The sequence below is a fragment of the Eucalyptus grandis genome, chromosome 6 (genome assembly GCF_016545825.1).
Source record: "Eucalyptus grandis isolate ANBG69807.140 chromosome 6, ASM1654582v1, whole genome shotgun sequence".
In the NCBI taxonomy this organism is placed as follows: Eukaryota; Viridiplantae; Streptophyta; class Magnoliopsida; order Myrtales; family Myrtaceae; genus Eucalyptus; species Eucalyptus grandis.
This window is the reverse complement of record NC_052617.1, coordinates 17,576,003-17,857,919: the sequence shown is the minus strand read 5'-3', so window position 1 is coordinate 17,857,919 and position 281,917 is coordinate 17,576,003. Positions and strand designations below refer to the sequence as shown.

The window sequence follows — 281,917 nt, the reverse complement described above, 5'->3', positions numbered from 1 at the left end:
CATTTTAAAAATTGATTTATAGGTTAAAAATTTAGACCATTAAGTCGTGAATTGGCGGACTTGGGAGAGTCCGGGCATAACTAATTTCAGCCGAGCCATTAGCCTCCTTAGGCGCTCGTACCCGATCGCAAGCACCGAAAAAAAAGATGTCGCAACAGGTCTTAAATTTAATATACTTTTGTCAATTCAATTATAAACCTTTCAATTTTCTTAATTGAATCATAAATTTTGTCAATTGAGTCCATTCAGTCAATTCTGATCGAAATTCACTAACGAGAACATTAGTTATCCTACGTAGCATGACTGGTGCTCATGTGAGTAAACTTTTAATAATATTTTTATTGGGACCAGCAAGGCTGGCCTTGCACAAACTAGAGCAAAGCTACCTTGCCCACAACCCTTGCCCAAAAGGTCATTGTGGCCGCAGGCAAGGGCTGCAAAATCCTTGCCTGCGGTTGGTGAGGTTCTAGCAGCCCTTATTAGCAACCAAAGAGGGCTAGGTGACCCTCACCCAGTGGCTGATGAGGGCCTAGCAACTCTTGCCGATCTTAGTTGAAATAAAAAAGGAAAATAAGGAAAAAAAAGAGAGAAGGAAAATCATAATAGGTTTAAAACTTTTTAGACAATTTTTTCATGAGAAAATTGGTTTTTCACGTTAGAAATTAAAAAAGCACGAAAAGCATAAATTGGTAGCCTAGAATAGCAAGTGAGAAACGGAGAAAATTGTTGACTTCAACATACACTTTTCCACTGAGGACGAAAATTAAAATAACGCAGACGATCCCTTTTGGGCAAATTTTTGGAAGAACATTTATAAGTGTAACGAAATAATTTTCTATGGGCTCTCCAGATCTAGCTAATATTGACTTCGATCCAATATGTCTCTCTTGAATAAATAGGAATTATGCACTCATAAAAGTATAGTCTGTCTGGATTATTATATACTTAAAACCTTACTTAATTATAATGTTTGGGTTCATGCATTTTAACTTTTAAAAGCTATAAATACTAAAACTTTCGCAAAATGCAAATCATGTAAATTCATACATTATTTTTCGTAATTTTTTAACTTAAATAATACTTTAAATTTTGCCCAATGTCTTCTTTAGCTTTAACTGAAACATACAAGCCGTAAATGTGGAGCAAGTGATATAGCAAAAAATTTGTATTCTTGCATTTGCTCCGGACTAACAAACAAGAGTACTCAACCTTGTTTGCCTATACGCTATCAGCTAATTTTAATTTCTACTCGTGAGTTTTCCTTCCACGTTTGTTACTAAAAGATATTATAAAAGTTTGAGAAAATTATGATCACTTAAGATTTCGTGTGTCAACATTTGATACTTGGGAGATCACAAATCGTTCGGATAAAACAAGAGTCATATCATAAATTCTGCAAAATATATAAAGTGTCCAGAATAAAGAATAGAAATCAATCTAGATAGGTCGATGTACAGCAAAGTCATTCAAAAGAAACATCCTCAGTTGGCGTTTTACTCTTAAGTTTTTTGAAATTAATGCCACATACGAACTGGGATATGTGATATTAAAAATTAACACATAGGAACGTCTGTTGGAGAAATCTCAGTGAAAGTGTTTTGAAGTTGACAAAACGTTTCCATCAGTCTAGTCTGAAGGTCTGCAGACTCTGTTAGTTAAAGTCTGAAGACTTCCGGACAGCCAGACTCAAGACTCAAAGTCTATCCTCATTGACAGTTTCTAATCCGTTGAAGAAAGGTTATCCAGAACTGGATGTTTTGTTCAGGATTTAACCTTATCTTTGGAGAAGATCTCGTGGCTGGAGAAGACATATCAGAATCCTTTGATTGATCAAGTTTGATTCAATGACTGAAGATTCGATGATTGTCTAAATATTATTGGAAGGTTCTACTTATGGAAATCGAGATCCTGATTGTATGGGCGAACAGGATTGTTGGGCTATCAACACATTCCTTTAATAGCTCGAACAATCTTCCTAATTGATTCCGTCCAACGGGTAGATTGGAGGAATTCCTTTGATAAGTGCCAACGGGTATGAAGGCATAAAGGAGTATATAAGGAAGATGTTCTTAGTTGTTCAAGAAGTGTGCGATAGAAGAATTCCAAAGTCTGAAGCTCCTATTTGTTTAGATAAATCCTTTGAGCGAATACTTATATACAAAAGAGAGTCTATATTTGTGAGAGACCTTGAGGAGGTGTGGTAGAACATCTACACTGTGGAATCAAGGCAAAGCTGTGCTGTAACTTCTCTTTTGATCATAGTGAAATCCAGCCGATGGGCTGTCAGTGAGGAAGAGTGGACGTAGGCTTGGAATAAGCCGAACCACTATAAATCATGTGTTCAATTTTCTCTTCCTTACTATCTATACCTCGATCGTATTTCAATTTGTTAAGAATTGCTTCTATATTTGAGACAAATTGTTTGTGCGCCTATTCACCCCCCCTCTAGGTGTTTATACTAGCAATATCAATGTCTTGGCAAAACACTTTATATCTAGCGGCACAGTTTATTATTTCCCAGCAAATTCCTATACATCCAACACTCCATTCTGATCAGCGCAGCTAAATTAGCAACACATTTAGAGCATCAACATAGTTTCTATGTATTCACAAAAGACATACTGAATGGGAGTCATCGATTGTTTGAATGCAGAAACTAATAACGACCCGATAAAAGCAACACATGGACAGCCTATTTATATAGTGGTAACTTGGCCGTCGACTTATTTCTCATTCTTCTGGTGTTTCATGTAAATTCATAGACTTCTGTAGGCAATCTTGGTGAAAGCATTACTTCGAGCGGCGTCTCCTTGCCAACCGTAATTCCAAAACTCTCCGACATATCCACCGGCGAATTGTCAGGAGTTGATACTTCGAATGCATGCAGCAACTTAGCAAGCACCAAATGCACCGACTGAAGACCAAAGGACATCCCAGGACAAATTCTTCTACCACCTCCAAATGGCATGTACTCAAAATTAGGGTCCTTCACACCCAAATCCTTATGACTATTCAAGAACCTCTCAGGCCTAAACTTCATTGGTTCAGGCCATGCTCTTGAATCAGTTTGAATTTTCCACAAGTTCAAGATCAACCTCGCGTCTTTGGGGACATAATACCCGTTGATGATGCAATCTTGAGTTGATACGTGTGGTACGGCCAGCGGAACTGGTGGATGTAATCGGAGGATCTCCTTTACTATGCCATATAGATAAGTTAAGTTGTTGAAGTCTGATTCATTCACATGTCTTTGTTTATCAATTTGAGTGTATAGTTCTTCTTGAGCCTTCTTTAGAACGTGACGGTTGTTTAGCAACAAAGAGATTGCCCATGTTAGGGTGATTGTTGTACTATCAGTAGCGCCTGATAGAACAGCCTTCAAGAAGAAATACATATGAGTTGTAAGAGTGAGATATGAAGACTAAATAGATCAAATCACAGAACTGTCAAAACAAAAGTGCACATTAACTCTTTCATCGTCCATTTTGTGGCGTAGCCATAACCAATGATAATTTATATATAGATCAATCAGCAACACGCACGACGGGACAACACTCCCAAAGGCGCAACTTTAGAGAAATTCTCTCATAATTATGTCATTAATTAAAACGAGATGCAATAATACAAGGAAAAATAATAATTAGTTATATAAAAAAAATCCAAGGAAATTCTAACATTAGAATAGGAAATAGATAAACTAATAAGAAATTCCATCCTCGTAAGCCTTTAATAACTAAATGATAAATACTAAAAATTGAAACAAATTACCTAATATCCAAACATAATGGAAAGAAAGAAAATGAAATTAACAAAAATTGCAATTTCTGGTAAAGAGGCTCGCACCACTCTTCTAGTAATTAATTGGATTCTCATTGCCCATAACTTGTTCAGTTTTAGAAAAGACTTGGTATTGTTATATAAAACGAAAGTCCAAAAATATTATTCAAGTAAAACAACAACATATAAGTTGTACATCCTTTAGACAACTTGCTAGCTGATATAAAATGTTGGTCAATGTGATGTCTCTTAAACATCACATCGCAATCTTGATCATTGAAGTAACACGAAGAAAGTGCAGTAGACGTCTAGTAATTATCTTAAAAATTTATAGGATGGAACATGTTCAAAATGAATAATATATCAAGCAAGACATATATTCACTCAAAGAATGTTTTCAATGAGTTATGAATCAATTAAATATATATTAGCTGTTTTACATAACAGTAATTCTCAATGCAAAACTCGTTTCACTTAACACTTATGCAACCAATCTGCATTTCCTTTGCGGAAAGTTCTTGGTAGTGCCACGAAATACACTATGTTAGCATTTGATGAACCATTGAATCGAGGAAGTTTATCTGTTTTGATGGAGCAAATTTACTCTACTAATTTCTTGTGAAAGGTCCATACCGTCTATTTAATTTATATATTTTGTTTGCTTAAGTGATATAGTAATCCTCAGTAACTAATAGGTTCACTTAATTTAATAAGCAACACTACGTCTCTTGAGTCTCATGATAGATACGTCATGTACAGAAGACTTTTTCTAAGAGTGGTGCATACAGATTGAAGTTCAGCATATTCAATGACCATTCGCTAGTACAGGCGGGTTGACGAACATTAATTAGGTTAAGAGGGAGACTTTTTGCAAGCATGAATTATGTGCGGGCGCACAGCATCTGAAGTAGAAAGCTGTAATTCCAAAAGTGGGAAAACTAGGCGTACCAAGCATGTAGCTTTGACAATTGTATCAGCGTCGAAACCTCCAATGTCCATGCCATTAAGGGTCGATAGCATGACGTCCATGAAATCTCGATCACCCCTCTTCTCGCTCAAATTTTTGTTAATCCTTTTGTGTTCCTCTAGCCAACCGCTTATGATTGTGTCCAACTCTTTGGCGGTCCTCTTCATGGACTTCTCTTGGCCACCCAAGTCCAACTATCTCAAGTGTTGGGATATAATACGCGGAAACAATAAGATCTTGCAAATTACGTTAACGCAAAATCACCAGAGAAATAAACGAGAAAATCAACGACTCCAGAAATTTACGTGGTTCGGTCCGAGTATCGGTACCTACATCCACAGGGAGAGCCAGCAACAAATAATCCACTAAAATCGGAGAATCAGAGTTTACAATCACTCAAGTGTTTCTCACACCTAGATTTAACCCCAAAACCCAAGTGTATAAATAACAACTTAATTGGGTATAAACTCACGGCACAAATTACCGCGCATCCCTTGCCTTGAAGTATAACACGCGCGTGGCTCAATCGTCACTTTGACGTGCGGCTTCTCTTCGGCGGATGTACGCGTGAACGTGGGTCCTCTTGCGCGGCTACGTTCTTCGTCGGACGCTCGTACGTGCAGAGCCCTACTGACGAAAACCAAAGAAGAAAACTCTCTGCTTCTTTTATATATATGTGGGCCCAAGTCAAAGGCCCACCACCACTTTTGAATTCCTACGCATGGAGGACTTCACGCCTGACGTGTGTGTGTGGGAGTGTTGACCTTGGGCCCCACCATTAATCATCCACGTCCAGAGGCTTCACGGCTTCATTCTTCTTCTTCAATTTGGATTCCGCAACAGCAAAGAAACAAATATTTTACTTTTATATTTCTTCTTTTCCAGTGAAAAAATCGAGACATAATTTTAATAATTCTCCACCTTAGCTCGATGTTTGAAGTCAAGTCATAGTGCTCATCACCCATGCTGCTCTCCCAACGCCCTAACGGGCGCTCACTCTCCACAGACGCCAATAGAGCTCAAGCAGAGCTTGAGCTTCGTCACAGGAACAGACTTAGTCATCATGTCTGCCGGGTTATCTGCTGTAGCAATCTTGTTATACCCTTAGCTAAGACATCTCGGATGAAGTGGTACCTGACGTTGATATACTTCATTCGCTCGTGATAAACTGGATTATACGCCAAATATATCGCACATTGGTTATCACAGTGTATATTCACACTTTTCTGTTCTAACCCAAAGTCCAAGAGCAAACTTTGTAACCATATCGCCTCTTTCGCTATAAAAGTTAGTGCCATGTACTCCGCCTCAGTCGAAGACAAGGCAATGTGATCCTGTAAGGACGCTTTCCAACTAACTGCACCACCTGCTAGCGTAAACACGTACCCTGCTAAAGACCTGCAATCATCCAAGTCACCGGCGTGATCTGAATCCATATAACCAGTGGTCTCACTGCCATTGCTGTCCCCCCGATATACTATACCCACGTCTGTTGTCCCCTTCAAATATCGAGGATCCACTTCACAGACTTCCCAATGAGCTTTACCGGGGACGCTTCATATAGCGACTAACCACGCTCACAGCTTGTGAAATATCAGGCCTAGTGCATACCATAGCATACATAATACTACCCACGGCACTAGAATAAGGAACACGGGACATATGCTCCTCCTCCTCCTCAGTCTGCGGTGATAATTTATCTGAAAGTTTAAAGTGCTTCGCTAAAGGTGTACTTACAAATTTTGCCGACCGCATGTTAAAACGTGCCACAATCTTCTCAATGTATTTCTTTTGAGACAGACGTAAAACTCCTACAGTCCTGTCACGCAAAATCTCCATACCCAAAATTTTCTTTGCAGCACCTAAATCTTTCATCTCAAATTTAGCATTTAACTACCTCTTCAGCACATCAATATGAGACATATCCTTAGCTGCTATCAGCATATCATCAACATATAAAAGTAGATAAATCAAATAACCATTCTCCAATCTCCTAAAGTAAACGCAGCTGTCCATCTGACTTTTTGAATAGTCTTGACTAGCCATGAAAGCATCAAAACGTTTATACCACTGTCTAAGAGACTGTTGTAGCCCATACAAAGATTTCTATAACAAGCAAACATGATCTTCCTTACCCGGAATAGCAAATCCCTCAGGTTGCCTCATGTAAATCTGCTCCTCCAACTCACCGTGAAGAAACGCAGTTTTCACATCTAGCTGTTCTCACTCGAGATCCTGCGAAGCAACTAAGGCAAGTAAAACACGAATAGAAGTATGTCTTACCACAGGAGAGAACACCTCATTGTAGTCAATGCCCTCACGTTGTGTATATCCCTTCGCCACAAGTCTCGCCTTATACCTCGCTGCCTCGACACCAGGAATGCCCTCTTTTCGTTTGAAGACCCATTTACTTCCAACAATCTTTTGGCTCTTTGATACTTTGACCAGCTCCCATGTCTGATTTCGATGGAGAGATTCCATCTCTTCACTCATAGCCCCTAGCCACTGCGACGACTCCGAACTAGCCATCGCCTCAGAGTAAGACGAAGGCTCATCTGTCTCCACCTCATCACCTACAGTCAATGCATAAGCAATATCTGTATAACCATAATGTACCGGTGGTTTAATTTGCCTTCTCTCTATCTGCGGCTATAGTCTGCTGCGGCTTTGCTGGTTGTTCACTATCACCGACTTCAGGAATTGCGGCTTCATTTGCAGTCTCAACTTATGTTACCTTCGAGGTCTCCAGAGTCTCCACCTGAGGCTCCACCTCATTTATGACACCATGATCTGTCTTATTTGCTGGTTGTGTCTCAAAACTCCTCTGTTGAAGCATTGCAGTCTCGTCGAAGATCACATCTCTGCTGATTAGAAAACCGGGTGATCTGGGATTAGTGCACCACAGTCGGTAGCCTTTCACCCCATGTGCATAACCCAGAAATATGCACTTCTTCGCCCTCGGCTCAAGCTTACCATCACTTGCATGAGCATACACAGGACATCCGAATATACGTAATCCGGAATAATCAACAGGTTTCCCCGACCATACTTCCTCAGGAGTCTTCAACTCAATAGCAGACGATGGAGATCGATTTACCAGGTAACATGACATATTCACTGCTTCGACCCAAAATTCCTTGCCAAGTCTTGCATGCGAAAGCATGCATCGAGCTCGCTCAAGCAAGATTATGTTCTTTCGTTCTGCCACGCCATTCTGCTGTAGTGTCCCAGGTACTGTGCGGTGTCTTACAATACCTTCTTTCTCGCAGAACTCGGTAAAATCTTTACCACAGAACTCCATGCCATTATCGGTTCTCAGGCACTTGATCTGCTTATCTGACTGCTTCTCAATCAATGCCTTAAATTTCTTGAACCGATCAAACACGTCATACTTGTGCTTGAGAAAGTATACCCATACCTTCCTCAAATAATCGTCGATAAAAGTCAGCATATATCGGGCACCTCCTTTCGTAGGAACCGAAGACGGGCCCCAGATGTCTGAATGAATATATTCAACAGGTCGTTTGGTCAAATGAATAGCTGTAGTAAACTTAACTCTGTGCTGCTTCCCATAGATGCAGTGCTCACATAAGTCCAGCTTCCCTGTTTTCTGACCACTCAACAACCCCCTTTCACTCAGCATCATCATACTTGCCTCACTCATGTGCCCCAAACGCATATGCCATAATTGAGTCAAGTTAGAGTCTGACTCACCTGATGAAACAGTAGCACTTCCAGTCACAGTCTCTCTCAGTAGATGATAGAGAGTATTCACTTTCTTTCCCTTTCATCACTGTCATAGCACCTCGAGAGATCTTCAGTACTCCACCTTCAGCGGTGTACCTACACCCGATGTCATCGAGTGTCCCCAAAGAAATAAGGTTCTTCTTGAGCTCTGGTACATGCCTCACATCTGTCAATGTGCGAACCACCCCATCGTGCATCCGGATCCGAATTGTCCCATCCCCACAGCCTTACAGACTGCATTATTCCCCAAAAGAACCCTACCACCATCTGCAGCTTGGTAAGTAGTAAACTAGTTCTTATGAGGCGTCATGTGATAAGAACACCCCGAATCTAGCACCCATTCGTCTTCTGACGAAGTAGCAGTCACACATAAGACAGCTTCTGCATCCCTATTGCTCCCCTCAGCAACGTTTGCCACACTGGTTGTAGCATTTTGCTTATCAACTTTATTCCTCCGCTTTGGACAATCTCTCCTGATGTGCCCCTCCTCGTGACACTCAAAACACTTCACGCGTCCTTTGGACTTTCTATTGCGTGATTTTGATCTGCTTTTACCTCTGCTGTTACTAGGCTCTCGATGTTGTTCTCTACCCCTAATCGTCAATGCTTGCGCTGCTCCTTTCGCCAGACCGTCATCTCGCCACTTTCTCTGCCACTCCTTAGAGAATAAGGCGGACTTTACCTCTTACGAGGTAATCGTAGTACGCCCCGCCTTGCGAATCGGTAAAGTGCTCCCATGACTCGGTAAAGAGGCTAACAACATCATGCCCTGTTCTTCATCATCAAGTATCTTACCGACGTTCTTCGGATCCAACATGAGTTTATTAAATTCATCTAGGTGGGTTCGATAGACGTACCTTGATATATCTAAACTAAAACATCTTCTTCAGCATATACAAGCGATTGTTCAAACCTTTCTTCACATAGAGTGCTTGAAGTTTTGCCCATAATGCTGCGGCATCCTCCTCCTCAATAACCTCTAGTAAGACCTCATCCGACAAATTTAACAGGATTTATGCTCTTTGCTTTTTGCATAAGCTCTACCCTCTCTGAGGCTTTCATTATAATCGGCAACTCATCCTCACCATCCAGTGCCTTGACCAAACCTTATGTTGTCAATAAAGCTCGCATCTTGATGCTCCATAACACAAAGTTATTTCTCCCATCAAACTTCTCAATCTTAGATTTCCTCTCAGACATAATTGTAATAACAGAATTTCCAAATAATAATCAGACAAGCAAAAGCCCCAAATCACAATCAAGAAATCCAACCCCAAACTCTGATACCAATTATTGGGATATAATACGCGGAAACAATAAGATCTTGCAAATTACGTTAACGCGAAATTACCAGAGAAATAAACGAGAAAATCAACGACACCAGAAATTTACGTGGTTCGGTCCGAGTATCAGTACCTACATCCACACGAGGAGAGCCAGCGGAGCAAATAATCCACTAAAATCGGAGAATCGAGTTTACAATTGCTCAATCGCTCAAGTGTTTCCCACACCTAGATTTAACCCCAAAACCCAAGTGTATAAATAACAACTTAATTGGGTATAAACTCACGGCACAAATTACCGTGCATCCCTTGCCTTGAAGTATAACACGCGCGTGGCTCAATCATCACTTTGACGTGCGGCTTCTCTTCGGCGGATGTACGCGTGAACGTGGGTCCTCTTGTGCGGCTACGTTCTTCGTCGGACGCTCGTACGTGCAGAGCCCTACTGACGAAAACCAAAGAAGAAAACTCTCTGCTTCTTTTATATATATGTGGGCCCAAGTCAAAGGCCCACCCACTTTTGAATTCCTACGCATGGAGGACTTCACACCTGACGTGTGTGTGTGGGAGTGTGCCCAAGGTCAAACCTTTGACCTTGGGCCCCACCATTAATCATCCACGTCCAGAGGCTTCACGGCTTCATTCTTCTTCTTCAATTTGGATTCCGCAACAGCAAAGAAGAAAGTTTCACTTCAAATATTTTACTTTTATATTTCTTCTTTTCCAGCAAAAAAATCGAGACATAATTTTAAAATCAAGAATGGAAGAGCATCTGCCACGGTGAACGTCCCCAGGAATTGGAGGAATTCCCTCAGGGCATGGTGGCACCGCCTCTCCTCTTCCTCATCGGCCGCAGCAACGCCACTGTAACAGCCCTTACCAGCTACAACTTTAAGGAGAATGTTCATAGTCAACCTTGCAAACCACTGCTTTAAGTCAACTAAGATATGGCCTGTGGTAGAGACGGGCATAGTATTAAGACTTTTAAAATCAAAAGCACATTCCATATATTTGCTGTAGCACATAATTACTGCACTGAAAATGCTTGGCTTGACTTGTTTCTCTACGCCAGTAGTTTCATAATATACTTTATCCTCTAATTTGAGCTGATCACTATGCTATAATGGATTACACGACCATATAAAACGGAAACTAAAGCATTTTAAGCTTACGCTATATACATGAAAGTACCTGATTCATTCTTCTTCTCAGTCCAAAGCTTGTGCAAATCTTTAATGGCAATATCTGTCGCCGACGCCACTATAGGCTTGAGCAATGACTCAATCCTCCGGTTAGAGAGCAACTCCAAGGTGGCGATTTTCCTCACTTCACGCCAATACGGACCGTAAGGAGCCGACACAAAAAAGGCATAGTTGTAGCCCAAAACTTCAGTGGCTAATAGCTTCGGACGAGATGCAAGGGCAAGATCATGTTGTGTGTAACATTCTTTGGCTACCTCGGAACTACTAACCACTATGGCCGGGAACAACCCAAGCCTGACGGTGAAGACCGGTCCATACACGCCAGTGTCTTGTGAGGAAGATGGGATTTTGCTAGTATGGGCAAATGCCCTATGATGGGCCATGCACCTGCAACTTCTGGTGGTGTTTTGAGCTTGCGAGATGAGCTTGATTTGAACCATACATATGTTGATAGAATGGCGAGGATTAGGATCACTCCATACAAGTGGGTGAAGTTCAGGTTTTGAAGCAGAGACTCCATTTGCAATAGGTTCATCGAGTTTTGTGTTAGTGTTTTTTGAAGGAAGAGCATGTGACTTATACATCTCCTCTCCTACGATTTTCGATTATCAAGTACAATTAAATACAAATTATTTTCCAGTTGTTTTATATGACAATGAATGCACAACCGCACTTAATATTTCATCCAAGTGTCTATACTTACATCTTTATTTAAATAATCAATGACTTATAGTCATTGCGAAGTCTTATGCAGCCATTATACAATGTGGCTGACTGAGTAGGGTAAATTTGTCATAGGTTTCCCAATGAAAGAAAGCACTATGGGTTTTTTTTTTTTTTTTTTTTTTTTTTTTTGAGCAAAAAGCCACTATGGGTTGACACTACTAAATATTACTTGAATCTCACCACTGTTTTCTTTGCCTTATCAGATTAAATGAATGTAGATCGTATTTCTTGATTCTGCAAGTGGTTCAGCATCATGGGAATTTGCCGCCACCACACCTGATGTGAGATCGTTCACCAGCAAAAGTTTCCGTGAAAGCAAAAAAGAGTTAAGCGACTTTTACTTATATGGAAAACCTAAAGCGTTGATGTAGAACACGACTCTTTATATTTACCAAGCTTAGGGGCTGAAATCTTTCATATATGTATCATATGTAAGTAACAGACAAGACACAGCGCAAATGGTTAGCTTCTCTAAATATGTCCTTTAAAAAAAACATTAAAGTAAAGTAAAGGAGAACAATAAAACAACCAAGTCTGACTTGTGAATGCACTTGATCGATGCAGCCAAAGTTAAGAGTAGGTGAGGAGAATATAGGTGTTCACGGCTCGACAAAACAATGTAAATATGCACATGCTCTCTGATACCATTCTTAAATAAAAGATGGCTACTTGGAATATCAAAATCAAATGACGTGGTCTTCTTGGTGAAATTTGATTATACACGTTATTGGTGCAGCCCTTGTTTATCATGTGGATTTGTTTTGGTGCCGTCGTTCATACAATTAAGCAGAGTTGTCTTCTTAGCAGGATTTGAGTTTACGCCCAAATGGTGCAGCACTTTTCATCCCATAGAGAAATGATTTGTGGTTTTATAGCTGCACAAAAGAAGACCACAAATCGTTCGAATATTCGGCGCTTCTTGACCATGGATTCCACTCGGTAATTTTTGCAGTACATCCAATTGAGATCGCTTGTCTTAGTGAAGGCGGGAGATTTGGAAGCCACGAGGTAATTCTCAGTGTATCGAGCAATCACGTGAGGCTTAATACTGTGGGTTCGGGTACTGTAACCATATAGTTCTTCAATTAGTTAGTGGATTTGTGCATCTGACTTTCTTTATATCATAAATACCAACACTCAAATTGAGTCACAAGAGAAGTCATGTTTAGTGTAGCATTCTGTGACTATCTCAAAACTAATAACCACTATGTCCGGGATCAACCCGAACCTAATGGTGAAGACTGGTCCACACTCGTCAACCATGGATGCCAAGATTTCGTGAGGAAGACAGGCCATGCAGCGGCAACTTCTGGTGGGTGTTTTGAGCTTGCGAGATGGGGTTGATTTGAACCATATATGGATAGGATAATTCCATACAAGTGAATGAAGTTCAGATCTTGAAGCAGAGAGTCCATTTGCAGTAGCTTCATCGAGTTGGGTGTGTATTTTTGAAGGAAGAGCATACGACTTATACACCTCTTCTTGGATTATTAATTACTTCTATAAAGTACAACCAATATAAAATAATGTTCCGATTGAGCGAAAGAAAGTTACAGAGCCTTGAAGGATTATTGTTTACTTCCCAATTGCTCCGAGAAAAGCACATCCCTCATGTTCTGAGAAAATGATTCTTACGTAAGTTGGAGAAGTTGAACTTTTGTTCTTGCTGACACTTAAAGCACATCCGCAAGAACGTGGCCGACTGAGTACGGAAAATGGCACTGTTTGCACGATGAAAGAAAGACATTGTGGCTTGCCCGAATTTGGAAAAAAAAAATGGAAATATTACCCAAAAAAAAAACCACACTCTTACTAATTTAGTCATAAACCCTTTTAATTGTACTAATTGCAGTTTAAACATTTTCACATTTTGCCAATCTAGTCAATCTGATTAATTTTAATTATAAATTACTAACATGGATATTGGTCATTCTACATAGCATGACCAGCACTATTTTAATATTATTTTAATAATATTTTGATTTTGATTTTTTCCATTTTCCTTACTTTTTTTTTCTTGTTTTTTGGAGTGAGGGCCAGTGACTCTTGTTGGCTTTGGGCAAGGGCATCATAGCCCTCGTTGACCACTAGGTGAGAGCTCGCGGCAAAGCAAGGGCGCGATGCCCTCGGTATGGCTGTTGAGGGCTTGGGTGAGGACACATGAGTCCTCACTCAAAGAATAAGAAAAATGTATGATCAGGTAACATAACTAATTTTTCTATTCTAAAAATATTTGGTTGTCATGTTATGCTTAAATGAGTGATGGTGAACTCCATGGAAGGGTAAGAAATTGCATATTTCATGATTAAGATTATTGATTATGGTGTCCAAAATTAAATTCATCTGTTGTCAATAGAGAATATATAATTGATGAGTTTTCAATACTTTATGGTAGGAATGATTGAGACAGTGTTCATAACGAATCAAGACGGTGTTTAGCTCAAAGTGAAGTTAGCAACCAGAAACTCTTGAAATATCAACCTAGCCACCTAACACAACCATTACAAGTCAGGGACACTTTATTAGTATTCCTACTGAGTATGTCAGAACAAGTCTCGCGTTTGAGCCCGTAAGAGAAATCTGATCTAAAGCCCAGCCATTTGATTCTAATAAGTTCTGTTGGACTTCGCAACAACAATACTTGCCGGAATTGTTTAATTCAGTCGGCAAAAAGACATGGGAGTTGATTTCCATGTTGGAGCCCGTGAGCAAAGAGTTTCCTAGATTAAAATATTGATCTTGGGTTTCATTTGGTGCCACTAGTGGTGGAATTAGGCAAAGTTGTCTTCTTCGTGGGATTAGATTTTACGCTCGCTCGGTACAACACTTCTCGTCCCAGAGCAAGATTAAATGGAAAATCATTTCCATGTTGGAGTCGGTGAACAAATTGTTTCCCAATTTAACACACACACACACATACATATGGATCTGTGTATGTCCTTATATTTATTTATTATCATGGGTTTGTTTTGGTGCCGCTGTTGATGAAAATTAGGCAGGGTTGTCTTCATCGTGGGATTTGATTTTACACCCAATTGGTACAGCTCTTTCCATCCCGGAGAAACTAATTAGTGAATAGAGAAGAAAAAAGTACCTAGATTTTTCTTACTAAAGGATGGAAAATATTTTTCAGGCCTCAGCTACACCAGAAAATATCATCATTTTTATAGAGAATGACTTCCTAGAAAACATTTTTCAGAAAATGTCATATTTTCCATTGAACAAATGAAGCCTAAACATTTTAACGATTGTCAATTTAGTCTTCTTTGCCAGTTCGTTTCAAAAATTGCTAACGCAACGATTTAGTGCCAACCATTCAAGTAGCACTCACACTGATAATTTTTGTATTTTTTTAGATTCAAAATTTTTTTCTTGAATTTTCCTTTTCTTTTCACTTTCCCTTTTCTTCACTCTACCAACCATTTTTAGGCCTCAATGATGGCTAGCTTGGGCGGGCGAGGGGATCGGCAAGGGTGAGAGTTGCCCTCAATAGATCTGGCAAGGGTGGCCCTTGCCTAAGGCTGGCGAACTTAGCAGACCATCAACAAGGCTTGATGATGGTTGGCTTTGGGAAAAATAAATAAGAAAAATAAGAAAAGAAAAGGAAAATAAGGGAAAATTCAAAAAATTGCAAAATTTATCCATGTAAGCGTTGGTCATGCCATGTAGGATGGCATATGGCTAGTTGACTAGACCATTGCTTTAGTAATTTTTGTCAAAATTAGTCAAAATAATTAAATTACCAATCGTTAAAAAATTTATAACTAAATTAATAAATCACCAAAAGATTTAAGCCTAAATGGATACAATTGAAAATTTTAGGACTAAATTGACAATTATCAAGATTTTTATATTTAAATTGATACAAATAAATGGTTTTCAATTGAATTGGCCGTTGTAAAAAAAAAAGGTTTTAGATTTTTTGGATAGTTTGTCGCTTTAATTTTGCAATTACCTCGTGCGATTTGATGGGCAATCAAAAAGTATGTTTTTGTTTAGGTAAATATGGTATCATTTATATAATCAAGTTTCATATAGATAGATAGATAGATATATATATATATATATATATATATATCTATGTGTGTGTGTGTGCTTATGTGCTTATGTGGTATTTAACATGTGTTGACCTACCATTGGGATGAGGGAATAGGTTTAGGGGTATTGCCTAAAGGACAGGCCTAAGGCCCATAATTAGGCACGAGCTCTCCCAAAGCTCATAACCCACATGACATTGTGATATTTTTAGGAATTTCGCAAAAAGGAGTTGCCACTAGCCTATTAGGGTCGACCAGAAAACAAGTGAGGCATGGGAGTATACCTCACTTTCTACGCAACCAAAGAAACTAGGGTCGGGGACTTGATTACACTAATTGATCAATTAGTGACATTTCGGTACATAATCTTGTTCATTTTAAAAGTAAATATTTTTTGTCAGACAATTTGAATTGATTTTATACATATCCACTAACATGTGAGTGATCATGCGGGTGCGCAATTATTAGAGTAACAATTATAGCTATAAAGATCATAATTGCAGTAAAATTAAACATGTGCAATTAAACATAATTAAATATGCAAATTAAACACGCAATATAATCAATATCCAAGTAAATAAAGGCCTAATTACACTAAAACAAAAGCAATACATGGAAATTCCTAACCAAGCCCCACATTTTTTTTAAAAAAAAAAAAATTGAAATATTTTAATTTTTTTTTTTCATTTTAATTTTTTTAATTTTTTTTAATTTTTTTTTAATTTTTAATTTTTAATTTTAAAAAATTACAAAATAAATATTTTTGGGGGTCGGACCGGGTCAAGTCCAGTCTAACATTTGGGCCGAGCTTAAGCCCAGCCCAAGAGGTCCCCTCCTCTCTTTTTAAAACAAACAAGGCCTAGTCTAATCTAATTTTTTGTTAAAATAAAGCTCACAAGCCCACTACCTAAGCCAACCCAAAACCGGCCCACATTCGCCCAAAACCCTACCGAGTTTGCGACCCACGCCCTGTGGCACCCCTCGACGGCTCCCGATCCATTAGGATCGCCATAGTTCGCTTACCTTTCACTTTCTTTATTAACATGTCACTCTGATACCATTTCAATTGCAGCGGGTCCATACAACATAGGGGGTTTACACTTATTCTTTTTTTTATAGGTCCCCTGCGCAATTCATATACGGAAGCACATCCAACAAGCTCCCTTTCCTATATTCAGAAAACGATGCACACCTACTAAACATCTTATATAAGTTAAAACCGAACACGTTTATTTACATAGGGCAAATGGACATCTTTAATCGGTACATCAAAATGCCGTAGTCTTCCATACTTGGCTACACTTCAAAAGATGATCGACATCTTCTCCAACAGTCGAATACTTAAAGTCCATCGATCAATGTCGGCGTCTAAAAGCTCCTTCCTTTGCTATCCTCCTCCTCACGGTCATATCCAACCGCTCAATCCATCTACTAATCTGAAATGTTGGTCCCCAAAAGGGGTGAGTATAACCACTCAGCAGGTAAAGGAATCCAATAACCACTCAATGCATCATACAAGTCATACATGCATTGCAGGCATTACTTACCTTGAAGCCATGCATATACTATCATGCATCATCACCACAATCATAACACATACATGTGTATCATCATGTCATACTCATATCATCGTCATCATGACATTATTATATCACACACGTCATCATCATCATATACATGACACCATCATACCATACACATGTCATCATCATCATGACATCATCATATCACACATGTCATCATCATCATATTATACACATGTCATCATCATCATGACATCATCATATCACAACATATATGCATGTCATCATGCCATATCATATATCATCATCATGCATATCATCATGCATATCATGCCATGGGTGATCATCATTATTTCTCATCACATATCATCATCATCATCATCATCATCATCATCATGCATATCATCATGCATATCATGCCATGGTTTAATTTCCACTTTTAGCTTTCAATTTGATCACCACATCACCCATTCCTCAAATCATCAATTTCATCATCCCCTCGGGCAAAGACCTCCGAGGCTTCCGACATTCAACCATCCCAGGCCACCGGGCATCCGGCCCCCCACATTTCGGGCATCTCGCATCCCAACTGGCATCACGAGGCATTTCCTTCGGGCAGAAACCTCCGACAGGGCTTCCGGCATTTACACTCCCTAGCCGGGCATCCCGCACCCCAATCCTGGCATTGCGAGGCATTCCCTTCGGGCAGAAACCTCCGGTAGGGCTTCCGGAATTATGTACCAACATACCACCAGGCCTCCTCTGGAATTACGTACCGTATACCACCGGGCATCCCGACACTCCCAGGGAATCTCCGGAATTACGCCACTAGGCCACCGAGCATCATCATCCACCACAACAATCTCCTCATTTAACATTATTCATGTTCACCAATTTCGGTCTTAATTTAGCATGGCATATGATGTATTGGCAAATCAACAATCATGTTCAGCATTTGAATTCACACATGCATCTTAATGCATACATCCAGACCTCATCACACATACTACATGGTGCAATTATTTATAAAATAAAATTCATGGAATTTATGCCAATTAAAAAAATCCATTTATCATGCCCTTTTTGTATTTATTTAAATTCCAGCTTGTGCCATTTTCAAAAATATTAAATTTAATGATTTATATAATCTCAAAAATCATAAAATTAATGCAAGTAATAAATAAGACAATAGGATAATTATTTCATGCAAAATACACGGCCAATGAGAAATCCACACAAATCCATAATTTACACAAAACAGCATGTAATTTTCGGATGAAACCAGAATGCACAGTTTCCGAAGAAATTCGATTAAAATATCCATACGACCTCCAAAAATTACAACATTTTACCGAGTGATAGCCAAGAAATTTTCGTACAACTTTCATGAAGACTTCCAAGTAATATTCTTTCTAGATTAATTTCTACAGTCTCACGAAGCTTCTGGATCCATCACCGAACGTCCAGTACATGCTTCTCCGAAATACTGAGTTTTCACCTACCTATTATTCTTAATTTCCTCTGAAATTTGGATATGTTATACATCAAGATGTTCTATACAAGTTTTGTGAAGAGATCCAAGTCAAATATCCAGAGTATAGTCGTCATTGAGGTCCATGAAGTCTCGGGTGTCCTGTAATACATCTCCAGAACTACCGTCTTCAAGATCTAGTCGATTTACTAGGTTATACTTGTTCATTTCACTTCAAATTTAAGTATGTTGTATTTTAATATGTCCCCTACAACTTTCATGAATAAATCGAAGATATATTCTTAGCACAAATCAACATACAACCACAAATTCATCAAGATATCAGTGAAATCGTTCCAGATCTGAGGTCTCCGTAGAATGAGAGTTTAACCCATTAAATCTCCATCATTTTCCACAAAATTTTATTATATTGTAGTATAAGATGTCCCCTACAACTTTCATGAAAAAATCGAAGAGAGATTCTTAGCAAAAATCAACATGCAACCACAAATTCATCAAGATGTCAGTGAAATCGTTCCAGATCTGAGGTCTCCATAGAATGAGAGTTTAACCCCTTAAATATCCATCATTTTCCACAAAATTTTAGTATGTTGTAGTTTAAGATGTCAGATACAACTTTTATGAAGAGACCAAAGCCAAAATCGAACTCTAAACATGCATGCAAGCTCTCACAACATTCTGACTCAAGCGGATTCATGCGAAAACATTCCAGATCTGACATCTCCGTAAGATGAGAGTTTGACCCCACAAATCTCCATCCTTTTCCACGAAATTTTATTATGTTGTAGTACAAGATGTTAGCTACAACTTTCATGAAGAGATCAAAGTCAAAATCGAACTCAAAACATGCATGCAAGCTCTCACAAGATTCTGGGTCGAGCAGTTCACACGAAAACAGCAAACATTCTCAAGAACAAACCTCATGTACTTCGATTTCTAACCTCCAAACATCCAAAATTCAACCACACATGCAAGGCACACATGCAAGGGGTGGAAATCAGTCCCACCTTGCCTCTAAGACCGAGCAAATACGAGCACACAGACGGCACACCGGCGACGGACGAACGGACCTCCTCCCCCGCGCGGCTTCTCCCTTTCTCTCTCGGTTCCTCACTCTCTCTCGGCAACTCTCTCCCTTTGGCCGAATCCTCCACCAGCCACTCTCTCTCTCTCCTTCTCTCTCTCTCTCTCTCTCTTGGATGCTTATATATTTGCATGCACCCCCTCTTTGCATGGGGGACACTTGTCCCTAAGAAGGAGACAAGTGTCTCCTTGGTTGAAGACACTTGGAAGCCATGCGGCTACCCCTCCATGCGACAATGGGCCGGGCGTATGGCCCACTTTAGGCCCATCTCACTTGGGCCTAAAGCCCAAACTTAAATAATTTACCTTAAATCCCCATTTATATAAATACTAAATTACAATTTCATATGGCCATAAAACTTGAAATCATAAATCCATAAATTCCAATTTATAAAACACATGGCCAATGATAGGATTTTCTTTCCTATCACATAATTATCCCTTAAAAGCTTGGCCATATATCTTATTGCAAATTATGGATTAAATGGCCATAAAATAACTTGATGGTACTTCCATCACCTATTCAAAGACTTTAATGTAACTAGAGGTCATTATGAATTTTGGGATGCCACACGCCCGACCCGGTTTTTGGCCGAAACCCTAGGGTTTCTTGGCGGCGTTGAAAGCGGCGGCAATGAGCTTGACAACGGCAGGTGGCAGCTGCATCAGAGGTGAGCGGAAGGCGGGTCACAAGCTGGCACGGCAAAGGCTTCAGCTACCAGCGACTCGAGCAGCAACAAGCAGCACGTCGGCATGGAGGGCAATGACGGGCGAGCGACGACACGAGTTACAACGACTTCGCGACTCAAGTGAAGAGGCAGGCGAGGGCGGAGACAGTGGTTGCGGAAGCATCGCAGCTCCTAGGCAGTAGGTTGAGGCGGCGAAGCAGCTAGGACAGCGTCGAGTTTAGGGTGGCAACGAGCGGGCGACGGCATGGGCTACGGCGAGGGGGCTTGGACGACGTCGAGTTGAGGCGGCGAGGCTCGGACGGCATCTGGAGCTGGACGGCAGCGACGGCAGCCGGCCTGGTGATGCAGCGAAGCTCAATCTACTCCCAGATCTGGGCCTTTGGCCGACTCTCTTGCCTCGGATCTTCGGATCTGAGAGGCTTCGAGTTCGTCCTCCCTCTCCCTCTAGTCTCGGCTAGCTTAGAGTCAAGAGCAGTGGCAACGGGTGTTGCAGCAGCTGGGCGTCATTAGCAGTGGTGTCAAGTGCAAGGAGTAAGACAGCAGGAGCTTGAACGTCGTCGAGCTCAGAGGGCAATAGGAGGAGTGCGATGGCTCGACTATCGTCGGGTTGAGGCGGTGAGGAGGGCAGCATTTTAGATGGCGTCGGGCAGCACCGCCGCTACCCTCCTCCCCTTCGTTCCTTCTCTCTCTAGCTCTCAGTCTCTCTATTCTCGCCCTTGTTTCCAACTCTCTCTGAGCTCTCTCTCTATTCCCCTCTCTATCTCCTTGATCTCTCAGCTTCGCTCTCCTTTCTTCCCTCCATTTCGCTCTGTGTGTTTCTCCAGGGTTTCATGCAAAGGTGGAGGAGGGAGAAGGCAGCATGGGTCGGGCCAAGGTAAGATTCGGCCCGGCCCCTTCCACATTTTTTTCTCTCTTTTTTTAGTGACTAATTCCTAATTTTGTACATAATAAAATTGTAAAAGTTAGGTATCAACAACTGCCCCTCTTTGAATGCGATCTCAAAGAGGTTCCATTCAAAGACAAAAGACACTTAAATTATTTTGGCAATAGAGAGACCCTAGGTGCATAGGCATGTATCAGGTCGATGAAGGGAACTCAAAGCTATGGAAACACGTCTTGTCAATAGGAGAAAGAAGGACTTTGGGCTACAAAAGCCCACCGGGTCATAAGAAGAAAAAAGACACCGGGCTACAAAGCACTCCGGGCTACAGAGCTCTCCATGTCATAGGAAGAAGGACTTGGGCTACAAAGCACTCCAGGCTACAAAGCTCTCCGTGTCATAGAAAGAAGGAAGACGTCGGGCTACAGAAGCCCATCGGGTCATAAGAAGAGAGAAGGCTCTAGGATACAAAACTCCCAGGTCATAAGAAGAGAGAAGACTCCAGGATACAAAGTTCTCCAAGTCATAAGAAGAGATGGAAGACTCTGGGCTACAGAAGCCCACCGGGTCATAAGAAGAGAGAAAACTCCAGGATACAAAGCTCTCCGAATCATAAGAAGAGATGGAAGACTCCGGGCTACAGAAGCCTACCGGGCCATAAGAAGAGAGAAGACTCCAGGATACAAAACTCTCTGAGTCAAAAGAAGAGAGAAAAGACTCTGAGATACAAAGCTCTCCGGGTCATAAAAAGAGATAAGACTTCGGGCTACAAAAGCCCACCAGGTCATGAGAAGAGAAAAGACTCCAGGATACAAAGCTCTCCGGGTCATAAGAAGAGAGAAGAGAGAAGACTCTGGGCTACAGAAGTCCACTACATCATAAGAAAAGAGAAGACTCTAGAATACAAAGCTCTCCGGTCATAAGAAGAGAGGAAAACGATCTTACCATGTGACAACGGGTTTCAATCGGGTATGATAATCTCACCGTATACGAATGGGTTTCGATCGGGAGGAAGGTCTCATCGTGTACGAACGGGTTTCGACCGGGTGTGATAGTTTCATCGTGTACGAACGGGTTTCGATTGGGAGGAAGGTCTCATTATGTAAGAACGGGTTTCGACTGGGTATGATAGTCTCACCATGTACAAACGAGTTTCGACTGGAAAGAAGGTCTCACCGTGTACAAACAGGTTTCGACCGGGTGTGACAGTCTCATCGTGTACGAACGGGTTTCGATTGAGAGGAAGGTCTCACCGTGTAAGAACGGGTTTCGGCCAGGTATGATAGTCTCACCGCGTACGAACAAGTTTCGACTGGGAGGAATGTCTCACCTTGTACGAACGGGTTTCGACCGAGTGTGGACAAGTGTGGTTTATAGATGAACCCACAAGCCGTGTGGTTTAGGAAAAGCCACGAACCCCATGGTTTTAAGAATAGACTCACCAATCTTATGATTTAAGGATGACCCACAAATCGTGTGGTTTAGGAAAAGCCACCAACCCCATGGTTTTAAAGATAGACCCACCAACCTTATAAATGGCATGGTTTAATACTAACCATGAACCTTGTAGACGATATGGTTTAAGGCTGACCATGAACCTTTGAAGATGGCATGGTTTCAAGCTGACCATGAACCTTTGATTTTTTAAGGAAGCACCCACTAATCCCTTGAAAACTGCATGGCTTCACTAGGGAATCCTGTCAAACTCAACTTGAGCAAATGTCATTAGAGACGTCATCAAGAGACACAGCATTAATTGAACAAGCTAATGAAGCTAAGTCTAACTACTTTTAAAAAATATTTGATGTCAATCAGCATCATGTGGTGCAAAAATGTTATCTTGTTCGGGAATGTATCATTAATCATCAAATTCTCCGGGAGTCAATTTTTTATCAGAACAGCTATGACTCATGAAAAAAGGTTCATTGAGTATGCCAAGCTAGAGCTTCTTAGTAAGAAAGGGTTTCTCACACACTCTCGATAAAATGGCTGCTTGATCCCATCCATTCACGTGGGAAGTAACTAATTGCTAAGAGTATCTCACATAACCCGTCTCAAAGGCTTTCAGAAACATTCGCGATGAGCACAATCTAATCGATCAAAAAGGTCCTTTAAAAGGACTGCAATATAGGCTCGGTTAGGGCTTACACAAAGGAATTATTGCTTTGAGGTTGATAAAGGAACATTTGTCACTATCTTCAATAAGTTTACAAGTCGAGAACTCGGATGATAAGACAAGATAAAATTACTTCCACTCCTTCAAGCAGTAGCTTCTTGGTAGTAGTAATCTCATTTTCACTCAAACAATCCCAATCAGAAGAGACTTCAGAAAAGAGTTGTAATGTTGGCTCGGGAGAGGCTCAAAAGGCTTCAAATTTTCAAGGGGTTTTTAAGAGTTGGTGATCATCATGGCAATGTGACTAGGTCGTTCGATCTTTCGAATTCATTTGGCTTTTGAAACACGGCACATCTCGAAAGTCCCTTGACTAATCATTCCTGCCTAGGAGCTTTGCTCCTTTTTTTTTTCTGGTTTCCTTTGCACTTGCGATAATTTTTTTACACAGGCACTTGGACACTAATATGTTTTTTTCACATAAGATGCATCCTTTTAGCTCTTTTTCTTAACGAGCATTGGCATTGCTTTTACCAGGCACACTGCTTTTTCATGCCCCCTAGTTTATCGAGCTTTTTGTTCTTTGAACTTTTGTAGCTCTTATGAATTTCGAGATACTTTTCATATTTTCTTGTGACTGTCAATTTTATTTGGTCAATTCTTATGTCTTGCCCCAGTGAAGGGAGATGATCACCGCTCGGGGTTCAGAAATGAATAATCATGCCTAAATTGGTTAAAGCAATGAGTATCAATGTTTAGGTAAAGAAGGAAATGCTCTTCTTCACATTGGGATGAGTCAAGCTCTAATGAGAATTCCTCTGAAGCTATCACCAGAAGATTGATGCAAGTGAAAGTAATAGAATCTTTCTCAATCTTTCACTCTACAACATGATCATAACCCTTATGCTGTCCCAATGTAAGGTTGTTCTTGACAATGGTACTTTGAAGTATCATCTTTTTTTTCGGCCCAAAGGGATAGCAAGAAATTAGTGCAATGCTTGGGATTGATGAAGGAAATGCCTTTATCATTTTGATCTTTGCACTCGATGCAAATGAATCATTCATCCTAAGAGAATGTTTTCTTTCACTCAACTCTCAAAAGTGTTTGAAGGATATGTTTGAAAATAGTTTGCCTTTCCTCATCCTAAGTATCCTCTGCTTGGCATGATTAACCTCTCTATTTCACTCTGCTGAGATCGTCTGAATAGATTAATCTCCATAGGGAATTTTGATTCAAAATGAATAATCCCCAAAACAATAAAACAATTTTGAGATAAAAGTGATGTTCAAAAAGCTTGTAGAAAGTTTTTTTTTTTTCAATTATTCATTTTTGTGCTTATCTCTGGGAAAGCGCAAAAGGTTCTTTTTTATGATGGAAATTCTCCATTTTTTCTTCTTTTTTTATAAAAAAGAAAATTTTGAGAAAAATGGTACTTACCTGCGGCATGGTGACTCAGTAACCCTGTAAAGAATGTGAAAGAATATGTTAGCGCAAAAAATTTTAGGTATTGAAATGTCGGAAGCGATACATTATTACCCTTCATTCGCTTTCATCCTTTTGGCGCTAACATCTATTGGATTTACCTTTATGGATATTTGGTAACTCGACAATACCCTTCCCTTGCATTCGCCTTTAAATGTTTGACGTTTTCCTAATTCCTTGGTGGAAGGCAATGCTTCTACAGTCAAGGTGCAACCCCCGCTTTTTCTTTTTCTTTTTATTGCTCTGTAAGAAGAGGAGATGAAATGGGTTATTTCCATACTTAATTAGGTTCAATTGAGGAACAATACATCATTTCTTGATGAATTTGACAATATTGTTCCAGCACACTTCATTGGTGGGGGAAGGAAAGATTTTTCTCTAAATCAAATGTTGTTCTCCCACTCTTTATATGACAAACATTTGTTATGTTCGAGTCTGTCCTCCATCAAAGAAAATGATATGTCATTTTTTATATTAAAGAGAATCAAGTTTAAGAACGAAATACATCTCTTTCCATGGTCGGGCAATCAACATCCCAAGGTGTCCCTTATGAAGGAAGGGGTAATATTGCCCCTTTGTTTCATTTGAGTCCTTCTTTATTTAAGATGAACATGACTTGATAATGCTCCATCGCATTTGTTGGAACGTTACCAAACTTGGTACTCTTGATGTCTCCTTGATAATGAAAAGAAAATCAAGTCAGAAACGATATCAGAAATGGATGGAATCGATACAATTTACTCTTCCTTTGAATTCGCCATTTTGGATATTTGGCAACTCCTTTCATTTATCTCATCATGCAAAGTGAACGAGATCGATGGGTTGTTTTGGCATCTAAGGCATTTGCGAATAACAAAACTTCCCATAATGGAATTCAACTTCATTCCGCCTCTATGGAAAATTGGTGCCGAGGATGCTTCGACGCATGCTTACTCCTCAAGTTCCATGAGCCTACACTTTTATTTTTTAGAATGAGCAAATGTAGATCTCAAATAAACTCATCGTCCTACCGAAGAAAGCGATTTCGTGAAGCAATTTTGCAAAGCTTTCTTAAAATTCATTTTGGAAGGTAAACATAAAGATTCACTTAAAACACCTATGAATTCGTTTTTTTTTTTTTTTAAGGGATGATTTTCATTAAGTTGAATTCCATCATAAAATAAAATAAAAAAATTAGTTGCATGATTTACAAAAGCATCAATTGGATTCGCAATCAAAACCCAAAATGGAAAACATGGTTCTTAACAAGAATAAAGACAACAATAAAATACAAGAAACTCTTGCATAGATGAAAGTAAAAATCAACTCCTGTCCTAACTCTATAATTCACTTCTTTATGTGGTCACCATGAGAATGTCAAGGAGCATCATGCATAACCTGCAAAAAGATGACAATATCAGTAGTGATCAATGAGGTCACTTCTTACAACAAAATCAAGACGACGATACGTGCCCAATAATCCTCACCATGGGCTCTCTGTATTTCACTAAGATTTTATCATAAAAGAAGACATCATTTAAATAATCAATCCACAACCATCAATCAACCATCAATCGACCATCAATCGATTGTCCACTTTTATTCCAAAAGTTTCGTATGCAAAAATGGCATTGATTTTTTTTTTTTTTGAAGAGATTGATTCTATGATTTTACTCTTGCAAAAAATGAAGTGACTTCTATTTTGAGAAATTTATACAAAATGTGATTTGCATTTCAGTCCCAAAATGTGAGAAGGAAAGAGTTTGATCAAAAATGCAATCTCAATTTTTGTGCCCCAATATATAATCGCAACTTGCGAGCCCTTTTTTTTGGCTTGTTTTTTTTTTAAATGTGATTTTGAGCCCATAACTAGGAATTTAAATAAAATCATGTGTTCAATAGGGCCGAATCAAAATGTTTAGAACTTGCATTCAAATGCTCACTTGTCAAAAGTGATTGCCAATTTTTTCAATTATAAGCTTGTAGCACCGAGGGCAATCGATTGATGTTCGTGAATTTCAAGATTGAAGTTCAATACAATATGAGCAAATAAAAAGGAAATGATAATTACAATGGATGCTGACCTATGTCTCTTTTTTTTTTTCAATTGCATAGACATGCACATGGGATGTGGTTTGATTTCTACTCTATCTGGCTCAAAATGGAGCCATAGGATCACCAGACCAAACCAGCAAACTCGTGGCTAGGTCGTGTTACCCATGACTCTGGCTTCGTCAAAGAACCGACGACCCGAGTCACATGCTCACAGATCAAGGTGGGGACCTTTGACATCAAGAAAGAAATTCCGGGGTTGAGATGGGTGACGTGTACTACATGCTTGTAGTTGGAGTGGTATCCACCTCAATACCATCATAAGTGATCCTATGCGGCCCAGGTTCGGCAATAGGTAGTATGTGCCATGGTGTAGTGCAATGTAAGAAATGCAAGCATGGCAATTTATAGGCAGACAACACTTCATACATAAAAAATAAACTATACATTCCTACACCTCCGGGCAAGACAAAAGTGAGCAAACATTTCCCCTTATACCTCTCATTCTGCAAAAACATTTAACACCTTTAATATTAGAGGCGTACCTGGAATCCTCGCTGCCAAACAAAAATATTTTTGAACAAGATTAATTTTGGCTTAAGCCCTCTAAGGTTTAAAACCAAGTCCCTAGCGGAGTCGCCAAGCTGTCGCAACCTACCCTCGGGGGGAGGGAATAGGTTTAAGGGTATTGCCTAAAGGATGGGCCTAAGGCCCATAATTAGGCATGAGCTCTCCCAAAGCTCATACCCCGCGTGACGTTGAGATATTTTTAGAAATTTCGCAAAAAAGAGTCGCCGCTAGTCTATTGAGGTCGGCTAGAAACCAAGTGAGGCGTGGAAGTATACCTCACTTCCTACATAACCAGAGAAACTAGGGTCGGTGACTTGATTACACTAATTGATTAATTAGTGCCCTTTCGATACCTAATCTTGTTCATTTTAAAAGAAAATATTTTTTTGAGGCAGTTTGGAGTTTATATATCTATCCACTAACATGTGAGGTGATCATGCAGGTGTGCCATCATTAAAGTAACAATCATAGCTATAAAGATCCTAATTGCAGTAAAATTAAACACGTGCAACTAAACATAATTAAATATGCAAATTAAACATGCGATATAATTAATATAAGAGTAAACAAAGGCCTAATTACACTTAAAAAAACAATATATGGCAATTCCTGACCAAGCCCCACATTCTTTTACTTTTCGAATTTTAAAAAAAAAATTATAATTTTTTTTTATTTTTAAAGTTTTAAAAAAACTTTAATTTTTAATTTTTAATTTAAAAAAATAACAAATAACATTTTTTTTTTGGGGCCGGACTAGGTCGGGTCTAGTCTGACATTTGGGCCAAGCTTAGGCCCAGCCCAAGAGGTCCCCTCCTCTCTTTTTAAAACAAACTAGGCCCAGTCTAATCTTCTTCTTTTTTAAATAAAGCTCACAAGCCCACTACCTAAGCCAGCCCAAACCCACAAATCCAAAAGCCCAAAAACCCAAAACCCTACCCGGTTTGCGACCCGCGCCCAACCCGGTTTTTGGCCGAAACCCTAGGGTTTCTTGGCGGCGCTAACAGCAGCGACGACGGGCTAGACAGCGGTGGGCGGTGGTTGCGTTGGAGGCGAGTGGAAGGCGGGTCACAGGCTAGCGTGATGAAGGCTTCGACTGTTGGCGACTCAGGCAGCAACAAGCAGCACGTCGGCATAAAGGGCAGCAACGAGCGAGCGATGGCATGGGCTGCAGTGGCTTCATGACTTGGGAGAAAAGGTAGGTGAGGGCGGAGACGGTGGTTGTGTAGAGTTGCGGCTTGTAGGCAGCAGGTTGAGGTGGCGAAGCAACTAGGATGGGGTCGAGTTTAGGGCGGCAAGGGGCGAGCGACGGCACGAGCTACAATGAGGTGGCTCGAACGATGCCAAGTTGAGGCGGCGAGGCTCGGACGACATCTGGAGCTGGACGACGGCAGTAACAGCCGGCCTGGTGATGTGGCGAAGCTCGATCTACTCCCAGGTCTAGGCCTTTGGCCGACTCCCCTACCTCGGATCTTCGGATCTGAGAGGCTCTGAGTTCATCCTCCCTCTCCCTATGGTCTCGGCCAGCTCAGCATCAGGAGCAGTGGTGACGAGTGTTGTGGCAGCTGGCATTGGCAGTAGTGGTGTCGAGTACAAGGAGTCGGACGACAAGAGCTCGAACGGCATCGGGCTCAGAGGGTGGCGGCTGCCGAAGGGTGGCAGGAGGAGTGCAGTGGCTCAGCTATCATTAGGTTGAGGCGGCGAGGAGGGCAGCATTTCGGATGGTCGGATGGCGTCGGGCAACGACGCCACTACCCTCCTCCCCTTCGTTCCTCCTCTCTCTAGCTCTCTGTCTCTCTATTCTCGCCCCTATTTCCAGCTCTCTCTCCGAGCTCTCTCTATGTTCCCCTCTCTCTATCTCCTTGATCTCTCGGCTTCGCTCTCCCTTCTTCCCTCTGTTTCACTCTGTGTTTCTCTAGGGTTTCACGCGAAGGTGGAGGAGGGAGAAGGCAACATGGGCCGGGCCAAGGCAAGATCCGGCCCGGCCCCTTCCACGTTTTTTTTTTTCTCTCTTTTTGTTGTTTTTGCTTCTTCTTTTTTTTAGTGACTAATTCCTAATTTTGTACATAATAAAATTATAAAATTTAGGTGTCAACAACATGTTACATAACATATTACTTAATGCAAAATGTGAAAAAGTTAGAAATACAAGTATTTATATTTACCTACAATATATCACGTGTATCATATGTTTATAACTCATTTTATCCACAAAGAACAAAAATTTTCTCATAAATTCAACAAACATGAAACAGACATAAGCTTTATCAAATATCACAAACATACTATCGCTACCTATCCCTCGTAAGGGAGGGAGATAGGTTTAGAGATACTTATTTTAAAGCGTGGGCTCTCCCAAATCAATATCTCATGTGACATTGGTTTTCCTAATCTATATGTTCAAAAGGAGTCACCACTAGCTATTGTTGAGGGTTGGCTAGAAACCTTAATTAAAGATGAGGGAGTGTCATCTTGATACATGGCAATAAGAGATTTTATGATCAAGGACTTGATTACCTTAACTATTTAATTAGGGCCTTTTCGATGCCTAAACTTGACAATTTGCTAATCGAAGGGTTAAGACAGCCTATCCAAAATTTTAAGATTCGTTCTAAACATTTTAAAATTGAAAATAACAATCAATATATTAAAATTGCGCAATGAAGCTTAAGCGAATTGAAAAGCTCAAGTAACAACCTAGCATATGCAAAAAGAAACAATACAGAACAACCTCTAATGTAAAACCCTAAAGACTTGTTCAAATTGGGTTACAAAAATTGATCAAATGTTTTCGCATATTTTAAGAAAAAATTTACCCAAAACCTATTTTTAAATTTTTTTCGGAATTCCATAAAAAAATTGGAATTTTTAATTAATTAATTATATATATATATAATAAACGGACCTAGGTCAGATCTCCACATCCGACCCGAGTTAGGACCGTCTAGGTCCATGGCTGGACTGGCTGAGCCCAGTCCCACGATTCCCCACCCCCCAACCAAAAAAAAAAAGGAACAAAATAGAAATAAAGAAGCCCAGCCCAAAGCTCTGATTCACCCAATCCGATCTGAGAAAAACCAGATAAGCCCGTGCCCGTCAGGTCTAAATCAGGTCAAAATTCCTTTGAACTGAAACCTTAATCCCTTATTTTTCTGATTTTTTTTACTTTCTCTTTTCTATTTTATATATTTTTTTATTTAATTCTCCTCCCTACACGTAGTCTTCTCCGTCACTGAAACTCCCTTTTCTATGTTCTCTTCTTTGCGCGATGTCTTGTTTCACTAAGATCACGCCACCATCGAAGCTTACTCACAGACAAGCTCAGCACTGATACTTTACTACAAAAACTCACGCTAGAATCTCAACCAAAATTTAGGTGTTAACACATACATGTATTGTTAGTGAAATACTAGTATTTTACTAAACTAGAGTAGACGTAATTACATAGAATTATCACTTATGGGTACAGTTTGCTATTTCAAAGCAAATGCATAATACAAATTTTGGTACTTAAGCTGCTCCACGTTTTGGGCCCATTTGTTTCCATTAAAGTAAAGCAAAATTTCCGTTCAAAAAACCTATGAAAACTAATATATGAAATCACATGTGAATATTTGCATTTTGTGAAAGCTTAAGTGTTTTGAATTTTTAAATAGGTAGGTTAGGTTGATGATTGAGTATGTAGTTCTTCTTGAGTCTATTTTAGGATGCCAATGTTAGGACAATTTATTTGTACAATTCACGGTGGGTAATGTGTAGATAGACAATGCGAGTTATGTTAAGGTAGATCTACAAAATTGAGTTATTTAGTGATGAGTTAAACTATAAGTAAACGTTTACAGGAGAAATGTCTGTAGCCAATGAGAATTTATTACATCATTGATTTTACTTTAGAATTCAAACAAAACAACCATTATTTCATGAGATTTGGACCCCAATTTAATGTAAGAATAATCGGAGCGTATGCAATAATTCTGTTAATTTATATTATACGTAGTATACGAACACAAGAAATAATGCCCTTTAATCTATCTTTAATGCGTTTACACAAGTGCATACATCATTGTCAGCTCATCTCCCTCCTTTCAGCCAAAAATTATTTACTAGTATCCCTACTTGCATTGTAATTAATGAACGGATTGATCCCATCAAGTTTGTTAATATAAGTATTATTTGAGTGTGTGCAGTGATGTCTTTAGTTTGTCTTTTATGTGTTTACAGATACACGTCATGATCGACTCATCTCCCTGCCCTTCACCAAGAATAATTTATTAGTATCCCTACCTACATTATAAAAACTGAACGGATCGACTCCATCAAGATTGATACTATAAATATTATTTGAGTGTGACTCATCTCCCTATCCTTCTCCGAAAATCATTTATTTGTATCCCTACCTACATTGTAAAAACTAAACAGATCGACCCCATCAAGTTTGATAATATACGTATTATTTGAGTGTGTACAATAATGTCTTTTAATTTATCTTTTTTGTGTTTGCAGACACTTCGCCAAAAATTATTAATTGCTTACTTGCATTGTAAAATTTGAACTAATTGACCCAATCAAGTTTGATAACATATGTATTTTTTTGAATGTGTGCAGTAATGTCTTTTAATTTAGGGATAAATATACTAGGAATCTTCAAACTAGTCATGAAAGTACAATTGAATCTTAGAATTTATAAAAGTGCAATCATATTATAAAACTTATTAGGAAAGTACAATCAAGTCTTAAATCGTGTCGTGAAAGTGCAATTAAATTTTAAAACTTTCAAGATGTGCAATCGAGTGCATCTGCTATCCCTTTTTTATAATACCTTTTTTTTTAATTGTTTGGTGTTGCTAACTATTGTGGGTATTGTAGAGTCTAGTCCATAGAGTTTGGGACACCTGGAGTGCCATAACTTAGCACGGATGGACACTTAAGTGCCATAACTTTAAAATGGTACACTTAAGTGCCATGATCGGAGTAAAATGGAACACTTAAGTGCCAATCCGGCCAAAAACCGGCCAAAATGCAGACGTGGCATTTTCCGGTGACATGCTTAACTGATGTAGCAATTTAAAAAAAAAAAAAACACACGTGGAGGAGGAAAACGACGTCGCCCCATCCACTGTGCATTTGGCCAAACTAAACAACATCATTTTTCCTTAGTGTTAAACGACGTCATTTTGCTTATTTGGATTTTAACCTTTCGTCAGTTCACACCAGGTCTGATGTCCTCTCCATCCATCGCCGTTCACAGCTTGCCGTTTGCAGGTGATCGCCGTCGCTCCGATTTGCTCAGTCGATTTGCTCAGTTTTTTTCTCTTATTCCTCTCCCTATGGTGAAATTAGGGCTCCAACTCGTTTATTAGGGCTCGGACTTGAAATTTGGGGGTCGGCTGGGAAAGCTCAGGCTTGGTGTGAGATTTATGGCTCAGATGTGGTGCTACAATCCTATTGGGGGGTTCGAATTGACAATTTAGGAGCGGCCTTGAAATGTAGGCTCGGTGTAGGGCTCGGCGGCCGGAAAATTAGGGCTCGGTGTAGGGCTCGACGTCGCCTCATCCACTGTGATGTGTGATTCATTCAGGGTGTTGAATTGTGATGTGCGAAAGTAATTTGTAGTGGTCGGATGTGAAATGTGCAATGGTGATTGGTGATTGTTAGGGTTCAGAGTATTGGACTTTGGACATATTCGAATCGAAGGTTGTGGGGATGGAGACTTCTGGATATTTTTTTTAAATAAATTGCATTGTTGAGGACCCATGTTGAGGAATCTCTCCATATTTTAAAGGAATGCGACGGCATAATCAAAGCAGTTGTCGAGTCCCATCTTTATTTGGCTTGTCCTAAGACCTCTTATTTTCAAGCTGTAGCTGTCGTCTGACCGCATCTTCCCTCTCTCTTTCTTCTTTTCTTTTCTTTAATAAAGAGTGTAGGGACCTCCACTTGCAATTGTATGTCCTTTGTGAATGTGGTCCCAAAAGTTAATTGTATATTTGTCCTCTTTTGTTGCAGAAATGGCGCATAAAGACTATGTTGTTGTCATCGTTTACTACGATGGAGATTTTTTTATTGGGGAGAATGAGTGGGAGTATGAGGGGGGGAATGAGGGTATTATCTTTATAGATATAAATAAGGCATCTTATATTGGATTTGTTAGGGATATAGTGACATTTTTGCCTTGTAGAGTACAAAAGTTACTGTATTGTGTTCCTGGGAAAGGCTTGAGAGATGGTTTGAGAGTTTTGGAAGATGATAATGGTTTTAGGGATGTCTTATATCATTATCTTCATGGCGAAGAGGCGAAAGTGTTTGTTGAAAACAATAGTGATAGTGAGGATGAAGATGATGATAAAGATAACACCCAAGTAGGAGAAGGAGGAGATGGTATTTAGGCTAGTACTGAGGTTAGGGATGAAGTAGGGCATGATGGACAGGATGGGGAGGAGAGGAGCGCAGATGCTGTTCACCAAAGCGATTGTGACATGGGTGATGTCGCCATCACTGAATTAGATTGGGAAGTAGCTGAATCCAGTGACGGTGATGATGACGATGACGATGAAGGGTTGGCTGCTGAAGCTGAAAATTTATTAATCTTAAGTGACGCCGATGATGAGGAGCTTACATAGTCAAGGAAAAAATAAATGGACTTTTTGTCATATAGATTTGCAACTTTGCATGTAGCTGATGAACATCCAAACAGAGACAAAGGCCCTGCAAATGTTGGTGTTGTTGGCCAGGTCCTAGAGACAGATTATGAAGAAAGCATCGACACCTCAACATTCCCAGGATGAAGTTGAAGAAGATCAACGAGCTGTGCGTAGAATGAAAAGTAAGTTTTCTTCCTATGATCCATCTGTTGCCTCTCCTACTTTGTCAGTAGGTATGAAATTCCATGATGCGATACAATTTAGGGAAGCTATACTGAAGAACTCCATTGTTGCACAGAGAAATATTGATTTCATTAGAAATACCAAGAAATTTGTAAGAGCTAGGTGTTCGCAGCAAAACTGTCCATGGAAGATTTACGGTGCGTTTGTTAAGAAAAGTGGGTCTTTCCAGATTAGAGCCTTCCAAGAAGAACACACTTATTCCATTAATTTTCAAAACAAAAGGGTAACAAGTGCATGGTTGTCCAGCACTTCTTCGATCTAATCAAGCCGATGCTCGAGATGAAAATTAGTAATTTTAGGATGCTGGTGAAGGAGCGTGTAGGCATCAATGTATCTAGAAATCAGTGCAAAAGAGCAAAGCAAAAGGTGATAAATATACTTATTGGTCAGTATGCTAAGGAATATGGGCAGGTGTGGAAGTATGCTTGGAAGTGTAGGCTGCAAAACCCTACAAGTAGAGTGTATGTAGAGGTGATTGAGAGACCGCTTCCTAATCATGGGACCAAGTTCGATAAGTTCTATGTGTGCTTTGATGCATGCAGACGAGGATTTTTAGCTGGTTGTAGACGGATTATAGGATTGGACGGCTGTTTCTTGAAGGGCTTGTGCAAGGGAGAATTGTTGGTAGCGATTGGAAGAGATGCGAATAACAAAATGTTCCCACTAGCTTGGGCTATTGTAAAGATTGAGAATAAGGACAATTGGTCCTAGTTCTTGAAAAATCTTATGGCTGACTTGGAGATAATAAACGGGGAATGGTGAGCATTCATAAGCGACCAACAAAAGGTAATGCTTGCTTTTTGAAAAATTTAGTCAATAGTTTTGCTTTGTGATATGAACATGTAATTTGCTCTAGTATTTCTTACTTTGAATTATTGCAGGGATTGGTTCCGGCAGTAGCCGAGTTGTTGCCTCATGCTGAACATCGAATGTGTGCGCGGCACATATACAGAAATTGGGCAAAGACCTATAAAGGGGATAAGCTGCAATTGCAATTTTGGCAATTAGCAAAGAGTGCAAACATGGCTGACTTTAGAATAGCCAAAGAAGGACTGCTTCAGTTGACAAAGGAAGGTTGTGCTACCCTATTTCAACTAGAATCGAAGCATTGGTGCAGGGCATTTTTCAGTGAGGAGTTCAATTGCGATAACGTCGACAACAACATTTGTGAAGTATTTAATTCGACGATAATAGATGCCAGATGCAAACCAGTCATCTCAATGCTTGAAGATATCCGAGTTGCGGTTATGACTCGGCTGCAGAAACAAAGAGATGAGGCTGCAAAGTGAACAAGACAATATGGTCCTAGGATTGCCAAGAAATTGGATGAGAACTTGGCTGCAAGTAGGCATTGTCATCCCATTTGGAATGGAGATGACGGATATGAGATAATGAAGGGTGCAGATAAGTATGTTGTCAATCTAGGAAGTAGGAAGTGTTCATGTAGAGCATGGCAAGTAAGTGGAATTCCATGTGCACATGCCATATGTGCCATCTAGTTGAAGTGTGACAATACAGATGATTACATCGATGATTGGTACCATAAATCAAAATATCTTGTTTCCTATCAGTTCATGATACAGCCAATTAGAAGTAGCAAGTTTTGGGAGCCCACGGATCATGAAGCACCTCAACATTTGCCACTGAAGAAGAAAATTGGAAGGACAAAATGAAGATGAAGAATGGCGAAGGGAGAGGTCTCGGGTCAGCAAAGAATGAGCAGGCATGGTGCAAAGATAACGTGCTCTTATTGTTGCCTAGCAGGCCACAATATTAAAGGTTGTCAATTGAGGAAGCAACAATAACCGTTGAGGCAAGGTGAAGGGCCTAGTGAAGAGACAGTTGGAGAAATGCACACAGGGGCCAAGTGAGTCAATTGTTCTTGAGTCCAACAAGTAGAACCCGGTAAGTCATGAAATTTATTTTATGTTTATGTTGCTTTCTTGTCATTTATCATAAAAATGTACATAATATCCTATTTGGCCTTGTATGTAATGTGTTTGTTAGGTCACAAAAAGAACCTCAGTAAGTCATGAAACTGAATAGCCTGTTCGAAGAATGCAAGGTAGAGAACAGCCAGGTGAAGGATTGGCCCAAGCAGCATCATGGCCAGCTGAAGGATTGACCCAAGCAGCATCAGGGCCAGCTGAAGGATTAGCCCAAGCAGCATCACGGCCAGTGCAGTCGACTGTTCTTCAGCAGCGAAAGAAATACCCAGTGCTAAACTCAACCATTTGTATTCAATTTTTCATTTTCTTTATATTATTATATGTCTCGATATTATATTTATGGTATCTTTTGGCCTCTTTCTCGGGTTCAAAGAAAGCAAGTTGGAACTCAACCGCCAACTGAAGGGCCATCACAAGAGCCACCTCAAGGATCATCACAGGGGCCACCAGAAGAATCACTGCAAGGGGCACCACAAGTACCACCACCAATACTACCAGAAGGCCCAATAGAATGAGGTGTCACTGAAGTTGAAGGGCTACACAGAATGACAACTAGAACAAGGCCAGGTGAAGGGGTAGCTACACAAAGGCCATCTAGAAGATGCCTAGCTGAAGAATTGGTCGAAGAAGCCCCGGCTATAGCTGAAGGGCCCAATAAAACAGGAAAAAGGGGTAACAAATCACAAGTTCCTGAAAGTGACGCCCTATTCAAACAAGAGGGGCACTTGGGAAGAAGTTAAGACAATATGGCCATGGCCTTTATACAGATGAGCGTATTGGAACAGTTATTCTCAATGTAAGTTTTATTGGCTGCATTTAATTTAATTTATACTGTAGATTTTTGCTAAAAATTTACTGTTTTTTTTTTTTTTTTTTTTTTGTAGCCTGGGAGAAGTTCAGAGGTTCTTATCTTAGGCCCAACTCAAGAGTCAATGGCTGTACCAACAAAAAAGAAAACATCAACTGAGCCAACAAAAAAGAAGAGAAAGAACCCAGCTCCAGCTCCAGCTCCAGCTCCAACTCCTTTTGATTCAATTCGACCTAGGACATTTGCAACTCCATCTGAGTCAGTGGATATTGAGAAGGTTGAAGAAGAAGTTGCACGTTCAGTTAGAAAGAGTGTCAGAATTATGAATCAAGTGAAAGGCCCATCGAAAGAGCACAAACAGGGGGTGTCGTGCATATTGATGAATGAGATGAGATGTGATAGGATTTATGGAGCTTAGGAGTCAAAACAGTTATGTAAACGTTGATGTTGCCAGACTTGCTATGGATAGTTATCTTTTTTTTCTTTAGTTTGTCATTCATTGATGTTGTCAGACTTAATTTCAATATCAATGAAATGATCTTGCACTGCTTGTCAATTTATGTTGTTGTTTATCATGGATTTTGCTTTTACTTGTTGGTGTTCTGTGGTGATAGCTAGAGTGTTGGTGTATCTGGTGGTGGTGGATGGTGATGTTTGGTGATAGTGAGTTTGTTGTTGGGGTGCTAATGTGGTGGCTGAGGTGCTGGTGTGGCTGGTGGTGATGCCTGGTGATTATGGGTTTGTGGTGGGGGTTATAGGCTTAAGCAGCTGCACCTACACCTGGTACAAGTGTGCAGTTTGCACATCTTACACCATGTGTATTGGTGCAAGCTAGTGCAAGGCTCAGCTTACACTAGTACCTTGTGCAGCAACACCACCAGCATGGTGGTGGCTGGAGCGCCTAATGTGTAGTATGGCTAGTGGTGATGGTTGGTGGTGCAGCCGGTGCTGGTGGCTGGCACAATTTTTAGAGAAAACCCACAAAAAAAATTGGCACTTAACTGATCATATTCTAAAAAACTTGGCACTTAATTGTTCACTTTTAACTACAAGTGACACTTAACCGATCACTTTAATAATAACTTGACACTTAGGTGATCCCTTTTTCATCACGACTAGCACTTAAGTGATTACTAAATACAACTTATGGCACTTGGGTAATCACTCATGTTTGTCTTCTGTATATGTCGGTCTGCATCAAAACAGAGAAGATGATGGTAAACTTATGACAACTCCATACGACAGCACAAACAACAACAAAGCCACAATGATCTTGTGGAACAACACAAACTTCTTCGCATCTTTCATAAACAAAAAAACCCTACGTTTAATCCAGAACAACACCATTTTTAACTATGGCAATCGGAGAAACTTTTTCTCATTTTCAAGTAATTTACATTTCATCATAAAGTATAATAGACAACAAAACAACACCATAATACACGCTTGGTAACACTTTCGTTCAATTTTCATCATTGAAACTTCATTCTTGAAAGGTTTAGTTGAAGATGCTTGAGCGTGCATTGAGACTTCATTCTTGAAAAGTTTAACTGAAGACGCTTGAGCTTGCATTGAGTCAACATCGTCCAAGTCGTCCACGAACACAGATGGAGATTGTTGTCTTTTATGAAGTAGATCCAATATCACCTCTGTGGCTCGGTTAGAGAACTTCGCATCGATCCATTTGAAGTATTTGCACTTCGACGCTTCTTTATATCAGGCGCATCCATAAAATCTTCTCCCATGATTGATTTGAGTCCACGATGTTCTTCTTGGACTCGGTAACCCACAAAAACAGAAACGTTAGCCTTCTCCTTCACTTCGGTGAGAGGAAATTGAGGCGCTGCTGCGAGTCCTGCTCTCCATTTCCAAGATTCGACGAAGGAATTTTGGGCAAATGAAAATTAGGGTTCGAGACTTGAATTCGAGCACTTCAATAGGGATTTTGGCCAATTTAGGGTTTTAGATTTGGGGCATTTGGGGAGACGACGTCGTTTTTAGTGAGTTAGAGCCAACTCAGCACTCCGGCGAGCCACGTAGGCAAAAAATAATAATAAAATATTGCCACGTAGGATTTCTGGCAAGGGTCGCCGGAGGTGGCACTTAAGTGTTCCACTTGAAAAAGAAAGTGGCACTTAAGTGTACCGTTTTGAAGTTATGACACTTAAGTGTCCCCCCGTGCCAAGTTATGGCACTTGGGCTATTCTTCTGTCCTAGTACATAACTCATCTATTTCAATTGCAATATTAGAAAACTTCCCCACTTATATATTAGCACACACACTCACACTTTTCTCTATGAAAATAAGGCACTTCATGGTTTGTTTGTGAAACAAACCATCAACACTCGGTGAGCTATTTCGTGCTATATGATGACTTTTCCTAACACGGGTTTTCGATAATAATTTGTCTATTGTTACTTGAACCCGAAAGCCATTTATTTTAGGATGTGTTTGATAGTCTGCATGACACGGTGAAGGCAAGATAACTTCATCTAGCACTTGGAGGTGCACTTTAGAGGGGGTAGTCTATATAAGATTGGATGATTTATCTAGAAGTAGGAGTAGGAAAATTGTATAATACTCCAATGTTTGTATGGTAATGACGGTGCCATTGGCACCAGTGACGGCCACAGTTGTAGTTGTTGCCTCTCATCTTCCTGAATTGGCTAACCACTGCATCTTGGCCATATGTCATTTTAATTTATTTATTTTTATATCAATCCCGTGGTAAGTCCACATGACACACATTAATTCGGATATGTAAATCCGCACAACACACATTAATTCGGACATATCACTCCTAATATTAGCCAATATCATGTTATTTGGTCCAAAAATCCTAAAATCTATTATATGGAGAGCAATTTAGTTCTAAACCTTTTGAATTATAAAAGAATAAATAATGTTATAATTTTTTTTGCAAGATAGAACATTAAAACAAGGAAATTGCTTCATATTATCCTAATGGGCTCTCCAAAGTACGACTTTTTTAAAATCTCGAAAGGCGCTAAAGTGAAATCCCACCTCAGACAACATACCTTGAGGTCGCCTTGACGTGCTCACGGAATCATTGCAAATGCACGAACCAAAATTAATTAAAATATTTGTGTCTTTTGTATAACCAAGTTAGAGGAGAAGACTCATCATTTTAAAAATGAGCGATTAGTCCGAACCAAAATTAATTAAATATTTGTGTCTTTTGGATAACCAAGTACGAGGAGAAGACTCATCATTTTAAAAATGAGCAAGTAGTCTTCTCCTATTGTTACTGCTCAACCTAAGCGCTGATAATTAACATGTTCCGCTTATCCAACATGATTTTATGGTTAGTCCACGACATCTAAATAGACGTTCCTAGGGTGTAGCGATCAATAAAATATCTTTATTTTATGTTTACCAAAAATTCACATTCGAGAGAAATTTGCAACTCCACAAATGAAGACATTATGATCATTGGATTTCACCTCTCTCTCCCCCCACCTCAATTTGAATCCGGGCTCCATCAAAGAACATATTAAGTATGGAGGAGTATTTTAAGCTGACACGAAATAAGACAACCACTACAAATGATATACCAGACATCTCAAAGCAAATGCCATATATCCCGGAAAAGCCAACAAAGTCGCGGATGCGTTAAGTCGGAAGTCATCAATTGCGTAGATGATGGTCCAAGAATGGATCCTACTTGAAGGAGTTCGAGATTCGAATTTCAAGTTTGAAATAGGCCACTTTTCGAATCTCATGGCCACCCTCAAAATTGAACCGGAAGTACATATAAGGATTAAGACGTTGCAGTTGACAAACCCTGAGATCTAGAAAATTCCGCAGGAGGATTCAGAAAAGAGGAAGGCTAACTTTCAAGTTACCGAGGACAGAACACTAAAGTTTTATGGGTGATTGTGTGTACCTGACGATGCACAGCTTAAGGAGGAGATCTTGTCAGAAGCCCATGATAGTAGTTATAGTATTCATCCGAGCAATACAAAAATGTATCAGAACCTGCATCAACACTATTAGTGGACCGGCATGAAAGCGGATATCGCCAGACACGTCGCCAAGTGTCTGACGTGCCAACAAGTGAAAGCACAGCATTGTAAGCCTTGAAGACTTTTGCAACCTCTCGAGATTTCTGAGTGGAAGTCGGAATATATCACAATGGACTTTGTGATGGGATTACTGAAAAGTTAGCAAGGTAACGACTCCATATGGGTTATAGTCGACAGATTGACAAAGTTTGATCACTTCATCGCCGTACGAAAGGACTATGCGTTGGACAAGTATGCTGAGTTGTACGTGCGACAAATAGTTCGTCTTCATAGGGTGCCAGTGACAATCACGTCAGATCGAGACCCGAAGTTCACGGTAGTTTGTTGGAAATGTTTATAGATTGCCTTGGGAATGAAGCTATAGTATAGCACGGCTAATCATCCACAAATGAATGGCCAGTCTGAGAGGACAATTCAAAACCTCAATGACATGCTGCAAGCTTGCGTATTGGACTTCAAAGGAAGTTGGGAGAAACATCTTCACCTAGTTGAGTTCGCCTACAACAACAGTTATCAGCAGAGTATTTAGATGGCATCGTTTGAAGCGTTGTATGGCAGAGCGTGCAGAACTCTTGTTTGTTGGGATGAGGTTAGAGAACGTAAGATTACGGGCCCTGAGTTGGTTCAACAGTCAGTCGACGCCGTCAAATTCATTCGAGAAAGACTCAAGACCGCTCAAAGTCGTCAAAAGAGCTATGCAGATAAGTGGCGTAAACTACTAGAGTTTCAAGTTGGTGAACATGTATTCCTCAAAGTGTCACCGATGAGGTGTACTTCACATTTTGCCAAGAAAGGAAAGTTAAGTCTGAGGTACATTGATTCCTTTTGAAATTTTAGAGCGAATTAGGACTTTAGCATATCGTCTTGCGTTGCCGCCGAAACTTACACAAGTGCACAACGTCTTCCACGTGTCGATGTTGATGAAGTATGAACCTGACCCAACCCGCGTGCTGAATTTTGAGGAATTAGACGTGGACAAGAGAGTATCATACGTGGAGAGACTAGTTCGATAGTGGATCGAAAGGAGCAAGTGCTGCGCAACAAGACAATTCCCTTGGTTAAAATGGCTTGGAAACACCACGGAACAGAACGAGCCACGTAGGAAAGCGAAAAGTCCATGAAACGTCAATATCCCCACCTTTTTAAAGAAGAATTGTAATAGTTTAAATTTCAATGACAGAATTTTTATAAAAGGGAAAGAGTTGTGATATCCTGAAATTTGACCCCGTCTCAAATATACGACGCGCCTATGGTCATTTTACTCGGAGCTAGCCCCTCACGAGTTAACTAATCTATTAGGTAAGGCCGTTAAAGGATATAAATACGACAGACTAGAGAATTCGATCAAAAATTGATCGCTCGACCGTAATAATCGACAATGGTCAATACGATACCGTTATAATCAAATTGTGATTTGATATAAGTCGATTTGATGGAATTACGTAGTTGAATTGCGGGTGGTTCCGCACAATTACGATATTCGCATCTAATGGCAATAACCCGATTTTCTATCAATATAATACTCGGGACACATAATTGAAATCTCGTGATTTTTACGACAACTGAGAGTCGACTACAATTCGGAGATGCACAAACGTGAATAAAAAATTATCAACCACGAGTCAAACATACTAAAATCCCTAAAAGCTACCCGTTAGGTTAGGTCGTACTAAAATTGCGTTTGGTTGATTTTAACCACAAAATTGAATTTGATTTCAAGAATCGGACGTTTGAGCATGTCATGATTCATTTATAGGATGTCGTCTCATCTTTCGGCAAATTTTCGTTGAATCCGGAATTTTACGGAAAAATCGATTTTGGATAAAAAGAAAAGAAAAATGAAATTCGGATGGGCTTAATAATGGGTTTTTTCTACCCTATTTTGGCTGATTTTGGGGGAAATTAGAACTAAATTCTAATTGGATAGCCACTTGACTTAGGGGCTGAAGACTTTTGGGTAGTGTGATGATGGGTTGGATATTTTATAAAGCCTCTCATTAGCCATGCAATTGACTTCCCATTTCTCCCTCTCTCTCCCATATTTCCCTCCCCCATGCGCACACTTCTTTTCCCCTAGCCGCTGCCACCATTTTCCTCTTTTGTATCTCATTCCCTCTCAACTTTTCCTTCTTCTTTCTTACTACCACAACCTTCATTCTCTATTCTACTGCATCACCCCAACACCAACGTCTCCCCCTCCCACTAGCAACTGCCCGACTCCACCACAACACACCAGCCCACCGTCATGCCAACACAGTCCATCACCGGTTCAACTCTCACCACCGCCCGTCCCAGCCCAATAGCTGACGTCCAGCAGCTCTGCTTAGCAGTCCGTCTAGCATCCCCCATTTGTCCAGCTCAACTTTGTCCGCTAGCCTCGTGTCCAGCCGAGCCGCATCCACCATTGCCAACAGCCACCTCTGCCACCAGCTCGCCAGCATCACTAGCGGCCACCTCCACTGACTAACCTTCTACAAAACCAGTCCCCCTCTTGGCCGAGAGCCTTGTAGGGCCAACCCCACCTCCATCAAGTCTCTGTTGGACATACGGTAGTCTTGGGTTCTCACCACCGCCACGCTGCCGTCGTCGTGAACCCACCGCCGTTCTAATCCAATGAGTTAACTCCCTAATCCTAGATTAGGTTGTTAATTGCACTTAGGGGGTTAGATTAGTGTAATGAGGATTAGTTAGTTAATCCTAGGTTAGTGTAACTAGCTTGGTTAGTGTAATTAGCTTGGTTAGGTTAGTCTACCTTAGTTAGGTTAGTTTATTTGGGTTAGGTTTGTTAACCATGATTAGGTTAATTAATTATAGTTATGTTAATTAAGTTGGATTAGCTTTACTAATCGCAATTTATTTAATTAATCGTAATTAGCATAATTAGTATCGGATTAGTTGTTTTGCAGAATTTTACACTCGTTGTGGAATTTTGTGTGATTTTGATGGCTTATATGTGCAACTGATTGCTCGATGGTAGTTGTCAATTATTATTGCAAAACTCGATTTTATGGGCATTTAAATAGAAAAATGTTAAGTGTCGGGTTTTGATGCCAATTTTTATGTACTATATAAAATCATGGAGTTTTAAAATAAGAGCATACCAAGTTTGACGATTCACTTTGGAATATGTGACCATGCACGATTATGTTATCAGGATTTTTAATATGAAGAAAAAGTGGCCAAGTTCATTATTTGAAATGAGATATTTGAATGCAAAGCATGGTGTTCTTGGCTAAATATATGTGCACGTATGGTCACTATCGGAACCCGTCAGCCGACAAGAGTAGGGGAGGTGATGCCTAATTAAGTTTGAATGCCCCACATCAATAGATGTCGAGTCGCAATGGAGACTGGGCCGATACTCCTTTATGAAATGTCATCAAGGCGTGTAGTGCTAGACGTTGCCGTGCCTAACGAAGTGGAATGATGCCCTGTTACGCCGGATGATCGCCGACTGTTGGGTTGGTTGTGGCTGATGGATTGTAATAATTGAAACACGCCTGAATGGTTGTGATAGTTGCGCCTAATTATGGGGAAAAATTGTGTGGGACGTGTCATAATGGTTTTACCTTATAATCAAGACTCATGTGGATGTTTGAAGGATAAGAATGATGTGTTCCGATTATTAATTACGCTTGTGTTATTTATAATGGCATATGTGATGCGTTAATGTGTAGGGACGTGCCGAGGCGAGGCGAGTTTTGTATGGTACATGTTTAGGATCGCCTTCAAGGCGAATTTGCATCCTAATCGAGGTTTATGGTTTTGACTCACTGAAATTTATCTCACCCCATCGTGGTTAACCTTTTTCAGATCCTTTGTATGATACGTCCTGTTCGTTTCAAGGTTCCGTGGGAAATGGACTACGAGTCTTCCTTTTTCCCCATTCCCGGGACCACCCAAACTCGCGAGTTAATGGTGACCACGATTTGGGTCGATGAGGATCTCCTTCATTTGGTACCTCATCGCTTCAAAGTGTGGTTCATTAACGAGTGCAATGGTGCTCGGGAGAGTCCCCTGCAGGGTTTTGACAAACCGCCCATCGGGACGGAGGATGGGGAGGTAGGTCACTCCATGGACATCGATATATCGGACGGTGTCGTGGAGGAACCTGAGCTCGAGTAAGAGGGATCTGGTGTGTAGGTTGCCTAGGGGTTTCTTTTTTAGATAGACTTATAAATATGAACCCGTAGGGTTAACTTGGTATGTTTATAAAGTGTAGTTTCTGGAAAATGGTAGCATGTTTTTACTATCCCTGTGTTTGATTGTTAGCCAGGTGTTCATTTAATTCGCTTCTGCGTGTGCTTAATTGAAAGATAAAAAGAACAGGTCGGCGACGCATCTTGGGACGTCATATTTTTTTATCGACTACCGAGGGATGTGCGCATACCCGGGGTTTGGGGCGTGATAGAAGGTCTTCTTGAAGATGACCCCACGACGACCCCCATCTCCAACGGCAATGGCGGTAAGCTCCGGCAGCTCCAATTGTCTTTCGCGATGTGGGTTTCGCTTGGCATTGACTCCCGCTCGGTGTGTGTTTGTGGGCAAAGGTGGCAAAAGGAGGGCATCCTCTCAAGAAGGAGGCAGTGGAGGAAGCCGAAGAAGGAGAGGAAGCCAATGAGGATGACGCCGAGGCCGAGGCCGACAAGGAGGGAGCCCAGCGGCCGAAGTTGGACGAGGACTTTTACGAGATTGAGGCCGTCCACCGCAAGAGGGTTCGCAAGGTCATCCCTTTGACTTTTTACTTTCCCATTGTAGTCAAGACCTCATTTTTTGCTCCTGGGTTCGTCATTACTATCTTGTTGGTTCTTGTTTCGTGGTAAAAGATCTTGTTGTTGCTGTTGCTACAAAGCAAGGAACTTGCTTTGCGAAACCCTAGAATGCGAGGAGCAAATAAAAGGGCAATGGCGGAATCGATGAGAGGGCGCAGGTGGTGACGGCGGCAACAGCGGCGGTGGAGTCGACGAACAAAGAAGGCGCAATCGTCACGTTGAGAGGGTCAATAATGTGTTTGGATGAAGACTGAAGAGTGTTTGGGTTTGGATGAGAGGAAAATGTGTTTGTTTCAAACACATTAAGCCAATAATGTGTTCGGACCCAAACAATGTTTTGACCCTAACTTGACCCAAACATGTTTGTTTTCTTATTTTATAACAATTACCTGAATAATATTAAGACCCGAAATATGTATTCAACTTGTTTCATGTTTAGTTTGTGTTTCGGTCATGATGTATGGAGTCAATGCAAATGCGCCCAGTCAGTAACTAACTTTCCAAAAGGATCGAGTTTTGATTCCTTCTTTTTCTTATGCCCAATCAAAAGAGCGTTACCATTAGAATCGAGTATTACGTGGAAATCCCTGTGAAAAAGAAAAAAAAAAACAAAATACAAATCTGGGACAACAAGCTGTCTATCTCTCGAGCTCGAGAGAGATTTGATGGTGCTCTTGAATTTTTTTTCAAGCTAAGTTGAGTTAATTAAACTTTTAAAGCTAAAAGCCCCTTTGAACTAAGATTTTGTTCTTGGGCCCAGCCTTCTGGAGGCGTAGAAGCGATGGATAAAAGACTTTCGATTCCCTATATAATTCTTGCTTTCCCAAACATATGTTCATTCTTGAACCCGTAAGTCTCAGTTTCCCTTGCTAAGCAGAAACTCATCGCTCCATTTTAAAGTTTGGAGGCTTCGTCGGCTGGATTTTCTGGATCAGCCCACGAAGAAGAAGAAGAAGAAGAAGAGGCCCAGCATTTGAGGAACTTGATGAGATCGCGAGTCAACTCGCGATTCTAACGAGTTTAGCGAGTTTGACTTGCCATCCTGAAGCGATTCCGACTCGCGATTTTAAAAAGCATTTGGTTTGATGCTTGTGGAGTTGAACGTTGCAGAGCCCAAAGGTAATTTCTCTCCCTCTCGGTGTTAGTTTTGCTTCTTGGTCAGCGAACGTGAACTTGTTCTTCCCATTTTTATTCAAATTGCAGCGCACCCATATTCTCAGGTTTTTATTGGATTTTGAGGACACCCACACCCCCATCAAGCAGTAAGTACTTTGTATGACCTGGTGAAATTACTAAGACGTTTGCGCTCTGGCGTGTATGGTTGGCTCGATACCAGTTGATTCCTCTTGAATTTTTCGCTTTTATAGGTCGAGGTTAGATCACTACCCCGTGCCAGGAAGGAAACCATGGTTTTCCAATCGCGGGACCGAACTGCTCGGACCTCGAGAAATTACTTCTTTTTTTTTTTTTGGCTTTCTAATGAAATAGCACATTTGATACATTTCATCGAATCTTCTTAAGTAACGGTTGATAACTTCAGAATCCATGAAAACCCACGCCATCACAATTCCACGCCACCTGCTTGATTAAATTCCAGAAAGCATCTGCTTTGGGATGGTCTTCTTAAATTATACATCTTCCTATTTGTACTGTCACCATGTACTTCAACTCTCTGTATCCATGCTAATTCTGAACACTTGACCAGTGATCCTCCAGGTTTCTCCTATATGCTCACCTTGAGGTTTTGTAATATCTCTGGTATTGGCAAAATTAGTGTCACGCTGAGCCATTGAAGTATGTTAACTAGCTTAAATATGTTCAATGCAACGTACATTCATCTCTCCCCTATGACAGTGTGAACAGACAAGTTTCCCCTTGGCCTTCCTCTTCCATCCACTATTTCCTGTCATTTGACATCTAATATTTTCTAACCGCACAAAACCTGGGTCACTAGTATTCCTGTGTATGCTGGAAAATGATAGTTTATTTTTAAACTTTTGACTGCAGTGAAATCAGATCTTTAGCTGGTTGAGTTGTCTTCTCTTTGGCAGCTGATACCTGAAGTCAGAGGCAGGCAGTCATTCAGCTAAATGGTGAGTGTCATATTGACATTTTCTCCTTGTATTAGTACTAACTGTACAAGGAAGTGCAGCACATCAAAATGTTCTATCCACCTAGGATATTACACCTCTTCTTGGGCTCATAAGATGGAGGACATTGTAGTATCCTCTTACCAGCCTCGTCATTATCATGGTCGGCTGAGTTTACAATTTTGTAAGCCAAGTAAGTTCCCCTCCCTCATAATTATCATGGTCGTCTAAGTCTGCAAATAATAAGCCAAATAAATTCCCTGCAGGAAGTCTTAGTAGTTACCTTAGCTATGCAGTTTCCTGTTCCTAATATTGGAGTACTTTTTTCTTTAATGAGGTACTCTTTAGTTGTTTCTTGCACCTTGGCTATAAAAATTTAGTGATTGTCAAATAGCTTATTACAAATTGCGTGTTACAGGCAATGCTGTTCAATTTTGAACACTTCTTTCCAGCTCTAACGTTGCCAACATTTGGTGCAGTCTTTCCTAGAGGCCATTCGTCTTTCTTCTCTTCAACAGTTTGTCGAGCGAACCAAGGGGATAGTGCCTTTAGTGGCGAAAACATTACACTAGATCCAGCAAATTTTAGAGCAGGAGCTCCAAGTTGCCATTAAGGAGGAAAACTATGCAAAAGCTGCAAAACTCAGGGATACACTTCGTAGTATTCAAGAGGATAGCAAAGCATCCGTGCTAGCAGCAAATGCTGAATTTTACAGATCATTTAAAAATGGAGATTTATCTGCCATGCAAGCTATTTGGTCAAAAGGGGATCATGTTTGCTGTGTACACCCAGGTGTCCTTGGCATATCTGGTTATGAATCGGTCATGGATAGTTGGATTCATGTATGGGGAAACTATGAGTTCCCATTGGAGATTGAGCTGCGAGAAGTTAGAGTCCATGTTAGAGGGGATTTGGGCTACGTAACTTGTGTGGAACTGGTTAAAACCAAAGGTAGCAGTTGGGGAGGGCAGTTTGTGACTAATGTGTTTGAGAGAAGTGATGGCCAATGGTTCATCTGTGTCCATCATGCTTCACCTGTTGATTTTTGAAGAGTGTTTGCTGAAATTTTTTGTTCACTGGCAAAATTGTCTGTTTCTGATGGATCTGCTGCTCTAGTTTTATCTTGTCATGTTCTTTAATTGGTTGCTTGATTTTCTAGCATGTTATTTACTCTTTCTTGAAATCGAGGGAATAGCTTTGTTGTGAATGTAATCACACAAATGTTTGGTAAAGAAAAGGGTGACCCTCACAGTAAGTTGCTACTAGTCCAAACAGAACTAGCGACACTTTTAAGATTGTCATAGTGTTGAAGTCTGTTGCAGAAACTGTTCATCCCACTTGATGTATGGGGATTTCCACAGTATCTACCTTGTCTTCGAGTTTTCTATGAAAGAAAATCATTAGATGGAGCGCCTCCTCATGATGTGTCATCAGAATCTTATGGAAATTGAAATAGATGGTTCAAACAGAAGTTTTAATGGAATAGAGCTATGTCAAACAATCAAATATCATTTGATATCAGAGCTTGATGGAACTTTATGCATGCATCAGATATTGTATCTTAATATCTACAAAACTTTCATAATGTGGTCTCTCAAAACTATTTATCTCAAGATTGGAGCCCCAGCTCATTTGATTGAAAGACCAGAAGGTGAAGAATTGCGAAAATTAGAACTAATTTGGAGATAAGAGTGTAGTTTGCAAGTCAATCCGTGCTCACATCCCCCTCTCATCAGTGATGTGACGTATTGATATTTTCAATTTTCAACAATGAGAACTGATCCTTTCCATCAAAACAGCGTGGAGGTGAAGCATTGCTACCTCACAATTAGAGAAGATCCGCTAGGGTTGCAGATTCAAGCTCTAAGATGACTTTCTTGTATTAACCAGTAAAGCAAATTGCAGTAACTCTATAAGCTAATAAAGCCATCCAAGCATCTTCCTCTTTCATGTCAAACTAGGCCCCTGCACCTGCAATACTAAGGTTGGTTCTGGGGAACCATCTTGACTAAATTTTACCGCCTACTGGAGGAGCTTCCCATACAATGCTTATTCATCAATTTGTGCACCAGCGTGTAATCTAACATCGCAGAATGTGACGATAGTGGCTTTTCTGGTTCAGTGCACTAGTTTGATGATTAACCAACTCAAGCAAGTGCGATGTACCATGCATTTGCAACTTAAAACTCTTCTATCATTTGTACAGGAGTCATGAATCACATAATCACATGTAGGTGTACATAATGATGGCACTAGATCCATCTCTACCTCATTTTATTCTACCCATCTGTAATTTGGCTTCTCTTTACTTTGATGGGATAATGTTTACAAACATATAATTACAATAACTGGACAGGCAACCAATTAAATCCGTCAATCCTGGAATTAAAAAAAAGTAAAAGATCCAGTTCATTAATCCCGCCCAAATTCACCGTGTCATCAGCAGATGAACTTCCGGAAAACATTTGGTAATCCATGAAGCTAAGAAAAGGAGAGGGTAGATCATTCAGGAACATTCCTATAAAGAATTACATCTCTCAAGTCAGGAACCAAGAAAAAAGGACATTAACGAATAAAGTAGTCTCAGGGTTTTCTCAAAGGAGGGATTAAATCCCTTGAAAATAGCCTAAAGTACCAACCATTTCATTTTCCGTGTAGTCAGAAGCTTCGACATCATATGCGGGGGTAGTATCTGAACTTCATTAACCCTCATAATCAGCCAACAAAACTTTTGCTTTCAAGTCAGGTGCAATCCCTTGATGATTGCGTGTGATGTGTCAGGCAGGCAGCAAAATGCTGAGCAGTCCCCAGCCCCAATTCCCATTTAATTACACAAGATCCCTCAGCTTAAGCGCATTCCAAGCTGGAGTTCTCCAGCACTCCAAGTGCATCGAATGAAGAGGTAATTTATGACTTCGCCGCCCTCTCCACTCAACCATACAAGAAGGTGGTATTTATGCTTGTTTGCTTTACAAATGGACTCGAATCCCTTTAAAACTCATGATTAAGCTATAATAATTTCAGAGAACCATACTCCCTCGGTGCGACTGTCACAGGATGCATCAACAGTGCACGCCATTACCATTCATAGGTATGGCATTGCATGAGCCATTCAAAAACTTGGATGCATTTCCATTTATGCAACTTTTCATGACTGAGGGTCCATTATTTATGCCGTTGGCGATTGCCTTGCTTCCATAGCATAGGACTCCATCCCACTGCCCACATGAAGCTGCTATAAGTCCTGTTGCAGTTGAAAATGAACAGTAAAACATTAAGGCAGGTTAATCAGAAGAAAACTAAAATGCTGTCAATAGCAAGCAAGAGTGAACTGGATAATGATTTCTATCTTACTGGCACTGCCAAATAAAATTGCTGAGCTAGGTGCCTAAGAAAATTTAAATATTCAAAATGATAATGCAGAAACTTCCACCATGGGTCAAAGAACCAATGAATTCTCCCAATTCCAACAGAATAAAACCGACACAATAAGATTACCTTGGCAAAGACACACCATTAAACAGGAAACACAACTGAACAGACCAAGCAAATTCACAAGCAGTGACACTATTCTAGATGAATGAATCACGGATGCTTCTCAGAAAGTCATCAATTAGGTTCATCAGTGATTGCATCAGCTCAAGAAAGTTCACCAGCAATATTAAGTGGAACTTTCTCTCTAAGATAGTGGTTACAGTGAACGAACGACAAATGTACAAATGAGTAGAAAACCATGGATACATTGACGTGTGCATGAATAGGGATGAGAAACATTTTATATTCAACAATGCATTACCTAAAAAGAGACCAGAAGGTTTTCCTGGCCTTGACTTGAACTCAGGGTGGAACTGAGCACCTATGAAATACGGATGATCAGGAAGTTCCACAATCTGCAATCAATGTACAGAATTAAATATGAAATCAACAAACAAGAAAGGAGAAGTACTTAATACACTGAATCATCAGGTACTGCCACAATTATTACAAACAAACTACAATTGAAGTAAATAATATTAAGTTGTATTCATAAACATAATAAAAGTACCATGAATACTTACTTCCATTCGCTGCCCACTTTCATCCCTGCCAACAAAGCGCAGGCCGGCCTTTTCCAGTTCTGGTACAACCTCAGGATTTACCTAGGTGATATCAACCAAACTTGTTAATGACCAAGCAAGCAAAAGAAAATAAGATTACTCAGGACTGCAGTTCTATGCTAATATGGATTCACCTCATATCTGTGCCGATGTCGCTCATCAACAAACCTTGCATTGCCATACCTAAAGGATTAAAAATATATGAATACATCAAATATTTTCGTGATACATCATCTCCTGTAAGTGTGACACCACCATATCAAATACAATTTAGCCTTAAGCACTTGTTTATCCAAATTTAACACTCCTAAACATGAAACAAAGTTAAAAATCTCCCAATTCCTTACAACTTTGCAGATTTGCAGTCAGTGTTCCTGAAATAAGTCCTCCTTGATCCTAAACGCATCGTCCCTCCCATGTGAGTCTTTGAAACCTGATAAATGTAGCCCATGAATGAATGAAAAATGAATTTACTAAGCCAGAAGGAATTAAAATTATCATCTTTAGTAAAATATTGTAGAAGTAATGCATGCCTCTGGCATGAATATGACACAAGGATTCTTTGTCTCAGGATCAAATTCCGTGCTGTTTGCGTCATGCAAACCCAACACAGATCTTGCAAACTCTATAACAGCAATTTGCATCCCCAAGCAAATGCCCAAGTATGGGACATCATTTTCCCTTGCATACTTTGCTGCGAGAATCTTCCCTTGCACCCCCCTATCACCAAACCCTCCTGGAACCAGCACTCCATCAGCACCCTGTGCAAAAAAACAGTTCAGTTGTATAATCAGTTGCAATCATGGAACTAGCTTGTATAAGCAAATGAGGAAATCAAAACTGCATATTGGGCCAAAAGGCTATTAAAGTATAAAACTAAATGTACCTTCAATGAATTCCATGCATCTTTATATGCCTCGGGAGACTGCTGGGAAAACTTAGTTGTCAAGGACTATTGTCTATTAATTGTATACAATCTAACTTCTATTCGCAACATACAACAGAACAAAAATAATAAGTCACATAAGAAATGAGCTCAGCTTCACCTCTTTCCAAGTGATATCCTCCAGGTCGCTTGCAGGAACCCAGTCTACAATAAGTTTCCTTTGGCAGGCAACAGAAGCATGCAAAAGAGCCTGCCATATGACCCAAAGTATAAGAATCTTCTACGATACAACTTCTAAGCTTTACATTGCACACATGGATTCTGCAAGCATATTTTTGATAAATTAATCTGTCATTATGAACAGACCGCACATTTACAGCCCAATGTGACAGAGAACAAAATGCCAATCAGGAAGATGTTCCAGAAACTTCATTTCCCAAAAGATTTTGAAATGGAAACAAAGGAAATTGTAATTGTTTTCAAAAAGAGACTCATTTGGAAAATTTTCACACTACTAAAGTCGTTGCATCGGACTTGAGGGGCAAAATGTGAACCCAACCAGCAAGAACCAAAGAAAGGAAAAGGCATTAAAGCAAGTAATCAAAGCGCAAGCATTGCACAATTATCCAAGAGATGTATTATACAAAATGCCTGCAAAAATATGACTCTTCAGTAAGCCACTCACCTTCAAGACAGAGAGATAAGAATCTGACAGCCCTGTGTATTTTCCTACCATAGCAATTCGTACCTGCAATATGCACAAAATAAAAGCATGACAACTGATACCACATGGATAAGTATGCCTAGACGGACCAAATAGAAGTTCAAGGCCTACCGGATCAGACAACTGGTCATAAACTTTTGTCCGAGCAGTCCATTCCTCCAACTCTGGCTTCCTTGCATGGCTGGAAAGAAATGGCGACATGTTGAGTGATGCCCAAGAAAGCAGAACAAAGGGGCAAGCATTCATTTATTGAATGATAAAACAAAAGGCGAGGGAGAACTGATTCACACCACATACCCCATAAGGTCCAGTCCCTTCAGAATTGCTTCATGTGCCTTTTGGTCCTATCATGAAGGGTTGAAAAGAGGCAGAAGAAGCTCTATTGAGCCTTTTGCTATGAAACAAATATGAAGGCGTATAGTTTGAATTTCAAAGTTCTTAAACTACTTACTCTTAGCAGCAAAGGAATGTGCCAAATGTTTGGGACATCATATAGAGTCATGATGTTTTCTACCTATAATCAAGTTGCTTACAAATGATTAATGATCGGTCAAAAAAGGCCAACAAAGCTTATCACCATTTAAGAGCAGTACCGGCACATGGCAAAATTGAGAGAGCTTTCCTTTAACATTCTCATCAAGCGCCTGTGACAGATGACCTGACAACTTTAGTCTACTATCAGCACAATTAGTAAAAGAAGTACAGAAGTGATAGATGAGGCAAACCTTTGCACTTCTACAAGCTAGAATATTTGGGGTCAAACCCAGTCCTCTAAGACCTCGGACGCTATGCTGGGTAGGCTTTGTTTTCTGTGGGACAATATGACAGAGGCTATGGTTAGCATGCCAAGGACATAATTCAGGAACACATCCATATCTACCATCTTAAGAAATCAGTCAATTGACAAATTGATTCTAACAAAGATACCTGTTCACCAACAACATTGAGTACAGGAACAAGGCTGACATGAATCAAGCAGAAATTGCCAACTCCTGCAGAAATATTTAGTTGGGTAAACAACAATGTTTCGCCGAAAACTCTCAAGAGCAAATTTACTTAAATAAAACATGGTGTAACCTTACCTACTCGGTAAGAGAATTGACCAAGTGCCTCAATAAATGGCATAGATTCGATATCCCCTGCATTGATATGAATTTAGTCCACCCAGAACCAGGAAAATGATAGTCACCACTAAAGCTACTTACCTATAGTTCCACCAAGTTCAATGACGCAAACATCTGCCGGGCCTTCTTGACCATCAACCGGTATCATGGCTGCACGTTCTATCCACTCTTGAATGGCGTCTGTAATGTGTGGAACCACCTAGAAAACAGCAAAATTTGGTTAAAACTATAATGAACCCAGCACTACAGAGAACCTAAAGTAAATGTAAAATTAAACCACGGACAATGCTAATTCCAGTTAAATAAGAGTAGTAATAGTTGCAAAGCTCTAAGTTTTTACAAGATCAAATTGCCTAACAGACCTGGACTGTCTTTCCGAGATAATCACCTCTTCTCTCCTTGTCAAGAACTGACTGTTAAAACACCAAAAATATATTAAATTTAGGAAGGCGCATTTCTCGATTCTCAAAGACATCCATATACAGAATGCAAGAAATTTGATGGGTTGAATACCTGATAGATTTTGCCAGTTGTGATGTTATTATCCCGAGTTAAAGTGGTGTCAAGAAATCTTTCATAATTTCCGAGGTCCAAATCCACCTAAGAAACAATTTCAGATGAACCTTTTACTCCACTGCCAGGAGAAAATTCTAGAGAACATGGGCAGAGAAGCAAAGAGCGCGCATATGCTCGATAAGCAAGTGCAAGTGTGCAAATGAGACATGTAGGTCGGTTACATGTACAAGCTTACCTCGCCACCATCATCTAAGACAAACACCTCGCCATGCTCGAAGGGGGACATAGTCCCGGCATCGGTGTTCAAATAAGGATCTGAAAAGCATCATAGAACAAGGAGAAACAATCAAACCAAAGGAGACAAAGAAGCGTAAAAGAGATGGCAAGGCAGACAGTGGGGGGCGACAGAGGGGGGGATACCAATCTTAATAGAAGTGACGCGGAGGCCGCAAGCTTTGAGGAGGACCCCGATGCTACTGGCAGTGACGCCCTTGCCGAGGCCGCTGACGACTCCACCCGTGACGAGGACGTACTTCATTGTCTCTGGCAAAAGCAAAAAGCCCCACGGGGGCGTGCTAAACGTCAGTCGAGGTTTTGTCAATGAGGAACGTATTGAGTAGCAAAGTCAAAAAAAAACGAGAGCGAGCGGTTTGTCGGGCGTGATAAAAACCAAAGGACAAGGCAAGAACAAAGCGGATAAGACATGGATATGGGATGTTAATCTGTAACGAGAGAGAGACAAAAGACAAGGAAGAAGAAGCGGCTGCTGGGTGGGAACGGAGAGAATGATAAGAAACCTTCGTTCAGCTCAGCTCACAATGGCGGTTGACACAAGGCCGCTCCCCCCCACGACCGTTGCTCCGGTTTGCGTCGGCGTGAGACGTGGAGAGGTTAGCACCCTCGCTCTCTCTCGCTATCTCTCGCTCGCTCTCTGTTTCTCTCCGTGTTCCGCTCGCTCGCGCGCTCGCTGGCTGCTGGGCTTCCCTGCTTGGCGTGGCGGCGGGGCGATGGGAGCGGCGATGTTTCAACTTCTTATTTAGAGAGAGACGAGGACTCCCCTAGTAATATCAAGAGGAGTTTAAATACCCCCACGAATGGAAGGGGAGATGCGAAAAGGCTGACTCCCGACTCAAACGGTAATATAAAAAATCTCAATATGATTTTACTTGAAATGTTAAGGTATATAAATATTCCACGATCGCACTTTCCCCTTTTTTCTTCGATATTCATCCATCTCCTTTTCTAATTCTATTAAGTTAACGCTGCACGAGCCTGTTAGTTCTAAAATTAATGGCGACAATTTAATAAATGTCTTATCAATCTGTCGCATTTATGAATTTCAATTGTAAAACTTTTAGTTTGTTTATTTTAATTATAAAACTTAAAAAAGTTGACGTATTTGGATCTTTTCATTTATCCCATCAAAATAGTGATGATATTTTCTTGAACCAAATGGACTGATTATCCCTTCTCACAGACAAAGCATTTTAATAATTTGAAATGAAATTCAATTGAAGCCATGTGTCTAAAAAAGAATAATTTACTCATTCGAAATTCAAATTCTAGAGGGTCTTAGGAAACATAGATCAAAAGATGCTTAGGTTAATTTTTTTTTTATTCACTTACACTAATAAACAGCGGAAGGATTTGGCGAAATTGAGTTCAAATGAAGGAAGTGATAAACATATGAACGAGACAAGCTGGAGAAATAATTTCGGCTACAATTGTCTCATTTTCAAATAAATTTGAGGGAGTACACGAATCATGCTAAGGCTACAAATTGAAAAAATAAAAATAAAAAGAGAGAGAGAGAGGTTAAAAAGAAGGGGGGAACAGAAGACCTTTCTTGGCGCCGCCAAGTTGGCGGCTATTAGGGTTTCTCTGGTGCAGGAAACGCACGTGCCCATCAATGAAGCGGTTGGTCGTCCTCGTCCTTGTCCCGGAAGGTGCAGCGATCTTCCTGTTCCTCCTCCTCTTCCTCCTTCCCCAAACCCTGCCTCCGCCTGTCTCCTCGACTCCGACCCTCCAGACTCTCCCCGCTTCCGTCGCCGCCGAAGTCAGCCGCCTTAGGCACGACCCCAATCCCGACCGCGCCTTCTCCTTCTTTCGTCCTGTGGCTTCCCTCTGGACCCTCACTTTTGCCTCCTCCGTCTGCGTCCTCTCCCCCCTTCACCTCCCTCTCTCCCTGTTCCCGCCCTCATCGCCTTGCGGCAGGGTACTCTGCTCTTCCTTTCTTGATTCTCTTGCTCTGCTGGGGGGGGACACCCTCTCTTCCTATTTTCAGGCCTTGACGAGATGCCATCGATTCCTCTTGTGATTCCTCCTATTAGCTCATCGTTAAAAAAAAAAAAAAAAAAAAAAAATTCCTGATATTTGCTTTTAATATTGATGACATATTAATAACTGAGCATTGGCATCTACAGTCTAATTACTTGCAGGATGGCTTCTTTATGATGATTTGGGTTTGTGCAGTACCATCTTACTGGAGAAGGGCGCTGATGATGACACACTTGGACTTGATACCTTTTGACAGCACGCGCCAAATTGGAGCTTTTGCAGTGGCCATGAATCGAGGCAGCAGCAGTGGACATCGGAGGCAATGTCATGCTCTCCCATATAGGCGGACTCCAGTATTTGCATTGTCACTCAGGGAGATCCCAGCAGCCCGCCAATATATGAGAACCTCATAACCCAGCGGGAGGTAGTTATTGTAAGCAAAGGTATTGGAGGTGACCCAATCTCGACCATGTGGTGGAATAACAAGCGAGCGGCTCCATCCAATTCGTGAGTCCTGCAAAGGGCCTTGGTATAAGTGTAGTCATTGGGAATAAAATCGAGCCACTTCAACTGCTCATACAGAGTGATGGCGGCAGCGGGATTGGGTTTCTCGACCAAGCTGTTGAAGTGGAGGCCGAACATAGGCCTTGACGAGGGAGTTGAGGGGGCCTGCTCAGCATAGCAAAGAGAATCCAGTAATGAAGGAATAGCAGGACACCGTGCAAAAGGAAGGAGATGATGCGGCAGGAGAAGCGAAATCGAGGCGGGAGCGGAAGGCGAAGGGGGAGAGGACGGAGATGAAAGTGGCCTAAGTGGGAGGGTCGACAGGAAAGTCACAGGAATCCAGGTGACGAAAGGAGGAGAAGATGAGGTTGGGGTGGTGCTTAAGCTGGTTCACTGTGGCGGCAACTGAGGTGGGAGAGATTGGAATCGGGGAACATTGGGAGGGTCTGGCGGGTCGGAGTCGAGGAGACGTGGAGGCAGAGAGGAACTGGGTTTGGGGAAGGAGGAACAGAGGAACTTCTTGGTGCACCTTACAACTGCAGGGGCGACCCCGTGTGCTTCGTTGATGATGTGATGTGTGCGTTTCCTTCTTGCAACAAAGAATCCCTACTTAGACTAGTGACTCTTCAGCTGCCGCCATGTCAAAATACCGAAAATTTATAAAGAACGGCTTGAGAGAGACTTGACTCCTTTTCGAGATTCTCTACGATGTGTGTATATATATATTTAGTTTTCTATATCTCTTGATATTTCGCACATATCTCATTTAATTGTGCATATCTTGATTGATATAAATCATTTCATAAAATTAATAGATAGGTTGATGTATGCTTTATTATAATATATTAAATACACCGAAATTCTCCAATTAAATATATCACATCTCATACTAGGCAAAAAGATTACACTAAACGTATACTTTTAAAACAATCGGTCCATAAAATCTCATAAAGGTCACTATGATGGCCTTATAGCCCTTGCCAAATTTGGATGAAAGCAAGCACCAACACCTTCGCCTACAGGGGCTATGGCCCTTGTCTGCAAAGTAGGGCAAGGACTGTTTGGTTGGAGAAAATTTCATCAATGTATTGACAGAGTAAATAAAAAGATTCAAATACATTGACTTTTAAAGTTTCATAACTCTAACATAAACAAACTAAAAGTTTCACTAAAAGATTCAAATACATTGACTTTTACCACCACTGCGGTGCCTAGCTAGATAAGAGCTCCTATAATGTCTACCCAGGATGGAGGAGTTCGAATCCCGCGGGTCGCACGGGATCTTAAGCGTGTCATCGGGGTGGTGGGTCATCCGCTAACATCACTTCAGGGTTTACTCGCCGCTAGTGTCGCTTCAGGGTTTACCCATCGGCTACCGACTGTACGGAGATCCTTGGGTATAAAAAAAAATGTATTCCGACAAAAAAAAAGAATGAATGTGACTAATTTTAGTACTTCTATTATAATTGTCCCAATTAAATTTATGTCAATTAAGTAATGTAGATCATGTGATACAAAGGTTTGATTAGGTCTTTTATAAGTCTCTATATTTACAATAGTGTATATTACAAATGACAAATTGAGACCATTCAAAGATTTTTTTTTTTTTTTTTTTACCAAAAAAAAAAAAAAAAAAAAAAAAACCATTCAAAGATTTTCATACAAATAAAAGGCGGTAACTTAATTAAACATATTACCACCGGCCATGGTGGCTCTACTGGGTAGGCTACTTTTGCATTTTAAGGAAATGTCGTGTTCGAAACCCCGCAACGCAAGTTGTAGGGAGGCTGGCAGACCATTAGATGTATTACGCGTGGCGCCCTGATGGTAGGTCCTGGGCTAGAGTCATCTGGGGTTTACGTGGCGACTATTGGCCAAAGCGGTTCCTCCGGCACAAAAAAAAATAAAAATAATAATAACTTAATTAAACACGCAAGCCACACGAGGGGTGAATACATGGGATGAAGATCTCAGCCCACAAGAAGAAAGAACCATTGGCTCAATTGTGGAGGCAAGTGGAACTAGAGCTTAGTTACAACTTTCTATCGATTCTAGATAAGTGTCAGATAAATCAAAAACATGTTATAGAGTAAATCATATTTTACAAGGGAGCATGCGCTCTATAACCTCGCGAAGAGAAACTTTTTGTGGGCTATAGTGAAGAATTTTGTAAAATTAGTGTACAGTTCTTTGATTCTGCTTATGGTAAAGAGTTATGCTAGATAGAGAAGTGAATGCAAAATAAATGACGTTCTGACAAAGATATTTTATTCCTAGCTTAGACCACTTTCCATCGTCTTGTTGGAGCTGGAGTTGGCCCTTGGGAAGATATGCAAAAGTTCGACGACAAGATCTCTACACGCGAAATTGATAATTTTCAGGTTACCCGTCTACTCTTGCTCCCACTCCTACTCTCAGTCACTTTTATTTTTGGGAGTTTAAATTATAGGATTGCCAAAATTGGTAGAGGGATTTAGGGATTTTCAATTAGAAATTGATAATCAACATTCGAATCTCATCAACTACATGCATAGTAATTAATTTATCAAACTTGCAGAATATTCACGGTAGTACCTTATCAAAGTACTAGAGAAATTTTCAGGTGTTCTCGTGCACTTCATTCTCATTTGTTGTCCAGTAAAATGATCTTTACTATTATACTTCATATAAATAATACCCAGCACTCTTCATGAGCCGGTAAAATCGTATGGGTTGACAGTGACAATGATGGTTTTAGTCCACACGAGAAGTTTCTCGGTCTAAACAAGATGGTTTTTCATTTGAATCAAACAATTTACTAGCATGCACCTTCTTGTATCAAAATCTATCGAACACATTTTCTACAAAAGATGGCTAGAACACGGCCCACATAACGACTCTGAACCTTTCAAGTATATTGGCTTTTTCTAGTCATGAAGGCCATTTCACTTAAATCTGTTTTCTGAACTTAAATTATTTAGATAAGTACACTAGAAGTGTCATAATTTTAGTACGGCATTTATTTAAGTGTCACAAATTTAAAAAATCGATAACTTAAGTGACATTGGCAATTTACCTTGCTAGAAAATCTAACATACACACTAGTCATCATATGTGGCATCACCGACGTTAACATGGACAAATAATAAAAATTCAAAGATAAAAAAATTCCATATTGAAATGGAAAATTAATTTAAAAAAAAATCATGTAAGACAATTTATCAAAGATGGCAATCAAATATGTAATTTTACTTCGATGTGACACTTAAATGAAATAAGAAAAGTTATGACACTCAAGTATTCTCACACTCAAGGGATAGCCGTATGCAAGTTATGGCACTCTAGCATTCCTTATCCTAAGCATTTTTATTTATAGGTAAAATGGTTGGGTAGAGCCAATCAATGCAACTATCCCTTTGAACTTTACCATGAGGGTCTCATGTAAGGAAATGCCTTGCATTTTTTTTTTTTTATTATTCTTTATAAGACATATTGATAGAAATTGGTATCATAGAATATAACTAGGTATTTCTTGTGAATGAGGTTTATTGCATATAAAATCCAAAACATTTAAAATTTAATTTTCAACAAAGATCAAAATAAAAATATCATCAAAACAATCATTATGTACTAATACATAAGTAGTATTAGTTATAAATTACCTCATTTGCCTCTCTTTTTTCCCAACCACCGTATAGTTCTGTACTCTAAACACCCATCATACTCTTTTCTTATTTTACTCGCACCAACTCAAATAGAAATAAGTAGGTTAGATTTAATATTTAAATGAGCAATTACGTGAAAAGCACTAACGCATAAGGGCTCACACTTTTTCCATCTATTTTTTGACTTCCAACGCCTCCTATCACCTTAAATTGATCACAATATCTCTTGCAAGTCCTAGATTTTGAGGTTTTTTCTTACCTTTTTTTCTTCTTTTGTTTCTTTGTAAATTTTGATGCATTTAAAATTGAAAAAAAAAATGTATTTGCCAATAATTTGATTGGATTGTCTTATAATGCAATTATAATTGTCATAATTTTCTTGTCAACAACTAATTATTCCACTTAATCAGTCATACCTTTAAGTTTTGTCAATGTAGTCCTAAATTTTTGGGCGATATTCCAATGTAATCCTCACCAATTGCCACTGAAAGTTGCTCATATAGTGTCTACTCATTGCCGGTTGTCCTAGTTAGTATGTTGATGTAGGCAATTTGTTGATTCATGCCGCAATTTGCGACGACGATTGGCAAGAAATACTACATGTAAATATTGTGTAGATATGTAGGACTGTATTGTCAAAATTGAAAAATTAAAATTAAATTGATATCTATACAATAGATTTAAGATTACAAATATTTAAATAATCACTCCTTCAACAGACACATGTATAAGCATTTTTTGAATAAATATACTATGAGTGTCGTAACTTTTTTATAGTACTCACTTTAGTATCATAAATTTGAAAAATCGATTACTTAAGTGACATCAACAATTTGCCTTGTCGGAAAATCCGATATAGACGCCAATCATCCTATACGGCATCGCCAACTCTAACATGGATAAATAATTTAAATAAAAAAAATCAACAGGAATGAGAAATTAATTTTAAAAAAAAAATCGATGTAGGATGATTTGTCAAAAATGACACTCAAATAATCAATTTTACTCCAATATGGCACTTAAGTGAGCAAAACCACACTCAAGTGATTGTTGTACAAAAGTTATAACGCTCATGCTGTACTTATCTCTAGGTTATTCTGTCATAACATAGGCACCATCACTTGTCAATTCATTTGCGTGCACTATCTGCTAACCACTTTAAACTCATCGCCTGCACTTGCTAAATTTACTCAAATATGAACCTTGAAGTGTCATAAATGCTAACATGGAAAAGGGGAACATTATTCATCAACTATGATCTGTGAAGTGTCGTGCAGACCTAAGGTTCGATCACTAAATTAGATTTTCCTCGTCAGCCTTGTGGCGTGTTATAAATCATCCCTAGAGTTTTACCCTTATTTCCAATCCTTGTCCTTGGACTGTTATGATCCGTTCCTCATGAGATCTTTGGCACATAACGAGTTAATGAGAGGAGAAAAGGCCGTAAATTGAGATGGACTGACGCGAAGGGATCTTCCTCTTACATGCAATGGGTTTGGGGGGATGGGCCAGCACCTGCCACTCGTACATATGTACGTATATATCATAGATATGTTAAGTATATTCTCAGGGTCCATCTTCGTACATTGAACAGTGGCATTAACCTCAAATATCTTTCTGAGGCTAGTGCAGCCAGTGTGTTTTTTTCATCCTGGAGGAGTAATCACGTGTACAGTCTGAGCCTGCTGGTGATTGGCTGGCGACATATGGGACAACTGGACAATCTTCCTTCGCATTCTCCGCAAGTCTGCAGTTAATCATGTTCACTGTATCAGTAAGCCTGGAAAGGAGAGCTGTAGTTAACAACGGCAAAGAACACTTTCAAGAAGCTTCACCATGTGACCGCAACCAAATGCCATGTTCTTGGGATTTGTCAGGCAAACAGGGCACACCTATACAGAGAACAGGAAGATGGATAAAAGAGGTAGTGAGCAATATTCTCAGTACTGGAAAGTCATCTATTATGTTGCAAGGTTGTAAGACAATTGTCAACGAGTCCCATTGCTCGGAAAAATTATGTTATGGAATCTGGACTCAACCTAGTTATTCGCTAGAGCCAGAAATCCATGGATAACTGTGAAAGGAAATTACTCCCGGGTTCATTTCTTTGACAACTTCATGCAAATGTGATTTATCGCAGCACTAACTTCCTTGCATTTGTTTAATGGAATACTCCCGGTGGATTATATCGGAAAGATTTGGCAGAATGCTTTCAATATCAGGGATTACTTTAAAGTGTGTCTAACCGTGATTAACATTTGAATTGATAGATTACACCAGTCACCAGTGTGCCTCTCACTTTTCCAGTCCAGCAGTACCTTCCAGCTCAAAAAAACTTACAGATGAGAAAACAGGACTCGCAACCTTTGTCATCTTTACCTGGTTCTGTTGGTCATCAGCTGTGGCTGAGAGGTTGGTAGGCATTCTGAGTATGCCATCACTGTGCGGAATTCCCCTGGTGGAGGACGTGGAACTACCCTTTAGCTTTGCCCCTGGCATGACTTTTTGGTCCGATAAAAGGAATGGGCATACAGATTACGGTGGGATCAGGAAACAATAATTAAAAAACTATATTTACTTAAAATAATGCAACATCCTGATTCATAAACCCTAAGGTTTTTGGACGGTGTTGCTATTTAATGGAATAAAAGATGCTGAATGTTCGTAAAGGGGAGAAAGATGTGGGACGCAGACATACGTACCCAAGCATTCCAAGCTCGAGGGTGGCTTTGTACTGGAAGGGAATCTCCATGAGAGCAGCAAGAGCGAATGCTGTCTCTTTCTCCGATGGACTTCCACTTTTAGACATGATGGCAGTGAAATTCACAAACTGCTCAGACACAAATTTTCTTTAATAAAGTGTTGAACCTGAAATATTCTGCAAACTTTATAAATCGATTTAATTAAGATTTTTGGCCTGGGCAGTTGGCCTTGATCAAGAGTAGGTTGCATGCATTGGGGGAGATTCCAACAAATGATTTTCAGCTCCTAAACTAAAAATCTCTCAATCCCTCAACAAACTATGGCAATCATATGATATTAAACTAGAGAATTACCAAAAAAGTCCTAAATCTATTACAATTATGCCAATTCAATCCTAATTTTTTTTAACCAATTTAATCCTAAACATTTTACAATTGTGCCAATTCAGTCTATTCGGCCAAAATTGGCCGGCCGGTGCTTGACGTGGATGCCGGCCGAGGATAGCTGGTCGACGAATGCTCGATGTGGAAATTTTTAAATTTTTTTTTATTTTTTTTCGAATTTTTTAATTTTTTTTTAAAATTTTTGAATTTTGTATTCTTTTTTTTTCCCCACTTGCTTCTTCCTCTTGCCAGCTGGCATCGGCTAGAGGTGAGGACCGGCAAGGTCAATCTCGCCAGCCACTAGCGAGGCTCGCCCCCGCCAACCATTAGCAAAGGCGAGTCTCGCCCAGCAACGACGACGGTCCTCGCTAGCGGCTGGCAAGGCCACCGGCGCCAAATCTGGCGACAACGACCTCATCGACTGCTAGCGAGGACCGTTGCCAAATTTGGCAACCTCTCGCGCTTTTGATCGTCAGCGACCCAAGCCAAGGCCCTACCACCCCCTTCGGACTTGTCCGCCGTCCGCACCCTCTCCAGGGACACCCTCGAGATCTGGCAACAATCCTCGCTGATGGCCAGCGGGGGCGAGCCTTGCCATTGGCTAACGAGGCTGACCTTGCCGACCCTCATCTCTGGCCGGCACTAGCCGGCCAATGGAAGAAGAAGGTGGGGAAAAAATCTAAAAAAAAAAAAAATTGCCACATCAACGTTTGTTGGCCAACATCCGGCATCCACGTCGACGCCAACCGGCCAATTTTGATCAGATGGACTGAATTGGCACAATTGTAAAATGTTTAGTACTAAATTGGCCAAAAAAATGTTTAAGACTGAATTTACACAATTACGATAGGTTTAGAACTTTTTTAGTAATTCTCCTGATGTTGAACTCCCCATTCATATTCATAGGAGTGAGAGTAGGACGAGTAGGAGCGAGAGTAAAGAGGTGACCTGAAAATTATCAAATTCACGTGCAGGGATCTTGTCGTCGAACTTCTGCATATCTTCCCAAGGCCCATCTCCAACTCCAACAAGGACGATTGAAAGTGGGTATAAGCTAGGAATAGAATATCTTTCTCAGAACATACACTTATTTTGCATTCACTTCTCTATGGAGCATAAGTCTGTACCATAACCAGAATTTAAGGATCGGACACTAATTTTGCATGATTCTCCGCAACAGCCAAATGAAGAATTTTGGCCGTAGAAAAAGGTTCATTTCAGGAGGTTATAGAGCACATGCTCTTCTTGAAAAAATTTGATCTACTCTGTAATGCGTCTCTGACACTCATCTAGAGTTGATAGAAAAAAGTAACAAAGTTCTAGTTCTACCTTGCTTCCACGATGGAGCTAATGGTCCTCTCTTCTTGTGGGCTGAGCTCTTGATCCCTTGTATCCGCACTCCTTGTGACCTGTGTGTTTAATTCAGTTATTGCTTTTCATTTGTATGAAAATCTTTGAGCAGTCTGTCATCAAGACTTAGTTAAACCTTTGTAGCACGTGATCTATATCACCTAATTTGTTAGATTCATCAATCCAAATCTAGACAAGTGTTGGAAGTCATGCCAGGCCATTGCATTTCCATTGACGACTCAACATGTATTTTCCCTTGTGTACCTCATTCATGCCTGTCTATTAGTTTTCCTCTCCCTCCTTTTGGCAGAGCGTGAATGAAGGTGGTTGCACCACCCTTTGGGGTGGAGAGAGAGACGATTTTATTTTATTTTTAATCGTAGAGGCAATTCATGTTCAAACCTGGCCATCTGCAACGATAACTAATATATGGAACTGGCCACCACTTTTCTCCACAATGTTCACGGCAGCCTCAACTATCGGTCCGTAAGATGTTGGCCCTATTCAATAAAGCACAAAACAAGGTACTTGATACTAATCCAGTGAGAAAGGGAAGTGACAACTATAAACATGCCAGAAATCACCAACCTGAAAGTGTCAAACTCGGAACTATTTTTCTATAGCAGGCTAAAACTTCCTCAAATCCGTGGCAGGGGGAATGATCACTGTGAAAGCTGAATACTTCTCGATCATGAGTTGTGGCTTAGAGAGTTGGGGGCAGGGAGATTAAGATGGTGAGATACAGATACACCAGACAGAATTTAGGAAGCGAATAACCATGATAAAGTAGATATATACAATAAATAAATAAATAAATAAACCACGCGCGTCCATCATACCATCTCCGAAGCCAAAGCAAGGAATTAAGTTGTCTTCGTCTAATGGAGCCAAAGTCTTTCCAATGATAGAGATGGCTGTCTCATAGGGATTCGGCAAATCTCCGATGCTATGCAAGCTTCGCTTGTTGAATGAGACCTTGCCTTGATAGCATTCGATTATGTTAGATGACGGAAACCAAGTTCTAATTAAATTAACGAATTTCAAGGTTCAGCGCATGTTATAAAACCTGTCCACTCATTGCTTTTGGTGAAATCTATGCCGAAGATAAGATTGGAGGACTCCAGTCCAGCTTGTCTTAAGGCCATCGTCACCTGTGCCAGAGCATCCATAGTTTAGTGCGGCGCACTGAGAACTTTTGCACCCTACTGGGGATACTTGGAAGCAAACCACAGTCACGCCATAGAGTTCTCATTCGGCATGAGGGTTCCACCATCTCAGCAGGGAAGAGGATACCTGATCAAGGGACGAGAAGCGATCTGGAATGAAGGCATATCTTTGCTTGGCGGATGAATTCATTTGCACCTCTTCCTGATGGTCAAGAGATCTTCTGCTTATGCTTGTGCTTCTGGTGGTGGCAGGACGGCGGTGGTGCTGGCCGCAACAGAAGTTGCCCATATCTTCGCACTGGCTTTGCCCAGAAGAAGAGTCTGAAGGCATGATTGAGAGACATCGCTCACGGTGGGCGTGAAGGCAAAGGAAAGAACAAATGCCTCCGGGGTGGCCCTGTAACAGCAGCACCCACTTTTTCCCCCTTTGATACCTTTTTCACGCGGCCACCAAAATAAACCGACTTGACGCTCACGCTAGGCCTGGGAATACCTGTATTTCGGGTCCTTACTTTTAACCTCTAGAAGCTTGGTAGTTTGCATTTTTAAACTTTGGGCGTGTCCTATGGATAATCACATGTTAGGAAGCGGAATTCTATTGTTCCCTGGTACATTTCAATAGATGTTGATAGGTGTAAATATATTGTGATATGAGAATACCTGTATTTCGGGTCCTTACCATTTTTTTTAACCTCTAGAAGCTTGGTAGTTTGCATCTTTAAACTTTGGGCTAATGTGTCCTATGGATAATCACATGTTAGGAAGCGGAATTCTATTGTTCCTTGCCAAACAATACGGAATTCTCTAATTAAATATATTTATCTTGGACGGAGTAAATAAAAAGATTCAAATGCATCGACTTTTAAAGTTTCATAACTAACATGTATTTTAGCCACACAAGGGGTGAATACATGGGATGAAGATCTCAGCCCACAAGAAGAGAGAACCATTGGATCAATTGTGGAGGCGAGTGGAACTAGAGCTGGACTTTTTATCGATTCTAATAAGTGTCAGATAAATCAAAAACGTGTTATAGAGTAAATCATATTTACAAAGGAGGGCTCTATCCTTGAAGAATTTTGTAAAATTAGTGTACAGTTCTTTGATTCTGCTTATGGTAAAGAGTTATGCTAGATAGAGAAGTGAATGCAAAATAAATACATTTCACTCTTCATCGGTAAAAATGACAAGATGCTTTATAAATTAGTCCTCATTTGCCATCTTCTTTTTCATTTTCCAACCACCGTATAGTTCTGTAAATCTGTTTTCTGAACTTAAACACCCATCATACTCTTAAGTGACATTTTCTTATTTTACATCGCACCAACTCAAATGGAAGAAATAAGTAGGTTAGATTTAATATTTAAATGAGCAACTACATGAAAAGGACTAACGCATCATAGAATATAAGGGCTCATTATGTACTAATACATAAGTAGTATTAGTTATAAATTACCTCATTTGCCTCTCTTTTTCCCAACCACCGTATAGTTCTGTTTCCATCTATTTTTTGACTTCCGTGAAAAGGACACACACTTTTTCCATCTATTTTTTTGACTTCCGACGCCTCCTATCACCTTAAATTGATCACAATATCTCTTGCAAGTCCTAGATTTTGAGATTTTTTCTTACCTTTTTTCTTCTTTTGTTTCTTTGTAAATTTTGATGCATTTAAAATTGAAAAAAAAAATGTATTTGCCAATAATTTGATTGGATTGTCTTATAATGCAATTATAATTGTCATAATTTTCTTGTCAACAACTAATTATTACACTTAATCAGTCATACCTTTCAGTTTTGTCAATGTAGTCCTAAATTTTTGGGAGATATTCCAATTTAATCCTCCTCACCAATTGCCACTGAAAGTTGCTCATATAGTGTCTACTCATTGCCGGTTGTCCTAGTTAGAATGTTGACGTAGGCAATTTGTTGATTCATGCCACAATTTGCAACGACAATTGGCAAGAAATACTACATGTAAATATTGTGTAGATATGTAAGACTGTATTGCCAAAATTGAAAATTTAAAATTAAATTGATATATGTACAATAGATTTAAGATTACAAATATTTAAAGAATCACTTCTTCAACAGACACATGTATAAGCATTTTTTGAATAAATATACTATAAGTGTCGTAACTTTTGTATAGTACTCACTTTAGTGTCATAAATTTGAAAAATCGATTACTTAAGTAACATCGGCAATTTGCCTCGTCGGAAAATCCAATATAGACGCCAATCATCCTATACGGCATCGCTGGCTCTAACATGGATAAATAATTTTTTTAAAAAAAAAATCAACAGAATGAGAAATTAATTCTAAAAAAAAAAAATCCATGTAGGATGATTTGTCAAAAATGACACTCAAATAATCAATTTTACTCCAATATGGCACTTAAGTAAGTGAAACCACACTCAAGTGAGTGTTGTACAAAAGTTATAACGCTCATGTTGTACTTATCTCTAGGTTATTCTGTCATAACATAGGCACCATCACTTGTCAATTTATTTGCTGCACTATCTGCTAACCATTTTAAACTCATCGCCTGCACTTGCTAAATTTACTCAAATATGAACCTTGAAGTGTCATAGATGCTAACATGGAAAAGGGGAACATTATTCATCAACTATGATCTGTGAAGTGTCGTGCAGACCTAAGGTTCGAACACTAAATTAGATCTTCTTCGTCAGCCTTGTGGCGTGTTATAAATCATCCCTTGAGTTTTACCCTTATTTCCAATCCTTGTCCTTGGACTGTTATGATCCGTTCCTCATGAGATCTTTGGCACATAACGAGTTAATGAGAGGAGAAAAGGCCCTAAATTGAGATGGACCGACGCGAAGGGATCTTCCTCTTACATGTAATGGGTTTGGGGGGATGGGCCAGCACCTGCCACTCGTACATATTTACGTATATATCATACATATGTAAGTATATTCTCAGGGTCCATCTTCGTACATTGAACAGTGGCATTAACCTCTATTATCTTTCTGAGGCTCGATAAAAGTGCAGCCAGTGTGCTTTTTTTCATCCTGGAGGAATAATCACGTGTACAGTCTGAGCCTGCTAGTGATTGGCTGGCGACATATAGGACAACTGGACAATCTTTCTTCGCATTCTCCGCAAGCCTGCAGTTAATCATGTTCACTGTATCAGTAAGCCTGGAAAGGAGAGCTGTAGTTAACAACGGCAAAGAACACTTTCAAGAAGCTTCACCATGTGACCGCAACCAAATGCCATGTTCTTGGGATTTGTCAGGCAAACAGGGCACACCTATACAGAGAACAGGAAGATGGATAAAAGAGGTAGTGAGCAATATTCTCAGTACTGGAAAGTCATCTATTATGTTGCAAGGTTGTAAGACAATTGTCAACGAGTCCCATTGCTCGGACAAATTATGTTGTGGAATCTGGACTCAACCTAGTTATTCACTAGAGCCAGAAATCCATGGATAACTGTGAAAGGAAATTACTCCTGGGTTCATTTCTTTGACAACTTCATGCGAATTTGGTTTATCGCAGGACTAACTTCCTTGCATTTGTTTAATGGAATACTCCCGGTGGATTATATCGGAAAGATTTGGCAGAATGCTTTCAATATCAGGGATTACTTTAAAGTGTGTCTAACCATGATTAACATTTGAATTGATAGATTACACCATTGTGCCTCTCACTTTTCCAGTTTAGCAGTACCTTCCAGCTCAAAAAAACTTACAGATGAGAAAACAGGACTCGCAACCTTTGTCATCTTTACCTGGTTCTGTTGGTCATCAGCTGTGGCTGAGAGGTTGGTAGGCATTCTGAGTATGCCATCACTGTGCGGAATTCCCCCTGGTGGAGGACGTGGAACTACCCTTTTAGCTTTGCCCCTGGCATGACTTTTTGGTCCGATAAAAGGAATGGGCATACAGATTACGGTGGGATCAGGAAACAATAATTAAAAAACTATATTTACTTAAAATAATGCAACATCCTGATTCATAAACCCTAAGGTTTTTGGACGGTGTTGCTATTTAATGGAATAAAAAGATGCTGAATGTTCGTAAAGGGGAGAAAGATGTGGGACGCAGACATACGTACCCAAGCATTCCAAGCTCGAGGGTGGCTTTGTACTGGAAGGGAATCTCCATGAGAGCAGCAAGAGCGAATGCCGTTTCTTTCTCCGATGGACTTACACTTTTAGACATGGTGGCAGTGAAATTCACAAACTGCTCAGACACAAATTTTCTTTAATAAAGTGTTGAACCTGAAATATTCTGCAAACTTTATAAATCGATTTAATTAAGATTTTTGGCCTGGGCAGTTGGCCTTGATCTAGAGTAGGTTGCATGCATTGGGGAGATTCCAACAAATGATTTTCAGCTCCTAAACTAAAAATCTCTCAATCCCTCAACAAACTATGGCAATCATATGATATTAAACTGGAGAATTATCAAAAAGTCATAAATTTATTACAATTATGCCAATTCAGTCCTCCTAATTTTTTTTAGCCAATTTAGTCCTAAACATTTTACAATTATGCCAATTCAGTCTATTCGGCCAAAATTGGCTGGTCGGTGCTAACGTGGACGCCGGCGAAGGATAGCTGGCCGACGAATGCCGATGTGGCAATTTTTTAATTTTTTTTTTTTTTTTCGAATTTTTTAATTTTTTTAAAATTTTTGAATTTTGTTTTCCCCACTTGCTTCTTCCTCTTGCCAACCGGCATCGGCTAGAGGTGAGGACCGGCAAGGTCAGCCTCGCCAGCCACTAGCGGGGCTCGCCCCGCCAACCACTAGCGAAGGTGAGCCTCGCCCAGCAACGGCGACGGTCCTCGCTAGTGGCGGCGAGGCCACCTTGTCGCCAAATCTGGCAACATTGACCTCACCTGCTGCTAGCGAGGACCGTTGCTAGATTTGGCGACCCCTCGCACTTCTGATCGTCAGCGACCCAAGCCAAGGCCCTACCACCCCCTTTGGATTTGTCCGCCGTCCGCACCCTCTCTGGGGACACCCTCGAGATAGCGACGGCCCCGCTAGTGGCCGGTGGGGGCGAGCCTCGCTAGTGGCTAATGAGGCTGACCTCGCCGACCCTCATCTCTAGCTAGCGCCAGCCAGCCAGTGGAAGAAGAAGGTGGGGAAAAAAAAGAAAAATAAAATTGCCACATCAGCGTTCGTCGGCTAACATCCGGCATCCACGTTGACGCCGACCGGCCAATTTTAATCGGATGGACTAAATTGGCACAATTGTAAAATGTTTAGTATTAAATTGGTCAAAAAAAATGTTTAAGACTGAATTGGCACAATTACAATAGATTTAGAACTTTTTTGGTAATTCTCCTGATATTAAACTCCCCATTCATAGGAGCGAGAGTAGGACGAGTAGGAGCGAGAGTAAAGAGGTGACCTGAAAATTATCAAATTCACGTGCAGGGATCTTGTCGTCGAACTTCTGCATATCTTCCCAAGGCCCATCTCCAACTCCAACAAGGACGATTGAAAGTGGGTATAAGCTAGGAATAGAATATCTTTCTCAGAACATACACTTATTTTGCATTCACTTCTCTATGGAGCATAAGTCTGTACCATAACCAGAATTTAAGGATCGTACACTAATTTTGCATGATTCTCCGCAACAGCCAAATGAAGAATTTTGGCCGTAGAAAAAGGTTCATTTCACGAGGTTATAGAGCACATGCTCTTCTTGAAAATATTTGATCTACTCTGTAATGCGTCTCTGACACTCATCTAGAGTTGATAGAAAAAAGTAACAAAGCTCTAGTTCTACCTTGCTTCCACGATGGAGCTAATGGTCCTCTCTTCTTGTGGGCTGAGCTCTTGATCCCTTGTATCCGCACTCCTTGTGACCTGTGTGTTTAATTCAGTTATTGTATGAAAATCTTTGAGCAGTCTGTCATCAAGACTTAGTTAAATCTTTGAAGCACGTGATCTATATCACCTAATTTGTTAGATTTATCAATCCAAATCTAGACAAGTGCTTGCATTTCCATTGACGACTCAACATGTATTTTCCCTTGTGTACCTCATTCATGCCTGTCTATTAGTTTTCCTCTCCCTCCTTTTGGCAGAGCGTGAATGAAGGTGGTTGCACTACCCTTTGGGGTGGAGAGAGAGACGATTTTATTTTATTTTTAATCGTAGAGGCAATTCATGTTCAAACCTGGCCATCTGCAACGATAACTAATATATGGAACTGGCCACCACTTTTCTCCACAATGTTCACGGCAGCCTCAACTATCGGTCCGTAAGATGTTGGCCCTATTCAATAAAGCACAAAACAAGGTACTTGATACTAATCCAGTGAGAAAGGGAAGTGACAACTATAAACATGCCAGAAATCACCAACCTGAAAGTGTCAAACTCGAAACTATTTTTCTATAGCAGGCTAAAACTTCCTCAAATCCGTGGCAGGGGGAATGATCACTGTGAAAGCTGAATACTTCTCGATCATGAGTTGTGACTTAGAGAGTTGGGGGCAGGGAGATTAAGATGGTTAGATACAGATACACCAGACAGAATTTAGTAAGCGAATAACCATGATATAGTAGATATATACCAAAAAAAAAAAACCACGCGCGTCCATCATACCATCTCCGAAGCCAAAGCAAGGAATTAAGTTGTCTTCGTCTAATGGAGCCAAAGTCTTTCCAATGATAGAGATGGCTGTCTCATAGGGATTCGGCACATCTCCGATGCTATGCAAGCTTCGCTTATTGAATGAGACCTTGCCTTGATAGCATTCGATTATGTTAGATGACGGAAACCAAGTTCTAACTAAATTAACGAATTTCAAGGTTCAGCGCATGTTATAAAACCTGTCCACTCATTGCTTTTGGTGAAATCTATGCCGAGGATAAGATTGGAGGACTCCAGTCCAGCTTGTCTTAAGGCCGTCGTCACCTGTGCCAGAGCATCCATAGTTTAGTGCGGCGCACTGAGAACTTTTGCACCCTACTGGGGATACTTGGAGCAAACCACAGTCACGCCATAGAGTCCTCATTCGGCATGAGGGTTCCGCCATCTCAGCAGGGAAGAGGATACCTGATCAAGGGACGAGAAGCGATCTGGAATGAAGGCGTATCTTTGCTTGGCGGATGAATTCATTTGCACCTCTTCCCGATGGTCAAGAGATCTTCTGCTTATGCTTGTGCTTCTGGTGGTGGCAGGACGGCGGTGGTGCTGGCCGCCACAGAAGTTGCCCATATCTTCGCACTGACTTTCCCCAGAAGAAGAGTCTGAAGGCATGATTGAGAGACATCGCTTACGGTGGGCGTGAAGGCAAAGGAAGGAACAAATGCCTCCGGGGTGGCCCTGTAACAGCAGCACCCACTTTTTCCCCGCTTTGATACCTTTTTCACGCGGCCACCAAAATAAACCGACTTGACGCTCACGCTAGGCCTGGGAATACCTGTATTTCGGGTCCTTACTTTTAACCTCTAGAAGCTTGGTAGTTTGCATCTTTAAACTTTGGGCGTGTCCTATGGATAATCACATGTTAGGAAGCGGAATTCTATTGTTCCTTGCCAAACAATACGGATTTATCTTGGTGTAAGTACATTTCAATAGATGTTGATAGGTGTAAATATATCGTTGATATGAGAATATGAGCAAGGTTCTTTGTCCAAATAACTTGTTGCTAATTTACCAACACTTTTATGGAATTACCAATTTCTATTTGCTAGTTTGCACATTAACCATTTTTGTGTTAACTCATTAACTTTTATTTGTGTAACCTATCAAGGTTTCATATTTACTAACTCTCACGTGAATTTACCAACATAAATTAGGGTGATTTCTGAAATTTGTCAAACTAAATTGCCGATCACATTTGAATTGTCAACTCTCATTTAAGTTACTTACTAATTTTTTGTCATTTTTTAAAATTTACCGACTTTTGAATTGAGTTATTGATTTTGATTTATCTTGATTAGCAACCTCTAACATCTAATAAACTCTTTTAAGATATTACTATCCTAGGGGGAATTACAAAAAATGTCCTAAATGTATTGCACTTGTGGCAATTTAGTCATATACTTTTCAATTTGGTTAATTTAATCTTAAACATTTTAATGTTTTTATTTAATCATAAACATTTTTTGAAAATTTGCTAGCTGTCTTATATATCACAATCGGCACTAACATAGACAATTTAAAAAAAAAAATGAATTTTTTATTCTTTTCTTTTTTCCTTACTTTTTTTTTCTAACCCTAGGCCAACAAGGTCAACCACTGACCCTCTAGTGAGAGCCCCCACACCCCCAAGCCTAGTCTCGACAGCCCTTGCCTGTTGGTCGGTGAGGGCCACAATACCTTCACCCGGTTTGGGCAAGAGTCATGGCCCTCACTCGCTGACAAGTGAGGGCGGCATCGCCCTCGCCTAGGTCTAGGGTGAAGGCCCTCTCCCGTTGCCAACGAGAGTCATGATGCCCTTACCTAGACCAAGGGCCGCTAGCCCTTGGCTGTGGTCAGCGAGGATCAACCAATGACCTTGCTAGCCTAGGGTTAGAGGGAAAAAAAATTGGGAACATCTTTTTAAAAAAATTTGTCCACATCAACACTGGTCATGATACATGGGACAAATATTAGTAAACTCATATTAAGAGTCAATAAATTTTAGGCATTGATAAGAATGACAAATGAAAAATTAGTTATACATAACAAAGTTGAAAATTTGTAAATTGAAAAATAGAGTTTGTAATTAATAAGTTAACAGCAAGTTACTAATATTATTTCAAAAATCTACCAGCTCATTTTTTGAACGGAGCGATAAAAGTGTCCATTTGTGAGAAAATTCGTGTTTGAGGACTACTCTTTGGGGTCGAAAATTTTGCAAGTTCTCAATTAATTGTCCAAGTCATACGACATTATTGCTAATATATGGGTAATTATAGTGCATAAAGCATCACTCTTGAATTAAAATGAGAAAGGCATTTGCGAAATGCTGGAACTAAGATTAAAATATGTTTTTCCTTCCAAAATCATCCTCATTAATTCTTTAGTTTTTTGGTTTTGCATTCCCAATGCTAGTATTTAGTCAAAAGCTACTTCATAAGCTTGCCAAACTATCTGCCAAGCCCCTTGAGAAAGTTGAACCAAATACACCCTAAGAACATTTTGAATGCCTTGAAGTGCAAGTAAGGAATTTATAGGCAAAACGAAAAGTCCAAGTAAAGAAGAGTGTGGAACATAGTAGTTCTTATACGGTTAATAAATGCATTAACAATTGATTAGATAGTAAGTAAGGAATTTATAGGCAAAATGAAAAGTCCAAGTAAAGAAGAGTGTGAACATAGTAGTTCTTATCCGGTTAATAAATGCATTAACAATTAATTAGCCATAACTATCGAACTCTAAAAGTCTTGAAAAAGAGAATAAGAACGTTCAGAGCAAAATATATACCAAACGCTCATTAAACATTTGGTTAATGCAGCGGGTGCGGGTCAGGTACATCGCCAAAATATCTCTCATCATGCCCTTGTTCATTGTCTCAGAGGAGTTGTCATGTCTCTCCGTTCCTCTTACCTTTTCTCTCCTCCGCGCATTCACCAATTCATGCTGCTGAGAATGCTAGCTTTGTCGAATTATGAGTAGTCTTTGATGCAACATGGAAATATATCTCGAACCCGTCACTTTGAGGTCATTCGGTACAGTTTTCCCAAAGCACTTTTCACTATGACAAGGTCTGCGATGACTTTATTCCGTAAACATTTCATAACTGCAGCGCCTACAGCTTTTTGCGAAAATTTTTATCCCAATGCTGCAACTTGACCGAAATGTAATACCAAACTTCCAAGTTATGAACAGCACAGGACTCTTCAACCACGGCCGAAGTAAACGGGCTTCTTGAGCGTGTCAAGAGACCATTGGGCTATCGGAGAAGCGAGGACATCATGATCTCTTATGGATCCTAATCATCCTCCAATAATTTTCCTCAATCGTAGTTTGAGGAATCGTGAGGGGAGGGCGACAGAAGTGATTATTGACAGGAATATCACTCTTATGAGTAATATAATATACTTTTTTGTCTGAAGAGCGAGCAAAAAGGCAATGCCCTTCTATGGAGACCCTTCCCACCGAACCTTTGCACATGCAATTACAGCTTCTCCTCTACCCCACCACCCTTTCCCCTTCTCTCTCTCTCTCTCTCTCTCTCTCTCTCTCTCTCTCTCTCTATATATATATATATATATATATATATATACACGCATGCATCATTAAAACATCCCTTCCTCCTCATCCATCCCTCGTCTCTCTACATTTCTTCCTCCGATCTGTCATTCTGCAGTAGACAAACCTATAATACCCTACTGTCCACATTGAAATTTGTATTAGCAAACAATGCACACCTCGAAACTCAAGGGGGCCATGGCGACTACAGCAGAAACCTATGCTGGCAGTCCTCCTCCTGCCGTGGCTGCTGTCGCCAAGATCAACGGAAGGCCTGTCCTCCAACCCAACTGCAATCGTAGTACTACTGGTCCAACTCCCGCTTCTCTTCCCACCACTAAGAAAGTGCCTCTAACGATACCCACCAGTAACCATACTAACTCCTCTCCTCTTCCGCTCCCGCCTCCCAACTCCTTTCCCACTGCCAACCGATCATCACGGCCTCCCTTGAATTCTTGTCCGATTGATGATGACCCGATGTTGAGAAGCAGCAGCAGAGGCACTAATCCTACTTTACTTGACCGAAAGAAGTCAAAAAGTTTCAATGGTAGGAGTAACGTCATGGTCGAGTCTTATTCATCATCACTAGTCCTGGAGAGCCCCGGAAGCATAGCAGCCGTGAGGAGGGAACAGATGGCCCTCCAAAACGCCCAGCGCAAGATGCGGACTGCACATTATGGGAGATGTAAGTCAGCTAAGTATGATGCCCGAGTTGTCCCTCTTGATTCTCCACCACCAACAGCGATGGCGATAACGGAGGAAAACAGGCGGTGCAGCTTCATCACCAGCAATTCAGGTCTGCTCTGTTGTGTCTGTGTGTTCATTTACTTAATCCTGCTGCTGAAATTCCTAGTTATGAATCCTGTGGAATTTATCCTATTTTCGTTTCATATTTTCTTGCAGATCCTCAGTATATCGCTTATCACGATGAAGAATGGGGAGTGCCAGTACATGATGACAGGTCCCTCCCTTTCTCTTTCTGCCTGCACGTGTGCGTGTTACAATCCTGATCCTGATGAATCAAGGATGATGCTATCACTGCAGGGTGTTGTTCGAACTGCTTGTGCTGAGTGGAGCTCAGGTTGGTTCAGACTGGACTTCAATCTTGAGGAAACGTCAAGATTTTAGGTGAGAATGACATAAGCTCCAACCAGTTCAGCAACGAAATTTAATGTCTATAACTTACAGCTATACAGAGAAAACTCATTTTCTTCTTATTCCTACTGTGGACATCCAGGAACGTCTTTTCAGGATTCGAAGCAGAAATAGTCGCCACCTTCTCTGAAAAGCAGATCACATGGATTAGCTCCAAGTACGGTATTGATGTAACCCGAGTTCGTGGTGTTGTTGATAATTCCCTTCGCATCCTTGAGGTAATTCATTCCAATTACCAATTTGTCAACGTTCAATCCAATAATGTATGCACTAAGAAAGTAGATGACAAGTGCATGTGTAAAGGCATCAGTGGAAACGCCTGTTATGTCGTTAATTGCATAATTTTAATTTATCGCAGTGCTTTTCTTCAGAAGAGAATTCCTCTATGGGGAAGAAATATATTAGATCTGATTATAAACCTAGACTAGACCGAAACCATTCCCACAAGCCCAGACCTAGATAAATTCATGACCTGCTATTGATCAAACACAGTAAGCAAGGTCACCCAAAAAAAAAACACCTGACTTAGTAATCGACATTAAAGTAACATATATGCTTATGGTAATCTCAACGATGAGGAAATTGTAATACTGCAGATCAAGAGGGAATTTGGGTCGTTTGACAAATATATATGGGGATTTGTCAACTACAAGCCAATTTCTACTCGATACAAATGGGGCCACAAGATTCCAGTGAAAACGTCAAAATCAGAGAGCATAAGCAAAGACATGGTAAGGAGGGGATTCAGATCCGTCGGTCCAACCGTAGTTCACTCCTTCATGCAAGCTGTTGGCCTCACCAATGACCACCTGATCACTTGCCATCGCCACCTTCAGTGCACGGAACTAGCAGAACAGACCACCGCTTGATCCGTCCTCCCACAGAAACTGCAAGAAAGCGAACCCATTTTTAACCAACTTGTAATTTCCTTGTTTACCTTATCGGTGACTGGCTTTAATTTGATTAAGATTGGCGGTGTGTATAGAGTAGCTATAGTCAGACAGAGAGAGGTGAAGATGAGTTGTTAGATATTTTATTAATGGTGATGTAATTAAAAGGGGAGTGGTTATGATTAGAGATGGGAGATGGATAAGATCTGGACAGGTAGAAAGGAATAAGTGCATGTGCTAGTGGAAGTGCAACTGCAATTTGGGAGGCATGTCATGTGGGGGTGTTGTGGGGTTGTCAGTTTCTTTCCCCCCCTTTTTCTTTTCCAAAAGACTTTGCATTCCATGTGGAGGGGTGCCCATCACGCTCCGCATTATTTGGCGTGTGAAAGTATGGAAAATGCATACGGAGGAGTAGGGCCACAAGCCTCACCAGTCACCACTCTCTTCATCTCCATCTCTTTGAGCTTTTCAGCATTTGGCTTTTATTGAGTGAGTTTGAGTTGTACTTCTAACCCAATGGGCTGAGGGGGAAGAAAATATTATGCATCCTTCTCCCACCCAAAAAAAAAAAAAAAAAAAAACAAAGAAAAATGTTTGGATTTGGTGTGCTTAAAAGTGTTGGTGTGACAACTTTTTGCCCCATCCCCATGTGCATCTCCTGTTTACTTTCTGCACATGCAACTTCCCTTATTATAAGAAATGAGCAATACAGATACCAATACAGGTACATCTTATATCTTTGTCATGTGCTGCGCTGTACCGAGATAGATCGTATATCTTCTTACATCTTATATCTTCTCCATGTGCCCGCTTGATTTGCATGCCTTTTCTCTTCTACTATTGTCCGCCTTCCACGTTCTCCGGTAAGAGTGCAGCGATGTAACTGAGACAGGTCGTAACCTCCTGAATGCAGTTTGTGTAGGTGCCTTCAAATGTCTTTAGTCAACATAATAATTGATCATAGACGAGACATCCACCGCTTTATGTCAATTTCAGGTAGTGCTGGATTGTGTATTCCATGAACAAACGGAGTAATATGAACTTCATGACTCTGCGGAGGCACTTCACCTTGCCTTACATTATTCGTTCCTTCATTAATTAAACCACACTAATTGGTGGAGATTGAATCAAACCAGCCTTAGCCGTATTCACTAGGAATAGTTTTCAGGCAGCAACAGATACACCTCAGTGAAACAGAATCTAATCGCTTGTGTGGTAAGGAATTGAGCCGAGATAGACACGTGAACCTCAAGACAATGGGATTAGAGAGGTGGGATCCGTAGCAGGTTCAAAGGGAGCTTCTTGACAAAGCAATCCTGCAAAGTAAAGAAGAGCACATTTGGACTTGCAGGATGTCAATCACCGCATCCACTTCTCTTCCGCCCGAATCAAGTGTTAACCCATACTTGACGGTGAAGCTCGTTAGAATGGAACCGAGTTTCTCATTTAACTTTCTTTTTCGATTTATTGCATCTTTCAAGTTGATGATGTTCTTTCACATGATTCAAGCGCGTGTACCAATTCTCAAAAACTTATCTTGGATGTGTTATCTTGAACATTAGCACAAACTTAACTGAGGGCCTTTCTCTTTGGACTAATGAAGAATATTTTCTAAGGAAATTAATTTAATTTTTCAGGAAACTGCGGGAAAAATTATAAAACAAATTGAGCGATTCTAATTATGTATTGAAGAACGGAATTTAAGTATTAATTGGAATCACTTGCAGAAAACATAACGTAAAATAATTTAACCTCCATCCATTGTTCAAGTTTGTGCTTGACAGAATTTTTAGAGATTCAACGGCAATTCGACGGTAATTATGAGCACACTCTACTAATCCAATCCTCTCACCTAGTGATGGTATATTTTGAAAAGAGGAGTTTGGCTCAGCAACCAACACAAATTGCACATGCTCAAGCCTTTGACCAACCCCAACAAAGTGAACCCAGAACTGAGACAAAAGAAACATCATGAGACAAGCGTCGTGAAGATGATGACGACCAGGTATTTCAGAAATTCAAACCTACTGAAAGTTTTGATTCTGATTCTTCTTTCAAGTTTGAAATGTTTTCATCCAAAGATCAAGTTTTTTACGATCGAGGAACTATTCCACATCGATTTGTTGATTTTGACCATCTTGATACCCACGGCGTTTTACTCTATGAATTTTTCAATCACTTAAACTCAATTTTTTCTGCTCAATGAAGGAAGCAGTCCATCCTATTGTCGTGGCACTGTTTTATTTTTATCTTTTTTGGTCGGAATAAAACTTTCCATTACTATAGGGACAAGCCCAATTACAACTTAAAGGAGCATATGAACAAACAAGGTTCCAGAGAGCTTGAGGGGGCCTAGAAACCCAATGACAAGGCAGGGCATTACATCTTTGGGCCTTTACCGACCAATCAGCAACTTTGTTCGCCATTCTATGGCAATGGGCTAAATGTGCTTTTGGGAGTTGGGCCACGAGAGTTGTGCACTCGGTGATAAGAGGAGCAACTTTCGACGAAGGTTGAGCTGAACTTGACAAAAAGCTTATCAAGTTAAAACTGTCAAACTCAAGGATGTACTTCACTTTCTTATCTTCAGATCGTGAGAGGATGCATTCGAGGGTTTCCAAACATCCTAGGGTTTCAGCTTGCAAAGCCGAGCTTACTTGAACAAATTTGGCGAGACCATCCACAATCTTGCCCGAAGGATCTTGACAAATGCTAGCAATCTCTCCCTCCGTCGACGCCTCAATGAATCTTCCTTTTTCAGGTAGAGACTCTTTCGTTTTTCACTTTTCAAAAACAAAACTACACTTTGGATGAACTAGCATAAACTATTCAAAGTGAAGTACAATGTGTTTATGTATTTAAAAAGATTTCAATAGAGCCTGATGAAACCTACAATTTTGTACTTTGAATTTTACTTGCGGTTTTAAAGAAATCACTCCACTAAACCTCTTGCCCCTCAAAATGAATTTCATCCAAAAGATTTTGACCATCTACCTCCATCCTAAAACATCTTCTTCAAACAATAAGAGTTATTGCCTCAAAGTGTTAGGAATGTGAATATATGAATAGAAAAAATAGAGAAGAAAACAAGCAAAAAAATTTTACATGAAAAACCCTTCCCAAAATCAGGAAAAGAGAAAAACCACGGTGCCGCACTAGGCAAGTTTCCACTATTAGTATTAGTGTTACAAGCTCTAGAGTTACAAGCTTCAACGTCACAACTATAAAAGATATTGCCCTATATATAACAGGAGTCTAGAGCATACATAATTAATATGAAAATTACATGTATGATATTTTAGGATTGGTAATTTCCTAAAATAAATTGTTTCTGCGCTTGAATATTATTTTCCTCTATTTGACTCCACAACTCTATCAATCTCCCATATGGAGGTTGATCTTTAAAAAAAAAAAATAGCAATAATCTTTCATAGTCTTTATCTTTGTAGCTCAAATTGTCCTAGTGCAGTGACCTCCTTCATCACTTATCATGGAGGCCAACTGAGGGAATGCACAACCTCAATTTCTCAATAGTGACAACCTCTATTGACATATTTGCTAGATTTTCTGCACCAAGAATCTTCTTCAATGACAAAGTCTCATCATCTATTAACTGACGAATTTAATGAGACTTTAACTCAATGTGTTTTGTCCTTGAATGAAATACCGAATTCTTTGCAAGACAAATAGCACTCTAGCTGTCATTGAAAATAACATTGTTATCATGTTCCTTGCCTATCTCTTTCATAAAAAATTTAACCAAATTATCTCCTTACCAGCTTCAGATATGGCAATATACTCTACCTCAGTGATTGTGAGAGACGCACATATCTGAAGTCTAGGCATCAAAATGATTATAGTGCCACCTAAGGTAAAAACATAACTCGAGATGCTCCTCCTATTGTCCAAGTCACCACCAAGATTTGCATCAACAAAGCCTTGTAAAGGTACACCATTTTTCATAAAACATAATGGCATACCTGAAGTGCCTCTCAAGTATCTTAATAACCACTTTACAACTTCCCAATGCTTTATTTATGGATTTGTCATGTATCTGCTCACAACTCCCACTGCATGAGATATGTCTAGTTGAGTACATGCCATGATTTACACTAAACTGCCAATAGCTTATGCATAAGGCACCTTGGCCATATACTCTCACTCTTCATCTGTCTGCGGTGACTACTTCTTTGAGAGTTTGAAGTGACTTCTTAAAGGTATACTTTTGGGCTTTGCATTATAGACTCTAAATCTGCCTAGCACTTTTTCAATGTACTTTTTTTTTAGATAATTTTATAATTCCTTTAGATTTATCCCACGTGATCCTCATCCCAAGAATCCAATTTGATGCACCCAAGTTCTTCATCTCAAATTCTTTTGACAATTGCTGCTTCAATATGTTGATCTCCTTAAGGCTAGATCCTACGATGAGCATATCATCCATATACAACAGCAAAATAATATAGTAATCATCAAATTTCTTGAAGTAACAACAGTGATCCATATCGCTTCTAGTGAACCTATTACCACCCATAAAAGTGTCAAATTTCTTGTACCACTATCTAGAAGCCTATTTCAAGCCATACAAACTTTTATTCAGTTTGCAAACATGATTTTCTTTTTCAGGAACATGAAAAACCTCCTAGTTATATCATGTAAATATCATCCTCCAAATTATCATGGAGGAATATAGTCTTAACATTTAACTACTCTAGATGTAAATTCTCAGTGGCAACAATACTCAATACTAACTTGATAGTAGTCAATTTCGCAATAGGAGAAAAAATCTCTATGTAATCAATTTCTTCCTTTTTGCTAAAACCCTTTTACTATTAACCTTGCTTTGTACCTTTTGCCACCATCGGGTTATTCTTTAACCCGATACACCCACTTTGCATTGCTTTCTTCTCCATCTAGTAATTGAGTTAAAGTCGCGACCTACCCTCGGGGCAGGGAGTAGGTTTAGGGGTATTGCCTAAAGGACGGGCCTAAGGCCCATGATTAGGCTTGGGCTCTCCCAAGCCCATACTCCACGTGACATTAGGATATTCTTTAGGAATTTTTGCACAAAAGGAGTCGTCACTAGCCTATTGGAGTCGGCTAGAAACCAAGTAAGACATGGAAATGTACCTCACTTCCTACTCAACCAAAGAATCTAGGGTCGAGAACTTGATTACACTAATTGACCAATTAGTGCTCTTTCGATACCTAATCTTGTTCATTTTAACAAAATGTTTTTTGGCAAGCAGTTTGGGTTGATTTTATACTTATCCACTAACATGTGAGGTGCTCATGTGAGTGCACAATCATTAAAATAATAATCGTAGCTATCAAGATCCTAATTACACTAAAATTAACACAAGCAACCAAACAATTGCAAACATAGTTAAATATGTAAATTAAACATGCAATACCATCAATATACGAGCATAAAGGCTTAATTACACTAAAAAGGCAATACATAGCAATTCCCAATCAAACCCTATGTTTTTTAATTTTCAAATTTTTAATTTTTTAAAAAATTTTAATTTAAAAATTACTATTTTTTAATTTAATTTAATTTTTTTTTAAAAATTTTAATTTAAAAAATTACTATTTTTTAATTTAATTTAATTTTTAAAAAATTTTATATTATAATATTATTATAAAAACGACCGGGTCGAATCCCGAGCTAGGTCCAACCTGGCTCGGTGAAAAGGGCCCGAGATCGGGCTAGGCGAAAACCTAGCTGGGCTAGGCCTGCACATAAGCCCACAAGCCCATAAGCCCATAAGCCCACAAGCTCACAAGCCACAAACCACAAACTATAAGCGCACATGCAAAAACAAACCAAATCAAGCCCAAATTGCTCAAAAACCCTACCCAATTCATGACCTGCGCCCGACTCGGTTTTGGGTCGAAACTCTACCCAACCACAACCCAATGGACATCCCTCTCCTTGCTCACGGCTAAGGCGTCATTGGGCGAGCAAACAAACAATTGCAAACATAGTTAAATATGTAAATTAAACATGCAATACCATCAATATACAAGCAAATAAATGCTTAATTACACTAAAAAGGCAATACATAGCAATTCCCAATCAAACCCTATGTTTTTTAATTTTCAAAATTTTTAATTTTCAAAATTTTTAATTTTTTTTTTATTTTTTTTAATTTAACTTAATTTTTTTAATTTTTTATATTATAATATTATAATAAAAAACGACCCGGGTCAAATCCCGAGCTAGGTCCGACCTAGTTCAGTGAAAAGGGCCCGAGATCGGGCTAGGCGAAAACCTATCTGGGCTGGGCTTGCACATAAGCCCACAAGCCCATGAGCCCACAAGCTCACAAGCCACAAACCACAAACTACAAGCGCACATGCAAAAACAAACCAAATCAAGCCCGAATTGCTCAAAAACCCTACCCAATTCATGACCTGCGCCCAACCCGATTTTGGGTCGAAACCCTACCCAGCCGCGACCCAATGGACATCCCACTCCTTGCTCACAGCTAAGGCGTCGCTGGGCGGGTGGACGGCGGCGGCAATGGCGATGAGCTTGATGGCAACAACGGTGATGACATTGACTCAGCATCGATTGGGACGTATGGGAGACAACACGGTGGCGGAACAACAACGACAAGTGACGGCGAATGCGGGTTCTGTAGGTGGAGGCACAGCGAAGCTAGAGGCAAAGGCACGGCAGCTTGAATAACGTCGGGTCATCGCAAGCAGAGGCGGGTGGCGCTTAGGCATGGCAATGACGAGCCTCCTCCCTCCAGATTTGGCTTGCTTGGGTAGCAGCGACGTTGCTTGAAGGGGGGAATGACTCAGACCGGCATGGAGGGGGGTCAATACTTGATCGACGGATGGAGATGGTGGACCGCGACGAGGGAAACGGAGTCGCGACCAATCGGGTCACGGGCCAACGTGGGCTCTAGGTGAGGTGGGGTACGGCGTTCGAAGACGATAATAGAGTCAAGCCACTGTGGCGGCGACGGGTAGGGCGTTGGCTTGGCCGAAGGCTGCAACGGCGACGACCTCCGAAGCTCCAACGACCACAAAACAGCACCTGCGATGGAGTCCCCGGTGTTGCTCGAAGGGTGGTGGCTCAGACGACGTCAGGGACGGAGGGTGACGATGACTTGGATAGCATCTCTGGTCTTGCTTGATCTAACCTCCTCCACACAGTGCCTTCAGATCTGGGTTTTGGTTCAAGCGACGGCGGGGTCATCGTTGGTCAAGCGTCATTGTTTTTCCTCAAGCTCTCTCTCTCTCTCTCTCTCTCTCTCTCTCTCTCTCTCTCTGTGTTTTGTCCCTTTTCATGCTTGCTTCTCTCCTCCTTTTCCTAGGGTTTCTTGCGCGAAGATGGAGGAGGGAGAAGGTGGCATGAGCTAGGCCAAGGCGAGATCCGGCCCATCCCCTTCCACGTTTTTTCTTCTTTTTTTCTCTTTTTTTTTGTTGTTTTTGTTGTTTTTATTTTATTTTATTTTTGTTTTTTTAGTGACTAATTCCTAATTTTGTACACAATTAAGTCCTAAATAAAATTGTAAAATTTAGGTGTCAACAGTTAACACCCAAGTTTTGTTTCTCTCGAGTGAATCTAACTCATCCTGCATTGCTAACTCTCACTTAACAAATTCTTTAACCTATACTACTTCCGAAAAATTTTCTAGTTCGCCAACATTAGTTAAAAGCAAATAATGCAATGATGGAGAATATCTTTGTACAAGTATAGGTGTTCTACTAAATCTACTCAAGGTGGGTTTGGGTGTATGTAATTCTTGTTTTGGCAGTAAAGAACGCTTCAAGTGCCATAACTTTGGCCAAAGGGACACTTAAGTGCCATAACTTACGAAATGTACACTTAGGTGCCACTTTCAAGAAAAACGGATCACTCAGTGCCAATCCGGCGAGAATCCGGCCAAAATGTCGACGTGGCGCTTTTACGCGGAACCGAGCTCAAAACGACGCCATTTTGCACGCGACGTGGCCAAAACGGCGTCGTTTTGGCCGACGTAAAAAAAAAATTAAAAAAATTAATTAAATTAATTTTAAAATTAAATTTAGTTAAAATATTTAAAAATAATAATTTTAAATTAAATTTAGTTGAAATATTAAAAAATTAATATTTAAATATTTAAATATTTAAATATTTAAAAAAAAAAAAAAGAAAGGGGGAGGCGGTTGAGGGATTCCCTCGGCCGCCTCCGCCGCCGCCGAGAAGGGCCGGCGACGGCGGGGGAGGGTCGACCGGGTCGCGGGCCCCGGCCAAGGGTCGGCGACCACACGGGCTGGCGGCGAGGGCTCGCGAGCCCTCGCGGATCTGTGGCAAGGGCTCGCGGCCCTCGCCCAAAGTCGGCGACCCCGCGAGCCCTCTCCCGGATCCGGCGACCCCGGCGGGCCGCGACCCTTGGCCCGGCCGGGCGAGGGCCGCGGACCCTCGCCGGATCCGGGCGAGGGCCACGACCCTCCCGGTCGTGGCGAGGGCCGCCGAGCCCTCGCCGGATCCGGGCAAGGGCGCGACCCTCGCCGCCGGTCGGCCGGGGTCGCCGGCCCTGGCCGGGCCGGGCGACCCTAGCCGAGGCCCTCCCCCGCCGTCGCCGACCCTTCCCGGCTGACGGGGGCGGCGCCGAGGGCTAATCCTCGGCCCGCCTCCCCTTTCCTTTTTTTTTTTTAAATATTTCAACTAATTTCAAAATTATTAATTTAAAATATTTTAACTAAATTTAATTTTAAAATTATTATTTTTAAATATTTTAAATAAATTTAATTTAATTAATTATTTTATTTTATTTTTTTGTTACATCAACCAAAACGACCCCGTTTTGGCCATCGTGCAAAACGGCGTCGTTTTGAGCTCGGTTTGCCGGAAAAGTGCCATGTCGACATTTTGGCCGAGTTCTCGCCGGATTGGCACTCAAGTGATCCGTTTTTCTTGACAGTGGCATTTAAGTGTACCTTTCGTAAGTTATGGCACTTAAGTGTCCATTTGGCCAAAGTTATGGCACTCTAGGGGTCCGCGAGTCATTGTTTTGGTTTTTTATTAGAATTAACAACAATAGTTTTAGGAATTTCAACGAGAACACTCTTAAAAACCTCCTCTAGATTCTAGCGGAAATTTGTCCTTATACAACATATTTTCATTGAATGTAACATCAACAGTTCTTATTATTTTTCTATTTTGTTCAACCCAAAATCGATAACCAAAAATAATCAAAACCATATCCAATGAAAAAAAAACATTTTTTAGCTTTTGCATCAAGCTTATCTCTATTTTCAAAATCTACATGGATATACAAAACACAACCAAAAACTTTAGATATGAGAGATTAATTTTCTTTCCACATTTGGTTGGGCACATTTGAAGGATGAGATAATCCCCATTGGGCACAACAATGATGAGTGTACCATTTGACAGAATCAGATGATAATAGAAAATAAGATGCTATGTTATTTGACAAATTTGTTAGAAGCTGCAACAAAGAGACAACACATGGACTATACAAGCAATTCTATCTTTAGATAACAACATCATTGGTAACCCCAACAACTCTTTGCTTCTTCATTCCACCTCCAACTGATAACAGTATCATTGGTAACCAATATTAGACATGTTTAAATACAAAGATTGAAACTTTGCCATATGCAGTTTTTTGAGCAAAATGCTCTTTCCCCATTGTTTCTCTGAATATTGAATTCTCATTGTCTAAATAATTATGCTAAATATTAAATATATAAGAGTAAGAACAGCAGTTGAATTATAATAGTGTGATCTATCCTATAAAAGGATTAGTGTTTGCCAATTATAACTTTTTGAACAAATTTCTAATGCAATTTAGCCCAACTTGTGGTTGTTAGTTTGGGGAGTAGACGTTGGTTTAGGGATAAACTCAAACCACTATACATCTTTATGTACTATTGTTTTCTATCCCGCATCTCCACAAGCACATAATCCACTCATGAGTTTTGAAATATCACATTAACTAGATTTTTACTCAACATCAGCTAAATTCCGCAAAAGATTGTCAAAGTTCTAAAACTACCTATTCAACCCCCCCTTCTAGATTGTATTGTTAGCCCCTAACACAAGAATCAACATGGCCAAGAAATTGGCCCGAGTCAAGCAAAATTCCAAGAAAACACAAACCCTCACCACCGTAACTTCATCTTCAATTCATCTCCCACTATCACCCTAATGCTAAATTGACTTAGGGCTTTTGTTTCCCATGGCAATGCGATCATACTAGTTTAAAGTTAGGCAATAGGTCGCCCAAATTTAGCAGCAATTGAGGACCAAATTAATCCAATGGATTCGGTCCGGTTTCAGGGTTAACTCAAAACCAATAATTTTTTATTTCATTTTTTGTACTCATTAAAAAAGTGATTGAAGATCGAACTGACCCAATGGGTTCGGTCCAGTTTCAGAGTCAACCCAGGACCAATCAATATTTATTTCTTTTTTTGTACTCCTTAAAAGGACAACTGAGGATCTTACTGATCCAATGGGTTTGATGATGAGCGAGGTCAGCTAAGAAAGGCAAGTGGTGATGGTCAAGTGGGGTGAGAATCAAATAGAATGAGCATCAAATATCGAGCGAGAAGCGGGAAGCAACAAGCCAAGTGAGCATTGAGAGGCGAGCGGCACAAGTGACCCAAAGCGAACGAGGTGAGTGTCAAGTGGTGAGTGGAGAAGTCGTTTCTTTCAATTTTGGCAAATTGAAGACTATGAGGACAAATAAGATAAAAGAGAATGAATACTAGAGGATGATGTCATAAGTAGCTGTTTATGCATTTTTGGACACCATGAGGACTTCTCACAAAAACATTTTCTCATTCGTAAATTATGACTATTTACGCCATAAAAGACATTAAAAATATAAGTTATTAAAGAATAATATAAAATTACTTGAACTCCTATAAATAGTTGTTTAATATTGTTGACGCCATTTATTTTAAGATTTTATCTATAAAAAATTATAAGTAATATTATATATATGTATATATATATATATATATATATATATATATATATATATATATATATATCAAGATTGGTCTGGATTGGATCACCATGAAACTCTCAAGACCGAGGACCAACCCGCACAGTACTGATCCAGAAATTCTAAGACCAAGGACCAACCTAATCTCCTTGCGAACCGGACCAACACCGGCAGGGTTGGGCCGGTCTAGGGTTGGTCCAGGGTTGACCCTGGACTGATGATCACCCCTAGTGGGGAGTGCTCCCTTAAGATGGCTTAAGAATGTGGATCAGGTGAGGTGCACAAAAGCTAGCTTAAACACCACCACCAGCAGAAGTACACCTCAAGTGCCATAACTTGGTACAAAGGAACACTTAAGTATAATAACTTACGAAAGATACACTTAAGTGCCACATTTGAAGAAAAACAGATCATTAAATGCCATTCTAACCAAAGTTCGACCAAAACGTTGATGTGTCAATTTTCCGGCGAAGCCGGTGCAAAACGTTGCCATTTTGCACGCTGACATGGCCAAATAATGCAAAAACGACGTCATTTTGAGCTGATGTGGTAAAAAAATAAAAATATAAAAATTAAAATTAAATTTAGTTAAAATATTTAAAATTTAAAAAATTATAAAAAAGAAGAGGGAGGGGGGGGTGATGCAGCCCGCATTAAAGACCAACTCTCTCAACCAAGAAGATCGGCCCGCATTCAAGCTCGACGAAACCGAGAAGCCGTATCGATATCTTGAGTCCATCCCGGAAGTTTGAAAGAAGACACCTCGGGAGCCATGAAGACGTTATGCTTTTACTAGTTTCTAGTTCCTAAGCTCTTTATTATTTTTCTAGTTTCTAGTTTCTAGTTCTAGTTCCTAAGCACTTTAATGCTTCAAGTTTCTATGCTCTATCTTTATTTCTTTGGTGTTATAAGCTATCCAATTCCTTGTAGAAGACAGATAGCTTTTGATGAATGAAAAAAACTTTGCTTGAAGCAAGTATCAAGAACCTTGTAGAGTTCATCTCCTTGAAAACCTAGAAGAGTTTTCACTCCGTCCTTGAAGAGTCGGAGCTTTTGAAATCTGCATCCTTGAAGAGTTGCAGTCATCGATCTAGAAGAATCGGTGCCCCTCAACTTCCTTGGAGGCCTAGAAGAGCAACCAACGGAGTTTCTATCTTTTCCTATTCTGTTCGTTATTTCCAACCCAATTTCGACCATCCTACAGTTCTTATTTCAGAAAACCCAAAACAGAGAAATTGTAGATCCAGAAGTCTTTGTTCATTTGGCTTTAGAATCAGGTCAATCCGATCTGTATCGACAAAGATACGACTGTTCTCCTGAGCTTGCGCAGTGCTGAAATTTCTGCTCGTCCTGTTTCCGTGTGCGAGTCACTCTCCCGATCCTACTGTTTGAGAAAGCCTACCCTAGGCTTGCATCATTTGGTATCAGAGCTTTGGAGGAGAGGACAATGCCTCCAAGACTTTGGTGGCAGAACCGTTTCCTCAATGAATTCACACTCGCTGAGAATATGCAACAACAAATTGATGAATTGAAAAGAAGTTCAGCTTTGGCTGAAGCCAATTCTCCACCCCATTCCAGGACTGAAGATTCCCATGGTGACTCTTCCTCTTCAGAAGTGTTCAATCTATTCACGGTCGGAGGCATGTTCGACATCGTTTACAACATATTTATTGGGAAAAGGAAGTCAAGAAAGATGTTGAATTTACAGGTAATGAGTCTCCGATGAAATTGTTGATTGGCTAACACTTGTGAATGAGGTGTTTGAGCATCAAAATGTTCCGGAGAATCGTCGAGTTGGGATCATTGCTATGCGATTCCAAGGCAAGGTGATTGCTTGGTGGAAACGTGAAAAACAAACTCGCCAAGCCGTTGGCAAAGCACCAATCACTTTGTGGAGAAAGATGGAGGGCAAGATTCAAAAATATTTTCTTCCCAAAGGATATAAGAGAGAGCTCTACCAACGGTACCAAAATCTAAAACAAGGTACGCGAACGGTGGACCAATACACCAATGAATTCAATGAGTTGGTGATTCCCCAATATCAAAACCCAGAGAATGTGCTTGTGAACAAATACTTGAACGGTCTTCAATTTTACATTCAAGACGCCTTGGAACCCTCGACATTTGGGACTTAGGAGATGCACACCAACGGGCACTCAAAATGGAGCTCATTCTCGGAGACAGCAATCTGCTAGTAAGCCTTCTACTCAACCCCCAAGCAACCTGCTATATCCGAAATACGTTGCTATTCTTGTGGGGAGTTGGGTCATCGTGCTAGTAATTGTCGAATCAATAAGAATCGACCAGCCGGTAAAGCCTTCTTGGTGGATAATGATTCTGATGAGAATGCTAAGGATCCGCATGAAGAGGAGTTGAACAATGATGAAGAAGCTGCAGATGATGAACAAAAGTGCCCCGACACCGGCGAACCCGACTTATGGTGAGGAAAATTTTTCTTGCTCCTCGAGACGACACCGGAGATAGGTGGCTGCGTACCAATATTTTTCATTCTGCTTGCACAATCATGGGAAAGGTGTGTCAATTAATTATTGACTCTAGTTGTTGTGAGAATATAATTTCTGAAGTAGCGGCAAACAAGCTAAAGTTGGAATTAAAAACGCACCCTACGCCTTATAAAATGTTGTGGTTGAAGATAGGTGCTGAGGTAACTGTTTCAAAACGATGCCTAGTTAATCTGTCCATTGGTTCTGTTTATAATGACAATATATGGTGTGATGTTCTACCAATGGATGCTAGTCACATTATTCTTGGTCGACCATGGCAATTCGATAAGAGGACTATGCATGATGGTTATCGAAATACATATTCTTTTGAATTTGGAGGCAAGAAGATTACATTGACACCTAGTAGGGTGGGAGATTCTTCTGATGATGATGGCGAGAATTCGAGGACGAATTCTTTTAAAGATGGGGAGGATGATGCAGCCCGCATTGAAGACCAACTCTCTCGACCAAGAAGATCGGCCCGCATTCAAGCTCGACAAAACCCGTATCGATATCTTGAGTCCATCCCGGAAGTTTGAAAGAAGACACCTCGGGAGCCATGAAGACGTTATGCTTTTACTAGTTTCTAGTTCCTAAGCTCTTTATTATTTTTCTAGTTTCTAGTTTCTAGTTCCTAAGCACTTTAATGCTTCAAGTTTCTATGCTCTATCTTTATTTCTTTGGTGTTATAAGCTATCCAATTCCTTGTAGAAGACAGATAGCTTTTGATGAATGAAAAAAAACTTTGCTTGAAGCAAGTATCATGAACCTTGTAGAGTTCATCTCCTTGAAAACCTAGAAGAGTTTTCACTCCGTCCTTGAAGAGTCGGAGCTTTTGAAATCTGCATCCTTGAAGAGTTGCAGTCATCGATCTAGAAGAATCGGTGCCCTCAACTTCCTTGGAGGCCTAGAAGAGCAACCAACGGAGTTTCTATCTTTTCCTATTTTGTTCGTTATTTCCAACCCAATTTCGACCATCCTACAGTTCTTATTTCAGAAAACCCAAAACAGAGAAATTGTAGATCCAGAAGTCTTTGTTCATTTGGCTTTGGAATTAGGTCGATCCGATCTGTATCGACAAAGATACAACTGTTCTCCTGAGCTTGCGCAGTGCTGAAATTTCTGCTCGTCCTGTTTCCGTGTGCGAGTCACTCTCCCAATCCTACTGTTTGAGAAAGCCTACCCTAGGCTTGCATCCCGGGGGAAGAGAGGTGGCTGAGCCCTCAATCACCACCGCCACCTCCTCGCCATCTCCGGGAAGGGCCGGCGACCTCGGCTAACCGGCGATGAGGGCCCCAAAGAAGCGGCAGCCCTTGGCCCGACCGAGCGAGGGCCGTGACCCTCGCCCAAATCTGTGGCAAGTGGCGAGGGCACGCAGCCCTCACCTAGATTCGGCAGGGGGGGGAGAGAGGTGGTTGAGCCCTCAATCACCACCACCACCTCCTCGCCATCTCCGGAAGGGCCAGCGACCTCGGGCCGACCGGCGATGAGGGCCCCCAAAGCAAGCGGCGGCCCTTGGCCCGACCGAGCAAGGGCCGTGACCCTCGCCCAAATCTGTGGCGAGTGGCGAGGGCGCGCAGCCCTCACCTAGATTCGGCGGGGTTGGCGGCCCTTGGCCAGGCTGTGCAAGGGCCGCCGACCCTCCCCCCTTCATTGCCGACCCTTCCCGACAATGGCTCCTTTTTTTTTAAAAAAAAAAATTTAATTTTTTTAATTTTAAAATTATTACTTTTAAATATTTTAACTAATTTTAATTTTAATTTTAATTTAATTAATTTTTATATTTTTTTACCACGTCAGCCCAAAACGATGCCATTTTTGCATTATTTGGCCACTTCAACGTGCAAAACGGCGTCGTTTTGCACTCGCTTCACCGGAAAAATGCCACGTATGCAATTTGGCCGAATTTTGGCTGGATTGGCGCTCAAATGATCCATTTTACTCTAATTTTAACACTTAAGTAGAAGGTCGACTCTACTCTAAGGAAAGGATAGGATAAGAAGAAAAAGAGCTAAATGGCAATTGGCACATACAATATGTCCGGTCGCTTCTCGTGGATTTTCCTTTTCGTAAGTTATGGTACTTAAGTGTCCATTTCTGCCAAGTTATGACCTAGGGGTCCGCGTCTCCACCTCCACCAATCAATTAGCTTACTCAAAATTTACGTTGAGAGATACCTCAAGAAATGAAGTTAGTAGGGATGAGGAAAAGAACTAGATCGAATCAGGAATAACCTAAGCTGAACTGAACTAGCCTATTTTGGGTGGTTCCATGGGTTCTTTAAAATTGGAATTCATGAGTATTGGTATGGTTCTAGGTATGAACCGAACCCACCCAAACCTAACCGATTTTTTTTTTTTTTACTTAAAAAACTAAAAACCCTAAATTCTTCACTCTTTCAGGCTAGAAAACCTATTTGGCCCCATTAAGACTTATGTCTCTCATAAACTCACATATTTCACTTTATTACTAATTCACACCTCTCTCGCTCATGATGCTTACTCTCAAACTGTCAATCACGCCTCTCGCAGCCTTGTGCTCACTCTCAGTCATGCCTCTTCACAATTTAAGCAGCAAAAGAATGCCCCAAGTGTCAAAATATGATACTTTAGTGCTGCATACGACGAACCCTACCGGAAATCTTATGTGGCAATTTTTTATTAATTTTGCTCGCTTACATGGCTCGTCGAAAGGCTGACTCAACAAGGCAACACAAAAAATGACCTCGTTTTGGCACAATTGAAATTTTAATATAAAAATTAATTTAATTAAATTTAAAACCAAATTTATTTATTTAACAAAGAAAAAAAAAAGGAAGATGAATAGTAGTCGATGACCGAGGGCTCAGCCCTCGCTACCGCTGCCGCCCCCCGCTATCGCCAAGAAGGTGGGGGACGGTTGACCAGGTTGCCGAGCCTAGCCGGGGGCTGGCAACCCTAGCCAATCGGCAGCAAGGGCTTGCGAGCCTTCATCTAGATCTAAGGCAAGGGTCACCGCTCGATGGGGGGTTTGCTTGTAGGCCCTCGCCGCCGGTCAATTAGAGTCATTGGCCCGTGGCCGTGGCTCGATGACCCCGGCCTCCCCCGCACTTTCCCGGTGACGGCAAGGAGGCAGCAACGGCGAGTGTTGAGCCCTCAATTGCTAGCTACTATTCATCTTCTTCCTTCCTCTTTTTTTTTTTTTTTTAATTTGGTTTTAAATTTAGTTTAATTAATTTTTATATTAATTATTTACTCAAGTCAGCAACAAAACGACGTTGTTTTGGCACTTGTCTAGCCACATCAACATGCAAAACAACATCATTTTGCACTTGACTCGCTAAAAATTGTCACATTAGCATTTTGGCCGAATTTTCTCGATGTTAGCACTTAACTAATCAATTTTTCTCCAATTTTGGCACTTAAGTATTGCTTCTCTAACTTTTGCACTTAAGTGTCCCCTTAGGTCAAGTTTTGGCACTCCGAGTGTTCCAAACTCCAATTTAAGCAAGTCTCTCTCTCTCCACGTGTTCGTACACAATAATGGATTAAGGCTTTTACATGTCCTTATTAATATTAATTGAGCTAAATTTATGAGTTTTTGCTATTGGGCAAAACTTGCCCCATTGCAATTGTGCACTCCTTTTATCTACAAACTCGTTGATTTTGTCGCTAACTCGTGTCAATTAATGAGTTGCACATTTCTCAAAACTGCTCTGCCACCACCAAGGGCAACCACAAGCTCACCGATGTGATACTTCCCGAAGTGGTATTTTTCACAAGGATGCCCCATAGAAACTTTATGCTTATATCATCCTTTGTTCAATGAGACAGATCGCATTTGATTCGGCTTTAGGAAAATGATTTTAGGAAAATGCAAATACCTTTACCATAAAGGAGTTTCCAAAATGCTATAATGTTTAATCAATTGTAATTTTAAAGAGTATACAAAAATAACTTTGACTTAAATGCCGTTTAGTAAAAAATACATGGGATATGTTCAGCAGAAGTCCTAAAACTTGTCCAGAAAGTGCAATTGAGTCCTAAAACTTACAAAAAGTTCAATCAAGTCCTAAAACTTGTCAAGTTGGTTCAATTGAGTCCTAAAGTTAACACCGTTAAGAAAATTAACGGAAATTGCTAACGTGGCGCTGACGTCATACTTAAAATGATTTTTTTATTTTTCAAATGGCTTTTTTTAATTATTTTTTATTCAAAATCTTTAAAAATTAGATTAAAAACTAAAAAGGAAAATCTAAATTTATTTAAAAAGGAAAATCTAAATTTATTTAAAAAACAAAACTGTTCAAAAAAAAAAAAAAAAAAAGGGCACCGGTGAACTTCCGCCGCCGCCCGTCGCCGGAGGGGCCGGCGATGATAGCCGGTCTTGGGCGAGGTGGCCGATCCTTGCCCGGGCGAGGCCTCGCCAGCCCTCACGGGGCCGGCGACCGTCGCCATCCCTCGCCTAGAGCCGAGCGACAAGTCGCCCGCCCCCGGGCGGGCCTCGCCGACCCTCGCCGGGGCCGAGCGAGCCCGCCTAGGCGGGAGGCCTCGTCGCCCTCGCCTAGGGCCGGCGAGGCGCCAGCCCCGCCCGACGACCATCTCTCGGCCCCTCCGCGATGGGGCGGCGGCGGCGGCGAGGGGGAGAAGAGCGCTGATTTTTTTAAAATAATTTTAAAAATAACTTTTATAACTTTTCTTTTTAATTTTTGGTGAAAATAAGATAAAATAAATAAATTTAATTTTTTGTTTTTAAACTTATTTTTTTGAAAAAAATGAATAAAAATCATTAAAAAAATCCACGTGAAAAATAAAAATAATTTAAAATGACACGTCAGCATTTTTAACGGAAAAGGCTAACGGTGTTAACTTTAGGACTCAATTGAACTAACTTGACAAGTTTTAGGACTTAATTGAACTTTTTGTAAGTTTTAGGACTCAATTGCACTTTCCTCGGACAAGTTTTAGGACTTCTGCTGAACATATCCCAAAATACATTTATAAATGATTTTTTACTAATTTTTTTTTAAAGAGTCTCAAAATTATTTTCGATTGAGCTCAACCATCAAACAGCCTCACCTAAAGTCGGACGACCTCAACTTAAGCGATGCTGCCTTGGTAATTCGATTTCAAGCAACAGAACTTGGATTGTGGAACTTAAGCAACACTTGGATCGTGCCACCCCAGGCAATGCTACCTGAGGTAGGGCAACCTCAGGCGATGCCTTGGGTCACGCACTCTAGGCAACACTAGAGGTCATGCGATCCCAGGCGGCGATCGCTAGGGACGAGCAACCCTTGAATGGTAGTTGTCGGCCTCTAGCTCCTCTATGCAAATCTAGGAAGATGAACCATGAACGTGGCCAATGCCAAGACTTCCATTCCTAAAATGTTGAGAGACCAAAGCAGGTTGAGATTTGTGTTAGGCTTTCAACTTTCCCAATTCTAATATTTGGCCAACAGGGTCCAAAATGCTTGTCAAACACCTCATATTTTCCCCACTCGAAGCCCCTTGAAAAAAACTAAACCAAACAAAACATAAGAGTAGTCGTACTACTTTTTTCCATGTGGTGTATTCGATATCAATTGGCATTTTCTATGCTAAAATACAATGAAATAGTTAATGATAACCATTTTGGCTAGAAATTGATTTCTGGAAAAAAAAAATAGATTTTTCTATTTTTATTTCTAGATGAGTTGTTAAGTAAAAATATCCGTTTGATAACGACACAAAATTTTTAGTCCCAAAATAGAAATTCGTTTGATAACGACATAAAATTTCTCCCTTTTAGATGGCGGCGACCAGTAGTGGTTGGTGACGACCAATGATCGGCGATGGTGACGGTGGCGACCGATAGTGGTTGGCGGCGATCAATAGCCGATGACTGGCAAACAAAGTCCGACAACCGGGGCGGCGGCAATCAACGACCGGCGGATGGTGGCTGGCGATAGCGACCGGCGGCATCCAACGGCAGCCGACAGTGAACGGCAGACGGTGGTCGAGAGTGACAGATGGACAACCAATTTGTTTCAAGGACGAACAATGAGAAGAATTTATATTTTTCATTTCTATTCTAGAAATAAATAAAAAGAAAAAAATTACTTCTGATTTTTGTTCCAAACCTATTTCTAGAACAAAAATCTATTTTAAAAATAGAAAAATAAAATAATTTTATCAAACGGATTTCTATTCTAGAAACAAGTCTGAAATAGAAAAATTATTTCTGGAACAGAAATTTTGGTTTGTCATGCACCCCCTGAACTACTAGCTGTAGTCTTGCCTTGACATTGTATTTTCATTTCCTTTGTATGATTTATATTCTATTTAGTTATGGCGACCAAAGTTCATGACAACTAAAATTTTTGTTCAAGTGTTTATAAATAAAAATGCTTCTTCAATTTGCCTCTTTCTTATACTGAAACATTTCCCAAGACCGGGTGCGCCAATTCCTGGTTCTACAAGTTGGAAACCGGTCCTTTTGATCCGGTTCCCAATTCTAGGTAGGAATCGGCTTACCCTATAGCCTAATCGCTCTTAAAAGTCAATTATTATTTTATGAGTGGAGAGAATGGATGATGTATGTAGATTGAGTGATGATTAGTTTTACTAAAAAGGATAATTTATTTGTGACATTTTTCTTAGTTTCTGTCCTCAGAAAGAATAAAAAGTGAGGTTAAAGCGTGCTTTGACTTACCAATGCAAACAGACAAGGACCGGAAGCGTGACATCATGAATTCTCAATTTTGTATTTTGGTAACACAACTATTTGTTATTATCCAAGAAAACAGGAATAAATTTTGTACACTGGCTGAGGCTGACCAAGTTTTACCTTTCCCGCGGCAGAAAATTTCGATGGGCCAACCCATTCATTAGATCTACTTCAAGTTCAGATTGCCCATGCCGGCCTGAAAATTCAGAAAAGCCCAACCACTGACTAAGAAAATGCCGTATATAAATTAATATCTCACTTGTTGATGAGGAACTGAAATTCATCCTCACCAAGATTTCCGTATTTTCCTTCTTTGTCCTACATGATTTTGCCTCTTTAATATTGAACAGAAAGTATTGATAATGTATCATAAACTAGATATAATTCCTTTAGAGGTTTTAGAAAAAAACCATTTTTTTTCTGAGAAACTAGACACGGGCATTGATATGACGATCTTTGCATATTAGTGAAAGGAGAAGTAAAATTAGGCGTTGATTCTTGATAAATTTTTCAGTATGAAAAAACTAATAATTATTTTTTGCTTCTCATAGAATGATAGAATCAGTCAATAGGGAAAACAAATTCATTTCTCCTATTGATTAGGCTATAAAATGTGAAAGATTTAAAGTTCAATTTTCTTGTTATAATGGGTTATTTTTCCTTCTGAGTCAAAAAAAAAAAAAAAAAAAACCTTTCCTTATATCTTTTCTTTGGCCGTGGGGAATGCTGATTTTAACTTGATGGTTTGTCATTTTAATTTCTGTGATTGTGCACAATACATTGTATTTTACAAAGGAAGAAATAATAAAGGATTTCCCTATCTTTCTAGGCCTAAGATAGTTGTCGTATCTTCCAACTGGACGATTTCATGTCGTTCTGCATTCTTTCTTTCTTGTTGGATTGATGAGCTCATTAGAACTCACTGTTCTATATTTTTCTCGGCTAATGTGTAACTGGTTTCAGTTCATTTATTTCTTGATGAGATAATCAGACATTAAAAAGTGCTGCCTATATCATTCGGGTTGATAAATAGTTGTCTTGTATCGTCGGAACTATTTGGTTCCCAATTCTGGGGATTAAAATTGGTATGAGTACAGAAGTGGGAAGTGCAGTGAATTGCGTGGACATATTTTGTGAATGTTCATTGCATATATTCACAGCAGACTTGCACAACAACAGTACCACTTTACTGCTATCGAGTGCTTAGACATTTCATTGCAGTTGAAGCGTTTCTGTGTCTGCACGTAATGTTCTCATCTGTTTGAAACTAGTTGCAATTTTCGGCCGAAACTCCTAATTAACCAACATTCGCTGTTCTCTAATGGACTAGAAATGAATGCAAGAAAAGACCACGTTTACCTATCAATGAAACATCACCGTACTAAAATTGAAATACCTCAATTCATATTAATATTTGACAGCATCACTTTACACCATTCCTATAAAAAGCAATAACAAAACAAAAAGCAACATTGCTATCATCTAAGGCAATGCGTTGTATATTTTCCTATTAACATTCAACATCATATGTATAGTTAATTACTCCTATTCGTATGATCACACATGTCATGCAAATCTTCTCACTTTCTTTTGATCTAAAGGCTTCAACTAGCAAGCCGTTGCATGTTCACGTGTTCGTAAAATTTTAAATGCAAGTGAACGTGTCAAACAAGTACTATAATGATAAGAAAGAGTATCATCACACAGAGATCGATGATTAATAAACTAATTAAATACTAAAATAGATTAATTCTAAAATTTATCTAACAAATCAAAATAAATTGAAAACAAAATTTTGGAGACTAAACGCAGTAAATCAATCAGATAAATATGTTAGAGCAATCGATTTCACCATAACCACTAGATATGAATTTCATATTGTTGTGGGTACAAGAATAATATCAAACATGTGACAGCAGAATTTCCTAATCTATTTATTATCCTATTTCTAGGTATAGCAAACCTACTCAGTTTATTAATACACTATATCTCTATACAAATTAAAATAAACATAAGTGCATTAAAAACTATGAATATTCTCAGCTTACAATGAGTTTTTTGGATCACCTTATCACCGAAAGCTACACAAATAACGCAGTATATCTCTATCTACGTTTAATTCACGGTTATATATTATAATTAGCAATTGCATATTATCACTTCTCGATCTCAAACATGCACATCAGATCATTTAGGTGGTGGACAGTCACTCAAAAATATTATGCACAATAATATATAACTCACATTAATGAAATCAATTACAAAATATAAAAATCATGAAATTCACATCATCATATTTAAGCTACATCATAACCCTAACAAAAGAAAATATGAACATAGCAGAAAAAGAAATAAAAATATAAATCAAACCTAGCATCTTCAATCAAAGAACAAAAAATTTGTCACCACTTTTGTCTCATCTTCAAAATATTGAAAAACTATCAGAATAATGAAAAATGATCGAACAAAAACCTAATTGTTCTCTTAGGCTCTCAATGTTCTCTTATTTATAAAATATATCCAAGATCATTATCTCCAAGCAATTGCGCATAAAATTAGGGAGTAAATCAGAGGATTTTTTATTTGATATCTATATTCCACTGTTTTTTATTTAAATTCCTGATTTTTGCCATTCTTTACATAAATAATGAAAATTCAAATAATCAGAATGAAATACAAATATTTTCTTATAGATATTGCATTATTTATTGTCTAAAATAAGTAAAATAACTCTATTTTTATAGAGTTATCAAACCCCCAAACTTAACATTTTGCTAGTCCTCAAACAAAATCAAAACATAACACATACTCAAGCTAACAACGTCTTCCATGACGTCTTTCCATAATTGCTCAAATTCACAATTCAAAGAAAAACACAAATTTCATCCAAACATTGAAATTGATTTATAAAATAAGACAAATTCTAACTATATGATCTAAGTGTGTGTGTGTGTGTGTGTGTGTGTGTGTGTGTGTGTGTGTGAGTACTCATCTTTTTCGAATTATATGCAATCCAAATAATTCACATTGACATGCAACATCTCAAAAATTCTCAATAATTATGACTAAATCTCATAAGCTTTCTTTTCATTCCTCTCTCCACTAATATAAGCTAATTATCCAACCAAAAATCAATAGAATTTTTCCTGGTTTGTAATGTAAAGCTAGGCTAAAGGTGAGATAACGGTAATTTTAAGCTCAAATCACCGATCAACACGTTGATTTCTAGGATCTAATTAGAGCCAATGTCATTGTCCAACTCATTCAAGATAATTTTTTGCCACCATATATCATCATTCTTTTTTTCTTTTTCTTTTTTTTTGTGAATTGTTTTATGGTGGAGTTTCTCCCAAAATCCCTCTTTATATAACATGAAAATTTCCAACCCATTAAGTATCCAAAAGGTTCACTCAATTGAAAGTTGGATAGGGGACCATAAAAAGCAATATTTTTTTTTCATAATACACCCCAAACAACCACAGCAATCACTTTCTTTTTTTTCATACTCCATCCTTCCTTCCAAAATTCTATTAAACTCAAATAATTTTTTATCCAAAAAAAAAAAAATCAACATGTTCATAGAGCATGGGACAATGATATAATTTGATAATGGCTAGGCTGAATATATATGGGTGTCAATGAAAAATTGGGTAATAATTAAGGCTCAACTGGGTGATGGGATAAATAAAGAGGGTTAGCTTGAAAGGCTTAATCGATCCAAAAATTGTCTAAATCATTTTCTCAATTAGATGTAGCTTAGGATTTCGCCTCAAGAGAAAATCAAATAAATTCTAAGATTTGAATGAAATCTAAGAAAATTACATACTTCACATGAATGTTCTTTAGATTTATATACAATTTAAAAATTAAGGATTTTTAGTGCTTAGTAAGTGGATCAACATAATGAGAATTAAAATTAACTCACACATCAATTGCAAGTTTAAATAAAATTTAAATTTTTCTAAGAATCGCAAAAATTCACAACAAAGAATGCAATCATGATAGACAAAAAAAAAAATTAGCCAAAAATTTTGTCTCCCCCCCAAACTTGAATGAAGCAGTGTCCTCAATGCAAAAAATAAAAATAGGAAAAAGAAAACTTCCATAATTATAAGATAAGTTCATAAATGACCTTGATAATTAAACTCTTGAAATGTAATCCCTAAAAAATTAACCTAGATAAAACAGAGAAAAGTTAATATTTTATTTTTCTTTTTTTATTATAAATGAAAAAAAAAAAAAAAACATAATTAAAATGCTTGGGTTGCATCCCAAAAAGCGCTACTTTATAATTTCAACCAAACTATCTGATGTCACTATTCTAGAGGATGAAATTCAATGGTGGTATCATGCTTGTTGTAACCACCTTTAAAGTAGAACTTCAAACGTTGACCATTCACTTTGAATATGCCATCAGTGTCATACACAACTTCAACTGTTCTGTATGAGAATACCTATGTAACTGTGAAAGGACTAGACTATTGAGACCGCAACTTTCCTGGAAAAAGTTTAAGATGAGAGTTATAAAGTAAGACTTTTTGACCAATTTTAAACTCTCTTTTGAATATATGTTTGTCATGCCATCTTTTTGTACGCTCCTTGTACAACTTAGAATTTTCATAAGCTTTATTGCGAAAAATTTTCAATTCATTCAATACAATAATCTTTCTTCACCCGCAGACTACATGTCAAAATTCAAAAATTCCAATGTCCAATATGCTTTATGCTCTAATTCCACTAGTAAGTCACAAGTCTTCCTAAACACTAGCTTAAAAGAAGAGATCCCAATTGGAGTTTTGAACGTTGTCCTATAGGCCCAAAGTGTATCATCAAGTTTTATTGATCAATCTTTCCTAGAACAAATCACTATTTTTTCTAAAATTCTCTTGATTTCTACTTGACCACTAGCTTGAGGATGATAAGGGGTTGCAACCTTATGCATAACTCCGTACTTACTAAAAAGTGTTTCAAATTGTTTATTGTAAAAATGTGCCCCCTATCACTTATGATTGCCTTAGGAGTGTCGAATCGGGTAAAAATATTTTTCTTCAAGAATTTGACCACAATCTTAGCATTAATTGTTGGCAATGCTACAGCTTCTACCCACTTAGACACATACTCCACAACCACTAAAATGTATCAATTTTCATAAGAATGTGTAAAGAGTCCCATGAAATCAATACCTCAAATATCAAATAATTCACACACAATAATGTTGTTTAAAAGTATCTCATTTTTTCTTGAAATATTTCCAGTTCTCTGACAACTATCATATGAAGCTACATAAGAGTATGCATCTTTAAAAAGTTTGGACCAATAAAATCCAGATTATAAAATCTTAATTGCAGTTTTGGTGGCACAAAAATGGCCACCTGCCTCTCCATCATGACAATAATGTAGAATGTTTGCCCTCTCTTCGTCTGGAACATATTTCCTTATGACCTAATTTGCACATACTTTAAACAAGAAATGTTCTTTCCATAAATAATTTTTAACATCAAAAAATAATTTTTTCTTCTATTGATATGATAATTCAGGAGGAAGAACATTACTTACCAAATAATTTACAAAGTTGGCATACTAGGGAATTTTTGTGGACTTGATGGAAAAAAATTTCTTATTAGGGAATTCTTCCAAAATTGGTCTTACATCTTCCTTTGAATTTGGAATTTTTTATAAGTGATTTGCAATTAGATTTCAATCCCCATCTTATCTTTGATTTCCAAATCAAATTCTTGCAATAATAGAATCCACCCGATCAACCATTGTTTTAATTCTTTCTTTTCAAGCAGATGCTTAATAGCATAGTGGTCAAAATAAACTATAACTTTTGAGCCAATTAAATAAGAAAGAAATTTATCAAAAGCAAAAACTACCGCCAAAAGTTCATTTTCTGTTGTTGAATAATTCAATTGTGTACTTGACAAGATTCGATTAGCATAGTATATGATTCGAAAGATTTTATTCTTCATTTGTCCCAAAACAGCTCTTACTGCAGAATCGCTAGCATCACACATCAATTCAAAAGGTAAATCCCAATTTGGTGCTGCCATGATTGGTGCTGACATTAACTTCTCTTTTAAAGTGTTAAAAGCCTACATGCATTCAACAGAAAAATTAAAAGGAACATCTTTTTCCAAAAAATTAGAAAGAGATTTAGCAATTTTTGAAAAATATTTTATAACTTACTTGTAAAATCATACATGTCCCAAAAATCCCCTAACAAATTTCACAGATGTTGGCGGAGGCAATTTTGTAATGACCTCAACTTTGGCTCGATCGATTTCTATTCCGTTTCAAGAAATTTTATGCTCGAGTACTATTCCTTCCTCAGCTTTTACTACTTCTTGCATCTTCGGGTTCAAATGCCTCTGAGGTTGGATAGTGGGTTTAAATTGTTCCTCCATCAAAATTTTGTGCATGCAAATTGAAGAACTAATTCCCTTAATATCAGCTATTTTCCATCCAATTACACCATTATATGCTCTCTAAGCAGTTTCTCCTCCATCAAATCTGTCAAAGAAGAAGATATAATTACCAGTAAAGAAGAAACTCCATCTAAATAAGCATATTTCAAATGAGAATGTAAGGGTTTGAGTTCAAGAATTGGAAGCTCTTCAATTGATGGTTTAGACTTTGTTATGTGTTGTTACAACACCTCAAATTTAATTGCCTTTTGCCTTGAATATGGTGGAATTGCTTTCATGAAATTTGCGTACTTTTTTATCTCCTCATTTTGAATATATTTGTTCATTGGTCGAATCAAACATGCTTCAAGTGAATCTTTAAAAATAATTTCATGAAAACCCTTATTCACCAACTTGTCAACTATCTTAACTCTAAAACAAAATTATCATAAAATGGATATTTCATTACTTTAAAAACATTAAATGAAACAATATCATCTTAAACTCTAGGACTTCCCTTGTTGCACATCAATAAGAGCTCTTCTTGTTGCTAGAAAAGGTCGACCTAAGATAAGTGGTACCTCAAAATCTTCTTCCATGTCAAGAACTATGAAATCTGCAATAAAGATAAATTTGTCAACTTTTACCAAAATATTTTCCACAATACCTCTCGATATTTATTGATCAATTAGCTAGTTAAAGTGACACTGTGTGGTTGCTTTTATCTCGCTCAATCCTAATTTCTTAAAAATTGAATAAGGCATCAAATTAATACTTGCACCTAAATCATATAATGCATTTTCAAATTAAGAATCCCAATAGTGCAAGGAATAGTAAAATTCCCTAGATCTTTTAATTTCAGAGCTAATTTGTTTTGTAGGATGGCTGAACACTTTTCATTTAACTTCACAGTTTCATAATCCTCCAGTTTCCTTTTGTTTGCCAAAATCTCCTTCAAAAATTTGCATAACTAGGCATTTGCGCTAAGGTATCTGTAAAAGGAATGTTAATGAGTAATTTTTTAAATACATTAAGAAATTTAGAAAATTGTTTATCTATTTTATGTTGCTGGAGTTGCTAAGGAAATGGAATTGACAGCACATATGACTTAAGATTATCTAGAAAAAGTTTACTCTTGCTTGTCTCATTTGATTGTTTATTAATCACATATTCCTTGTCTCTAAAAATCTCCTTTTTGACATATTCTTCTCCTACTTGTTTATCACTTCTCAAGGTTATAGCCTTTATGTTTTTGATTGGATTTTTCTCTATGTCGCTCGACAAAGAACCATGTTGTCTCCCTGACATCATGCTTGCTAACTGACCCACTTGCATCTCTAGATTTCTTATTAAAGCCTCTTGGTTTAGAAATCTCATATCCATGCTTTTGATAAATTCATGAGTCGTGTTAGCAAGTTTGGTGAATATATCTTCCAAATTTGATTTTGTCTCTTCTAATTGTTTGAATCCTGGTGGTCTTGTCACATTTTGATTATTCCATGAAAAATTTAGATGATTACGCCATCCCGGATTGTACACATTGGAGTATGGATTATTCTGTGACCTATTAAAATTTCCAACAAAGTTAGAATTTTCACTAGATTGTTTAAAAGTATTACCTACCTGACACTCTATGCTAACATGTCCTTCACCACAAAAATCACGTCAAATTTTGAATTTTCATGTGAAACATTCATATTATCTAGCTTTTTCTTGAGTGTTTCAAATTGTGCAACAATTGTAGCAAAAGCATCCACTTCGTGAACTCTGCTAGCTTTTCGCATCGGTAGTCTCTCAGTAAGCTACTGATAACTATTGAATGACATATTCTCTAATAGGTTGTGGGCTTCTTCTAGTGTTTTATTATTTAGAGTTCCCCCTACAGCTACATCAATCATAGAACGAAGATTTGTGCTAGAGCCATTATAAAAAGTTGTACCTATATTCATACGGGTAGTCCGTGATGTGGGCATCTCCTAAGAAATTATTTGAATCTTTCCCATACTTCATATAATTTTTCATTATCCATTTGCATAAAATTAGTAATATCATTACGCATCTTCACAGACTTTGCAGGTAGAAAGAACTTACCAAGAAATTCCTAAGCCATATCATTCCATCTAGTGATTGATCCTGCAAGAAGAGAAGAAAACCAACTCTTAGCTTTGTCTCTAAGAGAGAATGGAAATAATCTCAATCTAATAGCATCATCTGTAACTCAATTATATTTAATGGTGTCATAGATTTTAAGAAAAGCATCGATGTGAGCGTTTGAATCATCGTTTGGTAGCCCACTGAATTACACTGATTGTTGAAGTATCTGAGTGAGTGACGGCTTGATCTCAAAGTTGTTTGCTTGAATTGCAGGTCTTCTGATACTTGATGTGGTGCCTTGAACTATTGGAGCAGCATAATCTTTTAAAATTTTACGTGGACTTTCATTCTCACCATCCGCCATCTTCTTAGCATGATTTCTCTATTCTCTCAGTCACCTTTTGAACGTATGCTCGATTTCTAATCAAGCTCAATAAGTTTCCCTTGTTGGCTACATGTCATAAACCGATGTACACTCTAAAAAATAAAATAAAACGAAAACTAGATTAAACTTAGAATTATCTTATATCAATATTAATTAGTATTAAACAAACGATCCCGGGTAATGGCGTCAAAAACTTGTTCGTAAAATTCTAAATGCAAATTAACGTGTCGAACAAGTAATATAATAATAAGAAATAGTATCATCCCACGGAAATCGATGATTAATAAACTAATTAAACACTAAAATAGATTAATTCTAAAATTTATCTAACAAATCAAAATATAATTGAAAATAAATTAAAAACAAAATTTGGAGACTAAATGCAGCAAATCTATCGATAAATATGTTAGAGCATCCGATTTTACTATAACCACTAGATATGAATTTCAAATTGTTGTGGGTACAAGAACAATATCAAACATGTGATAGAAATTTCCTAATATATTTACTATCATATCTTTAGGTATAACAAACCTACTCAGTTTATTAATCCACTATATCTCTATGTGAATTAAAATAAGCATAAGCGCATTAAAAATTATGAATATTCCCAGCTTACAATGAGTTTATTGGATCATTTTATCACTGAAAATTACACAAATAACTATCTACGTTTAATTCACGGTTATATATTATAATGAGTAATTGCATATTATCACTTCTCAGGTTCAAACGTGCACATCAGATCATTCAAGTGGTGGCCAGTTATTCAAAAGCATTATGCACAATATTATATAACTCACATGAATGAAATCAATTGCAAAACATAAAAATCATGAAATTCATATCCTCATGATTAAGCTACATTGTAGACCTAACAAAAGGAAATTAGAACATAGCAGAAGAAGAAATAAAAATATAAATCAAATCCAGCATCTTGAATCAAAGAACAAGAATTTTGTTACCACTTTTTTTTTTGTGGCTAGAGGAACCAGCTTGCACCGGAACCACGGTGACGCCAGCGGGAAACCACCACCCCGACGCCACGCTTAAATCGCCTAATGATCCACCTGTAAACCCCCTGGTGACGCTAGCAGGGAAACCACCACCCCCGACGCCACGCTTAAATCGCCTAATGATCCACTAGCCTCCCTGCAACGCAAGTTGCAAGGGCTTCGAACTCCAGACCTCCTCGGGGAGGTCTGGAGCCTACCCAGCAGAGCCACCTGAGCCGGTGGTTCGTTACCACTTTTTTTTTCTCTTCAAAATATTTGAAAAACTTTCAGAATAATGAAAAATGATCGAACAAAAACCTAATTGCTCTCTCAGGCTCTCAATGTTCTCCTATTTATAGGATATATCCAAGTTATCCTAAGCAATTGCGCATAAAATTAGGGAATAAATCAAAGGACCTTTGATATGATATCTATCTTTCATTACTTTTTTATTTGAATTCCTGATTTTTGCCATTCTTTTCATTATCTTCTCCATATCTCATTACTGCATAAATAAAGAAAATTTAAATAATCAGAAGAGAATCCAAATATTTTATCATAGATATTGCATTATTTATTACCTAAAATAGATAAAATAACTCTATTTTTATAGAGTTATCATCAACACATACTTAGTTCTTTTCATCAATATTTTGTGAGGAGAGTTGAACTTATGCTCAGTGTCACTTAGCTTATTTTTCATCATTTGTATTCTCCAACCTAACATTTCCTTCTCAATCTTCAACTGGGAAATCATCTCTATCGTCAAATGGGAAATCAAGATCAATAAAGGTCAATAAGTGCGATCGGGGATAAAATATTAGGTACACAAGTGATGTTACGTCAAACTTGCAATAGACCATTGAATGGATGACGTGTGTTAACCTTGGAGCACACCATTAGAAATTTTGAAAGTGCTCGCTCTTCCTTTGTCTATCTCCCCTCTTTTGCACCTTTTATTTCTCTTCTTCTTCACCATTTCTTCCTCTCTTTTTTTCCTCTTCTTTCCCTTTGGCATGTGGCTGGTACTCACCCATGGCCAGCAACTGGTCATAAGCAAAGGTCGCATTTGTCAGATTCGGCAAGCGCTCAACCCTCGCAACTAGGGTGAGGGTCGCCCTCACCCCAACCCTTGTCAGATCCGGAGTTATGGAGAGATAGGACGTTAGCGGAGCCATAAGGGATCTCAAGGATACAGGGGTTGAGGGACGGCTTAGGGTTGCAAATAACTGGAGGCTTAGGCTTGTTCTTAAACCTAGGGGGTGGCCATGGGGGTGACAAATGACCTATGGAGGGAGGTGACGACATCAGAGCCGCAAAGGACCTTGAGGATGCAAGGATTGAGGGAGAGCTGATGATGATAAGGAACTTGGGCTTGTTCTTGGACCAAAGGGGGCAACCATAGGAGCAAAAGACAACCTCAATGGTGGAGCCTTCACCGGAGGGAGATCGACAAAGTAGAGAGAGAGAGAGAGAGAGAGAGAGAGAGTCAATCGAGGAGAGACAGAGCAGAGAGCATCCTTGTGTGAGAGAGAAGAGAGAGAGTCAATCGAGGAGAGACAAAGCAAAGAGCGTCCTCACGTGAGAGAGCATCCTTGTGTGAGAGAGAAGAGAGAGAGTCAATCGAGGAGAGACAAAGCAAAGAGCGTCCTCACGTGAGAGGGAGAGAGAGAGAGAGAGAGAGAGCTACTTTCAGACTTTAATTTTTTTTTTAAGTGAATCTAATAATGACACATATCATTCATTCAATGAATTATTGTAAGTTTGACATAACATCACTAATGTACCTAATATTTTCTCACAATCAAGTCCTTTCAATCGGCCTACATTACATTCAAACAAGTACTTATGTGGCATCCTTAAATTACACTTTTAAACATAAATTTCGAACGAAATCACATTTTTCAATAGAAAATGGAAGAGTTAATTAAACAAATGTTAGTATTCATTGTACTTTTTGTATATATATATAGGACGTAATGAATCAATTAAAAGATTTAGAACTCAAAAGCATTCCATACATGAGGTTTAAGATTTTGGATGACAAATTTTTCATTTAACCCAGATGTAATTAGACTTAAGGGAACAGAAAATCTCATCCTCATACTAGCAATTATGCTACGAACAGGCCCCATTAGCACCGGGATGAAGCCATCCTCATGCGCGTCCTTTTCCTCGATACAGGAATCCGATTGACTATCGATGGAGACGACGGACATTTATCTGCGCATGGGGTCGCAAGTACGAGAATGAAGAATGACGTGTTGATCATCATTCCGACGGAGTCATGCCAAGAAATTACAGTGGCACTTTGCTTAAAAGTTACACAGTAACAACGATGGAATGTTTGTCCCGGACGTATATCGAGCCGCCATGAGTCGGTGCTTCTGGCACAAGATTGATGATGAATCATTGAATCTGACTCCAAAATGAGCTTTTTTCACTTGATGATTCACCGTCGTCCCTACTCCTCCTCCTTGTCCTTGTTGGTCTGCTCCTGTTGGGAGGAGTCCCCCAAAAAAAAAAGAGGAGATAAAATGCACTGCTTTGCTTATATAAACGGGAAGAATAAATAATTTAGACGAGGAAAAGAAATATATATATAAGCCATCAAGAAATGGGCATAGGAAAACAGGCATCGTGGTGATGGGAAGGGCAGAAGGAGAAATTTTGAGGCAGTGTGCGTAAGGAGTGGGTGCTGCTGACTGCCGAGCGATACCGCCTCTGCGAGGGGGTCACTGGGAGGGAGACGAGAAGCGAGCTTTTCCCACAGAGATAGAGAGAGAGAGAGAGAGAGAGGCGAGGAACCCTACTTCTGCTATCTCTCCAGTTCTCGTAGACCCTGAAGATCTCGAAGCGTCCTCCGTCTCTCCCTCTCTCTACACACATCTTGGGTGTGGGGGGGTTTCCCATTCGCTGCCGATTCACGATGGTCCGTACTTCTTGTCCCCGCAACTGTTGTTGACCCCCAGCTTTTGTTAATCTTGTTTCCTCGAAAGGTTGTTGCTGCTGCTGTGGTCGTCGTTCTTTCTTTTCTTTTCTTTTATGTGGGATCATCGGAAACGCGACCCTTTTCTTGCTTCGGAATTGTAGGTCTGCTGCGGGTCAAGCTATTAAGCTTACTTCAATTTTTCTCTTCTTTAGGCCGCGATTTATGCCCAGTTCAGTTGCTAGACTCCAGCTATCGGCTGATACGCTACTTTAGCCAAATTGATCTTTACACAAATCTCTGTTCCTGTGAATTTTCTTGCGCTTTCTTGAATCCAGCTTTTGTTGAGCCGCGTAGAGTTATGGCGAAGGGACAGTATGCTCCTTTCCGTGGGATACCCATGTTCCATCTTTAGCTTATTCCATGCCTAATTCACTCCTTCCTATTTTGCAGAACAAACTGGGGCGGAGCAACCGTGACAAAGTGCAGCAGTTCATGGCAATAACTGGAGCCAGGTAGGCCCCTCAATCCTCCACATGAAACTATATTCTCGTCAAAGAGCAGGGCGTGAGGATGGGTCTCCTGCGGCCATAGATTACAACTTTTGACTGCGATTTTGGTGTTGTTGGAAATGAATGGAAGGAGATTTCTGTGAAGGTTCTCAAGAAAGCTGTTTTTTGCCTTAATTTTGGACTGGATATTCATCTTTTTCTATGCCTTTTGGCTCTGGATTCTTTTGTTGGCTTTGTGATCTTATCCTGCGATAGATCCCGTAAGTAAAGCCATTAACGGAACATGTGCGAATGCTTTTGGTTTGTTGATGACAAGCATAACTAAAAGTTGAACTGATAAGTGTAGCATAAAAGTGCATATGTGAGACTCTTCCCCTTCTTTGTTCTATAATTTTTGGTTTATTGGGGAAGTTAATGAAATTTGTTGACTATACAATTCTTTAGAGGATGATTCCTGATATCATGCTTGGTTTCAATTTAATTGTGTTACTTATTCCATGATGAATGTGCTGGCACTTTTTTTCAGGAATTATGTAGATCTTGTCTTTTCAGTATGATTATTTATCAGTTCTTTTTTTCTGGTGTGGCCATTTGTGTAAATGATAGGCAATCGAGCTGTTTTCCCCCCTCCAGGCTGCAACCTATTCTTTAGTTACAACTTTTTTTCCCATGCAGTGAAAAAGTTGCCCTTCAGGCTTTGAAGGCCAGTGATTGGCATCTTGAAGGTGCATTTGATGTATTTTACAGTCAGCCTCATATAAGAACTTATACTGATACAAGACACTTGGAGGAGCTTTACCACAGATATAAAGGCAAGGCTTGCTTCTGGATTCCTGGATTATCGCAGTTGACTGAATTGCTTCTTATGCTGATTAAAAGTAGTTACAGGACAATAGTACTTCTTTTGGATTTGTTACCAGTTCTGTACAGTGTCATAAATTTGGTTTTTCAACGCTGAAAAGAGAGCTTATGCACTGGAGTTATAACACCTTGTAGATATTGTTTGGTTTTATGCTATCTTATTAGCAGATGTATTTGAATTTGCAGATTCCTATGCTGATATGATACTTGTCGATGGGATTACCCTTCTTTGCAATGATCTTCAGGTGGCCAGTCGTGATTCTTTCTGTTACGATCTCAATTATATGGCACCACTTCCTTGAATTTCCAGAATGCATCTTGAGTTTTCTCTTTCTACCATTATCTTTTGTCTTCCTGGGATGCATAGGAACCTTTTCATTGTCGTATATGTTTTTTAGTTAAATGACACACGAGTATTTTATTTTGCAGGTGGATCCCCAAGATATTGTTATGGTAAGTGAACATGCGTAATTTGGTATGCTGTCATAGGATGAGGATACTCTCTCTTGTTTACTTGAACCTTCCGATACAAAAAATGCACTGCTGTGACTGCTGACTGACCTAATCGCTTGAAGGCTGCAATGAAGACGAAGTCCTTTATTTTCCATGTTTCATCTCTTTCTGCCCTTTTATCTTCCTTATTTTTCTGGTTAATATCTTTCGGCTTTGGTAGTAAAATCTCCTAAAGATACTAGTCCAACATTCCATTAGTCAGCTAGAAGTCTTTATTAGTTACAAATTCACCATTAAACATCAGAATACTAAAACTATAGGAATTCATGTATCAAGTAGGAATTGCTGTCTCTGTTCCACATAAGCGATAGCCATTTTGTTCTACATATATAGTTTTTTGGTTGGAGAAACTGAAGGTTCTGTCATAGTACTTTAGCATGGCTGAACCTGAGAAAGTTTGTTAATAGAGGTTGTTCATAAATAAAGCTAACAATCAAGTTTAAGCCATACTTTTATTTTCTTTCTGTTCTAGAGACTGCATCATGTGTATTATGGTCTTTGTTGAGATTCTTCTAATGATGAGATTGATTTGTATCAGCTGGTTCTTTCATGGCACATGAAGGCTGCAACGATGTGTGAATTTTCAAAGCAGGAATTCATAAGTGGACTGCAGGCACTTGGGTAGTTCTTCTTGCCTTTTCTTTTTTCTGCTTTTCCTGATACCAGTGTTGGCACAGTTTGCCTCATGCATTATTCTGAAGGCTAGTCTTTCTTGGCAGGATAGATACCCTGGAGAAATTCCGTGAAAGGATACAATATATGCGCTCTGAGTTGAAAGATGACCGTATGCAATTATGTGAAATTATTGCCATAGTTTGATTAATAATTATGACAATTGCTTGGCAAAGCTCTTTTGACTTATCTCTGATTATTTTATTTTGTTTTGACTGAACAGAAAAGTTCCGGGAAATATATAACTTCGCATTTGGTTGGGCAAAAGAAAAGGTATGCATCTTATTAGTGTTATTGGACTGTAAGTTTTCACTTCTGAGCTATAAAGTGCTTGATCAGCTTCAGGATAAGATTGTTGCTGATTAAGTTGTCTTTGGACGTTGGTGGTAAAATACGCTACAGCCATATTTTATCAGTGTGCTTGATTCAATTGTGGATTAATACGGCAGTTTAAGAGCATGTCCTTAGATAAGTTTTTGCAGTCATGGGATATCGTTACCTTAGTTACAGATTATTGTACATCATGTAGCACCTCGACTTTTGCAAACCTAGGTTCAGGTTTTAGCGCCTAAGATTCCTAGAATCTTCTCTAGTAAGGGAGGGTGATCTCCTAGAATGATCAGTTACTTTGTCGATGGAAGATACCTGACTTTTTGCACAATTTCAATTTCTAGTCAAACTTGGATAAAATTTTCTATCAGCCTTTTGACGTTTAAGTCTGAGGGTTCGACAGATTAATAACAGAAAGTAATAAATGCCGTATCATAGTAATAACTTACTGTTATGTGGTTTTCTATAAGATATTATTTACACTTTCAGCCACCTGAACGAATTTGCCTTGCATCCGTAGAGAATACGTTCATGCTGGATCTTGTACATTGAGCCTGGAATATGTTTCATACCTTTTTCATATCCATCTCTGATTGCTTTTTCCCCGTAGACCTTCCATGAGAATTTTCACTTAAGTTCTTTTGGTCATGTCATCTCCACTTACCTCAGGGTCAAAAATCCTTGGCACTCGATACAGCAATTGGGATGTGGCAATTACTTTTTGCTGAAAATCAATGGCCATTAGTTGATCACTGGTGTCAGTTTTTACAGGTAGTTTTCTTTTGTATACTTATTGAGCATTACAATCTGTTTGAGTTATTAATAATTAGTCCTCACGCCTGAGTATGGCCATCCTGGTTTTTTTGGTATATTCTCAAAATATTGTCTTTTTCTTTTGATATTTATTTTCAGTCCAAAGAGCCTATCTATATTCCCTCCCAAACACCCATAAAAGGAAGAAAAAAGAAAGAAAGAAAAATCTAGTAAGAAGAGAATTGCTCAGAAACACATTTGGTGGGGCTTTCAATTTTCAAGTAATTTAACATTTTTCTGGGAAAATGGAGGAAAGGAGATTGTCATTTTTCAACTTAAGCAATTTAGGTAAAAAATTTGCTATGCTCCATTAAGCAAAATGCAAGAAAGAACTACGAGGATTTGACATCAAATGCAGGTCCAAAAAGTGGAGAGCTGAAAATGAGAAGCAGTTTTGGGGAAATTGAAGGACTTCTTTCAGACCAGATGCACTTCTGATGGTTGCACGTTTGGAGCCTTTAGACTTTCTGTATTTGTTTCCCCTCTCAATATGATTGATTAGACACTTAGTAACATCTTCCTTCTAATATATGGGATGAATGTAGCACATGGAAGCGAGTTGAACTATTTTTGCAGGAGGGAGTTTGTTTTTGAAATGGATTTCTGCAGTTTGGCCCAACCAAAAAAAAAAAAAAAAAAAAAAAGATGAAACAAATAGTTAGAGTAGATAATATTAATAGTTAAATGAACTGGGTAGATGGTGAATAGAGGATGTTCTTTTTCATCTTGACGTCTCAGCCTAGTATGAAGGGATGGATGGCATCACTTATGTTGGTTCGGTTCCTCTAAATGCTATGCCCCCTTTGCACTGTAGCTAGACTTTTCTGGTTGAAAACAAAAGTAGGGACACTGCATACAAAGTTAACTTTGTCAGAATGCAGCAACTAGTTATCTCATCCTGTTTCAAAAACGTGATTAAAGAAATGTGCGCTTGTCTTGACATATAATGGCTGTTGAATGGGATTTTGTATTGTCTTTCTCTACTTCAATACAGGCCCGTCATAATAAGGCAATCTCCAGGGACACATGGTCTCAACTATTGGAGTTCGCCAGGGTAAGATATCTGTATGACATTATTTTTTTAGGAATGTATATCCTCTTCCATATATGTATATCTTTGATGGACTAAGTCATGTGTTTTTAGCTCATGTGAAATTGATGTAGAAGTCTTGTAGCAGTTATAAGGAGATGATCTTCACTCTTCTCACACCCAGTTTACATCCTTGCTTTCATCCCTCTCTTCTTGCTGAAGAATCTGGTTGTTATTTATACTGGGGCGGGGAGCTAAGAGGGTTAAAGTTGCTTTTGATTTTTGAGTGTGTAGTCTCAGTGAACAAGAATTCCACATATCTGAGATAAACATTTGGTGGAAATGGAAACTTTCAACCTATAGATAATGTGAACCCCATGCATATTTATCTGCACAGGCATCTCAAAATCTGGAACTTTCCCATGGATGCAACTGACAGACACCCTTCTGTTATGCAGACTGTGGACCCAACCCTGTCTAATTACGATGCTGAAGGTGCTTGGCCATATCTTATTGATGAATTCGTCGAATACCTGAATGAAAATGACATTGTCCAGAAGAGTCACATGGATGATCCTGCCCGATGATGATTGGCTGCTGTGGTGCAGACTCTGCGATTGGTTGATCTTTAAATCTTCTTGTGGATTGAGCTATGTCATTGTAATCGAATACCTTTATAAAGCCAACCAGAGTCCTCTCTCCTTTTCTCGTCTCCTGCTACAGTCTCCGTCTCCCCCACAAGACAAAGTGGTTAAAAAGAGAGGAAGAGAGAAGAAAGACCTCACTTCCTTATTTTCCTTGGAAATCCATTTGATGAAAATTCATACATCAGCAGTGGAAGATGTGATATGGGAGATTTGATGTCCAATTTTTTTGTGAGATAAATGTGAATAATGACTGGCGTTTGTTATGTTAAAAATTTCTCCGTAGAACCAGTGCATGCGCATGGCTATCCTTTGTCAAGAAATGACATTCCTTTTTACGTGGCCTCGAGTTCTCAAGAAATCGTTAAGGTGTCCAATGAGTAGATACTGGTGAATGGCTGCCGGCTGGGAATCAGTCAGGTTTCTCTCGCCTTGTCAAACACCCCCTCCCCAAAAAAAAAAAAAAAAAAAAAAAAAACAATGTTCTTATACATCATGGATTGGGAGCGGCAGTTTCGAGCTGCTTGTAGCTCTGTTTGGCGCATCTCTTTTTAAGATATCTTCATGAAACGGTATTTGTTATGCACCTCTCAATGTTAAAAGAGTTAGCAGCTTGGGTATTCTTCATTAATTTGAATTATTTCACAGCAAGCGCTTGTGGACGCAATTGTGAAGCTAAAATTGATTCGCCGAAATGGTAGTAAAAGAATACAGGCAAGCATCACTCACACTGGACCTGATGAATTTACATTAGTGGAACTGCAAATTGTCTTTAATTGCACTCTTACCAGTTCGTACAAACTTGTTGAGGTAGGAGAGCAGACCATTCTTTCTTTCAGGTTCTGCAAGCAACTGGGTTTTGCACATACTACACCTAACCGGATATCAAGCAGGTCCAATGAAAGAGGTGATATGGCATACCATGCAATCCATACCATAATCCCACAGCCGACCATCTCTATTGAGGTGAGGGATCGGTTGAATTATGCTCAACAAAATTGCATGAACGACCCTTTGAATGTTGGCCTAGCCGCCAAGAATCATCTGCTTTGTGAGTTCTTCAGATGATCAACAACCCGTATTCCGTCTGACAGTCCAATGTTCAATGAGCAAATGACGTGACGTGAACAGGGCATTACTCGTACTCATCAAGAGTGGGTTATCTGTCACTAGTCACGCGTGAGTTGGGTCAACACCCTTTATGATCTTTTCTCCACAAGCCTTCGTCTACTGCTGGCCTGGCCTTAAAAATAAGATAGTATAAGGTCAACTCTTATTTTTTGCTTTGTGCCCTCTGTCCACCATAGAGTGTGGCCATCAACAACCTCAGAGACACTGAGATTTTCAGGCAGAGAGAGAGAGAGAGATGGACCGTCGGACCATCGGACCGCCCTTCTTCCGAACATGTCCAGAAGTTCGAGCAACCTGAGTCAGTTTTTGGCAGTACTCAGGCATCCACTTTTTGGCAGGCCCCTCTGCCAGGAAAAAGAACTGGTGCACGGGTGAAAATATAGACACATGCTCAAGCACTTTCATTCACTGATGTAACAGACACAAGTTCATGATACTCGCCAATTTAGATGACTCTCATCCATTGGTACATACAAACTGCTGAGAATTTCAATACCTGAAGGGCATATGACTGTCTTCACGTCAAAAGAAAACATTTCCTACAGAAATTGCTTTTTTCTACAAGAATTTATTCCAACTTGAATAAAGATAGGTCGCCCAAAAAATAATTTAACCTCAGGTTAATCTCACACGGGAACTGGCGTGGCTTCGTCTAGAGCAACAACACCAGGAAGTTCTTTGCCTTCCAACAACTCCAAACTGGCACCACCACCAGTAGATATGTGGCTCATCACATCAGCAACTCCAACTTTCTCCACAGCTGCAACAGAGTCCCCTCCTCCAATAATGGTCGTCACTCCTGCGGCACTGAGCTCTGCTAGCTTCTTTGCAACAGCCTGCACGTAGAAGTACAAGGTCATCAAAGTTTGCATTGGTCCTAGTTAACCATGCTAGCCATAGGCCAAACCCACTTACAAAATCGAAACATGTCCGCAAAATGAAAGAATTAACATTCGAGGTTCATCAAATGAGAAGCTCCCTTGAAGTCTTAACTGCTTGTCTACAGCTCATTCAAAACAAATGATGTGCACAACCTTGGTAGGAAGGGACCAGAGAATCCATGCTAAAGCTTAACTAGACCGAACACATGTACAGATAATGAGCCATAAACCAGGACAGATGATTTCCAGCCACATAAAGCTGATGAATAAGCGCAGAGTCAAGGAACAAACAAATCAAATCCATGCACATCTCACCTCAGTTCCAGCGGCAAATTTGTCAAACTCAAACACTCCCATGGGTCCGTTCCAGATGACAGTTTTGGTAGTTCCCAGAGCATCATTAAATGTCTTAATAGAGTCTGGTCCAATATCCAATCCCATCCAGCCATCAGGAATGGCAGATGCTGGCACTATCTGCAATGTTCGAAGCAGTTTAAAATAAGATAAGTCTACAACCACAGTGCCTACTCACGTGATATCTGCACCGTAAAGAAGTGTTGAAACTATTTTGCACATATCGTGACACACATTTTTAAATGTGAGAAGGCTAGGAGAAGAACCGAAGCAGCTAACCTTGCTGTTTGCATCTGGAGCAAACTTGTCCGCAATAACCACATCAGTGGGCAACAATAAAGAAACTCCCTTTGCTTTGGCCTTTTTAAGGAGCGATGTTGCAAGATCCAGCTTATCTTCCTCCACCAAGGAAGAACCAACAGAGAGACCCTGTGCCTTGTAGAAGGTGAAGATCATGCCACCCCCCAAAAGAAGGATGTCACACTTCTCTAGAAGAGATTCAATCACACCAATCTTGGATGAGACTTTTGAGCCACCCACAATGGCAGCAAATGGTCTCTTGGGGGTAGACACAGCCCCAACAAGATAGTCTAGCTCCTGGTTAAAGAAAAGGCAAGTTGAAGGTCCATACGAGAGAACTAAGTAACATAAAGCAAAGGATAGATTAAGATGCCTAAGAAGACTCAAAAGCATTAGGACATACCAAAACAAAATCTTGCTAAACTGGATCTTGATGTACATAACTCAAATTTAGTCTTCCGCATGCATTATTTCAAGGAACCAACCTCATAGTGACAAAAATTAAGAACCAGCATTTTCCATGCATAATGTTTAAAAGAGTTACAAGAATGAAACCACACATGCAAAAGTCGAAGAAAGAGATAAACCAATACCTTCCGCAGACACATAACAAGTCCAATAGGACCAAAAATATCGCTTCTCGAGAAAAACTTGGTCAGTGCGTGAAAATCGGCAAATTACTACTATTGCTTAAAATCTGTTCCAAGCAAAATAGCAAACAAATTACCTTCTGCAAAAGGAAGCCAGCAACAGAGGGCTTCAAGAACTTAGTAACCCCCTCAGTAGAAGCATGAGCCCTGTGTGCTGTTCCAAAAGCATCATTTACATACAGATCTGCCAATGATGCCAGCTTCTTGGCAAACTCAGGTTCATTCTTTTCTTCCTCTTTGTAAAATCTCACGTTCTCAAGAAGAAGAACACCGCCCTCAGGCAATGAAGCCACCAACTTCTCTACCTCAGGGCCAATGCAGTCATCTGCTTTTACAACCTGCTCAAGTGAGGATAAATACCAAGAAAACACTCACTTCTTTATCCAATTAGCAGAATTTTCCAACAGTGCTGTCCAACCATTTTTGTATATGACAAAGATGTCCTTACCTGAATGCCAAGGAGTTCAGATAGCCTTGGAACAAGAGGTGCCAAACTGTACTTTGGTGTCACCCCTTTGGGTCGGCCCTGGAAATTTTAAGGAGGAAAATCAACTACCGCCAATACAATCAACATCACAGTTGGTGGCTCACATTCACTGTACTGATATGAAACGGGAATCCCTTTAACTTACACCCGGAATCAAGTCACTAGTTTAAGAAAAGTAAGCAACCACTAATCAAAATGCGGTCTGAAAACATCCATTCTAGGACTAATCACGACTATGTCACATGAGAGTTCTTCAAAGATTTTTTTTTTTTTTTTTTTTTTTTTGGGCAGAGAAAGAGTCCATGACATAGTAGATGCCAGTCCTGGTGGGAAGAGAGAGATCTGCAAATTGAGGAAGGCAAACATATAGTGTTGAGGAAACCAAGACGATGGTAACGTGAGGAGACTCCAGCAGTCAGATTCGTCGAGTCAGAATACACGACAGACGATGGCAAACATAGGCAGACTCATGCTTTGCAATTAGAAGTGAAGAAAAAGATTCGGAGCAAAATGAAGGACAATTCAATGCAGACAGATTTAATAAGGACCCACAAAAGAGGAGGAGGAGAGAATCATAGTGGAGAAGGGACGGGGAGGGTCAACGCTCGATCAATTACCAAGTGGCTGGAGAGGATGACTCTGGCGCCATTTTGGATCAAGTACTTGATGGTGGGGACGGCGGCGCGGACCCTGGTGTCATCGGTGATGTTCTGGTTGTCGTCGAGAGGCACATTAAGGTCGGCCCTCACGAACACCTTCTTCCCCTTCAAGGCGGGGCCGGTCAAGTCGCCCACGCTCTTCTTGGCCATGGACACGACCCCTCTGCTCCCCTTGCCCCTCAAAGATCGGAGCTTGGAAGCCACGTGAGCGGCCAAGAACGGGTCGGCAGCGGCGAAGCCCAGGCGGCGGAGGCCGGAGGAGCGGAGGCCGGAGGAGCGGAGGTGGAGGAGAGCGGAGCCAGAGGTGGAGGATGAGGATGAGGAGGAGGAGGCGGAGGCGGAGGAGGAGAGGAGAGAGAAGGCGGTGGGTGCAGCCGCCGACGCCATTTTACCTTCCCTTGACCTGCTTTGCTGCTTGGAAGAAAAACCAGAAAACCGTCACCGAGCCAACAACAATCGATGCTGAACGAGGAGTGGTGGGGGGGAGTGTCGCTTTGGCGTCTAGTTTTTATGCGGCTGGATAGGAGGGGAGTCGAAAGATGTGGACGTGGGGATCGAAGGAGGGAAAGAGTGGGAGATTTTCTGGATTTCTCTTATCGTCGAGGAGAGGTCCAAGATTTTCGATGACTTTGAGACTCCCCTACACGTACAGATTCAAGGGCCGCGCGTGACACCTGACGCTTACCAAAAGAACCAAGTTAAAATCATATCCTGTACCGATGATTGCGATGCATATATCATGACGAGAGGATCGTAATTACATCCCATCGACTATGTAATTTTATAAATTCATGAGTTGGGATTAGCAGCTTAAAATTCCCGCCCCGCCCCCTCCCCCCTTGCCATTCATTTTACTCCCTCCTAATCCTCAGCCACTGTTTTGATCCGGCAATAGCATCGCCGCAATGTACGAATGGGAGCAACAAGGATCAAAGAATCAACCCCCACCCGATGATGCTCCACCTCCAATAAATTGATGATGCAAAATGCGTCCCAATCGGAAACCAGCAAGATTTGTTCTTTCTCTTTTTCTTTCGTGTCTTCAAAAGAAGCAACACATCTCTTTGCAGTTCTGGAGGGACCGAGGGACGTTACGCCCGCAGTACTCAAGTCTTCCACTGGGTTGGAAGGTACGCGAGCTTTCCTTCTTCTGAGTTTCAATTTCTAAAGTCATTGTCCCCATTGCAAATTTGCATCTGCCCTGTCTGCCTACACCACGATTTGCTTTGATGATCATGCTACATTATGGTTTCTGCTAAAATTCATGTCCTGAGTCGTTTCCTCCTTTTGTGCGTGTAGTCACTAGATTTTCCCCCAAGAAGTGGGGTCTTGATGGAACCTCGAGTGCCCTCTTGGTCGCTTTTCTCGGCGGAGTTTCCTTTCTTCTCTCGCAAGGGATTGATATTAGACCTAAGCTAGCGGCGATACTAGGACTAGCTTTTGCGGACTCAGTGTTCCTTGGTGGTTCTTGTTTAGCTCAAATTTCAAGCTATTGGCCTCCATATCGCCGACGAATCCTTGTCCATGAAGCTGGCCATCTCCTTACAGGCATGCCAGGACACTTAATTTCTTCACCACTATTTATTTGGAGCACGATGCAAATACTTTCCCAGCAGCTGATCACCTCTTTGTTTTCACATTATCATTTCGGGAGCATCGCTATTTAATGCATGGGCTTAACGAAATGATATATTTACAATGCAGCATACTTGATGGGTTGCCCAATACGTGGCATAATTTTGATCCAATCATTGCAATGCAAATGGGCATTCAGGGACAGGTACTGCTAGTCTCATTCATGCTTGCTTAGTGGAACTGTGTTTCCGATTCCTTAAGTTATGCATGAGAACTTGATGGACATCAGGGGGAATAAGTCATGATGATTAATTTCTCTGGAAGGGTATTCTCTGTCTCTGGATTCTGGGAGCAGTCTAGTCTACGATTTCCGAAGGAAATAAGCTAATTTGCTAGTGCTGATGTTTGATGACTATGTTGTTGTGGCTTTATTAAGCTCGCCCTGCTTGCATTGCTAGCATACTTTCAACTTAACTAGCATCAATAACCCGGAAGAAGCATTCTATGCTAAAAATGTATACAGGCAGGGACGCAGTTTTGGGATGAGAAGATGGACAAAGAACTCGCTGAGGGGCGGCTACAGCACTGCCTTTGATAGGTTGGCATTGTCCCAATATTTTTTTTATATCTTGAGACCAAAGAAGATTTCAGCTAACAATCTTGAGTCTTGACTATCAATGAATTGCTAACAATCTTAAGTGTCAGTAAACGCTAGTTAATGTGATTTGAGCAGTTGCTCAAAATGATGCTGTACCTTGTTGTGCTGCTCTTTGGTTGCACTCCCAATATTCCAAAGCTTTCTACTAACTGTCCTCTAATGATGCAATTGATGTGTTTTGACAGGTATTCCATGGTGCTTTTGCTGGCATCGCTGCTGAAGCTCTTATCTATGGTGATGCTGAGGGTGGAGAAAATGATGAGAATATGTTTAGGAGCCTATGTGTCCTATTGGAACCCCCCTTGTCAGTTGCACAGGTACTTCTTGAATGAACAGACCTGCTTTCATGAAGGCCTATTGTAATTTTTCAGTCACTGAAATGCTTCATTGTCTACGACGACTTAGATGTCAAATCAGGCCAGGTGGGCAGTTCTGCAGTCTTATAATCTGCTCAAATGGCATAAACAAGCCCATCGAGCTGCTGTGAATGCTCTGGAGAGTGGCTTCAGTCTTAGCATGGCAATCAGGGAAATTGAGGAAGCAATGTCTTCTCGGAAATGAAAATTAGGCAGTGGATTGACTTGCAGTACTGTCTCGTCAACTCATTTGGGCAACCTAAGACATTGACGATTGCGTTCCTTGGTGGGCCTATTGATGCTCACAGTCTCAGTGATAAGCCTGAGAGTCTTGACTGCCAACATATAATGGGCATGCCGTAGACCTTCATAAGTGAAAATGCATATCGTAGGCTTGAGGATGAAAGGCCACTCTGACAGGGAGTTGTAGAGATGTGGTTTGGGTCACTCAAAGCCTTAAGGAGCAACTCTGCTCTGTGAAACTGACCACGAGTTCTTTGGGTTGCTTAACTGACAACATGGATTTTGCACACTCAAGATGAAGCTGCATAAGCCCCTAAATTTGTTCGTTGGACTGGCAAGTGTCTAGAGTTGGTTACTTGTTAGCTAGAAAGCACATTGAATTGTACAAAAAATTTGGTTGGAGAAGAGGCTGGTGCACTATGTACATGACCTCCTTTCAGCAGTACTTTCGTTTCGTATAACCTTGACTGTTGTCTTGTTTGTCTAATGAGTCCAAATCTTCTGGTAGTTTGCTGTCATGGAACATTGTTAAGATAAATTGGGAGTGAAAGTTTAGATGGTTAATTCTCTTATGCGTGAATCGGAAGTGATGGGGCTTGACAGAGAATTAGATCTTAGGCACTTAGCATCTGTTGCCAGGAACGATAATCTGTCATTTTGGATCAAGGTGCTAGTCGTGAACCTGATGCCTAGCATATGATTACCGTGCTAGTCGTCACTAAATGCCTGCAACTCTGGCCCTTCCCAGAAAAGACCTCTACTTAATGACATGGAGGCCGGTATTCAGTCGTTAAAATACACGTAAGTATTCAATTTGCTCGTATTGTTATGTAGGAAATGAGACATTCATTACATGATACCAGACATGAGGTTCTGATAGCAAATGTTCAATTCATTTCTTGTGATTCTGGTAGACAATCGCCATTTTCTAGCTCGTCTCTGACCCTCGCCCGATCCTGTTCCGTTGAGATGCTTACAAAATAAAGTAGTCTCATCCACTCTTTTCTCGAACCCTTCATTAGGCCTCGTCAAAGGAAGAAGCAAGCACTAGTGTGCACTTAAAACAACCTAATGCAAAAGATATTAATGTAGATGCCATTACAAAGCCCAAACAAGTTACAATCGCATCAAATTTCAATACTCTACAATCCGAGACAATTGCTACCTCTCAATTACATGCAAAGGAACTCCATTAATACTAAGAAGCTGCACTAGAATTTGCATGACCCCAAATCAAGAATTCGTTTGCTGATCATCTTGGGTTTGCTGAGATTGAGCATGCGGCCAGGGCATGAAAGAAACCGGCGGTTGAGGCTGCTGGGCAGCATAAAGTGCTGCTTGATCAGCAGGCTTTCCCATGATCGTACTTGGATGTCCCATGGGGTGTTGTGGTGGGACATAATAATATGGAATATCAGCTGGAGAGCCAACCACAGGAATGGTAGCCTTAGTAACTCCTAGGCCTTCCTCCTTTAACTCATCTCTTGGAATTATGTCAACCAAGAAATCAAACACATCTGTCCTGGAGATAGCAGCTGCTATATCATTCTTTTGCAGTGTCCTCCGTTTGTTTTCTTCTGTGTGAATCCAAGAACGCAAAGTCAGCTCCAAGATAAACATCTCACAAGCTTTTGCAAATACGACTGGAGCCTCAGCAGAAATCATTCGTACATCTTCATCCGCTTTCATTATTTTCTTGATTCGGGCAAGGGGAAGGCTGTGATTCTTGAAGTCCTGAGTTTGCTCAATTTCTTGCATCTGACCTGCCCAGAACATTTGAAGCTGTTGCTGCTGCTGCTGATGCTGTTGGTGATGGAAGTGTTGGGCTTGTTGGTATGCAAGCTGATGAGGAGAGCCAGGGAAAGTACTGGGTGCCTGAGTCGGGAAGGTATGGGTACAGCAGGAGTGCCAGCAGAGCAACTACAGGAGCAGTTGGAAATGGAGGGGCATATGCCATTTGGTTGGTGCCAGCCACAACCCCGACTACTTGCTGCTGCTGCTGCTGCTGCTGTGTTTGTTCCGTCTGATCCATGACAAGATTAGTTTATATCTCTAATGTGTTACTCCGAGTGCCCTATCATCAACAGCTGTGAGGGAGACCAAAAAGCGCATCAGAACATCCTGTCTAAATCTTTTCAGTGGCACATATTTCTCACAATTTCATGCCTTAGTATTGCTTTACCAGTCACAGGGTAACTGGAGTTGCTGATCCTTTAACCAATGCATGTACGAAGTGCTAAACACTTGTTATCCTAACAGAGAAACTTAAATAACTTTGATCCACAAGGCATGCATCACCATCTAGATCTTAGGAATGCATGATATTTACTATTTTTTTTTATATCAAGGCACCAAGAGATTTTGGCAAGGAAAGAGCAATTTTGCAGACAATTATCATTGTCCCGGCATCGATGTAAACTGCGGGCTTCATGAGAAATTCAGTGTGCATTACCCAATGAACGTACGAATTAACAGCTACCTGCCCTATTACGGGTTCTCAACCAATTGACTGGGTAGACATTCAAGTAGATTGGATACAATGGTAGGAATTCGTGGTAGATTTGGGATGTAAGGTTACGTTAAGTGCACTCTATTATGTGGCTCGGCTATGCGATGGCGAGAATATCGCACACTTAGCGTATGCTTACGCACAAGCAGTGGTATACGTATTAGGACAAAAGCCGCGATTTCCCTAAATTGTAGAACAACTAAGCAAAATGCTAGAAAAGCATACAAAATGCAAGAGCAGGAAACAAGCGCAATCCAAAGAGCAACTCAACTAGGCGAAAGGAGATTGAACAGAAGACGATTCAATAACCTCCCCAAACCCAAAACTCATTCAAGTCCCTTCATTTATCGAAGCGTATGGCGTAACACACGTGATTGATTGACCCGCATCTGAAAATATAAAACCCATTTGAACCTGTCATTACCCAAAAGGGAGAAAGGGGAACATGAAGAGGCAGATGCAAGGAAGTTCAAAATAAAACATTTGAAAATCAAGAACAGGAAACGGGTGAGTGACGATGAGTAGCAAGCTAACGTTACCTTAGCAGAGCGGGAGCTTCTGTACTCTTAAGTTGCATGAAACCCTAGACACAGAGAATCTGGTTTTTGAATAGCTAGAATAGTAGCTCCAAAAATGGGTTTCAGAGAGAGAGAGAGGGAGAGATAAAGAGACAGACAGAGGGAGGTTTCTAGAAAGTGGTGTGAGGTGAGGTGACAAATGTCCAGCAATGTCAAGTGTTTTGACTTTTGAGGGCTGCTGAAGTTGCACACATGGGCCTCATCCATTGGACGTACACAAAATAAAGGGACAGACGAAGGAAACAAAACGATAGTGATATGTAGGTGAGGAGCGAGTGAGGGGACAGGTGGAAGTGAAGGCTGTATCTGGGTTAAATGTCTTGGTGAAGTGTAGGGGAGCCTGGTGCGGGAGTAGCGATTCTCTTCATGTTGCCCATGGGTCGTCCGTTCTTTTGGGCCATTTTATTTTATCCTTCTCGTTTCAATTGGATTTACTTAGGCTTTGGGTGGATGGAGACTGAGAGAAGCATAAATTAGATCAGCCGTTCGTTCCACTTCCAAACTGTTCACTTCAACTTCCACCGTTCGGGCCTCATCAAATGGATTGGACTTGGACTACAAACTCACATTTTCAGGATAAATTCGCCATTGGAAAATGGGGAGATGTCGTGTGTACCATAAAACATCTCAATTCCTTGGTCCATCCTTAAAGAACTAACTCCTAGGATTGGTTAACTCGTGAGGATCTCTAGTTGCTCCTTGATTTATTTTGTCGCAACTTGCTGAACTAAGGAAGAAACTACTCCTATGATATCACGGACCATCGCCACCACTTGCTATGCATGAGAAATGAAATTCCATCAATCACTCGAGTTGATCACTGTCTTCCCTTCTCATACGTCCTTCATTTTCGGACAGCAGAAACTTTACATCTCACGAAAACAACAGAATCCTTTTGTAATTCAGCTGTTGCTTTGCAATCTACCAGAAGTTGATAAGACGCTGCCATACAGGACTCCTGAGTAAATTCCTAAACACTGTCTGCAGCAGCACAAAAGGAAAAAGCAGCCAACCACATGCACAATGCACAGGAAATATGCTGTCCTCGTCATGGTGACTGAATCTGATGATAGGAAACCCAACCAAAGCGACTAATAAGTCGGGAAACCCAATCAAAGCATCAGCAAAGTATTGCATGGGAAGATACCACCGCAACCCATAAATCAGCGTGCATATTTCAGACAGAAATTCACAAAAGCAGCATATACCATGAAAGAACCATTGATCGTTCACCCATGATGTACGAGGTCAATGTTGATCTGTCTTGACAGTTTCAACAAGGTCCTGCCAACTCCAGACATGTGGAGCAGCTAATTCTCCCATTATACAAGCTACCTTTCTCCAAGACCATGCAATTAAATTTGAATAAAATGAATTTTTCGTTTCGATGAAATGTGGCAAGAACAGATGAGTGCACAAAAAATACTGTTCCACCATCAACGATTGGCATCATTTGGATGCTTTCTGACCATGGGCTTTCCCATGGCTTGCTGCTGCTGCTGCAGACATGATTCATTTGGATGCTTTCTGACCATGGGCTTTCCCATGGCTTGCTGCTGCTGCTGCAGACATGATTCGCAAACGGGCAGCAATTTCTGTGAAGGATGGCCTAACAGTTGGATTTGGTGCCCAACACTGTTCCATTAGCCTCCGCCATTCGTGATCACAGAAGCCTGGTATGGGTGGCCTCAACGTGTTACTTACTATGCCTCCTGCTTTGCCATATAAAATCATAAGGATACACCACATATTGCATATAGGATATAATCTGAAATTTGAGCTGATAAAGAGAATTTAGTGGAAAGGGCCTACATTCACATATACATACAACTATCTATCTATAGCAACGAAATTTCCCAGAATCTATCACCATCAGGCCATGTTGAACGAGATGCTTCAACCAAACACAGCACAAAATCTCGAGGTTGATGACAATGCATGACAACACACATCATATCATAACCAACACGTGTTTCTACAAATGACATCTCTAATCCTTAAAACTAATGTAATGAAGGCTGCAGGAAGGTCTCGTAACACAGTCTGGCCAATTAATAGGTCAGACCTTGATGCATCATCATGGTGGAGGAGGCAAATCGAAGGAACACAAAAGACCACAGATAACATTTGACTGGAGCTGTAAAGTATTCAGTAGTACCAACACTACTCACAAAAACCAAGGCCCTAATATAGCAAGCAGAACCAATATACACGCAGCCAAAAATAGCAATAATGGTTTCAGTCTTCCATTTCTCACTCCAGATTTTTACTTGAAAGAGTTAGCTCCTAAACAGCAAAAAACGCATCCAACTCAATCTGTATTACGTCCTACCATGTACAGTGTTGCAGTCCCAGGACTCTCTAGGTAATTATAAAATGAATGTAAGATACACTTTTCAAATGGTCAATAACCCTATCAACAATGATTTTTTACCTCTTACATCAATATTTCTCCCAAAAGAATATTCTCAACCAGAGTCACCCAGACAGCCAGCTTTCAACAGAATGTAAGAAACTGTAGTGGTCTTATTACCTATATATTTCTAACTGATTAGTTCATCCTGATAACATGAGCTTCTTTGACAATCAGTTCTTAGCACAATATTTCTGCTTCTCTCCATCCTTGCCAATACATCACAGTATTTATACCAAATTGATAAGTTCACTTCATCAATATAGAAAATTAGCTTAAGCTAGATCAGTTTCATTAAATGATCAGTGACTGGACTGCATCATCATGAAACACAGAACAGAAGCACTGCTACCTCATTCACATTTCATCAAAGCTCCCCTCAAATGAATGGAGAGAACAATAAGTCATGAGAAGAGAACTGAGACACACCTATAATTGCACCATAATGCATATTTGCATATGGTTCCTCCCCAGTGAGAATCTCCCACAAAACAATACCGAAGGAGAACACATCCACCTGTAAATTAATAATCCACAATGATCAAAAATGCCACCAGAAAGGACACAAAGTTTACGATACACGTTGAAGGAATTCGATGCCGTCCGGTGATGCTCACAGCTTCTTAAGTTTTAGGTACAAACTAGCCTTTCCAATTGACTACTGAAATGAGCCAAAAAGAAAAAAATATATTGTAAAAATTGGACGAAGTCAAACAACAAACACCTAATTTTTATGACAATGAGAAAAGGTCAATTGACAAAAGTTTAAGCTGCAAGTAGCACATTCTCAAAACGTCCAACTTAGAAGGTCATAAATACCCAAATCAGTGAAGCTATGGATCACGGGACGGAAATAGGAAGTGGGTGCACAACTTGCCAATAAAGAGAGTAGCTTTCTGCTAATTTGGGTCATTGTAAACTAGTGAGCATTCTCAGTCATGGTTGTCCATTGCAAATTATTAGAATAAGATAGCTATTTCAGTACATCTTCCACCACTAATTATGGGTAGCATTTCTTCCACAATTACTGGTAAGTTGCAACATCAACCAGAATGTTAAAATGGCGTACTAGCATAGCTCATCAAAAGTTTAATTCAAGATAAATATTTCTTCTAGAACAAGATTGCAGTATTACATTTATGCCACCATATCTCTCGATTGTGCAAGTACATGGTGGGATCGATTGGTTCCACAAACTTCCCAATCTGGGATACAAGCATACCCGGAATCAGGTAGATATACACAGATCATGAGGCAATAGAGTGGTTGTGCGACTCTGATCATGGTGCCATCAAATTAATTTGGCACAGATAACCCTCATTGATCTACCTATCTTATCATTTAGAGACAATGCTGACGACAACATCATACCTTTTCAGAGACTTTATTGCTGCTGCCATTTAGCAACTCAGGAGCCATCCACGGTAAAGTTCCCTTACTCCACCAGAAACTAAGGTATTTCGTTTGATTTTTGACAGGCCAAAATCACCAACCTGAAAAAGGACATCGCTTATAATGCAAAAATAGTAAACAGTCCGCTGCTTCTCAACATTGAAACTGCAATCTTACCTTGCAAATGGGACGCGAAGGATCTTTCAAATTCACCAGCAAATTGTCACATTTCAGATCAAAATGCACAATATTTTTTGAGTGCAAATATTCCATCCCAAATGCAGCATCCATTGCAATTATGAGGCGCTTTCGGCGGTCAAGATGCCTACAGAGTATGCTGGTTAGAGGCTGAGAGAAGCAGAAGAGAGAAGTCGGAATGACCATTGAATGAAGTGAACTAACAAGATGACATGCTTATTGTTCCCAACACATTTATAGTACTTTTCTATTTGTGCACTGATATAATTCTATCCTTCTAAGTTCTCATATTAAATCATGCTGATTGTAACAACCATAAAACAAATTATTGATTCAATGCATTAGTAAATCTGAAAAGCATGAGGCCAGAAATCTTACTTATCCTTGCGGAGTAAAACATGCCTTAGAGAACCATCAACCATAAATTCTGCCACGGTGGCCAAGGTTCCTCCAGGTCCATCTTGCACAACACCGTAAAATGCCACAACATTTGGATGGTGAAGCTTTGATAGAATGTCGGCTTCCCGCCAAAACTCAGTTGTCTGAAAAAAAAAAAAAAAAAAAAAAAAAGAATTAGCTTAATTAGTAAACAGATAGAGCATCAGAGATGCATCCAGAGAAAGATGGAAAAAATGAAAAGAAAAAGAAGGGAAAGAAAAGGAGCAGTAATCTCAAAAGTACAGAGTGACATTCTGGAAGCACATATATAGTACCCATATTAAAACCACAATTGAGTAGATCTATCATTTAAATAAAGGGACTCACTAATCTTTCCTGCTCTGATGATCGACCTGTGAAGCAAATTTTCTTTATCCGTTTGATGGCAACATCTGTCCCTCTCCATTTCCCATGATAAACAGTTCCAAATGTACCAGAACCCAGTTCTCTGAGCTCTTCAAGATCTTCATTCTTTATTATCTACAACAAGCATTTGGAGGGGTCATCAAAAGGACGAAAAGAAAAGCTGGCACACCAAATCAGGTGAAAGGAAGTCCAAAAATAAAAGTTTCATAGAAAAACACCCAGCAAAGAAATGATGCACGTGTGAAATGGTGAAAATTTACACAAGCTCGGTGGCAGTGTCCAAAGTAAATCATAGATGTTAAGCATATGAGACACTTTGTTAAATATTTTTGAAAAGATGTAGCATGTGCAGACCAAAGTGTGTCATATCTAAAGGAACTATTAGCACAAATCATCCCAGATGCTGTGGACATCAATACAGGCGATACAGCGTTGTCTTGTCGACAAAGTTAGCGTCATGATGTTCACTTTCACACTACAGTACAACAAAAGGGATCCACCACCATCAAATACGGGATTGGGAATTTGGGCTTACCTACTCTATGAATACTGAAGAGATCTGCTAATGTCAAAAAGCCTACCCAAGAAGATCCTGAAGACATACTGAAAAGAGCTGCTAATGTCAAAAAGCCTAACCAGGAAGATCCTGGAGACAGATCCATACTTATTCTAACTTCCCCATAACCAATGCACCCTTTCCCCAATGAAAGGAGCAACCTGATTCATCTTCTATAGCCCCATGAGTCAGCGGGAATTTGGACGGCAACCAGACTTTTTGGCTTCTTGTCATTAAGAATTTACAGGGAAAATGAGCTTGGCAACAAGGATCTGATTTGAATGGGGAACAAGAGTCTTGGCAGTGATGGCCACCCCTACTAAGACCAATAAGTCTTGGGCTTTTGTCCCACCTCTCCAGTGTTCATAATTGCCAAGCGAAGGAAAAGGATGGGATTGGAGACAATTTCTCAGAAACCCTATCTATTCATAGGGGTAGGCAAACCAGCTCCAGGTCGGATGTCATCTACCCGCATGCATAGCTCTAAAATGATGGACAAGCATGGAGGATTTTACACTTGACCAAAATCATCACGGGAGAACAAAAATGTTCAACAGCGGTACCACTTATCCAAGCATCATACCTGCAAAGTGCTGATATCAACACCTCCCAAAGAAGAAGGATCTAGAGGCGGCAGACCCGTGCTTCTTAACTCTATTTGACCCTGAATAAATTAAAAGCAAATCAGAAAGCTCGTAACAAAAAAATTTCACTTGAAAGGTCGATCACAACAAGGCATCCTCTGGAGAATACCTCATATTCTGACTCAGGCGTCCTAATGTTCTCTGCAATGGATTCAAGTTGCAACCCCTCACCATTCTTGTGTTGGGAATGACCAAATTCCATGTGCAAAGCAGATGTGTCAGTAGTACCAGATACTTCGGGTGATTCTTCAGGGCCATTCTGAGCACAAATGATGGGGTTATTAACATTGGCCTTATGATCTTCATCCGGTCTTATCTGTGTCAAGTGATGAGATCTATCATCATCCTGTCGAGCTTTTCCAACCTCATAAGGGGAAACAGGATGATCCTGGTCTATAAGAGAAACATCATTTCTCCTATATTCTTCATGTGCCAACTGTTGGAAGTATGACCAATGCTTAGGTTCATGGTTTTCCATGTTCAAGCTCACGCCAGTCCCATCTTTATGCAGCTGAGAATAATTCAATGACTTTTCAGAAAATATTGCTTGGGCAAAAATGTCGGAAAGGACATCACGAGGAAACCGCTCATCAATGTCAATGAGAATGTCTGCTTCCTTTGATTTCAACTCATGCTTGGGAAGAACAGATATGCCACCACCATCATATCTAGTGTAAGTTACTTCGGATCCAGCTTCAACAGTCTCAACAACCGGGAATTTCTTGTGATCATCTAAAGGATGATTAAAGTTGCAAGTGCTAGTCTCTTTTGTAACACCTCTATCATCACCAGACACCTCTGGCAACTTAAGTCCACAGTCCAGCCCATACTCTGTGGCTCTTGAAGTTATTTGAGATATACCATTTGCAAATTCTCTATACGACTCAAGTTGTGCAAGTCCATCTTTAATTGTCTGAGGTTCTTGACTTGGAGGATTTTCACCAGAAACGGGCTGTTCTATTTCAACATGGGAAGTCATTTGTTTTCTCTGCAAATTGCCATTGACGTCTGCACTTGTACCAGGCTGTGCAAGGTCCAAATGCGAATGAGATACCATAAACTGAGAACCAAGTGAATCATCTGACTTAGATAACCGACTAAGTAACTCTGCTTGTTCACGAGGAATCCTCTCAGAGCGATAAACCCGCGGAGGAGGAACAGGTGGCTCAACATATCTCAAACCATTTGGGATGGAATCAGAGTTACCTTCATCTGGAACAACAGCAGCACTTGATGTGGAACAGTTGTCATGGTTACTGTTATTGGGAAACTGCCCTGAAGTTAGAACAGCATCAACAGATATGGGAACCTTTTCAGGATCCTCATTTTTCCCCACATTGTCTGAAGGAAAATAGGGTGTGTCCTTCTCAGTTGCACCTACTGCTGCCGATAATTTGTTAATCCGTGAGTATCCCATCTCATCAATCTCGTGTGACTGTGAAAAAACAGAATGATCTTTCTTCAAGGTAGATGTGCCATCAGGGTCACTCTCTTGCTGGACAGAGTTTCCGTTTTTTGGTTTCTCTTTCCTTGACGATGACTTGGAGTTCACCTTAAGCAAGCTGTCCTGCTGATGCATTTCCATCAAACCTCCCTGCTGATTCGTAAGAACATGAAATGGCATAGTAGCGAGAGTTTCTCCCAAAAGAGAGCAAGTTGACTGGTCATGCCCATAGGGCAAGCAGTATTGCTTTGTATCTCCATTTTGCAAAATCTGGCCATCGTAGAACTGGGGAACAGTTTGACCAGCATAGGAGGAATCACTTAGAATCGCTGAAGACAGAATTTGTGATGGTGAGACAACGATTCCAGTCAAAGGAGAAACACTGACTCCAGTTGCATTAACCTCCGTATCGATATTCTGTCCATCTAGATCATCTAAATTATTGGTCGAAGAGCTAGCAAAACCATGAAGCATTGAGCTTTTTCTCAACCCAATATCCATTCCATTCACAGCAACTACAAACTGCATCTCAGACTCGCCATTTGTACTCCCGAAACCCAACTCAACATCTTCCAAATCACTCATGGAGAAAAGGAAAATCCTAAGCCTATGTGAGCCCTCTCTAAAGTCTAGCTCCTTACACTCCTCCATCATGTTCTGCAGATCTTCATCAGAAGATACAGAGACCAAGGCATCCAGTTCTTCTCCAGGGAGCTGATACTTTATAACATGAGTTTGGCCATAAATTGTCAGCATTTTTTCCACAAGCTCCTGCCACGAAATGTCCTTCCCTATTCGTATGATTCGTGTATCCCCTCCAACATACCTGAGCTTTCCATCACTTGGACGAGGCAGAATTTTACCACCAAAGCTGCAGAGGACCTTCATACTCATCGATGAGCTATCAGAAGCACCTGAAGAGGCATTCCTCGGGACACAGCTTGATATTCGAGGAACTGATCTAATTGAGGGATGAGTACTTGAACCCTCATGAAGATAGGAGCTCCTCTCGAGCTCTCTAGGACCTTTCTCAGCAATGTTAGTCATCGAAATGTCCGATCCACTTTCTGAACCCATGTGGCTGATGCCTAAAATGCCCTTTAGTTCCAAGTAACACGTTGAATTGGAATCACCGACTGCATTTTCAACAAAAGGTTTCCGGGTATTTACTCGATCACGCATAAATTCAAGCGCAAACTCCTCACCCGTCTGTATGGAATAATTGAGAACAGGTTTAGCTACTGAAGTACTTATCTCAAGTGGTCCTACATGAGTGCTCGCAACTCTTAGAGGAAATGACTGAGATGCAGGATGAATGTTTTCCTGGCCAGGCTGCCCCGTGTCGTGATAGAAGTGCCCATATGTTATCGGTTTCTCCGTGAGATCATCATTTACCCCTTTCTCCATTGTATCCTAAAGACCAAAATCCAAATCCAGCCAAAACAACCTGGACAATGGCGCAGCAAACATTCAAATTAGCCAACGCAGCACATCGAAATCCAATCATACCCACACTCGCATCATATTTTGAAAGAGAATTATTAGATTTGATTACAGGGGCATCTTGCCGAGAGATAGTTGGACTTGGAGAGATCCAGAAGCTTCACTCATTTTTTGAGACAGCAAATTAAAGGGTAACTACCGACCAAAAAAAAAATTAAAGGGTAACTGACCAAGTCCTCTCGATGCAGTTCATGTTGAGCATAGAAAGATCCGAGACATGGAGAGAAGGACAAAATACGGGCAGAGTTTTTATGGAACAGTGGATGAGACAGGGCGAAGCTAAAGCACAATCACCTTAACAGCTGACAGTGCGTCGAAGAAAATTGACGGCGTGACGGGAAAGCCAGTGACAAACTAGTCCGAAACGGGCGTTGCAACTCAAATTCATTGCCCTCTTCTTTGGCACTTCATGTTTGCCCTCAGTGGGAATGAAAAATTCGACATTTCTAAGCTACGGCGGGGGAAAAGTCGCGAACTTTTTCGAGAATCTTTAACCCGAGACGGAGGAGGAACCGCGAGGACTGAGCAAGAGGCTCAACTACGCAACCACCAAAAAGTCACGACCCACAACTCGACTTCACCGCGCGACAACCTCGCATCAAAGGGATCAAAGGAAGTCCTCGTTACCTGGGCGGGGGATCCAGGCCCTCAGGCTGGGGGGCTGAGCTAGCCGGACATCTCCGTAACTGCAAAGGAGGCCGAGGAGGAGGAGGAGGAGGAGGAGGAGATGAAGCGTGTGAAAGCTCAAAGGCTCCACCTTTTTTTTGGTTTTTCTTTTTTTTCTGTAACTCCTGAAACTGGTTATCTGGGCTCTTCTCTCTTTGTCAGCGAAGATGGCGTCGCGTTGCTCGCTGCAGTCACGTCGTCTCCATCCTTCCGCTGCGCCGGGATTGAATTTCAAATCGTGTCGGACAAATTAGAAAATTATAAAACGTCCCCTTCGTCTCCCAGCAACCTCTTGGCGGAAACCTCAACCCTCCTCCCCATTAAAGGAAAATGCACTGTGTTCTGAGCGGAAGTTCCCACTTTTTCTCTTTTATCCTGAAGGATTTTCACTTCAGAAATTACACTAAGCGTGCCAAGATTAGTTGGTCAAATTAATACACTATTTTTTTTGGTCGGTAATTAATACACTAATTAACGTGATAGAATTTTACCACACTGTTGCATATTATTTTAAAAGGCCCATCTACGTTTTATGATTACTTCACTTATTTCTGTTTTTTTGAACGTTTACGGCACTTGTTTACATAAAGTTACGCTAATGAAGTTCCCCTTTTCTTCGAGTGATGCCATAATAAGTCAATATTTCCATGCTCTAGCTTCATTAAAAATCGTGGGAAGTTCTTCCTTCTACGCGAGAGAACTCACGAGCAAAAGGAGTAAGCGCGTCTTTTATGTATGTGATTAGGTTAAACCAAACCGTGACGTGTAGTTAGTGGCGATGAGCTAAAATGAGAGTCATTCAATATTTATCCTATGGGGTTGCTCTCGAGTGCGTTTAATCGAATACCCATCTACAGAGAGACTATGAAATGATGTAAATGATAAAAAGAACGTATGTTAGAGGGAATTACAAATGAAACAAATAACCGATCACGATCAGAAAATGAAGCATCATAAATATTATAGACACCAAATCAAATCAAATGCAGGTGTATTTAATAAGAGGAGCACGTCAATCTTCCAAGGAAAGCAAAAGGGGATAATTAATGTCATTGGAGTTTTGATCGGTCGAGGTTGTTTTAGTGGTCGATTCACTCCCAATATAAATTGTGGAAAGATAAGGGTCGGTTTGCTTTGCAAGTTACTTAGTTTATGGAGGTGGTCGGCTTAAGGTCGGTCCGTTTGTCGTTAAAGAATTGAGGGTTGCTTTCCAAGTGCTCTGCTCTTGTTTACCCCTTCTTTAACTCTATTAAAAAGAAAATAATGCTTTGGGTTCGAAGCTCCTTGTTCCTGGCAAAAACTTCATCAAGATTTCTCAAAAATCCCCTCCTTTTTTTGCCCCATGTGCCTACGCCTTTCTTTTTCCAGATCATAAAGGTGCACCGTCGATGTAGAAGGTTAATATGTGGAGATCAGCACAGCTTTTCTTTTGCATTCAACCAAAATCGTCCGTACATGTTAATTTTATAAATGTATCTAATGCACGCTCATTCAATACGTCTTCACATAGCATCAGTCCATTGTAGCTAATTCTATGGACATAACACGTGATACATGTTATGGAATGACGAGGATGGCTAATTCTATGTTTATAAGGGTTTTTTCGGAAATGTACCATTTAAAAAAATAATAATAAAAGTAATTTTAAAATAAAATATAATTAAAAAAATCAATTTTACTAGTAATATTTTCCATCGTTTCGTTTTAAAAAAAAAAAATGATTTAATTTTCCAGAATAAAATTACTAAAAAAATTGATTTTTTTAATTATATTTTATTTTAAAATTACTTTTATTATTTTTCTTTTTCCTTCTTCCTCTTCATCAATCCTCTGCTTCCTTGCCACCATCCCCATCTCCTTCCATGGATGGTGATGACTAAAAGCGAGCTCGAGCTCTTGCTTGAATTAGCCAAGCCTTGAGCTTGTGGCTTGCAACTTGGGCTATTGTCAACAATGCTGGAGGAAGAAGTGAGAAGGAAAAGGGAAAAAAGAAGAAGAAGAAGAAGAAAATTAGTTTTAAAAATAAAAAGTACTTAAATTTTCAAATTTTTAAAATATAATAAATATAATGAATATATTGAAAAAGAATTCATGGAGAAGAACGTGTTTGGTTTAGGTGAAAAAAAGAAGAAGAAAAAAATATTTTCCTCACTTACTCATTCTTTTATGAACCGAACATCTGAAAAATTCGAAAACATTGGGAAACAAATGGAACCTTAATTACAATAAGGTGATACTACGCATTTCATCTCATCCTCTCCATATATTCATCTTTTCAATTTTTCCATGCCCATGCTCTTAATGCCTATGTTTCGTGCCTAACACAAAATGCTCATATGGCAAAAAGTTAAGAATTTCCGAATAGCATAATGTGCAAATTTCACAAAATTTATTGTCCTCACAGTTGACTTACAAGCCGACATTTCATCTTATTTTTATATACATGTATAGATAGATAATGAAAAATTTTGAAGAAAGAGTAAGGGAAGATCCTCTTCACGGCGGAAGAATTATAAAAAAAGCCTATTCTCCTAATCGTGTTCGGAACTTATTGGCTAACTTGTACTCCTCCTTATGTATATTTGGAAAAATAATAGTGAGAGGAATAGTGCAGCAAAATAGAGAGACAAGCGATCGCGATGGGACTCGAACCCACAATCTCCCGCTCCGGAGGCGAGCGCCTTATCCATTAGGCCACGCGATCACACGCTTTTACCTTTCCAATTGTATTATTTAACATAATGATGTCCAGCTGGTTGGCCCCTCCCCTTCATTGTCCATGGACCACGATCAACTCAACACAATTACATTATTGTCAAAGGAAACAAAAATAATGTTCTTGATGTGAATTTCCCAATCAGACATTACAATATCCAAGTCTTATTCTGATTGATCTATTTAATTCTGTTTAGACACGAATGGGCATGTTTAAGTGAACATGCCAACATGTCATTTTTCGACTAGAGTGTGATTTGACATGTTTCAACACTTTTGATACTCCTACCTAAAACATTCTCTATCTTTGATTGTTCACAAAAAAAAAATAATAATAATAACAATAATATCCATGTGAAACAAAAGTCACGTGTTCAAAAATACATATATCATAGAACTTTTACTCTATAGTACGTGTCAGATGTAATGTGAAGTCAAGCTTACTCATATTGTCTAGAAATGGGCTGACATGGTTTGTCGTGCACGAATCACTCGGCCGATGACTCCAATATTTTTAAGATATTAGGAGTACTTTGGATGGCATTTCCTAAATTTGATCATAGCCATGCAACCCTTTGGGCTCATCCAAGCCCATAAGGTTCAAATCACAAAATTACAAAGGCCGAAATGACATATCAATATTGGGCTGGGCTTGGTCATGTATGAAATATTTTTTCAATATTTTTCTATACCATCAATGGACTCGGTTGGAGACTTCTAGATCGAAACTAAGTTTTTTCTAAAGCATCAAATTTTTAAGGGAAAATTTCAAAGAAGAACCCGAAGTACCATTATTTTCTTAAATAAGGGCCCGAATTAAACTTTGTTTCAAATAAAGACCCGAAGTGAATTTTGTTTCAAATAAGGACCTAAAGTCACCTTAGTTGTTTCAAATAAAGATATGAAGTGGTTTTGGTTGTTTCAAATAAGGACCCGACCCGACCCCACCGATCACCAATCAACTAAATTTTTTGACTAATCAAGGTTATTTTTATCATTTAGCATTCACCTTCCTCTTTTTTTCCTTTTTTTTTTTTTTTTTTTTTTTTTTTTTTTTCCGATTCTTCTTCTTCCTCTTCACTGGTGGTTGGCTAGCCACTTGTGATGCCCATAGAGGGCTAAGTGAGGGTCACCCCCATTGGCGAGGGCGACCCATGCTAGCCACAAGTGAGGGATGGCTTTGTCTGAGCGTGGTGACCCTTGCCCAAGGGCCATCCACAAGGTCGGCCCTTGTTGGTCCCAAGCAAGGGCAACCGGTGAGGTTGTCCAACCCTCATCGACCTCGCCTGCGGCCAGCATGGGCCGACCTCACACATGGTTCCTAGGCGAGGATTGCCATACTTGGGTGAGGCCATCTCTCACCCAGCCCTTTGTGGGCATTGTCGGTGGTCAGCTGGTCACCGGCAAAGAGGAAGAAGAAGAACCAACAAAATAAATGAAAAGAAAAAAGAAGAAGAGGAAATGATGAAAATGCCCTTGATTGCTAGAAAGATAGGTTTTTATTTGAAATGGACATAGCTATTCTACGCCCTTATTTGAAATAAATATAACCACTTCAGTCCTTATTTGAAACAACATCCACTTTAAGCCTTTATTTAAGAAAATAAAACCACTTCATGTTCTTATTTGAGACAATATCCATTTCGGGGGTCTTATTTGAGAAAAAAGAAAGCATTTCAGGTCCCTTTTTTGAAATTTCCCAATTTTTAAGACCGAAAATCGGGGCAGTCATCTTGAATTTGCAGACCCTCAAGAACTCAAACCGCGGAAAAAGCCCAAGATAAAAAAGAAAGGAAATTCCGCGATTCGAAAAAGGTCGGCGAGGCCTTCTCCAACAAGAGAAAGCCCGTGGAATTCAGTTAACAAGATTCTCCTTCTCTCTCTCTCTCTCTCTCTTCCCAACTTTCCCTCCAAAACTATCCTCTCTCTGTGCTCTCTTTCTTCGCCATTTGCAGAGAGCATTATCACCGAAGGAGAAGCAAGATCGGGAAGGTCCGAAGCCATGCCCAACTCCCTGAACGGCTGGATCGTCATCTTCGTCCTCCTCGTCTCCTTCCTCGTCTCCTTCAGGAACCGCAAGGGCTCGAGCGCCGACCAGCGTGGGCGGCCCTTCGATCCTCCCTTCTCTCTCCACCCCCTCTCGCCCGTCCTTCTCCAGCGGAACGACGACGGCGCCGCCGTCGACGATGAAGACCCCGCGCTCGGGCTCCAGTACGACTTCTACCGCAACACCTGCCCTGCTGCGGAAGAAATCGTGAGGTCTTCCATGTCCAGGATCTACTCCCAACACCCCGACGTCGCCCCCGCGTTTCTCCGTCTCCTCTTCCACGACTGCTTCATCAGGGTTCCTCCTCCTCCTCCTTCTTCGTCTCTGCTTTGTGGGGTTCCTCGTTTAGGGGCTGATTGCCATTGGGTTTGGGTTATTTTCTCGAGTCAGGGTTGCGATGCTTCAGTTCTCCTGGACGATAGCCATGGAAACCGCAGCCACCCCATCGAAAGGCAGGCCATCCCCAACCGGACCCTCAAGGGTTTCGACAGGATCGATACCATCAAGCAGGAGCTTGAAGATCATTGCCCTGGGGTTGTTTCTTGTGCCGATGTTCTCGTGCTCGCCACCCGGGAGGGCATCCTCCTGGTACGCTCTTCTCTCGTTCCCCTCTTCCAATTTCAAGAAACTGTCCCGTCCCCTGTCATCGCCGTCCGTTCATGTGGATTTCGATGAAATTTAGTATTCTCATATTGGCATTGAATTGGCGCTCTATGTGGAAAAGTTTAATAATGATTCTCGAAGTCAGCATGGCATTTGGGAAGATTTCATCTACTCCACGTCTAGGAACTTCTTTCCTCTGTGTTTCCAGGCTTGCAGCTGGACGACAGCTACTTGATTAGTTTGTTCAAGCTTCTTAAGAATCTTTGTTTCTGTTTCCTTTTAACTCCTTATCCTATTCACCTCGTCTTTTGATGTTCGAGTCCACAGGCTGGTGGCCCATTCTATCCCCTTTTCACCGGCAGGAGAGACAGTATTCAGTCCTATTATGCAGATGCAATGGCTGAAATTCCTAAGCCCGATGATAATGTCTTCCGGACGCTCCACCTGTTCGGTCTCAGAGGTTTTGACGAGAGAGAAACAGTCAGTCTCTTAGGTATTATCACTAAAGTCCATCCTTCTATCTTACTTTGTGGTCGAGTTTGTTTGAATTGTGAGTGGATAACCAGGCACTGAATTGATTAATTCTGTTGATATGAAGGAGGTCACAATATCGGCAAGATCGGTTGTGAGTTCATCTTAGAACGCTTGCACAATTTCTTAGGGACAGGTCAGCCAGACCCAACCATATCTGCAGATTTTCTTAGTGAGATGAGACGCAACTGTGGAGACAGTCAGACCAGCAGCAATAGCAGCAGTGGCTCTCCACTGCTCATGGAATCAACGAGCCTTACTAAGTCTGATTTGGGTTTGACATACTTCCCACAGTTAGCGACTTCAATTTCTTCCGGATCAAGCTTTGACACCCATTATTACCAGAGCTTGCTTAGAGGGAGAGGTCTTCTATATGCTGATCAGCAGTTAATGGCTGACGAGAGAACTGCAAGTGTCGTAAGGGCTTATGCCTCAGATGACGGATCAGCCTTCAGATTGGACTTTGCTCGTGCTATGATGAAAATGTCAAGTCTTGGTATATTGTCTGGATCAGATGGGCAGATCCGAAAAAATTGCTCGTTTGTCGCCAACGGCAATTGAGAGAAAATAATTCTTGGGCAGATTGTGCTCTCTTTAATCCTCTCAGTGGCTTATCTCGGCATCTTCAGGTCCTGAGATTGATGACCCCAACAATATTACACGAACAACCACCACTCCGTCCCAATATTAAGCTGAACCGGCAAGCAATGATAACGAAGTTTTCAGCAACAATAGGCAGCTATTTCGGTGAGAAACTGTGTCATAATGTTGGAGCATTGCTTGTTCATCTTATACGATTTAAACAATTACTAACCTGTGTAACTTTCTCTTCTTGGCTTTACGAATGTCTCCTGCCAGAAAAGAACCAGTCAATTTTGGGAAATGGTGACCTTTGTCTGCTTAGCATCTTTTCCATCCATGACACCTCTCTGGCTTTGTACTTGTGCACCTTGAGTATCTTTCGATTAGGTGGAATATCTAGTTGATATTTCAAAACTGATAATTTTTCTATGAGTCTTGTGCCTTATCGTCTCTTCTGCTTGATGAGGAATGTCAAAGTCAGAGGAATTGAAAATTTGCCATCCAACAAGAAGCATCGAAATATATCAACCGAACAATTTGTAAAATTCACTGGAACCTCTTCCAACTAAGCTGAAACAAATATAAGTATTAGCATTCTCTTTATCTGGAGATGTATTTTGCGAGTGGGTGCCCTATCTTCTCAAATACTTGCTTGAGAAGCGGGTGCTTTGAGATTTAGATCAAATCTGGATCAAATGGTCAATGTCTGAATCGGGTGCCCTAACTTGTCAAGTTTTTTTTTATTGTAAAGTCCATCGAGAGTTAGATATAGATTTCCAAGAAGCTTGTGAAATTTGTTGCAGCATTTTGAGTGAATCTCAAGAACAATTTGGATAGCTTAGAGAGGTGTTTGGCCATCTCATTTATGTGATGGCAATGAGAGAATTAACGTGCAAAACTATGTTTTAAGGATTTGACAATAGGCTTCTGCAGCATGGCTTGATGATGCAGAACCATGTTTATGATTCCCCCTTGAGAGCTAATCAACCTTCAAGTGGCTAAATCGTATCTTGATCTTAGGCCTTTTCCAGCTATATTTATGTATTGTTGCGCTGGCATTATCCTCTAGAAACAGCTGAATGATATTTTGCTCCTCAAAGAGGGAGACATCAAAACTTGGCACTTTGCAATTCCATCTAGGCTTCTTTCCAGTTATTGCATCAGCATGTTTCCTGACGCTAAGTAGAGCGAAGCAAACACGAGGCAACTTAGTTAAAAAAAGAGTAGGCTGAAACAAATCTATCTGTCTCGATATGTTCCTCAAAAACTCCTGTTCGTGCTGCAAGGACAGTGTCCAACTTATCAGAAGTGCCCATCTTCTTACCTTTTTGCTGTTCTGCAGCAAGTAGTTTGGCAAGCATCTTTATTAGCATCGGCACTGGAGCTGCACTTGCACCACAATGTGAATATTTCGAGCACACAGTTGATGGTGCTTTTATAGTTACGATGGAAGTCTGAGCCACATCCACTCCCCCATTTCGATTTTAAGGCGCGAAAGTATCTCTTTACTAGAAGTTGTAAAGACCCCCTTGTGAAGAAAGTCGGATCTTGTATCCCAAACCACAATGGCAATAGCAGCATATTCACTCCTGAAGGTACGGCCTCAACTGAATTGAGGAGCGTGCAACATTCAGGCTATTCAGCTGGTGTATGCCTTTGTGTGCGCATGCGTGTTCCTGCACGTGCATGCACACGTGCCCGTGAGAGAGAGAGAGAGAGAGAGAATTCAGTGGAAATGATCACAAAAATCTGTTTTCATCATAAGTCTTTTAAGATTATATTGTGCATGCAACAAACCTATCATTTATATTGAAAAGCTGAAAGAAGAAAAGGTCTTGCTATCAGCTGTACCGCACTAAGGAGGTCAGTGCCCTCTAAAATGTATGTACATTCTACACCTTACTCGATACAAATCTATCTTTGTAAACCTCTTAGATCTCATTTACAAAATTAAAAAGAAGGGGGGGTGGGGGAACAATCTGATCATTAGCATTAACTGGTCATCCATCTCTCAGATTGATATGTTGAGATCTATGCGAGGTTTCTTTGAGCTCGGCATTGGAACAACAGAATTGCAACGGGGGCACTTGGGATTGTCCCTGGAGATCAATACATAAAGCAAACAGCTGGGGCAGCCGGCTGCAACTGCCGACATCTCTCGACTGCTGTCCTCCTCTCGGGGGGCCTCCTTGATCGAAGATGAAGTCAACGAATTCAAAGGGGACGACGACGATTTCCAAAACGGAGATCTCTTCCTGGCCAGTCCTCGGTCCGCTCTCTCGAGCGCCGATTTAACTTTATCGAGAGTGCAGACGCTCTGGTAATTGCAGGACGTAGACGGCGAAGAAGACGTGAGCAACTTGAGGTCCAAGAAGGCGTCGTCGGAGCCGTTGAAAGCAAGCTTGGAGGGCGAAGGAGGGAAATTCAGGTCCTGAAACTGAGGAGGTGCTGAATTGATGGGCTGGTGCTTGTGGTTGGACGTGGAGGGCAGAGCTTGGGGGCTGCATCGTTGGATGTACACCTTCCCTGACTGAAGTCACGAAGAACCAAAGTCGATATCAATAACAACATTTTAGTAAAGACCGTTGAGGATGACGAACAAAACGTGGGTGTCTTTGTTCGATCCCATTCATTCCTAATCTGCAACAGAGTACTGCATAAATGGGGTGCACGGACGAGCAGGTCTAATGGACCGACAGAGGAGCAGACCGAGAACTAACTGAGGACACACAAGCGTGAGGCATCGTTTTGGCCAGCAAATCAATAATGGAGGCCTACACATGGTACATACAGCGACGCTGACTAAGAAATTTCCCACATAAAGATAAAAAGGGGTTGCAGACGATAAGATGGGCACGCCCCCGGAAAGGGGAAGCGTTGGGAAGAAGGGCACTCGGGGGGTCTACTGTTCCAAATTCATTAATGAAATGCGTCCAAGGACTCATAAATCTGGGGCCACTTTGGTGGCAGAAATGTGCAGAGAAATTCAAACCCAGCTGACAAGACAAGCGGTGAATTAACGGAGGGATGAAGTGTTTTTTGACTTTTTGGGGGGATCACATGACATGAGCTTACAAGAAAAAAGAAGAAAAGAAAAAACGATTTATGTTTCGACCCTCCCTAGCATCTCGAGCGTCGTATGCCCGAGGCCATCTAAGAATTGAATTTCACAGTAAAGGAACCCAAGCGTCGAGATTTGGCCGAAGCGAAAAACAAGAAGGAAGGGTGGGGGGAAGAAAAATGCAAACTTGAGACGAACGAAGACGACATGGAATGAATGGAACAGGATGGATGGATGGATGAGAGAGACTTGGGGGAAGAAGAAAGGGGGGAACCTTTAAGTCGAGGCGCTTTTCCCAGCCAGAAGGGACGTGCAAGTCGAGGTCGACCAGCTCGTGGGACGACTGGAACTCAAGGCCAAGCAAGTCTCGAGTCATGGGGGCGCGGATTCCATGCCGGGGGCCGTGAAGGTGGTGGTGGAGCATCAGCAGGGGCACGGGCTGGGGTTTATCGTCGTCCTTCTTCTTCAAGAACTCCACCACTCTGCTCATGCTCACCTCCGCAGCCATCCCTTCTCTTCTCTCCACTTCTCTTCTCTTCGCTTCTCTGCGTTCCCCCAAGAAAAGTGACCAGATTTTCACACCCTTCGGGCTTTTATACGGGGGTGGAGATGGTCGGGAGAGGAAGAGAGGCGAGGTGCGTGAACGTCTGTGAATGTACACGAGGAACCGCGGATTGGGATGTCCGTAACCATTTACTAAAATATAGAGAGAGAGAGAGAGAGAGAGAGAGGAGGCCCCAGGAGCCTCACCGAATACTTGTCACATAGTCAAGGCGTGTCGATCAGGAAAATGCCTCATTTGCAGAAATACTAAATTCACAGGTCGCTAGAAGGCAGAGTACTTTTTATGATAAAAAAAAAAAAAAGGCTTTTTTTGGGGGGGGGAATTTAACAAAACCCATAATAGATAAAATAGATGCAATTGCAGATAGTAATGTGGGGGTTAAAGTTGTCTATAAGCCTACTTAATCAATTGGGAGTATTAAATGCTTCATTTATGGTTGACGCATTAATACGCGGGGGGGAGGAAGAGGAGGAGGAGGAGTTCAAGGAAAGCGGGGCAGGCGCGTTCGTAAATGAGGTTAGCATTTAATGCTGTCCAAACTAGGCAAATTGCTAAGTCTCCTCCCACGGCCACCCCGCATTCCTTCATCTATCAAACGATTATTATTATTATTATTTTAAAAGGAAGCAGGAAGATTCAACAAAATCTCCCAACTCGACATTAATTGGCGTCCTCCCACGACTTCTCTTTCTCCTCGTGGGTTTCAAGGGGAGGAAAGAGAGACATAATGGAAATTGTTGTTAATTACACTTGTTCTTGAAATTTGAATTACCTTTTTTTCTTTTAAAATTAAGCATGCTTAGTAAGTGTTGTTGGGAAGGCAGAACTCCATTAACAAGGTCCATGTTCGCATGTATATATAGCTGTCGACATAACAATCCATTGATATATCGATCACGACATGTTTTTGTTTGAAAAACGAGTGTAAATGGGAGGGTGAGGAGCGTTGGCCATGAGTTAAGAAGACACGATTTGGAACGGCACCATTGAAAAACTCGACCGGAGGTGGGGTCGACGAGTTTGTTTGAACATTAGGGTGGAGGGGCAATCTCTAGCGAATAACAACGACAAACACATCCAAGTTTGACGCGTAAAATGAGCAAAAAATATGTGGGCAATTGACATGATGGCTTGTGCAAACTTCCACCGCGCATTCATTGCATTCATTGCCCCCCGGATGTATCCATCTCTCTTATCCTTTTAATGCGACCTTCGGCCTTATTCGGGTCAAGCTCACCTCTCAGCTACGCGTTCCCATCCATTTAAGACCCAAATTGGGGACCATATGCACTACCCCACTCACGCCTGCCTATAATTATTACTTTCGATAAGCCACGAACCAAAAAAAGAAATCCCTATGCCGTAAGATACATCAAAATTAAATTCTGGAAAACTGCTTTGGTTAATCCAGAAAATAAAAACGATTCAAGAGAACCTGCCGACCCCGATAATTAATGGCCACGATCGTCCTTAAATTGGTGAGAGCCCCGTGCTCTTATTGGTGCCCTCTTCAACGAGATTTCGTGTCGACCCACACCCACCTTCCTCATCTGCTTTTAATGGCCGCTTTTCCATCCTTCCTCGGCCCACATGCTCCACGTATTCCATTTGGAAACGTCACTTGTAAAAGACCGGTCATTTACAAGACACAACCGGTCGGCCGACATCACCGTGATCCGAGGATCTTAAGAAGGTAAAAGCGGGTGTGCATTTTCATAGATTGCAATTCGAAACCACCGTGCATGGACATCTTGGCTCGCCTGCTTAAGTCGTCATTTACGGTTTAATCTCGACAGTGGGGCATCGTTGACGAGCACCCGTTTACTCCATAATTGAATCATTAGGGATCGAGTTTAAACAAAGGTCATCGGAGAAAGGGAGATCATTAAAGGGCATGGAAAAAAGCAAGCCGAGGACGAGGGGAATTGACGAAGTCGTGAAACCCACGGCCGGATGGAACCCAAGTGAGACCCGTATGCACCACGCACCTTTAATGCCCCCTCATTTAATGCCTTGTTTTCGCTTCGAGCGCGTACTTGCCATTAATTCCCACTTGTCTCTTTCTCCAACCGACTCTCTCTCTCTCTCTCTCCCTCGCATGGATACAGATGGCGATGTGGGATTAACTCGTCCAGAATTATCTAAAATATATAAAAATCGAGAAAAGTAAAAGATAAGAAAAGGAGGATAATTGAAGCTGGTGTTATGGGGCTATAAATGTTTTGGAAAAGATGATATCATTAAGAGCCATTTTGGTAACCGATGCTTTTAATGTTTTACTGCGTGAATCTAATTATGGCCATTTGCTGAAATACACCAGCTGCTTCATTCACACATATATACCTAACTCCCATTTAATGTCTCTATTCAATGCCATCGTATAGCCTCTTTAAAGCTCTCTGCCTAACTTTATTTCTCCTCCTCCAATCTGGTTCCCTTGGAGTACAACTTCATCGCACATTCCGCTGCTTTTTTTACATTTCGCAGTGAATTCATGGGCGCGAATCATCTGTCGCCCGTCGCATTCAATTCTTTCTTAAAATTATAACATGGGATTCGATGCAAGAATAAAGCGTGTGGAGTTTATTTATTGCGGGTGGAGAGATCGCCAAAGACATTTAGATGACGATTTATCGACTTCCCCTTACTGTAATGCACTACACATTATAAACCAAGAAACATAGGACCTTGATGGATGATGAGTCATGCCAAGTACGTGAATAGCTCGCATCCCTACCGAGCTATATTTTCTCTAACCCTAATTGGAAGAAAGCTTCCACCAAATCCCCTTTTCCATTGGTGGTTTGTAGACATCGCCTATACAAAATTATTTTTTGATGAAACCCACACGAATAATCAACTAAATATAAAAGTGGGTAACGTCAATAATCGTTACCTGCCAATAGAAATGATGGATGGAGTAAAAAAAAAATTATCATCAAGGTCAGAGGAAAACAAGACTTGCATTGCATTGACGGGATTTATCTAGAGTTTCTCCAAACGATAATTACAACTCCGGTCCTCTTTGATATTGACAATCTGGGCTTAAGTTTTCTACTCGAGTGAGTTCCATAAAAAAACAAAAAAAAAAAAAAAAAAAAAAAAAGGAGAGAAACATGCATGGGGCGTGGTCGGGAGCTCAACTTCGACAAGCAAAACGTACATCAAACTTAATATATGTAGGGTTGGGTTGAGCGATCTCCCATCACTCATTTACGATGCTTATGGGAACAAATAGAGGAAGAAACGCAATGGCGACATGCTTGGAGGGGCCGCGGATGAAACGATATGAAGACAAATAATTGGGGAATGACTTGGATCATGAGGTGGGGGGGGGCGACAAATCCTCATAAAATTACACTCGAAATTCGAAATTAAAGGCGCATCTAATGCGTGAGAAACGTGCAAAGCTATGTGGAAGAGCTTCGACGGTTGCCTCGGGCCCATTAATGAGCCAGGCCAGAAAATTCAAAGAGTCGAGGTCTTTAATACGAAAAAACAAATAATAAAAAAAGGGTCACTTAATGGATCTTCTGACGAGGAAGCGGGATTAATTGGGGGGGGGGGGTCAATTTACAAGTAGACCTAACCCATAAGATGATGACATCGATCGAGGCAAAAGAAAGACTATTCAAAATGGTCCTCGTGAGTTGCTTACCTAACTGCCCCCAAACGTTTATTTGCTATCCTCGGATGTACTCCGGCCATTAAATGCCCTATTATCTTCTCTCTCTCTCTCTCGTTTTATCTTTAATTTTCTAATACATTTTCTGGTACTGTTTTTCATTAATGACTTATGACAATAGTATGACTTGCTAACCGGAGTACAAGGTTAGCCAACGGTTGCATGTGTGTGCTGTGAGGCGCGCCGACCCTATAATGAGTTTTTCAACTACCTTCACTTATCTTAGACACGAGTGAGTGACTAATATATCAGCTTATCCTGCAATAACTGAGGTATGCAAGCACACCTTGATGTAGAATCTACATTTTTCATTGTGAGACCCTCCAGTTCCCTAATTAATTTTATCTTCCTAATAGAGAGGAAATATGGAGAACAGTATGGGATCTCCCACCCCTGGACAAATCTCCCGCTTGTTTCCTCCTTGAGCCTCTTAAGGACTTGCTTAGGTCCTCTCTCTCTCTCTCTCTCTCGTTTTTTCTTTAGTTTTCTAATACATTCTCTTGTATTGTTTTTCATTAATGACTTATAGCAATAACACGACTTACTAATCGAATAAACTGAATTGACATAAATACTAAATATTTAGAGTTGAATTGGTACAATTATAATAAATTTAGGACTTTTTTAATAGTTTTCTTTTGATAATCCCTTATCTTTGTACTATTTTTGTGGTTCAAAATGGCCGCTGAATTTTTCGCACGAGTGCCACAATTCGTCTTTTGCCATTTTATTTTTATTTTTATTTATTTATTTATTTATTTATTTTTTTATGTCTTTTGCCATTTGGGTGGTGGCATTATGATGATATGGAGTTTTTGCTTAAAACAAATGACCTGATTTTTGCAAGATTTCCTTTGCGTGTTTTCGTAAAAGTCTCTCCCTTTCTTTCTCATCACACTGGCGGCCACCATCGTGGTGGTGGTGGGGGTGGTGTCGGATATGAGACGCTATGTCCCCTGCGTGCTGCATCAGTTGCCATCGACAGGTGACCCCCAACCCTTCGCAGATGACCATGGTGCATCACGGTGGCCGCCTCTGGAGACCGCCCGTCGAAAAACATAATAAATCTTTATTTGGGCGTTTAAGAAGTGCTCAATAGAAAACCGCTAACTAAATCCTTTTTTTTCTTTTCATTCCTTGGTCTCGATTCTAAATTGTAACTAACCGGACATGAGGAATGCAAAAACGAGGACACCGAGGTCGCACATAAATTTAGGGTCATTTGATTCAACCGAAAGGGGGAGGGTTGGGTGGATCAGCTACCGATATGGTTCCCGTATTTCAAAGTCAACATAAAACCTCCACCACATGCGCCGCTCTGATGTCTCACTTCTCTTCACTTAAAGTCGACCTCTTGAACGAGAATCTCTGCTTCATCCGGCTTTGGAGCGGACATAGGACACCGCTCTACCGCCCAATCGACGCTCTCTCTCTCTCTCTCTCTCTCTCTCTCTCTTTCTATGCACTAAACCCAGACCAAGGGACGAGAGACAAACGAAGGCGGAGAGAGCCTAGTTTCCTTTTTCTTTTTCAAGTGTCACGGGAGTACCAAATCAATCTTAAGTTGTCAGTGAATGTGAGTATGTGTTCGCGATGAATTATGATGCTTCCGGCGTGGATCCATTTGCACCCATAAATACTCGAGAGTAAGTGAAGGAGAAATGAACTTGTCGGCCACAGAGCTGAGACGGGCTTAAGGCTAATATTTGTAAGTAACTTCACCCTCTTGGTGGATGTTCCGTCTCGTTGAAAGAAACCGTGTCATCATTTTGCCTCATCAGACAAACAATTAGGGGTGCATGACAATCAGTCATTTTTGTTCCAGAAACAATTTTTTTTATTCTAGACTTATTTCTGAAATAGAAATCCGTTTGATAAAATTATTTCATTTTTCTATTTCTGAAATAAATTTTTGTTTTGAAATAGGTTTGCAATAAAAATCGGAAGTAAAAATTTTTTACTTCTCTTTTTTTGGAATAGAAATGAGAAATAAAATTTTTTCTTATCGTGTTCTCCATTAGTCGCTGGCCGGTCGCCGACCACTCATCACCGGTCCATAGTTGTCCGCGGGTCCGTTGCCGTTCGAAAAAAAGAAATTTTTTATCGTTATCAAACAAATTTTTATTTTTTGAATAGAAAGTTTATATCGTTATTAAACAGTCATTTTTACTTAGAAAATCATCTGAAATAAAAAGAGAAAAATATATATCTCTTCCAAAAATCAATTTCTAACCAAAATGGTTACCATTCATGGCTTACTATCTTTATGGGTGGCAATTGGGTCAGATAATCGACCTTGGGAAGATAATTGAGGCGTTGTCTCTTTGATAGGACGAGTCTGCTCAGATTGAAAATTTCGATTGGACCATACCGATGGACAAAGACAGATGTGACTCATCAATCTCGAATCACTTTCGATGGGGTATTACCTATCGGGTAACGGACTCAATCCCACTGGCCAAGTGGAGGAGGAGCACGCGTGGCGTCTCTATTGGCGAGTCAAATCCCTGCATTATCAGTGTACATGCATCAGATGTATGTTTGCGCGAACTAGGGCGTGAACTATGAGATTAGGTTTGGGATGAAGGCCGGGGGGTGGGGGTGTTATTAAATTGACATTCCAAAGCCATTGGCGGCATTAAATGAGGAAACGAATTGGGGGCAGGGAAGGGGTTGAGGCTTAGATTAGCGTGGGGGTTGGAGAGGCGGTCCAATCGCTTTTGGTTGGTCAACATCGCCATTAAAGAGTGGTTCAACTGCAATTAAAACGGCCTCCCCCACCTTCATTAATGACACACACAAACGTAGGATCCAATTCATGTTTGTTCAAACCCTAATTAATTGCCAGCGGGGGCCACCGCCACATAGCAGCAAAGTTAGAGAGAGAAGAGGACTTGCCCTTGGGCTTGTGCGAGTGTTGAAAGCGAGGGGGGGGGACTTTGTGAAATGCGATTGCAACATAGCCCTTGTAGCCCCCTAATAGGACGGCTGCCCACGATCCTCCAATTGCTTTCCCAGCAACATGTGCGGAGTGGGGGCTCTCTCCATCACTTGGGATTCTCTCTCTCTCGAGCTTTAATCGAATTCAAGGAATGAGCCCTTGTTTGCATGGCCGAGTGCTCAAGTAGAAGGAGAGCTACTGCTCCTTCATTTCCCTGTACCGTGCTCAAGCAACCCTGGGGAAGGTATCGCGGGGATCTGGAGTGGCTGCCTGTACCCCGTAAGGGGTTGTGGCCAGGTCAGCCAATGGGGCCGGAATTTTTTTCGTCCCCCGGAACTATCCTGTCTTTTCAGGATGTCAGAGCCTTTTAAGGATCTACTCAGGTCCATCTCATCTTATATCTTGTAGTAAATCTCACTTTTGAACATTGTATTCATTCAATTCAATGACAAGATTTCTCCTTCTCCATACCAAGTCTTGTTCAAGACCTTTTCTTTTTCCCTAGAAAAGCAAAATTCTAAAGGAAAATTTCTTACAAATTCCACTCGAAGTACACTAATTTAACCGTGTCATGATATTTTGCAAATGTGGTGGAATTACTTAGGTACATCCATGGTGTGATGGAGGGAAGTCTTTTTCTTCTTAAAGAATAATGGTTCATTACAAATTCGATTATTTGTAGTACAAAACATGCGAGATGGGGTTTACATTGCAAAACAAATCTCTACAATATCGAGTCATCTAATGAACGGTTGATATTCTTTCTATTCAATGTTTTCTTCTATTTAAAAAAAAAAAAATGTTTAGCCCCTAGGATTGTTATAGTTTCAGATGAGTTGAGTGTGAAATAGTAGAAAATGACTTTTAGTAAACATTACGTTTAACAGATTTCGAAATACAAAATCAATGCGAAGCATTGACAGATAACCACCAGCTTCTAACGTGTCCATGAATTGAGGGTGCAAACCGGTCTGGTAATTTGGAGTTGTCGTGCTGGCTGAATGACAGGCGAGAAGATGGTGAGTTCACATAGAGAGATCTACCATCTCTGGGCCGGGCGGGGTCATTTGGGCCTCACCATGGGTAGCAGAATTTCCGGCCCAGCTCGAAAATGGAAAAGGAACTCCTTATTTCGTGGCGTAGGTTTCGCAAGCCGGCCCAGTTCGGATTTTTTTTTTCACCCTCTAAGCAAGAAGTGTACCTTGTTTCTTTCATTCAAATTGGACGAAGAGTACACGCTCGAACAGTCTCCACGAGTGACGATCGAGTTCGCGGCTCTTTCTCCTCCATCTCAATACTCTCGGGCCTCTCGCATGACCACCGGTCCGATCGACACGACCGCCACTCCAGCCCGCCCCGAGGACCTTCGACCTCTAGGCTCCACGCGTCGCGATCGAGGTTGGATTTCTCTTTGAAAAGGATTCGTCTTTACCGTCTGTTCAACAAGTTTGGAAGAAACCTTGTAAACGATTGTCTTCTTGTACTGTAACCGGTTGGATCGTTGGGTTAAAATTGAGTTTGAATTTGTTGTTTTAAAGAGCTTGTTTAATTAATGGGCATTGTGATTGAGATTGCTATTAATTTTTAGGATCGTTGATTTGATTAACAAGTGGTGGATCGTCTCACTTCTGTGATTTTGTGGGTTTTCTTTTGTTTTCCTCTCTTGTTTTTTTTTTTTTTTTTCCCTGTTTGCGATTTCGGCAGGGCCCGAACCGAACAAAACCGGGCCGGGAAAGAAGACGCATTCTGGGCGGCAAAAAGCCCATTAGGCCCAGCCCTGCGCTCGACGCTCGAAAAAAAGTCCCCGCCTTGGTTTGAGTCGGAAATGGGAGAGCAGAAGCAGAAGATAATACTCCCGCCGGAGGTATCAGAGGAAGAAATTCATCATATAATCCAATTGAAAAGGGAAGACCGGCCCGTGATATATGTAGACAAGGTGACAATCTCTATTTGGGTACGCTACTACAGGCACGACACTCCAGCGGCTGACCGGAAAGAAGACGCTTTGGAAGCTCTCTCCTAGCAGAGAAGCCCAGGTAAAAGAAGAGCGTAACGGTTGAACTTTGTCGGTGGAAATCAAGATGATGGCGACGGAACGCGCCAAGAAACTAGGAAAGGGCAGGGGTCAGTGTACAGTAGATGGAATGTCAGTGGTCACCACATTGCTGTTGACAGATCTAAATAGGCATATCCTGTGGATGGAGGCCCCAGGTGGAACTTGAACTTTATTTTCTGAGGGCTCGCTGTCAACACCATAAATGCCATGATCCGGGATTGCCCCTCGTTGGCAATTGTTGATCTTCAAAGATATGAAATCATTCTATCTAATAATTAATATATGTAGAATGTCTACGTGCAAGATTTGGTGGCATAACCAGTGTTGTTTCTTCTCCATTTGTCTTAGGATCCATTTTAAAAGTTATTGCTGTTATTAGTTCATATTATAGACATAAGTTCCCTTGATGTTTGTCCTTGTACAGACGAACGAGATCCATAATTATCTGTTGCGAAGTAATTGCATAAGACATTGTTCCTTTAATGGATCCTCCTTATCGCAGTTATGTGGTTTACCTAATCCTCCCTTTAATGGCAATAAGGATGCTTTTCTAGGCTCTCATGTCCGTCATTTGACAAGGATGTTTGTAAATCTGTATTATCAAATAAGGATGAAAAAGTCAAAAATAAGAAATATAAGAAATTTTTGTGTATTGCACATTTTTATATGGGAAATACAATAAATACGTTGAGTTACAATCCGTTATGATTTGAAAATCTGTTGCTCGGAAGATTGTAGAACTCCCTTCCATCTTAATGCATGAAGAGCTTAAAGTTCACTTATCTCAAGCTTTTTGGACTTATCACTTGATTGGGAATCCTTCAGCTTGAGAGCAATGTCATGAAGTCAATCAACTAGAGGAAATGTGTAAATGCCGGAGTGGTGTCATCCAATGTTGGCTGAATTTTGGAGGAAGCAAGTTCACTTGATGAAGATGAGGTGAAAAAGGAGTTGTCAGAGTATTATGCATGCCGTGGTGATATCGAGTAGAATGAGAGATTGGGGAATGAATGAGAGATTGGGGAATGAATTAGATTAAACAACAACGTGGGTGCTCAATTTATAATAAGAATACAAGAAGCAAAAGAGAAGGCGAAAAAATCATAGAACTTGAAATGATAAGAAATTGTTGGCTGTTTAGTTGTTTACTTGCTCATCATATCTATTTAGATATCTTTATCTCTTTTTATTTCTATATATATATATATATATATTTTTTTTTTTCCTCATCAATTTCCTTAAATGGAATGCATCCTGCTCGCACGCGCCCTCTCTCTTTTCTTTTCCCTGGTGGCGTGGATAGAGAAGGCGCGGGACATTAACCATTGTGGATTTAAGAAGTGAAGAGAAAAGACGTGAGGAGAGGGTCAGCAGATTGGTGAGAGAATGATAGAGATTCTGAAAGATGGGACGCATGTGGCATCCTCTCTCATCTCGTACGGCAGGACAACCCCATGGATTAGAATAGGATTCTTCTTCCAGCTATTTTCTTCTCAACAAAGTACCTATGACAGCAGAAATACCTTAACTCCTCGAAATATAGTTGGCTATACAGGTGTCCCGGCTTTAGTTTAAGCCTAGGATTTGATGTTTTCAGAATAGAAGGGGATGGTATGCAAGGAAAAGGGGTCGTGTCAGTTGGCATGTGCATGTGCTAACTGCGCAAATCAGGGAAACTGCAGTTCGATGCTTTGGTAGCAGCACCAGGACCAGCACGCCTCCCTATCTTTAGCTCCAACCATAAATCCGTTGAATAATCTGGGTTGGTGGGCGTGATTAGATTCTAATATCATTTTGCATATCTTCTCCATGTCCTGTCACGCCTTATTTAACTGCTTTTTGTTTCTGATGAAAATAGATACGATCTGAGATGACTCGTCGTGAGCCAGTTGTAGCGTCAAGCTTAGCTAGCACGCGTACTCCCTCAACTGTATTAACGCTTTTATATGCTTTTTTATTTATTTTTCGGAGATTCGCTTGTATGGAATATGAGATATTGTTGGGGTCCAAGGGCGGTGTGGAAATATAATTCGTACAGTACAGTCGCAGTTTCGTGAAGACTTTGAAGCGGACAATAAACAAGAGGCCAGACATTATTTCGCCATGTCCGTACGGGTGAGTCACTGCACAACAAGTCAAAAGTCTCAGGCCAGTTGCAGAAATTAAATCTTTCCCTCCCTGCACAGAGAGAGAGAGAGAGAGAGAGAGAGAGAGGAGTTGAGTGAATTGCTGACATTATTGCAGCTAAAATTGTTTTTAAGAATTAAGAACACGGCTGGACAGTTTATCAGTGACAACCGAGCTTAGTAGCATTATTAAGCGCCCGAGCTTGTTAGATTTTGGGTGGTTAAATCATCTTACACGCAAGTGTTCTCGCTTCACTCAAGAACTAGGAGCGTTGCTGCTTTCCTTTCGGTGCCACGTCAATTCAACGAACGTACAGGAATATCACTGAAGCTATATTCAACGCGAGGAAGAGGGGTCAGTCCCCCTCGTGTAAAGACGTCTAGATGACGCTAAAGGCGCAATCATATGCCACCCTTTTGATTATGAAAAAGGGGTCTGTGTTCGATTTACCCTTTATCGTCGTTAATGTTGACGGGGAGGGAGGGAGGGCGGACCCCTTTCTAGCATCTTTGCAAACCCCTTTCTAGCATCTTTGCAAAGCGGCCTGCCCACTCAATCGTCTCGAAATTTGTCCGATTCCCACGCGTCGTTTCCTGGGAGAATCGGATCCAAACGCTCGATCAGCAGCGCACTCCAACGCCAAGTGATTTCACTCTTTGCTCCGTCGCTTATTCTGTTCATCGCCGAGTACGGATCCCAAGCTCGAATGAAGCCGTGAACACATGTTAAGATTCTTGGATCTTCTACGTCTGAGGAACCCTACAAGAAGTAGTTCAGAGCGATGAATATTGTAGGAGCAGGAGGATGAAGAGGTGGGTGGATTAGAGAGAGCCAACCCATCCCATCCATAAAGAATCGAGAGGAGCAACGTAAGATTCCACAGGCGTACGGAGTGGCCGAACCTCTCGGGGGGGGGCTAAGAGTCAAAGGATCACCAGCACAAAAACTGCTCCAACGAGCCACTCTCACTCGATTTCACAACCGCCGCTCACCTAACCGGATTAGGTGGCTGACGTTAATCGTTCCGGGAGGAAAATGGGGGGCTCGTTTTAATCGGAGGTGCATGTAACCTTATCCCCTCCATTGATTGGGGATTATATTATATTAAACACCCTCTAAAACCGGGCCTTGATCTCTCGGATTGCTGTCCATAATAAGTATACGGATCTCCCAATTCGCCAAAGATGGCGCATTTCCCCGCTAAAGTACGACGCGAGATTACAACGAAGAAATGGGCTGCGACGAATTAATGGGTGGAGGATGTGCGAATGTATGGGAAGATCAAGAATCAAAATGGATCGATCGCTCCGTTGCCTCTGCATGCATTGTGAAGAAAGAACGAGCGCCTTTCCCTTTTTCTTACCAAATCCATATGCTTCTCGATTCGCAGATTTACATAAACGAAAAAAAACATTCAAGGAGAAACGGGGAGGAATGACGAGTCGCGAGCAGCAGTGGGCGACTCTTCCGCCCTCTGGTTTCTATGAATTCTTGGACATGCAAAATCGGACCCCGACCCAACAAGACAAAACTGAAATCGAGCGAAAGGGGAGTTTCCAAATGTTCCTTCATCAGTCTACTACTTCTAGATTGATTTGCCTTCAACAGTCCTGGCTTCTGTACACAGGACAAGCCCAAAAAAGAGAGAAACAAAAGAAAGGAAAAACGAGATCTGCACATCCGTGACGAGATCTCTCCTCTGTCCTACATCGATCTATCCTCCACAACCTCAGCCAAAAAAAGAAGAAAAGGGAATGGGGGAAAAGCAAAGGGCTAGAAGCAAGAGTCGTCGAGGGAGAGAGCGCTGATCAGATCCTGGGAGTCGTGGCCGAGGCGGAGGCACTCGAGGAGGCGCTCGAAGACGACGACGTGGCAGGGGATGCGGAGGGCCCCCTGCTGCTCGTACCCGTACTCCTGCGCCGATCTGTTGAGCAGCCCTATGAAGACCGGGTGGTTCAGCATCTCCGCGCACACCACGAACCTCTCCATCTCCTCCCCCACGTACACCGGCACGTGCCCCTCCGGCACCGCCGCCCCCGACCGCCGCATCTTGGTGGCCGAGGCCGCGGCCACCCTGAAGGACTCGGCCTTGCGCGGCCGCCTCGCCGCCTTGGACTCCGAGCGGAGGAGGCTGTACTGGGAGGAGTCCGCCACTCGGGACAGCCGTCGGATGAGCCTCTTCATCTTCTTCCGTACCACACACCACACCACCACTTAGAGAGAGAAAGAGCTAGAGAGAGAGAGAGAGTGAGGGAGGATGGGGGAAGAGAAGATGGGGCAGAGCGAGTTTATAAAGAAAAGGGGAAAATAAAAATGGGGGAAATTAAAAAATAAGGAAACGGGAAAAAGGGGAAATTATAAAATTACGGAAATAGGCAGGGGATGAGGAGGTACAGGTAGGCGTACCTGGCTGGTACACCCCTCTCCTATCTTATTGCACATTTTTTATCTCCCCTCCTGTTTATTTTATTTCCTATTTGTAAAAAGATTCGGTTAAATTTGTTTCCCTTTTTATTCTTATCATGGTGGCGTTATTTCCTTACTCGTTTTTTTTGTCCCTTCGATTTGGAGTCAGGTGAGAGAGAAATGACTCCTCCTTTGGCTTCCTTTCTCTATATTTCCCTGCCCATTTTGTTTCTTATCCGTTTTGGCTACATTTAGTGATGACGATAAAATTTATGATAAAATAAAATTTATTTTATCCTGTGTTTGATGCCTGCTCAAAATGAGATAAAGTTGCATATAGAAAGCCGAATAAAATTATCTCATAAAGAAGGTAGGATAAAGTTGGATAAAATTTATATATTCATAAATATGAAAGTTTTTTTCTTAAATAAAAACTTCTTAAATTAACAAATTTAAAATTATATTTCAATATAAACAATACTTGAATTTTAATGTAAGAAATTTAAAATTTAAAAAAATTATTTATTTATATATCCGAATTGAATTCTATTTATAATATAAAATTTAATATATAAATATATATTTATACTTATTACGAATTTTAGGTATTTTAGTATTTTAGGTATACTATTACAGTTTTCTATTAATAAAATTTTATTAGAGAATGATGGAAGGGGAACGAAAATAAAAAAAAAGATAGGAAAATAAAAATAAAAATAAAGTTGATAAAAGTGTTCAGGGAGATTTTTACAATTTCCTTCTGTAAAATTTGTGTTTAATTTATATTGATATAGCGTTTTAATTAAATAATATATATGATATGATGTTGATATATCTAACTTTGTTATAACAATCACCGAATAGTAGATAAGATATAACAAAATCTCCTAAATTTCATATCTCAATTTATCTAATTCTATCATAATTAAAAATTGAGATGACTAAACGTAGCCTTTGTTTCTCAACATAAGTTACATCGATCCCTTCTTTCTTCTTTAATAATGCCAACTACCGAAGAATCTACGAAACTTCCTGTAAACCCTATGAGCGAATCGCATGAGATCAACAATCAATTCTCCACACGACCCATTTGCACTACATACATTTTTATGTTTTTTTTATAGCACACGCAAGTGAGCAGTTGCGGGTTTTGCAGAAATGAATTCGCGTCATATGGTAATAATCGAGTCTTATGCTGTTCAGTAGTTGATTGACCATGTTTAGATGTAAACTGATGCAATTAACCTCGACACCATTAGACACGATAAAATGATTTGCGCATAGACGCCAGTTTAAACTTTTGGGCAATTTTTTTTTTTCCCTTTTCTAATGGGGACAGTCATCTTCCGCTACTCTATTTTTTTCCTCACCGCTAGATTTACCTTCTCGTTCTCTCGGGCAATGTCCGATAGCACTCTTAAGGCCAAAGAGGAATTGCCAGGAAGGCGCTCAAAATCGAAATTTTTCCTTCTTTGCCATCTCCCAGAATATTTAAACATTTTCCGGAAGTTTCCACGAAATTTCTCATCACCGAACCCCCCCGGGTTTCCCTATATACACAGCCTTCCTTTCCTTTACCGTTATTTGTCGAAATAATAGTCATGTCCTATAATGATCAGACAGACCTGTTACATACACACACAACATATGTATGCATACAAATCTACGCTCGATAAGTAGTGTTGAATTTTTTGAGTTCAGAGCGGGTAATGATATAAGTATTGAAAATGAAGTACCAACCAGGCCACAATTAAAAAATAATATAAATAACGACGGTTCAAAGGGGCCCTTCCTCCTTCTAGTCTGATGTCAAGATTGGCCCTTTTAAAAAAAAAAAAAGAAGAGGCGATAATTTAAAAGAGTGATAAAGGGGTAATCTTCTTTTTATCAATCCTCCCTTTTGATTATTCAAACCCACTCTTTATGCACGCATATCTTGAACAGTCCAAAAGGCCCCCACTGCTTGGCCTTTGCAGGCGCCGCAGCTTCATCCTTTTGGCAACCGTTTTCGGATATTAAAAGCAACTTTATACTGCGGCTGGAATAGGTTGCTCTAATGAAACTCAAATTTTTAATTTTTTGTCCGAAGAATAAGTGCTGCACAACATGTAGAACTCGACAGAAATCTTCGACAATCGCGCGATGTAGTTTGTCCGCCGTTCGCAAGGTCCCATTCGAGTTTATTTAATGTTTTCATGCCCTTCGGTCCATTCGTCTTTATTGGTCTATCTGAATCTTTTCATGATCACGCATACTCTAATTTGTCCACATCATCCGCCACGAAATCCTTTCGAGACATATCTCATGTGCAATGACTCCTTATTCACCACACGTGATGAGGTCTTTATAATCATGAGCACAACTGATGGGATAACACCGTTATGCTGCTAACCAATATAAATTACCACTTAATGTGTTCATTAATTGTAATATGTGGTTATTATTTATCTTACCGAAAAGCAAGTAATGAATTTCTCACAAGGTTTTTTTTTCGTTTCTTTTAATGACGAAAAAACAAAGCGGAAGGCTACTTTTAGTTCTTTTGTCTAGGCCAAAAAAAGAAAAGAAAAGCTGAAGCTTGTACGGCTTGAGGTCGCGTGATGTTTGTGCAGATAAACAAATATATCGTGCATTCTGATGCAGTCCTGCAAAATTGACCGTAGCCTCCGTATAACCTTTTTTGCCCCCCGTTCGTTTTGTTTCTTAGTATATTCGACTCCTCCTCTTAATTCCAATAAAACAAATCCCCCCCGGCGTATCGCTGTACACGTTCCTTTCGACTTATTATTACAGTGATTACGCATGCAACGCAGTGGGTTTCGAATCCGTACATGGGATTGCACCCGTTATTGGAAAGGTTAAGAGAAAAAAAAAAAAAATAAGGTACGAGCTTTACGAGAAAAGTAGAGAACGAATATCCAAAGAGAATCGACCTTTATTTGCATTTACGTGGCACGCAATCTCCACTTGATTTTCATGCCGCGCACAACTTTAACCAGCCGGCTATTTGTATGAGATAAGCGAGAAGATGCCAGAATCAATTATCTATCTCTGATTTTTTTGTCATTTTATAGGTGTGAATGCTGAATGGCTCGTTCAAAAGAGCTAATAATAATAAAAAGAAGTTGAGAATGGAAAGGGACCGTTTGAAAGGGACAGGAGTTTTTTCTGTGGGGCGGGGCTGCGATTGGCAGCGCAATCAACGCACCCCGGGAACACGTAAGTAAAAAGGCCAGAGGCCGTTGCGAGTACAGTTTCCGTGACTCCGAATGTCCTTTCCCCTCTGTCCCCCACCCCCTCCATCTCCCTCCACCGCGACGTCGTCCGCACGCTCCGGCGTGCCGCCGTCGATCCCCCGCGAGCGAATCGCACGCTCCAGGAGAGGATGCGGGGGGGTTGGGGAGTTGGCGAGCGTTTGGAAAGGAGCGAAGATTGGAAAAGATGTTTCTTCTTTTATGCAAATGGGGCATCCCAATCGATCCTCGCTGTCTTTTTGACACTCCCAATTCCATCTTCACGTCCTCCTCATCCTCCTCCTCCCGTACCGTCGTCTTTTCATTTTCTCTCCCTCTTTTTACACGAAGGGGACCGCCCCCCCATGTGTTTTTTCCTTTTTCCATCCTCGATGTTTTCTCACCCACTTTTGCTCGCCTCTTTCCAATTTCTCCACGACGGGGTTAGCCCCGTCCAAAAAAGATTCCCTTCTAAGTTTTGTTTGTCGCGTTCGGACATCAGTCCAAAATTTCCTCCAAAATATAATTACGGAACCTTGCTTGCGGGTTGATCACCGATTTTGCTTTTTGACCTCATCGAGATGGCCGGATCCAACGGGTGGACGAAATGAAATGAACTTCCCATCTTCTCCTTCTTCTTATCCGTAACAGGAGCTCGTGTGCTAAGAGTTAGTAGGGACTAGTTTGCACTGTCGGCTTCCGTACGTGTTTTGATAAACTGGAATTCCGCATTCGCTAAAGGCGTTGGTTAGGTGCGTCGTGCGTTCAAAATTGACGATGGAGCATCTGATATATGCTTATACTAGCAAGGGCACGACCCCACGTGATGCGGGATGATTGGATTTTTCGTACCTACTGTGCACCCACATGCAAATATAGAACTCCAGGAGATATAAATTATATGTATTGTGGTGGGAGGAAGCGTGAGTCAGACTCCAATGCTAGACTAAAGAAGAAGAAGAAGATGCAAGATTAGCACGTAGCTGAGCTGGAGGGAGTTTGGTAACACACGCGAAATGAAAGCAACCATGGCGTTTCAAACTTCGAAGCTTCGACTTGAAAAAAGGACGCATCACATTTGTACAATGCCCTTGTTTTTGTTAGATTAGACGCATCACGAGGAAGGTGCCATTTCTTTTGTATTGCAAAGTTCTAATCTATTATTCCATTTTTTTTTTTTTTTTTGGATTTTAGAGAAGGTTACCATCCATATACTACAAGAACGCATGGGCCCCCTATTTTGAGGCTTGGGGAGCGTTAAAATTATCAATATATCTATAGAGTTGAGGCGCTTGCCTTCAAATGAAATATTGGTTTACAATAATGAAGTGAGGAGAAATTTCAAATGCCAGTAAACGCATAAGGCAATCCAAGTCCAAACTTCTAGATTTTCTAACTCTTTTGCCCGATCTACAAGAATGGTCAAACTAATCAAATGACGGGTAGTGTCCTCAGTCCACAAGCTTTGTACGGTAGGGTGGCCAAAAGTCCACCCACGGGCGGAGAACAATGACGCACCGTACAGAAAATATCTCCCTGCCCGAGAGAATTCGGTACTCCTCTTTACGCGTCGTGACGAGTCATCATTTGAACTCGGCACGACAGAATTCACGAAAAATTCGGGGTCGAATCGAGGCGCTGCTTCGGGAAATTTCCTGGAAAGAACACAGGAATTTGTGGGCGAAGCCACGACCGTTGATTGTCTGTCGCGAAATTCATCGCGACGAGTCAAGGGATTTATACATGATGATGGCACTTGGATAGTTGAATTCGGTGCCCTCGTTACCTCGAGTCTCGGGAACCATCATGAGCTTGGGAAACGGGATCTCATTATTTTCGTCGAGGCATTTTTGGCTCAGCGATGGCATGAAAAAGAACGTTCTCCTTATCATCCCCCGTCATATTCGGGGAGAAAAACCGTGGCGCCAGTCTTGGCAAAATTGTTGCCCTATCAGTCTATCTCCGGAAGGCACGCGACGTGATATTCCAAACTCTACTTTGAAATTCGAAAAGAAAATTCAGGAACGGGGGGGCATCATGGGACCCTAAGACCACGACTCAAATACGCCATCGGGAATGTAAATTTTTTTTTTTTTTTTGGCCTTTTCATTTATGAATCTGGCCTCCCGGAAGGAGTTGTCTCGAAGGAAGAGAGGGAGTTAATAAAGGTTTTGATGTGGAGGGTCTAACGAAGGAGAGGCGTGGACGTGTGGTCCTTAGCTTTAATGCCGTACACCCGTACAAACCGATCCCACGAAAAAAGAAATTTGAAAGAGAAAAAAAAGACGACTTGACGGGGCGATGAGATTGGACGCCAACTAAAATGTGAATCGACACGGCGGTTCCACCATGTTTCCAGGGGCCCTTGGGGACAGACCAAAAGAAGCATACAAAACGCAAACACACGTTCGGTCATGGTATGTATGTCCAAATGGATCATGTCATTCGAGTGACCTGAATTGGCCTTTGTTTGGTTTATTTTGGAGTTAGATCCCCTCTAGAAACTCCATTCTAATCGCGCTCAAAGCCTCGCCTTCTTGGAAATGGAGTGTTGGTATTGGTACCCATACCGGAATTATTTATCATGCCCTCAACACGCTTGAGCATGAATTCGGTTCTTACGATTATAACTTTTTGATCGACATGTGTGAGTTGGTGTTTTATCTAGTACGGAGCAAATACTTAAGTGCATACTGAACTCATCTGGGTCCATTTCATTCATTGGGAACAGTAGGACTCTCGTTCACTCGCGTTCATCGGTTAGATTGTGCGAGTCCCACATGCACTGATTGACTTGTGTTCAAACTAGATCGAGCTTCGCAATCCAAGTATCAAATTAGGAAGCACATCCACTCGATCACTACCTAAATGGAGATTCATAAGGAAAAAAAAATGAAAACGGAAGTATGTCTCTAGCATAACAATCAAGCGTTCTTGATAAGGAAAAGTATAGAAAATTGTTTTTGTTGGTATTGGAGATTTAAATGAAATCAGATTTTCTTTTCTTGAAATGATATATCAACAAAACGATGGGTCGAGTAAATATTTTTCTCAAACCTTTTGCATCCACAGCTGTAGTTGCTGGAAATAATACACAACCACTCCTCAGCATTTGATTTGCCATTTCGAGTTCGCATCTCTCCTTTGAAGTCGAGTTTGTAGAAAATTCTTGGAAATGTGATGGCGTGCATGTCCGGATACTTGGTAAATTTCCCGACGACTTCTTGGTTAGACGATCTCCAAGTTTTGTTTCCCACCGTTGACGTGCACCATCTGTGATTGACTCGGAATAGTATCCGACGACGATGCTCCGCAAGCGTCGTACGGTGTGACCAGAGGCAAACGAAAGGAAGTGCAGCGAAGGAGGGAAGGGGCGACAGCGAAAGGGGAGTAGGTGAGGCTGGCGACCGGGACGGTACGTCCCTCTCCATCTTTCCCCCCATTTTAATTTATTCCCGACTTTGCAAAATTCGCCTCCTTCAAAACCAATCAAAGCCTTTTTTTTTTTTTTTTTTTTTGCCTTCACTCCTATTATTATTGTTTTGGGACGAGATTTTCCGCATCCGTACAAGTCAAGTTCTTCTCAAACATCTGGTGGAATTGATGCTGGCGGGGGGTATGGTCCATGGAACGGATCACGGGACTCTTGTCTTTGCTTCGACTTTCGTGTCCCGACACGAACGAAAGACGCCTCGATCTATTCCAATTCATTCGATCATTCAATTGGAATTGTGCTACGAACTGCATATGGAAAGCTATGTCTCACCCGCCAAAGCCCTCGAGTTCACACCGAAGAGAGGCCCTCCTCACCACGGATTGCTCTTGAAGCTTTCATTCATTTGGGTCAAAGCTTTTGTTTTCTTTTTACTTTTCAGGCCTGCTCGAGTTGATTGCCCAGGAGACGGCTAGGCCCCGCTCCCCGTCATTTCCACACCTACTACGTTACATTCATGCTTATCGACTGTCATGAATTGCTCATCTGCTGCTACCCTTGTCCTCCTCATGATACATTCTCGTATCTTTTTTTCACTTTTTTATTAGAATCTGTTTAAACCTACCACAAGTCAATTATATCCACGCATGATCTTGTCCCGATGGTGCCATTTAATTCCCTACGCACTGTGTTGTTAGAATCACACGTGATATACCATTCCCACTTCGATCAAGCACGTGTGAGGAACTCCTAGTGTGATGGCCGGTGGCCTGCCGTTTCGCCTTTGCAACCCATACACTACGTCCTCTTCGCAAAGGATGACGATTCCGGGCCACCACTCATGTGTTGCCCATCATGTAAACTACACTACCAGATGCATCTGCCTCAATCAGTTCCTTCGTCACCTGGCCACCACGATCACCGTGACCTGTGATTCCTTCGTTGTGGTATTCAGAATCAGATTCCAAGAACTCCATCACTTCTCTCATGAACCGTGTCTCAAAGCTGTAGCTGTCCCTCGCGTTCCTATATCCCTGCCTGTCAAAAAGATATATTTCCAAACCATAAACTTTGGTTTCACACTTAACCAAAAAAAAAAAAAAAAACTTTGGTTTCAGGATAACAATTCGGTCTGTCTAGAGTCGCCACTACTGGTTTACCTTACGATGCACCGATAAATGCACGCTTCTGGTGGGCCATCCCTGCAAACGAGGAATCGCACCTCATCCTGCACTCTCGGCACCATCAAGAACTGGATAGTAACAAAGATGAGCGTTCGTTGGAAAGGAGGGAAATTGGTGACGAAGTGGGTAAACGTTGGGGGTATTCCAGAGGCTATGTCCGAGTATACAAGGCCTATCCCTGAGACCCGGTTTAGACCGAGGCTTGGCCCAAGACTCAAAAAGGCTGCACAAGCAGACCTTGTTCTGAAGCTCAAAGGCACGCTTCTGAATAGTTCCATTGGACATCAGGAATAATAAGGAAACAGAGAAGGTGAGAGGAAGCCAACCGCCTCTATGCACTTTGGCAAGACATGCCAATAAGTAGACCAACTCCGCCGAGACAAATAACATGAGAATCTGATCATGGCATCATCGTTCATAATTTTGACTTCAGGCTGATTGAAGTTCCCTCGGTCAGTTATTCTCAATCTAATACTTAAGTTGTTATGTGAAAGGAAGAACGTTTTTTAAGGACGTTTAAAAACTTCATGTTAAATCAATGCGAGACCCACTTGAAAACCTCAATCACCTCTCACTTCTCTAACGAAAACCAAGACAAAGATGTTCCTGTGTGTCAGTTTGCATATTAAAGAGTGGCTATGGCCATTTAGATTACTACTTAAACTTAACATTCTGTTTCTTTTCATCTTTTTGCATCTACAAGCTAATGGAAATTTCAGCTCGTTTTGGTGCAGGTATGCACGGATTCTTTTTTTGGTCTTTTCTTGGGGGTGAACAGACTGGAGATTCAGCGAAGAGGAGTATTTTTCTTGTTGGGGAGAACTAACCTGTCGGGAATAAATTATGAGCATCAGTTCGTATATTACTAGGAAAATTATCATGGGGAAATTGTCCTTCGTCGTTTCTATCTGTCAAATGGGACAAGCGAGAAAAAAACATGACCTTGCTTTGGTGGGGGATTGATTGAAACCGAGTTGGTCTACTGATGGGAACGGGTCACAAACCAAATGCCCACTGCCTTCGAAATCGATGATGATTCTTGTCCCCTCCAAACGGCAATTTGTCTTGTGTACGGAGAAAAGTCCATGTGAAGCATCGCAGGACGACATTTCAATCCAGGCGATGCTATGTGTCTGAGAGCTGAATTGAGGACCACACTTATCCCCACATATGCTCATTCAATAAAAGAGATACCGAGGTTAATCTAATCCTTCTAGATTATTGTTCTTGAGTTTAGGTTGTGGATGTCACTAGGAGGGAACAGAAAAGACCCACTAGCAATTTTGTAGCCGATGCTAACAGGTCATTTATAATGTCAAAACAAATCTTGCGGGGAGCATGTCCGCATTAAAAGTTCCATATAATTTTGCAGAAAATCAGAGAATGATTTTCTCGTGAAATAATCCAAACAATGAGTTTTTGGACAAATTCTTAGCATTTAAATACTCTCCAAACTAACATTGGCACTGGCACTTCCGAAGCTCACTCTTCAATAATTTTTAGGGATGGATAACGAAACAATAAACATTCAGATCAGTAGAGACATTCCAAATTCATTCCCGTGAATAGCAGAAACTATTAACAGCAGAAGTATGTTCTTTGGTCTTGGAAAATTTGTCGAGTCTTGAATCCGCTCATCATCTCCAGTCAAGAGAAATGGTTGCTGCCACTCCACCATTGTGTATTTTGAGATAAGAATTGTGATTTGTGTCATCTAGAATTTTCGCTTCTATGCAGTAAATTATCAGTACTTCGTACTTCGTTCCCAGCCGGTCACTCCGAACTTCTCCTTGTACTCTCCATATGTGCCAGTCCAGTTGTCATTTTAACCAGTATCTGCGGGGCTGCATGTTTTCATTCTTTTATTTTTTATTTATTTTTTATTTTTTTTATTTTTTTATTTTTATGAACAAAAAATTTGTTTTTGTTCTCGAAACAAAAAAGAACAAAAACGTGTTTGTTTGCGTTTTTTCAAAATCAATTTTTTTGTTCTGGAACACAAAAAAAAAAACAGAAATGAGAAACAAAAAAAAAAATTGTTTCTTACTCCGAAACACTTTTGAAGAAACACTTTCTCTTCTATTTTCTTTTTTCTTCTTCTTTTTCTTTGGTTGGTTGAAAGAAGAAAAAATAAAAAAGAAAGGAAAAAAGGAAAAATAAAATAAAAATATTAAAAAATTAAAAGAAACAAAAAAATAATAAAATTTACCAAACTTGTTTCTATTCATTTTTTATTCCGGGAATAAATTTACCAAACGCATTTTTCTGGTAAAAAATTGTTCACCGGAATAGAAACATTTTTTTCTATTTCTGTTCCCTGGAACAATTTTTAACGAAACGTTACTAAACGCACCTTGCCAGACTAGACAAATACATTCAATGGATGGAAGGAAGTAAGGAGATAAATTTAAGGGAGGCTAATGGTGTTTCCACTCCCTTAATCAATTTTTCCATGACTATTGAATGAGTACGTTGCATATTAATTTATAAAATGGTTGTTGAAGAAGTTATTAGCGTCGTGAAAGAAAGCTTTCAAAATCTTAGATTATGGCAAAAACTATTGTTATTGTAAAAATATCATAACTATTTAAGTAGTTGAATCCATGTTATCTTAGCAAATATAAAGTTCCTCTAAGCATTTCTTTAAAAATGCAAACAACCATTATTCCGTCAACTAGTACTTCTATAGTTATCATCCCATATACGAATCACAATATAATTCCTACAAATAACGTAAATAATAATCCACGAGTCATGAATAAGACATTCTTTTTCATTTCTTTTGAATTTCATCTTTTCTTCTAGAAACTTTTTTTGCCTATGTAGTTGGCTTCAATTTTTGATAAGTTTGACAATGTTATGCGAACATTTGATTAGAAATATTTTTTTATTTCTAAAAAATTTATAAGCATTTTAAGCTGTTTGGAAACTATCCAAAATTTCAATTCCCGAATAGAATTGCGTTTGGCACCGTGCTTAAAATTTGTACTTCAAATCATTTTCTTTTAAATCAAATCTTATTACTTTTTTTTCCTTTCTTTCTTTTCTTCTTTTTCTTCAAGTTGCCAGTTGATGGCCTTGGGATGACCGATGACCGGCTAGACAGGGCCGACAACCTCACCGGAGTGTTGCGGCTCTCGGCGAGGCCGTGCCTCATTGGCTAAGCCTCATCGGCGGTTGGGTGAGACTCGGCCGAGCCATGGCTGGGCAAGTGCCTCACCCCTAGATCTTGCAAGGCCGAGCTCGCCTAGTTGTCGACGGGCTCGACCTCACCAAATTTGGACAAGGTCGAGCCTCACCAAGCCATGGCTTAGCCGAGCCTCGCATGGCTTGGGCCGAGCCTCACTAATGGCCGGGGAGGCTAGGTGTGAGGGAGACGGTGAGCTCATCGGACCTCGCCCTAGCTTGGCGCCTCCTTTGGCAAGCTTGTTGGACCGGTTGTCGGACTAGTGATGGTGGGCGAATGGCAAGCGGTGGGGGCGACAAACAATGGCGGTGGTGACGATGGATGAAAAGAAGAAAGAGGGAAGAAGAAAAGAAAAAAAAACGAAAAGAAAAAGAGAGAAAATATTTGCTTAATTCTAGAATTGTTCTTGGAAATAAAGAATAAACTTTTTTTTACTTCTCGATTTTGTTCTAAATTTACTTTCAGGAACAAAAAAATAGAAATTTGTTTCCGGGAATTTTTTTTTTACTAAACAAATTTCTGTTTCAAATCTACTCCTAGGAGCAAAAGAATAGAAATTGTTATTGTTTAGCAAGTTACCAAATAGAGCCTAATTGTCTAGCTTGCTCCAACGATCTTGAGTCTTCTTTTCTTCATGATTAATAAAGTAGTTTCTAGATTTTGTTGAAAATGGATCACCAATTTCCAACACTCCACCTTGATCCATTTTTGGGATACTTTGAACATCGTGTCATAAAGTCTCGGACGTACCTTAAAATTTCTTTTGTGATTTGTCTTGTGCCTATTCATGGTCTTTGTTCCTTGATCCCTCCATTCTTTTGTTGGAACACTTGCACTTTCCTCAATTGTGCATCTCTTTTCTTCAATGATGTCCCATATGTCTTGGGCCATCAAAATGGTCTTATTTGTAGTTGTTAGCTCGGCTCTGGTTCTAGCTCTTGTAGGCTCTAGTTCTAGCTCTAACTCTAGCTATAATGGCTCTCACTCAAGCTTGGGCCTTTTTAGTTAAGGATGGTGAGGACTGCGCCCAAAACCAACTAGCTTTATGATCCTTCATGCTTGGCTCAGTTACAAACTTAAGCGAACTTAGTTTTGATACCATGTTAAAAATTTGAATGTGTACGAAAGCATGATTTTGATATGAATGATCATTTTTGTTTTGAATTCGTGCAAGTGTGTGTAGGCTATAGTTTGTAGAAGATAGACAAAGGACGAGTTAGGATAGTTGAATGATATTGGTCATAGGATATGGGAAAAATAGTTTCATTATATGAACAAAATAGTTTGATGGAGGTGTGGTGTAACAGCTATATGATATGGAGTTTATTTTCAATGCTCCTCTCACACACGGTGGAGGGTTCACCTCCACACATAAAACATGGAGCACTTGCTTCTTTGTATAGGCTGACAAACGACTCAAACAATAGCTGGACTTATACACGTTACAGCTATCTATTTGTCAACAATGAAGAACCTAGACTACTCTTGACTTTGACCATTGGCTTGGACTTTTGCTTAATGTTTCTTTTGCTGCTGCTTGCTCATGAAGAAAACGCGTTTCCCATGCACGTAGACTTCTTCCACTTGTTCTAAGATTTTTTTGATACTTCTTCACAGATTCTTCAACTTTTTTTTTTTGGACAAAAAGATATAATATTAGTTGGAGAGTAATCTGACCAGCGGCTACAAAGATCTGAAACAAGAAGATCCGAAAGGGGAGGGGGAAGTCAGCCCAACTAGGTATAAGATAGCCTTTGCTATGGGCCCTAGCGGCCCGATCGCCTGCAAAATTTGTCTGTCTTTTACAATACCTAATACAGAGACACGAGAAACGGCAAAGGAGAGCGGCGGCTTCTGCTATCAAAGTGCGAATCTCCCATGGCGGATCAATCTTGTTGTTGATGGAGTCAACCAATAGAAGACAATCGACTCGATCCGAAGATGCGTTTCATTGTTGCCTTGCTGCAATAGATGTCGAAGGGTCACGATCAAAGCTTGAGTTTCTGTTTGCAAGGCAGAAGACGCAGGTACCGTTCTGGCGAAACCTTCTATCATTTTCCCTGTGTGATCCCGGCTTATGAATGCCATAGATCCTTCTATATTGTCTGCATTGTAAGCCCCGTCAATATTGATCTTCAATGTACCTGGGGCAGGGGCTTGCCAAAAATTATTTCGGTCAGAGGGGTTGCAGTGAGGTCCATTCGAGAGATGGAGAAGATTTTGAGTAGTTCTGACTTGGGCAAGAGCAGCTTCAACAACAAGGGTCGGATCTGGACGTTGTCTATTAAAACGAACCTGTTTGAGCTTTCCAAATGCGAGAAGGCGCAGCGATAGTTTCAGATCGGGTGAGTTTGCCTCGAATAATACGCTCGGGTTATCCATTCTTCCATGCGGTTTATATCTCTTGCGTCGATGTGAATCCGAATATTATGATGAGTCCATATTCTATGAGTCCATGGGCAGAGGAGGAAGAGATGTTCGATAGTCTCGGGTAGGTTTTGATGGCACAGTATACAAGTCGGATCAGTACTGATATGTCGACGAAATAGATTATCTTTAGTTGGCATTGCATTGTGACAGATAGTCCATAGAAAAATTCTTACTTTTGGTGCGAGCTTGATCTGCCATATTTTCCTCCAAAGAAGTGAAGGGGCTTGATAGGAAGATGAGGGTTGACAATTTGTATTACTGGTTGCGCTCAATGACGTTTTCCTGATTGACAGATATCCGCTTTTGACTGTGTATATTCCTTGTGTTGAGGCTGTCCATACTAGACGATCTGATGCAAAGTTAGCATTAATTGGGATTCTTTGTATCTCCTGTACTAGAGAGGCATCATAGAATTGATTAAGCATAGCCACATTCCATCTGTTTGAGTCCAATAGATCAGCTACAAACATAGGTTCCTCTCTGTTGCCCGGACCAATTAGTCGCCCTCTTGGTAGCCATCGGTCTTCACGTATCTTGATTTGAGTTCCATCACCAACAGACCATTGGATATTAGGTAGGATTACCTCTCTTCCTGCTAATAGACTTTGCCAACCCCAAGAGGGGCGGGTTCCTTTATCCGCCTTTAGAAAGTCTTTGGAAGGGAAATACAATGCCTTAAACAATTTGCCCCAAAGGGAATGAGGCTGTTGTAGTAAACGCCAAGCTTGTTTTCCCAACATAGCCTTATTAAAATCGACTAGATCTTGGAATCCCAAACCTCCCATTGCATTTGTACATTTTAGAACCTCCCGGGCGCTTCCAATGAATCCCCGACTTTCGACAATCACTCGCACAGAATCTAGCAACTTTTTGCTCAATAGCTTTGCAAATGGATATAGGGATTTTAAAGACAGGACATGGAATGCGAGGTATAGCTTCTGCACAACCGTCTTAATTAGGATTTCCTTGCCACCCTTGGAAATAAGATTTTCCTTCCAACCATCTAGCTTTTTATTCACTCTAGCCATCAGCCATGCAAACATATCCCTTTTGATCTCCCAGTCCGATGGAATACCTAGGTATTTTCTGTTTTATCAAGTATAGGAACTCGGAGTTCACTAGCCGATTTTCTTTTAGACATGTAGGGCAATCCTTCTGAAAAAGATACGACTTGTTTCTATTTATTTCTTGTCCCGTGGCTATGCAATATTGGTTCAATATGTTAGCCAAGTTCTGACATTCTCTAATCGTGCCATCTAAAAAGAAAATAGCATCGTCAGCGAAAAACAAGTGGGAGAGAGTAGGGCACGACCTGTTTAGTTTGATTCCCCTTGATTCCCGATATTAATTGCTTGTTTAATGAGAGTTGATAGGAGATTAGCTAGCAGGATAAACAGATAAGGGGACAAAGGATCGCCTTGACGAAGACCTCGCGTTGGGTGGAAGTAAGGTAGTTGCTCGCCATTGAATTTGATGCTGATAGATACTGTTGAGATACATTGTGAAACCCACTGAACCCATATAGGATGGAACCCCAGCTTGAGTAAATAGGCCATTAGAAAATCCCATTCCACTCTATCATATGCCTTTTGCTATCCATTTTTAATATTGCTGGAAAAAACGAATCGATGTAGAATCTTTTGAACCATGAGGATATTGTCCATTTGACGTCCAGCAACAAATGCTGTTTGCTCTCTAGAAATTTTTTCTGCCCATGTAGTTGGCTTCAACTTTGACGAGTAATTGTCTAGCTTGTTCCAATGATCTTGAGTCTTCTTTTCTTCATGATTAATCTTTCTAGATTTTGTTGAAAATGGATCACCAATTTCCCACAAGAACACCCATCCCTTAACTAGGAAAAGAAACAGATGCTCACATATTTCTGTCATTTTCAAAGGACTCCAAAGGTTTAAATAAATGCTAAGTCGCTGTTTGAGCTAAGATGGAAGTTGAGCACTGGGAAATGGGAAATTGATAGTTTTGAATCTGCGTGTGGAGATTTTAAATCATGCAATGCAATTTTTATCCAAGCGTAGAAGTGGTAAAACTAAACATAATTTAAGGTCCATTATCAGAAAAAATTTACTTTGTACAACAATTAGACTCTCTTGGGCCGAAAGCCCTATTTTAGTGAATATTATGAAAATGCCCTCCGAGGTTTGGTGTTAGGTTCGTGAGCCCGGCACACATCCAAATATCTTGAAAATATTTATAAGGCAGTAAGTTCCATCTAATTTTCCAGACCATCGAAGGATGAATTTTCTCATGAAATTGTCCAAAAAATTGAGTATTTAGACGAATTCTTAGCATTTAAGATACTTTCCGAACTAACACCTGAACTTCCGAAGCTCACTCTTCAATAACTTTTAGGGATGGATCACGAAACAATAAACATTTAGATCAGAAGAGTCAGTCAGAATTCATTCCATGAATGGCAATAGCGATGTGCTCAAACAATTAGTTCACTGCTGATAAGGTGTTCTCTGGAGGATTGTATAGAAAACTCTCATCTAATATCAATATACCACCATTTGCTATGGTAGCAATCTTCGTTGAGCTTGAAGCTGCTGTGAGTGTGAGGTCACGTAGGTGCTCATCTGATTAATCCTCATCAGTACATTATTTCTCTTCACTTGAACCGAGATTGTTGCGTGACAGAAATGAGGGCAAGAATACTGATTTAGATTTTCCCATATTATGCAGATTTTAATTATGTACAAGACCACAGATGCTATTTCGATTACCACCAGTGCAGTTTCACTGCTAACACCACAACCTGTAGAAGGAGTTTTCGATAGTGTTGCAAGTCCATCTCTATCATCGAATCCAGGCAGGTTCAACCTATGAGAATCTGAACTTGTATTACCAGTACTTAGGCATAGTGATTCTACTGATCTTGGCATTGACAACTCTGAGCACGAGTTCACCTATCCGGAAGCAAGTTCGAAGAATGGTTTCTGTAATAGAAAGTTCTTATTAGTATAGAAAGATTTTGCCGGCTAAAATATGCAACAGAGGCGTCAACAGCACTAGGAGTGGCAGAGGAGCCCATTATGATAACGCTGCATTTGCCAAAGCTCAGTATAACAAGGACTACCAGAAATTCACGCGGTTCATGCTCAAAGTCTATCATCAGAAAGTGCCGGTTGCGACTTAAGCTCCGGAAAAGTGAGTGAAGGAGCTGCGTACGCTATGTACAGTCTGGAACTTCCTGACGTGCAAAAATCCTGCCACCGCGAGGTTACAGTTTCCGAGAGGCTTAGATGTCCCTCTTCCATCAGAAGAACGGCATAAGTTGAATAGAGTTCTTACAACTGTGCAAGAAAGGTTATCTACAGCCAAAAACCAGACATGGAAGATCTCATAGCCAGATTGAATCAAGAGACTGCTGTGAAACGAACTTAACAACAGAGGCATGTTCTTTGGTCTTGGAAAATTTGTCGAGTCTTGAATCCACTTATCATCTCCAATCAAGAGAAATGGTTGCTGCCACTCAACCATTGTGTATTTTGAGATAAGAATTGCAATTTGTGCCATCTAGAATTTTCAATTCTGTGCAGTAAATTATCGGTACTTCGTTCCCCAGCCGGTCGCTCCGAACTTCCTCCTGTACTCTGCATATATGCCAGTCCAGTAGTCATTTTGACAGTATCCACAGGACTAGACAGGATGTACTTGATGGATCAAAGGAAGTAAGGAGATAAATTTAAGCGAGGCTTCAAAGGAAGTAAGGAGATAAATTTAAGCGAGGCTAATAATATTTCCACTCCCTTAGTCACTTTTCCACAACTACTGAACGTGTATATTTTGCATATTAATTTATAAAATGGCTGTTGGAGAAGTTATTAGCGTCATGAAAGAAAGCTTTCTAGATCTTAGATTGTGGTAGAAATTATTTTTATCATCAAAACATCATAAACCTTCAAGTAGTCCTATCCTTATTGTATTAGCAAATACTAAGTCCCTCTAAGCATTTCTTTAAAAATGTGAACAACCGCTATTCTACGTCAACTATTATTTCTATAGTCATCATCTCATATAATAATCACTATAATTCGCACAAATAACGTAAATCATAATCATGAGTCGCGAATAAGATCTTTCTTTTTCATTTCTTTCGAATTTCACAAATTTCATGAGAGCAATTGGTGCTTCAATCATTCTAATACTAAAGGTGAACCCATTGCATGCTATACACTGAATATTTTTAACAGGAACAAATATAAAATTGCTCGGGAAGAAAAAGAAAAATAAAATGAAGGGAAGAAGAAAATAAAGGAAATATGACCAGCTGTGAGATGATTTTTTTATTTCTAGAGTTGGCCGTTGACATCGTCCGCACTATGCTCCTTCCAGCTTTCGTAGGGGCCGAAAAAATCAGGTAAAATCCAGCATTCTCGAACGTGCAAGTGACACGTGTCTTGAAGTCGTAAATCAGGCAGATTTCGCAATGGACAACGTGCGAGCAACACTATTCCCAGCTTCTTTAATTCTGATAAGTCTCTTTAATTCTGATAAGTCTCACCAGACCATCGCCAGCCCTCGGCGAGATCGTGCCTTGTGGTCCGAGCCTCATCGGCAGCTAGGTGAGGCTCGCCAGTGGCCGAGGGAGGCCTACTGGGGGCTAGGCAAGCCTCCGGTGAGCTCGCCAAGCGAGCCTCCAGTGAGTTTGCGAGCAACCGGCAGCGTATGGCAGCGTTTGGCGGGGGCAGTGGCGGCGACAAATGTCAATGGCGACAGCACTTGAAGAACAAGAGAGAGGGGGTTTCGCAACCGGTGGCGGACGGCGGCGTTTGGCTGCTTTAGGGGCAGCACCAGCGACATATGTCAATGGCGATCAAAGCACTTGAAGAACAAGAAAAGGGTTTCCGGGAACAAAAATTTTTCCAAACGCGATTCCGTTCCAAAACTATTTCTAGGAATAAAAGAGCAGGAATTTTTACTATTTAGCTGGTTCTCAAACAGGATCTCAATAGACTCACCCATTTCATTTCCATTACCCTCGATCCTAACTCTTACTGACAACTGTTGGACCCTCGTTGATCTTGATACGTGTCGCCTCTCAAGCAATTCATTATTGCTCACTTCCCTTCCCATGACACTCACTAGCCGGTGTCCAAGCACACCATAAAAGACAACCTCCCAAAAAAAAATCGCCAGAGCAGAATAGCGCGAATATGACCTGTTGGAAGTGAGAGGCCTTTCTATTGCAGACTTGGCACGGACTAGAGACAAATGCTCAAGACTGGACGGAAGCCCCACCACGGAACGATAGTCAACACAAGTAATCTCAAGATTACGAAGCCGAGAAAGAGTAGCCAAATTAACTGGAGAAAATGTGACATTTCTCATGACGAGCTTCAAACTCTCCAAATTAGATAACTCCTCAATCCACTTTATCTTTGGAGCTCCGTATCTGAATTTTAACAACCAAGGAGCCTCGTAATCTATATAAAGATTAACTAAGCTAGTTAGGTATGAGAGGTCAAGGGCATTCCACAATAAATGAGATGCGAAATTCAACACCTTCAAACTCATGGGGAGCTTGGGGAACTGTTCAAATTCATAACAAGAATCTAAACAAAGTTGTTGGAGATGATCAAGCTGATTCATAGTTATGGGCAATCTCCTAATCTTGCTTCCTCTAAAGTCTAACATCCTCAAAAAGGATAGACCCCCAATTTCACTTGGAATATCACACTCTAGATTTTGGCAGAATCGGGCTGTCAACTCTTTAAGATTCTCCAACATCCCTATGGCCCTTGGTAGTTCTTTTATCACAGTCTTGTCTACACATAAAATCTCCAACCTTTTGAGATTCCCAATAGAAGAAGGTAATTTTGTGATTGCCATGTTTTCTAATTTCAATACAAGTAGTGATTTCAATTTTCCGATGCAATCTAGAAATGTTCTAGGAAAACGACAACCAACAGTAGACAAATACTTCAAACCCTTCATCTCTTCAACGGATTGATGAAGTTCTCGAACTGCCATTCTACCTATTTTTAGCGTTGAGAGGGATTTTGGACTACTTAATACAAAAGGCACCACAAAAGGGTCACAATTCTCTCTCAGCTGATCACCATGAGACATGATTTCCAAGTACTTGAGGTGCTCTAGTTTAGAGAGAGAGCCAGAACCCACTAGCGAGGTTGTACAACCCACAATAACCAATTTCTTCAAACTCAAGCATTTTGAGAAGTCAGGAGTCCTTTTCAAGCTTTCGCGGCTGGTGATTTGTATAACTTTCAAGTTCTCGCTCACCTGAAAAAAAAAAAAAAAAACCAAGATTAGCCAAGTCAAGAAGGGCAAATGGGTCATTTGGTTAGTGAGACAAATAAGAAAAACATAAATGGCAAGCTGTGATGTTGTACCAGGCATGGCTCCCATCCGGCCCAATCTTCGGTAATTTTACTTCCTGAAAGCTTGAGCACAACTAGTTTCTTGAGACATAAATTCGTCGCATTTAATTCTGAAGGGCAATTGCTCCAAGAGAGCCATATTAACTTGGAGAGAAGATTTTTAAAGTCACCTACCATGTTCCCCCCCTCTAATTCCAAGAATTTCAGATTGGGCAACTTTGAAAATTCTTCACTTGTGAAATTGTGCACTTTGGAGAGTCCTGTTAGTCTAAGTGCTACGACTTTGATTGTCCCCTAATGATAGGAAAAGCATAAGAGCATATTTGAACTAGATGACAAACATGGTGTTATACAAGTATGAGAAGCTTGATTATGTTTAATAGTGAAACACACATTATTACTTTGTACATATCTAAATGCATAAGAAAGAGCATATTAGAAAAGATACAGCTAGACCAATTTGTAACTGTGTCTTGATTTTATAACTTGATTGCGACTCTGTGAATCAAAACTCGACTGCATCCCTTTATAAGTTTCATATGAGTTTTATAACAAGATGAGAACAGGGAAGTCATACTCATTTTAGGTCTCTTTGTAAATTCCAAATAAAGGATCAACGTACAAGAAAGATTTATTTACATAATGCACTAATTTGAAATGTTAAAGATGGACCATTAGTTACCAATCCATTTATTGTCGGAAAGCTCTATCGGACCATACGCAAAAGTGGACTACTGTTAATTGCTCAATCTTTTACAAATCTCAAGTCCGGGCTCGTGGACAATGTCTCGTTGAAGAGTAGTGCTGCTAATGGTTTTCAACTTAGCTAAAAGGAATCAAATCAGCCTTAGAAAGCTCTGATAGCCTAGGTAGTCACAATCTGGATCTATTTTCATAATGTGTTGAACAATTTTTTCATATACAAACGTGTTCTTCAAAGTTTTCGCTAATAACTTATTAACCCCTTCTTGATACGATATATAATCATATTACCACCAATGAACTCTTATTCAAACCTTTTATTTTCTCTTTATCTTGAACAAAAAAAAAAAAAAATTCCTACGAGGAACTAACTCCACACCGTTGGTAAATACATGGTTTATTGCTAAGGAAAATGGCAAGGTGACTATAGTGATACCTGTTTCATCTGAATCACGTCCAAGGCAGTCTCTGATAACCACAACCTACTACAATTCCCTGGAACGTGGACGTCTTCGCATCGGACAATCTCTTTTCCAAGATCTCTCACTTGATCATGCATCCATCGTCTATCAGTTTCTACTATTTTTATTAAAGACATACGAATAAGGGCAAGTACTTCACATTTTGGGAAATAGTTGGAAGCTTTCCACATATAGTATGGAAAAATTCTTTCTTCTCCAATGAAGTAACATGCAATGTCAAGAAAGATCTCTCTTTGATGATGCTCTAACATATCGTAGCTGATCTTTAATCTATTAACGACTTCCTACTTGAGCAAACAAGCAGTGTATTTTCCCTAGATTGGCGAGCCTAGAGCCCTAGCTTGCCGTTGATCGAGCGAGTGGCGAGCTAGGGCTCGAGCTCATCACTGATCAAGCGAGCGGTGAGCTAGGTTTTGTGATTTGTCTATGGCCGGTCGCTGCCGTGAGATAGAACTAGAAAAAGAAGAAAAAGAGTTAAATGTTCAATTTTTTTAAAATGAAAAGAAAAAAAAGAAGATGAAAAGATTAACATAGATATGAGATAAGAGGATTGAGTGAAAAAAATATTTTTCTCTTTCCTAAAAGATGGAAAATATTCTCCTTTATTTTAGAAGATTTTTTTACCTTCATGAAAAATATTTCCCTCAATTAATTTATTTTCTGTAAAATTAATATCGAATAATTCAGAAAACATTTGTTTATAATTATTGTTCTTAAAATAAACGAAGCCTAAATAAAGTGTTATCGAAACTAATGATTTACTACGGATGACGATCCTAGTCAACCGAACCGAGTGGAAGAAAACTAAGAATATAGTTTTTTCTTTTCGTTCTTTAGCCCATAGGCTTTTCTTCTTGAGCGTGAAAAATAGCACATTTATCACCAAGTATTTATCAAAAGGTTCTCAATGTCATGCAGAAGATAAGCACGAAGAGGAGCAAGCTCGTTGCCTAGGGTATAACTTTCTCGCTTGCTTCTTTAGCCCGTCTTGTATTTGCTTCAAGGACTTTTTCCGATTGAACTAGAGTTAAAAGATGTATTTACGTTCTACTGCCCCAAGACTGATCACGATGGGCAGATTTATTTATGTGAGCTTCATTAGTTTCAAGAAAAATAAATGATTTGAAAAAGCATTTTCCTAAAAATTATCATTTATATTTCTTGAAATAATTAATTAATAAAAAATAATTTCATTATCGATAATAATTTAGGTCTAAATATTTTCATTTATTCATTTTTGTAAGTAGTGATACGAGACATCAATTTTAAGAAAATATTTTTCGAATTTTTCATTATCCGCAAAACAAATGCACCGGTAGATCCACGAGACATGATCAAAGAGAGAGACTGATGAGTGCAAAATGACCCAATCAAAGCCAGAATTTTGGGATATGGTCAGCATCAGCTATTTAAAGTCATGCAGCACGCCGACGGGACAGCATTAGGCATCCCATCCCTACAAGGGAGCTCTCAAGTAGAAGAATTGTCATTGACCTGTTAATCATCAGAAATGTCTTTGTACTCTGGCCGGCCCTTCATCTCCTGCTATCGCCTCGATGGCTTCTCTCCGGATGACTTTTGCCATCTGTCTATACTTCTGCTCTTCCCTTCCACCATTAGAGCCATCCTTGTGTCCACTGCTTCTCCTATAACTAGGGTCATCCCTCATTCCTCGTCCATCGCCATCTTCATCTCTAGTTCCCTTCCTAGAATCTCCATATCCTCTCCTATATGCATGGTGATCATCATTGGAATCTTTTCTCCTAGCAGCTCCCCCACCCTCATGGCCATCATCATAAGCAGCACTCTTTCTCCTATAGTTTTCATCACCTCTCCTGTCTCCATGAGTCTGAACATCTGCTCTTCCCTTTCTATAATCTCGATAATCACCTCTCTTACCATCTCTGTCTCTGTGACTCTCCGTATATTTCTCTCCATCTCTTTCCTCTTCCGGAAAATCCCATCAATCCTTCTCCTACCAGCCTCACTAGCTTTACTGTCTCGACTCATCTCATCCTCTCTATGCTTACTTCTTTCACTCTGCCTATGCTTATCGACTGAGTGCCTTCCCTCTCTATCACTGAAGAGGAATAAGACTGTCAGAATCACACATGGGAAGGCTCACAAATGCATGCCGGCCACACATGCAAATCCACAGAGAGAGAGAGAGAGAGAGAGAGAGAGAGAGAGAGAGAGGGAAGGAGGGAAAAGGGAGGAGGGCACTGTCAGGAACAAACCTGGAGTCATCTCCACCCCTCTGTGCGTTGTCCTCCTTCAGAATGTACCTTGAATGCCGGCCACACATGCATATCCACACAGAGAGAGAGAGAGAGAGAGAGAGAGAGAGGGAAGGAGGGAAAAGGGAGGAGGGGCACTGTCAGGAACAAACTTAACGTCATCTCCACCCCTCTGTGCGTTGTCCTCCTTCAGAATGTACTTTGAAAGTGGTTGTCTAGTGGAGCTTCCAGGACATTCCCTGGCCATGTTATCAGGAGCCCCACATTTAAAGCAAACTTTTCCTACGGCCAATAATCAAAGAGCTGTTTATTATAAGAAATAATATATACAACAACGATGTTGATTATCATATATCCACATTAACCATAGAATCCAACCAATGTTAATTATCACATATGATAAAATTTGAAGGAGTTAAGCATAGTCCCCATCAAATCCTAGAACTCATGCAGGAAACATTGTATTTGAATGAGTAGCAAAGAAAAGTTAAAGCTTCCATAAATCAAACAAAAGGAAATTTCCAATCTGACAGCTCGAGTTGCATATTTTGTTGGAGAGAACAAAGAACATGCAAAACAACATGTTTGACTCTATCATGATAAAACTAGGCTCAGTTTAACGCCCACATAACCTGCATTTGCTAATTTAACAGATCCAGGCTCACGCATTTTTGAAGCAGCTCAGCATGGAATACTTCTTGCAGTACATGTGCTTGTTCGACCACTAAAAAGCTATTTGCAAGTTTTCGTGCACACCGTCCTATTTTCTCCTGAAATTCTACCTAGACACTTTTAACTCAGTGAAACACAACGGTCTCCAGACCTTGCCACTGCTGACAATACCTAAAGCTGCATATCGTAAACTACCAACCTTACCCACAGAGAACTCGTACAAGTCCTCCTCTACCAAGGGCACTTAAAAGAGAAAATGCATCAATTCCTCCCACCACCCAGCAAAGTTGGACGTGAACATCGCCATTCAAGAAAATCAAAGCCTGAAAGCAGTAAGGAACTCCACTAAGTTTGAGTGCATCCTTACCTTTAGCTGTTTGGCTATCTTTTCGTTTGAACTGGGACCAAAGTTTTGCAACACTCTGGCTGAAATCCACCTTTATCCTCCCATCATCAATCAAGGCATTGTCCATCTGCCATGAAATAGCAGACCAAGAAAAAACAGATAAGTCGCAGGCAACAGGAACTCATTTGACACATCAGGGATGACTACTTAAATCATAGAGGATAAATGATGCTAACACTTTCTAGTTACAATCAAAAGCAATCAGAATTAAGAATATAATTGAGTCACCCATCCAAAGATCAGGATAAACAAATGTGTAAGTTCATGCTTTTCTAAGGGGATCTCCATAATTGTCCTCTTTCCCCTTCATTTGCTCTTCCAGAATGAGCCATTTTGACATATTAAATACTTCCTTGGTAGAGGAGATATAATGTATATATACCTTTCTATCCTATGAAAGCAGTCAACTGTTGCAGAGGCATCTCCATGGTTAAAAAAAACGTGTAGGTTTCACATTTTTATGACGACATAAAGAAAGTTACACAAAATACGTGAGTCACGTTAATCACGACATGCTCAAGCTTGGCGGCCATATTACTCGAGCTCAGATGAATGGGTTTTGAGTTTGAGTAGCTTGAATAATGGACTGAATCAGTGCCACTCGAACTAAAAGCTCCTGAGCCTAATCTAATAGTTAAAAACTACATGTTTTCTTTTCTTTTTTTTCCCTGTTGGCTCTGTTCATTCGTTTATGTAATCTAGCATTATGGCCCCAACCATACACAGGTTAAGTTCTTTCTTCAAAATTCCTGTTCAAGTTAGCTTTTTCATGGTATTCTTAATTATAACTAGAAAATTTACCCCAAATCAAGTTTAAATATCACTTTTCAAGGTCAGAAGAACTCTTCGACCAAAAAAGAAAAAGGTCAGAAGAGCTCATATAAGCAAGATAGCAACCTACTCTATATACCTGGGGAACAGAATTAATGCGGACACAGATTGTTTTGCACCCAACAATAAAATTCTCGGAAGTACAAAATTCTGTAGACAGTCGTAGATGTTCAAAATAGGATGCTAGACAAGACAACCAAGTAAGTTGAGCCAAGTATAAGATAACTAACTATTAAAGGCCTACTGAAGCGGAAGCAAGCAATGTTGATTAATGTTCTATTTTTGGCAGAAAACTAAGTGAATTTAAAAGGCTGTTTTTATTTTTATGAAAATGATTTTTATGAAATGATTTTCCTAACTTTTCGTGTGTTTGGTTCCCAAAAAGTGGATAACCAACAAAAAAGATTTTATGTCAAGGAAAACAACTGTTTTTAAATTTGAGGAGAATGATTACTCCAAATGGAACAAATCATTTTCCCAAGCTCCTTCTCCACACAAAATGAAGAGCCATTCTCACGAGAGGATTTCTAAGCACTTAGAGGTTAACTTCGTCAATTGTTTGTTTTTTCTATTTTTTTGGCATCTTTCATTAGGTTGCTTCATTTTGATAATAAAACTTGAAATTTGTGCTTCATATATTCGTATATTTTAGACAAGGATTTCAATATCCTCTTAGTATCTAATTGAAAGAATATTTGAATATTGAACCACGCCTTTTATCTAATAATGTAAGCTTTTAGAACAATTGACAATAATCCCATGAAATCTCCCATGGTATCAAAGCTGGAGGTACCATACCCCATTTGCTTCCCTGATCAAATATATGCACACTTAGTACTAGACTAAGTGTGAGTATTAAGCGTGAGGGGAAGTGATAAAATATTTGAATATTAAACTATGTATTCATTTAACGGCTTAAGCTTTAAGAACAATTGGCGGAGGTCCCATGAAATCTCACACTTTTATTGGGAACAAATACAATTATAATGGAGAGAATAACTTTTAAAAGTAAGATCTAAACATTGCAAAGTTTTTTCTGTATACCGCCAAACAACTGAAAACTAATCATTTTTCTTGAAAATAATTTTCATAGAAAACTATGAAAATTTGTGAGACCACTATCAATTATACTAAAAGCTCAAGCTGTTAGATGAAGACATGAGTTTAATATTTAATTACTTTAATACTCTCCCTCACGCTTAGTATGGTCTTTTATTTTTTTGGCCAACTACTAAGCATGGACATATTTAACTGGGAAGGAGAATGGGGCTTAGAAAGATTTGAACTCAAGACCTTCAACTTCGTCGAAACAAACACACCCTAAGAAATAAGTATCCTCAACCTCCTCAACCCGTCATCTACTTCATCTCATTCCTTTTGTTGCTCTTGAAAGTGGCACTTCAAGCAATAACTTCATTGAGATGGAGCATAAAGTCTCAAATGCCAAGACAAGAAGGGAAGATAGAGAAAACATCATCCAAATAGTCCTCGCCAATGACCCAATCGTCCTCTGGAGCTAGTGTAAATCCCTAGCTCTTTGAAGTTTTGATGCAGTCCTGCCTACTTTAAGGTTGTATGAGACCTAAGAGTTAAATTTGCTGAAGTGGAATCACAATAATCGAGGAATGATCCCTTTGCAGCGAGGAAGGTAAGTGACATCGCATAGGATTCCTCAATTTTTATAGACAACTCTTGGCCAGACAGCTTTGATGAGGATAAATATAAGCATGGATTAAGAAGCTTTCAAGAGGTGTTTGCATAGATTTTGTACACTCAAGAAGTGAGAATCAGGGTTGTTCTCATTCTTTGTACTTGTAAAGAGAACCATCAATCTGCAGATGAATAGAGAAACTCTAATTCTTAAAGGAGTGCACATGCCAAGAATGCATCACGACATCCCATAAACCTCATTCTCTCCACTTTAGGGAAATTGAAGTTAGCATTCCAAATTCCACCTAGTCAAGAAAGGAAGTGGTGAAACTTTTGAAGCGCGGAGATGCTGTGAGATCATATTGAGGTGTACTTGAACAAAGCTCTAGTGGCTGAAGGTTCCAATGATATAAGAACCACTACTCAATCTGGTTTCCAATTTATAAATATTGCGCACTGAAGCATGGGCGGAAGTAATATGGAAAGGAAGGAGACACATTGGTTGGCAGAGGATTAGACAGGTTACCTGTCAAGATAATCTCAATCCAGCAATGATACGTATAATTTTTTAAACAAAATGGGTGGTGATCTAATAGGCTTCTGAATAACCAGTTCTATCGTCTCTTTCAATAATTACCACGAAGGAGTAGCTCTTCTCTTAGAACCCAACAGAACTTGAAAAAAGGTAGCTATATATTTTGTTAAGATATAGACTATGCTAAGACGGAACTCCATTCAGCCAGAGAGCTTTCTCCTGCACAATTTGGTAATACTTCCCACACAGGTACGTCAATCTGGAAAGCTATTAGGCAAAGTTTAAGTTCCCAATACAATGACTCTTGTTTCACTTAGAAAGGCTTCTTTTGGAATGACCATAAATAGTATCTCGACTCAGAAGGACACAAATGCAAGTAGTGATGTTTCCACACGGAATTGAAGCAGATTCATAGACCCTCAAAATGTTCACCCTTTTCAGGATGAGATGCCCACAGAATTAAATTTTTGAGCTCCTTTTCTCTTGGTATATCTAGGGAGGAAATGCAATGGGTGGAAGTAGAAGGTAGAAACGATAAAGAAACATTCTGATCTACTCTATTGCGCACAATAAAGGAAAGAGAGGAACACCACTGCCATAAAATTCAAAAGGATAAAGAAACCAACAATTTCAGGAAAGTTACAGCCACATAAAGAGAAATAAAATGCGCAAATGCATGAAAACCCCCAAACAAGAAACAAAAGTTAATCAAATGAAAATATAGGACGGAAATATGGAAACTTGTACAAGTATTTGAATCAACGTACCTTAAAATATGCCTGCTCATATGAATCTTTGTTCTCAAACTCTGGCAAAGGAACATTCACATAATTATTGTCAGTTCAACTCATCCTTTTGTCAGAATCGTTATGTGACACAGGACTGAATACGACGAGAACCAAAGAATGGAATCTTTGGCTTATGAGAGATTAAAGATCTTATAAGACATCGTTGTATCTCTTACAATATTCATTGTGCACAGATTTAATGTCAAATTTCACATAACCATCAGATTTTCTTAAACAAAATACATTTCATCTACAGTCACTGACACGCATTAATTGCAAAAAAGAAAAGGTCAGATTCCGATCAAAGTTTATAAACTTGATTGTGACGAAACTGATGCAATTTACCATTCTTGTACATAAATACTAGATATTATCTTTTTTGAGCATAATTTGAAATGAAATTAGAGGATGAACAAGCTAGATTTTTCTTTTTCTTTTTTTATATGCAGTGCCTTTTATTAAGAATATTGGGGAAAGAAGTGGTTATTGCCCCCAATGAAGGATGAGATAAGAGAAACTCGTCTAAGATGATTTTGATATGTAAGACAAAAGACTTTGGATGCTCCAATGACATGTTACTATAGGACCAAGACTTGGGTTGAAAGAGTTGGGGAAAGTATGAAAAAGATATGGAAGGAGATGATGAAGAAAGATATAGAATATGACTTGATACAACATCGACCACAATAACTAAAAGGATCTATATAGCAGACCAATATATTAAGATGACGTTTAGGTCCTTTGTTGTATGATATTCGTATTATGGCTGGTACGCTTGAAGAGCAAATTAATTGAATGTATAAGTAAGAGCTAACACATGAAATCTGAAATCTTGTGAAAATCTTCAAAGCTAAACGCGATCAATAAAGAACTTCATAATGACCCATTTCTCATATTGTTCATTCACAATCCTTGTTGCTTTGTCATCCTTTCTCATATCAACAGGGTTATCTACCATCGTATTTCTGCTAATCTTCAGAAAGTCATTTGATTTTTCTCAGCCTAGAGAGTCAATCAAAGAAAGACAATTCCAGAACAGAATAAATTTACCTATGAATGCATAGCATAAACTATCTCCAGTCTTAAAATCACGGATGACGTCAGCCCTGTCAAATTTGTCATCATTAGCTTTGCATTAAGAATCAGCCGTCCGAAGCAACCGCCAGAAGCGTTGAACAGAAAAAACAGAACAGGCAAGTGAAGATGTACTTACGATACCACCGATCCAAATCGTGAAAAGATTGTACGCAAGTCCTCATCCTGCATCAAGAAGTAATGGATTTGACAGTGAATTCAGATAAAAAGTGTAGTGACAGGTAATAACCATAAAGAAAAGGAAAATCCATCCATCAGTCGATAATGATGTGTGGTAAAGAAAAATTTCAATATCATTATGAGAAATCACCCCCTACTAGTCAATTAGTGAACTCACTTCGGTAACTGGATTCAGTTTACAAACAAAGAGAACATTATCTGGAGGCTTAATCTCAGCATCAGGAATATCCCCAATCTGTAATTTAGATAAAGAGAAGAGGATTCTTTGTTAAGAAGATGAAGACAACATCTGGATACAGCATGAGAAGCTCAAACAACCTTCAACAAAAGGGTACTAAACATCTCAGATTTACTTACACTCTCAAGCACAACTGCACGGGAGTGTGCTTCCTTAGCACGAATAGCCTCCTCAAGCTGAGCCGGGCCTAGTTGCTCATCCATAGGTACCCAATCATCTTCAAGTCGCACATCATCGAACGCCTGCTTCCGACATACACAAACAAGCCAGATGCTGTTAGACAGACATGAATCATTCTAAATAATTAACTTCTAAGAGGGTAAAACAAATGGCAGAGCACACACACTAATTTCATGCAGCATTTCTTTCAAGAAACTTAGAACTAGAAAAACACAACTAATTTACCTCTAGCTGTCATAGAGATAAACCACTCCTTGCATTTTATCAGATATTTACTCATTAAGCAGCAAATTTTGGCAGCATATTCAGTGAATTCTTGTCCAACTTCAATCTCTATAAATACGATTAAAGAGATGCCAATTTATGAAGCAGTTGGTGATAATTATATATTAATGTAATCGTGCATTCGAAATGACAAGAGTATCTGGGATCATATTTTATTCTGAGTCTAACTGATAATAAAATCTTTAAGCAGTCAACACCTCATCTTTCGGCTTTCCTTCAGGAGAAGCATCAGGAATCAACTCAGCTAGCTGGGGCGGGTCATCAAAAGGGTCATCCAATATATATGTGTGCCTGATCCTGCTCAAAACAATAGGGAACCACACTGAAAATAAACAAGAGAGTGACATAAGGTAATCCAAAGAGCGAGAGAGTGGAATAAGAATGAACCTGATGTTCTTATAGGGTCTCCCCTTCTCATCTACATAGGCTTCATTAATCCTAGTGAATGTCTCAAGGCCTTCTGCAACTTCACCAAACACCTAACAATGATGAATAATTTGTTAAAACCCATTTACACCATTCTACATTTACAACCACATATCAATGCCCAGAATGTACAAAAGTAGTGGTACATTCGAATAATGAAATGACTTGACAAGACTACCCTACACGTACTCAATTAGAATTGATTGAACCAATAGGCATGGACTCCAGGATGAACAAGATTCCAAATAGGTATTTACTAACTGAAGTCGCACAATTCTACACGAAGATGTAATAAAAAACACACTGCCAGGTGATAAAGGAGCCTGATCAAAATTTTAGTTTTTGCAAACCCCAATCTAACTGCTGCTTCAATTAATTTCCGATTACTTACTAGTAATCTGTCTTAAAGGTCCAAATGAGAGGTTCGAGGAGAACATGGTCCACAGAGAGGAAAGCTGCAAAAAAAGTTAACCCCAAATTTTCCATTTGGAACATTGCAATTTGCAAAAGAACCTCACTGACTTGCATAAAATGATTAGCAAGAAATCAAAGGAGCATGAAATTAATATTCTCCTAAAAGTTCAGAGGAACATATAAAAAAGCAATTCACTCAACTCAGCACAACGAAAATTTGCTACAGCACAATGAGTCAAGGAAATGACTACCTTTGTACCACAGGGACTCTTTGATTTGCAGTTTAGTTTATCAAGTTTCAGATGAACCGTCTTCTCTTTCCAATTTCTATGTACAACTAGGTCTACCATTCTTTTTCATTCTCAGACAATTGGTCTACCATTGTTTATTTTAGTCTAACATCAGGTCAATCCTTCTCACTGGTATATCAACAAGACAGCACCACGAACAACTAAGGGTGAATATGGGAAACTCTGCAAAACAGATTTGGACTCGCAAAATCCTCTGAATGACAGTTTTGATGTTTGATAAAATTATTTTAAAGCCCCTCGAGGCCAAAACCTTCCTTTTCACAGCCTATTGTCTAAGGCAGCTATTTACCTGCTTTCTATCAAAGTAATTTGGGAGCCCAACATTATCCAAAATGGCCCTGAGCCTCCTCAATGTGCCTCCTATGATATCCTTAATGCAGCCAACTGCAAAGTCCCAGCTCTCCTTTATTTCTAATTCTGTTTCTCACTTCTGCAGCCAAAGATATAGAACACTCTTCTTTTCCACTGACATCAAATTTGCACATATCACTTCTTATCTCACCTTAATTGGTCACACTTTCACATACTAAAACTGGCCTCACTCTTGTCCTTTCAACAAAACTAATATACTGATATTGTTTTGGGTCCTAAAGATGTCAAAATCACAAGCTGCAATTTCCAATCAAAAGATCTTTCTATAGAGCTTCCTATTGAAGTTTGTACATCCTTATTTATACCTCTTAGTTAGTGAATGTGTTTGGAGATGCATTATGGAGCAAGTAGGGAAGACCAAAATCATAACTCAGGCTCCACGAAGAATGTGAAAGACTAAATTTTAGGGGTAAGATCATCTGTGGAAAAAAAATCCATCTCATTTCCCTCCATCTCAGACAGGATAAAAATATATAACAACAATTGTGCGACTAAAACCTATCAAAGACACAGCATAGAACTCAAGAGTGAGGACTGAGGATGACCAGAGAAATCACATCAGAATCTCACTGTGTGCTTTCCATTGAGATAATCCAAATCATCCCGCAATGTGAAATAGAACTGTAAAAGCACAGGGTTAGTAAAAGCAACATTTTGGGTATATGGATGAAGAGTGAAACAAAACTTCAACTTAAATTAACAATAGTCATTATCTTGAGCTTGTGAGTGCTCATACAAGTGTGACAAGATGTGGAGAAAATGCCTTCAGATTGAAAACTGTAGATAAAGCAACTGCATTGAAAAGTGCAACTTCCTGCCTCCTTCGTATCCGGTGCATCTCATTACCAAAATAACACTCCACGGCATAATAAAGTTAGCTGAGAAGCATTGAGATTTTCTCCTCCACTTGCCATGGCAACCGTTCCTGTCTTGGAGTGTTTAAGATCAAGATGAATCTCATCCATGAAAAAGCGAGCCTGATCACCATAAAGAAATCTGAAACAGAACGATTTGTGCAGTTATGTCAGGCGATTCATTCAAAATCACATCCATTGCTATGAAAAGAAAATGTAAGAAATGCTTTCTGATCTTTGTTGACAGACTTTCTTGCTCCAAAGAATACAATTCATTGTTTCAAGTATTTATCACTGTATTAAACTGAAGGATACACGTGAGACGACACATATATATTCACAAAATACACTGAAAGAAGAACACCTATTTTGTTCTTAATTTTGGGTTTACTTCACACCCTATAAAAGTGAAGAACTAGACTCCTGTTACTTTGCACGAGAAAACAAAATAGGAGATCTAATTCGAATTAATCACACTGCGTTATTGTTCTGACCCAAAAGGAAAGTACCTCCACCATTCCATTAATCAACATAAGGTCCTTTTAGTTTAAATCATAGAAGCGCATGAAAGACCACAAGACTGAACAGCCATAGCAAAAAGCCAACAATGCAAAGTCACTAACTTATAAACAGAATTGCCGCCTGTTCCAGTCCCAGTGGGGTCGCCTGTCTGTGCTGTGAAATCCTTCTGCACAGTGTGAAACACACCCATTGTAGTACTTGATCCTGCACCAATAAGATAGCAAAGGGAGGGGGGAAAGGGTTAACAAGGTGCTCAAAATGTGTGAAAATGGCCAGAAAAGATCCTCAGAAGCCTCTACTCTTCAACAGAAAGACGGCGCACGTTATTGGTAATTATTCTCAGGAGTGGGTTCATCCCATGACTAACTTTCTACTCGTCACCAAAACATGGAGAACCGCCAACACGCACGCCCTGCTTCCCGAACAAAATATAGTGCCCCAGTATCGACCTCAGCAAAAAATTCGAAGGCAAAACGAGCGCGCTTTACAACGGCCAAAGAAGATCGATCGCGGGAACAACCTCGGAAAAGCGAACGCGTCCAGAAATCGATGGAACACATTTACCAAAGCCAATATATAAGCTCACGGACAAAGGAGATCAGAAGAAAAATAAGAAGAAGAAGAAGCAAGCGAAGGTCGGAGGAGGGCAGGACGTACTTGCAGAGCTTGAGGAAGTTCTTGCAGGTCAAGGGGCACCTATCGGCGTGCAAGTCCACCACGATGTCCCCTAAACTCGTCACGAGCAGCACCGACATGTTCGCCCGGCCTTCCCCCGATAAAAACCTCCGGCTTTGAGGATGGATCGACGAGGACGGTGTTTTGCGAGAAAATGAAGGTAGAAGGGGGAAGGACGGAGAGTGAAGTCGAGGAGGAAGGAAGGGCCCTGGGCTGAACCAAGCATCACAGCCTCATGCATTCGGAAAGCCCTGCGAAAAGGAGCAGCAGATCGGGCCACATCTTCGGCCGAGAATCGATCACACAGCGAATCCGCGATCGCCGGCAGCTAGGCGAGGCTCGCCGGGGGCTGGGCGAGCCTCCGGTGAGCTCGCCAGGCCTCGCCGGTGACTAGGCAAGCTCCATGGCGGCCGGCACCGGATGGCTGGGGTCGGTGACGCGAGTTTTGAGAATAAAATTTTTCCAAAAGCGATTCTATTTTAAAATTAGGAATGAAATTTCTGCTATTTTGCCGATTATCAAACGAGATGTACCCAGCCATTGCACCTTTCCTACCATCGATGCCAACACCAACAGTCAAATTTTGGACCCTCGTTGATCTTGCTACGTGTCGCCTCTCAAGCAATTCATCATTACTCACTTCCGTTCCCCAGACACTCACCAGCCGTTGTCCAAGCACACCATAAAAGGCGACCTCCAAAAAAAAATTCTCCAGAACAGAATGGCGCAGATATGACCTGTTGGAAATGAGAGGCCTTTCTATTACAGACTTGGCACCGAATACTATCAAACCCTGAAGACTGGACGGAAGCCCCACCACAGAATGATAGCCAACACAAGTAGCATGAAGCATATGAATCCGAGAAAGAGTAGCCAAATTAATTGGAGAAAATGTGACATTTCTCACATTGAGCTTCAAACTCTCCAAATTAGATAACTCCTCGATCCACTTTATCTTTGGAGCTCCACGTCTGAATTTTAACAACCGATGAGCCTTGTTTTCTATAGAAAGATTAACTAAGCTAGTTAGGTATGAGAGGTCAATGGCGTTCCACAATAAATGGGATGCGAAACTCAACTCCTTCAAACTCATGGGGAGCTCGGGGAACTGTTCAAATTCATAACAAAAATCTAAACGAAGTTGTTGGAGATGATCAAGTCGATTCATAGTCATGGCCAATCTCCTAATCTTGCTTCCTCTCAGGTCTAACATCCTCAAAAAGGATAGATCCCCAATTTCACTTGGAATATCCCGCTCCAGATTTTGGCAAAACCGGGCTGTCAACTCTTCAAGATTCTCCAACATCCCTATGGTCCTTGGTAGTTCTTTTATCTCGGTCTTCTCTAAACATAAAATCTTCAACCTTTTGAGATTCCCAATAGAAGGTAATTAGTGTGATTGCCACGTTTTCTAATTTCAATACCAGCAGTGATTTCAAGTTTCCGATGGTCCTTGGTAGTTCTTGTATCTCGGTGTTCTCTAAACATAAACTCTTCAACCTTTCGAGATTCCCAATAGAAGAAGGTAATTCTGTGAATGCCACGTTTTCTAAGTTCAATACAAGCAGTGATTTCAAGTTTCCGATGGTCCTTGGTAGTTCTTTTATCTCGGTCTTCTCTAAATATAAACTCTTCAACCTTCGAGATTCCCAATAGAAGAAGGTAATTCTGTGATTGCCACATTTTCTAATTTCAATACAAGCAGTGATTTCAAGCATTTTGAGAAGTCGGGGTCCTTTTCAAGCTTTTGCAATTGGTAATTTGTATAACTTTCAAATTCTCGCTCACCTAGAAAAAAACACAAGATTAGCCAAGTCAAGAGAGGCAAATGGGTCATTTGGTTAGTGAGACAAATAAGAGAAAACATAAATTGCAAGGTGTGATGTTGTACCAGGCATGGCTCCCATCCAGCCCAATCTTCGGTAATTTTACTTCCTGAAAGCTTGAGCACAACTAGTTTCTTGAGACATAAATTCGTCGCGTTTAATTCCGAAGGGCAATCGCTCCAAGAGAGCCATATTAACTTGGAGAGAAGATTTTTAAAATCCCTACCATGTTCCCCCTCTAATTCCAAGAATTTCAGATTGGGCAACTTTGAAAATTCTTCGCTTGTGAAATTGTGCATTTTGGAGAGTCCTGTTAGTCTGAGTGCTATGACTTTGTTTGTCCCCTAGTGATAGGAAAAGCATAAGAGCATATTTGAACTAGATGACAAACATGGTGTTATACAAGTATGAGAAGCTTGATTATGTTTAATAGTGAAACACACATTATTACTTTGTACATATCTAAATGCATAAGAAAGAGCATATTGGAAAAGATACTGCTAGACCAATTTGTAACTGTGTCTTGATTTTATAACTTGATTGCAACTCTGTGAATCAAAACTTGCCTACTCCGGAGCGTGTGAAAGCCCGCTCTGGAGCATCCCTTTATTAGGTTTCAAATGAGTTTTATTACAAGATGAGAACATGGAAGTTATACTCATTTTAGGTCTCTTTGTAAATTCCAAACAAAGGATCAACGTACAAGAAAATTTTATTTGCATAATACACTAATTTGAAATGTTAAAGATGGACCATTAGTTACCAATCCATATATTGTAGAAAAGTTCTATTGGACCATACGCATAAGTGGACTAATATTAATTGCTCAATCTATTACAAATCTAAAGTCCGGGTTCGTGGACGATGTCTCATTGAAGAGTAGTGCTGCTAATGGTTTTCAACTTAGCTAAAAGGAATAAAATCAGCCTTAGAAAGCTTTGATAGCCTAAGTAGTCGCAATCTGGATCTATTTTCATATAATGCGTTGAACAATTTTTTTGTATACAAACATATTCCTCTAAGTTTTTGCTAATAACTTACTTACATCTTCTTGATACGATATATAATCATATTACCACCAATGAACTCTAATCCAAATGAGGTGCAAAACTCAACACCTTCAAACTTTTGGGGAGCTCAGGGTGTTCAAATTCATAACAAAAATCTAAACAAAGTTGTTGGAGATGAGAAAGCTGATTCATAGTTATGGCAATCTCCTAATCTTGCTTCCTCTTAGGTCTAACATCCTCAAAAAGGATAGACCCCCAATTTCACTTGGAATATCCCGCTCCAGATTTTGATAGAATCGGGCTGTCAACTCTTTTAAGATTCTCCAACATCCCTATGGCCCTTGGTAGTTCTCTTATCGCAATCTTGTCTAGATATAAAATCTCCAACCTTTTAAGATTCCCAATAGAAGAAGGTAATTCTGCAATTTCTATGTTTTCTAATTTAAATACAAGTAGTGAATTCAATTTTCCGATGAAATCTGGAAGTGTTCTAGGAATACGACAACTGATAGTAGACAAATAATTCAAGCCCTTCATCTCTTCAATGGATTGATGAAGTTCTAGAACTGGCATTGTATCTATTTTCAGCGTCGAGAGGGACTTTGGACTGCTTAATACAAAAGGTACCACAAAAAGGTCACAATTCTCTCTCAACTGATCACCACGAGACATGATTTCCAAGTACTTGAGGTGCTCTAGTTTAGAGAGAGAGCCAGCAACCACTAGCGAGGTTGTACAACCCGCAACAACTAGTCTCTTCAAATTCAAGCATTTTGAGAAGTCAAGAGTCCTTTTCAAGCTTTCGCAGCTGGTGATTTGTATAACTTTCAAGTTCTCGCTCACCTAGAAAAAAAAAAAAAAAAACCAAGATTAGCCAAGTCAAGACAGGCAAATGGGTCATTTGGTTAGAGAGACAAATAAGAGAAAAATAAATTGCAAGGTGTGATGTTGTACCAGGCAAGGCTCCCATCCGGCCCAATTTTCGGTAATGTTACTTCCTGAAAGCTTGAGCATAGCTAGTTTCTTGAGACATAAATTCGTTGCATTTAATTCCGAAGGGCAATCGCTCCAAGAGAGCCATATTAACTTGGAGAGAAGATTTTTAAAATCCCCTACCATGTTCCCCCCTCTAATTCCAAGAATTTCAGATTGGGCAACTTTGAGAATTCTTCGCTTGCGAAATTGTGCATTTTGGAGAGTCCTGTTAGTCTGAGTTGTCCCCTAGTGATAGGAAAAGCATAAGAGCATATTTGAACTAGATGACAAACATGGTGTTATACAAGTATGATAAGCTTGATTATATTTAATAGTGAAACACACATTATTACTTCGTACATATCTAAATGCATAAGAAAGAGCATATTGGAAAAGATACCGCTAGACCAATTTGTAACCATGTCTTGATTTTATAACTTGATTGTGACTCTATGAATCAAAACCCACCTACTCCGGAGTGTGTGGAAGCCAGCTCCAGAGCATCCCTATATTAGGTTTCATATAAGTTTTATTACAAGATGAGAACAGGGAAGTCATACTCATTTTAGGTCTCTTTGTAGATTCCAAATGAAGGATCAACGTACAAGAAAGATTTATTTGCATAATACACTAATTTGAAATGTTAAAGGTAGACCATTATTTACCAATCCATATGTTGTAGGAAAGTTCTATTGGACCATACGCAAAAGCAGACTACTATTAATTGCTCAATCTATTACAAATCTCAAGTCCAGGCTCGTGGACAATGTCTCATTGAAGACTCGTGCTGCTAATGGTTTTCAATTTAGCTAAAAGGAATAAAATCAGCCTTAGAAAGCTCTGATAGCCTAGGTAGTTGTAATCTGGATCGATTTTCATATAATGTGTTGAACAATTTTTTTGTATACAAACGTGCTCCTATAAGTTTTTGCTAATAACTTATTTACACCTTCTTGATATGATATATAATGATATTACCACCTATGAATTCTTATTCATTCCTCGTCTTTTTTCTTTATCTTGATCAAAAAAAGAAAAATTTCCTACGAGGAACTAACTCCACAACCGTTGGCAAATACATGGTTTATTGCCAAGGAAAAGAGCAAGGTGACTATAGTGATACCTCTTTCATTTGAATCACGTCCAAGGCAGTCTTTGGTAACCACAACCTGCTACGATTCCCTGGAACATTGACGTCTTCGCATCGGACAATCTCTCTTCCAAGATCTCTCACTTGATCATGCATCCACAGTCTATTCATTTCTACTATTTTTATTAAAGACATACGAATAAGGACAAGTACTTCACATCTTGGGAAATAGTCGGAAGCTTTCCACATATAGTACGGACATATTGTTTCTTCACCAACGAAGTAACATGCGATGTCAAGAAAGATCTCTTTACGATGAGGCTCTAACATATCGTAGCTGATCCTTAATTTATTAACGACTTCCTGATTGGGCACCAAATCTAATTTCTTCAACGTGCCTTTCCAAAACTCTTTGATTTGGCCACAAAGTGAGGAACCAATAACCTCGAGAGCTAATGGAAGTCCACCCGTTTTGTGAGTAATTTTGCATGAGATATCATAATAGGCACACGGTGGGAAATCCATCCTGAAGGCATGTCGACTAAAAAGCTTAAGAGCATGGGAATAATCCAATTCTGTCATTTCATACCTCTTAAACTCTTCATAATGTGCTAGGCAACTACTCTCTTCCTCCTCCTCTTTGATCGGCAAAAAATTGATGTCCCTTGTTGTAATGATGATTTTGCTTCCAAGACCAAACCAATTGCTCTTTTCTGCTAATTTAGAGAGCTGGTCCCACTTATTAACGTCATCTAGAACAATGAGAACTTTCTTATCACGAAACCTTTCTCTAATTATGCTAATCCCTGCATCAATGGAACCAAGGATATCTCGAGAATTGCCCTGGAGAATTTCTGATAACAACTGTTCTTGTAACTTAATAATCTTACCACATTGCGCTGATTCGCGCACGTCCGAGAGGAAGCTACAGCCTTGAAATTGATAGGAAATTCGATTAAACACGGCACTTGCAAGGGTTGTCTTACCGATTCCACCCATTCCATGGATGACCAGGTAACAAACATCAGGAGAACCTTTGTTTAACAAGTCAATGATAGCTTCCACATGATCATGAATCCCAACTAAATGATCCGGCAAATTTCTCATTCTTTTCTTCAGCCTAGTCAAAACATCATCCCTAATAGCGTTGATGATTTCGCCATGCCTGCCATATTGAACACGAGATCTTAGCGTGAGGCGGATGACAGATAAACTCTCTAGTTAAGGATTATTACAGACACGAAACTAGCTGGATTTTCGAATGAACGATGTTTTACTGAAAAGGATATAACTATCTTAAGTAAAAGGAAATTCCCACTTACGAAAGAATCAGATCTACACTATACTGTGCTTGGATGAGTGGCTCGGGAAAGGAAGGCAATAATTACAAGGAAAAAAGAAAGAAGTGAGGATTAACTAATATACAGTGCTTGGTAGGAGTAATTAAAAGAGAAAGAATGACAGAAAAATTCTGTTCCTTATTCTCAGTTTCGCAGAGAACTGCAGAAAAAATCAACTCTAAAAGGATCTCAGTGGATAATAGCACTCTTTGTTTTGGGGGCAGTAATATGGCATTCACACAGAGGAAAGCATCACGAGTACGCGTCATCATATCAATCCGAAATGCACTTCTCCAATGAATATAACTAATTGCGCTTTTAATTGCCCGGAAAATAGAAAAGAGAAAGCAGATACCGAATCCACACTCTTACCCTCTGTTCTTCAAGCCCCATCCCTTGATTCTTGCAACCTCTGTCAGAGCCTCCTCCCATTTGCGAACATCATCACGGCCAAACTTCTCCTCGTGCTTCCTCAAAGCGTCAAGGTATAATGGAGTTTTGAGCTTCACATCGTCAGGATCCACGTCGTAGAAAATAGGTAGGATCACTTTGTCTTTCGCTTTACCCAAGCACTCCACCATGTGCTTGAGCTCCCGAAGACACCACACACTGGATGCGTAATTCCTAGAGAAGATGGGCACGAATATTTTAGAGGATTCGATGGCATGCAGAAGCTCGCCTCCAATCTTTTCGCCCTTTCGGATCTCTTCGTCATCTTTAAAGACGCGAATCCCAGCTCCAACCATGGAGTGATAGAGGTAGTCGGTGAAACCGAGGCGGGTGTCGGGGCCTCTGAAACTCAAGAACACCAACTCGGCCCCTGACGACGGATCGCCGTGGTCAACACAAACGAACACGGTCGCATCGGACAAGGCAGTCTTTGGTAACCACAACCTGCTACAATTCCCGGAACATTGACGTCTTCGCATCGGACAATCTCTCTTCCAAGATCTCTCACTTGATCATGCATCCACAGTCTATTCATTTCTACTATTTTTATTAAAGACATACGAATAAGGACAAGTACTTCACATCTTGGGAAATAGTCGGAAGCTTTCCACATATAGTACGGACATATTGTTTCTTCACCAACGAAGTAACATGCGATGTCAAGAAAGATCTCTTTCTGATGAGGCTCTAACATATCGTAGCTGATCCTTAATTTATTAATGACTTCCTGATTGGGCACCAAATCTAATTTCTTCAACGTGCCTTTCCCAAACTCTTTGATTTTGCCACAAAGTGAGGAACCAATAACCTCGAGAGCTAATGGAAGTCCACCCGTTTTGTGAGTAATTTTGCATGAGATATCATAATAGTCACACGGTGGAAATCCATCCTGAAGGCATGTCGACTAAAAGCTTAAGAGCATGGGAATAATCCAATTCTGTCATTTCATACCTCTTAAACTCTTCATAATGTGCTAGGCAACTACTCTCTTCCTCCTCCTCTTTGATCGGCAAAAATTGATGTCCCTTGTTGTAATGATGATTTTGCTTCCAAGACCAAACCAATTGCTCTTTTCTGCTAATTTAGAGAGCTGGTCCCACTTATTAACGTCATCTAGAACAATGAGAACTTTCTTATCACGAAACCTTTCTCTAATTATGCTAATCCCTGCATCAATGGAATCAGGGATACCTAGAGAATTGTCCTGGAGAATTTCTGATAACAATTGTTTTTGTAACTTAATAATTTTACCACTTTGCATTGATTCGCGCACGTCCGAGAGGAAGCTACAGCCTTGAAATTGATTGGAAATTTGATTAAACACGGCACTTGCAAGGGTTGTCTTACCGATTCCACCCATTCCATGGATGACCAGGTAACAAACATCAGGAGAACCTTTGTTTAACAAGTCCATGATAGCTTCCACATGATCATGAATCCCAACTAAATGATCCGGCAAATTTCTCATTCTTTTCTTCAGCTTAGTCAAAACATCATCCCTAATAGCGTTGATGATTTCGCCATGCCTGCCATATTGAACACGAGATCTTAGCATGAGGCGGATGACAGATAAACTCTCTAGTTAAGGATTATTACAGACACGAAACTAGCTGGATTTTCGAATGAACGATGTTTTACTGAAAGGATATAACTATCTTAAGTAAAAGGAAATTCCCACTTACGAAAGAATCAGATCTACACTATACTGTGCTTGGATGAGTGGCTCGGGAAAGGAAGGCAATAATTACAAGGAAAAAAGAAAGAAGTAAGGACTAACTAATATACAGTGCTCGGTAGGAGTAATTAAAAGGGAGAAAATGAGAGAAAAATTATGTTCATTATTCTCAGTTTCGCAGAGAACTGCAGAAAAAAAATCAATTCTAAGAGGATCCCAGTGGATAATAGCACTCTTTGTTTTGGGGGCAGTAAGCAGTATGATATTCACACGGAGAAAAGCATCACGCGTACGTGTCAGCATCTCAATCCGAAATGCACTTCTCCAATGAATATAACTAATTTCTTGCCCGGAAAATAGAAAAGAGAAAGCAGATACCGAATCCACACTCTTACCCTCTGTTCTTCAAGCCCCATCCCTTGATTCTTGCAACCTCTGTCAGAGCCTCCTCCCATTCGCGAACATCATCACGGCCAAACTTCTCCTCGTGCTGCTTCAAAGCGTCAACGTATAATGGAGTTTTGAGTTTCACATCGTCAGGATCCACGTCATAGAAAATGGGTAGGATCACTTTGTCGTTCGCTTTGGCCGAGTACTCCACCCTGTGCTTGAGCTCCCGAAGACACCACGCGCTGGATGCGTAATTCCTAGAGAAGATGGGCACGAATATTTTAGAGGATTCGATGGCACGCAGAAGCTCGCCTCCGATCTTTTCGCCCTTTCGGATCTCTTCGTCGTCTCTGAAGACGCGAATCCCAGCTCCAACCATGGAGTGATAGAGGCAGTCGGTGAAGCCGAGGCGGGTGTCGGTGCCTCTGAAACTCAAGAACACCTCGAACACCTCGAACTCGGCCCCTGACAACGGATCGCCGCGGTCGACACAATCGGACGCGGTCGCCGCTGCGTCTGGTGAGTCCCTGTTTCTCTCCATCCCCCTTCAGGAGCTCGAGATCTTCACCGGATGTGATGGCAGCGAGACGTGGAGTCCTCCTTCCCGAATCTGATCTTGGGTGCTCTCAAGAGGAATCAGGGAAGCGACGGAGGAGGCAGGAGAAGGAGCAATGCGCTTTCAAGCAGTGTATTTTCTCCAGATTGGCGAGCCTGGAGCCCTCGCTCGCCGTCGATCGGGCGAGTGGCGAGCTAGGGCTCGAGCTCATCACTGATCAAGCGAGCGGTGAGATAGGGCTTGTGATTTGTCTATGGCTGGTCCTCGCCGTGAGATGGAACTAGAAAAAGAAGAAAAGAATTTAAACGTTTAACTTTTTTAAATGAGAAAAGAAAGCATAAAAAAAAGAAAAAAGATGAAAATGTTAACGTAAATACGAGACAAGAGGATTGAGTGAGGAAAATATTTCTCTTTTCTAAAAGGTGAAAAATATTCTCCTCTATCTTAGAAGATTCTTTTACCTTCATAGAAAATATTTTCCCTAATTAATTCATTTTCTGTAAAATCAATATCAGAAAATTCAGAAATTTATTTTTGAAAATTATTTTTCGTGAAATGAACGAAGCCTAAATAAAATATTATCAAAACTAATGATTCATTTTATTTATATCAAAACTAATGATTCACTATGGATGACGATCCTAGTCAACCGAGTGGAAGAAAACTGAAAATAAAGTTTTTCTTTTCGTTCTTTAGCCCATAGGCTTTTCTTCTTGAGCGTGAAAATAGCACATTTATCACCAAGTATTTATCAAAAGGTTCTCAATGTCATGCAGAAGATAAGCACGAAGAGAAGCAAGCTCGTTGCCTAGGGTATAACTTTCTCGCTTGCTTCTTTAGCCCGTCTTGTATTTGCTTCAAGGACGTTTTCCAATTGAACTAGAGTTAAAAAAGATGTATTTACGTTCTACTGCCCCAAGACTGATCACGATGGGCGGATTTATTTACACGTGAGCTTCATTAGTTTCAAGAAAAATAAATGATTTGCAAAGCATTTTTCTAAAAATTATTATTCATATTGCTTGAAATAATTAACTAATAATTTTTTTCATTATCGATAATAATTAAGGTCTAAATATTTTAATTTATTCATTTTTGTAAGTAGTAACACAAGACATCAATTTTAAGAAAATATTTTTGAATTTTTCATTATCCGCAAAACAAATGCACTCTGTGATCTACGGTCATTTTCCGAAACCTTCACCACGAGACATAATCAAAGAGAGAGACTGATGAGTGCAAAATGACCCAATCAAAACCAGAATTTTAGGATATGGTCAGAATCAGCTATTTAAAGTCATGCAGCACCCCGACGGGACAGCATTAGGCACCCATCCCTACAAGGGAGCTCTCCAGTAGAAGAAATGTCTCTGTACTCTGGCCCGCCCTTCATCTCCTCCTATCACCTCGATGGCTTCTGTCCCGATGACTTTTGCCATCTGTCTCTCCACTTCTATACTTTTGCTCTTCCCTTCCACCATTGGAGCTATCCTTGTGTCCACTGCTTCTCCTATAACTAGGGTCATCCCTCCTTCCTCTTCCATCGTCATCTTCATCTCTAGTTCCCTTCCTAGATTCTCCATATCCTCTCCTATATGCATGGTGATCATCATTGGAATCTTTTCTCCTAGCAGCTCCCCCACCCTCATGGCCATCATCATAAGCAGCACTCTTTCTCCTATAGTTTTCATCACCTCTCCTGTCTCCATGAGTCTGAACATCTGCTCTTCCCTTTCTATAATCTCGATAATCACCTCTCTTACCATCTCTGTCTCTGTGACTCTCCGTATATTTCTCTCCATCTCTTTCCTCTTCCGGAAAATCCCTGTCAATCCTTCTCCTACCAGCCTCACTAGCTTTACTGTCTCGACTCATCTCATCCTCTCTATGCTTACTTCTTTCACTCTGCCTATGCTTATCCACTGAGTGCCCTCCCTCTCTATCATTGAATTTTGTTTCTTCTACACTTTGCCTGCTCATCTTATGTCTATCATCCCGGTCATCTCGTCCTCGCCTTTTCTTTCCAAGACTTGGACTTTCTGGTGCATCTTCATCAAAGACCATTTCATACCTAAAGAGGAATAAGACTGTCAGAATCACACATGGGAAGGCTCACAAATGCATGCCGGCCACACATGCATATCCACAGAGAGAGAGAGAGAGAGAGAGAGAAGGAGAGAAAAGGGAGGAGGGGCACTGTCAGGAACAAACCTAGAGTCATCTCCACCCCTCTGTGCGTTGTCCTCCTTCAGAATGTACTTTGAAAGTGGTTGTCTAGTGGAGCTTCCAGGACATTCCCTGGCCATGTGATCAGGAGCCCCACATTTAAAGCAACCTTTTCCTACGGCCAATAATCAAAGAGCTCTTCATTATAAAAAATAATAAATACAACAACGATGTTGATTATCATATATCCACATTAACCATAGGATCCAACCAATGTTAATTATCACATATAATAAAATTTGAAGGAGTTAAGCATAGTCCCCATCAAATCCTAGAACTCATGCAGGAAAACATTGTATTTGAATGAGTAGCAAAGAAAAGTTAAAGCTTCCATAAAGCAAACAAAAGGAAATTTCCAATCTGACAGCTCGAGTCGCATATTTTGTTGGGGAGAACAAAAGAACATGCAAAATAACATGTTTGACTCTATCATGATAAAACTAGGCTCAATTTAAGGCCCACATAACCTGCATTTACTAATTTAACAGATCCAAGCTCACACATTTTTGAAGCAGCTCAGCATGGAATACTTCTTGCAGTACATGTGCTTGTTCGACCACTAAAAAAACTTTTTTGCAAGTTTTCGTGCACACCGTTCTATTTTCTCCTGAAATTCTACCTAGACACTTTTAACTCAGTGAAACACAACGGTCTCAAGACCTTGCCACTGCTGACAACTCCTAAAGCTGCATATCATAAACTACCAACCTTACCCACAGAGAACTTGTACAAGTCCTCTACCAAGGGCACTTAAAAGAGAAAATGCACCAATTCCTCCCAGCACCCAGCAAAGTTGGATGTGAACATCGCCATTCAAGAAAATCAAAGCCTGAAAGCAGTAAGGAACTCCACTAAGTTTGAGTGCATCCTTACCTTTAGCTGCTTGGCTATCTTTTCGTTTGAACTGGGACCAAAGTTTTGCAACACTCTGGCTGAAATCCACCTTTATCCTCCTATCATCAATCAAGGCATTGTCCATCTGCCATGAAATAGCAGACCAAGAAAAAACAGATAAGTCACAGGCAACAAGAACTCATTTGACACATTATGGATGACTACTTAAATCATAGAGGATGAATGATGCTAACACTTTCTAGTTACAATCAAAAGCAATCAGAATTAAGAATATAATCGAGTCACCCATCCCAAGATCAGGATAAACAAATGTGTAAGTTCATGCTTTTCTAAGGGGATCTCCATAATTGTCCTCTTTCCCCTTCATTTGCTCTTCTAGAATGAGCCATTTTGACATATTAAATACTTCCTTGGTAGAGGAGATATAACGAATATATACCTTTCTATCCTATGAAAGCAGTCAACTGTTGCAGACGCATCTCCATGGCTAAAAAAAACGTGTACGTTTCACATTTTTATGACAACATAAAGAAAGTTACACAAAATAAGTTGTACGTGAGTCACGTTACTCACGACATGCTCAAGCTTGGCGGCCATATTACTCAGCTCAGATGAATGGGTTTTGAGTTTGAGTAGCTTGAATAATGGACTGAATCAGTGCCACTCGAACTAAAAGCTCCTGAGCCTAATCTAATAGTTAAAAATTACATGTTTTCTTCTTTTCTTTTTCCCTGTTGGCTCTGTTCATTCGTTTATGTAATCTAGCATTATGGCCCCAACCATGCACAGGTCAAGTTCTTTCTTCAAAATTCCTGTTCAAGTTAGCTTTTTCATGGTATTCTTAATTATAACTAGAAAATTTACCCAAATCAAGTTTAATTATCACTTTTCAAGGTCAGAAGAACTCTTTGACCAAAAGAGAAAAAGGTCAGAAGAGCTCATATAAGCAAGATAGCAATCTACTCTATATACCTGGGGAACAGAATTAATGCGGACACAGATTGTTTCACACCCAACAATAAAATTCTTTGAAGTGCAAAATTCTGTAGACAGTTGTAGATGTTCAAAATAGGATGCTAGACAAGACAACCAAGTAAGTTGAGCCAAGTATAAGATAACTAACTATTAAAGGCCTACTGAAGCGGAAGCAGGCAATGTTGATTAATGTTCTATTTTTGGCAGAAAACTAAGTGAATTTAAAAGGCTGTTTTTATTTTTATGAAAATGACTTTAATGAAATGAATTTCCTAACTTTTCATCTGTTTGGTTCCCAAAAAGTGGATAACCAACAAAAAAGATTTTATGTCAAGGAAAACAACTGTTTTTAAATTTGAGGAAAATGATTACTCCAAATGGAACAAATCATTTTCCCAAGCTCCTTTTCCACACAATATGAAGAGCCATTCTCACGAGAGGATTTATAAGCACTTAGAAATTAACTTTGTCAATTATTTTTTTTCTATTTTTTTGGCATCTTTCATTAGGTTGCTTCATTTTGATAATAAAACTTGAAATTTGTGCTTCATTTTGATAACAAAACATGAAATTTGTGCTTCATATATTAGTAATATTTTAGACAAGGATTTCAATATCCTCTTAGTATCTAATTGAAAGAATATTTGAATATTGAACCACGCCTTTATCTAACAATTTAAGCTTTTAGAACAATTGGCGATAGTCCCATGAAATCTCCCATGGTATCAAAGCTGGAGGTACCATACCCCATTTGCTTCCCTGATCAAATATATGCACGCTTAGTACTTGACTAAGAGTGAAAATTAAGCGTAAGGGGAAGTGATAGAATATTTGAATATCAAACTATGTATTCATTTAACGGCTTAAGCTTTAAGAACAGTTGGCAGTGGTCCCATAAAATCTCACACTTATATTGGGAACAAATACAACTATAATGGAGAGAATAACTTTTAAAAGTGAGATCTAAACATTGCAAAGTTTTTTCTGTATACCTCCAAACAACTGAAGACTAATCATTTTTCTTGAAAATAGTTTTCATAGAAAATTATGAAAATTTGTGATACCACTATCAATTATACTAAAAGCTCAAGCTGTTAGATAAAGACGTAACTTTAATATTTAATTACTTTAATACTCTCCCTCACACTAAGTATGGTTTTTTTTTTTTTTTTTTTGCCAACTACTAAGCATGGACATATTTAACTGGGAAGGCAAATGAGGCCTAGAAAGATTTGAACTCAAGACCTTCAGCTTTGATGCTATAGGAGAATTTGTGGGACCACTACCTACTATTCTAAAACTTAAACTGTAAGATGAAGGTGCGATTTATTTTTAAATATTTTAACAAAAGCATTTTCCTCCAATAAGCATTTTCTATTAAAACAAACACACCCTAAGATATAAGTACCCTCAACCTCTCATCTACTTCTTTTCATTCCTCTTGTTGCTCTTGAAAGTGGCACTTCAAGCAAGAACTTCATTGAGATGAAGAACAAAAGTCTCAAATGCCATGACAAGAAGGGAAGATAGAGAAAACATCATCCAAATTGTCCTCGCCAATGACCCAATCGTCTTCTGGAGCTAGTGTAAATCCCTAGCTCTTTGAAGTTTTGATGCAATCCTGCCTACTTTAAGGTTGTATGAGACCTAAGAGTTAAATTTGCTGAAGTGGAATCACAATAATCGAGGAATGATCCCTTTGCAACGAGGAAGGTAAGTGACATCGCATAGGATACCTCAATTTTTATAGACAACTATTGGCCAGACAGCTTTGATGAGGATAAATATAGCATGGATTAAGAAGCTTTCAGGAGGTGTTTGCATAGATTTTGTACACTCAAGAAGTGAGAATCAGGGTTGTTCTCATTCTTTGTACTTGTAAAGAGAACCATCAATCTGCAGATGAATAGAGAAACTCCAATTCTTAAAGGAGAGCACATGCCAAGAATGCATCACAACATCCTATGAACCTCATTCTCTCCACTTTAGGGAAATTGAAGTTAGCATTCCAAATTCCACCTAGTCAAGAAAGGAAGTGGTGAAACTTTTGAAGCGCGGAGATGCTGTGAGATCATATTGAGGTGTACTTGAACAAAGCTCTAGTGGCTGAAGGTTCCAATGATATAAGAACCAACTCAATCTGGTTTCCAATTTATAAATATTGTGCACTGAAGCATGGGCGGAAGTAATATGGAAAGGAAGGAGACACATTGGTTGGCAGAGGATTAGACAGGTTACCTGTCAAGATAATCTCAATCCAGCAATGATACGTAGAATTTTTTTAAACAAGATGGGTGGTGATCTAATGGGCTTCTGAATAACTAGTTCTATCGTCTCTTTCAATAATTACCACGGAGGAGTAGCTCTTCTCTTAGAACCCAACAGAACTTGAAAAAAGGTAGCTATATATTTTGTTAAGATATAGACTATGCTAAGATGGAACTCCATTCAGCCAGAGAGCTTTCTCCTGCACAATTTGGTAATACTTCCCACACAGGTACGTCAACCTGGAAAGCTATTAGGCAAAGTTTAAGTTCCCAATACAATGACTATTGTTTCACTTAGAAAGGCTTCTTTTGGAATGACCATAAATAGTATCTCGACTCAGAAGGACACAAATGCTAGTAGTGATGTTTCCACACGGAATTGAAGCAGATTCATAGACCCTCATCATGTTCACCCTTTTCAGGATGAGATGCCCACAGAATTAAATTTTTGAGCTCCTTTTCTCTTGGTATATCTAGGGAGGAAATGCAATGGGTGGAATTAGAAGGTAGAAACGATAAAGAAACATTCTCATCTACTCTATTGTGCACAATAAAGGAAAGAGAGGAACAACACTGCCTTAAAATTCAAAAGGATAAAGAAACGAACAATTTCAGGAAAGTTACGACCACATACAGAGAAATAAAATGCGCAAATGCATGAAAACCCCTAAACAAGAAACAAAAGTTAATCAAATGGAACATATAGGACCGAAATATGGAAACTTGTACAGGTATTTGAATCAACGTACCTTAAAATATGCCTGCTCACATGAATCTTTGTTCTCGAACTCTGGCAAAGGAACATTAACGTAATTATTGTCAGTTCAACTCATCCTTTTGTCAGAATCGTTATGTGACACAGGACTAAATAAGATGAGAACCAAAGAATGGAATCTTTGGCTTATGAGAGATTAAAGATCTTATAAGACATCGTTGTATCTCTTACAATTTTCATTGTGCACAGATTTAATGTCGAATTTCACATAACCATCAGATTTTCTTAAACAAAATACATTTCATCTAGTCACTGACACGCATTAATTGCAAAAAAAAAAAAAGGTCAGATTCTGATCAAAGTTTGTAAACTTGATTGTGACAAAACTGATGCAATTTACCATTCTTGTACATAAATACTAGATATTATCTTTTTTTAGCATAATTTGAAATGAAATTAAAGGATGAAGAAGTTAGATTTTTATTTTTCTTTTTTTATATGCAGTGCCTTTTATTAAGAATATTGGGGAAAGAAGTGGTTATTGCCCCCAATGAAGGATGAGATAAGAGAAACTTGTCTAAGATGATTTTGATACGTAAGACAAAAGACTTTGGATGCTCAGATGACATTTTACTATAGGATCAAGATTTGGGTTGAAAGAGTTGGGGAAAGTATGAAAAAGATATGGAAGGAGACGATGAAGAAAGATATAGAATATGACTTGATACAACATCGACCACAATAACTAAAAGGATCTATATAGCAGACCAATATATTAAGATGAGGCTTAGGTCCTTTGTTGTATGCAATTCGTATTATGGCCGGTACGCTTGAAGAGCAAATTAATTGAATGTATAAGTAAGAGCTAACACGAGAGATCTGAAATCTTGTGAAAATCTTCAAAGCTAAACGCGATCAATAAAGAACTTCATATTGACCCATTTCTCATATTGTTCATTCACAGTCCTTGTTGCTTTGTCATCCTTTCTCATATCAACAGGGTTATCTACCATTGTATTTGTGCTAATCTTCAGAAAGTCATTTGATTTTTCTCAGCCTAGAAAGTCAATTGAAGAAAGACAATTCCAGAACAGAATAAATTTACCTATGAATGCATAGCATAAACTATCTCCAGTCTTAAAATCACGGATAACGTCAGCCCTGTCAAATTTGTCATTATTAGCTTTGCATTAAGAATCAGCCGTCTGAAGCAACCGCCAGAAGCGTTGAACAGAAAAAATAGAACAGGCAAGCGAAGATGTACTTACGATACCACGGTTCCAAATCGTGAAAAGATTGTATGCAAGTCCTCATCCTGCATCAAGTAATGGATTTGACAGTGAATTCAGATATAAAGTGTAGTGACAGGCAATAACCATAAAGAAAAGGAAAATCCATCATCAGTCAATAATGATGTGTGGTAAAGAAAAATTTCAATATGATTATGAGAAATCACCCCCTACTAGTCAATTAGTGAACTCACTTCGGTAACTGGATTCAGTTTACAAACAAAGAGCACATTATCTGGAGGCTTAATCTCAGCATCAGGAATATCTCCAATCTGTAATTTAGATAAAGAGAAGAGTATTCTTTGTCAAGAAGATGAAGACAACATCTGGATACAGCATGAGAAGCTCAAACAACCTTCAACAAAAGGGTACTAAACATCTCAGATTTACTTACACTCTCAAGCACAACTGCACGGGAGTGTGCTTCCTTTGCACGAATAGCCTCCTCAAGCTGAGCCGGGCCTAGTTGCTCATCCATAGGTACCCAATCATCTTCAAGTCGCACATCATTGACCACCTGCTTCCAACATACATAAACAAGCCTTATGCTGTTAGACAGACATGAATCATTCCAAATAATTAACTTCTAAGAGGGTAAAAGAAATGGCAGAGCACACACACTAATTTCATGCCAGCATTTCTTTCAAGAAACTTAGAACTAGAAAAACACAACTAATTTACCTCTAGCTGTCATAGAGATAAACCACTCCTTGCATTTTATCAGATATTTACTCATTAAGCAGCAAATTTTGGCAGCATATTCAGTGAATTTTTGTCCAACTTCAATCTCTATAAATACGATTAAAGAGATGCCAATTTTGAGGCAGTTGGTGATAATTATATGTTAATGTAATCATGCATTCGAAATGGCAGAGTATTTGGGATCATATTTTATTCTGAGTCTAACTGATAATAAAATCTTTAAGCAGTCAACACCTCATCTTTCGGCTTTCCTTCAGGAGAAGCATCAGGAATCAACTCAGCTAGCTGGGGAGGGTCATCAAAAGGGTCATCCAATATATATGTGTGCCTGATCCTGCTCAAAACAATAGGGAACCATACTGGAAATAAACAAGAGAGTGACATAAGGTAATTCAAAGAGCGAGAGAGTAGAATAAGAATGAACCTGATGTTCTTATAGGGTCTCCCCTTCTCATCTACATAGGCTTCATTAATCCTAGTTAATGTCTCAAGGCCTTCTGCAACTTCACCAAACACCTAAAAATGATGAATAATTTGTTAAAAAACCCATTTACACCATTCCGCATTTACAACCACATATCAATGCCCAGAATGTACAAAAGTAGTGGTACATTCAAATAATGAAATGACTTGACAAGACTACCCTTCATGTACTCAATTAGAAATGATTGAACCAATAGGCATGGACTCCAGGATGAACAAGATTCCAAATAGGTATTTACTAACTGAACACACTGCCAGGTGATAAAGGAGCCTGATCAAAATTTTAGTTGTTGCAAACCCCAATCTAACTGCTGCTTCAATTAATTTCCGATTACTTACTAGTAATCTGTATTAAAGGTCCAAATGAGAGGTTCGAGGAGAACATGGTCCACAGAGAGGAAAGCTGGAAAAAAAGTTAACCCCAAATTTTCCATTTGGAACTTTGCAATTTGCAAAAGAACCTCACAGACTTGCATAAAATGATTAGCAAGAAATCAAAGGAGCATGAAATTAATATTCTCCTAAAAGTTCACAGGAACATATAAAAAAGCAATTCAATCAACTCAGCACAACGAAAATTTGTTACAGCACAATGAGTCAAGGAAATGACTACCTTTGTACCACAGGGACTCTTTGATTTGCAGTTTAGTTTATCACGTTTCAGATGAACCGTCTTCTCTTTCCGATATCTATGTACAACTAGGTCTACCATTCTTTTTCATTCTCAGACAATTGGTCTACCATTGTTTATTTTAGTCTAACATCAGGTCAATCCTTCTTGCTGGTATATCAACAAGACAGCACCACGAACGACTAGGGGTGAATATCGGAAACTCTGCAAAACAGATTTGGACTCGCAAAATCCTCTAAATGACAGTTTTGATGTTCGATAAAATTATTTTAAAGGCCCTTGAGCCCAAAACCTTCCTTTCACAGCCTATTGTCTAAGGCAGCTATTTACCTGCTTTCTATCAAAGTAATTTGGGAGCCCAACATTATCCAAAATGGCCCTGAGCCTCCTCAATGTGCCTCCTATGATATCCTTAATGCAGCCAACTGCAAAGTCCCAGCTGTCCTTTATTTCTAATTCTGTTTCTCACTTCTGCAGCCAAAGAAATAGAACACTCTTCTTTTCCACTGACATCAAATTTGCACATCACTTCTTATCTCACTTAATTGGTCACACTTTCACATACTAAAACTGGCCTCACTCTCGTCCTTTCAACAAAACTAATATACTGATTGTTTTGGGTCCTAAAGATGTCAAAATCACAAGCTGCAATTTCCAATCAAAAGATCTTTCTATAGAGCTTCCTATTGAAGTTTCTACATCCTTATTTATACCTCTTAGTTAGTGAATGTGTTTGGAGATGCATTACAGAGCAAGTAGGGAAGACCAAAATCATAACTCAGGCTCCACGAAGAATGTGTAAGACTAAATTTTAGGGGTAAGATCATCTGTGGAAAAAAAATCCATCTCATCTCCCTCCATCTCAAACAGGATAAAAATATATAACAACAATTGTGCGACTAAAACCTATCAAAGACACAGCATAGAACTCAAGAGTGAGGACTGAGGATGACCAGAGAAATCATATCAGAATCTCACCGTGTGCTTTCCATCGAGATAATCCAAATCATCCCGCAATGTGAAATAGAACTGTAAAAGCACAGGGTTAGTAAAAGCAACATTTCGGGTATATGGATGAAGAGTGAAACAGAACTTCAACTTAAATTAACAATTGTCATTATCTTGAGCTCGTGAGTGCTCATACAAGTCTGACAAGATGTGGAGAAAATGACTTCAAATTGAAAACTGTAGATAAAGCAACTGCATTGAAAAGTGCAACTTCCTGCCTCCTTCGTATCCAGTGCATCTCATTACCAAAATAACAATCCACGGCAATAAAGTTACCTGAGAAGCATTGAGATTTTCTCCTCCGCTTGCCATGGCAACCGTTCCTGTCTTGGAGTGTTTAAGATCAAGATGAATCTCATCCATGAAAAAGCGAGCCTGATCACCATAAAGAAATCTGAAACAGAACAATTTGTGCAGTTATGTCAGGTGATTCATTCAAAATCACATCCATTGCTATGAAAAGAAAATGTCAGAAATGCTTTCTGATCTTTGTTGAAAGACTTTATTGCTCAAAAGAATACAATTCATTGTTTCAAGTATTTATCACTATTAAACTGCAAGATACACGTGGGACGACACATATATATTCACAAAATACACTGAAAGAAGAACACCTTTTTTGTTCTTAATTTTGGGTTTACTTCACACCCTATAAAAGTGAAGAACTAGACGCCCATTACTTTGCACGAGAAAATGAAATAGGAGATGTAATTTGAATTAATCACACTGCATTATTGTTCTAACCCAAAAGGAAAGTACCTCCACTATTCCATTAATCAACATAAGGTCCTTTTAGTTCAAATCATAGAAGCGCATGAAAGACCACAAAACTGAACAATCATAGCAAAAAGCCAACAATGCAAAGTCACTAACTTATAAACAGAATCGCCGCCTGTTCCAGTCCCAGTGGGGTCGCCTGTCTGTGCTGTGAAATCCTTCTGCACAGTGTGAAACACACACCCATTGTAGTACTTGATCCTGCACCAATGAGATAGCAAAGGGAGGGGGGAAAGGGTTAATGAGGTGCTCAAAATGTGTCTGAAAATGGCCAGAAAAGATCCTCAGAAGCCTCTACTCTTCAACAGAAAGACGGCGCGCGTGATTGGTAATTATTCTCAGGAGTGGGTTCATCCCATGACTAACTTTCTACTCGTCACCAAAACACGGCGAACCGCCAACACGCACGCCCTGCCTCCCGAACAAAATATAATGCCCCAGTATCGACCTCAGCCAAAAATTCGAAGGCAAAACGAGCGCGCTTTACAACGGCCAAAGAAGATCGATCGCGTGAACAACCTCGGGACAGAGAATGAGCTCAAAAATCGATGGAACACGTTTACCAAAGCCGATAGATAAGCTCACGGACAAAGGAGATCAGAAGAAAAAGAAGAAGAAGAAGCAAGCGAAGGTCGGAGGAGGGCAGGACGTACCTGCAGAGCTTGAGGAAGTTCTTGCAGGTCAAGGGGCACCTATCGGCGTGCAAGTCCACCACGATGTCCCCTAAACTCGTCACGAGCAGCACCGACATGTTCGCCCCGGCCTCCCCCCGACAGAAACCTCCGGCTCCGAGGACGGATCGACGAGGGCGGTGTCTTGCGAGCAAATGAAGGAAGAAGGGGGAAGGACGGAGAGTGAAGAGAAGTCGAGGAGGAAAGGGAGGGCCCCGGGCTGAACCAAGCATCACAGCCTCATGCGTTCGGAAAGGCCTGCGGAGAGGAGCGGATCGGGCCACATCTTCCGCCGAGAATCGATCACCTAGCGAATCCACGAGCGCAAAGCTGAAGAAGGGCTCCGTTCGTGCAGATCTGGGCCTCATTTCACCCAACCAAACCGAGAGGCCTCACGCAGATTTGAAGAGAACAAATTGTGGTAGCCATTGAGGAAATTTTCATTCACGTTTTTGTGGGCAATGAATATATTATTTATCCATTCACTTTTATAAGAAATATGAACAATCGTTTTTAGGAAAATATTTCCTAAATCATTCATTTTTAGCGAAATAAACGAAGATTTAATCGATAAAATATTTGATTGTATTCATGTTATCACTATATATGACTATCATTTTATGTTAAGGAAAAAAAAAACATTTAGCCAAAGGAAATGGTTGTATTTGAAATTTTATATTTTGAGGAAAGTAATTGATCTTCCACTATTTGGTTGTGAACATGAAAATGAGAGGGAATTAATTTTCTAATATTTGGATTTAGCTTCCAATAATATTTTCCTTAAGGATAGATTATATAAATCTTAATAAATAGGGATGAGCATGGTTCTAAGGTGGAAGTTGGAATCAAAAGGTTGGACCGGTAAGAACCGGTTTGGTTCTAGGGAACTTATTTTAATGGATAGGTTTCGAGTTCTAGGTAGGTGGAACCTGAATTAAGCTTTTGTATTTTTATTGGTTTATACCTTCTCATGATCTTATAGTATTTCACAGCGTTCAATAATGTGTATAATATGAAACAATTCGTTTAAGCTTCCATTTCATGATTGAAACTTCTACTTTGTTTATGTTTCATATTCTTCATGTATTTAAATATAAAGTATGGTTAGTAGATTCTAGCGATAAGTGGTGGTCTAGGTTCCAAAAATGAGGAACATTTTTTCATAGGTAGATTTCAAGTTTTAGGTGGAACTTATATGGAATTTAGAACCATGCACCCCTATTAGTAAACTAAAAGAAATTATATACTATAAAATAACATACGAAGTGATGAATTCACAATTTTCTTTAAAGAGAACATTGAGCAAATAATAAAAGGTCGAGGAACGTCAAATGAAGTACTTTTAATAAGCAACTATGGAATAAAGAAGCCGTAAAGTTGAATAAGTATATAAATGAGCATACATGAAAGTTACTTCGTTCGTCTTCTCTAGTTTCAAAAATCAGTGTTGGAAAGAAGTGAAGTGGTAATTACAATCGCCATTTTAACGTATACCTTCTGTGCACTTCATTTCAACGCCTTGAAATTAAGTTTTAAGGGGAGAATCAGAGATAGAAAGTATTAATTTACAACACATGAGAACAGGATTTGTTGATTTATCAATAAGAATCCGAGAAAAAGAATCTTGGAAGCTATAAAGAGAAAACTTTATTGAAACCCTAACTTTAGTTGAAGTTAAAACTTGATTGAAACCCTAACTTTAGTTGAAGTTCTTTGATGTCCCGCGCCACTCTTATCACAAGGGAGAATTTCCTCATTTTAAATGCTTTTCACTTGACTCAGCAAATTCAACATCCCAAACACAAAAAAAGTCCAGAAAACATTTTCATGGAACTTCTTTTAACGAAATAAACGTGCCCTACTATACTATTGAGTCGAGTTAATGGAACGGTCTAAATTACTAGTCAATAGCTTCTTTCAAGCTCACATGTATTGTTCCAGGTTGGTAAGAAAAGGTGACAGAAAGTGATTTGATTTTGGGGGCATCGCCAATCTGATCGAAACGAAAGGGGAGTGTACCTGTAGATTAAAGACCCAACAAATCTCTGGCTCCAAATCTCAACTTGCTTGCTTCTAGAAACCATATTAATGTATACACACGATTGACACGGGAGAGCGAATATCTGTTCATATCTGATAAAGTGATCAAGTGGAAGCTGAAGAAGGGTTCTGTTCGTGCCGATCTGGGCCTCATTCCAACCAACAAAGCCAAGAGGCGTCACGCCTTTGAAGATTTGAAGAAAATAAATTGTGGTAGCCAATTGATGTAATTTTCATTTATATTTTGAATGTCAAACATTTCATAGAATTGCGTGATGATTATCTTAAGCTCTATTTGTTTCACGAAACATAAGTGATTTGGAAAATATTTTCCTAAAAATGATCGCTCGTATCGTTTAAAATAGTTCGTCAATTTAAAATATTTTCATTATCGTCAATAATTTATATCCAAATATTTTCGTGGGTGATGAAGATATTTTTCGTTCATTCAGTTTTATAAGAGATATGAACAAATATTTTTGAAAAAACATTTTCCAAATCATTCATTTTCAGTGAAACAAATGGAGTTTTAATTAATAAGATATTGATTTTATTCATGTTATCAGTATATACGATTGCCATTTTAGCTTAACAGAAGCTTATGAGCTTCTAAGAAACTTTAACTTAGAGAAATTGAAGATAGAAATGGATCACAAAGGGAAAAAAAAAAATTAGCCGAAGGAAATGGTTTTATTTGAAATTTTATTTTTTAATATTTGGTTGTGAACACAAAAAAGAGGGAATTATTTTCCAATATTTGGATTTTACTTCCAATAATATTTTCCTTAATAACGTAGATTATGTAAATCTCAGTAACTAGGGTTGAGCATGGTTCCAAAATGCAACCTGAAACTAAAGAATTGGTCCGGTTGAAAGTTGTTCAATTCCCAATTCCAAATTAAGTAAAGAAGTTTTCAGATTCCAAAAATTGGAGAACTTGTTTCAACAGGTAGGTTTCCGATTCTAAATAGATGGAATATTGAATAAGTTTTTGTGTCTTTCTTGGTCTATATTTTCGTGCGATCCTACGATATTCTATAGCATCCAATAATGAGTACATAATCTAGGAACACTACTTCAAGCTTCTATTTTATGACTAGGATTTTTATTTTGTTAATATTTCATATTCATTGTGTGTTTAAATATAAGTTGTGCTCAATGGATTGTAGTGATAAGTAATGGTCATTAAATATGATAATTTACTCTAATGAAATTCAATTAACAATTTAGATAGAATCTAGGTAGACCGTGAAATTTGACATTGGAATTTGTGATAGGGTAAATTCTAGGGTATGCAAGATAGTTTTCAGATTTCAGAAAATGAGAAACCCGTTTCAATGGATAATTTTTATGTTCTAAGTGGAACCTGTACGGACTGCTCACCCCTATTAGTAAACTATATAAAAGAAATTATATACTATAAAATAACACATGAAGTGATGAATTCACGATTGTCTATAAAGGAACACCGAGTGAATTATAAAAGGTCAAGAAATTTCAAATGAAGTACTTTTAATAAGCAAATATGGACTAAAGTATTCAATTTCTTCATTCGTTTTCTCTAGTTTCTGAAATCAGTGTAGGAAAAAAGTGAAGTGGTAAATACAATCGCCATTTTAACGTATACCTTTTGCGCACTCCATTTCAACACCTTGAAATAAAGTTTTAAGGGGAAGAATCACATATGGAAAGTAGTAATTTACAACTAATGAGGACATGATTTGTTGATCTATCAATAGGATATGAGAAAAAGAATCCCGGAAGCCGTAGAGAGACAACTTTATTGAAACCCTAACTTGTTTTGAAGTTCTTTGATGTCCCTCGCCGATCTTATCAAGGGAGAATTTCCTCATTTTAAATACTTTTCACTTGACTTACCATTTTCAACGTCCCGAACGTAACAGAAGTCTAGAAAATATTTTCGCGGAACTTCTTTTAATGATACAGACACACCTTAAATTACTATTGAGTTGAGTTCATGGAACAGTCCAAATTACTAGTCTATAGCTTCTTCGGGCTCACATGTATTGTTCAAGGTTAGTAAGAAAAGGTGACAGAAAGTGACTTGATTTTTGGGGGCATCGCCAATCTGATCGAAACGAAAGGGAAGTGTACCTGTAGATTAAAGACCCAACAAATCTCTGACTCCAAATCTCAACTTGCTTGCTTCAGGGAATTCTATTTATGTACACACGCGATTGAGAGGGGAGAGCGAATATTTGTTCATATCTAAATAAAGCGATAAAGTGCGGTCTATCCATCTTAAAAAATAAAACTTAACGACAGATTCACGTCCACCGGGCAACATGCGAGAACATGAGCTTGTTGGATCCTCTAGACACCACTTGCAGGGAGAGCGACAGGGACAAGATTGCGTCTGAGCCTAGTTAGATATGCAACACGGGATTGATGATCGATCGGTGCGATTAACTGCGCTAATCGACGTCTCGAATACTCCTGGAAGAATGAACCGGCCCCTAGTTTTCCACTACTGAGACAGATGAAAGGGAGAAGAGTGGAATCTCTTTTTTTTCAAGATATCGGAAAGATGGTCCGAGATTATTTGATGCCTTTCTCTTTTCTAACTAAGCTTTCTTGAACTCGAGGGAATCATTCAAACTATCGCGTGAAAAGGCTAGGCGAAGGAAGAGAGAATAAAGAGAAAACTCGAAATAGCCAGCACCCTCTTCCGACATACATTTAGAAATTAAGCCGTAGCTTTCTCTTAGCGCAGAACAAGTTATATTCCCCGGTCTTCAAAAAAATTAAGGTTTCGAGCTTAGAGATGCCCACAAAATAATAAAATAACAAGATCACGGAACAAGATTTTTAGCACGTGCAAGGAAATACCGAGCCAAGATATTTTTACTCTCGCCTCTGTGATCAATGGGAACATATTCCATTCCCTGGAAAAAGCACTCTTCTCAAGCTCCAATCTCTGCTTCGACAGTACTCTTGCAAATGTAAGCTGAAGGGACACCATTAAACCTTGTTAGTGGAGGAATGATCCAATGATCAATTACCATAGGTACCTTCCATCCGGCATGTTTTGGGATTTGGTTTCAAGTTAAGAGTTTGGAAATGGGTTACAAGTATGGAATTGCATTGAGGATCTTGAAAATTCGAACATGCGACTTTCGACTACCATATGGAGTTTTTCGTCGCTATCATTGTCCATAAACATCTCAAAGCTTGTCCATAGTCAAAGTACAATTATAATCGGTATTGATTGTTCTAGTGATTTGTAAACAAGATCAATCGTTCTGACATATGCAGCGATCGAAAATGTTGGTTCAGCTCAAATACTATTAGCTCTCATCTCTTTTGCAAAAATATAAAGTCTAATGAAACGTTTTTGATATTTTATGAGCACTTGAAGTGTTCGGTTATCTTCGCATGTTTTATCAATTATAGATTAGTATTTTCTTATTTTCTCACCTTTAGGCTAACATATATACAGCCAATAAAATACTACCCAAACACGTATGAAATAAATTCTGTCATTGCCCTATTGATGGGATGTATACATAAAAGGCCCCTCTTCCTTGTTAATCTTTTATTTTTATTTTTTTTTGGGTTACCGAATCATAATTTACAAGTTGGTTCAAATGAACAAGGCCATGTGTTAGATTCCTGGTCTAAGCAATAGGTTAACTCTTTTGGAGGTCCGACTGGGGCACACCTTTGTTGGCTTTTTCCAGGCTAAGAATAGAAAATCACGTGCAACCCTCCATGTACATATAAAGCTTCCCTAGTTTTCAAACAGCTTTTCTCTTTGGCATGCATGAACTCATACTTATCGTTTACACCTCTTGGTTTTGTTTTACAAAAAAAATGTAATGCAATATTCTCTATGACTATGGGTGGATTGATATGAATTGACAAAAGTTGCGAGGGCTCCTTGATTTTGGACAAGAAAGTAAATGACAAAAAAATTTAAGATACGAAGACTAAAGAATATCATGTTCAATCATGTAAAGTGCCTAAATGTAAAGATAAAAAATAAATTTGCAGAAAAACATTGAGTTCTATGATTGATTGATGGTCCTTTATAATGAATACACTAGGAGTATTTATAATCATCTACAAATAGTTACATACAACGGTTACTAAATTCGAATAAAGAAATAACTTCCTAATACTATTGGAAGTTATAAAAAGTTACATGATTTCCTATTATCTAGTAACCCTTATCTATAAGAAATTATACAAATCCTAAAATAGCAACAATAAACATAACCACCTAACAATCACGTTTTTGTGTTGATTGCCTACAGTTGATGATTTAGTCAATTAACTTCTTAAGTCGTGATGAAAGCTCTTGTCGTCAATCTACTGTTGTGACGAAATTGTCTTTATCCATTGAGCTTGTCACTTTGTCAATAATAATAAAAAGGAAAATGATGAAATAATTGTCCATATCTTGGGGTGAGAGTAACTGCCCTCTCATTGCCACAAATTTCTTCAAGAAACCTGTTTTCATTCTCAATTGACAAAATTTGTTTGAAAAGAAATGTGGTGTCAATGGCACCGTTAGAAATTCTATCTAATAGTGCGGTTATAGTAGCACCATCCTGAAACAAGATTAGTAATTTTTGGGTGTTAATAGGTTTCAAACGAATTCCAAGTTGCTGACAAAGAACTTCGTCGATATCCCGCAATTGAGCAAGTATCTAGGGTTGATATCTATTTCATACTAACTGAAATGACAGGGAAATCAGAATATGATAGATCTCTCATAGAAAAAGCATCCCCCGTGGGCTTGGCCAAGGCACCTGACGAGTTCCTCCTGTTTCCCTGCCCAGGCAAAAGAGACATTGAGGGAACATATGCTTCTGTTACAAACTTTCGCTTCTGTCGTTTCATATGAAGTCTATACGAGCGTGTCTCGCAGTCGGAGGTTCTTTCTCGTTTTTCTTTTCATTTTACAACAGCACGAGTCAAACACCCATATCACCCATCTGGACATCATACCTTGGCACCTGCATGCACACATACAAAATCAATCCCATAGCTTTAACAGAGTTAACGAATTGGGTTTCCGTTTGAACGCGAAATTAATCCCTTATAGTAGGCCCGTTCTATTATTTTGTTTAACACTTACAATATCGTCGTATGTTGGGTAGTCTTATGTATTTCTGAACTTGACAATCATCTTAATTCCATTAGTTTAGACTGCGTTTGTTCGTAAGTATAAGAATTGGGGATTAGATAGGATAGGGAAAAAATGTCTAGTGGCTTATCATTTGTTTAGCAAGTCACTTGCATAAAAGTTTGACATGAACATCCTTTTAAATTCAACAACCAAAATATCAGAAAAAAATTGGATTGAAGAAAAACAAAGCATTGAAACCGTAGATCTGCAAGCAACCATCGTCGGACCTCCACGAGATAGACAAGACAGCTACCACCACCATCGTGCGGTCGTTGTCGTCTAGGAGCTGTGACCACCTCAAGGCAGTCGCTGGTGATCGCCGCAAGGCAATCCCAACCACAAGTCCAATCATCAGAGCCACCGGGGGGCGACTAGATCGCTTTGTGCGAGAGAGAGCGAGAGAGAGATACGATAGGAAAGAGAGAAAGACGACCACCGTCGTTACCGAGGGCGCCACTCATGTGCGACCTCTAGGACAGTGGCACTGTCCTGTCTGCCCTGCTTTCTCGCTTGTCGCCGACACAGCTGAGAGCGCTGCCCACTTCCTCTCTTCCCCCCAAACCTTGCTTATGCTCAACTTTTTACTCCTCTCTGTTTTAATTTCACTCGTTAACGAGTCCCAAACTCGTTACCCGGGCCTATCCTACTTTGTCCAATCTGAAGCTAGCCACTAAACAATAGATAAAATAATTCATTATTATATTTAAAGTAATATCGGAGCGACCAAACATACTAGTAAGCCGCCACAGGAACACCTATCCGCTTAAGAAAGAATCTCCAACTCAAACTTTTTCCGACTCCCTAATCCATTAAAAATATAGATTTGATAATCATCATATTGCTAAGGGCTCTTTGTTATAACTAGGGTCACCCCAAAAAAAAAAAAAAAAACGAAAGATTCTCCTTTATTCCGGAAAAGTAGTTGCGTGAATCAAGAGCATGTAGGGCGAGTCCTTGCTAGAGTTAACATGCGCCCCTTCCAGCTTCTTTAAGCTTTTGGGGGTCCTTAGCTTAGTAAAACAGTCAAAGATATAGAAGGCTTGTGACCTGTTGGTCTTTGCTTCTTGCTTGTGCTTGTCTCTTTTTCTTCTTTGTTTTCTTTTTTGTTTCGGCTCCCTAACAATCTCTGTGCGTAGCGCCCTGAGAGTGTTTGCTTTGGAGCCGGTCCTGTATTCTCGTTCAAAGCTATAATACCTTTTACCTTTACCAAAAAAAAAAAACAGTCAAAGATATTCTGACGCCGAAATTAAGCACTGTTTGCTCCACCCACTTGCTTTTAGTGTTTAAGAGCCCTTGACGCCGCAACCCTATATATGTACAAATCCCACTTTAAATGCTTACCCAGCACAGCACAAAGGCAAACCATTTAGTATAGTAAGGCAACCCATCAAAGCACTTCTTCTCATCGCTTCACCTTACAATTTTTGAATGGCTTCTATTCCTCAATCTTACTCTCATTTCTCAACCTTTGTCGATGATGATCTCTACGCTCAAGAGTCTCTAGCTCAAGTTGTTGAAGCTGGAAGAATTGTGGGAGGTCCATTGTGGGGTGCTGAAGAATTATTGCCTCCCAGCGGGATGTTGTCATCTCAGCAATACCAGAAAGCCGTCTCTTCTGTTCCGACATTCCCGACATGTGCAGCTGGCTTCCATGAAGAAAAGATCATGCCTGCATTCCCTGGAGCTGTGATCAACTATGGATCATCATGCGGGGTTGTCGACAAACCTCAAAGCTTCGGCAGCTTATTGTCCTGTGATGATCAGTCCTATGTCTGCGAATTATTAGGGAAGGAAGCCCGCCCATTCATGTCTGGTGATTTCAAGCCAATTTACCGTGCCGCTGGAGATCATTGCAAATGGGTATGCCTTTGCTTTAGTTAACTTCTATATTTATATGCCTACACCCATATACCAATCCAGACCTTGCATGGACATATTTGTTTCGCCTCTGCTGTGCGCGTCCTTTGCGTCTGTCAGAAGAATACTCTTACGCCATTGACTACTAACGATTGGTTGAATAAACACCATTTTTCTCACAGAATATGAAGCTTCAAGAAGAGCCATCACCTGAAGAATGTAACCTCAAAGTTGGGAGATACTCAGTGGAAGAAAGAAAACATAGAATTCTCAGATATCTGAAAAAGAGAAACAAGAGGAATTTCAATAAAACAATTAAGGTGACTCTTTGCACGAGCTCCACTACCACCACATGCATGCTCTTATGACTAGTTTCATTTCACACGCGTTACTTAACTGCTTCACATAAGGTTGCCGATAATAATAAGTCATCAAATTGATTTTAGTACACTAACATATTGCGTACGAACATGCAGTATGCATGCCGCAAATCCCTAGCAGACAGAAGAGTTAGAGTACGTGGGAGATTTGCGAGGAACAGTGATTCTTGTGCGGAAGAAATAGCAGCAGCAAAGAAGAACGAGTATCCCCAACTAGAAAAAGACTTGTTCTTCGGTGATGATGTTCAGGTAGTTGACTCATCTAACTTCACACGATAATTGAGCATATAACGTCAATCATTCATCACAAGCATTTTGCATAATGCGCATCATCATTAGTCCATTAAATAATAATATATGGAGGCGGATGAATTCACAACTTCTTTTTTTAATTTTCTTTTAATTGTTGACAGATGAAGCAAGACGAGGAGGATGAGTGGGTGCAGGAGGCATTGGCAGATCTACTGTATTTGCCATATGCGTCGGCGGGCGATAGATATCTCGGAGCATATGAGAACATGCTCTGAACCTCGAAGTGAAAGACATTTCCTCCACCTCACAGAAGCTGCCCGGATCCATGCGATCTTAGCATTTCCTTCTATTGAATCAATATATGATTCTATGAGTTTATCATATAGTTCAGTCACCGAAGGATTTGATGAGTAGGACCTTTATTTTCTGGAATATCTGAAAGATGATTTCCTATCTAGGGTTTTCCTTAATTTCCCCATTATTGACAAAAAAAAAAAAAAATCGTCTTATTAGGAGATTGGCTTCTGATTTTCTCGTAAGAAAGTCGACGCTGTTTCCCGCATGGGCTTGCACACTCCTCTCTCTCTCTCTCTCTCTCTCTCTCTCTCTCTCTCTCTCTCAGATTTTGCTTATCAAAGTAAGAATATTGCGGGCAGTCCGTATCGCATGCAATCGCTAAGAGCATCACGCTTTATTCCATCCAGAAACCCAGAAAATACATGCGCGGCGGGATCAAACTAGAAAAATTCCAAAAGTTTAAGGCATTCAAATCAAAACGACAATCGAAGTTATTGTATGCAAGCCGTTGCTCGACATATAGTAAAGATGCGTCACTCTAGTCTAACGTGAAAGTTTTATGAGAGAGAAATGCTTCGATATTCAAATGACGTTTAATGACAGAAGCTGTAAATTTTGTACTCCCTTAATTCCATATTCGAGACTCTTCTATGTTTCAATATGCAATAATGAAACTTGAGCTCCCGCCATCACAATCATATCTGATAGTGACTAGTGACTTCAACCCGTATTAGGATATGGAATGCACCATTTGAAGGTGCAACGTGGTGTGGATTGATGGAACATCAACATATATTTCACATATCTGGCAGAAAAAAAATGAACACTAATAATTTACCTATTTTCGATGCCTCCATAATGTTTTGTAAGCCTTTTTAAACATGTTGGTAGAAATGTATAACTTTCTTTCTGAATTAAGTGAGTTGCACTTCTTCAAGTTTCAAAGTCTCTCCGAAAGTGTGAATTTTATTTTGAGTTACTTAATTAGTGTCTTAATAACAAAACATTACCCCTTATTTTCATAGAGTCTACCTAATAGAAACCCAAATTTCATTGCAATTTTTTGAGGCCATGAATGATCTTGGAATATTTGAACATATATATACGGTTGATATTCTCTAAAATTTGAATGACTGTACCAATCATATACAGTTACTTTGACTAAAATATACCCGAGTTTTAAGAAAGTTCAGCCCTCCCCCACTCCCCCTCGCAAAAAAAAAAAAAAAAAAAAAAAAAACCTCCTTCTCTCTCATCATGATGGTAGCACAAGTTGCCTCTTCAATTTTTCTTTCGTTATGTTTTTTCGTATTAAAAAAGAATGATGTTATTTCCATTTTTATCAATAGGTATTCGATGAATCCAAACGCTCGATGAAATAGCATGTTCCAATACCCGCTGTCATATTCAAATAATTTGACAGGCAATGCATAGATAAGTCCATCTACCCTATCTTATCTGATTTAATAAACAAATACTTAATTCGGCCAAAAGCAAGTAAGATGGGTTAAGATGGGGATTCCATAAATGGGTAAAAGGAAGCTGTGATTGATATTCGAGATCCTAGCTCTTGATCCATACCATCTTGAAATCGAGTGGCTCTTGTTAAAATTAAAGCTCTTAGAGAGGGACACAGATTATTTCATGTATCTGGGTGATTTAACAGCCAATTGTCAATTATATATATGAACACTCAAAATCCAAGTATTTGAGGGTGAGGAGCAACGGATAGTTGCAAATTATCACATCCGTGTCAGAATGAAGAGGTGGGAAGCATACGCCCAAATAAACATGGTCTACGTATGTATGTTTTTTGAGTGCTCTTCTGAAGCCTGTTAATGAAAGAAATCGGAGTGTCTGCAGTTTTACACTCATTAGGGCCTCCATGGAAGTCAAAACGGACATGACAGAGGAATAGGAGCAAGAGCTACCGTCTTCACATGCTTCTATTGGTGGTGGGAAAAAATGGCAAATGGGTGTCACAAGCAGGCATTCCTACGGACGTAAGAAAGCACTCAGCCCATAAATGACAGACATCCTGTCAAGGTCGAGGTCGTGGTCCCTCTCTATTTATCGTGACTGTAAGTCTACAACGTTTGTTCACATCTAACGAAGATCGAATTTTCTCATTGAATGATAGTGATAATTGGACACGATGCCTTGTTTCAAATACAGTAATTGGTAGCTTCCTAATGCATTGACCGTGATAAGCCTTCGGGGAATTTAAGTTGCCAAAACTGTTTAAATTAGTTGTATGAAGAAACCTCTAATCAACTGAGAATGGTTCTTTAATAGAACTCAAATTAGATAGCGTAAGCATTCCTTATTCGCTCTTGCTCCCTTGTTTCCTAGAAGTACATGTAGTTCTTTCTTAACATTTGTCTTAACCTTTGCCGATTCAAACACTGGGCAATGTCACATAAAAATACTGCGTGAATGTCATGATATCGCATCATATTTCTCTGCTAAATACGGCTAGACAGCGAAGGCCCTTTCGAAGAAAATCACAATCAATACATTGATACGAAAAGTCCAAGGAAGTGGAATTATGTTCGAGAGAGAGAGAGAGAGCCCCCCACTTCGCCAGTGTCCTCTGGAGCGGAGCCAGGGCTAAAGTGGGGCTTCCCTCCGGTTGAAATTGGTGATGGGAGTACAGCTTTGAGACTTCCGAATATGTTTGCTTAAAAATGATTGTTCTAAAGACAAAATTCACAACCAAACTCAAACTCTCACTCGACATGATAGGCTTGAAGATTCGGTCGGTCATAAGTTGGCTTATCAACGACTTGTCTCCTTGATATCTTGCTTGATACACATCGATCGTCACTTGACTCATAAACATCGAAACCTTTTCCTCTTAGCTAGGGTTTTCTAGTAGGGGCAGGTACTTCATACAACAAGAGCGACTAGCTTCTTGTGTCCCTGCAAGCACTGCTCATGGTGGTGCAATCTCTTCTAAAGGTCAAAAGGGGAGGTGGTAATACATGCCAACAGTCATGGCACTTAGCTCAGACAACCGAAAAAGCGAGATCGGATCACACATCATGGATGACGAATTTTAGGTAGAAGAAAGGAGATGAAGGGGGCCTTTCGCTTGGACATTCTACCACTCACCTCCCTCCTATTGATTGCGATGATATATGTCGTCCCTCCCCATTCAAGCCCCACTTTGCTATGTCACATTCTTTTCAATTGCATACGTTCGTCGTCTAGAAGATCATAACTGGATGTGGCTAAAATTCTCCTGGCATAGAACATTAATAAAGTACCATGTCATATTCATCCAAAGCCAATCATCGTGTACTAAACACTATAGACTCTCTCTTTTGCCGCCATTTCACATATAAAGCTACTTTCATTTGCCAAGTATTATTTCGATCAATTAGCTACCATCTTATATTAATTTACCCATGGTAAGCTTCTCATATTCAAAAACAAAGACCGAGAATTCATTAACGTGATTTCGCGACTTTCTCAAATGTGAACTCTCCCAAGCCTATATCAATCGCAATTTTGAAGTTTTAATTTAATCAATTTAATCAATTTCACTTGCGATTTAATTTAATTATGAGTATGAAAGAATAGTTTACTTCTATAAACTAGAGATATCATAGATATGGGAACTTGGTTATGCTAGATAATCTAATGCCCTTTCATTGCATTTTTTTTTGTTTATTTTCAAAAATATTTGCAAGTAATCTGAGTCAATTATAAGCCTAAACCACTAATGTGTGTGGGGTGATCACATAGGTGCGCAATTAGTTAATGTAACACTCAACCAAACAAAGCAGTAAATAAATTGCTAGAGGCAAAACCTTATGTCTCGAGGAAAGCATGACATCATTATGATAATACCCAAGGTTGCGTTTGGTGGTCTAGTTTTGAGTTCGGATAGGATATTAAATTATCTTATTCGGTGTTTGGCGATGTTCTCTGGACCGAATAAACCTGAATATAGCCAAATAAAATGCTAGATAAGAAATTTAATGTGGGGTGAGAAACACTTGGATTGGACATAAAATGTTAAAAATTAATTTAACAATTCCCACGAACTAGAAAAATCCTACCTTAGACAAGACTCATTGTTATTGTCGTTTCTCATCGGTGGCACCCCATCAACACTCTAGCATCCATCTGCTATGACAATCTCTCATTCCGACATCCTCGAATATCCTCCTCAGTGCTCTTACTTGCGGTTCACTTGGAAGGTTAGGGCTCACCACCTCATTCGTAGCTCCCTCTCTTTGTCAATCAGTTTTCCAGCTTTTCCACCATCATTGAATCATCTCTTGGTTCCTCTCTCTACTTTATATTTGATTACTCATTCTCGGCTTCCATTGTTCCATGATCTCTCTAGTGGTCAACTCTAAATCAAGTGTTCGTCAGGTGTTAGCTAGAATGCCAAAGAGAGATCCTCCTTGCTTTAATTTGAAATTTTGCTTGAGGTCATGTTTGTTGAAAGTCATCAAGCTCATATGGTCCTTTCCTTCTTCACGACAATGGTCAAGAGGGTTTGCGCTGTCATGTATGCGAGAAGCCAATCAGAGACGAGATATCCAAAGATTTTCAACAATAAGGATTTTAAAGAATTTGTAGTTCTATCTAAAGGTTATTGATTTTCAAAGATTCCAATTCCTATCTTAAGTTACACCAAACAACTAATGTGATATTTCTATAATCCGTAGAATATTTGGAGGATTTCAAATACCCTTTATCTTATTCTATCACAATTCAAATCCAAATGACCAAACATAGCTCAAGTGTTATGCAAGATATTGGCTAAAAATATGCATGACCTAAACATGATACTAAATGCAATGAAAATCAATTACTTGGGATTTTCTTGCTTAACAAAAGATTAAACTATATGCAATGCATGAGATGCAACTTAATTCTAGGTTTTGTTTATGTGATGTAAATCTAACTAATAACATGTGACATGAATTATCTAAATGCAATTTATATGTAGCGTCATTCTAGTATGAGAGGCAAAAGATTTGAGAATTAATCTAATATATGTCAGCTTAAACCTGCAATCACTCAATGATATTAATGTCATGACAATATGATGACGTGGCAACAACGACATGATGACAATAACACTACAAAGATGACATGGCAACAATTAGGTGGCAATGGCAATACTACTTCTATAGGAAACATGGGTCTTATTTTATTTTATTTTAGTGATTTTTTTAAAGATAAAATAGGAAACTACTAAAAATATGTGACCACCTAACTTAAATTAGGAAATAGTTTAGATCAAATCATAATCTAAATCAATTAATTTTTTAATTAGGTATATAGTTCCTGAATATGGAGTCATGAAACTAATGTGAATGCACTCTATTCTAAATACAATATAATTTTTGGGTTTCCCAAAATAGGAAAGTTTCCAAAATTTTAGTAATATGCAATATATAAACCCGCATTATTAGATATTGACTACATTTAAAATACGAAACGAGGGTAATCGTGGATGCGGTCTCATTTCTTAAAGATCAAAACCTCAATCATCAAGCATACGATTCAATGTACCAAACTACATAATTTTTAGTTGTGGGATGCCTAAATAAGACTAATTACTATTTAATTTGAACGCAGTTTATGCAAGCTTAATTACTATTTATTGAAAATGCTTCTAATATATTGTTTTACAATTCAATAATATATGTTTTTGTTAGGTGTCACTAATATTTCTATGCAATGAATGCTCAAATAAGTCGTAAAAATTTAATTGTCAACAAGTAAATAAGTAATTATAATATAATTGTTGATGGATAGATTGGTAGAAGGACAAACACTGGGAGATTAATGTGCATATGTTAAAAAGTCCAATTCAAAAGTTTAATATCGGGACATGGAAAAACATGACCTGAACCGTGAAATAACCGCCAAAAAAGAAGAAGAAAGAAAGAAATCGATTGAAAAATGATCAACAGCAGAGATATCCAAATTGGGTGTCTTGTTGGGATTAGCTCATTAGCAGGCCTTTTTGTCCAGGCGGATGGTTGGGCTCTATGGATGGGCCGACATGAAGCCCAAGCCCACCTTCTCTACTTTTAAAATGACTCGGAAACAAACTCGGAATCCAATTTTTCTGCCTTGTCGTACAGGAGCGGAATCCCGTCGAGTCGCCGGTCCGACGGGATGGCAGCATCGGAGGGAGACCAAGAGAAGCAGGAATTCCTGAAAGAATTCGGGGATGGCTATGGCTACCCCAACGGCCCCAAGTCCGTCGATCAGATTCGAGCTTCCGAGTTCAATCGCTTGGACGGTCTCGTCTACTTGGATCACGCCGGCGCGACGCTCTACTCCGAGCTGCAGATGGAAGCGGTGTTCCGACAGCTGACCACCAACGTCTACGGGAATCCTCGTATCCCTCTCTGCGTTGATTCCCCGCATGTGCTTTTTTGCATCTTTCGATGCCCTCCTCCGGATTCTTTTCTTTTTTTTTTTATTTTTTTCCTTCACTTCTTTTGCCTTCCCCCATAAGCCTGACGAGTTGGTCTGTCATGCATTGGACTTTCTGGGTGGATTGGCTGATGATGAAAATCAAATGGAAAAGCGGTCGGATGCTTGATACGCGGGCATTTAGGATGGTTCAATTCGCGGAAAATCAATGATATGAAAATCATTTTTTAAAATATTGTCATCGTCCAAAAAAATGTTTAGACACGAATTATTATCGATGATAAAAACCTTTTTCATTGATTAATTATTTCAAATGATATAACAGATAATTTTCAAGAAGATGTGTTCTAAATCATTCATTTTTCCTAAAACAAATGGAGTTTTACTTGAAATTCGATTGGTTTGATTCGCCCCATATAGAATGAAGCTATCATTCCTGTAGTACTGGTTTTAGGGGAGTAAGAGATGGGCAGTGATTCAAAGTAGTTCGAGTAACAACTTCTAATGGGTTTTTGGCCATTTGTTTTAGTGATCGGACAGTTCAAATAATTTCAAGACAACCTTTTCTTCACCTTTTGGAAAGGTATTGACCGTGGAAGCCGAAGTTAGGTGAAGTGGCTGTTTAAAGCATTGAGTTTGAATCGATGGTAGTGACAGCACTCCCTTTCTACTCTCTGCTGATTAAAGTCTCTTTTTACCACTGCTGTGATGGGAGTAAGCTATCCTTTCATTTGTACTAAAGTAGTTCTTTAGGTTTTCTTGGTACTTATGGCAATTGAATTACCAAGAACGGAATTCTGCCCCGTCTTTGATGTGGAGGGGAAGTCTCTTTGTTTATATATAGTAGGTTTGACTGGTATGAGTTCCTTAAGTACAATGTAGATAGCCAAAGTGATTCGAGCATTGCAACAGCTGACATTGTACGAGAAGCTCGGCAACAGGTATTGTATGTTTAGCCAAGCTGCACTTTTGCCTGGCTTGAATGATTTTTGAAGGCTTCTTCACCCAATACTCATGTTGGTTTGTTGTGGAGGATAGGTGCTTGAGTTTTTCAATGCATCTCCTAAATCCTATAGATGCATATTCACTTCTGGGGCAACAGCAGCTCTGAAACTGGTTGGAGAAGCATTTCCTTGGAGCGATCAAAGCTGTTTCATGTACACGATGGAAAACCATAATAGTGTCCTTGGAATCAGAGAGTATCCTATCATTTTATACTGTTTTCATCTTTACAGCGCTATGCTACAAAAAACATTCTTTGTTGTTCATACACGAGTTCCTACATCATAGGCATTTATTGATCTAGTATTGAAATGGGACATAAAAGGAGAAGAGGAGGGGGAGGGGTTGAGGGGAGGCTTATCAAATAAAATCCTGTTATCATCAGAAAATTGTTGGTGCTTCTTTGATATCTTCTGCTATGGATAAGAATTGTGATATTGACGGCCTCGAGAACGGCCTAGTGGTCATGCTTTCTTCTTTTATCTCCTTCTTCTTTTTTTTCTTCTTTTTTTCTTTTTTTTTTTCTGCGTGTGTTTGGGGGGGGTGTTACAGATCTGGTAGCATTGATCTTCACAACCCACTTATTGTGACGGCCGAAGCGCGGAGGCGCATTTCCTGTCTCACATCGCTTAGGGGGGAGTCTGGGGCTAGTTTATAAGGCTTAGGTCCCTCTAATCTGTGTGACACGTTTTAAAACCGTGAGGACTTAGTGTCTAAAGCGGATGATATTATACAATGAGGCCCGGGTTGTTACAAATGGTATCAGAGCCGACTCTTGACCGTGTGTAGGGCCATAGCGAGGACCCTGTGCTTCCAAGGGGGGGAGAATGTGACGGCCCAAGTGCGGGGGCGCGTTTCCTGTCCCACATCGCTTAGGGGAGAGTTCTGGGGCAAGTTTATAAGGCTTAAGTCCCTCAAGCGGACAATATTACACAGTGGGGCCTGAGTCATTACAATTACCATTGTAGAGGTTGTGACTAGGCTATGAAAATATTAGCCTCCTCTATAAAGGCATTCCAGCTTTAGAGGCAGGTGAATGAGTCGGGAAGAAGGTTGACTGTTAGGATGGGATTGGATTCTACTTGAAGCACTCCACCATGAAGTTGAGTCCAGTTTGGATAAGCAGTGAAACTTCTACTGCTGGCAGGCTTTCAAGATAGAGATGCATTACTCCACTTGGGAAGGGCCTTACCTTGTGGGGAAAGAAAAGAAAGGACCTACTTTTGGCTCCAATTAATAGATGCCCATCCTTTGGAGAGAAAAGAAGTGGAGAAATGGAGACACTGCCATTTCTGCTAATCATTATAAAATCGAGCAATTCTCCACATGGTGAAATCTTTATTACTAAGCTATAAAAGCAAGCTCTCGAATATTTATGGTTGGCAGGGATACACAGTCCAATTTTCACACTTTCAAAGCTCCTGCTTTTCTTGGCTGCTAGGCAAATTGATGCCCTGCCAAAGTTATTTTTGTGATTTTCTTTTCTTAGTTTAGAGCAGTAGCATTCATTCTTGTGGATTTGTTATCTTTCATATCAGTGGAAATATTTAGTTCATGGTTTTCATGCGGAGCACTGGCATATCTTCTTGTAGATGATTTTTCTATGATTATGCAGAGCACTGGCATCCATCCGCGTGGATGTTTCAATTTTTATTCTATCAGCCAAAACTTCTAGTGAATATATGATTGATGCGATGATTGACCACAAAGTACTCTTAATATTTTTCTCTGGTATTCACTTGTGGAATTGTGGACTCCGGACTAGGAGGCTTTGGTGGGGTATCAATTATCAATACCTAGGCACCATACAGGGTTATTGCTACATTAACCTTTTCTCCATTTGGCATATTGTTGCAATGTGGAACCTCAAATTGCACCACAAAGTTGAATATGATTGCCACAGATGACAAAATCCAGTTTCGACATGCATGACCTTCATAATCTTTTAGATATGCGTTGGAGAAAGGTGCTGCAGCATGTGCAGTAGATATTGAGGACAATGTGCATGACGGAAGATGTCCGGTGAAGATTTCACAACATCCGCTAAAGAGGAGGTTCTTTACAGATGATGAACCTGCAGGTAATTCTGAGTTGAACTGTTATGGCCTGTTTGTTTGGTATTAATCAAAAGCAAACTTTTTGCTTTTCCTGCCAAAATCTAAAACATTATCTAAATTTAAAAAATTGCATTTAACCTACATCTTTATAGATTGTGAAAATTTTAGGTGTTTCAAATGAGAAAAAGAAGTCAAAGTGCAGGAATCCCAAAATTTTGATTAAGTAAAAAGCTAAAAATAAAAGTCAAACCAGACACGCTCTTAAAACTTGGGGTTGAATGATGTTTAATTTGTGGGACAAATTTGATAGTGTCCAGACTTCTGTATCCAGGGATTGTTCTGATTGATTTATCCCCAATGAGGTTGATATTTTTCACTAAAGTGAGTTTAGAAAATTTTGAATTCTGCTTGCACTGCTAGTTGAGGGTGATGTGCCCTAGGGCGGGATCTTTTTATCATATAGTCATTGTCTCCTGGTGCCTCACTTGTATGGATGTGCTTACCCTATTACTTATCCCTTATTCAATGGGATTTCTTGTGAAAAGAATCACTAAGGATGTGGACGCTTCCTTTTCCTCCAATATCACCTAGTTCTGGGTCTGTATGCCACTCCTCTGGCTTCTGTTATTTAATAATATGCTGCCAAAAGTGAGAATCTTTGGTAAAGCTTTTTGTCTTTCATGATTGTGACCGGGGTAATCACTATGTTTAATTAACACTTGACGGTCATTAATGAAGAAGATATTGTACTAACTGCTTCTTTTGAAGCCAAATTATGTGGGTTCCCTCAAATACAATTTTTGTTTGCCAAGGCATTGTCAGTTTCAGCCCGTATGGCCATTTCTTTGATATATATTTAGGATTCAATGTGAAATGCAGTTATAAGCAGCTAACCCAGTGGGTGTTTCTAATTTCTTTTGTAGACTGTGAATTATATATATGCTGCTTATTTTTTTAGCAATCAAGCAAGCAGGCATTATCGAGCTATCTGTTGAATAGTTCTTTACTTTGCAGGAGCTGCTTATAGCTTGTTTGCCATGCCTTCAGAATGTAATTTCTCAGGGGTGAGATTCAACCTTGACTTGGTTAGCATTATTAAGGAAGATTCAGAAAGAGTACTGGAAGACTCTCATTTTCACAGGTTTATATGTAAAATCATATTGATCTAATCGTTAGGTTAGCATCATGAGTTCCTTGTGCTCAGTATTCATAATTTATAGGTGTATATATATTAATATGTCATCTTACTTCCCTGTTGGTCTCTTGACCTCACCAGATGGAAGATTTTAAGTCAAAACTGTACTATTGGCCACTTCACAACTGGCTGGGCTTCACCTCAGCCAGCTTCACTTCCCACGATCTGTCGGGTACTAGAAAGAATAAAGAAATGAGTTTTCTTAAGAATGGTTGATTAAATAAGAAGTTTCACTGGTAGAAGTTGAACATGGAGCTCGCATATATATCTAGACTGGTTAGCTGAATCATTGATTTTCTTGTTTATTATCCTATGCTGCGCCAGGGGCAAATGGATGGTTTTGATTGATGCTGCAAAAGGATGTGCTACAAGAAAACTAGATTTATCTAAATGTCCTGCTGATTTTGTTGTCCTATCATTCTACAAGGTACATTTACTAGATCTTGTTGGGCTTTAAAGAGAGAATTTCACTCATCTGATCCCATCCTCTTTCTGTGTCTTCTTCAGTTATTTGGCTATCCAACAGGACTTGGTGCTCTCATAGTCCATGAAAGTAAGTTACCCATGGATTGAAATTATCATGAAGGAACGACATTCTTCAATGCAAAATTCAACTTTTGGCTAGACACTATATTCCACCTGTAGTTTGATTTGAGATGAGCCATTTGAATTGGTCTATTCCCTGATATTATCCTTCAGTGATTTGAACACCTTGTTTTATATATTGCATCGGTACCTTGAATATATTTCAATAACCTTGAAATTAAGAGTTTTTCTTGAGCTTGTTCTTGTCTTCCACAGAGGAAACACAATTATATGTGTATTGTGTGGTACATAAGCCATAGCTGCAGACTTTGATTTCTGGTCCAACTTCCATATATGGGAAGGGGCTGATGCCTCTCCTCCACCATTCTTCAAAAAATTTTGTTTTTTTAATTATCGTTCTTCAAGAAGTTGACTTTGATTGCCAGGAGAATTAACAATTTCTTAGATTAATATTTCTTTAGGCATGTGACAATGTTTCCTAAAACTACTGCATTAGCCACTATACTGCTCAGGATGTTCTTTAATAAAATATAAATTTTAAATCCATTGAAATATAAACCTTGCAAGTACAAAGAAATGAGTCCATGTGTTCAATGAACTATAATTTGTTATAGTTTTACCTAAATGTCCCTTTGATTTTGTTATATCGGCATATCGAAGTAGGCACCTCTAGGTATCCATGAGCACATATTGACACCTAGATATTTGAGTATGGAAGTTAAATTGTTTGATCAGAAGAATTTTAGCTGCATAACTATTTCCAAATCAGGTTTTTCTCTGTATTTTGTGTAATAATGGCCACATAATGCAACCAAAGTGCGTTTTTGTTTTGTGTTAAATGTTCTATTACTACCCTGTATCTAGTAAATATCTGGATATTCTTCCTTTATAAATATGCCTATCTGTAATAGAATACTAACTGTAAAATATAACATGATATTTATTTTATTTATTTATTTATTTTTTCTTTTGTTTACTGTTGGTACCTTTCAAATGGGGAAGTTGTTCTACCTTTTTAATAATAGGTTTGATCTTTTTTCATTTTTCCAACGAGAAATTATATTTTGTCCCACTAAATTGGGTCGGCTTATGAATCCTTTTATGCCATAATTGCCATTGTGCTTGATTCTGCATTAAGTCTTTCTTAAGTTCTAGGTACTCCATATCTTTCTTCATTGGCTCCTTCCTCCTCTTTTGCTCCTCCTAACTTAGTGGGAGCATCAGAAGCCTGCCCTTTAATGCTGTTAAGCAATCATAAACGAGTTTCACTTATCCTCAATTGAAGTTCCACCTACTTTTCCTTGGACGTGTTTATTTGTGATTTTGCTCATCCAATGAAGCCTTCTTTTCTCCACTATACTCATTATGTGCATATATTGGTGTCTTACTGCCCATTCTTGTGTCAAGGGCAGCCTTATAATGTTGTGTAGAAGTTTCCCTGAAAGCTAAAAGGGTTTTAAATGGCCATACAAAACACCAGAAGCACTTTTCCACTATATATTTCGTGCTCAATTTAAATTATTTGAACGTGTTGAAATGAATGAGTTTCCATTTTTCCCTTTTCCTATCTATCTGTACAAGGTATGTTAGCCCATGAAAAGTGAATATAAATGTCACGAAAATGTCATCCTCAAAATCTCCGTCGTTGGCTGCATGGGCTCATCTCATTTGAAACCACTAAATTTCAGATTATATTGTTCTTCTAGAATTGCCTGTGATGCAGATATGTTGAGTCAACTTTGCGGAGAAGTATTTCCTTTCCTTTTCTGTGCATCTCATTACAGTTATATCTAGGTTTGTGTGTAATGCAGATGCATGTTAATAGTATTTCAATATATTGGAATTGCCACAGTTTAACTGATGGAATGGTTGTTGTTTGCTGAAGATACGATGTGCTGCATTGTGGTTTATTTGACTGCTTTAGGTGACTAGGCTTAAAATAAGCACAAGGGAGTATGCACATAAAGTAAAGAGTGCTAAAGAAGAGCCTGATAATTATTAAATATTTGCTAATTTTCTTACTCTCTTCTGGCTGTGTTGCAGCCGCTGCCAAATTGCTGAGGAAGACCTATTTCAGCGGAGGTTTTTATCGCTTTCACGTACAGCTTATGTGGCATCAAAGCCTGCACTTTCTGATTGCAAGTTGTTTACAGGAACTGTTGCAGCTTCAATGGCTGATGTTGATTTTGTTAAAAGAAGGGAAGGCATTGAGGAGTCCTTAGAAAATGGCACCTTGTCATTTCTAAGCATTTCATCAATTCAGCATGGTTTTAAAGTGCTTAATTCTCTCACTATGGAAGCAATATCAAGGTGAGTGAACATCAATTATCTATTAAGCATCTCTGATCACAATGTGCATCAATGGAGATTTCCCTTGGTTATATAAGCTTTTTGTTGTACCATGTTATAGCCTGAGTTAATGTCATTATCATTGGAAGACCTTTTATGCCCATTTAATTACTAAGATGGATCTTCCTTTATTGGTTTCATAGTCCAAAGCAAAGGAATATAATTCCCAGAGTGTACGCAGACTAAAGTTTAGGCAATCAAAGAACATTCAATAGAAAATTCATTCAAATGCTTTTCAAAGTCAGCAATTGGCCTGTATCCCTGTTTGACAATACATTTTTCCCTGCCACCTCCTTGTCGAAGATTAAATGATGCCTTTTGGCTTGTAATTATTAATTTTAAAGCTTGATGCAAGATGATAAAGATCTCTTTTTAATTAAAGTTTTCCCATAATCAAGGCCACCATTTCTGCCTGAAACAAAATAAAAGCAACAAAAATGATAAGGATTCAATGATGAGAAACAGTCATTAGAAGACTTCTCAAGGTTAGCATCTTCTTCACTAGGAACATAATGTATATTTAGCTAGTTATCTGACAGAGTGGTGGTTGAGAATTTTAGCATACTTCCTGACATTGATGATCTCTAATTCAAGGTTGGCAATAATAAAGCTTTTGGTTGTCTCTGCCTTCTGATCATAGAGATCGATCCTTACTATCAATTTGATCAGAGAAGGAAAAAAATCTAAAATCAGAAAATATAATGAATTTCTGGTGATGCATTGCTCCTTAGTTCCCAGCAATACTGCTGATGTGCACCTATCATCTCTAAGGTTTCTTTGATATCTTGTTGGAAGGAACCTGTATTGAGATAACTAAACTCTCTCTCTCTCTTGTTGACTTGTTATTGCTCTGTTAGGCATACAGCATCACTTGCCGCATACTTGAGGAAGACACTTTCGAACTTGAGGCACAGAAATGAAGATTATGTTTGCATTCTTTATGGAGGTCAAAATGCAGTGGTAGGTTTCTCACCGAGAGAGATGCAGTGAACTTGACATTATGGATGTATAATCTTCAGATGTTTAGCCTCTGTCTATCCAGACAAAGACAATGAGACCCCCTTTTTTTTTTTTTGCCGAGAGCTTATATCTGTTAAGACGTGAGTTTTATTCCTAATTCAATTTGATTCTCAAGTTGTGGTTCTTCTAATTTAACCATTTTTTGCAAGTTCATGGAGAGATGTTTTTCCTTCATCTTTTAGTGATTGAATTGAAAACATACTTGAAAATGCCAGCTCTTGATGATTTATAGGTTATGCAGTCATTTAGGTCCACTTTTCTCTTTTCATGTCAAGGTTTAACACTGAGAATGTTAGTGAATTTCTGGTGTTTTTTGCATTTGGGATTACTTGCAGGATATGGGTCCTACTGTGTCATTCAACTTGAAAAGACCAGATGGCTCTTGGTATGGATATCGTGAGGTTGAAAAGTTGGCTTCTTTGTCTGGAATTCAACTACGGGTAACCTTTTATTTACTCCTCTGATGATGTCCTTCTCTCAAGATGGAAATTTTACTCGTGTTAGACGGTTATGTAATAACTAATGTACCTTCTTATCTCACAGAATGGCATTAGTTACTGCCTAGTGTCTAGTATTGTCAATTAAATAAGGTTATTAAAGTACACAGACCAGTTCTACTATGGCTTGTGTAGATGATAAGGTTCAAGTATGTACTCTTAGAGCCTCTGCCTTTTTCTTTTGCATCCAGCGTGCCATGATTCTTCTTCTTATTACTGATGCACTTTGTTTTTCTCAGAAGAGATAAATTAAGCCTGTTGTGGGATTTTTCTGTTTTGCCTGAGGTGCTGACATGATGTTATTACTCTTCCTTTTTGTGTAGACAGGTTGCTTTTGCAATCCTGGTGCATGTGCCAAGTATCTTAGTTTATCTCACCAGGACCTTCTTTCTAACGTGGAGGTACTTGTTCTATGTCTGATATCTGCCTGACAATGTAACTAAGATAGCTTTCCTTTCTGCAAGCTGAGCAGTTAAGAAAGTTGAATTTACCAATTGTTAGGTTGGCCATGTTTGTTGGGATGATAATGATGTCCTACATGGAAAGCCTACTGGAGCTGTTAGAGTATCCTTTGGTTATATGTCAACATATGAGGATGCGAAGGTACATATGTGTTCTGTTTATATGTCTAGATTGTAATTGGAGAAGCTCCTGTGTGTTGGAATCTTTCAATTTGTCCTTAATTTAGTCATAACACACTTTGGCCTAACATCATTCTAATTTTTGGTTCAGAAATTTATTGATTTCATTAAGAAGTCTTTTGTATGTACACGGAACCACCCTATGAGTTTGTATAAGTCAACAGAACAATCCAACTTTTACTGGGGTGAGGGCCTCTCTCTCTCTCTCTCTCTCTCTCTCTCTCTCGTGGGCGCGCGCAAGTGCAAGTGCACACGTGTAGACATGTATACCCAGTATCTGTTCATTTGTGCACAGGGCTTGTTTTGATGTTGCTAGAGTTTAGCATCTTGAGGATGTTGGTCCAAATCAAATTGCTCAGCTCTCGCCACCTGTTTTATGACATGAAATTGTTTATTCCCATTTGAAATTAAGATCTTTATAGACTTCTCCCCATGCTTAAGAGTGAAGGTTCCTTTTTTCATGTTTTGCACCTTTTGTTCATAAACAATGAAGGAATATCTGCATATTGTCCTGATTTGACGAAATTTTTCATTTATATGTTTGAACTTTTACAGAACCCTATCAGGAATGTTCTAGAATTAGTTGAAAGAACAATTGTATGACTTTCATTAGTAATCTGACGCATTGGCAACCATTTTTTGTCTTGAGGACATAAGCATGAAGATGTCTTTTCAAGTCGTAGTGGAGTCATTGATCAGTGCTTATTCAATATATGTTGTGCCAGTAACTGTGGAAATAGTCTTTATAAATAAACAAGTAGCCAATTTTTTTTCCCTTTTTGTAGCTATATATTTTGACGAGTTATCTTCCGAGCTTGCCTGATATTTTGTGAACTGCACCTAGTTATATGGGGAATCATTTGAGGGCTATTGACACTGCATTTGCTCTTTCAGTGGCTGTTTTTTCCTTCTCTGTAGAATTGTACGTTTCTCCAAAAGATGGTGCAGCATGGAGTGTTTTATCTCCAAGAGAATGAGACATTGCATTGATATTTAATGTTTAAGACTTCTTCACTTTGCAGGCCTTAAAGAAATGCCACAGAATGTTGGAATTCATGTCAAATCTATTATTATCTACCCAATAAAATCATGCACTGGATTCAGTGTTGAGAGCTGGCCTCTTAGCAGTACTGGTGATCTTTTGTTTCTGCTCATGTTTATACATATTGCTAACCAGTCGCATTACTATCTAAATTCTTTGATCCTACAAAAGTTGGTGTAGCTGTGAGGGACGTTTCTTTTGTTAGTAATTAATATTGAGATGCCCATGCTTACATGGCAACATGATGCTACGGTCACACATGAAACAATTCTCTTCTCACCACACTGTAGCTACTTGAACTTCAAAGTTTATTTATAACCAGAGTAGCTGCTCTGAAGCTACTGCAATTTTCTAGTTGGCCAAAAGAGAAGCTACTTTGAATTTTGAAGTATATTGATAATTCTTTTACAGGGCAAGGGGGTATGGGAAATTAATTTGAAGATTTTTATATCTGTTTTGAGAGGTGGATCATTTTCCAGTTTCCAATAATTTTAATTTCTCTGGAGTCTGGCTTATTTTTTTAGAACAAGCTGCAAATGCTTGACCTTTGGGCATTCAATGATCATGTAGCCTTCCATTGAACTTAGGCCTTGTCAATTTCAGTGCACTTCTCTGTGAAGTTTAAGCTTCATGTAGTGTTTGGAAAAACCATGGAAATAAACTAAAGTAAGAAAGTCTCTTGCTTTGTCAACATCGAGCAGGTCTTCTACATGATCGTGAATGGCTTCTCAAAAGCTTGGCTGGTGAAATCCTTACACTGAAGAAGGTAAAGAGTGTCTCCTTCTGCTATTTTATACTCACATTGAAGTCTATAAACCTTTCAGTAAGTTTCTATGTCATGCATTTCTGATTTTGAGCTGAAAATTAGCAGCTTCAGCTAAACCAGTTATGTCGGTACAGCTTCAGACAACCACTTCTGTTGTATTGCCACAGGCAGTGCTAATCCAACCCTTGCACTACTTATAGAGTCTAACTGGTGAACATGGTGGATGAGTACTGGTTGGCCTAAAATTGCTAGACCCCATCCACCACTCTATCCCCAAATTTCTTTTCATGCACCATGTCGACATAATTTTGAGAGTAAAACTCTTGCCATTAAGATCACAAATTAGGCCAATGCATTAGTTTGCATGGATGAGTGTTAATTTAAAAATCATAGCATGGTTATAGAGCTGAACGTGAGTAAGAGCATGACCTTGTGGGAGTTATCTAAAACATCAGTTTTGCATTAAGCTTGAAATATAAATAGAAATGAATCTGTGAAAGTTTTGTGCTCACAAATCTCTGCCTTGGTAAAGAATCTTCTTATGTCAAATAATGAGGGAGAATAGGTTCCTACTCCTTTTCCCAATCCAATTTTTTCCTTTTTCCACATTTCTTTATCTTAGCAACAAACGTTTTTTTTATCTAGCAATTCATCACACAACACAGAATGCTACGCAAGAATGCCACGTGATCCCAACATGAAGTCTAGTTATATTCATATTTATTGTGTTCAAGTAAGATATCTATACATATTTACTTATCTATTTTTGTGCTCTTAAACTAAACTGAATTGTCTACATAGATAAGATTAAAATGATGTTCTTGTGGGAGTCTTGCTGGCTTGATTGGGTTGCACAAGAGACCTCTCAATAGATTGGACCAACTATAGCCATTTGTAGGTTATGTAGATCTTAATCCTGGGCATCTTCTTTCAGTTTCTAGTGGCCGATATTTATACCCCAGACTTTTTTTGGTATATCAATATGCACAAATGGCAATTTCTGATGTGTCACAAAGACAAATGGTAGACCTCAGCGTGTCATGTACAAAACCAGGTCCTTGTCAATTATATTATAAGCCCACTTGATAAAATTATTAACCAGTTCGAGTTAACTTATAAAATTTGAAATAAATAAATGTAAATGGTAACTGAAGATAGCTAGATTTATTGTCATATATATTACAAGATATATAAATTGTTCATTTACGCTAGAGTCAATCATCCAAATAATCTATCTATCTCCATGCATGTGAATTGATGAGACGGTTTACTTCACCATGAAAAGTAAATTATTAGCTACATTTGATACATGAAGTTTCAGTTATATACTCTTAGAAAATTTTAAATTGTGTCTCAAAATTATAATGCATTTTTAAGCTCACCTTACTGAATAGAGACAAAAAGAAAATGTCTTCCACATGCTCTTCCTTAGTATTATATAATATCTCAACAGACAGAACACATACAAATTCTTTATTCTGTCTATCATCTTAAAATATCCTTTATGTTTCTTTGCTAAGAGATTATTCTTGTGCAAGTGAACTTTTAAGCCCAAGGAGATTTAGTTAAAATGATTGCATATTTTCTCATTGAGCCAAAGTAACAGGTTAATAACTAGTAGTCTATGAGACCCTTTATTCATATATACTTATGATAGCACAGTGGAACTTTAATTTTGGTTTTTATCCATATAATCACAATCCATTCTTTATTGTTCATTTTGTAGGTTCCTGAATTGTGCTCTATAAGTGCTTCTATTGACCTCAATCAGGCGCTTTTGATTGTCGAGTCGCCTCGTTGCAAAGAGAAGCTGGTGATCAATATTAAGTCAGATTTATATCATCACACAGAAGAGATTGTTTTGCATGCACAAAGGTGCAATGTCTACTGAACCATGACATAGCTGGGGAAAAATTGCATATCAGCGGAGACCACAATTTTTGCTTACTGTTAACTTTCATCTATTATTTACAATACAATTAGTTTCAGAAGGGGGCCTAATTTCACAGAAGCATGTTGCACCGTTCTCTTCTTCTATAACTCATCCTAAAGTTATTTAGTTATACTCTTGTCTTCATAATTATGAACACCATGGGCTGACATTAACTTTTTAATCAAGGTATGTAGTGCACAGTTATGATGAAGACGTTAATACGTGGTTTAGCAATGCCACCGGGCGACCATGCATCTTACTACGGAATTCTATTTCCAATAATCATGTCTGCTTCGAGAGGGAAAATAGCGTGGACATGTGCCGAGATGTGAAGAGTCGGTTGCATTTTGCCAATGAAGCTCAGTTCCTGTTAATCTTGGAGGAGAGTGTGTCCGATCTTTCTAGCAGAGTGAAGTCAAGTACAGTCTACGTTATCTCTCAAATCCTTTCTTTTTGTGACATTAGTGATCACACGCTGCATATATAGAAAATTTCTGTCCGAATAGAACTTTCCTGGAATGCTTTGTAGATGGACCTTGGTTATTGTTGAAAGTCATAAACAATAACATTGAAGTTTAGATGGCTAGAGTAACAGATTGAAGGTGGGTAGAGCGACGGAATTCCTGTTGAGCATATAAATGTTATTCATGAGTTCGCAATACTAGTTAGTTATTTGTTTATGAATTTTGTTGGGGGTAACTTTTTCTAGTAAATGGACAGCATTTGAAGTAATCCAGGTTCTCATTTCCCGCATGTTTATATGACTGGAATGGCGTATCCTTGATCTCTGTCAAGCATAACATTTGATTATCAGTTGTTGGTGTCAACAGATGCAAAAAATGTTGCTCAGGGAGCATCACTGAACATAAGCTCAAACAGATTCCGGCCCAACCTCGTCGTTGCTGGTGCGGAGCCTTATGCTGAAGATACCTGGAAAAATCTTAGAATTGGGGGGATATTTTTCACTGTAAGTTTTTGGCTCATTTGTCGGAATGAATGTCTTTTATTTTTGAGGTTGACAGCTATTCAGTCCATTTTTGCTGTAATTGTCCCCTCTTCAGTCGCTAGGTGGTTGCAATCGTTGCCAAGTGATCAACTTAATTAACGAGGGAGGAAGAATTCTCAAATCAAATGAACCGTTGGGCACTTTAGCATCGTACCGGAGAGCGAAGGTAAGGCATATAGTGAAATCTTTGTCCTCTATTCTTTCAGAAAATTGCATCGCAGTTTCATCTTGCATCAAGTTTTCCTTTTTGCAGGGAAATATTCTGTTCGGTATACTTCTGAGATGCGAGAGTGTTGACGAAATCGAGCTGGGAAAGGATCTGTGGCTTCGAGTGGGAGAGGAAGTGCATCCAGATGAAAATTTGAATGGACGGCAGTCCCCCCAAACTCCCACCTCCGAGCTACAGATGATGTAAAGATGGAGATGGGACTCCGAGATTCTTATGGTGGTTACGACTGGAACTGTAAGCAGGCGCTGAATAATTCGACAAGTTCTTTTTGGAATTTCTATGCATGCAATTCCCTCCGCACCCCAGGATATTCTCATAATCTTTTGTATAGAAATTTTGATACAATTTCGTTTTTCTTTTATCTTCTTTTAGACCCTTGGAATAATTTTTAGGTTGGGCAAACCAAATAGAATAATGACCTTGGGATGTACCAAGTCCGAAACCAGGTGGGCTGGTTTTTGTCCCATAATCCCCCACTATTATTATACACCTAATGATATGTCATATCTGTGCACTTTTTATTCCGTTCGGATTTTTTTAAGCAGAAGAAATCTTCTACGCCATAGAAAGATATATCTTTTAATACAATCCTTATATGACAAGTGGGTCTTTTCATTGCATAACTTTGTCCTCAAGCTCGAGGTTAGCTTTACGTGTTAATCACGTTTGAATAATCAAAATCCGGAGCAGAATGCACTCTACTGTTGGTTAATTTGAGTGATTTGTTTGGGTTGCATTGCGTGAGAATGGCCAGTATGTAACTCCCATCCCAATAGTCAAGACACAGCAGTTTAGGTTTCATCTCTCAGGTTGCACTAATAGCATATGCTTATTCGGTACATTTCCCTTGATACTGGATCATCAGTAATGTCATGCCTTCCATACGACATCTTCATTGCCTTAAGATTAAACCTTCCATACTATATATCTTCCACATAAATTCTCCTCCCAGTTTGCTTCTTTCTTTTTCCTTTATCAAACGAGGTCGGTCTTACGTGCTCAGAGCTGATGAATTAGTTAAAGGTGGACATAAGCATGTATTACTTCGAGCTATCTATTTTGACCTGGTCTTTATGGTTCATTATTATTATTATTTCTAGGCACACGAGATTATTTCCAAGAATTCATGACATTGTCATATCTAATGATTCAAATTAGTAAAATTGCAATTACTTGATTAAGCTCGTGAGCTACTCAACATTAGCATTTTCATGCTTGGGCTCGATTCAATTGAATACTCGAACCTGGCTTGAAATTGAAAAAATCTATCCAAGTTGATAAAGTTCACAAATAGCTTGACTCTGACTCGTAAGTAGCTCGACTTGCCTACTTCCTAATGGAGTTCATAGGTTACGTACGTCTTACTTTTTTAGGTTGGAGTAACTCGAGAAAGGAAAGTAATTTTTAAGACTATTCGTTTCGTGGAATTTTTTTTTTTTTTTTATTGAGAAGGAGTTTCATCATTTCCCGCATTTGGATTATTTAGAAAAATAAGTCAACGGAAAACCTATACCAAAATTCAAGAAAATAAATTTCTATTTTAAAAATAAAAAGTCAATTCCAAAATATGACTGAACATTAGTAATTGGCATGGGAACCTCAATGCCAAAAACGAGGCCTCAATGGCCAAGCTCAGTCTCTCAAGGCCACGGTTGAGATAACAATGCCCGTGCCCAACTCCCCAATGGTTATGCCTAGGTGCTTGGCCCCAACACCTAAGCTAGTGGTGCTCAGGCCCGAGTCCATAAACGATGGGCTGAGGTCCCTTGAAGTCGAGCCCATGACCCCAATGCCTGTGCTTGGGTCTTTGACGGCCATGCTCAAGTATCCAGCTCATGCACTCGAGTCACTAGCTCCTTGGCTCGAGTCTATCAAGGTTGGGCCTAAGTCCCTCGAGGCTAGGCCCAAGACCTCAATTCTCATTCCTAGGCACTCAGCTCCCGTGCCCAAGTTATTGCCACTTTGGCTTAGGTCCCTGATGCCCTTATTTGGATTCCCAATGATTGGGTCCAAGAATCTTGACTGTAGTTATTAGGATCCTGTCATTTGGGCTTGGAAATCCCGTCAGTTGAGCGCAAGTCCCTTGAAGCTAAGGCCTTATGCCTACTGCCTTAGCCATGGTCCTCAACACTTAGGTCTAGGACTTGGAGGCTAGTGTCACGGGTCGGTCGATTTCAATCGATCAAACACTGTGCGACCTTAGGATGGGTGATCCTAAGTCAGCCTTATCACACACACACACACACACACACAATACAAAGGTCGACAGCAGCACAAAGGAGCAAGTGTTTTCACTATGAATGAGCTTAGCTCAAATGAGGCGAAGGGACCCCTTTTATATAAGTTCAGATCTAATACCAGCCGTTGATTGTCCCTCCGATCCAACAGTGGAGTTTAAACGATGGCCATCATTACAAATCAACTTAGTAGGCCACTCAATGGTTGCAAGCATTGGGAAACAGCCGCTGGAGCAAGTCAGAATCAAGATTAGGGTCAGCATGGGCAAGTCAAGGCCAGCATGGGTGTCTGACACGGAGCAGGTGAACCACTCCAGGCTTGTGCAGGGGCTGGCTGAGCATTGATCAGGAGTCAGTTGTTGGTCGTGCATGGATCATCCCCCGTAACGCTCAAGGACAGATTAGGCACGGATTGCGGATTGTGCAAGGGCTGATTGGTGGATCAGTTACGGATTGATCATAGATCGAGATCGATCGAGGATGTAGCGCATTGATCAGGGACGTAGTGCATCGATTAGGGACTCATTAGTGATCGATTAGGGATCGATTATGGACTGATGCGGGATCAGTCAAGGACTAGTTAGGACAGGGATTGATCAGGGATGTTCTTGGCAACGCCCTGGTGCATGACACGGCCGAGCATGGACGGTCTTGGACATGCTTCGTCTGTCAGCCATGTCACTAGGCTTAGGTTCCTTGAGGCACACCCAAGACCTTAGCACCTATGCCCTAGTCTTCAACAGTTGTGCCCAAGCTCCGAGACCTTGTCCTAGTGGCTAGATCCAAGACCTCCACTCGGGCTTGAGTATCCAAGGCTAGGCACAAGACCTAAGTACTTGAGCTCAAGTTCCATAAGAGGAAAAAAATTGTCTACATTTTATTAATATTTTTATTTTATGTAAATCCAATTTGATAAAATTTTATTCAAAATATGATGATATAGAATAGGTAACTTACTAATCACACAAACATTGCATGTCTCTTTAGGAAAATAATAGTAAGTTTTCCTGTGCAAATGATGGAAAATAATTTCCAGTAGATTTGAATGGAACACCGAAAAATACTATCACTTTCTACGAAAATGACTTAGTGAAAGATATCTTCCAAAAATGTCAAAAAAACTTCCATGAAACATGGGGAGCATAAGATGGGAGGCTTTTGCTGCGTCTTTTGCCCATCCGTTACTCCTCTTCTGACTTTTTTACAATAGGCCAGCATTTTCCATTCTTCCACGTCTCAAATAAGTTTTATTTAGCTAAATACCTCGAATTGAGGACTTGTTTAAACTGCGAAGCATCTGACTGGCTACCTTATCTCAGATTTGTGGAATCGTATACGGTACAGGATGGGTGGGGATGCCTAGTCAGCATATCAAGTTGAAACGCATGCTGACTTTTAAACCAACCAGACCAGAAGCCTGGGTCAAAGACTCGAAGCCAGTCTCCTAACCCCGGGAACAGAGATGGCACACGGTAAAGAGTAGCTACCTTCTGATTGCTTTGTCTCGTGCTACTTTTAACTTGTAAAGCGGTCGTCGTTTCAACGAATTGGAACATTCAAAGAGCTGTGTCATGTTGGACTGAGAACCTTGACCCTCGACCTTTTCATCGTATCTTTCCATCTTCTGGCCTCTCTTTTTCCTGTTCGGTTGACCGGACCGGTTCTTGGTTCTGGAGTTTGGGAAGTTGATTCTTCCGGGTCTTCTCCATTCCATCCCCATCTCACATAAATAAACAATTGTTGTCTTGTCTCCTGAGCACAATAGTAAACAATTGGCGATATATATGGGAACTATCAAACCCCCCCTTTCATGGTACTATAACATGGTTTTTCAATGTTCGCGGTCCTTAGTTCTTTGAGAGTACTAATGTAATTTTATATTTTAAGGTCAGCGCGTAGAAAATTGTTTTTCCTTTTCTTGGTCGCCTGCCTAGTTTGTTCAAGGAAAAAAAAGAAATCGTCTCGGAGCACATTGGAGTACAAAGTTAAACAACAGAGAAACCAGCCATTTCAAATATCAATCTCCTAGCCCATACGGCTCTCTCTCGCATTTCAATTAAAATAATTTCCCGAGTCACCCTCTCGGGAGCTTGTGCCATCGAGCTAATTTGCATGCATATGATACATGTGAAATCTGCCAATTTACATGCATCCGATACATGTGAAACCCGAGGTATGTCATAATCACGTCACACATTGAGTGCATTTTGTTCAGTATTTTGAAAACCCATTGGGAAAATGCATAACAGTTTAGCCCAAAGGATTTTAGGCATATGCAAAGGCTGTTGGTAAACTATGATTTGAGAAACAATTTTGAGAGAAGTGCCGTTTAGTAGAAAACACATTTGAAAAGTCCTTTAGGTGATTAATAATTTAAAAAAAATTATTTGTTTAAAATTGAAAAAAATAATGTATGCAACTTTTTAAATATAATTTTGACAATAATACTAAAAAATGAAATGCATATATAGTTTTTTTATTAAAAAAGACCAAACTCTTCATTGGAATTTTTTAGTTTTTATTTGCATAAAATTGAAAAAAAAAATAATGTATGCAACCTTTTAAATATAAATTTCTACAATAATGCTAAGAAAATCAAATACATATATATATAATTTTTTTAAAAAGAAAAGACCAAATCCTTCGTCAATTTTTTCTAATTTTTATTTATTTAAAATTGAAAAAATAATATATATGCAACTTTTTAAATGTAAATTTGAAAATAATGCTAAAAATCAAACATATTATATTTTTAAAGAAAAAAAGACCAAACCTTTCATTGAATTTTTTAATTTTTATTTGTTTAAAATTTTTAAAAAATAATGTATGTAACTTTTTAAATATATATTTTGACAATAATGCTAAAAAAATCAAATATATAAATAATTTTTCTAAAAAGACCAAAATATATATATATATATATATATATATATATTAGTGTTTATATATATATTTGATTTTTTAGCATTATTTTGGCATTTAAAAATAATAATAATGATGGCAAAATCATAAATTTGAAAAATGAGTGAGGATAGTTTTGGAAGAAAAAATAAGTTTCAGCATTTGGCTAAATCTTTGAAAGTTCAATGCTAGTTCCTATTGGCATTGGGCTTAGCATTGGGCTTTCGCTCTTCCATGCTGATTCTCACTTGAAAATTACTTCAAAATAGTTGTCAAACGGTCCAGCATTTCTCCAAAAGACTTTGGAAGCTGAAAATCCCTTGGGAATGCTGAATCAAACGCATCCACAATAGTCTTGTTGGCTTATCAATCGGGGGTCTACCTTCAAATTTTAATAGAGGGGGCAATAATAATGTATATCTCATTTTCCATATTTAACCATAAAAAGGCTCTGCTTTCTTATTTGGACTAGTCCTCATCCCCGTTTGCGTGGACTTGTCTACTTACGATTGTTCATGCTGACCTTAACATTACGTCGATATCCGTATATACATATTCACCAAATATCCTCACTTTGGACCATGCTATCGCTTTAGCTCTTCTCTTCATTGCCACTTCAATTACTTCGGAAATTCAAATACGTCTTTCAATACGTCGAATTTAAGAAGACAGAAGTACGGACGACAAATGCAATGGAATAAGCTTTCTTTTTCAATTTTTATTCTGTCCATCGCTGGTAAAGATAATATGGGAACGCACCTTCGTTTTTTTGGAGGCGCCACGGTTTCAGGCTTGCCGACGGGAGGAGGAGGGCAGCGGCAGGCCAATTGGCCGAGAGGAAAAAGAGAGCCGAGGAAAATTAGGGTTCAGGAGTTCTTCTTTTGTCAACCGTGGATCCGATTCTGTGCTTATATCTCGGCTTTTGTCTTGAACAATGTCTCGATGCAGAGATAAATAATGTTACGAATGTCTTGCATGTTGAAAAAATGACGAGGAGAAGACTAATAAGGGCATGCCGTGAAGCAAAAGAGAACTTCTTGTAGATTGTGAGATTGATGAAAGGGACGCTCTCCATTTAATGACTTCTAAATAAACGGAAGGAAACCTTAAGAGACGCGTATACAAGTCAGAGACTTGACCTTAACCGGTTCATAAGGTTTTGCAGGTTTTCCGTTCCATTCCATGAACCTCTCAATAACCGATCTCATGCATATCCCTGAATTGTCAAAAATAAAAGCAAAAATGGGGAGGCATGACGAGCCAGGAGGTCAAGTAAGGATTTTAATCCAACCTCATTATTTCCCTGCTTACAAAACAAATCACAGGTGCTTGGAAGGAACCATAGTCAGACGATGAAGCCGGGAACAACTCTTTTCAACTTTGGGTGGAGACGAAAAGCTTTTGAAGCGGTCAATTGGTGCGGCCGTGGGGCCGGTGTCAGCCGTCGACGAACTAGAACCCTTTGACAATCTCGGATGGAAATTTATGCGGCCAGCAATTTTTCGAGTTCTTCAGGTTATGAGAAGCTATTCTTGCTTCTGCTTCTCATTACTCTTACCATCAATTGCTCCATATCAGAAATTATTCTCAAAAAGCGGGCTGCCCTCTTTATGGATTCACAAGGCTAGCTATAAATGGCAGTGAGACAATAATAATTAAAAAGGAAATAAAGAAAAAGGAAAACCCAATTCCAACAGATGATACTGCATTTTCGGTGCGTTCCGCATATTGTGACTTGTGGCTTGTCCGGTTGTAGCAATCAAAGGCACGTGAATAGGCACATCTTTGAACCCTAAATTTCCCTGTTCCGTAGGGGAAAGGACTGCGGGAAAAACAACCATCGTCAACGTCAAAGAGGCAACTTTGACGTGGAACCCTCGATTGAGCAATCTCAGGATGCCTAAAAAGAGACTCGGGGCTGCCTGTTACATCTTTTTCTTCCTCCTCCATCAATGCTCAAACCGTTCGAGACATATCGAAATGAATGGTGAGCATCGATTCCTAAACTCTAGCACCGTCGATCCATCCATTCTAAAGTCAAAAAAGTTACCCGCGTTGCTTAGGGACACACGCACTGTTTTGACATTTCGTTCCCTTGAATATTGGAGCTCGCACAGCCACCGTCAGGCGCCTGAAGAAGGTATGCACATCTGGCTTTTCCTTGGGACTATCTTTGGGTTGGTCAAATATTGTGCCGAGGACCTTCTGGAAGCCCCCTCCATTTCGTACGTGGACAAGCCATTATTTAGAACGAAGGTTTCAACGGAGAAGAAATCGTTTGCGTTTGATTGAGTAATACTTTCAACGCACATGCTCCACAAGGGACAACGTTTTTACACCCTTTGGTACATGTTTCCAGGTACGTCAAAGGGTGCGTAGATCTTAGCTTTTTTTAATTTTGGAATTGTAAATGGATGTGAATTGATCTCATTGAGAGAAAATTACCAAAAGATTACCACGTCAGCATTGACCAGACAGCAGCTAAATTTGGTCGGATAGACTGAATTGACACAAATACAAAAAATTTAACACTGAATTGGCGGAAAAAAATTAAACCTGAATTAGAAAAATTGCAATAGATTTATGGTTATTTTGATGATTTTTCCATCTCATTTAGATAAACAATCTTTATTACATTTATGGGTGTACTGGAGAGACGATCTTGACTTTAAATCCACCCCTTATTTCCTGTACATAGTCCAATCAAGTCAATTTTCATCTCTTTGAAAAAGATTAGCCAAAAAGAAGGTGTTTTATTAATATTACCCTCGCGACCAGAACGAACAATGCTCTTGTATAGTGTGACACTGGAACGGGCTCGCACATTTTTCAAATCCGCCACCATAGAAAAGTGGCACAACTCCGGTTAGGCCACTTCACCCTTTACCACTTTTTCACATGCTATCTATACGAACACAAATCATAAGATCGGACGCGTCGACTACAAAACAACACACGGTGCATCGTGGCGAACGTTTGGGAGTTTTTCTTGATACATTAGTTTGGTGTATCTTAAGATATGTTTACAAGGAACATTAAAACAATCACTTTATTTATTTCGAGCCCCTGTCTTGATTTATGCATGACCACTGCCATGGATTCAATGAAAGATTATAGGAGTAGCGTACATATGGTATGTTGTTGGAAGTCGTGACGAAAAATCAGTGCCTTGTAAAGAAGGGAACTAAACATTTTAACTACTCCTTTTAGCTATAACTACTTCATGCGTGATACTACTATATATATACACGTATTTCAGTAGGCAACACATGATTCATCCGTAAACACCTCGAGCCAAATCTTATATGTGGCAAATATAATGATACTACATAATTTCTTGGCCTTAACCTAATGCAACGACTAGAGCCTAAGTGATGGTGCTAGATGAATAATAACACATGATGGTCTCTCACCTTTCAACAAGCGCAGTCAAGTAATCTACTTTTTTTTCAAGGGGAAAATATGCAACCAAGTCTTCTTATTCTTCAACTCACTGTTATACCTAATTAGAATTGATTTTGGAAGAAACTTGAATCACTGTGTAATGGGCCATTTGAATATATTTATTGCTCTTTCTTAACTTCATCTGTGAGATTCTTTAAATATACAATGTGGAATTCTTCTTCGATTGTATCCGTATCTCACCCATGCAACCTATCAGCTTACTTCAAAGACCATTTCTAAACGATTCTGGTAGATGCCCTTGGACGAGGCCCGATTCCAAACTCCCTCCCATTTTATCAGTGGGTGATGACATGCTTTTTTTTTTTTTAATAATCCGACCAAATTCTCTTCCCACTTATGTGGACCGTTTCTGCGCGTAAATCGTCTAAAGTAAGGGTTGGTCCGATGCTTCTAATGTCATCCGCGAAAAGCCAGTAAATTTTCTCCCCTTTCGGGCCCAGCCTTGCCATTATTGGTGGCTTTGACTAGTTCATGTTGTAGTTTGAAGGGCGCAGGATATGGGACAAAACGCTTCAGCTTCAGCGGCCTTTAAAAAATTCCTCTGTGGCTGCCCCAGAGGCTCCAAAATTGAAAGACTCGTTCCCACCGCTCAATATCTGGTTCAATATTATATTAGCTGATACAAGCTAATAGTCAAACCTCTTGACTTTGACCTTGAAATTAATCACTCTTTCACTAACTTTGCGTTATAAAGAAGTTTCTCCTATTCCTCAGAAGTGCACTCCTAATGGTGATCTCTTCCCTGAAAAAGAGAGAAAATAGCTATAGGGCGAAAAAGGAAAATGGCATCATTGGATGCAGCGAACGCGAAGCCAGATGATGAAGTTCCTCTGCCGGGTTTTCGATTTCACCCGACGGATGAAGAGCTGGTAGGGTTTTATCTGCGCAGGAAAGTTGACAAGAAGCCCATGAAGATCGACCATCTCATCAGCCAGATCGATATCTACAAATATGACCCCTGGGATCTCCCAAGTATGACTCTTCTGTTTCTTGCTGGTGATCTTTCAATTCCGACGACACATGAAGTGAAATCCTGGATCGTTTTCTCGTCTCTATTCTATTAGTTTCTTGATGATTTCATATATTCATCATCTACAGTTTTAAGGTTTTCGCGTGGCTGGTGGACTTAACAGGATAATCTACGGTTAACTTGCAGACTAATGAAAATATGGTGGACAATAATATACCGTCATGCTGAAGTACTTTGAAAACAGATAGTTTTTTTGCTAAAATACTGAGCTAATAGAGAGAAAAACCCTAATTTTAGTTGAGATGCGGTTCTTGAAGATCACACATGCTATTTCCAACCAGATCAACCGTCTCATGAACTTACCAATAGTCAAGAAAGCTATATTGTTTGATTGAACTTTATGTAACTATCTTATACTAGCTGAGTTCCAAAACAAATGTAATCTTTCTTTCATTTGAAGCTCGCAGTTGAAAGTGCTAAGAGATGACTTCATAACCATGAGGCAAGTTTGTATTCTGTAATTTCTACCTGCGATATGTCCTTATTATCCATGATCACCTTTGAATGTTTCTAAGTTTCAAAAAGCCCCCAAAATCAATAGAGGTAACAAGTAGTCTAACTGTTGTAGTCTCGAGAGATGTTCAGATAAATAATAAAGGTTTAGCAATTTTTTTGTATTTCTCCGCAATAAATATCTATGCCCTTCGATCTTACCAAAAAAAAAAAATATCTATGCCCTTCGACCCGTTTCAAAGGATGGCTGGGTAAAAAACTAGTGGTATTGTATCCAATAGCCTTTCTGGGGTTATCCATTCTGATGGAAATGATGATGATATATTTCTAGAACAATTACATGATTATATGAGATCTATCTATTCTCACTGAAGTAGATTTTCATTTGCAACAGAAGCAAGTGATACAGGAGATAAGGAGTGGTACTTCTTTTGCAAGAGGGGAAGAAAGTACAGGAACAGTATAAGACCTAACCGAGTCACGGGGTCTGGCTTTTGGAAAGCAACTGGCATCGACAAACCTGTGTACTCTCATGGAGGAGAAGGCCATGAGTGCATTGGACTCAAGAAGACTCTTGTGTATTATCGTGGATGCGCTGGGAAAGGAACCAAAACCGATTGGATGATGCATGAGTTTCGTCTTCCCATTGATAGCCCTAGCCCCAACAGTAACATCATCAATAAATCCATTGCTCAAGAAGCTGTAAGTATCGATGTAATCTGGCCAGAAATCTCGATCCTCTAGGCTAAACCAAAGTTTCAAACGTGCAAGAGCTTCGAGCTCAAAAAGGGTCAGATTTAATATTTTGTTTCCATTTAGACAACTAGAAAATAAAGCAAGGGTTATTAAGACTAGCTTACAAAATACTAAGTGATGCAACAAACTTCTATGGGGTGTGGAATAACGTTCATTAGTTCAAATATTCGCTGGCAATCTCTACGGTTTTATTGTATTAATCTTGTGGAAGAATGCTGGTATTGTTCTTAACTGGTTGACTTCATGGAGTTGTTCATACAATTGAGCTTCTGATTAATTTTGCATGAAATTGCAGGAAGTTTGGACGGTATGCCGAATCTTCAAGCGAAATGTCTCGTACAAGAAGTACACCCCCGATTGGAGAGAGCTACCAAGCAAACAAGCTACAGCAAAAGTGGGGGAAACAAGCAGCTCTAAAACATGCAGTGTGGAGTGCAGTGACCAGGAAAGTTACATCAACTTCGGTGCTCCTGTAAATGTTACTAACTATCATCAAAACGAAAAGAAGCCAGTCGTGGTTGGTCATCATTCAACCGAGAAGAACCAGCATCAAATGCAATTAGGTGCCTTAGGAGCATTCAGTTCGACTTCTTACTTGCAAGCTCCATCCGGAGCCTCGTCTTCCAGCCATTTTAGCTCGCATGTGATGGAGCCCCTCAATTATGAGAACTGGGATGAGCTTAGATCTGTCGTAGAATTCGCTTTTGATCATCATCGTCAGTAGTCTTTGCGCTTGTATATACACATATGTAGCTTAAATTATAACTTCGCTGGCCTTGCTTAGTACACAAAAGTTTTTAATGAGGTTGTGTTGTGCAGGAGATCATTACAATCTGAATCTTACATACTTAGCTTTGCTGTTATGCATGTTTTGAAGCATTGTTTAATATACTTGCTCATGAGCTTCACCTGATTTCTGAATGGTGGCTTGGCTCCCTGATCTTGAAAGATATCGATGGTTTCTGACTTGTTGCTGTTCCACTAATATTTGATCTATTTTTAGATTATGGTAGGTCATGAATGAGGACTCTCTTCCATATATCTTGTATTGCAGAATTTTATGGTTTGGTGCTCAAATTTTGGATTTTTTTTCCATGCTAGTAAATTTTAGTATGTGTCAGTAAATATAAAAAAGATTGTCAATAAAGATTGATGGCCCTCTTACTGGTATTTTATTGGTAACTTATCCACATTGTTATGAAATTGACAACTTTTTTTTATATTTCGCAAGGTAAATTTTTTTGTATTTACTATTTTAATATGTATAACTTATAAATGCATGAAATTTATAACTTATATAAAATACCAACTTAAATTAGAGTGATTAACCAAATTTTATCAGACTAAATTCTGAATTGGACTGGGATTACCAACTCTAATTTGCATGACTCGCCTTTTTTTTTTGTTAAGCTCTTATATTCAATAAATCTTCTTAGAGATTAACTACCAAAATTAGCATGAGTCCTCAACTTTTCTTTGATTAAGTTATCAACTAGTTTTTGGTTATCAATTCTTATTTGAGTTACTTAACAAGTTATTTATTTTTCTTAGGAAACATTTCTTTTGAATAACAACTTTTCTCATCGTTTACCAATTCTTGTTGTACCTTTTTTTGAATTGAACCTTATATATACCGACTTATTAAAATTACTATCTTTAATTTAGCAGCTTTTCTAAGTTTTTACAATTAAATTATCAACTATTTTTTAGTTACTGACGCTTTATTTTTTCTGATAAATCAACCTTTTTATTGAATTCCTTTATCAGCAATAATATCGGTAAGTCCCTAAATAAAGGTTAGTAATTTTACATAGTTGGTAAATACGGGAGTTGATAAGAGATTGAATAAAAGTAGTAAACAATAAGAGAAGTTAGAAATTCCAGAAGTTTGTCATTTAAAAGTTAATCAAATAAACTCTAATAACTAATTCAAATATGAGTTGATAACAGAAAATTACTTGATATTTAATTATAAAAAGAGGGTTGTTAAGTAAGGCAAATGAAAGTGGTGAGTCAATAAAAATTTTAGTAAACCAAGGAAAAAAAAAGTTGATAGGCAACTCAAATAAAAAATTTGTTACACATAATTGCGTGTTAACTTAATCGAAGAAAATTTGTTATAAAATCTATGAAATCACGAGGAATTGACCAAATAAACTTCTTAACCAACACATATAAAAATTAGCAACGCAAAGCCTGTTGTTAACTTAATTTATGTCGATCACTCCAATTGATGTTAGTAATTTTTAAAAAGAATGAAAAATTAAACGAGTTCGTAAGCATAACATATAAAAGTTGATGATGTAATAGAAAAGAACATTTGGTAATCAATTTAAATGAGACTTAGGGCGCGCATGACAAAATTTCTGACTAGAAATTGATTTCTCAATTTATATTCCATGGATGAATTTCTCAACAAAGAAACGCGTTTTATAACGATTCAAAATTTATATTTCTAGAGTAAAAATTCATTTGATAAGAGAATACAAATTTCTATTTCTAAGAGTGGCGATGGCCGGCATTCGGTGGCTGGAGTCTAACGTCCGACGATAGGCATCCGACATTTGGCGATCAACAGTGGGTGATCGGAGTTGGGCATCCAGAGTTCGGTGTCTAGTGTCTGACATCCGAAGACCGGCGACCAATGGCTAGCGGCGGGTGGCCAATGGCGAAAGTCAACGGTCGGTGACGGGTGGCCAAGCCGAAGGCCAGTGGCCGACGGCAGGTGGCCAATAGCCGAAGTCTAGCAATCGGCGACCAGCAGTTAGCAGCGAGTGGCCAACGGCTAAAGTCCAATGACCGGTGGTGACTAATGGGAGGTCAGCGGGGGACATTCGATGGTCGACAGTGGGCCTCCGGTGTCTAGTGGTTGGCAATGAGTGACCAACAACCAATGGGCGTCCAACATTTGGCGGTCAGCGATCAGTGACGAGCGACTGGAGTCCAATGGCTGACTTATGGCGTTCGGTGGTTGATGATTGGTGGCAAGCGACTGATGGCCGAGGCCGGTGGCAGGCGGCTGGCGATCGGTGGCGGGCGTTTGGCATTTCACGAGTAGCGGGTGGGCGATGGGCAATGACGAGAATGAACGATGAAGAAAGTTTTGATTTTTCATTTCTGTTCTAGAAATAGAAAAGCTAAAAATTTGAACTTCTAATTTCTACTCCAAATCTATTTTTGGAATAAAAATTTGTTTTAGAAATAGAAAAATGAAATTACATTATCAAATGGATTTATATTCTAGACCTGTTCAGAGGAATAGTGAAATAGAAAAATAGTGACGTTGTCATGCGTGTCCTTAGTAAACCAAAACTAGTTAGTAATCTAATGGGAGTATAAATGGTAAGTCACACTGATAAAAATTAGTAGATCTATTTAATAGTTAAAAATTGTAAGGTGTTTGTAAAAGAAACAAAGAAAAGTTAGTAACGATGATAAAAATTGGTAAACTGAAAAGGAACTAAATAAAAGTTGATAAGTAATTCAAGGAGGAGTTGGTGATTAAAAAAATAGATGTTAATTTAATTGTGAAAAAAGTCAATATGTCAATCAAATAAAAAGTCGATAAATAGAATTGGAAAATTTAACGAGTTAATAAGAAAAAAAATTAAAAGTGGATAAAAAATGAAAAGTTAATAACTTATAATCTATGGAAACAAAAAAAGTCAGTGAGTAACATATAATCTATCGAGATATCAGGCGACGGGAATTTTCTCTACTAACAAAATTTTGATATCTACCAACTCAATCAAAAATCACCATAGGAAAACACATCTATTTCCTAGAATGAAATAGTAAAATTAGGGGTGATTGGTTCCAAAGTTAGTCGATTTCCACCTTGAAACTTGGAATCAGACTAGGCAAGGTTGGTTCTTTGTTTGTGGAGCCGGGGATTGGCTCATCAGGTCCCAAAATCAATGATCTCTTTTTGTTCTTTTTTTTTTTTTTTGGTAAGGATTTTTTTTTGTTTCTTCTATTCCCTAAAAGTGGGAGTTTCCCAACATTGTAAGAAAAAAATAATTAACTAATTAGAGTTTGCTTCAAAATAAAAATTAAAAAAATAAACAAAAATTAATAAATCTCGGTCCATCAGTCGGTTCAGTCCGATTCCTTAGGTCAAACCGATCCTCCCAGAACAGGTCGGATCGGTTCGATTCCCAGATTAAATCGAGACTGATGCACACTTCTAAGTAGAATCGTCTATCAATAAAACCTTCACTTCGTGAGCTAAAGGGGGAAAAAAAGAACCAAAAAAATAAAAATAAAAAGGGGGTGAGAGGAGAGAAGTGGGACTTTGCCCTAAGCAAGCATCCCAAAAAAAAATGTATTGTGCGTGGGTCGAAAGCAAGGTTGGGCTAGCAAGGTTGGGCTTCAAAAGAGAACATCTAAAACTGGAAACTGGGCTCGGAGGCGAGAGAGATCCCCCAATCCTGGGGGCCCAAAGCAAAAACGCAGCGGATTGACGAGAGGAGGATTAGGGTTTTAGGAAGAGGCGGCATGGCATATCCGTCGCACATCCGCTGGATATCCACCTCCCCACTATATAAATCTACACCCTGTGGCTCGCAGCATCGCTTCCACTCTCGCCGCCTCTCTCTCTCTCTCCTCTCTCCTCTACCTGGTACGCCTTTCTCTCTCTCTCTCTTCCTCCCTCCCTCTTTTCTTCCTTTTCGTCGCTGGATGTTAAACGGATCTCCCTGTTTTCTCCGTCTTCTCGGTGCGTTCCGATCGTTTGTTTTTGTCGTGTTTTTTTTTTTTTTGGCTTCGGCGATTGAATCTCTGCTGGTTTGGCCTCTTTTTCCTTCTTCCTCTGTGTTATGCGGTGGTGTGTTGTGTGGTTATACGGGTCGGATCGACCGTCGTAGCCTCTCCTGCAGCTTTAGCTTGTTTGGATCTGATGCCTCGCGTGTTTTCTGATGCCTGTGATTTTGCGAGTTTTTGCGAGCTTTTGCGATAAAGCTTGGTCCTTTAGATTGCCCTAATTATGCCTATCCGTTAATCGGGTCTTTTCCGTGTTGTGGGATCTGGAATCTTGTGCCTTTTGCTGCTTTTGATGTTCGTTCGCCTCACGATAGTGGTTAGGGTTTCTAGCTTATTGGCTGATCTGTTGCCTTTTTTCTGTCGAGTTCTTTTATGGCCGATTGTTCGACCAGAAGAATTGAAAAAAAAAAGAAAAAAAAAGCTTTTTGTCGAATAGTTTCGTCTTGTGATTTTCACGAGCTTTATTGGCTTCGTAAATTCCGAAACTTTAATATGTTTTTTTTTTCTTGGTTATTGTTTTGGCCTCCCGGATATCACACTCGTTCGATATCTTGACATGACTGCAGCGTGTTCTATTTCGATGTCTATGTGGTTGCTCTTTATTTTGACCTTGTCTCAATATGCGTCGCTAGTGAGCACTTTGATGTTAGATCCTGTGGGTAGTAAAAACGAGTGTATGGAGATATATTTTGCGTGTGGTTCTGGGACTTTTGCTGTTGCTATTTATTATTAAGTTCGCCCAATATCGTTTGATCTCCCTGTCTTTGCAGATTTCTTCTATTTTTTGAGGAGGAGTGCCTTTTAAGAACCAGTCAAGATGGTGAGTTCAGTGTAAATTTATTGTTTTTTTCTGGAAAATAATCCATTAACTGTTGATGTCTCTGTTTGGGTGCACAACTGAATGCGGTCTTTTTGGTGCGTGCAGGTGAAGTTCACAGCTGATGAGCTCCGAAGAATCATGGACTACAAGCACAACATTCGGAATATGTCTGTCATTGCCCATGTTGATCACGGTATGTTTCCCATGGTCAATTGTTTTGACAGTGTGGATTGCCTCTCTTTGACAGTTAACTAGTTTTTGAATCAATTTCACGAATTATCTCGTGTTTCACCAGTTGCTTCTTTTTAGTTAGAATACACTGTCAGTGTTCTCAACATAGTAGCCCTAGTTGATAAAGAATTTCTCTGTTATCTTTTCTGTATATCTCCTCTGCACTTAATTTGACTGAGGTGATCTTTTTTTTGACTTTGCAGGGAAATCCACACTCACCGATTCCCTTGTGGCTGCTGCTGGTATTATTGCCCAGGAAGTTGCTGGGGATGTTCGTATGACAGATACTCGTGCAGATGAAGCAGAGCGTGGTATCACGATCAAGTCTACTGGAATTTCTCTTTACTATGAAATGTCTGACGCTTCCTTGAAGAGCTACACGGGAGAGAGAAATGGCAATGAGTATCTCATCAACTTGATCGACTCACCTGGGCACGTGGACTTCTCATCTGAGGTCACAGCTGCCCTCCGAATTACCGATGGTGCGTTAGTGGTTGTGGACTGTGTTGAGGGTGTCTGTGTCCAGACAGAAACTGTTCTTCGTCAGGCTTTGGGTGAGAGGATCAGGCCTGTCTTGACTGTCAACAAGATGGACAGGTGCTTCCTCGAGCTGCAGGTTGATGGAGAGGAGGCTTATCAAACCTTCCAAAGAGTTATTGAGAATGCCAACGTCATTATGGCCACCTATGAGGATCCCCTTCTGGGTGATGTCCAGGTGTACCCGGAGAAAGGAACTGTTGCTTTTTCTGCTGGTCTGCATGGTTGGGCCTTTACTCTCACCAATTTTGCCAAAATGTATGCCTCCAAGTTTGGTGTTGACGAGTCAAAGATGATGGAACGTTTGTGGGGTGAGAATTTCTTCGATCCTGCCACCAAGAAATGGACTACCAAGAACACCGGTTCTCCTACATGTAAGCGTGGATTTGTCCAGTTCTGCTATGAGCCAATCAAGCAGATCATCAGTACGTGTATGAACGACCAGAAAGATAAGCTGTGGCCCATGCTGCAGAAGCTTGGGGTCACCATGAAGTCTGATGAGAAGGACTTGATGGGTAAGGCATTGATGAAGCGTGTGATGCAGACTTGGCTTCCTGCAAGTACTGCTCTGCTGGAAATGATGATATTCCACCTCCCATCTCCTTCTAAGGCTCAGAGATATCGTGTTGAGAACTTGTATGAGGGTCCCCTTGACGATCAATATGCCACTGCTATTAGGAACTGTGATCCCGAGGGACCTCTCATGCTCTATGTCTCCAAGATGATTCCCGCTTCTGATAAGGGAAGATTCTTTGCTTTTGGTCGTGTTTTCGCTGGCAAGGTGTCTACTGGTCTGAAGGTCAGGATCATGGGTCCCAACTATGTCCCAGGTGAGAAGAAGGATTTATATGTGAAGAGTGTCCAGAGAACTGTTATTTGGATGGGAAAGAGGCAGGAGACTGTCGAGGATGTGCCGTGTGGTAACACTGTGGCTATGGTTGGTCTTGATCAGTATATCACAAAGAATGCCACTTTGACAAATGAGAAAGAAGTCGATGCCCACCCCATTCGTGCCATGAAATTCTCCGTCTCTCCAGTCGTGCGTGTTGCTGTTCAGTGCAAGGTGGCTTCTGACCTTCCCAAGCTCGTGGAAGGACTTAAACGTTTGGCCAAGTCGGATCCTATGGTGGTATGTAGCATTGAGGAATCTGGTGAACACATCATTGCTGGTGCTGGAGAGCTCCATTTGGAAATTTGCCTGAAGGATTTGGTGGATGACTTCATGGGCGGCGCTGAGATTGTGAAATCTGATCCAGTTGTGTCTTTCCGTGAAACTGTCTTGGAGAAATCAATCCGTACTGTCATGAGCAAGTCGCCCAATAAGCACAACAGGCTGTACATGGAGGCTCGACCTTTGGAGGAGGGGCTTGCAGAGGCCATTGACGACGGGCGTATTGGTCCTAGGGATGATCCCAAGGCTCGTTCAAAGATCTTGTCTGAAGAGTTTGGCTGGGATAAGGATCTTGCCAAGAAGATTTGGTGCTTCGGTCCTGAGACCACTGGACCTAACATGGTTGTTGATATGTGTAAGGGTGTTCAGTACCTCAATGAAATCAAGGATTCTGTTGTCGCTGGTTTCCAGTGGGCATCAAAAGAAGGTGCTTTGGCTGAGGAGAATATGCGTGGTATTTGCTTTGAGGTCTGTGATGTGGTTCTGCATGCTGATGCCATTCACAGAGGTGGTGGCCAGGTCATTCCAACTGCTAGGAGGGTTATCTATGCTTCGCAGTTGACAGCCAAGCCCAGGCTGCTTGAGCCTGTCTACCTTGTCGAGATCCAAGCTCCAGAGCAGGCCCTTGGTGGTATTTACAGTGTCCTTAACCAGAAGCGTGGGCATGTGTTCGAGGAGATGCAGAGGCCTGGAACCCCTCTGTACAACATCAAGGCCTACCTGCCTGTTATCGAGTCCTTTGGTTTCTCTAGTACATTGAGAGCTGCAACCTCTGGGCAGGCGTTCCCTCAGTGTGTCTTTGACCATTGGGATATGATGATGTCTGATCCTCTGGAGTCTGGGTCTCAGGCAGCTCAGCTGGTTACTGATATCCGCAAGAGGAAGGGCTTGAAGGAGCAGATGACCCCGCTGTCAGAGTTCGAGGACAAGCTGTAATTGCAGGATGGATTGATGAAGCAGTGTCCGTGGCTCCATGAGCTAGTTCTCTTTTCTTGGATACTGTCCCTTGTGTAGTAGTAGTCACAAACTTTCAAGTTTAATTGCTCTGCTTGTCGTCATGTTTTGAGTTTTGAACATTGTCCTGGTGTCTTGAGAGGTGCAATTTTTATTTTCTCATAGGTGGTTTTGCTTGTTGGAGCTGATTTAAGAGTTAATGGTGCGCCGTAATGTACCAAGATCCAACGCAACTTATATTGTTAACTCTCCTACCAGAGTATTTTTGCTTCTAGAGAGGTCTATTATTATGAATAAGTTTTCTTTTGTTCTCCATAAATTTCTCCATAAGAAGCGAGTCTTTCTCGAGAGTTTTAGAGTTGAAAACGATTGATGTCCGAGTCATCAGCCCTGTCGCGGGACTCGTGACCAAGAGCGGATCCATGTTTTTGGTGATTGACCAGTTGTCGAGGCGAAACCAATTTGAGATGTGCGCTCGACGAGAAGCATACCCCATGTTACTCAAAAAGCGTATAAACGTCTCTTGCTTCCCTTTCCTTTCCTAATCGTTGTTGATGATGCGTTTCAATTCAGGACCCAACTTTCTCTTATGCGTGGCCGCAACGAATTGTGAGGATTCAAAAGAGAAACCCACAAACAAGCGTGCAGAGGGCCAGGATAAACAGGATTGTGAGCTCAGCCCTTGCCTTCTAAATAGCAAAATTTCTCCCGCCAAATAAAAGAACGATAAAAAGGACGACCCCCGAGGAAATTGCGTACCCAATTGCCAGAATACGGTTTGTTATAACGGGACTTGACCGACCAATTATTCGGTAAATCCTTAAGTCCTGACGGGTTCAAGAGCAAGGGTTTTAACTAAACGACATGGTCTCACAAACAAGAACGGGCAAATGAATGCTCAATAGGCATTAAGTTCCTCAATAAGTTGTTCATATAACAAGCAAACTACTATAACTCCCCAAAATTGGGTTCAGGACCGATGCCAAGGATGACTCAAATTCCCATTCAGCACGGTTAACTGATCCATATCTCCACATTCCTTAAAATGTTTCATATTTGGCCAGAGCAGAGTTGTGGTGCTTTCTAGTGTCACAAGTCACGCCATGCCCCCGCATCATGATTTCTCTGATCCCTCTGACTTGGACCGCTTAGACTTTTTCCTTGACGGTTGTTCTCCGGATGAAGCAATGTATGTTTGCGGGTTGATGTTCTCAATGGACTTTTGCTTGCCAAAATCCTTCACCTTTTTCTGCAGCCATTGTTGTACCAGATGTCAATTAATCTAAGAAAACTGCATAAACCATGAAGGGTGTTTCTATATACTATGAAGGCATTCATTTGATTCCCCCTCAATAAGAGCACATAAATCTACGGAGGTCCTATAAAACAGGTGCAATTATAAAATGTAACTTCACAACCAACTCAACTCTAGCTTTACCTTAAGGGACTTGGCAATGGCAGCAACATCAGTTTGATCACCTCCAGCTTGGGCAGAATCTTTCTTAACTAGTTCCTGTTGTCGCAAAACCACCATCAACAAGTCCATGTACAAAATTCTAACAAGAGACTGACAGGAAATGGAATGGCCTCATCTTAAAAGACCAGGTAAAAACTGTTTTGAGTCGAACCTCAGGGGGCATAAACGCAGCTTCTCTTTTCCTTTTGTTTTCAGCAGTTTTTTCAGCTTGCTTCTCCTGCTTCTCTCGCCATTGCTTTTCAGACTTCCTTTTGTCACTTAAGAAATATTCACCACTCTCCAGTTGCAAATCAATCTGGCAACATAATCGGATATTAAGCAAATGAAGATTGGACAACAGATAAGACTGAACAAGCGGAGTTCAGCACTGGTCCAGGGCCAACCAATCTGTTCAAAGATAATTAGCAATTGCACAGGGATACATACACATCAATCTGGTCAAAAAGCCAAGTAACCAACAGTTTACGGGGAGCCCCCGATAAATCATGTCAAATTTCAAAAACATTTGTAATGATACATCCTGATTATTTGCACATCAACAATATTTTAGATGTTGCATATCACAAAGAATAATCTCACCTTACTAGGTGGCTGAGGAGGAGGAAATGGAGTATATGGTTTCTTCTCTTTACTCTTAACCTTCTTCTGTTTGACATTCTTCCTGAAAATTGTGACCCGAGATGATAAAAAACATCACAAGAACATCGGATGGTGGAACACTGAATATAACTCGTTAGTGGAAACGAAAGAAGAGGAAATCATACTTCTTGAACTTCGGAAGAAACCTATCCCAATTTTCATTAGCAAGTGCAGGATCTCTTTCAAGTTCCTTCTTCACCATGAGAACCTAACATAAAAGGGAGAAGGAGAGAGCGTAAAATAAGTTCTGATGACAATAATAGCTAAAATCACATCATCTGTTACCTTTATGTGGTACAAAGGATGCATTTTGTTCTGGATGCAGTCCTCTACAATCCTCCTGACTTGTTTTAATCCCTTAAATGACCCCATCGCAGCAACCGTGTTTCCCTACAATTATAAAGGCAAAATGAAAAGGTGTTTCTCCTGCATGTAAGAGGTGCAGACACTGTCAAAGAGTATGCTAATTGGAAAACAAAAACAATTAATTACCTGTACAAGTATATAGCAGCCGGTCACAATCTCAAGAGCCTGCACACCAAGTTAAAGATTAAGAGACATAAGCCGAAAAGAATTTTAAAATCATACACAGTACTTGAAAGGGAATTCTAATGTAATATGGTTAACCAATGGCTTCAGCATGAACATAAACCAATCATTCAAACATCCCCCCAAATAATCTTCTTTATCGTTCAAGCTTAAGCTCTTGAATTTTCAAATACTGAGGAGGACAGACAAATTCTATCATTCAAACAGGCCGAAATCATATACTGATATACCTTCAGAGTGGACGAATTGGGGCCTACAAGATGCTGTCTCCGTTTAACAAATCGCTCCTGCATAAGCCACACGACGCCAATAAGAATCTCACATGTAGGTATAAGTTCGACATGGTGCTAAGCAACACGTTTACCAAGCCTGATTCCAGAGAAATAAAAACTAAGCAGGGTCTACCAATAGTATTTCAAGCACATCATGCAAGAATGAATCGTCATAGCAACTTCCCACTTTCATTCTTTAAAGAACCAACAAGTATCCGAATCTTTCAACAACCAACTTACAGAAAACCAAAGGAAAGAAGTTCTTATTTTTCTTCCCCTTTGATCGCAAGCCCGTTTAACACTGAAGCACGACAGTGGTTTATAACCATGAGTGAATTCTCCCAAATTGACATGCACAGAGCCAATAAACCACAAGATCAAGCCATTGAACATTGAACAGAATAAATATGCATCCATGATCAATTGTTCAACCGAGATGTACTACTTAAGACATACAAGCTGACATTCAAGCGCGCCAATACGTTGCCAGTTATCAACGTATTGGCGCCTAGGAGGGAGGCCTATTTTCAGATATTCGCCGCTTTGTTCGCGAAACAAAAGATACATCAGCATCACGCACCTTATTCCGGACCAAGTTGCCAATTTTGATAATATCACACTGCACCTCATCATCTAGTATCTTTATGGCCTGCGCGAATGGAAGATGCGTTCGACATAAGGGCTCAGAGGAATATCATCAGTTCGATTGCATACCGAGAAGGACGTCTTATCGAGCGAATGGAGAAGGGGATGACAAAAAAAAAAAAAAAAATCCATACTTGAGGGGCGGGGACACTTCTAGAGAGGAGCTTGATGAGGTCTCTAGCTTTGATGATGATATAGGGGTCCCTCGTCTTCCTGGTAGTCGAGACCGCCATCGACCCTTCAACCTAACCACATCATAGGATTATCATGCGCGGTTGAAGCGGGAGAAGAAGGAATGAGGGGAAGGGAGGGGAGGGGAGGGGAGTGGGGGGACTCACGAGGTTGAGCTCGCAGGCGACGCCGTACTCTTTGAGGGCGGACTTGACGAGGGGCCAAGCTTCTTGGAGGTACTTCTCGCGGTACTGCGGGAACAGCGTGGAGAAGGAGCTGACCTCCAGCATGCCCCCCTCGTTCCACGACGGCTCGAACTTCTCGATCTTCCAGTGGTCGATGTTCGGGTCCTCGTCCCACGGCTTCGGCTTGTCGTGCTTCCCCTTCGTCTTCCCCTTCTTCGCCTGCAGCTGCTGCTCTCCCTCCTCCGCCGCCATTATCGCAGACGCAGAGACACAGCGCGACGGTCCAGAAGGGTCTGCACAGGGAGGAGGCGTTCCGGTCTTACGTCGACGGCCGCCGCGCAGGGATGCGCCTAAAAGGGTAGGGCTTGGCTTGGGCTTGGCTTGGTCTTGGGCTTCACAGGCTCAAGAACGAAGCCCGTTCTACTGGACTCGCTAACCATTGGGCCTGCACTGCACGGCCCAGTCCGACACCCAGACTCCTTTCTTCCTCCTCTCTTCTCCCTTCGATCGGCCGTCTCACTCCATCGTCTCACTTCACTGCAGAGCAAAAACCCTAGCTACACCGGCGGAGTCTGCCGAGAGTCGCCGTCCGATCATCGCTCTCGGCCGCGGAGTTTCAATAATGGCGAGAAAGCGAAAGCAGGAGCCGACCCCGAGCGCTTCCGCCGACGCGAGTCAACCGCCGAAGAGGCAGCAGCAACAACAGCTGATAAAGCAAGAGCAGCAGGAGGCTGCGGCCCGAGAACAGCACGCCGTTGATTATATAGAAGTAGAAGTAGAAGAAGAAGTCGAAGAAGAAGTCGAGGAAGAAGTCGAGGAAGAAGAAGAAGAGGAAGAAGTTGAGGAAGAGGAAGAGGAAGAGGGGGAGGAGGAGGAGGAGGAGGAGGAGGAGGAAGAAGGGGAGGAGGAGGACAATCAGACCGCTAATGAAGACGACGACGACGACGAACCCATACAGAACCTTCTGGAACCATTCAGCAAGGACCAACTCATCTCTCTGCTCTTTGAAGCGGCAGCTCAGCATCGCGACGTGGCTGATCGCATCCGCCAGATGGCCGATGTGGATCCAGTGCACCGTAAGATATTCGTCCACGGCCTTGGATGGGACGCCACTGCGGAAACCCTAACCAGCGCATTCAAACAATACGGTGAAATTGAGAACTGCAAGGCCGTCTGTGATAAGGTCTCCGGCAAATCGAAAGGATACGGTTTCATCCTTTTTAAATCGCGCCGCGGCGCACGCAATGCCCTGAAGGAGCCCCAGAAGAAGATTGGGAATCGCATGACTGCGTGCCAGCTTGCGTCCATTGGCCCCGTGCCTACTCATGCGGGAGCGCAGTCAGCCCCTTTGCAGCTACCGCAGCAGCAGCAGCAGCAAGTGTCTGAGTATACGCAGAGGAAGATTTATGTGAGTAACGTTGGGGCTGACTTAAATCCGAAGAAGTTGACTGAATTCTTTGCAAAGTTTGGTGAGATTGAGGAAGGGCCATTGGGGCTCGACAAGTCGACAGGAAAGCCGAAAGGTTTTTGCTTGTTTGTGTATAAGACGGTTGAGAGTGCCAAGAAGGCTTTGGAAGAACCGCATAAGAGTTTCGAGGGTCATGTGTTACATTGCCAGAAAGCTGTCGATGGACCAAAACCTGGGAAGTCTCAGCATACGCAACATCAGAATGCAAGCAACCATTCCCAAAGGAATGACAGTGCAGGGTTTGCAGGTGCAGCTGCTGCAGGACTTGGGCAATTGAACCCTGCAGGAATTGGGTTTGGCCAGGGAGCTGCAGCTGCACAAGCATTGAACCCCGCACTTGGGCAGGCACTTACTGCTTTGTTTGCGACTCAAGGTGCTGGATTGGGGCTAACGAACTTGTTGGGAACTCTAGGATCAGCCACGGCTGTTAATCCAGCCATGCCTCCTGCTGGTCATGGATTGCAGGCAGCCTACGGAAACCAGATGAACATTAGCCCTGGACTAATTGGAGGAGGATATGGAAGTCAAGCTGGATATGCAAACCAGCAAATGGGTCAAGGTGCAGGTAGTAGAGGGCATCATGCCGGACAGTTTAGTGGCAGTGGACCATATATGGGTGGTCATTAGACCCTGAGAGGTATGAATATTGGTTACTCTTTTTGATAGCCTTACATCTTTTGTTGAATTAATCATATGAGCGATATAAAAGTCTAATTTTTTTGACAGTTTAGGAAGTGATAAGGTCTAATTTTAATGTTGCTTGATAACTTAAGTGAGTACAGAAAGGTAAATTTTAGTTTATTATAGGGTGCTAGGAGTGTGACAGATAGGCAGCCCGTGTATGAAAAAAGCTTAATACCCCCAAAAAGGAGCTCATCGCTATGTCTAGCAATGTCTTCACGCCAATTAATAATTTTCCTATGACATAATGGAAAATTCTAACTGCAATTTAACTAGTGCAAGATTGTTCCTGCTCAGAGTGTCTCAGTTCCCCCTTCCCTTCAAGCCCAAATGAGGAGAGAGACTGCGAAATCCTTCTCAAACAAATGGATCCGTGAACCCTGCCATGCCCAAATTTCATTGTTTAACAGAACCTTAAACCAGTTGAAGCAAAGATTGCTGTCCATATTTCCTTGCTAATGAGCAATGAAAAGAAGGTGAAAAACAGTCTTCTTGCTCATTGCAGATTAAGCGACTTTTTAACTGCAATTGACCCCCCTCTGTAATATGGATAGGAATCTGCTCCCAAGTAGTCTCTTGCACCAAAAAGGAGACCTATGTGAAATAAGTGCATGCTTGCCACCTGAACCCTCAATTTCTTCCAAAATTTTGTAAAATAATTTCACAGAAAGGCTCTAGAAGTTTTATTGTTGGTTTCCTTTCAAATGTAGGTGAGAATGTTTTTTGGGATGTTCTTTTGGGGGTGGCGTGGGGGTTAGGTTGAAAGAGTTTAAGATAATTTTTGCCATTAACTTGCATCCGACATTCCATTTCCATCCTGGCAAAGTTTCCTTCATAAACCAGATATATATGCTGAGAACTCTTAAAAAATAGAGGAAAATTTTGCTTGGTAGATAAGCAGACCAGACATTAGGTGGCAACTTCATGATTCATGGCATACGTCTGATTGGATTGATTGGGAAAGGACAAAGCATTCCTATAAAATAAGCTATTTTAGAAATGCTCAGGAGCTCCTTGCTTACAAGTCTAGCTAGCCTCCATGTTCAGTCCTCTAGGACTATTATGATTTAAATTCAGCATGTAAATAGCGATCTTCTATTGGTTAGTTTGATTGATAAAAGGTGCATCTTTCCTTTTCACTAAGGATAAAGTCCATACTATTGGTCATCTCTGTTGTCTTTTCTGACTTCTATAAGGTTATTTGTTAAGAGTGTTTCATTCACGACATACTTCACATATATTCACTTTTTTCCTAGTACTGTTAATTTTTGCCTCGCATCTTTTGTTGAATAAGGTTGAGCTAGAATGGTAGAATTGGTTTATATGATATGGTATGGCTGCTTTATGCTTACTGTGCTCAGTTTTTTTTTTTTTTTTTTGTTTCTCTTGAGGTTTTCTTTGAAAGATTACTGTCAGTTTGGTTGAGAAACAAGCTATAGCAATCATTTTAAGAATGGTATAGCTGATATCGATATTGTTTCCTATGCTGATATCCTCTTGAATGACTACTTTAAAGTGGTTGTGCCCATTTGTTCCATCAGTGCACACCTTATATGGTTTTTTCTTCTTCTTTTTTCTCATTGTGTGGATTCTGCTTTGTTGTAACTGCTGATTGGCGGCTTTTCTGCAAGCCATCAGTATCGGCTGGACAGGAAGTAGCTATGCCAGTTCAATCTTTTTTATTTTGTCCTACTTTGGATGCAGATTAAAGTTATCTATTGAAGCTATTCGTTTATAAGTTAATTTTGTCTGGAGAATAATCTATTATATCAATTTTAGTTTTGGTTAACTTTTTGTTCAAGGGCAAGTCAGATAGACTGCTATAAGAATAAGTCAAAAATAAAAGCTCAATTGGAGATAAATTTCTCGTCGAATCAGTAAGATGATGATCTCTTGGAGTGTAAAACATCATTCATGCGCTATTGCAGCCATCGAGTGTAAATGGTTGTTTCCACCTTAGTAATTGGTATGCGATCAGAATGTATTCAACTTTACTTATTAAAAAATCTTAGAGCAATCAAATATAAAACCTTTGGCAATATTATTGTTGCGAATTTTGTGCAATTCATAGTTGTTAATTTAAAAGGATTTTGAGTCTGCTCTTCTGGATACAACCTTAGAGTTTGTCTTTCATTAAATACCGATTGGAAGGGGTTCAGCAAGTGGTCTAGTTGGGCTCTTTTGGATTAAATCGTAGAGTTTGTCATCCGTTAAATACTGATTGGAATGGATTCATAAATGATTATTTCTATGGAATTTTGGTCTGTATAACTTTTAAATATTGTTTAATGACTTTTCTGTGCTTTCATATCGTGTTATATAATGTGATGTTATAGATCTTAGGTCAGCGGTCTGAATAAGAAAAAGAAATGGTTTATTATGCACCATGTCTTGGCTGAGAAACTTGTAGAGAATATTTCACATCACTAGGAAGAAAAAACGGCCAGGGGAAGGGTTTTACTCTTATTTTCTTTTTGATTTTGCATAAATGGTATGCTTTCGTATTTTCTGTTGGTATTTTGCCAGAAGCTCAGGCTTATTCAGCTGTTTTCTCAACATGGTAACAAGCTGTCTTTTCAGAGACATTCGGAATTAATTTGAATTTAATTTCAAAGTAACAGAAAATTCAATTGAGTTGGGCGGATAACTAGCATTCAAACACTTCACTTTGTTGACAGACAATTTCACTACCATTTGCTGCTGTTGCAACATTCTTTTGAAACGATATCAGATTCTGAAATACTTTTAGCAGTGTAAAAGTTTTTATCGTGTTTTACTGATTCATTTTGCAGATCCAACAAAGGTGCATCAGTCTTTTAGTACTGCCTTGGTGATTATTCTGAAGTTTCAAGGGCTCATGCAATCGCCATATTTCTGCTTATGATGAGATTGTTTATCAAAGCTACCAAGACTAGAGTATTTAAAATGTCAAATGGAGCTTCCGATTTTATGTACTTGTTTTTACATAATCTTTGCCATTGTGCTTCTTCTAAAACACCCAGTGTTTTGAACTTTTTATATGATTTTAGTAAAAATTATGTAGTAAATTCCCAAATTTTTTTTTTCTGTGTTTGCGGTGTCTTCAAACTGTCCTTCCTATGGATATTATAGGACCTGCATTAATTCTCTCTGATTTGGTTTTCCTCTAAACCTGGCTTGGAGTCTATTTTTGTAACTTTACTGATGTTCCCAAATGACGAATCTTTTGCTTAAAGGAGGGTGGCTAGTTCTGATTGTCCTGGGGTGGTCTGATATAAATGATATTATCTTTTCTGATGTAGAATCTTCAAACTTAGTTCTAATGTGGCCGGCCATTACCTCAAGCTAAACATTTCACACCCAGAAAAGTGCTGGATAGTCATGTTATAAAGTGTGCTGGGATTTCTATTGATGATATGATCCTCAACGAGCATCTGTTTCATGGCAAAGTGTTATGCTAGTGGCAGTTAATGTTCTGTTACCAGCTGGGCTAACAGTTAAATTCATGTTCCTTTTCTGTTTACGGTGTGATCAATTTGCTGTTCTATTATTTAGATTTTCTTTTCTTTTTTCTCCCCTGTGCCAGTGTGTTTTGTAGAATTAGAGTGTATTATACTTGATGCTTGGATCTGATGTTATCTAATGGGTTATAAGTATGGACTGTGATCATGTTTCTGCAAGAAGCTGTCCTCATCATCTTCGTCTCGCGGACTGTTATTCCTTTGTCATTCCTGCTGTATGTGGGTTTCTCAGAAGCGATAATCTAGTGGAGAGAAATTGAAGATATCTACTATCGGGTCCATGAACTCAAAGAGGTCATGGCGGGAATTGAGTTCCCATTTTTGGAAATTGAATATGTTCAGAAGTTGAACTCTCATGCCGATGATTTTTTTTTTTCTTTTGGCATGTGTGGAAGCTGTAATCCGCAATCTATGGATATGCTGTGAAAAGATTGTGTTAAAATGTTGATGGACTCCTCTCTATAGAAGGATTTAGGTAGATGATTGAATTTATTTGAACCTCAAACGTTCGTGTGCAATTATTAAAATGTCTTAGCTGGTTATCCTTGGAATATATTGAAAAATGGCCAGAAACAATCAATGCCTGAAAAGATAGGGCCCCTGACGAAGTTGTCTTAATTCAACATCCCTGAGAACTGTGTTATGTTTATTTGCCAATGACAAAATGCAAACGAAGGGGGTCAAATGATAGTTGTCGTTTTTGTCCATTTTCATTTTTAGTTTATGTCATGAATTATTATCGTTCCTAGTTCTTATTTCTTCTTTTTGTTTACTTTGTCTTGGTTGAGAATAAAAGTAAAAGAGAAGCTGCTTTCGTGCATTTAGCGGTTCAACCAAAAAGTTTGTTAATATGCGCTCCTGTGATCCCTACGAGTTTAAAGGCAGGAACTCGCCACTGCTTAATCTGCTTATGTTGACAGTATTTGTGACAAGGGGCTTTTGTGCCTATCCAACATAACAATCTCATTTCTATGTAAATGAAAAACGCGAGATGGATATTGCTCCTGGATTCTGGAAAGGACAAGGATGCGAGGGCAGTGCTACCAAATCTGAGTATATGGATCTCTGCCCTAGCTGAGGTATATGGCTGAGCTAATCGTAGCTTTGAGGCATTGTATGGACCATTAAGAAAGGCAGTCTATGTTAGAAGGGATGAATTTCTTAAAATAAGATGGAGCCTTGTATATGTAGGAGGCAGACTTGTGTAAAATCCACTGGCCGACTTGAGAAAAGATGTGGATATGCTGCTTTTGTCGAAAGAGCGCGTGAAGTGTAGTAAGTGATCGTCAGGTTGGAGTCTTGTCTGAACGTCACAAGATGGTCGGATGGCCCCGTCCTCGGCCTCGGCAGGTGCGGTGGTGGGGGAAACATCTTAATTGGAAAGTCTCCAGAATAAGTACGACGATTCCGATGTAATGTCCTTTTCGGCGCAATTGATCGGAGTTTAGCGGTGAAATGTGCATTTCAATGTGCATGCTCCAGTCTGTTCAGCCAAATATTTGTGCATGATCATTAGTGTATGATTGAGGGAGGCTTTATCGAGCCAGGGGCACTATGGGACGTGACTTAAGAGTTGTGGCCCATTACATGCTAGTGTTAGAATCTCTAAAATCTCATATACAGTATCGATACTTTTTCATCAAGAAAAGTGTTATTCGTGCATTTTATGAATTATATATATTTTTGACTTTCTTTAAATTGATATGTATTGAATAACATTAAGGAACGCATACTTTACTCAACCAACAGCGTTATCTTTTTTCCTGCTTCCCCGATATCTCTCTCTGGCCCTTAATTTTTGGGTTGCATTTTGAATCAGTCGGGTAATTCAGTATCTGTTGCAAAAGGGATATCTTCAAAATATCAGTCAAAATCCATGAAAAAATCACAGTTAAGACAATGAGTAGATTATGTATGAGCGACGATGAAAAGAAGATTACTGGATAAATACACTTATGAGGGTCACGCAGCAAACAACGTCGCTTAACACTTGGTGGATGTTCGATTCAAGGAGCTTTTCATTCAGATATTTGGTGATAAGACCATGTGTGTTGCGCACAATGGATTTGGCCAGGTTGGTGGTACCAAAGAGACTTAAGTCGTCTGGATCAAATTGCATTTAACGAAATGACATTGGCACGTGTAGAAGTTTTATACGGAACCGATACTATTCAGCTTTAAAGATGCGTCATATGCACAGAAAAGAAGAATCAGGAAAGTGGAAGAAAGGACACGGGCAAAGCAAAAGGCGTTCCCCAATATGCATTTATCCGGTCCACTCCGATAAACCGATCTCCTGTCGGTTGTCTGGTTCGATTTCAAGTTCGGTCACGAACTTTTTCACTGTTCCAGATGCAAAACTTTCAAAAAGCGAATAGGGAAAAAGAGAACAAGACTCCAGCACAGTGATTTCATCTTTTTCGCTGTTGACACCGACAGGGATTTAAACTCCCCTTCAGTTTTTTTTTTTTTTTTTGTAATCGCTTTAAAAAGTTGGAAAAAATAAGTGCAGAGCATGCTTAAAGTCCCAATCCGGTCTCACCGCAATCTATTATTTACCTCTCCACCTAGAAGATCCACTCCCATAAAAGAATTGCACTGTAACGTGTCCCCACCACACCAAACGACATGAATGACTTTAATGCACTTGCTTTTTCAGTGATGCCTAGGCTACACAACAAGTCTTTGCAAGCACAATAACACTTCATGGTCCACTTTTTGACAGGGAGAGAGAGAGAGAGAGAGAGAGATTTGCTCCTTTCACTTCAGCCAACCCAACCAAAATGGGGGAGGTTGGGCAGGACCCAGTGGATGGATGAGTGAGACATGATAGTACAAGCACATGAATCTTTGAGTTAGTGGTTGAAGCTGATGTCCACACCAACACACCCTCTAGAAAAACCTTGAAAGCCATAAAAAAGAAACAGCTTTAACAGCAGATCTACTCTTTTTTGAAGTCTCTTTCCGGTGACTTTGCTAACTCGCTTTTTCAGAAAGATATTATCAAATTGGCGCAGTGGGAGGTTCTAGTTTCAAATATGCAATGGATAATGTTCTTATCTTTGGCCTCACTCCACTCACGTCCCACGCCAAAACATGTATCCCCCACCCAAGGCTTGGTAAAAAGCATACTCATGGCAGGCCTTTGAAATTCCCGCAATAAAGCAAAGTCTCAATGTGAAAGATAATGATATCGATTCCTTCTAGGTGCATTCCTCAAATATGCTCTCTCTCTCTCTCTCTCTCTCTCTCTCCCTTGACCCACCCACATTGCCCTTTACATTGAAAAATACAAATAGTCACAGTCCTGCCATTCTCCCACCTCCATCAAGTAGGAAACGAATAACCCACAAAAGCTCTCGTGGGGAATCTTTTGTTGTCGTTTTTTTCCTTAGCTCTTTGTATTTTCCCTTGTTTTGTTTTTTCCACCCCTCGAAGCATGCATAAATTTAAAAGCTCGATATCATGAGATTGACCCATCGATCGTCTTTTGGGCCCCGGCGCTTTGAGGGCGGCTGAGGAAATTCCCAATTGGAAAAGTCTAAAATCTTAATTAAGGCGCTCGCTGTGGTGGTCCAATCAGGGGTGCAATGATGACTTGTGGAATGGGGACATGGCGTGTGTGGCTATCCAGTGCAAAAAACTTAAAAACAAGGAAAGAAAGGGAAGAGTGGATCGGCAGAGGACAATGAAAGCGACGCTCTCAATTATGAAATGATGGACTGATGCAAAAGAGGGGGGTAGCCCCCACATCTCGCAATCATCTCCTGCCTCATCTGATAGCTTTTTCCCATTTATAATGTTGTTGTACCGTCCCTCGCTTGGCCTTCCCTCTTTTAAACACGCACACAAACCCACACGACGCAGCAAAACCAAAGAAAACGTAGAAAGAGAAAAAGTAAAAGAAGAATACGAATATAATGTGTGCGTTGATATCAGAAGGTGGACACAGCTTAGGCGGACAGCCATCCCCATCGCCCACTTGTCTTCCCTTTCGCACCAGAAGCAAAAGGGCACATCTCGTCTCCAAAAGCATGCACGTCGCTTTCCTCTTTGGCAAAATCAGCTTTTTTCCCTCTCGAAATTTGTCATTGTCCTCGACGTCTGCGTTTTAGGAGGTTGGCTGGCTCGGTAGCCTTGGTGTACGCGTGACGGTCAAGTCGGAGCAGGCCCTACTCACATTCAAACGTCCTTTATTGCAAGGCACTCATTTTGATGTGCCCTCTTTTTTTTCCTTTTTAACTCGTTTTCTCTCCATCGTCAAAGGAAAGTTCCCCCTCTTCCCAGTCCCCCCCGACCCTTGCTTTTCCCCTCCTCGGAAGTTTTGGCTTTGACATTTAATAAGAATATTTGGGGGATTTCCATGTCTCTGCGTCAAGCAAGGTTTAAGCAAAACTCGATCGCACCGGGAGAATCAAGAAGCCGTTCTCTCAAGCCTCAAAACTGCTAAATTCCGGAACAAATCGTGGCTCTAGAATACGTGCACGTCTTTGCTAGTAATACCATAATTGTTAAATAAAGAAGGTCCGTTCCGGCGAGCAAGACCGGGACTGATTATGGAAAACTAACACGCATGTAATAACGACGGCAACCAAGTTGGGATAACGCTAAACATCTTTTTATCATGCCTACTTAGTCAAAGGGGTTTGAGATGGGGCCTCTTTGTCTTTGTTTCGGGATTATCGATACTTTAATTATGATTCGGTGATTTTGGTAAGAGTGCTTTTAAAAAAAATGGTTGATGATCCCAACGTGCAATATGCCCAAGACGTGACCCACCCCCATCAAGACAAATACAAAATTATATATAGTTGTCATCGAAAGCGCCAAATCATGTTCCCGAAGATACCGTTTCTTTTTATGCAACCGGGATTAGAATAGGGATTCCACGGTGAGGGCTCAGCAAACACAGCACTGACACATTTACACTTGAAATGTGTTTGGCTAAGTACTATCTAAATCGTAGGGCGAGGTTCTTCCCTTGATGTGATCTGCAATCCCATTGAATTCCCTCTTCTTTATATGAACTTAGTCAAACTCGACCCGATTTATGTTCCGAGTCAAACTTAATGATCACAAAGGACAAAAAATAAAAGAAAAAGAATAGGGAATCATTAACGCGAACACTCGGAGCTGATATTTCAAGCACAAAAAAAAAAGGGGGTAGGTTGGTTGGTCTCGTTAGGTCCACGAAACATATGATGAAACGATAGCATCAAATGCCAAAGCCAAAGTACATTAGGGAATTGGCAAAAGGTAGATCTAATAATTTACTATCATTATAACAAAGAAAAAGGAAGGAAAAGAAAGGTGAAAATGGAGG

General features: G+C 39.9%; 27 protein-coding genes, 2 non-coding genes and 1 pseudogene across 32 annotated transcripts; 12 read left to right on the top strand and 18 right to left on the bottom strand.

Annotated features, from left to right (window-relative positions):
* Window positions 1-2,578: 2,578 nt before the first annotated feature.
* Window positions 2,579-4,933, bottom strand: LOC104451629 (cytochrome P450 82A3). The gene is made up of 2 exons (XM_010066243.3): window positions 4,726-4,933; window positions 2,579-3,376 (listed from the first exon to the last, which is right to left on the bottom strand). Exons 1-2 carry the CDS (start codon window positions 4,909-4,911, stop codon window positions 2,747-2,749), a joined length of 816 nt encoding a protein of 271 aa, XP_010064545.2. The 5' UTR covers window positions 4,912-4,933; the 3' UTR covers window positions 2,579-2,746.
* Window positions 4,934-10,481: 5,548 nt separating this feature from the next.
* On the bottom strand, window positions 10,482-11,359 carry LOC108960347 (cytochrome P450 82A3-like). The gene is made up of 2 exons (XM_018875531.2): window positions 10,966-11,359; window positions 10,482-10,726 (listed from the first exon to the last, which is right to left on the bottom strand). The coding sequence occupies exons 1-2, from the start codon at window positions 11,357-11,359 to the stop codon at window positions 10,482-10,484; spliced, it is 639 nt and encodes a 212-aa protein (XP_018731076.2).
* Window positions 11,360-45,747: 34,388 nt separating this feature from the next.
* LOC104448692 lies at window positions 45,748-49,286 on the top strand. The gene is made up of 3 exons (XM_039314405.1): window positions 45,748-45,753; window positions 45,839-46,012; window positions 48,723-49,286. Exons 1-3 carry the CDS (start codon window positions 45,748-45,750, stop codon window positions 49,197-49,199), a joined length of 657 nt encoding a protein of 218 aa, XP_039170339.1. The 3' UTR covers window positions 49,200-49,286.
* A 1,188-nt stretch (window positions 49,287-50,474) lies between these two features.
* LOC104448691 (CTP synthase) lies at window positions 50,475-56,560 on the bottom strand. Of its 2 annotated transcripts, none has more exons than XM_010062566.3 (22): window positions 56,295-56,560; window positions 55,918-56,059; window positions 55,733-55,812; window positions 55,495-55,581; window positions 55,344-55,394; window positions 55,063-55,180; window positions 54,940-54,996; window positions 54,785-54,849; window positions 54,583-54,666; window positions 54,451-54,501; window positions 54,309-54,371; window positions 54,155-54,201; window positions 53,969-54,038; window positions 53,819-53,881; window positions 53,294-53,383; window positions 53,134-53,172; window positions 52,781-53,008; window positions 52,595-52,680; window positions 52,382-52,430; window positions 52,209-52,289; window positions 51,947-52,040; window positions 50,475-51,394 (listed from the first exon to the last, which is right to left on the bottom strand). In XM_010062566.3, the coding sequence occupies exons 2-22, from the start codon at window positions 56,033-56,035 to the stop codon at window positions 51,213-51,215; spliced, it is 1,803 nt and encodes a 600-aa protein (XP_010060868.1). In that variant the 5' UTR covers window positions 56,036-56,059; window positions 56,295-56,560; the 3' UTR covers window positions 50,475-51,212. The 2 variants fall into 2 exon arrangements, with proteins under 2 accessions (XP_010060868.1, XP_010060867.1); XM_010062565.3 differs by having other exon boundaries at window positions 55,918-56,040.
* A 783-nt stretch (window positions 56,561-57,343) lies between these two features.
* LOC120294764 lies at window positions 57,344-58,967 on the top strand. Its single transcript, XM_039315256.1, has 2 exons — window positions 57,344-57,712; window positions 57,970-58,967. Exons 1-2 carry the CDS (start codon window positions 57,407-57,409, stop codon window positions 57,994-57,996), a joined length of 333 nt encoding a protein of 110 aa, XP_039171190.1. The 5' UTR covers window positions 57,344-57,406; the 3' UTR covers window positions 57,997-58,967.
* Window positions 58,968-63,589: 4,622 nt separating this feature from the next.
* LOC120294774 (E3 ubiquitin-protein ligase RGLG4-like) lies at window positions 63,590-67,898 on the bottom strand. The gene is made up of 11 exons (XM_039315278.1): window positions 67,652-67,898; window positions 67,425-67,509; window positions 67,198-67,338; window positions 66,947-67,060; window positions 66,761-66,858; window positions 66,338-66,417; window positions 65,957-66,062; window positions 64,625-64,752; window positions 64,302-64,423; window positions 63,758-63,814; window positions 63,590-63,669 (listed from the first exon to the last, which is right to left on the bottom strand). Exons 1-9 carry the CDS (start codon window positions 67,853-67,855, stop codon window positions 64,396-64,398), a joined length of 984 nt encoding a protein of 327 aa, XP_039171212.1. The 5' UTR covers window positions 67,856-67,898; the 3' UTR covers window positions 63,590-63,669; window positions 63,758-63,814; window positions 64,302-64,395.
* Window positions 67,899-70,405: 2,507 nt separating this feature from the next.
* Window positions 70,406-74,808, bottom strand: LOC104448690 (E3 ubiquitin-protein ligase RGLG4). The gene is made up of 11 exons (XM_010062563.3): window positions 74,567-74,808; window positions 74,341-74,425; window positions 74,114-74,254; window positions 73,872-73,985; window positions 73,686-73,783; window positions 73,293-73,372; window positions 72,912-73,017; window positions 71,607-71,734; window positions 71,281-71,404; window positions 70,744-70,800; window positions 70,406-70,655 (listed from the first exon to the last, which is right to left on the bottom strand). The coding sequence occupies exons 1-11, from the start codon at window positions 74,768-74,770 to the stop codon at window positions 70,572-70,574; spliced, it is 1,221 nt and encodes a 406-aa protein (XP_010060865.2). The 5' UTR covers window positions 74,771-74,808; the 3' UTR covers window positions 70,406-70,571.
* A 2,936-nt stretch (window positions 74,809-77,744) lies between these two features.
* Window positions 77,745-80,318, top strand: LOC104448688. Its single transcript, XM_039315025.1, has 5 exons — window positions 77,745-78,488; window positions 78,596-78,653; window positions 78,737-78,820; window positions 78,930-79,065; window positions 79,444-80,318. The coding sequence occupies exons 1-5, from the start codon at window positions 77,864-77,866 to the stop codon at window positions 79,714-79,716; spliced, it is 1,176 nt and encodes a 391-aa protein (XP_039170959.1). The 5' UTR covers window positions 77,745-77,863; the 3' UTR covers window positions 79,717-80,318.
* A 27,957-nt stretch (window positions 80,319-108,275) lies between these two features.
* Window positions 108,276-108,381, top strand: LOC120295190. The gene has a single exon (XR_005552548.1). It is a non-coding gene; the product is annotated as a small nucleolar RNA R71 (small nucleolar RNA).
* A 4,025-nt stretch (window positions 108,382-112,406) lies between these two features.
* Window positions 112,407-118,373, top strand: LOC104448687 (DCN1-like protein 1). Its single transcript, XM_010062560.3, has 11 exons — window positions 112,407-112,726; window positions 113,177-113,238; window positions 113,911-114,047; window positions 114,283-114,341; window positions 114,526-114,549; window positions 115,148-115,230; window positions 115,329-115,393; window positions 115,505-115,554; window positions 116,281-116,382; window positions 117,419-117,478; window positions 117,913-118,373. Exons 1-11 carry the CDS (start codon window positions 112,724-112,726, stop codon window positions 118,039-118,041), a joined length of 774 nt encoding a protein of 257 aa, XP_010060862.2. The 5' UTR covers window positions 112,407-112,723; the 3' UTR covers window positions 118,042-118,373.
* A 1,234-nt stretch (window positions 118,374-119,607) lies between these two features.
* On the bottom strand, window positions 119,608-123,162 carry LOC104448686 (phosphoglycerate kinase, chloroplastic). Its single transcript, XM_010062559.3, has 6 exons — window positions 122,519-123,162; window positions 121,863-121,940; window positions 121,492-121,752; window positions 120,744-121,061; window positions 120,426-120,584; window positions 119,608-120,065 (listed from the first exon to the last, which is right to left on the bottom strand). The coding sequence occupies exons 1-6, from the start codon at window positions 122,945-122,947 to the stop codon at window positions 119,856-119,858; spliced, it is 1,455 nt and encodes a 484-aa protein (XP_010060861.1). The 5' UTR covers window positions 122,948-123,162; the 3' UTR covers window positions 119,608-119,855.
* Window positions 123,163-123,539: 377 nt separating this feature from the next.
* LOC120294350 lies at window positions 123,540-125,972 on the top strand (annotated as a pseudogene).
* Window positions 125,973-126,445: 473 nt separating this feature from the next.
* LOC104448684 (nuclear transcription factor Y subunit C-2) lies at window positions 126,446-128,630 on the bottom strand. The gene is given in 4 exon segments (XM_010062555.3): window positions 126,446-127,278; window positions 127,281-127,305; window positions 127,308-127,479; window positions 128,441-128,630. Coding segments are annotated over 3 exon segments (795 nt in total). The 5' UTR covers window positions 127,425-127,479; window positions 128,441-128,630; the 3' UTR covers window positions 126,446-126,625.
* Window positions 128,631-129,623: 993 nt separating this feature from the next.
* Window positions 129,624-138,435, bottom strand: LOC104448681. Its single transcript, XM_010062552.3, is given in 11 exon segments — window positions 129,624-129,948; window positions 130,012-130,191; window positions 131,322-131,409; window positions 132,264-132,328; window positions 132,331-132,385; window positions 132,462-132,609; window positions 132,861-133,024; window positions 133,248-133,400; window positions 134,426-134,506; window positions 134,596-137,377; window positions 138,061-138,435. Coding segments are annotated over 10 exon segments (3,696 nt in total). The 5' UTR covers window positions 137,338-137,377; window positions 138,061-138,435; the 3' UTR covers window positions 129,624-129,928.
* A 2,295-nt stretch (window positions 138,436-140,730) lies between these two features.
* On the bottom strand, window positions 140,731-140,803 carry TRNAR-CCG. Its single transcript has one exon. It is a non-coding gene; the product is annotated as a tRNA-Arg (tRNA).
* Window positions 140,804-142,816: 2,013 nt separating this feature from the next.
* LOC104451628 (putative Peroxidase 48) lies at window positions 142,817-144,556 on the top strand. The gene is made up of 4 exons (XM_010066242.3): window positions 142,817-143,158; window positions 143,252-143,449; window positions 143,792-143,957; window positions 144,063-144,556. The coding sequence occupies exons 1-4, from the start codon at window positions 142,817-142,819 to the stop codon at window positions 144,554-144,556; spliced, it is 1,200 nt and encodes a 399-aa protein (XP_010064544.2).
* A 1,773-nt stretch (window positions 144,557-146,329) lies between these two features.
* Window positions 146,330-148,358, bottom strand: LOC104448680. Its single transcript, XM_010062551.3, has 2 exons — window positions 147,913-148,358; window positions 146,330-147,107 (listed from the first exon to the last, which is right to left on the bottom strand). The coding sequence occupies exons 1-2, from the start codon at window positions 148,144-148,146 to the stop codon at window positions 146,589-146,591; spliced, it is 753 nt and encodes a 250-aa protein (XP_010060853.2). The 5' UTR covers window positions 148,147-148,358; the 3' UTR covers window positions 146,330-146,588.
* A 12,186-nt stretch (window positions 148,359-160,544) lies between these two features.
* LOC104448678 (auxin-responsive protein SAUR71) lies at window positions 160,545-161,275 on the bottom strand. Its single transcript, XM_010062550.3, has one exon. The coding sequence runs from the start codon at window positions 161,194-161,196 to the stop codon at window positions 160,786-160,788; it is 411 nt and encodes a 136-aa protein (XP_010060852.1). The 5' UTR covers window positions 161,197-161,275; the 3' UTR covers window positions 160,545-160,785.
* A 7,648-nt stretch (window positions 161,276-168,923) lies between these two features.
* Window positions 168,924-182,116, bottom strand: LOC104451627 (protein SUPPRESSOR OF npr1-1, CONSTITUTIVE 1-like). The gene is made up of 6 exons (XM_039314404.1): window positions 181,260-182,116; window positions 179,868-181,149; window positions 178,084-178,217; window positions 177,604-177,812; window positions 169,245-169,532; window positions 168,924-169,122 (listed from the first exon to the last, which is right to left on the bottom strand). Exons 1-6 carry the CDS (start codon window positions 181,422-181,424, stop codon window positions 168,924-168,926), a joined length of 2,277 nt encoding a protein of 758 aa, XP_039170338.1. The 5' UTR covers window positions 181,425-182,116.
* A 3,201-nt stretch (window positions 182,117-185,317) lies between these two features.
* LOC104451624 (peptidyl-prolyl cis-trans isomerase CYP59) lies at window positions 185,318-195,454 on the bottom strand. 2 transcript variants are annotated; one of them, XM_039314956.1, is made up of 12 exons: window positions 195,085-195,454; window positions 194,529-194,631; window positions 193,788-194,047; window positions 193,622-193,672; window positions 191,916-192,007; window positions 191,726-191,825; window positions 191,183-191,305; window positions 190,983-191,060; window positions 190,764-190,810; window positions 190,601-190,656; window positions 189,530-189,570; window positions 185,318-185,813 (listed from the first exon to the last, which is right to left on the bottom strand). In XM_039314956.1, the coding sequence occupies exons 3-12, from the start codon at window positions 193,887-193,889 to the stop codon at window positions 185,541-185,543; spliced, it is 963 nt and encodes a 320-aa protein (XP_039170890.1). In that variant the 5' UTR covers window positions 193,890-194,047; window positions 194,529-194,631; window positions 195,085-195,454; the 3' UTR covers window positions 185,318-185,540. The 2 variants fall into 2 exon arrangements, with proteins under 2 accessions (XP_039170890.1, XP_039170891.1); XM_039314957.1 differs by having other exon boundaries at window positions 185,320-185,813; window positions 193,898-194,047.
* Window positions 195,455-196,812: 1,358 nt separating this feature from the next.
* LOC104451625 (disease resistance protein RPV1-like) lies at window positions 196,813-202,272 on the bottom strand. The gene is made up of 4 exons (XM_039314403.1): window positions 201,716-202,272; window positions 200,037-201,168; window positions 196,994-197,272; window positions 196,813-196,890 (listed from the first exon to the last, which is right to left on the bottom strand). The coding sequence occupies exons 1-4, from the start codon at window positions 202,270-202,272 to the stop codon at window positions 196,813-196,815; spliced, it is 2,046 nt and encodes a 681-aa protein (XP_039170337.1).
* On the bottom strand, window positions 198,030-199,146 carry LOC120294635 (disease resistance protein RPV1-like). Its single transcript, XM_039314958.1, has 2 exons — window positions 198,893-199,146; window positions 198,030-198,781 (listed from the first exon to the last, which is right to left on the bottom strand). Exons 1-2 carry the CDS (start codon window positions 199,055-199,057, stop codon window positions 198,200-198,202), a joined length of 747 nt encoding a protein of 248 aa, XP_039170892.1. The 5' UTR covers window positions 199,058-199,146; the 3' UTR covers window positions 198,030-198,199.
* Window positions 202,273-202,766: 494 nt separating the features above from the next.
* Window positions 202,767-204,550, bottom strand: LOC120294349 (disease resistance protein RUN1-like). Its single transcript, XM_039314402.1, has 2 exons — window positions 203,864-204,550; window positions 202,767-203,319 (listed from the first exon to the last, which is right to left on the bottom strand). Exons 1-2 carry the CDS (start codon window positions 204,397-204,399, stop codon window positions 202,767-202,769), a joined length of 1,089 nt encoding a protein of 362 aa, XP_039170336.1. The 5' UTR covers window positions 204,400-204,550.
* A 1,043-nt stretch (window positions 204,551-205,593) lies between these two features.
* On the bottom strand, window positions 205,594-217,195 carry LOC104448677 (peptidyl-prolyl cis-trans isomerase CYP59). 2 transcript variants are annotated; one of them, XM_010062547.3, is made up of 14 exons: window positions 216,996-217,195; window positions 216,439-216,543; window positions 215,842-215,959; window positions 215,536-215,586; window positions 213,868-213,959; window positions 213,678-213,777; window positions 213,136-213,258; window positions 212,936-213,013; window positions 212,721-212,767; window positions 212,558-212,613; window positions 211,487-211,527; window positions 207,514-207,619; window positions 206,626-206,755; window positions 205,594-206,485 (listed from the first exon to the last, which is right to left on the bottom strand). In XM_010062547.3, the coding sequence occupies exons 1-14, from the start codon at window positions 217,091-217,093 to the stop codon at window positions 205,804-205,806; spliced, it is 1,827 nt and encodes a 608-aa protein (XP_010060849.2). In that variant the 5' UTR covers window positions 217,094-217,195; the 3' UTR covers window positions 205,594-205,803. The 2 variants fall into 2 exon arrangements, with proteins under 2 accessions (XP_010060849.2, XP_039170889.1); XM_039314955.1 differs by lacking the exons at window positions 211,487-211,527; window positions 212,558-212,613; window positions 212,721-212,767; window positions 212,936-213,013; window positions 213,136-213,258.
* An 8,366-nt stretch (window positions 217,196-225,561) lies between these two features.
* Window positions 225,562-227,186, top strand: LOC104451621. Its single transcript, XM_010066236.3, has 4 exons — window positions 225,562-226,068; window positions 226,248-226,385; window positions 226,542-226,694; window positions 226,859-227,186. The coding sequence occupies exons 1-4, from the start codon at window positions 225,637-225,639 to the stop codon at window positions 226,970-226,972; spliced, it is 837 nt and encodes a 278-aa protein (XP_010064538.1). The 5' UTR covers window positions 225,562-225,636; the 3' UTR covers window positions 226,973-227,186.
* A 5,921-nt stretch (window positions 227,187-233,107) lies between these two features.
* On the top strand, window positions 233,108-248,215 carry LOC104448676 (molybdenum cofactor sulfurase). Its single transcript, XM_010062546.3, has 21 exons — window positions 233,108-233,370; window positions 234,291-234,349; window positions 234,447-234,607; window positions 236,360-236,490; window positions 237,482-237,608; window positions 237,987-238,089; window positions 238,170-238,215; window positions 240,252-240,290; window positions 240,362-240,518; window positions 241,415-241,517; window positions 241,913-242,017; window positions 242,398-242,475; window positions 242,576-242,677; window positions 242,807-242,900; window positions 243,738-243,848; window positions 244,459-244,523; window positions 246,250-246,398; window positions 246,643-246,875; window positions 247,287-247,423; window positions 247,518-247,628; window positions 247,716-248,215. The coding sequence occupies exons 1-21, from the start codon at window positions 233,145-233,147 to the stop codon at window positions 247,875-247,877; spliced, it is 2,499 nt and encodes an 832-aa protein (XP_010060848.1). The 5' UTR covers window positions 233,108-233,144; the 3' UTR covers window positions 247,878-248,215.
* Window positions 248,216-257,030: 8,815 nt separating this feature from the next.
* On the top strand, window positions 257,031-259,415 carry LOC104451620 (transcription factor JUNGBRUNNEN 1). Its single transcript, XM_010066235.3, has 3 exons — window positions 257,031-257,266; window positions 258,172-258,479; window positions 258,829-259,415. The coding sequence occupies exons 1-3, from the start codon at window positions 257,077-257,079 to the stop codon at window positions 259,255-259,257; spliced, it is 927 nt and encodes a 308-aa protein (XP_010064537.1). The 5' UTR covers window positions 257,031-257,076; the 3' UTR covers window positions 259,258-259,415.
* Window positions 259,416-263,045: 3,630 nt separating this feature from the next.
* On the top strand, window positions 263,046-267,322 carry LOC104448675 (elongation factor 2). The gene is made up of 4 exons (XM_010062544.3): window positions 263,046-263,154; window positions 264,065-264,114; window positions 264,220-264,307; window positions 264,549-267,322. The coding sequence occupies exons 2-4, from the start codon at window positions 264,112-264,114 to the stop codon at window positions 266,987-266,989; spliced, it is 2,532 nt and encodes an 843-aa protein (XP_010060846.1). The 5' UTR covers window positions 263,046-263,154; window positions 264,065-264,111; the 3' UTR covers window positions 266,990-267,322.
* Window positions 267,323-267,842: 520 nt separating this feature from the next.
* LOC104448674 (KRR1 small subunit processome component homolog) lies at window positions 267,843-271,283 on the bottom strand. The gene is made up of 11 exons (XM_010062543.3): window positions 270,928-271,283; window positions 270,724-270,834; window positions 270,525-270,593; window positions 269,903-269,959; window positions 269,616-269,654; window positions 269,409-269,513; window positions 269,249-269,331; window positions 269,064-269,145; window positions 268,636-268,779; window positions 268,446-268,520; window positions 267,843-268,256 (listed from the first exon to the last, which is right to left on the bottom strand). Exons 1-11 carry the CDS (start codon window positions 271,195-271,197, stop codon window positions 268,122-268,124), a joined length of 1,170 nt encoding a protein of 389 aa, XP_010060845.1. The 5' UTR covers window positions 271,198-271,283; the 3' UTR covers window positions 267,843-268,121.
* A 164-nt stretch (window positions 271,284-271,447) lies between these two features.
* LOC104448673 (UBP1-associated protein 2B) lies at window positions 271,448-276,773 on the top strand. The gene is made up of 2 exons (XM_010062541.3): window positions 271,448-273,050; window positions 275,887-276,773. Exon 1 carries the CDS (start codon window positions 271,568-271,570, stop codon window positions 273,038-273,040), a length of 1,473 nt encoding a protein of 490 aa, XP_010060843.2. The 5' UTR covers window positions 271,448-271,567; the 3' UTR covers window positions 273,041-273,050; window positions 275,887-276,773.
* The last annotated feature ends 5,144 nt before the right edge of the window (window positions 276,774-281,917 follow it).

What these genes read in the sequence shown, in the direction of transcription:
- LOC104451629 (XM_010066243.3), bottom strand. Translation starts at nt 4,911, where the DNA reads ATGAAGAGGACCGCCAAAGAGTTGGACACAATCATAAGCGGTTGGCTA. An exon ending in TTGTCAAAGCTACATGCTTG is followed by an intron (nt 3,377 to 4,725) that starts GTACGCCTAGTT and finishes TTCTTCTTGAAG; the next exon opens with GCTGTTCTATCAGGCGCTAC.
- LOC108960347 (XM_018875531.2), bottom strand. Translation starts at nt 11,359, where the DNA reads ATGGCCCATCATAGGGCATTTGCCCATACTAGCAAAATCCCATCTTCC. An exon ending in TGAGAAGAAGAATGAATCAG is followed by an intron (nt 10,727 to 10,965) that starts GTACTTTCATGT and finishes TCTCTACCACAG; the next exon opens with GCCATATCTTAGTTGACTTA.
- LOC104448692 (XM_039314405.1), top strand. An exon ending in ACCGCAAGAGGGTTCGCAAG is followed by an intron (nt 46,013 to 48,722) that starts GTCATCCCTTTG and finishes ACATTACACTAG; the next exon opens with ATCCAGCAAATTTTAGAGCA.
- LOC104448691 (XM_010062566.3), bottom strand. Translation starts at nt 56,035, where the DNA reads ATGAAGTACGTCCTCGTCACGGGTGGAGTCGTCAGCGGCCTCGGCAAG. An exon ending in CTCAATTTTGCCATGTGCCG is followed by an intron (nt 54,372 to 54,450) that starts GTACTGCTCTTA and finishes ACTTGATTATAG; the next exon opens with GTAGAAAACATCATGACTCT. An exon ending in GACTGCAAATCTGCAAAGTT is followed by an intron (nt 52,431 to 52,594) that starts GTAAGGAATTGG and finishes TTAATCCTTTAG; the next exon opens with GTATGGCAATGCAAGGTTTG.
- LOC120294764 (XM_039315256.1), top strand. Translation starts at nt 57,407, where the DNA reads ATGAAGCGGTTGGTCGTCCTCGTCCTTGTCCCGGAAGGTGCAGCGATC. An exon ending in CCTCATCGCCTTGCGGCAGG is followed by an intron (nt 57,713 to 57,969) that starts GTACTCTGCTCT and finishes GGGTTTGTGCAG; the next exon opens with TACCATCTTACTGGAGAAGG.
- LOC120294774 (XM_039315278.1), bottom strand. Translation starts at nt 67,855, where the DNA reads ATGCCTTCAGACTCTTCTTCTGGGCAAAGCCAGTGCGAAGATATGGGC. An exon ending in TTGCTTTGGCTTCGGAGATG is followed by an intron (nt 67,061 to 67,197) that starts GTATGATGGACG and finishes CAACTCTCTAAG; the next exon opens with CCACAACTCATGATCGAGAA. An exon ending in TTATCGTTGCAGATGGCCAG is followed by an intron (nt 66,418 to 66,760) that starts GTTTGAACATGA and finishes TTAAACACACAG; the next exon opens with GTCACAAGGAGTGCGGATAC.
- LOC104448690 (XM_010062563.3), bottom strand. Translation starts at nt 74,770, where the DNA reads ATGCCTTCAGACTCTTCTTCTGGGGAAAGTCAGTGCGAAGATATGGGC. An exon ending in GTGAATTTGATAATTTTCAG is followed by an intron (nt 71,735 to 72,911) that starts GTCACCTCTTTA and finishes GTGTCTGAGCAG; the next exon opens with TTTGTGAATTTCACTGCCAC. An exon ending in CTCGAGCTTGGAATGCTTGG is followed by an intron (nt 71,405 to 71,606) that starts GTACGTATGTCT and finishes CGGACCAAAAAG; the next exon opens with TCATGCCAGGGGCAAAGCTA.
- LOC104448688 (XM_039315025.1), top strand. Translation starts at nt 77,864, where the DNA reads ATGCACACCTCGAAACTCAAGGGGGCCATGGCGACTACAGCAGAAACC. An exon ending in CTTCATCACCAGCAATTCAG is followed by an intron (nt 78,489 to 78,595) that starts GTCTGCTCTGTT and finishes ATTTTCTTGCAG; the next exon opens with ATCCTCAGTATATCGCTTAT. An exon ending in ATTCCCTTCGCATCCTTGAG is followed by an intron (nt 79,066 to 79,443) that starts GTAATTCATTCC and finishes GTAATACTGCAG; the next exon opens with ATCAAGAGGGAATTTGGGTC.
- LOC104448687 (XM_010062560.3), top strand. An exon ending in AGTGGACTGCAGGCACTTGG is followed by an intron (nt 115,231 to 115,328) that starts GTAGTTCTTCTT and finishes CTTTCTTGGCAG; the next exon opens with GATAGATACCCTGGAGAAAT. An exon ending in ACTGGTGTCAGTTTTTACAG is followed by an intron (nt 116,383 to 117,418) that starts GTAGTTTTCTTT and finishes ACTTCAATACAG; the next exon opens with GCCCGTCATAATAAGGCAAT.
- LOC104448686 (XM_010062559.3), bottom strand. Translation starts at nt 122,947, where the DNA reads ATGGCGTCGGCGGCTGCACCCACCGCCTTCTCTCTCCTCTCCTCCTCC. An exon ending in TCATCCTCTCCAGCCACTTG is followed by an intron (nt 121,941 to 122,518) that starts GTAATTGATCGA and finishes TAAAATTTCCAG; the next exon opens with GGCCGACCCAAAGGGGTGAC. An exon ending in CTGGCTTCCTTTTGCAGAAG is followed by an intron (nt 121,062 to 121,491) that starts GTAATTTGTTTG and finishes TTCTTTAACCAG; the next exon opens with GAGCTAGACTATCTTGTTGG.
- LOC104451628 (XM_010066242.3), top strand. Translation starts at nt 142,817, where the DNA reads ATGCCCAACTCCCTGAACGGCTGGATCGTCATCTTCGTCCTCCTCGTC. An exon ending in TCCACGACTGCTTCATCAGG is followed by an intron (nt 143,159 to 143,251) that starts GTTCCTCCTCCT and finishes TTCTCGAGTCAG; the next exon opens with GGTTGCGATGCTTCAGTTCT. An exon ending in AGAAACAGTCAGTCTCTTAG is followed by an intron (nt 143,958 to 144,062) that starts GTATTATCACTA and finishes GTTGATATGAAG; the next exon opens with GAGGTCACAATATCGGCAAG.
- LOC104448680 (XM_010062551.3), bottom strand. Translation starts at nt 148,146, where the DNA reads ATGGCTGCGGAGGTGAGCATGAGCAGAGTGGTGGAGTTCTTGAAGAAG. An exon ending in AAAAGCGCCTCGACTTAAAG is followed by an intron (nt 147,108 to 147,912) that starts GTTCCCCCCTTT and finishes TCGTGACTTCAG; the next exon opens with TCAGGGAAGGTGTACATCCA.
- LOC104448678 (XM_010062550.3), bottom strand. Translation starts at nt 161,196, where the DNA reads ATGAAGAGGCTCATCCGACGGCTGTCCCGAGTGGCGGACTCCTCCCAG.
- LOC104451627 (XM_039314404.1), bottom strand. Translation starts at nt 181,424, where the DNA reads ATGGTAGGTGACTTTAAAAATCTTCTCTCCAAGTTAATATGGCTCTCT. An exon ending in CCGGATGGGAGCCATGCCTG is followed by an intron (nt 181,150 to 181,259) that starts GTACAACATCAC and finishes TTTTTTTTTCAG; the next exon opens with GTGAGCGAGAACTTGAAAGT. An exon ending in GAAATAGCATCTGTGGTCTT is followed by an intron (nt 169,533 to 177,603) that starts GTACATAATTAA and finishes GGAACTATTCAG; the next exon opens with AAGCGTGCCTTTGAGCTTCA.
- LOC104451624 (XM_039314956.1), bottom strand. Translation starts at nt 193,889, where the DNA reads ATGCACCGGATACGAAGGAGGCAGGAAGTTGCACTTTTCAATGCAGTT. An exon ending in AGACCCTATAAGAACATCAG is followed by an intron (nt 191,826 to 191,915) that starts GTTCATTCTTAT and finishes TGTTTTGAGCAG; the next exon opens with GATCAGGCACACATATATAT. An exon ending in GTGCAGTTGTGCTTGAGAGT is followed by an intron (nt 191,061 to 191,182) that starts GTAAGTAAATCT and finishes TCTAAATTACAG; the next exon opens with ATTGGGGATATTCCTGATGC.
- LOC120294635 (XM_039314958.1), bottom strand. Translation starts at nt 199,057, where the DNA reads ATGGTAGGGGATTTTAAAAATCTTCTCTCCAAGTTAATATGGCTCTCT. An exon ending in CCGGATGGGAGCCTTGCCTG is followed by an intron (nt 198,782 to 198,892) that starts GTACAACATCAC and finishes TTTTTTTTCTAG; the next exon opens with GTGAGCGAGAACTTGAAAGT.
- LOC104451625 (XM_039314403.1), bottom strand. Translation starts at nt 202,272, where the DNA reads ATGCGAAGACGTCAATGTTCCGGGAATTGTAGCAGGTTGTGGTTACCA. An exon ending in ACGTGATTCAAATGAAAGAG is followed by an intron (nt 197,273 to 200,036) that starts GTATCACTATAG and finishes TCCTATCACTAG; the next exon opens with GGGACAAACAAAGTCATAGC. An exon ending in CTGGATGGGAGCCATGCCTG is followed by an intron (nt 196,891 to 196,993) that starts GTACAACATCAC and finishes GTTTTTTTCTAG; the next exon opens with GTGAGCGAGAATTTGAAAGT.
- LOC120294349 (XM_039314402.1), bottom strand. Translation starts at nt 204,399, where the DNA reads ATGGAGAGAAACAGGGACTCACCAGACGCAGCGGCGACCGCGTCCGAT. An exon ending in TGGGGCTTGAAGAACAGAGG is followed by an intron (nt 203,320 to 203,863) that starts GTAAGAGTGTGG and finishes TCAATATGGCAG; the next exon opens with GCATGGCGAAATCATCAACG.
- LOC104448677 (XM_010062547.3), bottom strand. Translation starts at nt 217,093, where the DNA reads ATGTCGGTGCTGCTCGTGACGAGTTTAGGGGACATCGTGGTGGACTTG. An exon ending in AACTTCCTCAAGCTCTGCAG is followed by an intron (nt 216,544 to 216,995) that starts GTACGTCCTGCC and finishes TCATTGGTGCAG; the next exon opens with GATCAAGTACTACAATGGGT. An exon ending in AAGGAAAGCCGAAAGATGAG is followed by an intron (nt 213,259 to 213,677) that starts GTGTTGACTGCT and finishes TGTTGGAAGCAG; the next exon opens with GTGGTCAATGATGTGCGACT.
- LOC104451621 (XM_010066236.3), top strand. Translation starts at nt 225,637, where the DNA reads ATGGCTTCTATTCCTCAATCTTACTCTCATTTCTCAACCTTTGTCGAT. An exon ending in CTGGAGATCATTGCAAATGG is followed by an intron (nt 226,069 to 226,247) that starts GTATGCCTTTGC and finishes TTTTTCTCACAG; the next exon opens with AATATGAAGCTTCAAGAAGA. An exon ending in ATTTCAATAAAACAATTAAG is followed by an intron (nt 226,386 to 226,541) that starts GTGACTCTTTGC and finishes ACGAACATGCAG; the next exon opens with TATGCATGCCGCAAATCCCT.
- LOC104448676 (XM_010062546.3), top strand. Translation starts at nt 233,145, where the DNA reads ATGGCAGCATCGGAGGGAGACCAAGAGAAGCAGGAATTCCTGAAAGAA. An exon ending in ACTATGGAAGCAATATCAAG is followed by an intron (nt 240,519 to 241,414) that starts GTGAGTGAACAT and finishes TTGCTCTGTTAG; the next exon opens with GCATACAGCATCACTTGCCG. An exon ending in ACCTTCTTTCTAACGTGGAG is followed by an intron (nt 242,476 to 242,575) that starts GTACTTGTTCTA and finishes ACCAATTGTTAG; the next exon opens with GTTGGCCATGTTTGTTGGGA.
- LOC104451620 (XM_010066235.3), top strand. Translation starts at nt 257,077, where the DNA reads ATGGCATCATTGGATGCAGCGAACGCGAAGCCAGATGATGAAGTTCCT. An exon ending in TGACCCCTGGGATCTCCCAA is followed by an intron (nt 257,267 to 258,171) that starts GTATGACTCTTC and finishes CATTTGCAACAG; the next exon opens with AAGCAAGTGATACAGGAGAT. An exon ending in AATCCATTGCTCAAGAAGCT is followed by an intron (nt 258,480 to 258,828) that starts GTAAGTATCGAT and finishes ATGAAATTGCAG; the next exon opens with GAAGTTTGGACGGTATGCCG.
- LOC104448675 (XM_010062544.3), top strand. An exon ending in CATTGCCCATGTTGATCACG is followed by an intron (nt 264,308 to 264,548) that starts GTATGTTTCCCA and finishes TTGACTTTGCAG; the next exon opens with GGAAATCCACACTCACCGAT.
- LOC104448674 (XM_010062543.3), bottom strand. Translation starts at nt 271,197, where the DNA reads ATGGCGGCGGAGGAGGGAGAGCAGCAGCTGCAGGCGAAGAAGGGGAAG. An exon ending in GCAACTTGGTCCGGAATAAG is followed by an intron (nt 269,960 to 270,524) that starts GTGCGTGATGCT and finishes TGGCTTATGCAG; the next exon opens with GAGCGATTTGTTAAACGGAG. An exon ending in ATCCTTTGTACCACATAAAG is followed by an intron (nt 269,332 to 269,408) that starts GTAACAGATGAT and finishes CTTTTATGTTAG; the next exon opens with GTTCTCATGGTGAAGAAGGA.
- LOC104448673 (XM_010062541.3), top strand. Translation starts at nt 271,568, where the DNA reads ATGGCGAGAAAGCGAAAGCAGGAGCCGACCCCGAGCGCTTCCGCCGAC.